Raw genomic sequence first — 288,358 nt, 5'->3', positions numbered from 1 at the left:
ATATAGACACCATACGTCAGTTTTGCTTGAAGAGAAATCAATTCTCGCGTGTACGGAACTTGCATTTTTTCACAAAAGAAACATTTATTCATTTCTTTGCGGCAGAATAAATGCGAGAGTGCATGGGAATATTTGTTTTTACTTATTTTTAATAGAATCGGGAATTTCAGATCTTTTATCTTGTATATTGTTCGTTGGGTTATGATGGAAGACTCGTTGATCAGTTTTGTACATTATAACATTAAAATGTGAGGTTAATGTTAATGTGTGATTAAGTATTTGTTTTTAATTACTTATTTCCAGGAAACACAATGTTAGCACTTATTATGTTCTTTATTGTAGTCTTGCCTTTAGCAATCTGAGTGATCGTTTATCAAGGATAAAAACAGAAACACATATAGCAACGTCAAACTTTCGAAAGTACTTCTTTTAGAAGAAATGAAGTTTAGTATTGCGAAACGTTGTATAGAGACAACGTACTTATTGTCGTCTAACAATTTGTAAAGAAATTTACTGTTGTCTATTCATTTCTGAAAAAAGATTTCATGTCTTACAATAAATCCTTCGAATTATCATTAAAATTTCTTTTGCGACGTCTGATATCACGCTCGCAAGGCGACAAAATTGATAAACCGGAGTTGTAACTTCGCAGCGCTCGGAGAAAGCTGCGCGATTACTAAATCCCCTTAATCAAAGTGCACGTGCTCCGGTTCGGTACTCGGAGTGAGCGCGATGTCACGGTGACAATCGAGCAGGCTGTAAACAAACCGGAACAGGGGCTGCAGCGCGAGATTCGACTGTCTTGGAACACAGCGAAAGCACTCGTGCAGTAAAAAATATTTAATACAAGTAATCGTAGGTGTCCAATGAATAATATCATTTCAACGAATATTATACGATACTTCATAAGGTGCCAGGTAATTTAAACAGAAATTCATACCAACTCCAATTCTCTCAACATAAAATGCTAACTAATTTTCTCTAATTTCCATTGACCGAGAAGGTTCACAAAGGAAATCCAATTGATATAATACCAGTGTCATCAAATAATTCAATAAAAATGTAAACACGCGAAAAGTGATAGTCGTAATTAGACAGTAATCACCGCTACTCTCAAGTCAGTCGATAAATTACAATATACAGTAGTTCACGTTTACATAAAATTTTATATGCAATCCAAGCACTTCACAAGATTCATTAAAATGGAATTATACATTCAACGATTACAACTGTCTGCAAAATTTCCCCCTTGCACATTCTTCCGACTATCATATACCGTCGAATTGTCTTGGAATAAAGTGAGCACCGTATTGTACGACACCTGGACGCGATCGTGACAGAAGACGCGCGTTCCTTCTTCCTTCACGATCTTCGTTTCCCTTTCACCTTTCTTTTTTCGGATGGGACGGACGAGGTGTCGGTGGATCAGCGTTTATACCCGAACCGATCCACACGGAACCCCCCTCGGCACTTGTATTTATTTTAACGGCATGCACGCCTACGTCTATATGCATTTAAAATATAGCACAGTTGGGCCCTAGTTTATGAAGGGTCAGGTCATGGAGCGCGGTCAGCGCTGCGATGAAGGAGGGAGAAGGCGAGACATACCGGGGACCGGCAACGAGAAGTGAGAGGTAGCAAGGACTGGCGGGAGTTCGGAGAGGGGGGGATGGGTGTCGGTGTGAAGGGCCATGGAACCGTCGAACCTTCGCTGGGCCCTCAGGCCCCGTTTAACAAGACTCGGTTAATGCAACTCATAGATCATCTTGGTATGCACTAAACGTTTGAAATATAAATACATGTAAACACCGCGTAAATCAACTTGATAAATTTGAATTTCAATCGATGACATAACAATTTCCCATCTCTCACGCCTGGTAAGTTGCTTCCACGATTCGACGAGCAGATTTTTGATGTATCAATAAATGAGTGATTCCTTCGCCGGCCGTTTCTAATGGATTCGAATTGATATTGCTGGAATTTATGGGTAATTACTTTAAACCTTGTCATTCCTTACGTGAAAGGAACGTTAATTTTCCAATAATCTACGAAAATGATATTTCCTGATTGTTTAAAGCAAGTGAATGAGATTCTTGGGTATTAAGGAAAGTAATGTGTTGTATGTATTATATAATGAGACAAAGTTAACTGGTTTAACAGATATCCTTCTAATTCTGTGTTTCTGGCAGCAACTTCCCTGATTTTGTTACTCGGATCGAAGAAGAATAATTATGGCGACGTTTTTTGCGACGGGCATACAAGGGACGCTTGAATTTGTGAAACATTGAATTCACCCTTGCCCATCGAGGCATCGTTATGTCATCGTTTTGCGGAAACCGGTTCCGCGGCGGTGCCGCCGCCGATGATTTTTGCGGTCGCACTTTAACAAAGTATTAAGCCCCGAATCGATTTCGCGTCCCCTCGGGGTCGGGGCATCGTCAAAATTCAAGAAGTACGGGCGCAGAGGGAAGAAAACAGTGCATCGTAATCGTTTACATCCGCCGGGATTATCAATTTTGTTCGCATCATCTTCCATATTCTTTTTCGTCTGTACCCTTTCGCCGGCTCGGAGCCGAGAGCTAAACTTTCCGCTTTCTGCGCGGGCAACCCGGCGCACAGATGGCACCCTATTAAACATGGTCGAAGGATCCGTAAGTCATTTGTCATCTCGATGAAATTGGTCCCCGGCCTTCCCTCGCTTTCCGCTCTTCAAAGACAATCCAAAGACCATTAATTCTTCCCTGATCACGGCCGGTATTGACTCGCTCCGCCGAAAACGCAGTCACTTTCACCGACGAACCACCTGGTTGCGCGATCACGAAATTGATTTAGTTTCTTTCGTTCGTTTCAATGACCGTCTCCCTACGGGAACATTTAACTATAATATAAACAAAGTAATATTCGCGTCACGGAGCAAAAGAAATGGAAACGATAAAAATTGCCTAACAGAGGAATTACCAACGTCTCTATACTCAAACCCAAAACTACCTTATCTCCACCATTCCTAACGTTTAACGTTCAATCCACGAGCCAACAATTCTCCCGATTCCCTGATATCCACAAAATATTTCACGCAAAGAACCAATTACGAGAAATCCTTTAAATTCCGCAAAAACCGCAGCATCAGGTTTTCCCCGCGATCAACGATCTCCGCGACGCGACAGGACGCGCGTGGATCTCTGACCCATCAAAAAGTGAAACGGCCTTCTCTGCGTGACCTTAGTCCTGACCTGGACCATCCCGGGCCCGGCGAACGAGTGCAGTGTCCAGTAATACAAGGAGACCAGTGGGTCTGGGTCTTCCTCGGAGGATTCCGAGGAGCCGGGGTCTCGTAATGCGATATAAATGGAGGCAGGACCGGCCCAATGAAAAGCCAACGGGCAACCTCGGGTAGGAGATATATCAAGATTGGGCTGACGGTTGACTCCGTACACGACGCGGGGAAGCCGGGGGGGTCGGGCACGGGGAGGACGGTAAGGTAGTAAAAACTGGATCCCTCTCGCCACTCGGCTCGGTCTTTTCGAGCCTCCACCCTGCCCCGAGCATAATAAGGACAAACCTTTAATCTTGGACTCAATTATAATTTCCTACCCGGTCGCTGGATGTCGCGGACGATCTCCCGATCGGCGCGGAGTGTAGAATCGTGGATCGAAAGTGGACCACCGGTCCGCTGGTTTTTGTAATCGGACGCGGGCCCTCTCCCGGGGCCCGACCGCGGCGTCGGCCGGGCTCCCTTATCTCGACCATGGCCGTCGTAAATTTGCCCGGTAAATGGTCCCCGGTTACGTTATAACGCGTCCCGGCCGGGGAATTTGCGTTCTCACACGGATTACGCCCGCTCGAATTGTTCCCGGCGATCCCCGGCCGACTCAGCACCCCGGCGTGTCCCACATTTTCGTTGTTTTTAAGTTATCCGGCCGCGACATTGCGGTGACTCGAGTTATAGACAGATTAACCCCTTACATTCGAGGAGTGACTCACATTTGGTTTCACACGGAAAACTGATAGGATTCTACATTTGATATCGAATTTTATAGAATGTAATTGAACACGGTATATTGAAATAAAATATTTCTAACCCTTTATTCGTCTATAACACTATCTGATTTCATTAGAAAATTATGAATAATAGAAAAACTTTCGAGTGTAACATTCATTGCACTGATATTTATTGGTATTATACAGATTATGTATAATAGAGATAAAACATTCAGCAATTCAGAAGCCATTTTGAAAAACTCGAGTCTCGCGACGGAAATTTTTCGGAACCCTCGCGACGTACAATGCGAGTAATAAAGCATACAATTTTAAGCTCGTCGCGTTAAAGGAAGAATGTACAAAAGGATATCCTCCGAGCCTTCGCATACATGATAAATTATTCTTTTCAATTCTCGGGGGTGTGAACAGCAATCCGAGGACGGTCCACGTCGAGAAGATCGAATTCGGAGGAGAGATTTTTAAATGCCGAACGTTGATATCGCGTCTTATTTTCGGCCGCCTTTTACGGAAGCCAGGTAATCTCGGGAATCGGGGCTCCTTTATTCTTGGCCGGGTGAGAAAACACTTTGTCATCTGCGCTTCCGCTGTCGGGGGTGTTGCGAACCCTCTCGAAAGGATATGCCTCGGGTGTATATACATTATGTTCATTCGCTGCGAGCGAGCGAGCTTCGAAAAAGCAATGCCACCCAGCCAGGTGTGCCAGCAAGGACCCGAGTCGTTACAGCATCCAGAAAACGTACGGTTCCTTAGAATCTCGCTAACAATAGTGTCGTTCGTCCTCTCCAGTCTCAATGGCGTCCCCGCCGTTCCGAAATGGAGCAACGTATTTTACCCGGAGCGAGGCGCGCGAACGGAACACGCGTGAGCGTGTGTGCCGGTGATTTAGCCGCGGCGGAGCATCGTTCGAAATCCACTGGTTTACGACGGAACGTGTGTTCAACGTGCGGCCGTCCAGTTTGGTTACATTTGAGCGCCGGACGATTTTATGATTCGATTGACGAGACCCTCCGCGATCGCTGTATTGCCGTGGTAAATTGCTGCGTGGTTTCCGGTGTCCCGTAGAAATCCTCGCAATAAAACTTCGAGTTTTCAAACGCGGACGCTAAACAATTGTAAGTAGTCATTGTATCAACGTTATTTGCCTTGCCTACTGTTTCATTGTACTGTATTACACGGCCTCTGTCCGCAATTTCTACAGCTTCCCTGATGATTAGAAACTGATGCCTCGCATTTACGGAAGAAAACTACCCTTGTCATAGGATAAATAGTTGCCAATTCTGATACACAGTAACCTCGAAGTTTGAAAACAAACATCAAAAATGTTTACAGAATCCTGGAATTTTCTAATGTTATTCATAATAATCAATATTCTTTTATTTATAATCTCTAACGTTACTCCAGCGAATAATTACCAAAGAAATTCAATTCATCAAATGATTCCGCGGTTAGCCTTCACCGAATTGCCTTGAAAAGAATAAATCCATTGGATCCGTGGAAAGGGAGTGACCTAAATAAATCCAACTGTATTTAAAGTAAGATTAAGATCTTCAGATCCCGACGAAATAATAACCGACACGCTAGGTGAACGGTATCGGGGCTCGCCTTCGGTGGCAGGCCCGCGATCCAGCGGCGTCGATAACGTTTCCGCTTATCTCGCAAGACGATTCCCACGGGCACCGGCATAAATATGCGAAAGCAATATCGCTGCCGTCCTATCAATATATTACCGCGGATTCTCATTGCGCGCTTAGAGACGTCAGCGGTGCCAGACCCATCCTGGCCAGAGTCAGCGCTAGAAAGAGAGAGTGAGAGGCAGATTCTATCGACACCTCCGCGCGGGTTCTCCGCCAAAGCCGCCATTTTCTCCTTCATGTATGTGTATGAGGGCCCGCATTGCATCGATAATGCATCGGCCGCCGGTTGTCGGCGAATACTATGCGGACTAATCGATTTCCTTTCGGTGTCGATGACTCGGGGATCGCGTTTCTGCCCGGTGTTCCACCGCGAATCGTTTTCATCCTGCCCCCATCGGGCCCCGGGTACCTACACCCGACATGTCGGCGGTTCGCGCAGCGCCGCGCCGCACGAAAAACCCGGTGTCTCTCGCGAAGATAGTCATTTGGCACTTTATGTTCGCGCGGCACGCTTGTTTCGGCCTCGGTACCTGTTTATTATTGCCGCCATTCCGTACACATTTCTCGGAAACGGAATTTCGCGCTTCGGAGTTACCGACTTCTCGTTGAGAGTATCAATCCCACCCGGATAATGAATCTGATTTGCGTCATTGAAAATTACTGGATATCAAGCCGCACGAAAGTCCGTGGAACGAACTCGACGCACGGCCGTTTGATTAATCGTCCACAGTGAATTTCACCGGTTTTCGGAATATTTATAGAATTTTGTCACGATCTAGAGTATGATAGTGGAACGCGATATCACATAGGGGTTGTTGAGTTTGATGGTAGGAACGATATCGATTGATGAGGGTAATGTATGGAGAAAGGTGGAGTTTTTGTATGAAACTGAGGAACCATCTATTGGGAAAGGAACAAAGGTGCGGGAACGGTAACAGCTACAGAGGCAGAGGTTGTTCAAGCGAATGTCACCGTGGGCTTGCTACGGTATGGTGGCAATCGGCAGGGGACCGTGAAGAATGGTGAAAGCCCATTAATCCTCGGCAGAAGAAATGATTTAGGTTCACATAGCGTCGTCTGTGTACAGCAGCTATCAACTAATACAGATTTTCTTTCCCATGGTGTCAGTTATACGTGACGATTGACGCTCGAGATTATTTTCCTCGGGAGACGCTGATGTCTCAATCGCATGGTACCATTATGTCGTGGACTATCAACGTAACAAACGTTGTTTACAAGAAACTATTTAATTAAGTTTCAAATTACAAACTTCACATTACAACTTTCAAATCTTAATGAAGTTCTCCTAGCATATTAGTCTCTCAGATACAAAACATCATCCAACGTAAACTCCCTTCTACCGATTACTCCTCCATTTACCAAAATCCACAACGTCACTAACTTTTTCATTTATCTATCCAAAAACCAACGTTACCATAACATAAAAACAACAACTAACCCATTCTCGTCATCCAATACCCCAAAGTATTAATCCACTCACATAAGGGAATAGGTTCCCCCGAATCCACAAGATCCCTAATTTTTCAAAACGGAGTGCCGCGGTCTACAAAAATGGTACAAATAGGGAAACAAGCGGAAATGTGGAGAAATGTATAGCGCAACGTGGATTCGCGGCGCGTCAAGAGGGAATCTGTCCCCACCAAAAGAAAAGAGAGACAGAGAGAGAAAAGGGGATCAAGAGAGAGAGAAGGATAGACATTGAGAAGGAGGACAAGGATGTGGTGGTGGAGGACTGAGGATCGAGGAGGAGGATGGAGGTGGAGAAGGAGAAGGAGTCACATCGTGGACCCTCTCTGCGTGTACCGAGAGTCGAAGCTCTGTCTCGCGTACGCGAGAACCAATCCCAGTACTTGCGCTTCCTTCCTACCGTGGATGGCGACCACCTCTTTCCAGGGGCGTAGCCGTCGCGATCCCCCCTCTCCCCGTGGAACGGCATAGATTTTTCACGCGCTCCAAATTCCGCCTCAAGCATCAACGGACCGATGCACTTCATCGGGGAACGAGGGAGAAACAGTACGCTTATTGGTAACGCGGCTCAAGTTCGTTCAACTTGCCCCGATCATTTCTGATTGGAGCCCGATCTTCGCGGGGCGATCATTTGCATTGATTCCGGCTCACGGACGGGGCTCGGCTTATCCTTTAACTGTAAGAGACGCTTCCATGTTGCGAGCGTGCAACACCGATTCCAGACGAATTTATTTATTTATTTATTATTTGATCGGACGGCGTGTTAAACTGGAAATAAATTGTAGCTTTTGGCCCGTTATTTGGAGATCAGGCGGAGCATAGTGTGTGTTAGGTTGTAACTGGAAAGAAATTGTAATTTTTCGAAGGGTGATGTTTGAACATTTGTGTAATATGAATTTTTAGTCCGTATTTTTTTATATTGATTGAGTCACTGTTCCGGGATTCACGTGTTTATCAACGGCGTGATTCATGTTCGGGAAACCAGTGTAACGATAAGTTTCGATGCGACGCTGATCGTCTCTTGTTAGAGCGCCGCAGTCGAGGGGTTAAAATGTAGATGTCGCGTTATAATTTAGTGGTTACACCTTTTTTTTCTGTGCTCGTTCGATGTGAGCTTCGCTCAGCGCCAAAACAATGGACACGATCTGCCATTTTTCGATTTACGGAGTTTAGAGTTCTAGATGTTTATAGTATTGAAATAAAAACTGTATATGTTATAAATAAATACATTTTTATGCTACCACTATTAGAGATCATTACCGAAGAATTAAAAACTGTGTTTATCGTGACCGCACATTCCTTAATCCATAAATTGGAATAAAATTCCAAGTACCCAAAGACATTCCGCCTATTGCCAATGAAAGATTTTTACCGCACATTATTCTACACGTTTTAATCAATCTAACATGCATAATTATCTCTCCCGTGGATAATGGAATAGTTAAGAAAATTAGCCACAGCCACTAAAACTGCAACTAATCCTTCGCACTATGCTTTTCTACCTGATTCTCGGTCAAAGAATTTACCTTTCCTGACTTCGGTATCTCATATTAATTTCAACGAAATATCCAATATTGAAAAGCAATTCAAAAGTAGTTACTCAATACTTAGAACTATTCAAAAAACATCTAGTCAACGTTCGAAACCAGTTCAAAAGTAGTTACTATTCAGTTTCAAAATAGTGATACAAATTATAGCGTTGTCGCGGCACGGGTGACCTCGCGGTGCGAGGGGTTAATATCCGTGAAATAGACGGGTTCCTCAAATGTAGTGTTAAGTTTGTGGCGTTTCAATAATTGCCAGGTTAAAACAGCCCGGGTCGTAGCAGTGAACGGGCTGGAAGTCGAACGATGGCAGACTTGGTGAAAGAAGCAGATAGACGGATGGACAAAGCTGTAGGAGCCCCCGAGTATTCTGTCGCTGACGCGGGCAGATTTACGGGCGGCTCGCCACGCAGACGAGCGTCTCTTTGCGGATTCTTGGGCTTCCACCGATATTATTAGCGATCGTGTCCTCTTTTTGATCCTGGTGGAAGGATGGAACCCCCTTTCTAGCCGTGGCCGAGCGTGGATGCGGCGGGAGGGTTTTTTTCGTGAGCACGTATAATGTGCTGGATAGACGTTGCTTGCTCGAAATCCTTCGAATCCTTTTTCCCTTGTTAGGGGCCAGCCGGGGTTTGAACGAGTACTCCAGCCCGTGTCGGTGGCACGGGGACCAACGGGGGAACGGAGGGTAGAAGGGGCCAGGGATGGGGCACGAATTTATTTCTTCTGCTTGCATTCCGTTTCTTCCCGATCCGTGCTACCAGACGATGACGAACATTTTAATGACATGCAGCCGGTCGCGCATTGTCGGTGGGTCTCGGGGAACCGCGTGTTCCCGTTTCGAATTTTCGATTCGAATCCCGACGGCTGGCCTCGCGCGGGTCTTACTTCGATCGGTGAATTCTTCGAGGAGGGCGTGAACGTATGAAATCTCACGTTTTTCGGATTTTTTGGAACGTTAGTATGATATTGCTAAAAATACAAGTGAAAAGTTTGACGTAATAATTCGTTTTTTGAAAATTGTGGGTGCATTTGGAATAGATTGTAAATAGTATCTGAATTAAAAGTATGACATTTTATTTTATTCTAGTGATAGTTGTTTGGAATCACGAGTTTCTTCGTGAAATTTTGGGAAACAAGGCATTCCAGCATGTTAAATGGGAAGTTACTTTTCTTCTTAAGGAACAGGATATTTGCTCGTGATGTAAATGAAAAATGGAGTGGTTGCGAGAATTTATTTGAAACTGGGTGCGCGATGTTTCGAAGATATTAATTTATGAAAATCTCTGAAGGGGAATTGATTGTTTGAAATTTTGAAGTGGTTAAGGATCTTTAAATTTAGCTGCTATCACGACGATCTTGATACGGGATTTACATACGGCTTGTACGAATGATCGTTACACGGAACGGACCCCTTCCTGTACTCTCGCCATTTATTATTTGGTACTTGTAGCGGCAAGAAACGCATAATTACACATAATTCCCGCGGTATTTATTATGCAGCGCTACGGTTGAGCCCGGCCATTCGGCCGGCCGTTCTGTGCCATTGTTCGCTAATCGATATCTTCTTCTCTATAGTAATACAAAGTATGCATGGAAGCTGCAACATTAATTTCTCTAATAACCTTCTCTTTCTAATAACATAAGAAGTAATCATACTCGAATACACTCAACTATATGAGCGTTACACATATTACAAACTACAACTACAGCCTCCTATTCCCTTGATCCTTCGAAAAATCTCGAAAAAATAAAGAAAACTCATCAGGAATCACATACCTATCTCAAAATTCAAAATTTCACCATACAAATATTGAATTCGAATATAATTTCTCACTACATAATTCAAGAAATATAAAAAGTCGACAGAATAACTTCTGTATCAAAATCATCGAAATGAATCCTCCGTACGTATTACCAAATTCCCCTATTAAAAAATCAGTTAACACTCAGATCTAACTTCGCAATGTAGCCAATTTAAAAGTCTCGAAGTCCCGATCTACCGCGGAAGAAATGTCAAACAAAAGCCAACACGAGCGGTGATCCGTGTTTGGCGGTGCCTAATCGGCCAGGATTCAGCGAGCGAGCGGTCCGCAGGGCCGCAATTCCTTCGTTGCAGCGTTCGAGCGCGACCGGCTCGACGCGTTCCATTTTCGAATTCACACGGTGGCGTTCGCGATTCTCGCGTGCCCCGCGGAATCTTATTGGCTATTCAGGCCACGATGCCTTAACCGCCCAGGATACGGTGCATAGGAGCCATAAAGCATCGAATACGGAGGCTTGTAGCGGGTTACAGATCCCGCGAGTTACCGTGTCCCTTACGGTAGGCATTACCGAGATTACAGGCGTGCTGTGTTCAGGCCTCTCCGAAGAGCAACGGATGAAAGAAAGGAGCAAAAGCCAGCCGCGTCCCGGCGAAAAGAGCGAGAAAACGAGCACGTAATAGCCCCTGCCCACCCTCAATCCCATATCCACGTAGTTGATGAGATAGCCCTTTACTACGCTAAGCAGCCCGACAACACTGGCCACCTCTCTGTCTCTATTAAAATCCGTGCGAGATAATCGCTCGGCCGATAATATGCCGCAAATCTGCGAATCCTCGCCAACTACCTGGGCTAACTCACCGACACGGGAACAAGTCGCCCTCCTCTTGGCTTCTCGTGGCATTTCGCGATTCGAATTTTAAGTACAAGTTTATACATTATTATTTACGCACCTTAGAAAACCAATTTCGATGCTGGCGCGATTCTGGTCGAACGTAATCTGTGGACTCTGCGTGTTCGTAGTGGTTTGTATGATGAACTTATTATTAGTGAAATTTGATAGAGTGGTGTTACTGAGAATGTTTATTATTATTATTCGTGTGTTTACTTATATTTGTTGCATTCTTATACTAGTTTTAATTGTACCGAATTTGTAAATTGAATGTTAGGAAAGATATTCATTGAAGAGATATCACATTGTTTATTTAGTCTGTTATTGTTCCAACGTATAAAGAGATGCTTTCATTGTTCTGATTTTCACAATGTTTTTCAACGCCGCCTTCTATGAATGCTTTTAAACAAACTTCCGAATCATTAGTTTGAATAAGCTGCTTGTGGATGTTCAGACGCGCCGCAAGATTTACGACCGGGAAGTGATCTACCATCGTGGAAAACTCGGTTACCCATGTTTGGCCGGCTCTGATTGGTGTAATATATGTGTGGTAATTATTTTGATCACGAGACTTTGTGGCTACGCTGATTGCGGTTCCGGAGATCCGTTGGGCGTGGGGAATTGGAGGCCGCTCGTCGTTTCTGCAAATTGCTCTTTGAATGCTCCAGTTATACGCTCCACGCCTTTACAGGCAGCTGCGGACAGCTCTAGAAACCACGAGACCGTATAGAAAATTCCACATTTTTAATACAGGTAACTTAATGTATTCGTTCCGATTTTAATTCGATTTGAATCACTCGGTATAGGAAATGATAGGAAGAACACTTCTATCCGACATTTCTACACTTATATCATAACCTTCTTGAAATTATACAAATTCTCGAAATCGTGGAAATTTGAAGAAATTAATTTACTCGGTGGTTAAATTAAACTTACAAAGACGAATGTCGCCGTATCGTCGACGTTAGAGTTTAATGTTCAGAATCGAAACTTGTAAACGTATAATTTAATTATTCCAATAACCAATGATGTAATTAATCTTGTATAAAATAGGTTAAAATAGGTTTTTTAATATCACAACAAACTGTAGTTAGAAGGGGTTAAATTAAAAGGAACGAGAATATCGCAGGATTCCTCATTTCGGTCCAATAATTCATTGAACAGCTCGAATCACCGCAGAAGAAGCGTAAAACAAATTGACAAAGATTAAGATAAGATTTCCAGCATCGGATCCTTTATTTTCCTTTTCACATATAAGTTACAAATTTCCCGGCATCCGTTTTACTTACAAGAAATTCGCGTAATAGGAGTGGCGGAAAAATTCCATTCGAGATCCGGGTTCGAATAAAGCTCGCGAGCGAAGCGAAATTGTTCCAGAGCGTAGGATGTGTGGCTCTCGTATGAGTTTGATCGAAAGATATCTCACGCCGGGAAAGGAATAATTCAGCATAAAGGGGAGAAGACGGCGGACCCGATGGATACTCCGAAAATAAGTAAAAAGAATCGCGGTGCGAGTTTTCCTCGTTTCTGCCTAACAAGCTCCGCACGAGCTTCCACCCGTTAGTCACACATTTCTACAAGGGATGTATTTCCTTATTCGAACGGCGGATACGGGAGATACGTATCTTCTGGTTATTAATGTACGTCTGCTACCCCCGTTACCAACCCCCGGCCACTCATTCCCCGGACGGACTTTGAAACCGTGGAAGGGCTGGAATGCCAAGAATATCGGAAACTGCGCGAAGAAGCATTTTCCACGGCGGTTCTCAAATTATGTTTCAAACCGTTATTCCGGAGATGTTTGTAATAAAGCTGCGGATTGTTTATATTGCGTCCATCCATAAATAATGCGGTTTTATTATATATCTCTTTTATTTTTAAAGATACAGATAAACGAAACTGTTCTCAATCTAAAACATATTCCCCTTCATTATCTATAAATTGTCTAAATTGTCAATTATTACATTATAATTGCTTTAACAGTATTTACGGGATGACTCGATATATTAGTAACGCAGAATTTGATAAAATTAAAATGTTGATGAAGTCTTGGAGACTGCGTGGAGAAATATTTACACGGTGATTTTTCGAATTACATTTTTAACCGATATTCTGGAAATATTTGTAACGTTTAATATTTTTAAGAGGAATTTTATAAAAGTTTAATATTATGAAGTTATTAGGATGAATATAAAATTATCAGTGTGTATAATAAAATTTTGTTCGACGATCGAGTCAAAGATGCGATTGTAATTAATTGCGATTAAAAGTATGAATTAAAAGTAACGAATAGGTGGATAATACGTGAAGCACAGCGCGTTTTGTAATCAATAATTTGTATTTAAATTTGAATTATTTGCTATATTCTACATTTATGGAAAATGCTGACAGCTGTAAAGTCCACGCGACCTTGAGGGAAGTCTTGAGAATTACCTGCAGCAATGAACGATACTTAAGAATCTTCATATTCTTGAAGACGAATTTATACAAATAAGAATAAAGTAGAAACATAATTCTTCTATCAAGATTTCTTAAACGCGCATAAAGTTTCATATTTTATTCAATTTCGCACATTCTATTATACTACAAACGTGTAAAATCCGCAATCAACGCGTCACTTCCCTTCATATTGCAATTCTTTTATACAGCGGTGTATTTTATACTTTCTCCTTGCCGGGAAACGTTAAAATGTGAACGGCAATGAACAGTGTTTAAATATTATTAGCGATAAATCAGAAAGTGGCGGGGAAGAATGAGTTACAACATTATAAATTAATGATTTTATGTACGCGTCGATCTACTACAAGAGATATCTTCTGAGTGACACTCACCGGATTGAGTACCGACTGTTGTTCATAAAAAAAAAATAATTTCTAACGATTAATATAAACTAATAATTTTCTGCACGTATTAATCTCTAATTGAGAAAAGTATTTTCTTCGACTGATATAATCCAGATCTAGCAACGTTTTTCATAAAACAAAATAATTTCTAATTAATAGCATAAATTAATAATGTTATGCACGTATTGATCTCTAAGTGCAGAACGTATTTTCTTAGAATGACACTTTCTGGATTAATTATCTATTATCGACAAAAAGAAGAATTAATTTTTAATAAATAATATAAATTAAGCATTTTATACACGTGTTGATCTCGAAGCGCAAAAGATATTTTCTCCGAGTGACACTCCCCGGATTGAGTATCGCTGTTCATAAAAATAACTCTGTATTGATCACACTTGAGAAGCCTCCCACCCTGGCCAAGATATGAATTCCTAATACGCGATGCGCCCCCCTCACCCCCGCTGAATCTCTTATCGACGCCGGCAAGCCCGAAAAACTTTGTTACGTTCGACGTTTCTGGCGGCGATCCAACGGCGATCACAACCATCTTTAATTCCTTTCTTCGTCTACCCCCAGTGATTCGCGTCCCGAAACATCTCGTTATCATAACTAATCTAAAAAAGATCCCTGTAAACTCTATTTATGTTTCTGTTTATTGAACCCCTCCGGATTTAACAGTGATAGATAACTCGGATAGAGCTTAAACATGTTTTACACAGAAAATGCATTAACTCGTAATCACGAGATGCTTTCCACTAATACGTGTTCGTAACAAGTAGAAACATTTCAGTGAGTTTCCAAGACACATCATTTCCATCCTTGTCAAACAAATTTGAATTTCCATTTTACTAAATATTTGCTTGCAAACGGTTCTTGATATAATCCTGGTTTATTTGGTATAAATTAATATTACCAATGCGATAAATTGTTTCGCCGTATAAAAATTCAATGGTCGCAGGATTGATTGATTTCTCAATACCTTTAACCCTGGCATGGTCCTCAATTTTTCTATACGTTTCGCACATCATTAAAACATCCATGATCTAATCAGAATTTTCTTGCACTATCATCAAACTTAAAAACATCTGTAGCAGAATCAGGATGCAAATGTATCAGAGAAGTCTAAACAAATCGGTAGTCACAAAATAAAGAGACGATAGCGTCAAATAGATCCGAATTACAGCAAAATTAAACGATTTGATTAGAACGACGGAGTCACCCTTGCCACGGGAATAAATTACGCTCGGTGGATTAACGATTTCACTTTGAAATTCAAGGGTGCAACCAACGACGCCGCAGTTTGTCACACTGGCGTCGGAACGACAGCGGCCTACCGAATTATCCGAATAATTGTGGACGGAGGAGGCGGCCGAGCAATCTGCCGCGGAAACAATAATGTCAGGACCGGGCCCGTCATTAGCCGGCCAGCGGAGTTATTATAAGCGAGTTAGGAGGACGGCGGCGAGCGTAACGTTCCGCCGCCCCGAGAAAAAGGAAACGACAGGCAGGAAAACCTGCTCGAAATGGGAAAGGAAGAGTCGCGCTTTCTTTGTCGGCCCCACCGAGATGAAAAGGAAATGCCGTTGGCCATTTGCAACAGTGTCCAGTGATTTTCTATAATCAACTAAATTATGCCTGATTTCAATTTCGTTCTAACTATCTCGACCAAGCATTCCGCCGTCTTTTAAATTCGCGCCAGTCGTGTAACGTGAAATGTTCAGGTTATTTATCGTCCATTTCGAAGCGGTTTGCAAACTGTAAAATAAATCGGGCTAATTTTCTATGGATGCGAATAAAAAGAAAGTTGATTAATGAAATAGAAGCTACCAGATAAAAGAAATTGTTTAAAGATGCATAAAGTGCATCGTTATCTTCCTGTTCGATCCTTGATAGGGTCTTTCCTATTCACGTGTGATTTCACACAATTTCCCTTCGCTTCGTTATGTATTCCTTAATCAACGCTTATCAATCTGTAACCTTAACACAAATTACACGTGTTACTAGATCCAACGATCGAGTTATTATCAGCAATAAACCACAGACCAGCATTTTTTACTCTTGAAAATTACCTTTCACATCAAAGAAACAACCAATTACTGATTTAAACGTAGCCACGAATACTTAAAATTTCATTTACCAAGAACCTATTAATCTTTTCGACTGCGAATGCTTAACGCTCGATAACTCATTAAAATTACTTCCAAACAAAGGAAACAAGAACGACATATTGAGGTTCGCTTATACCATGATTCAAATATTAAAAAGCTTTACAACTGGAATCACTGCTATACGAAAATCCTAGTAGTCGTTAGTGGTCACCTTGATCAAAAGCATTAAGTGCTAATTATTGTACAGTGTTCCCCGATCGTACTTGATTCGTATAAAAACAGAACCGGTCCGAATACTGCGCGCTGTAGAGCCGTTCCATAATTTTCGTTGTTTGGTCAGGCGATTTGAGTCGGCCTGTAACTAACCGTATTTGTGGCGTACACGGCCACGGGCGACGACGAATAACTACGTGGCAACGTCACGTAGCAGACCGCGGCCGGGTCTCGTCGCCGTTCCTTCCATCACGGCGGTTCAACTCGAAAATCGCGTTTCCACGACGCGCCCGTCCGGGTACAAGGTAGGAAGATCAGGGTAAGGAGTGCATTAAAGTGGATTACGCCGACCGAAGTCCGACGTGAACCGTGATGAACAGCTTGATGGCAGTCACGTTTCACGCTCCCGAAGAATCGCGACATGATCCCGAGAAAATTATTTAAACTGGTCGGCGTCCCTTCCGGCTCGCGGTCCACCGACGAAAAGATTGAGGCCCCGGCCACGCCGCGGAAAGGAAATGAGTTTGCGCCTCGGTCTGGATTCGACGGTTGCCTGGAATATTGCGGTGACCGGCGAAGAAGCGTTTTTATCAAGGACTTTTTCGTAAACGTAGTTCTAACCATTTGTCTTATAATATCGTGTTAGACTTGTGACAATCGTTTCGAATAGAAGTAAATGTAACTGTTACTATACTCGCTTGAGTTGAAATGAAATATCATTTTTCCATTGTCGATTCTCCTACTGTCGATCATTGTAGTAAATGCAGACAGGGGGTACAAAGTTCCCTTCTTCTAATGAATTTTTAATGGTAAAGTAACTTCAGCCAGCGCAGTTGTAAAATAAATCATAAGACAAGGGTTAATGAGCCAATGATAAAAAAGTGCAGCTGTTCTATCGTTTATTGTATGAATAACATTCGATTTATGGAGGATATGAAAGTAGATATGAAATTAATAATTCAAACTTAATTGCGTTTTAAAGAATATATGAACGAGAAGTATATAACGCGGGGGGACAATGGAGCTCAATGACCCCACCATCAAGTTTAAGACCCCGATCGATCGAATCCCATGAAACCATTCTTTCCCGCAAGAACGAACTCCCTAGATCTTACAATTTTGATACCCCGCGTACACGAAAAAACCGTTTTCCAACGGACGGAGACAATATCTTCATCTCGAGGAGCGTTACAAAGTCCACGTAACACGTTTACGCAACGCTCGGCAGCGAGCGACGCGAACAACACGGGCCCGAACAAAAATGCGTCCATTGTGAGGATCCTCGGAGGATCAGATTCACAGAATCACGCGCGGCGCGTCATTTATCATCCAGTTTCAATTTATTCGCGTGATGCCGGCCGTATAAAAGTTCGCCGAACAATCGTCAGCGGCACGCGGAGCCTCGGATCTATCGTTGTTTCGGCTCGATGCGGCTCGTTAGGATCATCCACCTTGCCGATCACAGGACCATACCCGGTTCGCTGGCTCTCCCTCTCTTTCTCCCATTTCCCCTCTCCGTTTCTCTGTCTCTCTCCCTCTCCGCCTTTCTCCCCGTTTTTCTTTTCTCTTGTCAAGCCCGTTTCATCCTGAATGGTGGCGCGGAATGCAGTAAAGCAAATAGGCTCCTCTCGCGGGCGAATAGCTAATTACGCTTCTTGGTATTCCTGTTTCTGGTTAGGCAGGCAGTCAGCAACAGTCAGCAGCGGGGGCAGCGGCGGCGGCGGAGGCGGTTGCGGGGGAGAAGGGAAGCCCGGCGAGCCTAGGCCGAAGGAATTACAAGCTAATCCTGAACTCGTAGGAGGACACGAGCGACCGCGGTCACCTGACGACGACGAGAACGAACCCTCCCAGCGGTATCCCTCTTCCTCGTCCTTTTTGGTATGCCTCCTCCTCGTCCTTCCCCCCTCTAGCGGGCTCGGAGCACCGCCGCCACCACCTATCGCGCTCTCTTCATCCCGCTTTTCCTTCTCGGTCCGCGTAATGGCGTTGTTTAATGTTTAATCATAGCCGCCGCGTACTCGGAGTATAATCAGAGTATAATTCAGGCAACAACATCAACCACCGCCGTCAGCCGGCGTCTTCGGCCGCGGATCCTTGCGATCTGCGGTCGCAGCCGTAGGACCCTCGGCTACCGAGCCACCACCCGTGCACCCGGCTACGTGTACCTCCTTACCGAGGCATCCGCGAGATTCGCCGTGCCCTACGGTGTGCACGCTGTTACCCCGGGTCGTGAAAAATTCGGAACACGGCCTCCTCGGTAATGTTGATACTGAGACTGCCGGATGGGTGAAAATGACACGTTCACGAATTATTCTTCGGGAGTTGTTGGGGAGATAATGGATGGTTTTAGGGGAAAGTGATAGAGATATTGTTTTGGTACGTTGGAGTGTTGATAGGCAGTTTTTGAATGACTTATTGTTTAAGCTTTACGCTGAGATTCTATTTTGAACAGTTTTAGATAATTATTTGATAGGAAGATAGATGTTGCATAGGTATTATACATGTAAAATTCTTATAACGTGTTAACTTTTATAAAACTTGGATGCTTTTGTGAAGATGTATAGTAATGTGTAGTAATAGATTAGTGTTATTTATTTATATTTCTCAACTCTGTAGAAGGTTGTTGGCTTTTTAAAAAGAGAATTGTGGAGTTATTAATCCTGACACTAAAAGTGTCGTTAAGTTTTTTACAATTGAATTTCTGTGAAAACGTGAATCAACGTGCACCGAAATAATTATTCAGTATTCAGCGGATCTCAAATATTTATACTTATTTTCTTGTTGAAACTTCAAATGTAAACACGTGCTTTCCAAATCACGTGACTCAGATACATATTTCAAGCTGGCATTAAATACGAGTCCGAAGGACGATTTACTCCACGTGCGAGCGATGCCGTATCTTGTATACAAATGACAGAGTTCGACACAAGAGATCTTTGATTGCCACGACTGGTAGATTTAAATACGGTTAACATTGTATCCATTGTACTGTTACAATTTTTCTATTACGCATTGGAACGCAACACTGAGGTGTATTACGTCTAATTTGTGAACATTATGAATAATGTGAAATAATGATAGATTAAGGCCACATATATCATAGAACCATTAATGTGTTTAATGCAACGCGAATCGCACGTTTCATTCTGTTCTGCATTACTGTCAGTCAAATATTAATAAAGCATTACCAATGACTTTATGTGCTCCATTTTTCTATACACTTCAAATCTCAACTGACAAGAAGTTAAAGCAATATTTACTGTAAATATTTATTAACTTTTGTTGAGCGCGATAGTGACACAATAAAATATGTTCTTATTGTCTTTCCGATAATAAAAAAATGTCTCGTACAGAGGAACTATCAATTTACGAAAGACAAATGTTCTTCGATACAATAAACAATGCGTAACTTAAATAGTATCGTATAGTTTCTACTCGTTTACAATATTATCTATAAAACTGTCTCCTTTGTATACGGTTACCGTTTCATTTATCCAATTTTATTCGTACGAAAATACGAAATTTTATTGGGATAACGCAAAAACTTCGTTAACTATATTTTCCGCCAAAGCATTCTGTAAAACGGGAACGGATAATACAAGAAGCAAGGGCACAGCGATTTTCTCAACGTCCATTGCGTGAAAGATTTAATTGAAATAATCCGAACGATGCGAAATGTAATGTCTTCGTAAAAGTTCTCGTCATAGAAGATAGCACGCGAAACTGTAACACTATAAAATTTCGATAATTAGCGTCCGATTCTTTTGTATTGCTGACTGCCCGTCCACATCAAGATACCGAGCGAGTTTACTCTTTTTTGATTGCCTCAAGGTCCATCGGTACTTGCATCGTGCCGAGTCATGCGTGGAACTCCCGGCATCATTGCCATAACTCGTCTCGCCGTGTTGCCTTCGTGGAGTTTATGGTACCATCGTTCTCCGCCCGTAACAATTCGGTCGCCTTGGCATCATCCACGCACAATTGCGGTGAAATTTTTGCGGTGCATCCAGTCGCGTTGGAACGGTGATGAATTATTGTCACAATTTTTATTAATTTCGCGGAAGGGAATTACGTTCAATGTTACAGCCGCCTATCATTTCTCGGAGAATGGGAATTGGAAATAGAACATACGCTACAGTTGGAAATTATTCTCGGTTTACCGACCAACTTTCTGGCATTAATATAATATTCTTTTATTTGCCAATTCGTAAGCACACATTATCAGTTGTGTAGCGAAACCTTACAATTTTATAATTTTATCTTCGGCAACAGAAGATCTCGAAATCACCATAATTACATACCGAAATGTATTGAATGTTCCCGTGTCTTCCTTCCTTTTTGTTGCTCGTTGTGCTTATATTATTAAAATAATTGGAAACTACTATTAAATTGAATAAATAAACTGGCCTTCCGAACATGCTTTCCATTATTTTCCTGTAAGATAATATACCATGAAATGGTATAACCACAACACTATACACGCCGAAGAATGAGGTCTTATTTCTCTCAATTTACTTCGCCACAATATTTTCTTACCAGCAACATAATGAAGCCGAATCATTAAAATGGTTCGTTTATAAATCTCAGGAAAGTGAAAAGAAAACCAGTTCAGAGGCGATCGCGGAACACGTTACCCCCTACATTCTCGCGAAACAGTCGCACCGATGAGATAAAAGCGAAACGATCCGTGGGCAAAAAGAGTCACTGCCATTTCGCCGGTCGCCCGGAACCAATTTTTCTAACGAGTTTCTCCGTCCGAGCAATCTTTGATCGCGCTACTTGAACACCTGTCGACCGTTCCGGAATCGTTTTCGCGGCGTCGGGGTCACCGAAAGCGGCGCGACGCCACCAGAAAGCGTTGTCGGACGCGGTACCGGCGCTGATTCATTCAAATCCTCGGGTTAAAAGGAAAATATCCAAAGACAGTTTGTTATTGATCAACAGAAAGAAAACTGTTAGTATTTTTAAAGTAACAATAATACTTATTAAAAAATAACAGTATTGTGAATAATAGTAATATTAAAAAATAATAGTATTCTTAATGTCAGTGGTATGAAAAGAGAATAGTAATAAAAACTAGTCCGTACTTCGAAATTTTTAGGATATAATTAGAAAGATAGAATTGCAACAGAGAAATGTTTCCTAATAAATTCTATAATTCTATAGAAAAAAATATTCACCGATACTTGCATCTTTTTACCTTCGATTTTCGACTTTTTTTCTCTTAATGGTACGATCTGTACCACTATACGGTGTTGGATACAACGTGGCATGTTATAGGCGAGCATTAGAGTGACCAGTAGTCAACCGGTAAGTTTTTTTGCCGGATTCCAGTAGCGCCTCCGAAAAAGTACGGCGCGGAAGGAAGAGAAGTCCCGGCCCCTCTGTAGTTCGCTGGTTTTACTAGCTTATTCACGAATGGACTCTCCCGTGACTCGTTTCACGCCATCTCCTCTCAGCACCTCAGCCCGACGCGAAGTCTACCTGGGCCAAGGGCCAAATGAAATTCTTCCCGGAATTTCTCGTTACACACGCCCGCGCTCGCCGAAAGTAAACAACCCGAGAAACGCTCTATCGAATTCGAACTTCACAGAACGTTTTAACACGTCCGACACGGTCGCAATTCTTTCTACGGTCTGAAACATTTCTTCATGGAAGAAACATCGTTTCTCTGATGATATGCTAAGTGAACTGAATCATGTTAGAGTCCGTGTCAAAGAATGATCATTAAATCTGACGAATCTTGACTTACGGCTCTCCGTTCTCTGATAAACAAGCTGAACTAATTTTAATGGACGTTGAAAAGAGAAATGAAGAAACTTTATTCTCATTTTAGAATTTACGACATACTTATGAAGAAAAAATCTCTCTCAAAGTTAAATGAACCTAGTCCGAGAAAGGAATAATTCGTTCCAACGGTTCGAGCTCGATATAAAAATCAGTATCCGATAAACAACACGCAATTAATCCTCGCCAACCTCGCATTCGTTGCACCGAAGATTCGAAACCCGTCCCCACGGAGTCGTTAACCTCCCGGCAGTCCCAAAAACTCAATTAACAAATAAACCTACCTACAGCCTAGCCGCCGGGTTTCCATCTTTTTCATTCGAGATAAAGGCGAAAAAAAAAGAGAACGCGTCGTCGACGATTACCGCAACCCCGGGTCGAGCTGGCAGCCCCTGCAGCAATATTTTTTTCGGCTCCCTTCTCCACGGATCCAGGTCTGATCTCTGTACCCCGGTATGAGTCACATAATAGTTCCTCGACGCCGGGCCCTAATGATTTATGTCTTTAGCCGAGTTTTATGTATTTCTGTGCAATGCGCGAGACTCCGGTGTTTCTCTTCTTTTATTTTCTGCTTTTTTTTCACGTTCTCACCCCGTTGTCGGAGCGGAAGGCAGAGAGGGACAGGAGAACGATCAAGGGGGAAGAAGAACCATAAAGCGTTGCCGGGCCCGGTACTGCTTTTCGCTGCTACGGCTAACTACGCTGCCTATATAGATCGATATAATTAATAGCTCTGCCGTGTATCGGGTAACATATGGCCTGGGACACGGCAGAAGAAAGGAGAAGGACATGGAACGCGGACGGTTAACAGAGAGGAGCACGGTGGGAGGGGGCGAGGGGAGGAGGAGGAGCTGGGAGAGAGGCGGAGGAGGAGAAAAAGGACGCTAGGAAGTGGGAGAGACGAACCGATTCGAAATACTCCTCCGTTCGCCGCCACCTTAGAGTCGACCGTGCGGTCCTAGCGTTCGAAGCCGAAGGGATTAAAGGCGAATAAACGAGGACCGCGAAGAGGGTACCCCGACGTTCCCGGTGGAACAGAAAAAAGGAAGGCTCGAGCACCTCGCGGCATGCTAATTCTTACCTGGTGGCGTCCCCAAGGCCCTTTCCACCGGGAGAGATCCTCTACCCGAGTGAACTCGTTCGGGCTGTCGATTCTACGACCACTCTCGGACGCTACCGTGATTTCGGATCGCGTGGGACGTTTCGATGTAAACACGCGTATTTGCGACCTGACGGAACGCAGGTACCGCAGGGGTGGTTCGTTAACTGGTAGTGTGAGACGCGCCACGCGCTGCCCTCGGCTTGTGTATAGCCTGCACCGTAGGGAGATTACCTAACCCCTTGCACTACTTTGATGTGTCTTACTGGTGATAGGAATTTTCGAGTTGGATGTCGTAAGTGAGACTCGAAATCACTTTTCAGGGTGAAAGTAAATATTATGAGTGAGATATTAGTTGATATTGATGTACGGTAACTAACGATTAAATATAAATCATTCTTTGGGATTATCAGCTGGAACTGGTGGGAATATTTGAATGGATGAAGCGGCTTGTTGGATGGTACGAAGGAAATTGAGATTTTGTTTTGGTGATAGTAGATCAAGTTTCTTATTAGGCAGGGTGTTCTGCAAATGGTTCGATAAGATGGAATATGATTCCAAATGAAAGTGTGGAATATGTAATTTGAGACTATATTTTTGAAAGGAAAGATTGTCGCGTGGGTAAATTAAAATATTGTGCTTATCTGGAATTTGGTTTATGAGCTTAAGATTTATGGTAAATGTTTTGTCACTGCAAATATTTCTTATCTGTTCTTCACTTTTTTTTGTAGAAGTTTGGGAGGAAAGATAAGTGGGGCCATTAAAGTAAACGAAGTTTCTTTGATATCTATTAGTTCCCGAGGTTTTAAGATAAAGTTGTTTTTCTTGGACGTTCAACATACAGATGACCGATCAACGATTTCGGAAAGCTAAATGAGTCTAGCCTTACTCGAATAGTTTCTGGGAAACAATGAATTAATGATACAAAATGATATATGTACCGAAAAGTAATATAGTAATTTGAAAAATAATTTCCAAAGTCAGTACGAAAACAGTTATCCCAATAATCCTAACGAAATACTCCGTAAAACCATCAACCTTACGCATAACGCCAGACACAAAGACTTCAAAAAACTACCGAATAATTATACAATCGATTATTTATGTATTAAGATCGTACGAATAAAATTACACTCATCAATCCTACGTCCCATCTGTTATTCGTATAAAACTTTGTTCACCGCTGACCTATGTAATAGCACGGAAATCGAGAATAAACAGTTACGTAACCGCAATTACAAATTCAACCAGCTAATTAGGCCTCGTTTCATGCGTAGGAAGCTACCCCCGATGAATTCTCCGTGAGAAGGACAGCTAATTGGATCGCAGAGGGTATTCGAGGGTGATGCCTGTTGTTTGCTCACGATCACCGGCCACGTATATACGTACTACGTATCCCCGGTCCCGCGACTTTCGTGCGAGCCGTCGGTGCCGGTAACAAAAAGAATGTCCAACCCTCAGAGATCAGTTATCATTTGCATTCCCCCGTCGACGGTGCCACGTGCCTGCCATACGAGTCGTTTACACACCCTGCGCGCACGCGAATCAACAGCGTCCTTTTGTGCGGCTCGTCCTGTGTTTTGCATAATTTCACAAATCGCGCGTATAAAATCGTTCTCCCCCCGCCCCGGTACAAAACATACCAGTATTTTTCGTGTCGCGGGCCTGTCGCGACCCTGGGGCCACCTCCTTGCGTTAACACACGGTATTTTCAGAATAACGTGTGCAGCACCGGCCCATTGTAGAATATGACACGTGGCTCGTCACGAGCCACCGAGAGAAAGCTAAAGAAAAAGAGAGAGAGAGAGAGAGAGAAAGAGAGAAAGATAGAGAGGGAGAGAGAAGGAAAGAGAGAGAGAGAGAGAAAGGGTTCGCGTCATGAATTTTTACGCGCCTCTCCAATTTTTCGGGGCTGCTTCTAGCGAACTACCCCCTTCACGAAATGAAAGGTAAGAGATTCTTTTTCAGACACGTGACTAGGGATCACCTTGAATATTCTATGTCTTCCGGTACTCTGGAATTGGATCATTTGCTATTCCAGATGGAGGTGATTGTGCGAAGACGATATAATATCGTTACTTTAAGATGCAGATTCCTTTCATACCTACCGGATATTCATATGCTTATTTCGAGATGAATATTTTTCGAAGGTATGAACGGATTTTTAAGAGCTTTTCGAGATTAGAGTAATGGCATTGTGATCTTGTGTTGAAGAAACGCAATGTCTGTTGTGAACTAATATTCTATTCATAGCGTGTAATTGTTGTAACCCGACAATGCAATTCTTGCGTTCCCGACCTGGCGTATAGGTTATATTCAATTAGGAATAGCTGCGATTATTTTATCAATGAATCTCACGAGTGACCAACGTGAATTAACCCTTTACACTCGAAAGTTTTTCTCTAGTGTTATTCGATATTTTCCAATGAGGTATAGATGAGAATCTTTGAAAGTGACTAATGAGAAAACATAAATTAATAACATAAGCTATGTTATTTCAATATTTCACGTACTGACGCACTATACAAATCTTATTCTATATAAAACTTTATAATTTTGTTATATCAAAACGAGAGTCATTTCTCAAATGCAAAAGGTTAAGAACACACGATTCATCACGGATTCGTTCTCAAACTCCATCCAAGATATGTTAATAAAAAGGAAGGGACGATCTTATTAAAAACGAGTTTCATCCACAGATTTCACGCGTGAAATGTTTACGCGGAGGCTAAACAAAGGATTATTAGATTTACAAGGAATACCTCGCCTTTGTCGTGACTGCCGTACAAAGGGGTGAGGGGGACGGGGCGGCCGAGTTGAAATGCGCCGACGGCTCGGTCGTCACTATGGAATCAATTTTCCGAGTGAATATCCGAACCCTTTGTTCTCGTTTTCCTTCGACGTGTCTCATTCCATTCAGCCCGTGAATCGCGTCCTTTGGGGAATTTCGTTCGGCCGATGGTGTCGGTGGCAGTGAACGGGCCCGTCAACGCCGACCATGACCGTGTGTACAATGGTGCCCGCAACTCGCAATCATCCGCCCTCCCCCACGCATCGCCGTGTATAGATCGCCTCCATTGTTGTACCGGAGACGCCTCGAAAAAGTACCGCGACTAATTACCGGCCGGCCGATCGACAAAACCTTAGAAAGTCAGCCTATAAGTCACGTAACAATTACGAAGTCATCGTTGTCAATAGCCGTACACTCCGCTTCCCCTTCGTCCACCAGCCCCTCGCGTGCCTATTGTTTTTTCAGCAGTAATTGAAATCTACCAAGTGGGTCCGTGGGATTAAGCAACTTCGGATTCCAAACCCGAGTCCGAGGAAACACGAATGAAATTTTTTTAGCTACGTCGAACTACCGAATTAACTCTTCGCCGGTCGTGTTTTTTTGTCGCGCAGCTTGTCACCTAACGCCGAGATCCTGCGGGAGATCGTTTTTGTTTGCTGTTTGGAAACTGATAGGAACGTTATTACTTCAACTGTGGAGCATAACATTTGTTTGGTTTCATTGGATATTGAGAAATGGTTTCTTTCGACACGATGCATTAGAGATGAGTGCAGGAGGTTCATTTTAATGGTGTGCAGTGGGCCTGAGAACTTCACGTTTACGTGACATCAAGCGAAAAATGGTTGCACTTACTCTACAATTGATCTGTTTCGTGATTCAACCTGGGAAACATGTGATACTCGTTTACCATCAAACTATGAAACTTTTTCCTTTTATAGTAATATAGGTATTCCCTGGTACTATTCGTACATTGTACGAATCCCGTTTAATTTCCTCTTAGCGCACCATCACGAGGACAGTTAGCTAACGCTAGGAGCAATCGACGTCTCACACTGTCGATTAGCAAACGATTTTTCAGTTGCACGACGTCCATCATCTATCCCGTTTCCTCTTTAGCGTCGCGCGTTGCTCACACGCTTCTCGTGCGGCGTAATAATGACTAGATTCTCGACTAGAGACTCGTGTGCGCTCAATTGGCGAGAATACTATGAAATGCGGTTGATTTCGACGCCGACAATCATTGTAATAACGCGGTCTATCGGTCGTCGAACGCCATCGTCGTGAACCGCGTCGAACGCGGTATCAAGCGTGCATGAGAACTTACCAGAACAGGTAACAACGAGAAAGAAAATCAGGGCGGAGGGATGAAATACAGGACAAACGGATGAAAACTTCAAATAAGAGACAAACCAAAGATTAATCTTATGATAGTATAGCTTTATTTTAGACTAGAACGGAAAAATAATATAATATTATTAATATAAAATAATAATAATAATAATTATTAATAATAATAATAATTAATAATAAGAAGCTATATACACAAAAAATAGTAGGACCGACATACAATAACATTGTATCTTGTGCGTGTAACCGTATGGTTGTGTGTTGAGTGCGTAGATCTCCGTCTGTATGTGCGCGCGTTCGTGTGTACGTACGTGTTAATGTGTGGTGTCAAACTTAATCAACGCGTGTCCCGTGCTTGTACGGTGGCAATGCAACCGTATGTTCCGTGTAGACGTGTGTGGATTTTGTGTGTGTGTGTGTGTGTGTTTGCGTCGGCGAAGGGAAATAAAAAGCGAGAAACGGAGCCACACCCTTGTCAGCTACGAACGCGTGGTCACGCGCGTGCGCTCGAAATCTAAATGAAACCATCGGAAACAATTAAAAATGGGAACGACAGAAACAAAAACATGTAAACGAGAGACACGAGAAGGGACAATGGTGAAGAAGCGAGATGGAAAGTAATGCACGTCTGATTGATCAAAGTCGAGACGTGTCGCGTATGAGGACGAGTATGTACGCGTGTATCCTCGTTTTCGATGGCGTGCTGCAGGCGAGAGTGTGGCTATCACAAAAAGGGAACTCATAAATAAACTAACGCATAAAATAATAATAATAATAATAATAATAATTAATAATAATAATAATTAATAATAATAATAATAATAATAATAATAATTAGTACTAGCCCTGATTAAAATCGATGTCGTCGTAAATGGCAAATAGGATTCTGTCGCGTCGCGAGGACTCACAAACAGGGGATGCAAAGGAGGGTGTTGATACGAGACGTGGCTAGGTATGGGGATGATGAAGGACAATAAAACATGGGGGATGATTAAATGTGCGCGAAACGCGCAGTTAATCCGTGAATGGATCGTGCGTATTGGAGGCCAGAATCGGGACCGTTCTTAGGCAAAAGGGGCCCTATCCGGGCCTCAAAACGAAAAACAGTGTGAACGCTCGCGAAGTATTTACAGCGTTTAGGCGTAATGTGCTAGGAGCATGTGTTGGATGGGTTCTCTCACCGTATAGGATGACACGGTGTTGGAATGGCTTCGCGGATAATGACGACGAAGAGATGACGGTGATAATGATGAAAATGACGATAATAATAATAATCAAAATAAAAATAATAATATTAATAATATTAATAATGTAAAATCGAAACAGGGAGAAACAAAGATGAAAGTTTCGGTGAGGGGGTTGATTAGACAAAGGGAGCGGGAGGGGCGGGGCGGGGCGGGGGTGATACTTTACTACGCTACGTAGGAAATTAAAGGCAATGTATTCTCCGTTCTTTCTGGCTATACTATAATGCATCAAACGCTTCGAGTAATAGTCGAAATGGATAGTACTAAGGATCCATTATAAAATATAATAATAAAGTTCGTAATAATCTGTATCTCTCGGGTTACGATGAACGTCTATTTTTAAAAGCTAATTGCTCGATGCACGTCCTCTCTCTTAACTCACTTGCATACACTTCCTCTTCTTCTTTCGCGCTCTTTCTCTCCTAAATTCTCTTTCTTTCTCTTACACGCACGTATACATGCACACACGCTTTCTCTCTCTCTCTCTTTCGCCCTTTCGCATTCTATGTTTTACGCTAGAATAGTCATCTGATAGGAACTTTCAGTATTGCCTAGCTCTGGGTATATTATATTCGCACTATACATGTAAAGATCTCTCGAAACATCTCCGTATAATAATTCCATAGTTTCGACGGGCGGCCCCCTAGAGTATCACACGGGCCGAATTGTACAGCTGTACGCTTACACGCGCGGTGTACGAACGAAGAGTCACGTGCATAACATACAACGACGACGTGGCTCGCGCAAGTTCGAAATTCAGGCTCTCGATCGAACATTAAAAAGAAACGAAAAAAAAAACGAAAGACGAAGAAAAGAGATTCTTGCACGTTCCCGGGACGAGAAGTTTCGTCCTGGCAGTCCAGGAAACGCGAAAAGAAAAGAAAAACGAATATCCTTTGTCCTGGGGATCAACGAAAAAAACACGAGCTCGTCGCGGGCGATTTCACCGAATTTCGAACAAGACGCGTGTCGAACGGTCGCTTACGAGTCTAAGAGGTCAGCGAGGCACTCACCGGGCGTGGTGGTAGCCGTGCTAGGCGTCGCGGCACCCGGGTGTTGCTGCTGCTGCGGCTGGAACATCGCCGTGGGGTGAAGGAACAAGGATCCGTACATCATATTTTCGTCCGACTGCTGTTGCTGGCTGGTCTGCTGGCCGGCTGGGCCGACCACCGACGCATTCCCCATTCCCGCCGCGGCGGCAGCTGCGGCTGCGGCTGCGGCTGCTGCGGCCACGTTCCCGGCAGGGGTGATCGGCGCGCCGGGCGTCGGCGGCACCAAGCTGCCCTCCTCGACGGCGACGCGCACCGACTCGATGTGCCGTCGCGAGAACACGTGCTCCTGGAGCGGCGACTTCGCCGAGTACCGGACCGAGCAGAGCCTGCACTCGTCGGGCCCGGTCGGGCCGCGGTGCGGCTGCACGGCCGAGCCCTCGGCCGGCAGTCCTGCCGCCAATCTAGCTTTCTTTTCCTTGGCGCGGGCGTTCTGGAACCAGACCTGTAGCCGGCTCGTTTAGACCGCGGATTGCTCGAACGCTCTTTTATCGATCACTATCGAACGCTTGCCCTGGGTTGCTTACCTGTACCACGCGCTTCGGTAGGCCGATCTCGCGACCTAGCATCTCACACTCGGCCATGGTGGGCGTCTTGTAGTCCGAGAACAGCGACTTCATCACCTTCACCTGGGTCGCGGACATCTGAGTGCGATACCTCTTGCCGCTAGATTGGCCGGTCCCGCCGCCGGTGCCGGTCACCGTTGGAACAGTAGCGCTCCCGGTACCCACGGAAGCAGAGCCCTGCCGCGAGCTCTGCGTGCTGGATGCTGGGCTCGCCGGGCCGCTCTCGTCATCCAGGAATTCCGTGGTCTCGCTCATGCTGTCGTCGTCGCAGATGCTGCGCTCGGACAGATCGGTCAGTGGCCCGCAATCGCTGCCACCCCGGAAATGCATGCCGTGCTGTTCCTCGAGGAGATTGCTCAGCCCGCCGAGGCTAAGTTTCATCGGCCGACTGAGATCGACCGGCTTGCTGAGATCCAACGGCGACTCGCCGCTGTTGTTGCCTGCACTCTGGTGGTTCGAGGCTTCCTGCTTGCCGTTGCTCGCGTGCGCTTGGAGTTCGCTGATATACCGCTTCATTGACTCCTCGTAATACTTCTTCAGGGAAGCCTCCATGTCGGTGTTGAATGGTGGGAACAACGGTGGCATCATGTTCGGCGTGCTAGGGTTGGAGGGCGCGGACTCCATCGAGAGCTCTTCGTCGGGGATGTTGTCGATGTTCACCTCGCCGCGAGCCACTTGGTCAGCGTGCTTGCTGCTGAGATGCGATTCCAGCGCGGACTTCACTTTGAACAATGCCGGGCAGAACGGGCAACGCTTGTTGATCACCTGACTGTGTGCGCGGAACTGGCCCTTGCGCTCGCGGGCCCGAGTGTTCTGGAACCAGACCTGGACCACGCGCTTCTTTAGGCCAACCTCGCGGGCGATTGTCTCGAGCATCTTTCTCGAAGGGTTTGACTCAACCTGGTATTTCTGGTAGAGATAGTCTAATTGTTCCGGGAGTATCGTCGTCCGCAATCGCTTGTCCTTCGGCTGCTCGCTGTGCTCGGAGTTCGAACGAGATTCGCCGCCCGTCCCATCGTCGAACTCCTCATATTTCCTTTTTCTGTCTTGCATCATCGCGATTAGCGGGTGGGAGGTTTCCGACGAGACACCAGAGGTGGCGGTCAACGCTTGTTGCTGCAGAATGCCGAACGGCGAGTCCGGCGGGTATGCGGGTGGGAACAGGGACGGGTTCATGATATGTACTAGCTGATGCTCGCGCCACAGCTCGAATCGTCCGAACATCAGGTTACATTTGTCGCACTGGAAACTGCCCTCCTTGGACTCGGTCTGAGACTGGGACTGCGGCTGGGACTGCGACTGCGATTGCTGCTGCATCTGCTGCTGTTGCTGCTGTTGGGGCTGCTGATGCGTCTGTGTCATCGTCTGTTGCTGATGGTGGGGAGGAGTGGTGGTGTTCAACGGTTGTTGCAGTTGTTCGGTCAGCGCGGGCGCCGTGCTCGGGTTGTTCGATGTCACGTTGGTGGTGGTCGTCGTGGAACTGCTGTTGCTGTCCTCAGAACTCAAAACAGCGGCCACTTGGGCCGCAGCTGCCTGCGCTTGCGCGCTCCGCTTCGCATCCTCCTCTTTGAAGCAATGGGTCTTCTGGTGTCTGATCAGCTCGTAGTATCTCTGGAACACCAGCAAACACTTCTTGCACTGGTAATTCAACCCCGGTGTCCTTTGGAATCTGCCGGACCCGTCGTCACCTTCGCGGTTCCCCGATGTCACCGGCTCCGCGGCTGGCTGATTTTCGTACACCTTGCGCGCCTTTTGTCTCGCGTTCTGGAACCAAACCACAATCACGCGCGGGCTCAAGCCGAGCAACTTGCTCAGATACTCTAGGTCGTCGTCCTTAGGGTACGCGTTATTTTCGAAGAATTCTTGTAGCACCTTGATCTGATAATCCGTGAATCTGGTCCGGTTCGCGCGTTTCCCGGAGCTATTGCCCGACGAGCTGTTGCCGTTCGAGCTGCCGCCGAACGAGTAGTCGGTCGGTCCGCGACCAGGGCTCAATGATCTTTGCGGCGTCAAAGCCATGGCTGCTATAGCGCCTGGCACGACTCCGCCCGGTCCAGGATTTGGGCTAGCGAAATTCTGTGGTCCTAGTTTCGGCGGAAGCATCGGAGTACTCGGCGCATTCGTCGTTGTTGACGAGTGCGACGAGACGTCGTGGTGCATGCTGGGAAATACCGAGCTGATGCTCAGCGCTGGGGAATGCGGCCGGGATTGCTGGCCGCCAGAGCTGCCCGGCGAGTGATGTTGCTGCTCCTCCTGATGCTGCAACGACGATTGCTGCACGTGACACTGCGGTTGCTCTTGTATTTCCTGTTTTATCTCGCTCGCCTGAGACGTGTTGACGCTTGTCGCGGACGGTGGCGGAGACGCTTGCTTGTTCGGGCTCTTGTCATCCGAGGAGCTGCTCCCGGACACGCTAGAATTTAATGGGGTCACTTTCGCCTCCCCGGTTTTCTCATACTCCTCGAGATTTAAGGTGGTGCTCGGCGGATTGTTGAAATTATACGGGCTGTCCTTGTTGCGCTGCCGTTCCTTGAACAACGTGTTCCGGAACCAGTGTTTGATCACTTTCGGCGGCAGGCCGCTTTGAGCCGCCATGTCCAGTATCTGCTCCTCGCCCGGTGAATTGTTAATATCGAAATGCGCTCGTAGGATTTTAAGCTGTTCGTCTGTTATGCGAGTGCGCGCCCGTTTCTGAGAGGCGGCTGCGCTTGCCTGGAAAACGAAAAGATTCATCTGTGCTGTCTTTTGTTGTACGTGACACTATGCTCAGATTCTATCTGCCCAGAAGCGTTTGACTGAATAAACTGAGTACAGCAATCATTGATGCGTTGAACGGAGAAAATATATTTTACTGTTAGTGCGTGAAATTCAATAATGATAGTCATGCAAGTGGACATTAAGAAAATCTTCAAGCATTGTGAAAATTTCTCGACAATAATGAAGTATAAAGCTTCCTTTTTGTGATACGCTATTTCGTAGTTTCTTATAATTACACCAATGAATACTACATTATTTTATATTAGACAAACAATATTTCTGCCAGAAGCAATACTATCACAGTTGAGACTTTCCAATTAACCAGTAAATAGGACAAACATCAAAAATTCAAAAAGAGAAACAAAAGGAAAAAATTATCAGAAATGTACTCACAGCTGCTGCCTGTTGTTGTTGCAAAGCGAGATGTTGTTTAGCAAGGAGATCAGCTTGAGCGTTGATCGGCGGATAAGCGGTAGCAGCACCATCATACGGCGGCGGAGGCAGCATCATGGGTACCAAAGGTGGTTGGAGATTCATCGCCGCGAGAGCAGGAACGTTCAGTCCAAGCGGTAAGCCCATCATTCCCATCATCAATCCCGGGTATTGTTGAAGTTGTTGTTGCAACTGGGAGGCCGCCATGGCGTTTAGAGCAGCTTGCATTTCGGACATCTGTTGAGCCAAAGTAAGCTGAGCATGTTGTTGTTGCTGCTGCTGCTGTTGCTGTTGCTGTTGCTGTTGCTGCTGTTGTTGTTGCTGCTGCTGCTGCTGTTGTTGCTGCTGCTGCTGTTGCTGTTGCGAATGATGCGACTGATTGCTTGGCAACACGGTGGTTGTGGTCGAATCGGTACTCGACACGGGCGTGTTGCTCAACGCAGGAGTGGTGGCAGGAGTAGTCGACGTGGCTTCCGGTGTCTTGCTAACGCGCTCTTTACTCTCGGAACTTTCCTCTTTCTCTTTTTCACGTTGCTCCTTATCTGAACTAAGATCCTGCGGTTGACCGGACGCAGGAGTGGAACTTCTGGGTCCGGACGATGTGGACGACGACGTCGCGACAGTCACCACAACACTTTTCTTCTCGTACTCGCACTTGAACTGCTGCGCGTACTTCTCCAAAAACTCGCGGGGAACCAGATCACGATGCACCTCTTCGCAGTGCGCCTTTAATACCCAAACGCTACTGAATTCTTTATTGCAGTGCTGGCAAGTGCTTCTAGTCAACTCTGGTATCACATCGTCATCCGCCGCCTCCTCAGCTTCCTCTTCCCTCTCGCGAGCTGCCTGCGCAGCCAGTGCCTGTTTCTGTTGCTCCTGCTTCTGCTGTTCTTGTTGCGCTTGAAGAGCGGCAGCCGCTTCTTCCTCTTTCCGCTGCCGTCTCTGGTGGTTCTCGTTAAACTGCATCACCAGGTCGAACCCGAAGCTCTCTAGAAGATGTTTGTACATTTGCGAGGTCTTATGGCGCGGCTGCGATAGGATGTCCTGCGTCGTTTGGGATGAGTGCTGAACGCTCTGCTGCAAGTGTTGCTGAGGCCCCGGTGTGGTGGAGGTCGGAGGTGGCGTTTTAGCTGGAGTGGACGGGACCAGTTGCTGTGACGCTGCTAGTTGTTGAAACAACGCCAACGGATTGCTGAAGATGCAGTAGAGCTGCTGGTGCGTCGCCAGTTGCTCTTGGTTCACGAACAGAGCGCTGCATCGGGGACAGGAGAGCATCCCCGAGCCACTAGTATTGAGGTTTACCGGTGGGCTGTTCGGGCTGGTCGGCGGTGGTTGTTCGATCAACGGTCGGGCTAGGTCTAGTTGCCCGCTAGCCGCTAAGTCTGGCAGTTTGCTGGCTCTTGTCTGGTGCAACACGCTCCTCATGTGTATGTCCAATGTGCTGCCTTGAGAGTAAGCTACCTTACAGATGTTACACTTGTACGGTTTCTTATCTTGATCCTGCTGGGAGTCGGGCGACTCGGTCGGACTAGCTGGCGGGACCACCGAGATTAGCGTGTTGTTGTTACCTTGCTCTTGCATCGCCCTCTTCAGTTTGTGCAGGTGACTCACGCTGTTGTAGTGAACCAAAAGTATATTCTTCTGGGTGAAACTTTCTTTGCACACGTCACATTTGTACGGCCTATTCGGGTCTAAATACTTCTCCATCGGGTAGGACATCTTCTCTCCCTTGCGATGCAACAGCGTCTTGTTGTGTCCTGTTAAGTAGCTTTGTCTCGTGAACGCGAGCTTGCACCGATGACATTTAAACTTCCTGCCGGGGTCGTGGTACGAATCCTCGGCGACCGGCTGGCTGTTCAGATAGTCCTCCAGAAGACGTTGTTCTTTGTGCAGTGGCGACGAGTCACTCGCGTCGCTCTCCTCTTCTTCAGCTTTGCTAGCCTCGTCTTCCACGCTTTGCTCACCGCTTAGGTTACCTTGCCTCCGAAAACTTTCCTCGGTAAGCGCTTGAAGAAGGGGATGAGCGTGCAGTAGGCTCTGCTTGTATTGCGCCAGTTCATCCTCGTGGAGATCCGCGTGCGTCGACTCCAGATGTCTTTGGAGCGCTTGTACCGAGCGAAACGATCGGCCGCAGAGCGCACACTTCGTTGCGTCCCTTATCGCGTGGTATTGCGAGTGCTGCTGTAATTTCTCTAGTGTTTTGAACGCCAGGCTGCACTGACCGCATCGATACTTGTACACGTGCTTCTCGCTGACTGCTAATGTTGGCGTGGTGGCTGGATGTGTCTCCCGGTGATGTTGCTGTAGTTCTTCGAGGGAACGGCAAATTCGCCCACACACCGTGCATCGAGTGATTTCTTCGATTTCGTCGGTGGCACTGCGTTCACTGACGTCCTCTTCCTGAGGGGGTTTCGTGGTGGTGGTTGGCGACGTTGGCGTGGTCACCGCTGGCGTCGAGGTATTTCTCGGATTGTTGTTCAGCCAGTGGCTCTGGTCGACCAGAAGTAGGAGTCGTTGCAGTCCGTCCGCGTTCACCGAGTGAATCTGCATCACATGCTTCTCCAATGCTGACCGTTCCCTGAAGCCGTCTTGACACAACGGACATAGCAATTCAGGCGGCGGTTCCTCTTTCACGGTTTCCGTTTTCTCGTCGGAGTCTTGGACGTGGGCTACCTGCAAGTGTTGCCTCAGTTCTTCGCGAGACGTTGGTTGATAAGTGCAATACGGGCACACGACGTCTTCGTGCTCGTTCTCTGGTTCTTGTTCGGTCTCTTGTTCGTTGTCCGGTTCTTGTTTCACTTCGTTGCCGCAGTCGCTACCCTCTTCTCGTCGTTCTAGAACAGTGTAAGAGGGATTCACTTGTGCTAATGAATCGAAGGATTTCTCATCATTTATTTTGTATATTCGCGACAACGTTGACCGTGTGTTTCTAGGGTACGAAAGTAATTATGTTGTTGAGACCTGGAGTGGTCCGAGTCACGAAAGTGGCCTTTCATTCTAATAGAACCGAATTCACTTCTTTTGTAGAATGTACTTTTCAACGAAGTTCCAAAAATTTCTTTTCGATTTTAATAGTAACGTGATTCCAGCCAATACCTTTCTAATCTATTCCCTACACGAGATTAATAGTCCAATCATGTGAATCATATTTCCCGAAACAACGTCGATAACCCGAAACTTATAGGCGGCAAATCGGTATAACCACTCGTGACTCAGCCGAATAAACCTATCCGCGGTGGGAGACAGTGGCGGGCAAGAGTCCAGATTATGCCGCATTAGAAGGAACGGTTTCGTTAACGATGAAGAGCGACGGTGGAGTGCGGTATGTGTCAGAGCGTAGTGAGTGTGCGTGTACGTGTCCACGCAGATATCGCAGATGCTTCCTCGTACTTCGAGTAACAATACCACCGAAATTACAGATTGGCAATACGAAATTATCGATGGTTCATTCCCGGGGTAAGAAAGGTTCGCGGCCTGGTTGGCAAAAGCAAGACAAGGAGTATAAAGGAAGACCGCCTATTCGCGTGGTCTGGTATTGTCCGAAACCGCATTTACATCGAAGGGCGTCAGTTGCGAGGAACACAACCGGACGAGGCAACGCGTGCTACTGGCCTTCTCGATCGTGTACGCGCCCGCCGCGGCCCTCTCGTATATTCATGTAAGTATACAGGCCCGACGATATAATAACGCTCAGCATTATGCGTGGCGGCGGCACACGCCACCGCCATATGCCACGCGAAATGACTGCCATTGCCTGTTAATTACGCGATAATCGGTGAAAATACTGAATTCACGAAGGTGTTCCGGGCTGAGCGCTTTCTATCGGCAACGAGGAAATTTTCTTCGTGCACCGGCACATTCGAGGAACAATTCGCCGGACGCCGATTAACGACGAACTGAATCGTAGAGAACGTCATTTTTGTACTCCGTAATACGATAATAGAAGATTACTCTCGAGCTGGTAGATTGAGTTGAATAAAGAATAAGAAGTGTTTAGGGGTACCTCGTTCGAAGAATGAATAACAAGCACGATGTTCTATAGTCTGTCTTTGCGAGCGGATAATGTATCGGCTCGAGCGATTACGTTGCCACAAGTCGTACCTTGTGTTTTTATGTTTCGATTGTGGTATGTTGTACAAAAAAGAAGAAAATCTTGGCAGTTATGGAAATGAGCTGAAGTGAATACGCGAAATGTTATGAATGTAATCTGAAACCAAAGAGGACGATTTGGATTCGAAGATTCACAAATAAATGACACCAAGAGCGTATTTTGTTCTTGATGCTGAAAGTGGACGCTATATAATTTGATCAACAATCCCGTCAATTATTTCAAGCACTATCCTTTCACTTTTATGACAACGTGATCTTAAGAGAATTCTTCAATTCTCGAATAATATGTACAAACTTTAAATAACATGGAAGTATTTTAGAAAAGAAATGGACCCAAATGCAACTCTATCCCATATTAAAATCCTCGATTCCAATTAATCCTCGGAAACGCTATAAAATTTCGGACATCCCTAATTGATTCTCAAAAAAAACCGAAAGAAAAAGAAAGGAGGAATCAACAGATGTGAGATATTTCAATTACTCACCGCTGTTGACACTGGTGGCGTTTGGAGTGGTCGGTGTGGTCGGGCTGGACTGCTGCGCGGGTGGCGCGTCTGGATCGCCGACGACTTGAAAAACGTCGCCGATGTCGGTGTGCGGTGTTTCATTCCCTTGTATGCCGCTCCGTCGATGAAGCTGATGCAACTGTTCCATCTGAAGGTGTCTGAGCGAGCGGACATGCTGCAGCAGCGGCAATCTGTGCCTCGCGCTAAACCCGCACAGGGCGCAGTGATAAAGCTTGCCCTGGGTGGGCACATTAGCGCTCGCCTCAAGCAAATGCCGAAGGAGCAGAGCGGCGGCCTCGTGCCGCGGCGAGGCGGCATGAAGTGCCAACTTATGGGCGCTGTTGGTGTAGTAATCGCACGCGTGGCAGCGTAACTGCGCCGCGCTGGTAGGCGACGCCAAATACTTCAGCTTCCACTCGTTCCGTGGTCCGCCCTCTTTCACATGGTTTACGTGCTGCAGACGCTGCAGGTGCTTGTCCGTCTTGCAGTGCAGTTGGAAGTTCGCCTTCAAGTTGGTTTTATAGGAACAAAGTTTGCAGACGAAGTGGCCGGCTACTAGAGCCAGGATCTCTCCCTCCCGCGTTCGTGTTCTGTCCACGGCCAGGTGATGACCCAGAGCTTCTAAAGAGTCGGTCGCGAAGTTGTTACATACGCAGCACTGATAAAGATGAGCCGGATCGGGATCGGCTGGTTCTGGAGGTGGGTCCATACTGTCCGGTGATAGTCCAACGTCGCCGCCGAGATTCCCCATCGCACTCATGCTTGCCATTCCGCCCATGATCTCCGGCGGTAGCTGGGGCGGCAGCTGACCACCGGTCATCATCTGGATCAACAGTGCCTGATTGTAAGCCATGTCGGCGAGAGCCGCCTCCGCGTGCTGCGGTTTGTCCAGACCGCCTAGATGGAGCAACTGCTCGAGCTGCTGTTGGTGTTGCTGTTGCGCTTGCTGATGATGATGCTGCGCCTGCTGGTGATGCGACTGTAACGCGGACAGCGTCTGCATGTGTTTCACATTCTGTTGCAGGACCAGCATGTTGTGCGTATGCTTCTCGCTGGTCATGTGTATCCTAAGATTGCGCGCGACGTTGGTCTCATAGTTGCATACGTCGCAGCGAAACGTCGGCTTCGGTTTGTTCTGGCTCCCTGCTTGGCCGGAGATGTGCGGGCTGTGATTTTGTTGGTGATGAGGACTCCTCGTGGGCATCGGTGCGTCCTGCGACGACGACGGGTTACTGGTACCCGAACTGCCGCCACCGCCTTGCTGCAACTCCTGCATGTTGTTCAGATGCTTGTCGCTCTGCATGTGAATACTGAGATTCCCCTTGGTCGTGGTCGAATAGTTGCACACCTCGCATCTGTATGGTTTGTACCCACACGTGTAAGTTTCACCGCGCGCTAACCTGGGGTGAGGCTGGCCAGCGATGCAGTATATGCAGGAGGTCTCGCTCTCCGGGTGCTTCTCCTTCATGTGTATCTCCAAGGTCTCCTGATACTTGTAATGCCAGTTACATTTGGGACACTTGAGCGTTTTGCACGAGTTTCGACTGTGAATACCGGCTAGTGGACCACCTGGACCAGCTAACCGGCTGCTGGCGAGAATCAGTTCACATTTAGGACACTCAACCCCGCTGGGTCTACCTTGCATGTGTTCCGGGCAGACGCCGATAGTGGTGCCCGTCAAGAAGTTTGGGGGTTGTTGGGTCAAAGCGGCGTAAGAAGACGGCGAGCCTTTCGTGGACGAACTCTGAGGAGGCGGTGACGTGTAGTGTATGCCCGCAGCGTCCGGCGCCTTGGCCCAGGAGGCAGCGCTGACCTGCGCCCCGGTCCATTGGTGTTGCTGCGGTTGTTGATGATTGTACGCGAGTGGATGATTTGAGTGTGACGTGGGAGTGGTGGGTGTGCTCGGCGACGGCCTCTGTTGTTGTTGCTGTTGCTGCTGCTGCTGTTGGGGGCTGCTCGGCACCCCGGGTGTGCTGGCCGGCGTGCTGGTCGTCGTCGGTGTCTCGTGATCGTTGGAGTCGGAGCGTTGCTGTTGTTGCTGGCTCTGTATCTGCGCGGGCGACGACTGCGGACACGTGGAGTTGGTCACTGGCTCCAGGAAGCTGACCAGTGGCTGTTTGCCCCTGCCCACCGCCTGTATGATAGCCGACGCGGTCGAATGGGACAACACCTGTCTTTCGTCGTCCATCAGGGTGAGCTGGTGTTCACCCTGTGCGTGCGCCACGAAGCTCTTCGCGTAGCCGAAACTCAGCTTGCATATGAAACACATCAGGATCGGTTTCACGGGGACCGAGGCTGCTGGCGGCGGCGGCGCCGACGGAGGCGGGGGCGGTTGTTTGCTGCCCTCGGCGCTTCTGTAACTGATCACCCGGTAGCTGTGCATCACGGGAAGATCGGGATTGTGTTGTTGAGCCGCGGAACGTTGCTGCTGTTGCTGTTGCTGCTGCTGGTACGCTTGATGAGCGTACAGGCGTGAAACGTAGTACGCGCTAGCAATTTGAGGAAATACCAGCGAATGGGGAACGGAGACACCACGACCGTCCACGATGCAGCCGTCCGGCAGGGAATCGTCCTCGCTCAACTCGCTCTCACCCTCAATTATGTACGCGGAACCGTCCGGGTTGTACACGATCTTCCCGTCGAATTTCTCGACGTCGCCGCCCGTCGGACTCGGGCTCGGGCTCGGACCTTGCTGCTCTTGTTGTTGCTGCCCTTGCGATTGCATGGTCATAGTAGTGGTGGTGGTCGTTGTTGTGGTGTCCGCGATCGGTGTAGGCGTTGGTATTGCATCGCGGGTGCAGGGTTCCGTGCCCGAGGGTGGACTAGCCGTGCGGGGGTGGTGGGGCTGGTGCAGCGCAGCCCCCGCTGCCGGGGGGGACCCGCCCCCTCGACCCCCCTCCTCCTCCGGGCTCATCTCCTGCTTCTGCTGCGTGTACGGGGAATTTTGAAAGGGCCCGCCGTGTTGCTGTTGACGCTGCTGCTGCTGCTGGTGGTGTTGTTGGTGATGTTGCTGCTGTTGCTGTTGCTGATGATGGGCCGCCACCAGCTGCTGATAGAGCTGATGCTGCCCGATCGCGTTTGACGTTTGCTGCTGAAGATGCGAGGGAGGAATGTTGTGGTGCTGAAGGTGGTACTGGGGGGGATGAGGCTCACTGGAGGGCATCACCCCAAACGTGAGGCGGGCGCCAGCCTCACATCACCTACGGCGCCTGCGCCTACACTCTCTCGACTTACTCTTCTTCTTCTCCTCCTCCTCCTACCGAATGCTGCGGCGCTCCTCACCCTCTTCAATCGCAGTCTATCGGTAATCGTAACCTCTTCACCATCAACGGACACTTTACTAGCTACCCCGACGCAACCCCAGGTCGTACCTGTAACAGGAAAGTAACCGTTTGGTTAAATCTCTGTTCCACGGGTGTCGATCGTAGAAGTATGTGTTAATGATACAGGTCGTTTTGAAAAATTTCGCATTGACGAATTGGGGGTTATGTAATTTAAATATCATTAATTTGTCAATCATCACTGTGACATTTTTATTGTACTTCTTCTTCATATTCTCGAAGTAGTATTAAATTTACAGAAGATAATAAACAACGGTAACGTGTCACACTAGTTTTGTTCTACTTCGTTCGTCCTTTTACTGAATATCCGTAAGATTCTTTGAAATGTTACTTTTTAGAACATAAAGCGAAGAGTTTGTCTGATTAACTTTCACACGCCGCTCCAAGTATTCAATGTTCAATATAATAGACTCACGTTAAAGGCAGAATCGCCATCTGCACTTCCACTCAGTTATCAATGAAAGAATGATTATGATCACTGTAACATCGAAAGAAGTCTTAAGGCGGAGGGATGAATGGCGACCACCGAATATTCGAAGACGAAAGCACTCGTCCCGGTCGGTGACGATTTCGCAAGGGAACATCGCCACGGTCTGGTCTAGTCGGTTAATCCGGGCAAACAGCGCCGACACAGAGGACAGTTAAAAGATAGCGAAATACGTAGAAAACGCGGCAAGCTGCGTGTACAGAGGATCAAGCCAGCGATGGCCCCGGGTGGGTACACAACGCCAAAGAGAGACTCCGCACGGCAATACAAGGCGCCCTGTGTTCGGATTACCTGGGCCCTCGGTGGACCCAGCTGTGTTTGCGGCGGCCGCGCTTATCTATCGATTGATTATCGACGTCTCTCTCCAGCCTGCTCCCAGCAGAACTACAAAACCATAACGGAAAAGAGGGCGAACGTTGAAATTCCAGCGTGAATGTGACTCTTGTGCCAAGCCGGATTAAGGCGTTCCTTCTCTACGACCCCGTCTAAAGAGCCTAACTTTTTTCTGTAGCCGTGAAACGACAAATTGTCCGCTTCGGCAAACAGATAAAGAAGACGTCCTAGATGTCTACAACCGCGTAGGTACGTTCTAAATCACTCCGGAAGCGTGCACGTGGGCAACGATCGTCGTGTGAATCCTCAGCCTGGTAGCGTTCCCGATGATCCAGCCGCGGATTATCGCGTTGGAAAAGACGCACCGCGACTATTCACGGAACCTAACGGATTAACGCTGGAAAGAGTGGGTGTAGCGCGGATTTATGCATTCGTGGGCGCAAGAGCAGGGCCGCGGAGGTGTACCGCGCGGACCCGTGAATCTCTCCCGTCTACCGTGGAAGCGACCGCGGTATCCTTTTCCCCTTCCCCGCGGCCGAGCCGTGTTTCCTTTCTTATTGGTTGCAAGTGCACCGCCGGACATCGTGATACATGCAAGCGCGACGAGGCATTACGCGGTCTCTCTTTCGCCGTCCCCCCTCTTTCCGCTGCCCCCGTCCCGCCGTTCCATAGCCTATCAACACAGTTATAATTCCGCATCTCGGGCGACGCCGGTTTTATAGCGCGCCAGCCACCGCGAGGCGATCGTTTCCTCCGATTATCCTTGATCTAACCGACCGGACTAATGTCAATCACACGCGGCCGCCGATTATGCCCGTCGAATCCTCGGCGCGCCGAGGAATCGACGATGGAAAGCTTGACTCGCGGCCGATTATCTCCCGATCCCACCGAGGAAAATTTATTTTTATTTATGCTTTCCATTAGCGTAATCGTTCTTTGATATGCGAAATATCAGCGATAAGGGACCGACGTTGTTTATAGAAAACGCTGGACGATAATAGGCTCGTTCTGTGCGCGTTTCGAGTATCGCGCCGGAATCGTTGCGTGAGAATTGCGATAATGAGCCGCATTCTGCTCGCAGAGGTACGTGTAAGTACACAGTGTTTCGACGTGGTTCTATCAGCTTTGTCGAATAAATGAACTTCAAATATTGGGTCGTGTGAAGCATTGCATCGAAGCTACTGTGCGGAGGACAAAGTTTTTTAGGGAATTCAGTGGCATCATCCAAAATTTCATTTATATGGTATCGCGGTAGACTAATTGTAAACAATCCACTTGCCAATTTTGATACGAGTAATCGCACTCTTAGAAATAATGGAATATTAAATTATAATTTACTAATAATAAATAGTTATAAATATAATAACGGTAAAGCAACGCTCAACAGTCGTCTATAACCGAAAGAAAAAATTGGTAACGGCAACAGTACCGACTAGATTAGGGCCCAACTATTGTGTAACCAGAAACATCTGCCAATCTAACATCACCTGCCTGGAGTTACCTATTTCTAGCTAATTTATCACCCGCCTCGACGATGCTAGGAACCGAAGGACGGCCGCTGACGAACCCAGCTCGATCGGGACTAGATCTGAATAGAAACCTCCACTTTCATCAGTCCTTAGCCTTTCATTAAAAGATAACATCTTAACTGCTCCGAGACCACGCGAATTCTTGATTATAAACACGTGGCTGTTCCGCTGATTCCCGTCGATAAACTGCCAATGGATCTCCGCGTTTGCATCGGGCGAAATTCAGTCGTTCGCCCCGAACATTTCGCAAGAAGAAAGTTGGCAACTCGTCGGTTTCTCGGGTGAAAAGGTAACTGCGATCAGATGCTAATACCGGAATTCCCGGGAACACCGTTGCAAACGAAACCGCTGGAAACGTGTAGACGAATGTTGCCCACCCGAACGATTACGTGGAACAGGGGAACGAAAAGAAAGAAAAAAAAAAAAAGAAACTTCAAGGAGTTAAACAGCAAATTTATACGGTTTTAAATTGTTGCGGGCCGATGTCTCTTGGACACGTTCACGTACGGAGAGATGATTGTCCAGAAAACCGATGCTCCCGCATCCGAGGACAACGTATAATTTGCGATCATTCCAGAAACGAGAAACAATTGAAAACAAGCGAGGCAGAGGGGGAACACCATCGAGGCAGTTTGATGGTGTGACGAGCGTCGGATCATTACGTGCTTCCAGGATTCATTAAATGAGCCGGTGTATCGATTGCCGCCGCCGCTCCGCGCCGCTGCCTTTTTCTCATCGACGACACAGCGCATTCGTTGTTCCGCGAAACATTGTTACCGCTAATGCGATCGATGAATTTGATTACCGTCTTTTTATCGGCCACTGTCGAAGATTACCGAAGGTTACGACGAAGACAGAGCTCACCGGCCGCGCGCGCGCTATTAATAATGTACGCGATTTACTGGCCGCTACGGGAACCGATCGCGTGAACGTTTCTACGATTAGCCCGTTTCCGCGAATTTACACACTCTTCTCGATAAACATTCGTTTCGATTAGGAGCCCTGCCTTAATCACGCGAAACTTTCACTCGGCTCGTATTCCTGTTCTGCACGCCTTCCTTTGTATTGTATTTCCCAATTTAGTAAACTACTTTTTGAGAAACTTTTCCCCCCTTTTAAGAGTTAGTTATTTTTATGCTGCGTTTTCGGCTGTGTAAAACGTTCGTAGAATTTCTATCGTATTATTACTATGTTTAATGTATACGATGTCACTTGAGATAAACAAGCAAGTAACAAAATTAAGAGCAACACAGTGAGTAACTTATGATCAAAATTCAGGAAGATGCGATCATCAAAATCGCCATACCTCCTTTCTCCATTACATCATCTTTTTCTAACCCAAACATTCTTCTTTATTACAAATCATTGAACACCGACAAATACTCCAATAATAACATAACATGCCAAAAATTTCCACGAAATAAACAAAAACACTTTGTACCCCCTACAATCCATAAAGTTTCCGAAAAAGGAATCGAAATTTCCGGATCGCTTGGAACCGTATCGAAGAAGCAACGCTGCCTAACAGTATGTTTACAATGAAACGAGCACCGTATTGAACGAACGGAACGATCACGTGTCGCCGGTGGGTCAGCGGGCGGAAAGACAACGGCCGGCTCGCGGCGGTTCGCAAAATGGGCGAACGGCTCGCTCGGACGCGAAGCGTACGTATAATCGTCGCCCGGGAGAAAGTTCGAAATGGACACAGGTGACTGATGTGTTCGTACCCCGAATGACGGAAGGGAAAAACGCAAGGGCCCCGGATACGTAACACGGAACACGGAGATATAGGCGAGCGACGAGGTGCAGCAACAGGGAAGAAGGGAGCTTCGATTATGAGAGTTAAACATTCAGGCGGACGACCGCGAACGAGGCGCACCGGGCTTTTGTTTGTCGCGCCGTTTCACCGGAAACCGAGCCGATGTGTATACATCGGCTTCTCACGCGAAAGGCACCTTTTGTGTTTTCTGCCGGTGGAAAGAGAATCGAAACGCCGACGGCCAAAAAGCATCGGCGGATCTGGTCGCGCGTTTTCGCCGCCGCGCTGCACGAAATACGCAAGATGCGCGCAATTATGGCCCCCCAATTATCTCGTACGCGTCTCGTTATTTATTGAATATCGTGCCTGCTTACTTCTCAGGCGAGCTTGCGTGCCGACGCAACCAACGGGACGAAGAATCGAGGCCGAATCGGTCAGCCCTTCTGCGTTTTCGCGAACAAGAGGAGGAATCGTCTGCGCCCGGCGTTAATTGCGTTCCGGAGGGTAGCAGCAACCAGGCCGTACGGCCGAATCAAAGGTTCGGGATTAAACATTCAAATTGTCTGATGCCTTGGAAAGAAGATCGCACGGTTTTTGGGAATTTTAGAAATATTTCTTAGGTTCTATTTGTTAGTTAAAGGCTATAGAATAGGTGGCTAAGTGTTTCTTAAAGTACTGACGTATCTTCGCTTCGATCTTATTGTTGTGGTTTATGCTGATTTCGGTTAGTTTACTGTTGAGATGTGGAACTAATTGTTTATTGTTGTAAGTTGAATTCTAGACTCGACGATTTAATGCAGTTAGATTATTGAATTTTTCTGTTGTTCAAGTATAGGAACAGGTTTGTTCTATTATCAAAACGTTCCTTTACCAGCAGGCTGGCTTTGCCATGCAACAAAGCGGTTATAATCCGTGCATATTGAAGAACCACTGGCAAGAAACCCCGGCAAAATCTACTCCGTAATCCGTTTAACGATATCGATCATTAAACGTAACACTTCACGACTACGCGGCCGCGATTAATCTCTCGCTTTCCTCCTTTCATTATTATCATTACACCTCCGACTTTCTACTTAATGCACGCGTACGCTGGCTGATAAGAGCCGCGGAATGGCCGAACAAGTTCGAGCTCACGCATCGAGAACGGGGCACGCCGAGGCCCGCTCGTTGCTGCGGGAACTCGAAACGCATCGACGTGAAACGGTCATCGATCCACGATAATACTTCGTCACGGAACCGTCTTGCCACTGTCAATTAATGAACGAAATATAGGGATTATCGAATCGCCGATAGCAATTTCACCGGCGGAGTTCCGAAGGATTTCTGCGGTTTCCCAATGTTTCTGGAGCTGATTGTGAGGCGAATCGATCGCGGTACCTTTGGCAGAAACCGTTCGATCGAAATCGGGAACGTGATCGCCGAAGGGGTTATTTGTACACGAGTACAAAAAGAATATTATAATAAAGTAACGAACCATCTTGGTGTTCCACTGTAACCGGTGAGTGAACATTATGAAACCTTTAATGGCTGATAGAACAAAGGGTTGGAACACTTAGTACGAGGATAATTTGGGGAGATCATTGTTTGTCAGTAGAAATATACAGATTTAAATTTTATGGTCCACTTTAAGTTCGATATTCAACTATGCTTAGTAGTTTTATGCTATGGCAGCAACTTCCTACATTCTACCACTAAGATAGGGATCTATCAGAAAACTTTACTGACGAGTCCATTGATAAATCCGGACGAAACCCACTCTCCTCTCCGATTCTTTTCGATTCTTTCCTTCTTCAGCAACCACTACAGCATCGCTTCAGTGCCATTAATCTACTCTACAAATCGTAATACTCCAAACAATTCCAACTTTCATAATTAGACCACGAAAAATAAAATCAGAAACAGACAACCCCTGGTTCAAAAGTTTGTACTTCATAAAGAATCTCTACCTTACTATTAACAAAACAACCTTTAATACCAAAAACTGTCGCCAAAAAGGAATTCCACAGACGCACTAGAATTTTAGCAAGACTCAGCAATCCCCGCGGCTTTGACAAATAATTCCCTCGAAATCAATGATCCAATCGATGGCCGTTCAACGAGAGCAGAAGTAGAACCAAGACAGTGTACTACACTCGGGAAGAAAAGAGGCAGTGAGTAAAGGAACACCGCGGTGCGAGAGAATCGCGATAAAGCGTGGCGAAGTAGGGAGAAAGAAGCCACGGGATGGGAGAGCAGAAAGAAGAGATTCCGCTCGAAGACAACGGTAATAAGTGAAGGGCAGAGCACATGGAGGAGGCGCGCGTAATTTACGTGCAACATGGATCCTGGCGGCGTTTAATCCGGCGAAGGAGCTGGCGATTATGAAGTTAGGTTGGGTTAGGTGCTGAGCGCAACCAGAGGCCTCTTTGTGATATCAATTAAGTATGATTTGCCCCCTTCGAGCGGTGAGCGCTTTCGCCTCCTTTCGCCTCTGTCTTTCTCCCTCTACCGTTCTCTCTGCTCGTATCCACCTCCCTCTACCCTCTCCCTTTCCCGCCCCCCCGCCTCGTTTGATGCTCTCTTACCCCCGCGGGGTAACCTGGAGTTTAACCTCATCCCTTATAATTTTCTTCGAGTGTACCGTGAGAAACTCGCCCGTAACACGCACGCGCACGCATGTAGCACGGCCGTAGCATATTGGCCGGGCCGCTCTCCGGCTCATCCGGCGGTCACCGATTATTAGATTTCATCGAATTTTCGTCGTGCCGTTCACGTGGTCGGGCCACGGCCGAATCCCGGTTCCCGACGCGAATCCGCCAATTAACCCGGTCAACGCACTGGCCCCCGCAATTAAGTCAATCCCGTGAGAGGAGCGAATTCCAACGACCGCGGGTCTCCGCGCTCTCTCTACCTCCCGCTCTCTCTTCGCTGATCGTTCAGGGGCCCTGTGATCGTGGGCGGAACGGAGAATGCCGAACAATGCCGTTTTGCGGATCATCGGATCGCACCTCGGCGATCCTTTTTTTGTCCGTACGCCGCGTCTGCGTTGGAATGAGGAAGAGCGCCATTAATTTTGAAGCAGAGTTGCGGGTGACATTTCACGTTACGAATTGTGTTTGAATGTTGGAAAGTACGCGAGGATTGGTAAGTGTGATTTTGGAGTGTTTTGATTGTAGTAGCGGTAGTGATAATTCGACGATAGCAGTTTGGTATGGAAGAGGAATATTTGTTTAAAGTGTTTAATGTATAGACGTAGGGATACGAAAGTAGATGAAGAAAAGTAGGAGCCTGTATGAAAGTAGGACGGCATGAAACAAATGGAGAATGCGTTTGAAGCGAAATTAATGAAGAGAGACACTAGAGCAATGAAAAGGAGAATGAGAAGTGTATAAGTTTAGAAAGCAGTTGTGATTCTGCGTCTCAGCTAGAGACAATGTTAACAAGCATTGTCAATCGAAGTAACAACGTTATCACAAAACAAATCAATTCCCTCAATGATAAAAACAACATATTCCCTTCGGTGAGAGATGTTAAGGGTTAAAGAAACCCTCTCCGGGACTCAGGAATTCCAGCCAATGTCAGTGGCGGGCATCGAAAAGGGGACGAGCACGAGACACACGGTAACGTTTCGCCGTCAATCGTCGTTGGGAAGTGTTTTTGCTTCGACGTCGACCGTGCACCGGCGACGCGACGGTCGCCTGGGTGGCTAATGACAAAATCAATGCGACATAATTAGACATGGCGACCGCCTAGCCAGCTAGCCTGGCCGCTGAGCGATTCGAGCTTCCGTGTGTATATATCCGGCGGGACCGCGCGCAATTTACCTGAACATTTCTCTTGTCTAGTCGCCAGGCTACCTGGAATTATTAGAAAAACATCCCTTAATGCGATCGTCGGAGGCTTTCTTGTCCCGCGTTTCAGCCCGGCTGATTGTGCCGCTCGGCACTTCTAATCTGCCCGGGAAAGAGGCCCGGTGCTGGTCGAAAGTTCTCGAGATAAAAGGGCGACGATCGATTCGCGTAATTCACCGCGGTCGTTTTTTTATCAGCCGGACGTCACCGGTCAGCACGTGCGGATGATACTGATTGGGTTCGCGGCCAGTTTCAGTGTGGGGAGCTAATGATCTCTGTTAGCGGATGTCCCACGCGGAAAGGAACGACTCCCGGTTGATTTATGGTCCACGCAGATTTCGGCGAATCGGTAATAAGGCTTGGTTCCTGGCCCTTCAGGGATAACTGAATAATTCACATTGTGCGGGAACCATGACACTTATGTTCCCGGGCAAGCGTGTGGATCAACGATACGGGCGATGCTCCAAACTCGGATTGATCGTGGTGAACTATTCACGTGTACTAATGTAATCAATGGTCGGTCAATTTCTTGGAGTACTCTATTTATCTCCGGTTTCATGATTATTGTTATTTCATTGTTTGGAATATCTAGTTTACGCGTGATTCCTTCGTTGGAATATATTATTGGTAGACATATTTATCCATCTTCCGCGACGCAGCATTAATTTTACATCTTCGTTCTTCTAACGCAATATCGTAGATTCTTTTATCGAAAAACTAACGTCTATTTCAAGCTCCAAATAACAGAGCTATAGACAACAAAGAGCATACTGACTGTTTAAACGTAACAATAACACAGTGTGTAACACGTCCCACGTAACGCAGTCAAGAGAACGACATCGCCAGCACAATAGAAACAAGAAAATACGATCGCTGGAAACGGAAAGCAACAATATTCCTCCGTTACACAGGTGATCAAAACCACCGGCGACATTGTCTCCTTCGAAAGCGTGGCGAGCGTGACCCGCGCCGCATTGCCGATGCCATCGTCCGCTTCGATTTTAAGAGAATCCGTAGGTAGAAGCGCTTTATGTACAAGCTCCGGCGCGGCGTATATGTAGAGCTAATTATACCCGCAAACAAAAGGGTTACTCCGATGACGCACGGAACGTAAGGTCGGAAAACATTGATGAGTGGCTCTATATACTGTGAAAGAGAGAGAGAGAGAGAGAAAGAAAGAGAAAGAGAGAGGAAGAGGAAGAGAAAGAGAAAGGGAAGGAGAAAGAGAAAGAGGAAGATAAGAAGAAAGAGAAAGAAAAAGAAAGAGAAAGAGAAAGAGAAAGAGAAAGAGAGAGTGTCGGTCAACGTAATACGCGGCGAGAGACGGGAAGGAACCCGGCAAACCGATTCGCGAACGGCGTCGTGTTGCCGTGCCTTTACATCCCACTTCCGCTCCTCCTCTTTCTCCCCCCTTTTCTCCTTTACCTCGCGGGATCAGAGTCGTTCCAAAGGGAACGTTGAAGTCCGAAAATTTCCAAGGACTCGATTGAAACCCAGCCGAGAGCGTATCGGAAGCGGCTTTATAGAACGCTGGAAATACTCGTCGCGGCTACTCATGCGTGTCCGTAAATTGATTTAAATGCTCCACGCCCATATCTGTCTGAACCCGTGGGATCGGCTCCGCGAGTCAACGGCAGATCCATCAACGCTGGCGCGGTAACGCGAGCACCGTGTACCGACGCGCTGGTTACAAAAATAATCCCGCCGCGAATAATATCGAACCGGTCGCTACAGCGGGCGCAAAAGTTGATAGGCGCGCCGCGCTCCACGCCGATCTTACTCCATTTTGTTTTGCGCGCTTCTGGATGGAGATTCTCTGCGGTCGGCCGATGGGAATCGAGGTGGCCGGTTTTTGGGAAAGGATACACGCTTCGTGCGTTTGAATGTATTTATGTGTTCGTATAATTGGTTTGTTCGGGAAGCGATTCGGTTTTTTGCTGTACGCTTTTGTAGATCGATGGTTTAAGAATGGCAGAAGAGAGGATTCTGTAGAAGTCTGGTGGATTCTTGAGGTTGTTAGGTGTTTCTGGATGTTTCGAATGGTCGCGCGCCTTTAGTTTGAGTTAATAAATATCGTTTTACAATTAGTTTCATTAGTTATGGAGATGTTGTAAGTTTTTAGCTGAGCTGAGTTTGAAATTGTTGCAATTTGGGAAAATGAGGAAAACCGTGGGAGTGATATTCGGATTCGATGATGAATTTAAAGAGATTAATAGTTTGATTAATAATATTGGGGAAGATATATTTATGCAACTAAGGTTCCAAACGATTCTGATGTTCTAAGAATATTATGATTTCTAATAACATATATCTTTTGTAAAATTATACCTATACACCTACTTATCGTTAGTAACACATCGAAACACTCTCACAAAGAACTCTGCACAAATTACAAGAAACCACGATCACTCACTTTTGAGACTAACTGTACACTTCCGTTCGATCATCAGTCTTGCATTATGGCTAGCACATGTAATGCACGTAATCAGGTACAGCGTATCATTTAATGATGAAATTACTTAGAATGCATTAACCGATCCGCAGGCGACCCAACTTTTTTCGACAGCGTGCCCAATGCGAAATACAAAAGCGTTGCATAAACCCTGATCCCAGATGTAACATATAAATTACAACCTATCAGAATCCACGTCACCCAAATAACTCCAAGAAGATATTGCCTTATCCTTAAACTCCCAAAAAAACGAAGTATCAAATTTCCCATTGTTATATCCATTCAAAGGAACACAAAGTTCACATGTGAAACCGCTGCGCAAACACTGCTACCGAATGCAACGAATAAATTACAATTCGCCGAAGATAACTGTACGAAAACAAAATTCACAAGAATATCATGTCTCTGAACTGCCAAGAGTCAAGCATCGAAATTCCCATTGCTAGATCCGTCGGAAATGAATTTCTCGAGATGGCCTTCTCGAAACGAATGCAAATTGAATTGAGAGAAAAAAGAAACAGCGGTGAGCTTCTCTTGTTCTTTTCGCTCGGGCTGTTTTCCTCGCGGCGCGCGATAAGCCAGAGCCAGACCGGCGCGGCGCGCAAAACCTGTTAGCAGCAACGCCGTACGAACGCTTACGCACTTCCGGAAAGGGCTGCCCGGTATCAAGTCGTGTTGTCGCGGCGGCCTCATTAGCAACCCACCTCGGCTCGCCCACCCTCGTTGCCATTTTCCAGCCCCGCGATGCGTATCTCACCCTTTACGGTGAAAGCACGCGTCCAACGGGCAGCGCGCATACCACCGCGATTGTTTTACAGGCGTGCGCGAACAAGATCCTTTACGAGCGAGCCAGCGAAGGAACGAGGAGGGAAGGGGGGGGGGGAGCAGAGAGAACGAGGGAGGTGAGCCAAGCCGCGAATCGGCGCTAATTAAAAGCGAGGGAAAGACGAATGAAAATTCGTTCCAGGAAATAATGGGCGAACGGACATGGTAATTATTCGTTTATTACTCGGGTTGCGCGTTTATTATATATTGTTCGTTACCGGCCCATGTAAATGCTTAACACACGTGACGTGAAAAAAGCTCGGCTCAAGTAGATTTTGTGTTGCAGTTCGCGCTTAATAAAGCTCTTCGTCATTAACCCCTTCACCCGGTGATTTTTCTCTTCCGGCCGGGCCGGTCGCGCGGGACTCGTTTTATTGTTAATAATCCCCCGACGAGAAAAGAAAGTAGGGATTCGTTCTTGGAGGAAATTTATTGTCGAGCTGGAACGTTTATGAGCGGAGAATAAAGTATCCCGCTTCGATTGAAACGAACGGTGTTCTCGTTTGGCGAATTAAACGCGGGTCTCCGACGTGAGCATATTTTCAGGCGAGGGGTTGAAATTGATTTTTCGATTGATGCGGAAGGAGTTAGGGAATTGAGCGTCTATCGGCGAGTGTGCTGAAGGTTAAGGATTGTTAGGAACAAATAAGGTAAGTCTTGAAATGACGATTTCTCAAAACATTGGTCGCACCAAAGAATTCAAAATGTGTAGATCTAAACATTTTTGATACGAAAATTTGAGAATCTTTTTTTTTAAGAATGTTATTAAGGATTGCGAGTAACGTTGATTTAATTGTCGATTGGAAGACGAGGATTACGTTCGTTGGAAATTTTCAGTTTTCTACGAACAGAAGATGCGAAAGTTGTCTACGATCAACGATCTGCGCGACACTTCTTCGATAAATTACGATTAAACGCATTCCCGATAAATGCGAGGCGCAGCGCAAAGAACACGGAAAATGGTTCGAAACGCGGCGCAGTTAATAATAAAGCGGCAGATGAAGAAACTAACGTTCATCTATGGAACCGACGGAATCATCATCAAATTCCTGAAGCCGAACGAGATCGTTAAAGCAGACGCTCTGCTAGGAGAACAAGAACTCCGTACGTGCAGGGATGCTCGGTTCGGCCCGAAGGGATGCATAGGTAGAGTCGCGTTCATTATTTCAGGGGGATCAGCGTGAAAAATTCTGTGACAGATCCCGAGAAGCGGACGAGCGAAAAACGAAGAGAGAAACGGCTCGGCGAAGACGGGAGATGGTGGCAATCGTCGTTAATGAAGCGTCAGTTTCGAACCGAGAAAGTATCAATTGCATTCGTTTAGTTCCAGCAGCGGTTAATCCCCGCGAAAATAATAATTGATCTGCCGTTTCATTAAATAACGCGAGCTACGGAGATTCGTCGAGTGGTTTTCATTCATTGTTAATCGGCAGTCACAGTTCCCTGTGACATCGGCGATAACATCAATGATGTTTTTAAATTAAGTCACTTTACATTCTGATGGCCGTATTTTGTATTCCGAAACTCGCCAATGAGTATTTTTTGAAAGGTTCTTAAAAGCTTTTTAACATTTTAATTGTTAAAGTAATGTGGAATGAAGACACTTTGATTATTTAATAATCTGAAGATCGTCAGATTTATTCGAAGATCCGATTTTATTTAATCGATATGGTTTTAAAATAGATAAGTAGCACACTTTCCATGAATCGAAGGAAATATGACTCCTCGGCGACGAACTTCATGTTCCTTGCACATTGCTTTCATCGGCGAATGCGAGCACATTCTCTAGCATCGGTCTTACTAATTATCGACTGTCCTTCGAACAATTGTCACGCGCACGCTCGTAATCTCCTCCGCGGAATCTCAACTTTCAATTACGTCTCGTGTAAAGCTTCCATTCGTCTCGGCGAACACTTTATTTCAAAGCAACAACATTCATTGATTTATTACAATATTTATTTGACTTTCTTCTACAGTCGGACTTCATAGAAAAGAAACTTATCCATGTCCCATTTTTACAATGTGTAAAAATAAAACGTAACCCTTTGCACTCGACGGTTTTCCATTAGAAATATTCAGCGTCTTATAGAAATAATTTAAAGAGATAAAGTAAGGAGCAAAATTATTTTATTTTAATATTTCGCATATCGATGCATTATATGAAATTTAATATTAAATGTCAAACTTTATAACTCTGCAGCATCAAATGGACGAGTGAGAGTCGTCTCTTAAGTGCAAAGCGTTAACAAACATGCCTTTGCGATAAGGTCATTTTTGTAAACATTTCTCGTTCCCTTTTCTCTCGATTCCCGATCGAATCAAAAGCAACAAACAAATTTCCGCGCGTCTTTACTCTCGCGTGGAATGAACGGTCAGATTCCACTTGCCAATAAATTGGCGACTGGCAACCCGTCGTCCGTCATGTTACAATGATCTGTACGTCTGTACAGCGAACGAACAATTGTACATATCATATTGTCAAACGTTATCGGTGGAAATATCCCTACGTCGATATCCTGCAATTGTTACGCCTTCTACATCTAAACAGTTACGTCGTTGAGACTAAATTAGGTAAACATTTCCCCACAGGATTTATCCAGCAACACCGGACAATTTCGGAATATGTGGAAACGATCGGCAGTTTGCAGAAATGCACTTCGAAGAATTTATATCGGAATTATGGAACATTCGGAATATATTAGCCGCGGAAACGAGAGATCCGCACATTTTTCCACTGAATCCGATATTTCCAAAGAGATAGACTATTACTGCATCGTAATATTTTTCGGTTGATTAAGGCAAAGTATCATTTCGTACGTAAGAAAATCAGTATTGTTCTTTTCATTTCTAATATTCTAATATCACCTTATGAAGAAAATAGATTACAGAGTGGCTCCATTAATGAACACTAAAAACCCTCAAAAAAACAATGAAAAGGACTGGAAATGACTAACTGCGCATTGCTGCATACAGCACAATCGAAAAACGCAAAAAAACGAGAAGCTTGATAAAGTCTTCCCGAAAACATTTCAAGGTATGCCTTAAACGATAAACAACTTTCAAGATCAAAGGAAACATGAGACAATATTTCAGAATGGATTCTACTTGCGCGGCGTGTGTCTCGTTCGAATGAAAAATAAAATGAAAACAGGATTAGCATCGTCAATGAAAAAAGAATGAAATCGAAGAACTAAACCGAATGACAGTCGGACACCCGTTAGCGGTGCCGCAGTGAAGCGATGTACTCGTCGTTCACAGATACGGGTTGGATAGGGGCTTTCAATAATTCATATACCATTAGTTGACGAGCATGTACCGGGTGTATCGTGTGTGTAGGGATTCACACTGGGTAACTTGTTTCGTAAGGACGGCTGTAATTTTCCTTGGGAACAACGTGTCATTATTAAGGCAGTCTACGGGTGCATAGACAGGATAAAGAGAGGCAAAGAAGCCAGCGTCGATAACGCGCCGATGATAACAGACTTCTCAACATCGGCGATCGATGTATACACAGTGAGTCACGCGTTAAATGATCGATTCCTGCCTAACCCCTACGACTCACATGAATCTTTGTCCGCGGCTTCATGCAGATCGAACGCTTGTAGCGGCCGAAGTCCGCGGCTGATGTGTCCAGCGAAATATCGAACGGGTACGTTACTTTCCGTACTGTGTATCCCGCCGACACGTGTATGTATAACCGGCAGCTCAAAAATAGGCCTGCAGCGTTTAAGGTTATACCCGCAAGACAAATCGAAATTTACCATTTAAATCTATTTTACAGTAAGAACAAAGGGAAGCAATCAACACGTCACACGTTGCAACACGTTCATCCTTTCGAATAATACAAATCTTGATTCTCTCGAAGGATGTACCCGTCGCAATGCCTGCTCGTGAGAATTTGTGGTAGGATTGCAGCAATAAAATTAAAGTATATACTGTACAGTATATAGGTATAATACGAACGCTGCGTTAAGAGTATTCATCAATTCTTATGCCTACCATACACAGCATATAATACAAGATACGATAGATTTCCTATAAATTCGTATAGATTCATAATAAAACAGAAACGTTCATTTTTTTATTCTAGAATACACACCAGCTGCCTCCAGTCTCCATTCAAAAAATCATATTCCATGTTTATCTTCAATTTTCTCATGTCGAACTGCCTACCTCTCAGTCGTACCAATTATACGGAACATCCTCTACAAGAAGCGTCAACGGGGTCCGAACGAAAACCCGAAAAATAGGACAAAAGGAAAGAATTCCGGGGGGCGTGGGGTTCCGTCGAGCGTGAAAATCCTCGGCGGTGTACACAACGCCCACGCGGACACATTCGGACTCGGTCCCTGGAAGGGATGAATGAACGAAGATAATCCCATTTCGAAGGTGGGACGTGAGGAATGTTCTGGTTTCCTGTGCGCCGGCCGGCGAGGGTTGCGTTCCTCGTCCGCGGAGAGCAGCGCCCTTATCGGTACGTGGGATCATCGCGCGTGGTTAGGGTCGCCTACGCCCGCAGGAAACTTCCTCGTTCGGCCGCGAGATACGAATCGGCCGTGATCCGATTAATTAATTCGTAACGATTAATTGCCCGAGCTCTATCGTCGACGGATCTTCGGCGTCTCCGTGAGCATTACGCGGCAGGCCGACGGACGGAGGTAGGGAAAATAGATAAGAAGAGGCTGCGAAGGTCGCGTGGGAGGTTCGTCCCCCCAACGGACGTATTCCGGAGGAGACACGGTCATCTGGAGCACGACGCGAAGAAACTAAAGGCGATACGGGCCGTATCAGCCTGCCAACCACCCACGCCAACTTGCAAATTCATATTTCCAAGGTGTGTCACTGGCGGTCGCGTGGGTGGCGAACTTCGGCCTTCTTACACCGCCGGGGACCGCTAACAATCAACGAATTGCACTGGCTTTCGAACACTGGAGGTGTCCGATTAAATCGGCTCGGACGCACGACGATCGTGGCATTGAACGCGGAGCTTCTACGTGGGTAACGTGAGTGGTAATAATTATTACGAGGGTATCTATTATTGGATTACCACTGCACTGCGATTACTTGGCGTGATTTTCTGGGCCGACCCGTGGGGAAATATTGGAAAGTTAATTGTCGTGGTGTAAGTACAGGTATAGTAGGATACCTTCTTCTTGTTGAATCTAATGGAAAATACCTTCTTTACTTCTACCCCCAAGAAAAACCTTAGGAGACTTTTACAATAAGACTGCGATAAATTGAATCAGTACACACACGTGGTTGAGACAATGCACGCAACAGCAGTTACATTTTTATACTCCCCCGAATCCGTACAATCGCATTTCGAGCGTTTTGTCGGAAGCCTCTGAAGCGGTGCCTTACTCCGTTCCCAGTTTCTTCCAATTCCAGATCAGCCATGAAATCGCACGGGCCTGCATTCTATGAACGCAACCCTTTTAAACTTCCACAATCGGACATTGGAAAACCCGCGAAAGATCGGGACACGTTAAATATTTCAGCTCCAAAACCGATAATCATTTTCTTGCCAGCCGGTTTCAATGAAACACCCGGTCCACGATTTACCCGGATCCTCTGACCTCTTTCCCGGCGCAGGAATTCTCATCCGGCGATCCGGTACAGAAGTGTCCCCCGGTGCGTCACCCTCGCCAGATTGAAGCGTTCGGCCAAGGTCGCTGTCGGGCTTGCCTTATCCCTGGAAACGTTCACTGAATGGGTCCGGCGTCCCTCGTCGAAAAAGTTTTCCCTGCGGCGCAGGTGTTCCGGCTGGAGAGGCATTTCGATAGTAAAATCGTAGCGCGTCCCTGAACGGGCAGGTCACTCTGCCAGGTGCTGCCGAAAGCTCGTAAAGAGCCCGCGGCTGACTGGTCGCCGGTCATTGTTGTCCCGTCCACTAAGTACCCGAAAAGCACCATCCACGTTTCATCTTTGGCCCTGCACTCTCGCATTCTCTTCCAAAAGCTGCTCCCCTCTCCTCTCCGTCGCTATTCGAGGCCCATTGTTGGCCTAGGATCCTCTCACATCGGAGCGAAGATACAAACACGCAAACCAGGACCTACGCCGCGCGTCTCATCGTCAATAGCGAAAGATGAATCCTGGTTTCGTTCCTGGAAGGAATCGATCGAGCCCGATTCTATTTCATTGTTCGGGGCCACGGCCGGATTCCAGGATCGGCTCGACAATTGTCCCATGCCGATCCATTGTCGGCCGCGCTCAGAATACTTCGTCCGGGTCTCCGAGATTTTTGTATAATTCTCTAAAGATATGTCTCCGCAACAGTTCCGCTCCGATCCCAGCTTCTTTCATTCTAGCCTGTCATTGTTGCTTTACGGTTTCCTTCGTACAGTTTCCTCCTTTATAAGACGCGTAGAGACGCGTCGTCGAGGATCTTCTGAAGATGTTCCTTATGGTTTCACGTGCTCGACGTCTGATCACCGCATCGCCTTCTCACGTTTGTTTTAGTATTCGCCGAGATATATACTGCGCGGAGTGCTTACGGTTGTTACGCATGCTTTTGGTGGTTCAGGCCTTGCTCGTTCCTGATATTTTATTACCTTCTGCGCCGCTTTTGGAGAGATTAGCGGGTTCTTTGCGTCAGTATATTTTGTCGCGGTATTTCTGGACGGGCAAATTGGACTGAAATAATTTCAAAGAAGACTGTTCATTGAAGCAGTCGTCGCAGTAAACTCGACTGTCTTGTGAATTTCATCTTGTCGGGACAGGTAAACCTGAGACACACCTGCGTCGGTTTTGTCGTGTAACAAAGGAAACTGTGTCTCTTTCTGTGAGTCGACGCTTATTTCAAATAATCTTGGGGATTCTGAGCGAGGGTTAGCGTACAGCCCAATGTACACATTTTTAAGAATGTTTCTATTCATCCGATTATAAGAAAAAATAACAGATTTCCAAAAAACTGTCGCTGCACCTCGCCGTTAGATGGCTACGAGGTCTATCAGCCTTTCTCGCTGTTGCTCAGTCCTTAGCGATTAATGTAAATACATTCTGTAAACCTCCGACACACTTCTCCAGAATTTTATCATATAACAGCTACTATTGTTTCATTGTATTTTCAAAATAATTTCAAATAAATAAAAAATGATGAGATTATAAATTTAATCGAGTTAATGGAACACCACGCAGCTTTAAAGGGTTCTTTCTAACCCCAACAATTACGTCTCCTCATTAAAGGAACAGTAAACAGGACAGTAGCGAGTACACTCTCGTGTTGACGAACCCACGCAGGCACCTACACGATACATCATGCAACGATGCATCCTCCATATGTCCGATCACATCCCTCCTGCCCGCGTATCACGCTCTAATATGTTAAGTGCTTCTGTTTCCTTGTGAAACACGCCGTCGAAGGTCAATGCTGTAAATCCTTAAAATGTCAACCACTTAACATTCCCACGAAGAAAATGTACTCGATCATTTCTGATCAACGCCTAATCCTCCATAACATTTAAACATTACAAAAAGAAAACAAAAATTCGATATCCATTCCAAAGAAGTTTTTATTGAAACCAGTATATCATTCTTACTTAATGCTTTTTATAAAATCGAAGGAATTTACTTAACGAAACCGTATATCAAATTGAAGATCGAAATATTAATGTTCGAAACTATGTAAAGGATTAAGTTTTCTTTCCTTTCATTATTGCGAAGTGCGTTCGAAAAGAGTATCAATTTTAACAAATATTCTTGGTCGAGCTATTTCCTCGCTGTTAACTGAACGCAAATCGGCGCTTGTGTTTCAGCTGTCGAAGAGTGGCGAAACCGTTCGCAAACGTTTCAGTTCTCGTACGGACACGCTTCTTTCAAGTTGACGGACATCTCTCAAAAGGTGGAAAAAAAGCGGTGTTCCTGCGGAGCGATGTAATAACCGAGCATATACAACTTCTGTGCGTAAGACGGTGGCGTGTCTACATTGATTTGTGCGCACTTTGTGAAAGGAAGGTCGCGACGCGTTCTGCTCGATGGAATTCACAACGGCGCGCGTGTACGCTTCTGCGTCCACTCTTCGAAAGAGTTCGTCCGCATTGTGCTTGACATCGTGAATTTTACAAACTTGGCCCTTCGTTTCGCGTGCCAATACCGAACTTAGTTCGAACATTATGAAAATGTCCTTCATGCGAAGGCAATAGCTATTTTGCTGAATTGGCTGATGAGACGATAAATAATCTTATTTGAAAAACGTGAAAGTTTCAACCGATAAATATTGAATTATCGCAAGAATTCCACGAGAAAGCGCAGTATTCCATGAAATGTAAATTCCGATAATTTCAAGTAATTTCAATGATAAATTCAATATTAACATTTAAGATTATCAAGCATAGAATTAAGTAATAAACGATTTTTGTATACTGATAACGATTATGATGAATTGCTTTCAAGCAGTAATATTATTAGACGTGACAGACAGATTTTCTACATTCCAGAATAGACCTGGCTTATCAGAAATTTATAGATTCACAGCACGAGATTAATAACTCGAAGTGTGTTTTATCATTCCGTGTAACTTTACACTGCCCGGATGATTAATTCCTTCCTATAATGCCGTCATAATAAAAAGATAAGGCAAGCCCACTAATTCAAACAACTTTCCCTGACACTTAATATGTAATTATAACGCAATAATCGGGACAGGTAACAAGTCGAGCAAGGAAACTACTCGATACGTATGAAAAACTTTCCCGTAATTAAATTTTCCGTTTTATTAGAAGTTTGATGTCCTTTTGTATTATGTAGGGAAAGGTTAGTCGAGCAATATAAACTTATATTGTTCTTGGCGATTGTGTTATAAAGTTAACAAAACGATCGAAAAAGTAACAAAAGTAATACATTGTTACCACAGGAAAGCACTTGAAAATTCTCGCCTTGCTATTGTCATATTAAAACGTAGGAAATTCAGTGGGAGCTACACATACTCTCTGATATGTATAGCTTGTCATACCAGTAAGAATTATACACTAATTGGTAATTAACAGGTAACATACTGTTACCTTCGAGTCTTCATACCATGAGGGTAATCAACAGGTAGATAATTATTATCAAACAAAAGCGATAATGTCTAATAATAAGTATCAGTTAAGTCTATAAGATTCGTTAATAATGATCTATTGAAAGTCTTTTAAAACCTTCCAACTTCATTCAAAACTCTTATTAGAAATTTTTAAAGAAATCTTATCATTAGAGTTACGTATGACTTCTGACGTAATTATTAGAAAATGATTAAATAACGTTGAAACGACAGTAGTAACGAATACATTTATATTACGTAACAATTATTAAGTGTAACAATATCTGTGCAAATTTATTGGATATCGAACATTCTTTGAAATTCGAAGAATAGGAACAATAATTGTATTAGACGGAATTCGGTATTGCGCAAAGACAAATAAATTTGAATTTAATTCGATAAGGAGTTAGAAGTTGCGGATGTTGGAACGTACATAAATACAACAACGATGTTGCGAGCCAAACGGGATAAGACACTGCGAACGAGAAACACTGGAATAAGACAAAATACGATCTCGCAATTATCGGGGACAAAAATCTAGCGAAAATTCCTGCGGCGATTAAGAACGAAAAGGAGCTGTATATTAGAACGTGACACCGAGCACGACAAAAGTCAGCTAATGATTCATATAAACTTCGAACGGTGGAACGAACTAAAAGACCGATCTTGTTTCGCCACAACGATTGATCGATTTCATGCATAAGGTAGCTGAGAACTGGTTCTGGTGTTTTCAGCTCGAGTGTGTGCACTCTGTTCGAGTTACATTCTAGGCTGTCTATTCCCTGAATTAGCCAAATCGAATCTCTTCCTCTTTTCACCGAATAGCTACGAGAACAATTTATCCTATCAACCAGTAATTACCGCTTCTATTAATTTGTATAATGACCGTCACAGAACAGTACAAAGTTGTACAACCTGCGCGGAACATATGCAAATATTCTGGACTACAGAAATGTAACATTTCCGTTATCTGAAACATTTATTTTACACTCATAATATGCAGATAAGGAGAGATTTGAAAATGAAGTAAACTGTAATATAAATACCTCCAAATTTATTTACCGTTTCGAATTTAATGTATTCGAGATCACGGTAAAAATGAACGCAATATTATTTTTCATCCAGTTTTTCCGAATCAGCCTTCAAAACCGTACGATTTCCATAATTATTCACAGTCGAAAAATTACTCTAAGAATGTCCCATTTAACCAAACACGCACGGAGCATAATGAGATAAAATTCTAATTTGTATTTTCTACTCGGCCAGATATAAAAAGAGAGAATTTCGCTCGTTCGGACTCGGTGTTCACCTCGCGGGTCGATAAAATCCATAAACAGCCTATCCATGCGTCTATAAACAACAGAATTATTTAGGTTAGTTCCCACTTGCGTGCGCCGGCCCGTATGTATTATTCAAAACTTAGATTAATATTTTTGCTTCGGAGGAGGTTTTAAAAACGAGAATCATTCCAAGGTGCGAGCAACCGTTAGGATCAGGCGCCGCTGAAACATTGCAATCCTGACCCGAGCCGGGTAGTCACGAAAATATTCGCTATCACTTAACGTTAGTGTACATTAAAATTTATCCCGTATTTTTACGAGCGGGTGAAGATAAGAAATATTTTTCCCCGCGGCGGAAAAACACGCATTCCGTAATAATAGTATAATAATCTGCCGCGTACGATTAGCAATAATATTTGAACGCCGGCTGTCCTGCGTCTCGATCCCGGCCACGCCGATCAATGCAACGCAGCCGGTGGTATCGACGATCGAATGTTACGCTTGAAGTCGCAAATGCGACAGCCTCCGCCGCGAAAAAAAAGCAGAATCCACGTGGCGGCGGCCACGTAAATTAACCACATTCCCGATTAAACGCGAAACTTCTAATAAAGAGTACGTCATCCGGGAGAGAAGAACAATCTCCCGCGTACCGTTACGAGTACACTGTCGGTAAGCCGAGATGCATTCACCGAAAACGACGGAGGAAAGCGAACAAAAGAAAAACATCGAAGGAAAAGAGATGGGGAAGAAAAGGAAAAAAGGAATGGGAAAAGTGATCGCAAAATGACAATAGCGACAGACAACCGCTGTTCGGATCGCCCGCGAAGCCGACTGCGCCGCTTAATTAAACAATCGGTCAACCGGTTTTCCGTGGAGCAGCCGCGACTTTTCCAATAAATAATCGGGCATCGATCGACGACCTCCATCCGCTAAAGGCTGAGCCGACGTCGCTGAAAATCGGGCAATGATTCATGCAAACGTCGATACAGGGCAGAAGCTCGATCGTTCCACCATCACTCACCGATCTTGTCTCCGAGAATTACGATTGGCTGAGTTGCCGACCGACGCGTGCGTGGATATACGTAAGTACTTACGCGCATGTAAGTACTACGCGCGTGCACGGCCGGCCGGGGAACCTTTGTATAAAGCGTACACGTTCATTCGATCGGCGACACATCGCAAGCTCCTAGTGTTTTAAATCACCGACAGACACCTCAAGGCTGTCGATCGAACCCGCTGGGCGTCACTTCCACTGGATTCACCGAACGAGTAAAAGAAGCCAAGAAGAGGCCGACTGCTCGCCTCGCCTCGCCTCGCCACCCCGCTCGGCACCGACTCGTCGCGCTGATCCGCTCGTTTTCGAACAATCGTCGATGAACATCTCGCTCGCGAACAATGATACCGCTTGCCAACCGATGCCGGTTTCTTTTTGCTTTTCATTTGCGTATGAATCTTTGGAATTTTAAAATATCGAACCGCTCAATAGACTCGAGAATTTTTGTGCACGGTGATTGTCTCGTTTTCGAACAATCCTCGATGAACATCTTGTTGTGAAATTATGATAATGTTTTTCAATCGACGTTGGTTTATCTTTGCTTCTCATTTGCGCACGAGTCTTTAAAATTTTATAATATCGCAATAATAATGTTCTTGAATAATACTCAAGATTCTTTTTCAATTGAATTTAAAGTAAATTTCTAAGAAATTTATTTCTAATTTCAATTTTCATTTGTTGTTTTCAAACAAGATAATCATTGGTCACAAATGATTGTCCGTAAAGGTTGGTATTAACGTTGCGAGAAACAAAATTGTTAAGAAAATTTTAAGAAGTTGCCACAGAAATTTTCAAACGATCACAAAAATTGATTAACATTGCTCTAATACGATTCTTAATTCGATTATGTAACGGTCCACGAGAAACAGAACAAGCTCATAGAGACATTGAAATGAAAGTTTATATCAGAGAGCTGAGACGGTACTAGGTATGTCATTGGATTTGTCCGCATGACAGTCCCGCCAAAGGCTTCGTCGATAAAGCAAAATAATTAATGGTACGGAGCCGGTCGATTTGTTTGGATCAATAAAAAAGCTTCCGTATATATAACGATTAATAATTGCTCGATATTACCGTTTTACGTAATATCAATTATTAAACCGCGCCGTTATAAATTCAACGTCGCTCGGTAATTGTAAAACGAAATAAGGGCATGCGTGCACTCTGGGAGTTGCTCAATCTTATATCCCTCTCTTACAACCAAATGATAATTAATAAAACACGTAGCAATAATAATTCACTTCGTAAACTATGCAATTCTATCAGATAAACGAAGAGAATCTTCTCGCATTCCTAAAACACGCTTAACAACAACCTTCGCTATTACCTAATAAATTACTATACAACTCCAATGTGATGAACACAAGTTCAAATCTGTCCTACGTTTTCCTAAATTACTCCCGAAGAAAATCATGCGTTCATCGTTCAACGTTAAATACCGATTTCCGTTAAATCTGCGAGTGAAAATAATTTTACAAGCGTACGAGGAACAAAGGAGAACTGTTCGTCGGTGTTGTTTCAAAAACTCCCGATTTACTTCGAGACGCAACGCCGCAACGTTGCCGTCACGAAATTAGGATTTAATTGGATCTAACGATCGTTCCTGCGCTGATGGCATTAAACGAAGGAAGTGCTATTGTACGTCCGCTCCGATTTGCGCCATCTCATCGTCGGTTTAAGGATCCGCTCCGACGTCTTCACGAACAGTTCGTTCACGGCTTCGACCTTTACATTCGTACAGCATGTCGAACCAATCTGGTCGCGACATCACGCGCCAAATATGCGAGGTGTAACGGGAGAGTAAGAAAGGTGGGAAGGTGGAGAGAGAGAGAGGGGCCGATACGGGACCGGGGCAGAGAGAGCAGGAGAGAGTGTAAGCGGCGCCCACACCGAATTGACGCTACATCATTAAGTCACAGCACCGGAGGTCGCTGTCTTCAGACAAGGTTGTTACAAAAAAATTCGAACATTTCGGTCTCACCAGTCGAATATTTAAATAAAAAGGAGCAGGGACCTACATAATCCTTTAATAAAGACGAGATAGAACGAAATAGCTTTAACTCACGGATGAAAATGAAAATATTTCAGCTGTTTTTGGGTAGAAAAGAGCATCTATTAGCTCTGCTGTTTAAGAATCTTATGCGAGTATTATTATTGATCGGATTTTTACAAATGATTTGTGTACTGCTAGTTAAGCGTGAAGGATATAGAAATATTACGAATATAGTAAATCGACGATGCATTTGTTTAAATCTTGCAAAAGATCTTACATTTTGTGTGACAATTGTGAGTTCTGAACTGAAAAATTGGTTATGATAATACGATGAAGTCTTCAATATATCTGTTGGAGTAATACAAATCGCGAGTTAGAAGCACAGATGTCTTAACTTTTAAAAATCATTATAAAAGTGAAATACATTAATCTTATTCTGTGATAACGTAATCGCTTAATACTGCTTTAATAAACATTGAACATTCGTGGAACAGCAAAACCTCGATTAACTGATTCGCTATTTTCCGTGATCTAGATTATATAGATTCTTAATCAAATTGAAACTCAATAACTCAGATTCTTAGATAGTACCGCGGAATACATACGATCGAATTATGCAAATATGTTTTGAAAAATCACTTCTCATGTCTCCATTCGTCCGGATTGTTGATCGCCCAATTTAATCGGATAACCGAAGTTCTAAAATAATCTTCTAACATTAACCAATTAAACATGTTTGACGAGTACACTAGTCACCTTAAAGTCTAAAATAATACTAATCTTTTCAACAAGTGATTCTTTATTTTCTCAAACAAACATATAATTGTGTTTCGTGTTGATTCAATTTTCTATTCTAACATATATCAAGTGTAATCTCATTACACGCCCCAAAAATTTTTAAAACTAAATTCCCCAGTTAACACTAGACAACCAAAGGTTCAACATGATTAACATGTAATTTACAAGAATTGTAACAATAGATTCTTTTCGGTTTCTTCGTATATTGATTATAATATCGAAGTAACGCTATTTATTTTTCAAATCGTTTCGTATAATTAAAGCTTTCAAGATATCAATAACCGTGGAATAAGAAAATTGCAAACTGGTGCGGTTGTTCAGTGTTAACCGGCTGAAGAAGTTCATTGTTCGATCAACGCGTTAAAAGGCCGAAAGTTACGTGTTTACGCTATTACCCCGACAGGTCGTCCGCGACGTGAATCCTAGCAAGACGGAAAAATCACGGAACCTCGATCGCTGGAGGGGTTGGCGGAACGAGCGTAATGCAAAACGTGCCAGACCAGTTGTGACATGGAAGGGGCCACGAATGGCTATCTCCTGGTCGGACACATCTTATCCACGATCTGATCTCTCACCCTGTTACGAACGAACGCGTCGGGGCCACGACCCGCGATGTTCGTTTCAAGTATTTTTATCCCCGTGCCAATAACAAAGCCGTAAATGTTATAGATACAGATAACGGGGAGACAAAGCTGCGTTCGGGCGTCCCTTCCTACTTTGGTAACGGACGAAAACGTCGAAACGCAAAATAAACAACTCTCCGCGCGGGATTGAAGACCGTTTCTTCTTCCTTCACTATTTGTCATTGTGAAATTGATTGCTTGTCGATTAATTCACAAAATTTTACAATTTACATGTCTGATTTTGTATTTTTATCGATTGTTCGTGTCGGTTCCACTGAAAGATGTATCTTTGTTTCTATGTATACTTTTGTCGTAGAAATGTACGCGTCGATTTGTTATTAATCTCACCAATATTAAACAGTATTCATATTTATTTATTGAGCTCGACAATAACTCTCATCATAAATGTTTATTACGTTCTGATGAAAGATCAACGATAATTTTAAACTAACCAACATAAAGAAACATTTTGCATAGATTAAGGGACAGAAGTATTTTATTAGAATAATTCATCTGTTGATGCCATATACGAAATGTAAAATTTGATTTCAATTTAGATTATTTTTCTGTGTTGAATCAGGAGTCGCAAAGAGTGAAATTCAGTTTAAAATCGTCGCTGCATTAAGTTTATTCAATGTAACTAAGGCAAGATATGAAAATGTTTCATCGGGAATTATTCTAATTCAACCGATACGCGCATCAAAATTTTAGTTCCATTTTAACGAAAACTGATTCAACGGTAACTTTCAGAATTTTTTAAATCGTTCAGGCTCGTTCGATTGTCAGCTATATACGAGACGCGGTGCTTGTAATTATATCTCGGACGTGCAAGGCGAGTGAATCGATAGGGTCGTCGCCGTGCAGTCATCGTGATCCACATGGCAGACCCACAAAACTCGTCAGGACAACCGTAGAAGCGCAAGCCCTCTCCCTATGTACGACTCGTACTACGAAGAAGTATAGCAACAGTCCGCCTAATGAATGCGAGGGCACATCCGATACCGTCGTAGCAAATTAATCCGAGGGACTAACGAATCAACTTATTTGAATATCCTTTTCTCCCCCTCCTCCTACACGATCGACGGTCTCGCCAGGCGTGAGTTGATTCGTCTTCGCCCGGACAAAGAATCGTTCGAGGATCACACGATAATTCAGAGTCGCAGAAAAACCCTCCGCCTTGTGAAAGTAAATACAGGAATTATAGTTACACGACGCGAGCATCGAGATGTTTCGTTCCATGGAAGTGAAACGTGAAACTATAAATCACTATAAATGGTTGAACCCTGTTGTCTTCATTTATCACTACGTTTTTAAAGAAAATGAAACTTTTATTTCAGAGATATTCCACATTCCTTGCCGGTAACCTGTTTCTAAGCATTAAATTGCTATATCATTGCAAAAACTCTCGCGGTACACGTTGGTGATCTTATTTTTACAAGGAATTGTAAGGATTTATTTGATTACTCGATGAAATAATGACGGTGGAAATGTTTCGGTTCTAATGTATACTCTTTTAGATTTCGTTTTATTTCTATCGATTATTAATTAAATAAATTTGTATTCATTGGATGTGGAAGCAATATACGGGGTTTGATTAAAAGATAAAATATTTATTAAGAAAAACCGTATAAGAGCTCTTTATCCTTTCTTTGAATATGTGTTCCCGTCGTTCGTTGCATGATCCTGTCCCTTTTATTCCCCTCCCAGTGTCCATCAGCCCCAATACATCTTTTTCTTTCTCTCTGATGATTTTAATCCTTCTTAGCGTATATCCGCGAGCACGTCCGCGCGCGTATTGCAATCTCGATGCCCACGCACAATGGACCCTGATTGCGGATTAAAGATTAGGAGACAAAAGCATTGAAGCCCGGAGCTTCGATCATCTTCGCCAAACAAATGGGATCGATTTCGATTAGGCCTATACCGCTACACGTACGCTTCCTCCATGCGTGAATTGAGTGACGGATGAAACTGCATTTCGTATTTTTTTGCTTTTTACATTGTTAAAATCAATTTAACTGAAATCTCCGGACGAATGAAATATCACTGCCAGGTATAATATAATTAATATCGAATTGTGTTTTCTCGCATTGCCGCTGAGAGTTTTGCGTTAGTAACTTCGCGCTAATGGAATATCTGTTCAAAACATTTGAATTTTTTTAGGTTGCATTTTTGCTAATGTATAATGGTATAAATAATAGAAAACGAGCCACTTTCTCAGGTTTTTTAAGGTTATAACGTGACTTTAAGCATTGTCACTTCGCGGTTACAACGAAATGTAGATATGTGACATTTCAGAAAAGTATGTTGATTAAATCCATTAAGGAGCGACCAAAGTCCGCAGCCGCACATAAAAATTTCCGGAAGAAAAAAGTTGAAGACTTCATTCCATTTTTAGTTCAGGCTCAATCTATTTTCAATGTACCAAAACCATTCGAGATAAGAAGGTTTCGATTAATTTCAATCACCTTAAAGTTGTCCATAGAAACATAAATTTACACGAACCTCCAAAGTCTATTAACATTCTATATTACATTCAAGGCTTCATAAACACAATAAATCAGGAGAACCTGCTACTACAATTAGAAGCCTCGGTGACTTCGCAAATCGACCACTCATTAGCCAGACCGATTAATTCGGCAAGATAAAAAGCAGAACAATTTGATCGAGTTACACACGTTTAAACCCATTTACACGTCCTAGTACCAAAGTTTGCAAAAATTCAAAACGCGGAGTTAGTCGCTTGGCCTGTGAACGCCATAATCATCTCGAAGCGCAGGCCCTCTTGGGTCAAGCGTCCGAAGGATTTCTCGATCCCCGAGACAGAAACAGAAAAAAAGAGAATCGAAATTCCATATACAGACAGGAAGATATAAATGGCGTACGCGAAGAACCATTCAACCCTTCCAATCCCACGATTTTCGAAAATTCAGCAAATTCAAGCACCGAATCAAACGAACCACTTCGCTCTCTAACCATCAAACATTATCTCGATGCACGATGCCCGAGACGCAGGCAGAAAGAGTGAAAAAGAGCACGCCCTCTTTCGACTCTTACAAATAGCTCGTATCCGGCTTCCGGATATCCAAGATTACAAGGCATTTATTAGACGAACTCGCCGGGCATTGAAATGGGCCGAGTCCGCTCGGCGTGCAACGCGCACACGTGGACACGCCGCTAGGAGAGGAGAGGACCGGTGCGCGCCGCGGAGGAGACGACGGACACACGTGGCTCGTAACTTCGTCCGTCCGTTCTGCCATGACGGGACTGACGATGAGAGCGGAGGAGAGTTTCAGGCCCATCCGAAGGAAAGGCCCCGTGTACGCGCTCGTGAACGAGAGAAGTGACCCGCGGAGGGGGGCAACAGAAGAACGAGGTGCGTGGAGGGCGGGAGGGAAAGGTGAACGGAGATGGAGATAAGCCGGGGCCGCCTAGATCGAGCGAGTGGGATCGAGACAGAGCGGAACGGGGAATGCCCGGGGCCCGACAGAGAAAGAAAGAGGGGGAAAGACAGAGACGCGGAGTGTGACCGAGCGACAACTATTGTCGCCCGGCGTAAAATATTGTTTTCCATGCCAGGCACGGCGCGTATGCACGAATAACGACACGTCGATTAATGTCCGCATCGCCAACCGCACGCTCGTCTATTAATAGCGGCGCCGGCACACAAGATTTCTAGGTGGTGGCATCGAAACTGTTTCAAACTGGACACCCCTCCGGGAAAAATCCGGCGCGCCCGATCGGACCGGCACCACGATCGATCGTGATTCACGATTAGAAAAAGATTAATGTGTGCCGGAAGTGCGCGCGCGCGCGCCTCACGAAATCGGTGTCTTAATTTGCTTTATTTTCTGGAACGAGACACGCTTCAGAGTTTCGGGTTACTTGTATCGTTCGATGGGAATGTTTCTTCTGGAGATAAATCGATGTACGAAGCTGGACGTTCACGTTAGGTGTCGCGGAGGAGAGATTAGGGTTATTGAGACGTTTCAACCGGTCGTTCCGGATCGATGCGTGCTTCTTTCTGTTTTGCATAGGTTTTCGGCGCGTGAATTCGTCGGTAACGGAATACTTTTTACTGGATTGTTGCGAAGATTCATTGACGGGCTGTGATGTATTGTAATAATGAAGTATTTACGTGAATATTTTGATATTGCGCGTAGATTAATAGGATTTATAATAAAATCGGAATGTTCTTAAACGAGATTTCGTTTCAATTAAGGCTTATTGATTCATGTACATTTTCGAAACCTAATTAAATCGAAACACCTTTGGCAAACGTGATACCGCGAATCCGCGACGTGCGACGGTTCAGTAAGTCCCGCGACAGCGCAAGAACGGATCGTCCGGCTTCGTAAATCGCCGCGGCTAGGAATCTATAGGTATCGCGTGCGGGCAGCACCGACTTTTGGCAAGAAAAAGAAAATGGAAGAGCCGGCTGCGGGCGAACACCTGAAACGATCCGCAAATTGCAGTTTATGTGTCGCGGAGTGTCAGGAATGCGAATCTGTTTTGCCGGTTAACCGTCACACGTCCGAGGATGCCGTTCCACCGAGCGAAATTCCACGAAATCGTTCGCGAGCTTCGATTCGGAATCCGTTCGCTCCTCGGGCTCGCCCGTCGTTTCAATTTTTCGCGGCGGACGATCAACGATTCAACGAGACGCGCCAATAGATATTTACTTCGAGCACCGATTTTCGTTACACGCGCAACATTGAATCGTCCCGTCGATCCGGGATTGCTCAACACGCTCGCGACCCGCGTCGCATATTTATACCGACCAACATTTCAAATTTTCCGCAAGGAAGATCGAACGACTTTCACGTACGTTTTTATTTCATTTGCAACACATAGAACCGATGAAAGTCGATGAGATACTTTCTGAGATTTTATAAATAGTTTCCAAGAAATGATTCGCTGAGAGTTTAGGTATTCGTTGAAATCGTAACCATGAAAGGTGTTAACGAAACGAATGTGGGCAGCGGAGACACGTTAAACCGAGAGTACGATCGACGGCGAAGCTGCCAGCGGTATTGCGACCGTTGTTAAGTCAGCTTTCACACTCCTATCGGGAATCGGCACAATTAAATTCGACCCGGGCAACCCTGCTGTCCTCCCTTTAATTTTTTCACATGCGCGGCTAACACGACCCATAAAGATTACAGGAGAATTCAAAAGATACAATTAAAATGATTGAGAGACCGCCTCGGGATCGTTTTCGTTGCGTCTATTCCATCAGGATCACTATAATTCAGAGGGGTAAAATATAATTACGTTAATGACGGAACGACGGGGGAAATCTTATTTTGCAATTATCTGTATCACATTTATACCGAAAATTCCGGACTCCATCGTAGCGGTGCTTTATTCGGAACGTACGCTTTTTGCTCCTCGGCGGAAAAAAAAACGTAAATTATCGCATTCTTCAAATTACGGAACGCCGACGTACGTAATTGCGAATAATTTCCATGCGTAACGAAATTCCTCGGTAGCAGTTTTATTTGTCGGCATGTAGTAGAACATTTTTCGGATATAGGGACTGTATGGTTATTATTGGCAGGATAATTACTATGTTACATCGAGGGGAAACTTCACGTTAAACTTTTAATCGCTGCAATCTCGTGTTTCATTGTAATTAATTTAATCTCGACTAGTTTGATGAATCGTATTCCTTTTAGTGTCGGATCGCGTTGAGTATCCTCCATGATGAAACACCACAATAACATTATTCTTTTTATTTCGCGTCGTCTTACGTTTAAACTTATTAAATTCTTCCCCTTCCGTCCGAGCGTTTCGCCGGGCTTCGGTTCAGATATTAATTCACAATAGGTACCTAATAATGCAACAAAAAGGACGATCACAACCGGTTGAACCCGGAAAACGTGTTGTCGTGACTTAAGCCGCGTTTACAAATGCAAATCGCAGCATGAGGACGACTTTCCACGAGGATTAAATCACGGTATCCGTTTCTTTCTTCGTTTAACTGAATTCTTGAGGCTACCTGTCGGTTTCGCAGGGTGTAAGCCGTTATTAACAATCGGCGAATTGTAATTTTGCACAGCGAGGCGCTGCGAGCGGCGGTCATTCAAATCAATTTCACGCGAGCGTTCTTTATCGCCACGGCACGATCATTATTTTACGATAAAGTCAAGTTTCATTGAAATCGTTCGAGAAAACAAAGGCAAAACATTTATCAGCACTGCAAATATCTCAGAGTAGAGATAAAACAAGATTCTCGGACGCTAAAAGATACAGTTCACAATATTATATCTACACAACAACATACACCATTATCTCCCATCGCAAGCGACAGCACAACAAACTTTCAAACCTTCCTATCAACATTTATGCTCCGCAGGAACATTCAAAGTACCATTCGTACGAAACCTAACAGAACTGAATATCCATCAAAACCGCTAGCAAAAACATCAACAAAAGAAACTAAACAGTAGACCACCGCATGAACAGCGATCATTAAGTTCAGTCGCAAAACTGACACTCGGGTGAAACGCGCGGGCCATGCGCGCGTCGAAGCCGCGCGAAAAATTCGAAAAGCCCACGGTCGGCCGGGACCATCGCGCCAAATTGAGCCGACGCGACCGCCCCGTTTTTCCCTTCCGTTCGCCCCGTGGAATTCCGTTCGCTGGCCGAGAAATTCGATACTTATCGATTGGGTCGCGCGCGTACGACGCGTGACAGGAGTCGTCCCCGTCGCGACGCCGTTGAGACAAAAGCGTCGCGATTAATCCGAATGAGACGCAGTCGTTTCGTAACGAAAAAAGGTCTTCTCGCTCTCGGCGGGAAGCCCGCCGAAACGCGATTACGCCGTAATCGGCGGGTAGAGCCGAAGCGTGGAATTATCAGGATTTAAGGAGGCAACAAAGTGCGTTTTTACGAGGGTCCGTCCAAGGATGGCCTTTAAAGTCTACCATGCTCGTATTCGCCTCCCTCCCCTCCGCGCCCCTTCACGCACGCACAGGCAGTAGATACATACACACGCGCGCGCGCGCGCGCAACTCGTCCGTCCCACCTCACCCCTCGAACGTCGCGTTACCCATACCCATCCGTATATAGGTGCAAGCGACGAGGTGTCGGTGTACTGGTCGCTTCTGTGTGCGTACATACGTAGAAATGCCGGAATAATCGCCGCCAAGATATAATTAAGCCACTAATGACCGCCATTCCCTGAGTGGGTTCTCGCACGACCGCTCGCGGTAATTATCAAATAACATAAACACCTTCGTGAAGGGACACACAATGAATCAAATCGATGGACCCTTTTCTAACAGGCCCGCGTCGAGCCCCCACTGATCCTTCGAATGAATCGGAACGATCTCGGCGGAACGCGTCGCTCTAATGGATTCCGGAAGACACGAATTATTTAGCCGGGGATAGTAATCTTCGGTTGAAATTGTTTCGTTAATTGATTTTTGTTTGGGGCTTTGCTCCATGTGAACGCTTCATAGTTTTCCTTTATTTCAGTTGGAATTATTGATATTGGATGGAATTGGATGAGTGTGTCTCAGTTTACTCGGAAAAACCACGAATAAATGTTATTCGGTAGAAAAGTGGAGAATGGATATTTCAAGAGTTCGACTTAGCGAGGCAGAGATTCTGTTTAAATTTCCCAGTGGAACGCACTCGTGTCAACTATTTTTCCGAAGAAGTTTGTGTTTTGCGCCGATCTGGTCGACACAAAACGGCGTGTCCCTAGTGAAAGTTACAGTCCCGGCAACGGGAAAAAGTCGCGCGTTGCTTGATCTGTGGGAACACAATGTTCGCGGGCTGAAGTTGAAGTTTTTTGGCAAAATTCTACGGAGAAATATCGAAGTTTAAGCCGCGTTAGCGTTCGCGCATGATGGAAATCGGTGAACGATCAAATCTCGTTTCGCGTGAACATCTGCTGCGCGCAATCTGCTCGACAGATCTTATTTCGTGAACGTACGGACATCAACGCGACAGATGTACCAACGTAACGGAGCGAAACAACTGGATATTCTGTTTCGCCGTTTTTTGTAAACGGGTTGTCGCGGAAATTTCTGAACAAAGTAGTACGCCGTCTCCTTCACCGTGTAGCCGTCCTTGCCGCACTACAATGAGCTTTCGTATTAATGAGCGTGTTTGCATGAGATACGCACCGTGAAAGGTACGTATCGCTAATTTGCCGCAACAACTCCAAATTTGGCGATTTCGAATAACTGGTATACGGTAGTCCCCCATAATTTCGCGAAACTCGGGAAGTTCGTCGGAACGCTTAAGAGTAGCGAAGGTTGTTTCTTCTTTGTTTTCATTGGCTGACTCGCGACGCTTCTTTTTTTGTCTCGAAGGCCTATCGAGCATTGCCGCGGGACGGTTACGTTAGAAACGAGACGTTACGGAGGCAAGCGAGAAGTAACGGAGGCAGCACTGCAGTTTTATACGATGATATTATCCCAGTTTTAGAAGCCTATTATATTTCCACAATAGAAGTCTATTATATCATATTTCGTTACATTTAATAACGAGTTAATAACCAGCCAATGAAATTTCTTGTTCAGTTTAACCGTCTTTTCGTTTAACTAACAAATATCAATGTGTGTTTTGAATATAGAAAGGAATTTATAGAAAGAAACATTCGAAAATGCCATAGAAACGCGTTCGTAATTTTATATGAATTACTCTAAGCGCGATTAGCGTCTTTCTAAATTAATGGAAAAATGATCGTTAATCCGTCATGAAAGTTGGCTCGGGAAATGCGCGAAATCATGGTATATTAATGATAATGCCGCGCAAAAACCGCAATTCGTCCGCGAGCACTCGTCGCGTGTGTCGAGCGTTGCCTCTTGATGAATGCTCAAGAGCAAGATAAGAGTATAATCGTTCATGTGGCCGATCCAAAGAATGCTAAGCGGTATTTAATTCCAGCACTTATACATCTGACTTGAGCCATTAACAGCACGGCTGCGCGACTGATTTATATTAATCAAATGAACGCTGAATACACGCCTGTATTCGGAGAACGCCACTACTGAGGTTTTTAGTTTATATTGACGGATAAAGGAAGCTCGTTAAGACTTGTTACGAATAATTAATTCCTAGCATCAGCCCGGACGAATATTACGCGCGGAGCGCATAAGACCCAACCAGATTATACGGATTTACAATCAAGCCAAACACGAATTGTTAAACAAACGTACTTCCTTTACAACACTGACACACAATGCCGGCGGAACAGAAGGAAATGTCGGAATTAAAGACACTCGAATGTAACATCGCGACAAAGAGAACCATGAAATGGCACATCTCGCGATTGGCTTTAGTCGCGTCGTTTAAGAAGAATGTATCATTACGCCTTAAACCATGGCAATTTCAAATGTACGAATGTTAAGTAAGAAAATTTCTTATCACGCCTGACTGACATTTTCTTCAGCTCGATAATTACTATCGAGAAATCCGATTTTTTTTACTTCGACGCAATACTCGGCAACTACTTCGAAAACGCATACTAATATAGCCTTTTACACCTAAATAATATGTTATTACGTTCAGAGTACAACCTGAAACCCGCAACTGATCTGAATATTAAATTGTACCTTTTCACTGCTGTCAATAAATCACAATCCGATCACAGAACTTGGCAATTAGAACAGTGAAATAACGTAACACATCTTCGGCCTGTAGGAAAATTGAAATTTCCTCGGGCGAACGTGGATCCCACAGAAATTACACGGATTTTGGAGCAGCAAAATTCGTGGGCGATCAATGTATAGCGAAAAATTCATGGAGTTGCTTTGCAAGGCTTCGAGGTTTTAAAGTAGACCGATAAAGACAGCTCGATTTGGAAGATTAAAAACAAAATATATGTATATACATACATATACACATAAATATTTATATATATAAATATATCCAGGGAGAAGATATTCAAGGACAATCCCTGAAGGACCATCAAGTAACGAGCGTGAAAGGATTCGAGTTGTATTGGCTGCAACCCCGGATTCGCGTTAGTAACTGACCAGTCGAAGCACGTTCACGTAAGCCGCGATAATAGATTATGATAATAAACGGCATTGTGCCGACATAAAGGCATCTAATACTGGGTCTCAGTCATATTCATGGCTCTCCCTCGTTGTCCAGTAACACGGACACTCATGGAGATATCGTAAAGAACGCGCTGCTTATTCCAGGTAGATTTCGAGCAACGCGGGGAGATCTTGAAAACTGGTTAGATAGATGCCTCCCGGTGTATTGGGAATTTCTTTTCGGTCGTTACCCCGCTCGAAATCTACATCCTTCAACCGCAATCCACGCAGAATCATTTATCCCGATTATTCTTAATTCCCGCATAAATTTATAAATACTGAATTCGGGGCTCAACCGCTGCGAACGCGACAGGCCTTTTGTGAGCCCCGTCTTGTCGCGACCGCGAGTTTTAGGCGACTTCTCAGAAGCACGACATTCTGATTCGCAGTGAAACGTATCGCACTGAGACACACCGTTCATAACTTCTGATTCAAGGTATAATTTAGAACAAGTGGAATGGAACGTTGAATAATTATGTCTGACCATCTTCCATTCGACATACGCGACGTAATGGATAACTCATATTTTGTTTCTTTAATATTTTATCTCCGTTGAAATGTTCCTTCGTTCGAATATTTGGATATTTATAAATTTGTGAATTAGAGATTGCTAAGAATTAGCTTGGAGTAACCGGATGTCAAGGACCCGAATTGGAACATGAAAGAGTTCTGTCACAACAGTTAAGGCGGAGCACAACAAATCAGTAATCTAATTCAACCCGAAATAAAATCCCGATGGTTCGCGACCTAACAATAACGTGCACGACAAAACGAACACGTCGCAAGTTTTCGCGTCAGTCACTCGAAACGACAGAGGAACAACCCCCGGTCGTCGAATAAAGACTGCGATCCGAACAAAATGGTGTCTCGGCGAGCACTTTCGAGCACCGTAGCCGTCGAAATCCCATTCGGGATGCAGAAACGCGTCAAAACGTGCCGGCGAATCGGACACATGCCCGGCACGTGTTGCGTCAATGCTTTATGATAATACGTGACATTGGGTTGCGCGCTCGGTCGGAGTTTGCGCGCGCGTAAAGGCGTTAAAACGTGGATCCCCTGGATCGTAGATCTATTCCCATTGTAATCGCGGCGAAGGGCACGCCGGCTCGTGCGTATTCCTCGCCTTGCGGCTTCCTCTCCTTCACTCCTCGAAGATTCTGCGCGACTTTCATGCAAATCAAACGATACCGAGGTACATCGAACGAAAGATAGAAAGAGGGAGAGAAAGAGAGAGAGCGAGAGAGAGAGAGAGAGAGAGAGAGAGAGAAAGGGGGAGAAAGGAAGGGGAAGAGTGAGAGAAAGAAAGAAAGATCCTGGGACCTTTATGAATACATGATCAGGGGTGGCTCGTGTGCCGTTCAGGAAAACCGAGGCCAGACACGAAATAAGAATTGGTAATCGGGAATAAAGTAAAAGCGCTTATTAAAAGCGAGACGAGCTTGTCTCGGAGGGGGGTTGCGGCGGCGAGTAAGGGGTAGAAGGAGGAGGAACGATTGTCTGGGGTTTAACGGTGTTATGCAAATGTCGCACGCCGTGGTAGCTGGATTTTAGAGACAAAGGAAAGAAAAAAAGAAAAGGTGAAAGACGAAGAAGAAGAACGGAACAGATAAGAACCCCGGGGGCCGGCCGAATGGGGGTGAACCGAGGGTGGTGAAGGTCCAACGGAACCAAAGGCATATCGACGTCGCGGACAGGAAATAATCGGACGTAAACGTTTACGGTGCGTCCACAACCACGCGAAACTAACTCACGCTAGTTGATCAATCGCGCTTATTTCTGGGAGTTTCATGCAAATCCGCCGTAACGGGGGAAAAGGGAGGACCCGGGCCTCTGTTCTTTATGAATATCGGAGTAGGGTGCTTTGGGGGACCACCGAGCGAAAGGCAACGAGAAGCGGGGGCTAGCACGAAACAGGAATTCTTAATCAACAGTCGAGTCAACCCTTCATCACAAATTGTGCTTATTAGCGGGGAAGGTCGTTCGATGTACAATATCGTCGGCAGTAAATATTCGTTCGCGGAAGAGCACTTCTCTCCACTCCCCGGTCGGGCCGCGTCTGCCGATACTGGACGATTTTTAAAGGGGTACCGACACGAGCCACGTCGCAGACGATTTAAACGGAAGCGAATCGGCAATTCACCGATAATCTGCATAAACGCGAGCTGCGTTTGCCTTTTATTCGAAACAGAAAAGTGAACCTTCGCGTTTGCCCGCGGTAAAGCGCCGCGAGCATTGTTCACCATTTCGATGCAGCTCTCTCTTGGAATACCATCGGCGTCATGCTGGATTCTTGGAAATTGAATTGTGTTCGAAATAAACGAACGTCTTTAGAACAGCAATTTTATTAGTCGCTATTCGACACGGGAGGATAAATGATTTTTTTAAAGTGATTCAGCATTTTTGTGAGTAACATGTTTTCTTTAGAGATAGATCAGGTTGAGAATAATGATTGTAAACGAAGAAGAAATGGAGGAGAGTTTGTGGTAGTTGATGTTTGCAAGTGAAATTCTTTTTGCGTTCCGAAGATGTATTAATAACATGCAGAATCGTATGTCAATTTCTACGCAAATTCACGATATTTCAATTTAGCTGGTTGCCAGAGGGGTGAGAGATATATCTCAAAACGGAGATTTACGGTGGTCGCGAGTCGGCTAGAAATGCAAAACGAAAGTCTTTTCGGCCGGTAATGACCAATGATATAAGAGTTGTAACGTCTCGAACATCTTGGCCACCCACCTCGAGTTCTGCCGCGCTTCGAAGTTTAATCAGAGATGTTAAAAATTTACGATCTGCTCGTGTCCTCGAATGCTCTCGCCGCGTTTTTTTTTTAAGTGGCGGAGAAAAACTCGAAGATAATCACATCGTGTGAATACATACGAAATATCAAGCGTCATCAATACCGCGATTTTAACCATTTCATAATATCGAGCCGGACTTCGGATGAAGATTTTAAATTGAATTTAATAAGCACGAATATTGCTCGGCTCACGCGAATCGAAAGAAGAATCTGCATTGCGATTGTGAATATTCGATGCGATTTATTTTCTTACTGCGAAATTATTAACTACAAAATAACCCAAACCGTAAGATAAAGAGTGAACTCAGTTTCGAACATTCAAATTAACAGGTAAAAGAAAGATTCTTTAAATTGTCTAAGAATTGCACGCAAAATTATTCCTTGATACTTCTATTTATAAATAGATAACTCGGACATAGGACCGAACGATCCGTTGTACGCAGTATTAACCGTCAATCGACGATATCATAATTAATTTCGTCACTTCAAAGAACAAAAATGTTCATTTTAACGTCACGAGATCGAACACGCGGTAGTAATTTTATCGAAGCCGATTTCAAGATGGTTCGCAACGATTTCGGGACGAACGACGTGTTCTCGCGGAACGAACAAAAAAATCCGCGTTGATCGTAAATTTTTAACTCGACAACATTCCACTAACACCTGGGAAATCTTTTTACCAGTCTACCTACACCGGTCTGAGCGCCGTTTGTTTCTTTTTCGCTTATTTCCAACCGATGACCACGGTCGTCACGTCAATTAACGCCGTCCACGGTAAATGCGAGCCGAAGAATGAACACCCTCGTTTTTAATTGAATCGGCGCAAATCGAAAACCGGCCCGAAACCCGGCACTCGGGGTGTCCATTAAACGGTCGATCGTTTCAGATAGAGAAAGTAGTCAGGGCCGTTTTAATGGATCCTGATCACCCGAGATAACTGGATTACATTTCGAGTCGTCGGAAACACATAGCTCGACTAATTTCGGATTTGGTTCAAACCGAAGGTCCTCGCTAAGGAACCCGTGTACTTCGCGCGAAACCTCGTATCATGGTGACACGTCGTAATTAACGATCCACCTCGGCCACAATCTCTCTCCTATTAACTCCGAGAAGCACTTTTCAACGACAGGATTTAGATATTGCAAATTGATTCTTTACAATTTTCATGGATATTACTTTAAGTCTTCTCGTCGCGTATACATTTCCTCCGCGAAATAATTAGTCTAACGTAATATTTGTTCGCGCGAACGACGATCGTTTTCGTAAAACAATCGCGCGACATCCTCGGACCGACTAGACACCTCGCAAGAAATATGCAGATGCAAAAATTCCATTAGCATCCCGGTAATGTAAATTACTAACATTAAATAAATAGCGGTCCTTTTTTCGCGTGTAACTGATTTACAATAATGTCCCAAAATTCCTAGCCATTCTTCCCGTGTCTCTTCGAGTCCAGCCGAGAGCTTTCGAAATATTTTAAATCAATTAGAAACCATCAAGTGTAACAGAATACACGCGAAGACGGCGTTATTTTGGATTTTACGCTGTTAAATATTTATCGGGCCGACCAGATGTAATCGGAACCGGTAGAAAGAAAAAACGAGACGCGTCTTCATTGAATGGAAACGTTATGAAATCATGTATGCGATATCCGTGCACGCCTGGAAACATATATTATCGTTCGTTGTGACGAGCCGTGGGTTATTCGACGGAAAACCATCGGAATCTGGGATTTTGACGCCTTCGGGACAGGTTAACGTTGACAAAATTATTCACGCGTGCCCGCCGGATGAATTAAACACGCAGCCCGCGAGATTTCACCTCGATAATCAACGAAAGGCGGCAACTGGCCACGCCGACGGGCATTTTCGTTTTCGACGGGACGGGGATCCATCCATTTCCGGCTCCGTTGGTGGCCCGTGAACGGTGATTTCAATGCGCGGCGTCCGTCGGATTCGGACCTCGTCACGATGAATACTCGCGTAGCCCCGTCGATAACGAAGGGCCCTCCGTTTCTCGCGGCAAAAGAAATTTTCGATGTCGCTCTTTTCATTCAATTACTATATAAATACCCGCGAACATATTCCTGCTGCGGTCGACGCTCGCGAGTAAACACGAGTCGTTGCGAAACTAGATAATAAATTATTACTATTTTAATTGCGCAGCGTCGACTGTTCTTCCGCGAGCCTGAATTATGGGCCGAGTGACGATAATATATTATATCGAGCGATATTCCTTCTACCAATCGCTAATGATTTATCGCGCGAAGCACTGAGAACTGTTAAACGCATCTCGACGATATTTCCAGCGAGATCGCGAGTGTACGTTGAACCTGAGGGCTCGTCGCGCGGGACACCGGAGACGTGTCCGGGGATCGTTCGTTTACACGTGTATATTTTCGATCACGGTTACGCGGGAAAGCCTAATGTCCCTAATAAAATTTAATATTGATACGTTGGTCGTATAAGGACGATCGCGAGACTCTTTGTCCGGCCGCGGGAAATTAATTTCTATTCAAATTGTCGGGGCCCCGGGAGAGGAGAGTTATCGCCGCGATAAGTCTCCGCTTTTCAGTTTCTGTTTCGTTAAATAAATTTTACGACGTTCTGGCATAACAGCATGTCGCCTCAAATATTTCACTTAACTCGGACGGTTCCGGGGAACTGTTGTAATTAGACGCGTGGATTTATATCCCGTAAAAGTTCTTATCGTTAATGAATGAAATAGATCCTCGTGTTCGCGTTTTATACTATTGAAATAATAAATGGAATGGATTTTTCTAGCAGTATCGGCGACTGAATAAAAGGATGGCGTAATTTATACGCGAGAATCGGAAACCAGACGGAATACTCCTCAAAGATCTTCATCGCATGAATTGTTATTTAGCGGAAGCATATTTTTTGCCCGCTCGATCTGGCAGAGTTTGTTTTTTTTATAATCCGCTGTGCAATGGGCGAATATTAACGAGTCGGTGAACGGTGTTTCTTTAATTAACCGACTTACGAAATCATTCGTACGTTGGTCCCCGTCCGAATGGAACGAAAAGCTAGGCGCATGCAGTTAATCGGTCTAATTAGTTTGCGAAACGGGCGAATGAGCGAGCAGCGATCGAGAAAGCAGCTTCAAGAGGAAAATCGGCTTATTTGTGTATACGTTAGTTTGTGATTAATTAACCCTCGGGGATTGCCCCTGCCTGCCCCTTTTTTGGAAATAAACAAATTGCAGCAATATTGCTGATTAGTCGATCGCTTCGAGAAAAATTCCAGTGATGCGGTGTGATGACGTTTCCCTTCTTTTTCTATCGCAGTCCATTACCAGTTTCATGCGCTCGTTGGACGTTGGTGAGACGTGCAAGTCTAGCTGGCCGTTACTAACCCTTAATTTACAAGTTAAACCCTCGTCTCGCGATCTTTTTCTTGATCAGACTGACAACTGTTATTTTATTGTTGATAATTTTCCAGCACACACGAAAACTGTGTATTCAATGGAAGCGTAAATTGTTTAAGTAAAGGTTGAACATTCATGAACGTAAGATAGAACGATGCCTGTAACGATTAAATACGATGTAGATCCTTCGCCACATATATTCATGCACTTATGACATATAGCGTCGACTAAATTCTAGAATAAAAAATGTTTCAATTAAGTTAAACATAGCGTTATGTAATTCTTTTCGGTTCTATGTCGAGGCATAGTCGGAATTCAATTTTATTCCTATTAATACCATGATTTACACTTACGTAATTGATTTATATCATACTGAATCATGTTACAGTTACACATTACGTAAGAGTAATTTCAGTCCCAGCTAAATGTTATAAATAAATTAGTAAACTGACATATGAAGACATAGCAGACTTAAATTATGTTTATGCAAGTTTTAGAGTGAAAGACCGAGAACAGTTCGCACCGCGAAAGGTTAATATTCTCCTACACCTAGCAGAAACGTTTATTGAATTATTAAGCTTCCATATAATTCCTATACTTGTCAATTAATCCTAAAAAATTCAGTTTGTGTAACAACCAGTAATGATTTCTTCCACTAAGGAAAAAAATTGTAAGACACGCAAAATCATTTTTCCATCATTACAAACGGTGCAGCAATCTAAATTAGAACATCTCAGAACTTTTCCTGCAGTTGTCAATAGTTCCAAACATTTCATACTTCAAAGGAAAACCTCATCAACGATGTACCCTCTCGGCAAAGGAAAAGGGTAAATCTTCGAACTCGTTAAATATCATACATTACACAATATTTCTTTTCAAACGATCGTCCCGCTCCGAAAAAGTTGCGCGTACACGACAGAAACCTCCGTGAGAATCGGTAAATCGCGATTACGTGTTTTAACGTTACAACGGACAGCCAACGTACATAGGTGCCGGCACCGGGGTCGGTTTCCCGTTTACGATAAATTTCGAGATTCGTTCATAACATTCCCCATTGCCGAGCGGTCTAAGCAATTAGACTTTCTAACGCAGGCGCGAGCGGGGTCCGGGCGTATATCAATCGCGGTTAATTAGTCGCCGGGTGGAAGGCGCGTTGGTTCGTTCGTGGGCGACGAATAAAGGCCGGGCATGCGCTCGCTGGCGCGCGCGCGCGCGCGCGCACGCACGAGAAAACATCGGCAACGCGATACCGTTGACCCCAATGGTAAATTGTTTTTCGAGAAAGCTCTCCGCGGATGCAAACTCCAACGGAGTTTAATTAATTGCGCACGCACCACCGGCGAACACGGCCCCGCTTGAGAAAGCTCTCCGCTAAGGAGAGGCACCGACTGCGATTATTTACGATTAATTAACTTCCCGTACGATTTAGAGAAATAAATTCCCGCGCGATGTCCCAGAGATTTTTCACGGCTTGACTTTTCAGACCGAGGTCAACCGGAGCCCGCTATACGCGAACAGATTCCTTCTTCTTCGTCTTGTTCTCCCCTTTCGCTGTTTTCCGGCAAGGGGACGTCGGGAAACGAACGTACATCCCAGCGGGGAGAAAGAGGATCGGCTAACAACGCTTTTGGCGAAAAGCTACACCAAATTATTCGCTGTTTATGGAAAACGCGACAACGCTTCCCGGTAAACCGGCTGCCTAACAATGGCCTCCCGGAACGGATAATTCGTTCCCGGGATCTACGAACACGGTGACCTTTGGATCTCCGCTGCGCGGCTCCTTGATGGATACCGCGAGGAATAACCGAACAATTGCCGAAGATTCTCAGAGGACTGCGATGAACTGTCGACCCTAGTTCCTTTTCGTCGAATAATTTCCACGGTGGAAATCGATGTGGCTTCTCAGCGAAGGTAATTAGAAAATTGTGCGGAATGTGATGGAAAATGCGATACAGGCGAGTTAGAAATGATTCTTCCCGCAAAAATTATTTCAGAACGTAGACTAACATTTGTTCGTTGGAGATTTAGGTTTCGATAGAATCGAATATTAGACACTGGTTGTTTATGCGTGCATTTTATATGCACCGTTATGAGAGTTTACAACAATGCTGCTTGTTACGAAGTAATGAATTCTTGAAAATGGTTTTTTCGTTGTCGCATGCAAATCTGTCTCGTCCGAGTACGGGTACGCGTACTCTTGTTAATGTTCCTTGACAAGCAGTCAATATTTTCCACTAAATATACGGCATTATAAATCTTGCAAATGAAACACCTAAGAAATTCGCTTCAATACAATAGAAAAATCTGACAAGAATATACGGTGCCTTTCTTCTACACATTCTATTTGTTTTCTAATAGAAAATAACGTGCCCTCTGATACTACTCTTTCAGTCACTGCTACACAACCAAAGTTCCAGTCTTCCTAAACAACCTCTCAACTAAGAACTTCGAAAACATCCCAGCTCTCTTACTACTCCGTTTCTCTCACAGAATCGCGGGAAGAAGACACGATTACTTCGACAACTCTTTGCTAGCACTGTTCTCCGTAAACAACTGACTAGTCTGCCACCTCGAAAAACCTTCGGAATCCTCGAACACACGCGTCAGACGATTTTCACCATTCAGGGTCGGGGAACGGATCAAAATATCCCGTACAATACGCGGAGTACCTGAAAAATCGGTCGCGGAGAGCAATCATGGACGTGTGTATGTATCGCGATTCCACTCGAGTAATACTCGAGGGAACACACTCGAGGCGGTTGACGTTGCACGCGTTCTGACAGACGGATCCGATAATATCGGGGCACTCGGCGTTCCTCAGATTTTTTCGCGGATCTTAATCGGGCGTCGTCCACGCTGGGCGCCGTCTTCGCGTGAACCGGTGTTGGTAAACAAAAGGCTTGGATATCTAAATCGCGACGGTGTATCGCGCCTCGGCGTCTCGAGAGGGCCCCTAATACCGGTTCCCTTATCTGCACACGAATCGAAATCTGGCGTGTCGCACGCGTTTCCACTGCGTTCCCGGCCCCGATGCTCGGCTGCACGCACCTCCAAAGCACGAACGTTTGCGACAACAGCTCGTAACGACGACGGGAACCGGTTAAAATTTCAACGCGAACCGGGCAACCAACCAGCTCGTGCCCCGTTGACGGGCCCCTCGCAGAACCGTGGAATCTTCTCTGCAATAGGAACCGCGACTAGATCTCGATAACGATAGCGAGTCCAATGAATTTTGAAAATATTTCGAAGGGGGAAACGAACGATTCGAACGTTTCATTCCTGGACTTGGAAGTAGGTGTCTTGATTTTTTAAATTGGTGCATGCATCTAAGTTTTGTGTATTCTAATGGAATTGTAGAATATGGAATTCATTTGATTTCAATTTTAAGACGAATGCACGGGATGGTGTATGAATTGAGTAGAATTTGGGGGTTCGTTTGACAGTGATTTCTCAGTGGAGAACACGTTAGCAGAATTTTCTGTAATTGAAAGTGGAAGTTCTTAATAATATCTGAGAAATAAAGATGTTGGTCGAGTGAACAATTTGAATAAATCGTTGAAACATTATACTTTTGTAACCAAGGTTTCGAGTCTCGTGAAAATGAACGATTGTGCAGGTTTCCGGTAAATCTGACACCGAACATCTATTTACATTCCTCTAAATTCGCTTATCCTTCGAGTATTCCTAAACACATTTCTGTGTGTTCTAATATAACCATAGATAATCACATTCTGTTCATTTGAATGCGCTAACACATCGGAGCAGAACACAAAACTTGAACGTGACAGAAATTTCTCAGTGAAAAACCTCTGTGAGGAACCAGACACGCTGCTTTCTCAGCGTATCGAACAGATTTCGAACTCTCAACGAGGAGCCCTCGTTATTCACGATGCTTGTTGAATTAAGAGAGTAAATCAACGTGTTCTCAACTGAAACCGGGTGATTCATGAACCATGGAGGAAAGCGAGATGAATAAATCGTTCCACAACGAAAGCGTCCTAATCCACGGAATAGGGGAACGAATTTCACGTACGAGCGGGACAATTTCCGAGGTCCGATCGACCATATTCGCAATTCCAACGAGTGTCGTCACTGAAACATCTCCGCGTACGGTATCCGACATACAAACTCCGTTGCAATTTTTCATTATCGGCCGGACGTTACGTAACAATCGCAAACTTTTGCACCACATCGATTCATCCGCGAAGACCCTGCCGCGATACACCATCGTCACGGTTTGATCTAGGGGGTTGCCTCACATTTCGCGTTTCCAACATTCCCGTGTGTCACATATCACAGAGGGACTTTCGTCCTCCCAGAACACCGGCGTCCAGTGTGAACCGCGAATCGGGATCGAGATCGTCGCGCGAACAAGAGGAACTTATCCTAGGCGGACCACTTTAATCCTGTCACTTGTTATCGGGCAGACACGTCGAACCGTAGCACTTATCTGATGCGAAACGTACGAAGAGTAGCACGTACCTGGGTTCATATCCCGCGTACTGCCAGTTTCCTCTAACCAGCAGTTGCACTGTTACCCTCTCGAAGCACTGTACTCTTGCAATCACGATACAATCAAAACTTCTTTTATCTTTTTTTTTCCTCGGCAATGGAACAACCAGCGATCAAAGAGGTCCCGAACACTTTTTAGCCGCGCTTTACTTCGCGCACCATCAGGCCGAGCGGGAGGCGGGGACTCGAGGAACTCGATCGGCTCGCAGGGTAGCACCGCGAGTAAAATTCGCGGCGTTCGGGCGAAACGAGGGATTCTATACTCCCGGTTTCCGGTAGCACAACACACAGTCCGAGCCCGCGCAGCCGGCTAGCCGGTAGAACGAAAACGACCACCCCCGAGAATCCGAGAGATAGATATCCCGACACCACCGGTTGTTCAACTATCCATTTAAACTGACGCGTGTTCCGACACTTCGACACTGGTTGTCCAAGACGGCGTGCGGCGTATACGAGTTTTGTCTACGCCGATGGCGGAGCTGGATCATTCGTGGTGTCCTGGTGTTCTCGGTCCAGCAGCGATCTTCTATTCGGATGTTTGAGCCGGGTGACGGGAGCAACCAATTCTTCGAGAGCTCCAATAGTGTTGCCGGGATCGAGGTGCAGCTGGTCAGTCAGTCAGTCAGTCAGTCAGTCAGTCAGTCAACCAGTCAGTCAACCAGTCAGTCAGTCAGTCAGTCAGTCAGGTCTTGGCAGGTATGTAGGCAGGCAGGCAGCAGGCAGGCAGGTTTCGGAGCTTGTTCCAGGCACGAGTTCCGTGGCGAACGATCACGTCACAGAGGCCAGACTTGGAGGACACCAGACGAGTCCAGAGAAGTGTAATGGAGTAAGTATCGCGCGCGCACTAGTGAGGCATAAGCACCGGGTGTATATCTCCGTTTTAGATCACCGTTTCCTTGGTATACGCCGGGACCGCGAACAACTCGTTGATAATCCTTGGCGGCGAAGCGTGTGGCGGGCAGCCCGGGGCCGGCAGAGGGATATATGAGAGTAAAAAAAAGCCGTGAATAGAACGAACGGAAAAAAGGAAAGAAAAGGAACAACAGAGGAGAACCGACGTCCACGTCCGTGCGTCCAACCCCTCGGTAAAACGCAAACCGATGCCCGGGACCCGTGACGAGGGGGTGGCGACAGTGCGTTGCTCGTTGCGTGGAAAACGGCGGCGAAGGCTCGCCGGGCACACCGCAGGCTCTCTCTCTCTCTACGCACAGAATAATATTTTAATGAAGGAAAGACCGGACAGCGAAGTGCCCACGTCGGGTCGCGCTGCCGAACTGCTCGCTTCCCCGCCCCTCCGCGGCCAGCCGCTTCCACCCCTCCACCGCGCCGGGTACCCCACAGTGTGCTCCGTGTCCGGACGATCCCCACTATTCTGCCTCACCTCCACACCGAGCTGTGCACACGCGCCCCTCCAAGCTCTCAGCGCGGCGGCAGCTGCGCTGTCCAACTGGTGGGGGTGAATGGGCGTGCCTTATTGATGCGACTGGGCGTGGCCTAGCGAAGTCTGGGATGCTGCGCTGTCTCTGCTTGGTGGGAGAGCTCGGCGCGCCGCTCTCCCTGCCAGCCAGCGACCGCTGCCCCCACCGTAACGCGTGGACACGGCCGGCCAAAGACAGCGCTTCGGCGACAGCGCAGAAGCTGAGAACGACTCCGCTAAGACACCGTGCACCCGCGGTGGGGGAAGAGGCGCGAGTCGCCGCTTCTGCCTTGCAACTTCCCGGATATTTTTCCGGTAAACTTTCCTCTCCGAAGGGTAGGCTCTCTCTATGCCTCTACTCTTCCTCTCTCTCTTTTCCTCCCTGTCTATCTGGTTCTCTCTATCTTTCTTTCTCGGTTGCTCCCTCTTTCGCTCAGCCGTCCGGACGTATCGTCTGCCTGACTCGATCGAAGATCCAGGATTTCCGACGGGAGGAGACGCCGGTAGACGTCTTCGTTGCGTATACTTTTATTCTCTCCGTGTTCCTCTTTTTTTCCCCTCTCTTTTTCCCTCCTCTTCCCGACGAGCCCGCTCGAGGTCCTCTGTGAGAGTTTATCGGTGTGTCTGTGCATGATATTCTCCTTTTCAGGACCTGTTAAAATGTGACTCGCGTCTCCAGGCGTTCAAGTTAGATCAATTTCGTCGAGTTTCGGGGGCCAGGGGGTGGCGAAGTGCGTTTTCGATGTCTAGTCGCGTTCTCGTTACCGGGACCCCGGCCTCTCTTGTTCATTTTACTGTCGCTTCTATCACCCGCGTCGCGGCCTCCGCGTTCCTTTTTCTGGGAATTCTCACCGCGGAGGACAGGAAACTTCTAACTGAAGAAACTTATGCCTCGCTGTGCGCAGAACGATACTTGATTTTCAAATGTTCCGTGGCGCAGCGTGGCGCGCGGTAACTAGACGGAAACATTGATGGATATGCATTTGCATGAACGTTAAATATTTATTTCCGCGGACGCATCGCTCCTGCTTATACCACGGTGTCTTGGGATACTCATCTGTTGACGGATCGAAGGGATTACCACGGAATGCCAGTTTTTCTCTTGCTCGGGGCCGAGTCTATGATAACCGCCATTGTAGCTCGCGATGCTAGGGTTACCGGCGCGCGTTTGAACGAACGACAACTGCGGAATGCGTGAAAACGATTTATACGGTTCCCTGTTTTCCAGTGGAAGACGATGTTACCTTGGAATCTTTGCTTATCTAGACGGGATCGTTTATAGGACTACAAAGTTGTATTCTTCAGCTTTTCATTTTCTCGCGAATGAATATTTTATGAGCTATCGCAAGCAGACAATTTCTTGCAGAGTTTTTTAAGGAAAATATAACGCATGTAGCTTCGAGTTTTTACTTTGGATTGATCCATTTTAACAAAATACATGCGCGAAGTACTGCAGAGATCTCAGGAGATGGCAGTCGGGGTGTTACGGGTGGCAAGAGGGTCTCAGTTCGCACTTCCCTGCCTAACAATGAAACAAAGTGGCGTGACTTTTCCGCTAATCTGCGAAATGTGTATGCTTTGTTTTTATGTGTCTCCGTCGATGAAAGTCGTTCCGACGGGCGACAGCTAATCATAGCTGACTGCCATCTTGTACGTTGTTCAGGAGAAGAGCCCTCAAAGGAATGCGGGTCTCATTGGTCAGAATGGCAAGAGCACGCCCTCTGTCACACGGATTTTCAGTTCCAGTATATTATTCGCTGAAACGCTCACACACAATAGACGAATCATGCGTGGAAGTGTGTAAACAAGGGTTATAGGTGGGGATGGGCGGGTCTAGTGGAAAACCCCCCTTGCCCCTGTGCAGTCCTGGGGCTCATCTCCTAAACAAGACACAATATTGTACAAGAGATGATACTTTATTCACTTGCTTTCTGTAGGTTCGACACTGATGTAAAACTGCTAAAAATATTCCAAATGTAATTAAATTAATCGTCCATAATTTGATCAAAATGTTTAAAATCTCGAGAAAATCACACTCCACTGAACGATTTATGAAAGACCGAACCGATCATGATCGAACAGAGTTGAATCGGCTATTTAAGGGCCAAGTGGTAAAGAAAAGAAGGGGGGAGTGGTGTATCTATGAATGGGTGAACCGAAAGGAAAGAGGCACTATTCGTTCAAAAAGGGATCCCAGTTCTGTCTTCGGTCAGTTTTACTGCACTTTCAGGATTCCAGGACCTGGGGATGGCCCTCGGCCAGGTGTCTCGTCTTGCAAAGAGAAACTCATAAACTGACTTTAAACCGATTTCTCCTTCCGTTCCACAGAATCACTTTTTCTTTCGACCAAAGACGTATGTCTCTTTTTGAAAATAGCGTACCCGAAGAGCAGGGTATTCATAATTTTTGATGAATTGTGCTGCAAAAGGTAACTGCACAATGAACATCTTTTAAAAAAAAGGAAATACAGGGGTCATGCGTTACGATTTGAACGCTCAGCCATTCGAGCATCTTTCCAGTGTGCTTTGTTCATAAATGAAATAATAAACGTCTGATTTATGAGGATATACCTATTATACAAGAAGCTCTTCGCTTAGTTCCATTCGATTTACACTATTTGTGAATATAATGTGTGATTATTAATTTTTACTATAATCCGGTTTATATAAATTTTCCTCATCACTTTTTTTCAAGGATAAGAGAAGATACATCAACGTATGAAATAACCGAGTGATGATATAATCAAGATAAATAATCGATTATTGCTTTAGCTTTGTGGACTCCCAGAATTTCCATATTATTTTCAAAATTTAAATACATCATACTACTTAATAAATACATGATAATCCACCAATCAGAATCCTCTGTACACGCATTCTTCAAATCCAGTTTTTAAACAATTTCCCCCTTCCATTACAATACCCCATAAGAATTTATGCTTTCTTATATTCACGCACACTTCCGAATCTATTCCCGTAAAATTGACTCTTCCGTGGTTAGGCATGACGTTTCTTATGCAGAAACTCGACCATCTTTCACGCTCCCATTCAAAAAAAGTATACGATATACTAAAACACGTTACAGCCAATGTTCTCCAACATCTAACATCGTCGTTTCCAAGATCATTCCCTTTATTACTCGGCAAATGCACTCGTAACTGCGTAAAGGTCTCGCGGAATGCGTTCCGAACGAAGTGCGTGTTACAATTAAAATTCATTTCAATCACCGACTCCGTTCATCGATCTTACCTCATCCGTCCGATCGAATCGCTTCGCGACCAAGAGAACCGGTCGAGTTTCCGTCCCGTTCAATCGGAGGGAAACAAGTGTACGCTATCGAAGTGGCGAGTCTAGTAGAGCGGAGGGAAAAAATGGATTTTAACAGAGGCGAAAATGGCGGGGTGTGTGCGTGGAGCGGAGAGATGGTTCGTCGGCCCGCACGGTTTTATGGGGTCGTCAAAACGTTCCGCGATTCTCCGGTATGCGCCCGGCTCCACGCATTCCTCGTCGTCGGTGAGGCGCTGAGAAGCCGCTGACCGTGTCCTGAACTATGAGAAATATTACAAAGAGTTAAACAACGACACGGTAGCCCTAGCCTGATCGTTCGGCTCGCAACGCGCAACGGTGGGAAAAAGGTTGCGCCGAAAAAAGCCGGCCGAACGCCGCCGACGCGCCGCTTGGGAACCCGAAACGATTCTATCCGTGCTCTAGCAGTCGGCCGCCGTAAAATCGAATTACTATCGTTTTACCTCGGCAGCCTATCCGGACGATTTCAGGATTTTTCCTCGCTACGCACGACGAACCGTTGCTTGCGCCTCTCTCAGATAGTTAACGTTCGGAAGCGCGGGGTAAATCCTATGGAAATTTTGCTGGGGCAGTAAAACCTGTCTCTCTCTCTCTCTCTTTCTCTCTCTCTCTCTCGCACTCTCTGTTTCCCTCTTTCTCTTTCTCTCTCCTGACATCGAAACGAATCCGCGCTTGATTTCGGCCAGACGATCGTGGGACGCGGACGGACCGGGAACGATTTCCGGCTGAAACGGAGTTTGATTGGACCAATAATAAGAAAGTTTCCGAGTCTGTTGCTGTTTGGGCTTGATTCTCGTGATGGGGAATTTATCTTTGAATTGGTATTATAGGGATAGAGAAGAATTTGTATTCGACCAAAGGAATCCGCGATCTATGCGACGAGTAACGAGAATTTAAAGTCGAAAAGTAAAAGAGCTTTTTGGGGAATCCTGAATTAGAAAATTGGAATTTGGGAATTGTCGACAGTGTTGGTTCCATCTCCTCAGAACATTATGTTCCTAAATATTTTAGTATAATTCAATCGATATGAACTACACGGAATTTTTCACTCCGAATGTATCTATAATGATTTTCTATAAACGTCTTAATTATATAAATGCCGGTAATTCGAAACACTTTTAGGTCTGGGCACCTCCGGTTCCTAACGGCTCGAGGTAAACAACGCATCGCCCAGCGACTCCATTGCGTAACCCGAAGTATCCGAGTGGCGGAATAGTTTCATCGGGGCAAAACCTGACCTCACCCTCGCTCCGGTTTTCTGAACGGCGAGGCACGGCGCGGCTGGTCCGTCAGAAAATTACGTGGTCTCACGCGCATGCACAGAATTCGGCCCGGCCGCGGAGGGTCGTCCTAGTTGCGTGTACATCGAGCACGTACCCCTGGCACAACAGGGGTGGAAAGCAACCCTCTCGAAGGACATTCTGTCGGCTCGTTCCACGAACGACTCGTGAGACGCACGCAACGCGTCTCGTTACCAGGTGAATGGTTTCCGAAGGTATCGGAGAGGATCCGGACATCGAGGGCCGGGAGGGAGGCGAGAGAAAGAGAGAAAGGAAGGAGAGAAAATGAGGCGGAGAAGAAAAGCCCATGGAGAGACGAGGAACACGCACCGGCCACTCGGCTGCGCAACTTTTGAACCGGAAGGAAACCGGACTGACCAGACTGCCGGGCGCCGTTCATTTCACCCTTCTTACTCGACGAACACGAGCTGTCGACCTTCTTACCGATTCCTCCGTGTTGGCCGGCTTACCAACGGATCAGATTGTTGCGACGGCTATTGTTGGAAGTCATAAATCTCGACTAACTGGTCGTGATTTCGGTGGTCCGCGGCCGTTTTTGTCGCCGGGCCACGATAAATAAACCGCTCGCACGCTCGCGCGGGCTCTCGTCAGCTTCTCACAGAATTTGAATTTCAACTGTCCTTCCGCACGCCGCCGTGTGGATGCTGCTGATGCCCGTTACGCAGCTTTCGATCCTTTGATTTGCATAGCGCTGGTTGTTTCAACAGTAATTTCGGTACTCTTCGTAACGGATTTTGTGGGTTCGGTTGAACGTTTCGGCGCGGTGAAGTTATTTTAGGAAATGCTAGTTTTGATGGTGTGGTGAATGTTGGGGAGAAGGGTATAAGTATTGTGCTGTAGGATTGTCGATTTAATTGTTGGTATGGGATTGAAGTCTCGTTCAGATTGGTATCGTCAACTTTTACTGAATATAGTAACAAGTTGTTTTCAAACATGTTTCGGCGGTTTGTAGCTTTCGTACGTCCCGAAATGAAACTCGGAGGTGCTTTAGCGGGCCAATAAAATGCGCCCCACGTCATCATGGTTCTACTATGGTTTACCGTCATTCGCGTTTTGAGAATATAAGTTCCTCCTTACGGATGTCTTGCCAGTAACTCCAACAGCCATCTGGACCGGAATCCAGATTAAGCTTCCCCTCATCGCTCCAAACGATGTTTTCCCACTCAGTCTTCTATGTTATATGCAGTCGGCCCCATTTCATCTGTTTTATCTTGTTTACCTTGTTTAGAGGTGGCTGTTTTTCATTCGCTTCCATTCAACTTGACCCGGTGATGTAATTAACCTACGAACCGTCGATTTTGCTGCATCAATCTTTAACAGAGTCGCTATTCGCTGAATGCTTGCAGCGAATTATTCGTTTCTTTTAAAATTTTTTGTTCTTGATAAATATTTCAGGCATTCGTGATTTCTCAACTTTTATATTGAACTAAAGAAGTTTTACCTTAACAAACATTTAACATGTTATTAAGTAAACATTCAACAAATTTAGTACTCTGAATTTTGTCTAAGATTTACCATGTTTCTAGAACTATCTACCATTACTTGGACTAATCCTATAAAAAATAATCGTTCGAAGCCTCGAGGGAAGTTTCAAAATCTTCGTAATCTTTAATGAGAAATACTCAGAAACACTGACTACATTATCGAAAAAATCATCTTGAGGGAACAGTGGATATTGAAACTATAAATTTTTATAGACCGAAATGGAAGCTCGAAGTTCCAGGAGATTTTCCTGGAAACGAGGTGAGCAAGCTAAACAACGATCGTCCAATAGCGGATCGACTTCGTGCGCGAGAGGATCGCGCAGCTTGAAGCTTCATTGTCCGCAGTTTCCCCGGCCCGCAGTTATGAAGATGATCCTGATCTTTTTTTTCGACGACAGGGCCCCCGAAGCAACAGGAAACGAAAGCGAGACCGAGAGAGAAAGAGGAATTTGGCAGAGACGGTCGTTGTACATCAGGTAACTGTACCTGGTGGTGGAATTGTTCGACACCAGCAGGTGCTAGCCATCGGCATTCAAAGTAAAATATTGTTCTTGCGTCCTCGTGGCTGTGCACCGCAGACGCCGAAGGATTTCACTGGATCTTTGCCTAGGTGGAACGAGTATTTTTACATTTTACAGACACCCATCCCTCTAAGCCTTTTCTGCGGAAACGTCCCGCTTTCCACTACCTGTTACCGTTACCATCGCTACTGGTACTATACAAACCGCCGCGAGACAGGTAACCATGAATTTTTTCAGGATTTCAGTTTTGGAACAGGCTTAATATTCCACAGGGTTATTCGTTTGAAGATCATGCCTCACGATGTTTGAGAATCGCACACGTATTTGTCGAAATAATTTAAATGATTCCTTAAATATATAAACTATTATAAAATCACGAGTAGAGTTACGTTGTTCATTACAATACAGTTCAGAGGCCAATGAAAATTAACATCTTTACGGACAATCGTCAACGATAAACATTCAAAGATCAATCTATCGAATGAAATTTCTCGGACAAACAACAAAAGGAATCTTACGAGTAAAACTTCTCTCAAAACTCCTTTCCCATCGCGCAGATTAAAATTTAGGGACTATTGTTCCTAGAGAAATGGATGGTCGTCCATTTGAATCTTAGAAAACGAAACTTTAAAAATTAACGATTACTACACACAGTCTTACAATTTCATCGATAAAAATCAACGTTCAACATTATCCGAACAATCTGTATAAGACCAATTATGCAAATTATCGCATGCCGTAAAGCCAGTGTCAAAACTCACCTCATCCCCTACGTCACCTCAACGATTCGGTTGCCGCGTCCAAACGGTCGAAGCGCAAAAGTCGAAATCGAAATTGTCCAACCAACAAAAGAAAGCCGTGAGAAAAACGCGCGCACGTGAACGGACGGTTACCGAGCTAATCGTCGAGGAGAGGGGGCCGGGAGAAACAGTCAAGGGAGAAACGACGAAAAAAGAAAGGAGAACCCTAAAAAGGGAGAAGATCGGCGGCGCGCCGCAATGGAATGTTGCGGCCGACAGGATGTGCGCGAATGTTGTTTAAAGTCTAGACACAATGTAGGACCCCCGAAATTAGTGGGCTCTCTTGCAGCGCGCCGCGGCGCTTCTACGGTAATTAACAAAATTAGCTGCAATTAGAGAGCTCGGGCTCCGGCATGGGGGAGACGCGCGGCGCAGCTTGGTCCGCCGCGGCTCGTGTGTCCCTTTTTCCTTTCACCACCGCATCGGCGCGGCGCGCGGCGAACGAACGGTCCCAGACGATTGGAGCCGCGACGACGGTGGGACGGGAGACGCCCTCGAGTGGCGCGTTTACGCCAAGCCTTAATGACTAACCCGCCGTCGTTTCGAGAAAGAGAAAGAAAGGAGGAGAGAGAAAAAAGGAACGTATCTAAGCACGAAACTATGGGGAATCAGGGAATGATCGGGTCGTGATTACCATCTTTGCTCTCCTCCCGTAGGGCGGAGAGGGAGGAGGGAGGGAAAAACGAGCGCCATTTTACTCGGCGATACAAGCTGGGCCGGGTATACGGCTGACTGATTGGATTGTCTAGTTACCGGATTTGATGAGATCATTCTTGCGGCGTGATCAGCCTCGTAAACGTCATCGCGCAGGCAACGGTAATATATTTCGGTGGCACGGGGATACGCGCGTAATTGTGAGAAATGTACTGATAAAATACGATGTGTAATTCCATTTATACGACTGCGGGTTTGCGTCCAGGTAGCGCTACGTCAATCCAGAGTTTTCGAGAGGGAGATAGTGATAAATTCTCCGGACAACTTTACCAGAGCCGGACACACCAGGTATACACGGGGCCGTAATACAATTCTAATGGGTTGATATTTCCGAATGCTTATTATGATTACTGTAAATATCCCGACACCCCGTCCGTGGTTGAATCGGAAATTGGGTTTTACAACCTGTAACCGCACGTTTATCGGGCAAGATATGTTAAAGCATTCGTTCTTAGTGGATTTGCGGCGTATTATAGGCTGTCCGCCGTCTTTGGACCAGTCGTCTCGTTTCACTTTTTCGAGGGTTCGAGATCGGTTTAGATAAAAGGAGTTTGCCGTGAGGAAAGGATGATGCCTTGAGAACGTTGGCTAATTCCAAGGTGCATATAGCAAACTGTGATCACTTCCTACTGCAAAATAAGTTAATGTGTTAACTGCCCTGAAAACCTTGTTACATAACGCTTATTCATTCGTCGCAAAGATAAACCGGAATAATTATTAATTATTCCACGTCACGATCCTTACATCACACTAATATTTATTTACGTTATTAAGCGACTTTTTATCATGCCAGTCAAGGTGTCGAAGTAAAGCAATTCTCGCGAATGTAGTTTACCGAGGCAAGGCGAGGGGTTAATGGGAACATTCGACGGTGATCTCCTAAAAGCCAACTCGCCGATATCGTATCAATAACGATCGTAGCGAACCGCGGTGCCGATGGATTCCAGGATCAAGGACGCGGGGACAGGTTTCAACAACCTGCTAACCATGAGGCGCATCGTCAAGTGACACCAGTCGCCGGTCAGCTCCATAACTGTACACCGCTGCATTGGAAGGCAGGAAAAGAAGCGTGGACAAAGTGCGGAGACTGGGACGGACCCGAGCAGCGGAGGGTCCGTCGTTGTCCGACGACCCCCAATGGGATACATTCGATGAACGCGCAGCACCTGCTTTTCGTGGATGACCATGAACACCCCAAAACTCGGTGAAACTGGCAGGACAATACACCACCCGCCACCGGCTGACCATTGTCCGTCCACGAACGTTCTACGAATGGTGTCCCAGTGCTACACGCAGGGAGACACTATATACAGCATTATTATTTGCAGGCGTGTAATCCTAATTTTCTTGCAACCGGCAGTAGAGTTTAGGTAGACAAGTACCTGCTCGGCCAGGACACCGAGAGTCTCTGCTACACCGGTTATTTATTAGCTTTGTTTACAGTCTTGCACCCGCAATTATCATAGATCAGTCCTGTACCGGCTGGGCTCCAACCCTCGGGCCGACCGGAGGATCTTCCAATGGAACACGTGCTAACAACGATTTCGCCGCTTTTTTGGGGGCTAATTGAAGAGACAAGAGGTAGCTAGAATTGTTTCTCAGTTAGAGAGCTGGGCAAGCTTGAGTAGGCTACGAAAATTGGATTTTTAGAAATATTGTTTTGTTTTAATGCAATTATTGGTATGTTAATATATTTCTTCAGACCTTTGGAATTTTTTCAGATGATAGTGTAGACGAAGATAAGTTATCATTAAAAGATATTAGTAAATACTTATTTCTTTTTGATGCATTATTAAAGTGAATCGAGTATTTTGGAAATTCTTACGAAAATTTCATGTCACTTATATACGTTCCCTTATTAGGTTTTCTTTTGTTTTCCACGACAAACAATTTTACGGGAAATACATTTGTTTCGATTGTGAGAGTAATAGACACCTTACTGGTTCGTTTCATTGAGCGTCTCGTAGCGCTCGCGGTAAAGAAAGGTAAAAGTCCGATCAGGTGTATAACGATTTAATGCCGTAACGTGCTTGGAGCGTAAGATAATAATAGTTTATAAGAGTGTATGTGTATTTACAGCGCGCGGTAATCCTGTTTACGGATCGAACACATAAACTATAATAGTGCACGGCTGCATGTTGAGCCGTACCTACGTGTTCGCCACGGCTAGAACGTACAAAGTGAAAATATTAAAACGTAAAATGAACCGAACGGCGACGAAGAGTAACAAGAGAAGATTAATTGCCTCGTACTTATTTAACCACACGTATAACGAGGAAGACGAACGAAAAGCATAACTAACAAGCATTTAGAATTTGATCATTATTTACGTAAACTTCGTATCACTGAGCGACGACTAATAAGGAATTCACCGATTAATAATCATTACGAATGATGAATTTAAACGTTTCATTACTGCCATTTCAAATGCGAGATACGTTAACGAGGGAATACACTAAAGCGGTACCAGACAATTTTTGTCAAACTTTGGAAGATATTTCGTACAAGAACATTCGGCAGGAATTGTTTGTATCGGCAATTATTTTCCCTGATAGTGTGGAAACTTGAAAGATTATTAGTGTGGATTATTTCAGAAGTTATCGAAGTTACAATAACCAGAATATAATATTATATACTTTCAAGTAAGTAATCTATCTCTACAAGCAGATCCTGTAAATCTAAATTTATTTACATGCTAAACGATTATTAATTTTAAGATCTGTTGTCATCCCTTAAATATCTACGAATGATGACCGATGAAAAAATATAAGTGTCGAGGATAGTTTTTGTAAACGTTGATATTGCATAAAGATTTTAGATTCCCGGGTTATCGGGACGATTCTACCCTGTCTCGTTTATTCCAAATTTATTATCGAGAATCCATTCACGTCTTTTCTAATTACAGCGTTCTAGAATGCGTGTCGTAGCACGACGGCGGGACAATTTCCAGTTTCACGGTCGGTATGTAAATTCAAAGTGTAATATCAGCTCGAGGCGTTCGAGGGTAATTCGCAGATAAGAATAACTGCTCCGACGTGGATATCGAGAACAACCGAGCGGACTCGCAGAACAATTCGCTGTTTGCCCTTCTGCGGTGCCAGCGCGCTGGACTTGCGTGATGAAAAAATAAGCGGAAACACAAACGGGGCTTACCTTCCTAGACGAGGATTAGAAATTCACCCGCAGCCACGCATTACTTCTTTATGAATAAAATCGTATGTGCCCTGTACCGCCGCTGACTGGCCTGCTGCACTTTCATTGTATATCGATTCACGTCTTTTTTTGAATATTTCAATAGGAAATCGCTGGCGTGATCAAGATCATTATCTGCTTGAAAAAGAAAGTGTGCACGGCATCGTGATAAATTATTTCTTAAGGGTTGAGATAGATGAGAACTAATAATACACATTAAGCATTCTTCGACCTGCAGGTTCACGTACAAGCGCGTCCGTATTAGTTAATAGTTCGTTCATCGAGTAACTGAAGGGTTACATGAAATTTCCATACTACCACGCGATGGAACTCATTGTTTCCAGTTACAGTGTATCTCAGAGTTAAGAAAAATCTATTTTAAATTCACCATTGAAACTCTTTAAAATTCATTCAGTTATAAAGGAACTCACAATTACTATCTATTTTATGTTCCCAAGATTATTAACACACGCGTTACACAATTTTCCCGGAAAACCTACCTTTCACTAACACGAGTCTCCTAACAGTCCCGGCTGAAACCACGCAATTTTCACACCACCCAAATTTCAATTTCACTACTGAATTTAGCCAATAGACTTCCAACAGAATGCAAATAACATCAAACAAGAAACCCTATGAAATTCCCTACCTCGATCCCTAGAACACCTAAATAATCCCGCCCAAGCTCGAAAACAGACCAGAAAATTACTTGATCGCGATGCAAGCTGAACCCACGTCCAAAAACCCAGAGTCCATGTGTCTCATATGATCACGTCGAGAACCAGTCTAATCATTTATCTTCTCCGCCGTATCATCTTTCACTTGGTTCACCTAGACCCCCCGCGGCCGCTTCCGGGCGCGGAATCAGCGGGACCATGAAATTCCTTCGCGCCGAAGCGCCGTCATCAATCTCCGGTCGATCTGGTCCGGGATCGAGTCTAGTTTCGTGTGTCCAAGGGGAACGATCACGCGGGCGCGATGTCCGCGGGTGACACATGTCCAGAAATGCGGAGCTAACTGCGCGCGCGGCGGCCGGTGCCGGCGAAACGCGCATAAACGCGGTAGATAAACGTAAGGGGGCATTGATCGTCCGTTGCTCCTCCATTCACGAAGTTGGCGGTTATGGCTGTACTTATGTGCTTAGGTGCACATATACCGTGTGTGTACACGTTTGAACACACGCGATGCCATTGGTCGCGTGTATAGCCGGCGTGCGCGTGCACGGTACGTATAGCTACATATTCGCAGCGTACGTACGTGTGCGCGGCGAGCCGTTGGTGCGTGTGTTCCCAGCCCCACATAGGCGCCAGCGAGTCTTGCTACGGCCATGCGTGGTCACGGCACATGCACGGTAGAATCGTTTCGGGGTCGGGAGAATAGCCCTGACCTTCCTCAAGCCCGCGCCCGTAACTCGCGATAAAACGAAAGGACGATGACGTCACTGGTCCTAGCGTGTCACGGCGGGTCGTTCGGGAACCACGCGCTCCAACTCGAAAAGAAGCTCGTTTTCGGTGACCCTCTGCGAGGGCGTATGTAGGGCGAGTCACCTGACTGCGTTGAGCTGTTAGGGTTTGTTAGAGGTTGCGACGTTTCGAATGAATGTTGCTAGGCATCGAGGGATGGCGATGTAAGGGTTAGTACGATTTTTTTTTTCACTTTCTAGGCTTTTGGAAGTGTGTCGATGTGTTTCGGCAATCGATGAGTGTATTGCATTGTGTGTTAGAAGTTTGTTTATTGTTTCGTAATGTATTCGTAGTTATTGTTCGTTTTGGTCTGTGAACGAGTATCTATGGAATGCGGATATTGGAATTAATAGCTTCAAGGATACTTACACACATATGTGCACATTTAATTTTAGTTTAACATTAACGTCCATCGGACAGATAGTTGCTTTTTTCTCGTATATTTTCCGCAACTGACTCTGTTTGTATTCGAATTCTTCGATTCGTATCGGTTTGAACAAAATAGGCTGCAGACAAAAGAAGGTAACATCAGGTTTCTTCTTAACAGGAATTCATTCCTGAAGAGGTTAAATATTTGTAATGATGATTAAGAAATATAATCGTGTTTTCTGACTATTACTGGCAATACCTGGATTTTGCTTGCAAGCACTCTAAATCCATCATCGAAATCCAATTCAGTGAATTTATATTTAAAGTAATTAACGACCGTAAGACACGAACGAATAGAGCAGCTTTATTTAATACTTCTTAAAACCGCGCGCATCCCTCGGTAACACAAAAAGAAAGGAAAAACGCGTGGTTGCCCGGGCCTGGTGTTTATCCCACCGGACAAACCGATCAAGATGGTCCTAGGTTTGACATTACCGTAAATTACTTCGAGCCGATTACGATGACCAGGTAGAAGAGCGGGCGCAAAGTGTCGATCGTGTGGTCTTGAACCGGTCTGTAGGTGTCTGCGCGTCAGGTAACCGATGCAGTAAAATGAAATTACTTGAGTACGCCGAGACGGATATAGGCAGCGATGGCGGGGGAGAGAAAGAGAAACAGTCAGAGAGAGAGAGAGAGAGAAAGAGAGAGAGGGGAGGTGGGGGATAGAGTTCGTGAAATTGTATCCGCCGTGCAACAAGTTTTAATTATAATAATTATTCGCTCGTTCTTGGTTCTGTGAAACTGGTGTCTTCTTCGTGTAGTACACTTAAACTTAAGAACATTGTTTTCTCGAATATTAATTAAATTTGGAATTTTGTTGAATTCGCGAGGAATTCTTCTAGGCAAAATGGAATTCTCAATCTTATCCAACAATATTTTCAAACCATGATTACTAAGAATCTTTCCCTAGAATATGAAGATTTTGGAAGCAAAACTCAAAGTTTAAAACTAATGTATAGAAAGCACACGATTCTTCGGTTAAAAAATACTGTTTGCTGGAACCTGGACAATTACATGGACTTCATCGGTTAAGCGATGCACCGATGACAGCTACAATTAATATAATTTCAACGTAATATTTTTCCGTGAATAACCGCTCGATGCGAAATTGCGCGAACGCCGATCCTTTACGTCAGGACGTTCACTTTAAACACGGCGAAACGCCGACAATCGTTCGCGTGTCACAAAGGCGCGAAGAACGTAACGGAGATACAAGCTCGATACGGTGTACTACAGGCTGATCATCCCGATAAGGTAATTACAAAATGCTAATATACAGAACTGTGGAACCGTGTTATTTACACATAACTTCGTGTTCGCTGTACCTTCGTTTAACAACTTATTGGAAATCCGCTTCGCGTAGACAGAGTAAACCGAACTAAAGGCGAAACAACCATGTACACCTTACAGAAGGTTTGTATTTTTCTTAAGAAAAATCAAGATAGCAGTACAAGTAACTAAAAAAATACTACACCCGTAAAACTACACATCTATTACAAGCGTAACGTCGAACGCGCATTTAACAGTTACATTCTTTCACTGAAATGCCTAACTTTCTACGAATCCTCTTATCCCACGAGTGTTTCTAAATACAAAATTATTTTCCAGAAATAATTGTAAACTATATAATTGATAGTGCACCGACAAATGTCGCCGTGCGCAGAAGAAAGGCAATAATCGAGCAGCAGTAGAAGGGACGTGTTATAAATATTCTCGTTCCACGGAGATAACGCGTCCAGAAAAGTTAGCGGATTTTTGAAATTTATTTCTCGAATCCGAGTACTGCGAGCGGATTCGCGACGCTGATTCCCGAGCTTAAACACTTCGGTGCCGCGGCGAAATTCCGCCGGTCGTCGTTACAATGTATTCGCATTGTTGAACGATATCCTCGCCACTGGACATTAAATATTACAAGCGAGCGAACTCTAAATTAAACGGCCGGGTTTAAGCCCGGCCAGATTAGCCACTACGTAATGCATAAATACGGTGCGCGGGGCACCGGTGCAGCGGTCCCAATGTAATGTCGGGACTTACGAGCACTGTGTGTCCCGAAACACGTTCCTTATCGTTCCGGTATCTCGTGCAATGCCGATGTTACAAGTTCGTATCGAGTGTCATTAAGTGTGATTATATTACCCCGCCAGTTCACGTGTGTACAGAGAAAGAGAAAGACGTAGAGTTAGAGAGAGAAATCGGTAGAGACGCGGGAATAAGCGAGGAAGGGAGAGAAAACGACAAGGAGGTCCTGAGCAGAAGATACAAGGGGGTGAGGTTTCCGTGCTATGTTACTAGAAGAAAGAAAGAAAGAAAGGAAGGGGAGGAGAGAGAGGAAATGAGAAGGAGAGCGGAGAAGCCGCTTTTACGTCGATATGTAATTTATTGCTATATCCGATATTAAAGTATCGTGAATAAGACGAAGGGATTGGCAGAAGGTTTACCTGCGTCTTTTTTCCCTTTCCTCCCTCTCTGCAAGAACTCTGACAACCGGCCGCGCGCGGGAGTTTCTTCCTCTTCGTTCCTAACTATTTTTTTATGCTAAGTATATTCCTCCTTTTTCCTCCTTCTTTTTAATCGATTGCTTTTCCTCGACAATTTATAGTTTTCCACGATCGTTGGTCTATTGTTTCGTTTCGGCAGCTCGCAGTGTAGGATTGCAAACATTGGTGAAGTTTGTGACGTTGGCGAGAGACGCTTGCCAGGTGAATAATGTAGCGAAGAAAGTTATAACAATATTCAAACGATGATTATTCGTTTATTTTAGTATTTATATAGTGAACTCCTTGCCTTGTAACAACGCAAACTCATGCTGAAGATTTTAAAGAGAATTTAACACACATAAATATTACTCGATTCTTTTGGATTTGAATGAAATATTATTCTTCTGTTATCAATAATTATACTTAGACATAGACATAGAATACGCCTAGAGTTTTTCTATTTTCTTTAATAAACTATTACTGGCAAAGTAGTCGTCATAGTTGAGAAATGAATCGTTGGGCAAGGGATCGATCGAAGAGATTTGTATAGTGAAATTATAATTTCGTGAAATATAGAGTTCGTAGAGGATTTCCGAGGAAAGTGATTCTCGCGGTCACTGTTAAGGTTAATTAAAGGAAACGAGGGGAAACTACGGCGAGGGTGTTCCAAGGAGCGTAAGGTGTTCTTTTTTACGACGGCCGAACGCGGAGGAACAGATAAGGCGTGGATAAAACCAAAAATTATAGTATTCCCCCGTTTCCTGGCGCCATGAATGAACCGACTTTCACCCCGGAACGCACACTCATCTCCTCCCCCTCCGCCCCGCTCGGCCCGTGGTAAAACTAACAAACCGGTGGCCCCGGCCGTCCCTGTAATTTTTTAATTACGAGGCCACGTCTCTCGGTTACTTAGGCCCGGTGACTTGCAACCGGTGTCTAGAATCCACTCCCTAATTTTTAATAACACCTAGCACCGCAGAGCCGGTAATAAGTTTGTAGGCGGGTTCCCGGAGCGTTTCGGGGCAGAGGCGGAAAAAAACAAAGCGGTCTGTGGACGGGGTGGGATGGAAGAGAGAGCCGGCGCACCGGAAAACATATTGGTAGCGTTGAATTATGACCCATTTTGCGGTGGATATTATGCTCTCGGGTGCCGGGTAAAGCGATGCTAGATCAATTCCTCTTTTTTAATGTTGCATAAACTGTTCACGTGCGGTGCGCTTCGAGTAAACGTATTAAATTTTATCCACAAAAATTATGAAATAAATCTTACGAATATTCTGCCGGTATTATTCTTGTTAAACCGATTTTCATGTTAGAATTATATCGACAAACCTCGGTGAAATTATAAGTAAGAAACATATGGTTGGTAATAACCATTGATCCTTCGTTGACGATTAACATTTATCATCGTTGTCTAATGTCGGAAACGTAAAAATCTGACACGGACATTTAAACGAAATATTAACTATAATAATCAACCCTTCATCATTTTCAAATTGTTCGAAAAATTTCGATGAAATTTCTCGAACGAATTAACTGAAGCTTGAAAATATCAAAATTGCCCGTAACGACTGCACCAGTTGATGCGATGGAAGATACAATGAAAAATAATCGACATCTACAGGTAACAGATTCCAGCGGCGTTAAAACCTGGCGATCGCAAAAAATGGTAAAACATTAAGGTGCTGTAAAAAGTAATACGTAAGATGAGTAAGAAAGATAGGAGAGAAATTGGTGCAAGATGTCCGGCGTAGCTCGAATCAACGTCAAGGCGTAAGATAGAATAGCGACAGCAGGCCGAGCAATACGCGAGCTTTATTATGCGCGCGATCCGTGCGCGTTCTAACCAAGGCTTATGAATAAATATCGCGATTTCCGTCGACAGAGAGATCGAAGCCCAAACCTAGCATCGACGGCGCAGCAACAGAACGGATCGATAAAAATTCGTCTCGAACAGGCAGCCGCCATAAATATTCCAATAAAGGTCGACCGTGCGTCGTCGGGCCGCCTTGAGAACGTTTCGTCTCTGTCCCTATATTCAATGCTCGCTGAGGTCCTGGCCAGCTATATCGCGCGGAACGCGATAAAACTTTTCCAAGATATTTTTTTTCGCCATCCGCTTGTTCCTCCTTGCTCGGCTCGACCCGTACTTGCGTTTCGCAACAGTCTACTGGATGATCGTGTCAGCATCGACATGTTCCTCCCTCTTCTGAACCGTCCCCGACCAAATGCGTGCAATTTCACTGTTTCCTGGCCGCTTCCGCAATTAAAATCCTTTGCGCGATCGCGTTTTAAATAATGTTACGTATTCCTCAAGTAACTTTTCTCTTCGGCCGTTTGACCCGCTGCGATAGACGTGTATCTATTATTTTATCGCGAAAAACTTCCTCGGAATTGTGGAGATAATGCAGTTTATAATTATCTTCGAATCAAAGTGAACATGGTATTTCGAAGAATCCAATGATCTCGAACGTTTGATGTTTTTCGATACGAATTCGTATGGAATTGGCAAAAAATAAAGAACACACGTGCGAATACTAGTATAAACGGCGATCGAAACGAGCAGAATTTTAGCTCACGCAATTCCGAGGGGGAAACGGTAAAAATGGGTCCATTAACTTCGCCATTGTCCACACGTCGGTTAACACGTCCCACCGTTAAACACCGGCCAGCATTATCAGAGCAAATACAAGTTGTCGGGTGCCATAAATATTTCCACGTTACAATAAAATTATCCACGTAAGCGTAAAACGTCCGGCGAAGAATCGAAAACCCCGACGACACGGTTCGTCGAACGAAACAACGATTGCGTAACGCAGAAATCGTTTTGAAAATCAATTTACGATCGCAGTCGAATCGGTCAGCCGTCCCATTCAATTTAAATATTTAACGGAAGAGAATAATAACGCTCCATTATTTGTAGCGATGCTGCACGCCGCGCGCCCTATCGGCAACTATTATTAATGTTACCATTTACCATCGCTGTTGGCGCAATTGTCATCACACCAGACAGCACACGGCACTAATTACCATCGCGTCGGCCTATTGTTCCACTTAAAGCTGATTGTTATCGTTACGCAAATTGCAGCCAATGTGGTGTGCGTCAATAATGATTTCGCACCGATATCAATTTCGTCGAGCGACAACGGTATATATATATACCGGATTCTTATATATATATATGTAAATGTATATGTATATATCTATATGTATATATCTATATGTATACTCATATATAAGAATGCGTAGCGGTGGCCAGCAATTTTTCTTATTGTTAACGACATTCTGATCGTTATTAAGGGGAGCGCGAAATACTTCACGGTTAACAGCGGACAGCGAATAAATGGCCGGCTACGTAATCGGACGAAATAGTAGCTGGTTAATCATCGATCGAGGTCGATGCGCTCCACGCGGCAGCGGAAATTAAATTTGTAAATTACTCTTCGATCTTTGGTATTATTTCGAGTATTATAAGTAGACCTTTCTTATTAAAGTAATGGATCGTTCCATAAGGTAGTAATTTTCTCTAAATTGTAAATGGGCAATTAGAAAGTTTCTCTTTTTTATAAATTGAAAAAGCACCAAATACAATGCAAAGTAAGAGACTTGAAATTTTAGAAATTACAATGAAGTTTATACGTTTATTATATGTTTACAGTGTGTCCATTGAATTTAGCGATAAAAACTGTTGTATTGTTTTGAAGATAGTTTTCTTGAAGGAATATATTAAGAACTTATCTCATATTTAATCAGAAATCGCAATTTCTTACTAAGAAACATGAAGAAGCATCGATTACAATAAATTTAAATAAGTAGTATCGGATAATATGTAACGATGAAACATCTTTGGATATGATTAAGTAATATCGTAATTAACTGACTGTGTTTATAAATCAGTAGGGATAAATAAATGCATGCGGGGCAGAGAAGACAGAGAAAAAATGGAGCACTCGATGCAGAGTGTGTGCGTCGTTTTATAATATAGTCCACGGCGGGGTACGATCTTATATCAACGTCTTTTCCTCGGTCAAAGATAAATCTTGAGTGATTGATACGCTTAAGAAATATAAATACGGTTGTGTACCGAGATCGAACGTTCTCTCGCTCGTGCACGTGAAATCCAGCAGTGTTGATTTCAGATTCGCTGAAATCGTCGAATCGTCGTGTTTTCATTTTAAAACGTTATCTTCTAAGCGATTTATGAAAGATTTTATAATGAATCATATTCGTCGAAGAATTTAATTTAAAGGTATATATACTTTCTCATCCATAAGTGCAATTCAAATTACTTCACCTTATTACAATATATCTAATTATATGATGAATGCTATAATTGGTACTTTTGAAGTTAATTAATGGTAATAATGAAATATTTCACACATTGAATGCTATGAGGATCACCAATGACCCCCAACCAAATTGAACTACTATAGTTCACTCAATTAAACGATAATTATTTGAAAAGATTTCTGTATTACAAATAATGCTACCTAATGAGGTGACATTCAGCTGGATCAACGTACAATAATAATAATGTAATTCAATCAAATGATTTAATATTATATTGTTTCCATTCTGCGTATTTTACTCTATAAAATCGTGCGGAATTCAATGTGTTAAAGTATGTTGCAGCTATTTTCTATCGTGCCGACGCGAATAAAGAAAAGGAAACACAAAGGAACATACGTCTGCAGCAAGTGCTGCAACGCGAGTGGACGCTACTTCGCTCGGGCAGCGTCTCTTATTAGCCGCTAAGGCGTCGCGACGCCCTGGTTGCAGAAAACTCCGCGAGATGGGGACGCTCGTAAAGCTGACAAGCACGAAAGACAAGGCAGAACGAAGCGTCGCGACGCTCGAGCAGTTGCTAAGTTTTCCAGTTCTGCGCGTGCCGCTCGTATACATTGCACCGAAGTCTGTCGAATTGCAAACGTCCAATTGCTTCGAACCTCTGCAAAATGCAACAAATGTTCATGATAACGCGATAGTAAATATACAACGAGCCTATACAAATGAATTTCTTCGATTGCAATATAAGGCAAAGGACATAGCGAAGATTTCAAACTTGGTTCCAGAAACATGTATACTGTCAGTGTATACTTTTGCACTCGAAACGCGATACCACTTTTCTCTTATCAATATTCAATGTTCAGAGCAAACGTATACTCGCAACGAAAGTGGAATGCCTCTCTCCTCTAATAAATTATTAATGACAACATAATTGCGGCGAGTGCTGTTAGGAAGGGAATCGCGGGGATTAATGAGAGACAAGATATAAAAAGATGCATCAATTAGGAACAGCTTCGATAAGGTTGTTTCGAGTGAAATACGTCAAAGTTTATTTTGAAATGATTGAGAGAAGAAATTTATAGAATTCTTATATTAACCCTATGCTCAGGGGCGACTCTCAGTGGCCACGAAGTTTAATACAGTAGGATCATCGCCGTTTATTATACCCGTATCTCACCAGAACCTATTCAACGTTTCTATTGAAAAACTTCCAAGGGCAAGCGATTGAAAGTGAATACTCCAGAAACCGAGATAATTCACGAGCAACCATTCAAATACACCTCAGCGACGCAGAAAAATTAAACAAGCCCGAAACTCGTTCGAGCGCGATCCGAAAAGCGTCGGTTCAGCGTCGTCCATCGGCGAAAGAAATATCGACATGCGCTTTAACGTACGCCTCATATGGCTGCCGAGTGCATCTAGACTGTCGCTATGGGAATATAAAAGGGAGCTACAATGATAGACAGATAACTAGAAGAGGACAGAGCAGCCAACGCCGGACAAGAAGGGATGTAAAGAGGGGGTGTCGGCGGCGGTGGAGGTGGAACGGGGTAACAAGGGACCAGGAGGAACGAGCGAGTACAAAGGAAAGAAAGATCGAAGGAGATGCTTGTCACCTCCTACATCTTGCACCTTCGCGCTGGTTTCTGCATGTTTTTCCATTCTACATACGCCTCCTATTCCGCATACCCCCGCTTTGCTCCACCCCCCTGACGCACCGAATAGATAGAAGAAGAAGAAGAAGAAGAAGAAGCGAGGGGATCGTACCCAGCAGAGAAAAAGGTGACCGAAGAAGAGATCGTGGAGGGGATGTGCCTTGCTTCGAGCATAGCTAACTAGCTGAATCTGAATCAATACTTACTTCCTCCCACGGCCGTTCCCCATCTTTCTCCCTTTCGCTGGCTCCGCTCGTTCCTCCACCCCCGAACGCCACCGCCGAGGCCCTCCTTTTTAGCGAAAGAACTTTCGGGGCACCCCCGGCCTCCACACACCTCTTGCCCCGTTCCTCCGTCTTCAGCCCCTACCTACAGCTTTCTACTTCACTGTCTTTCGGTTTCTCCTTGTTCACCCCACCCCCCTCTGCCGCCCCCGCAGCCGATCCCGCTTCTCGACCCTCCTTATCGGCGTCCCTCTTCCCTTTGCCAAGCATTTTTCGATAGTCGTCACGTTTGATCAGACGAATTCACGCTTCCCGCGATCCTCGTCTGTCGTAGACTTCGTTTGCATGTCTTTTAGATGTACGTGGTATTCTGGCGAGCGGGGATCGTTCGCGAGAGGCGTGAGTGAATTTTATTTAGCTTTCCATCGCAGCGGTCGAATTTGATTTGGACGTGGCTTGGTAATGAGACGGGATGGCGGTTTTAGAAAATCATTCGGAAAAGCGTGTTTAGGATTGAATATGTTCGTAACGATGCGGTAAAACTCGAGGGGTAGTTTTATCGGGGACGAACGTTCTTTGTTATGGATGAAGGTTGAGGGGTTTAAGAAATGTTTCTAGAAGCTGGGTTATGTTTTTGTTTAGGCATTCGGTAGATTTTGAATATTGTTCTTAATCGAAAGATTGAAGAAGCTTAGTATTGGACGGAAATGTTATTTGTGAGTTGTTGTGATTAGATGATATTAAAGTGGTATTGAAGATATTGAAGTGATTTATAATTATCTGTTTATTGGTAGTGTACGTATTACGGTGTCGAATGTACTGTTGATGAAGAGGAGCGCCGAGGCACTTTGTAAAAGAAACAATTTCTATAAAGGAATGGAGGACTGCGACGGAGGAGACTTCAGACAGTTTTGGTTTTAGTCTAGCTACTTTAAAATTCGAGTCTCCTACTGTGGCATCACGATCTACTGACTGCCGCGACTCAAGGGCCGATTCGAGGGGTTGTTTCCCCCTGACAACCTACCAGCATCCCCTCCAAGGTTTTACGACACCGTTCCACCACAAGGCTCTAAAACACGAAGCTTATCTCTTAAGTAAAAAGTACAGGAAATCCAAGCTTCGCGCAGATTTCTCTTCTCACGGCGGAAAAACCAAATTTAATTTCAGCCTGGAAGTATCTATATTGCCGTTTATACGCAATTTATGTATTCCAAGCTTCGACGTCGGCGAATATATTTTCTAACAGAGAATTCCTATAAAATTGCTCATTTGGGAAGAGCAACGTTCAACGATTACGCGCGAGAAATAACACATACAACATTAGTGACTCTCGTGTCATCTATAACATACCTATACATTCTTAATATTCACATGAATCAACAGCTACTCTGTAAAAGATTTCCAATACCACAACACTCCCAATAACTAAGTGTGCAAGTACGAAATACCAAAATCAAATTTCATTTAAACACTCTCCACTTTAAAGCGGACTTCGCCAACATTCCAAAATTAAACGAGAATTCCCGATTAAATCCATTAACCGCTGCACAAAGAGACTTCACTGCCTACATCGAAATACCGCAACCGCGCAGAGTCTATGCTGTAAACTATCTCCGAAACGAACGGTGACACCCAAACGTGTTAACTAAATCTTTTAGTCCCTGTACAATGTACCTTTCTATTCTCTCGTCTTTGTTCTCGCGTCTCGCTGGCGAGTAGGTACAACAGAAGCGAGTTACCGTCAAACTTATAGGTAAGATTACTCTATCAGCGTCGTTCCTTCATAATTCCTTCCCACCGCAATATTATCTGTCGACGAAAAGTTGGCTATTCAAAGGAATGCGGTTCTAATTGGTCGCAGTGGGAGCGGACACGCCCATTCTCGCATGCATTTTCATCGGTACCGTGTTGTTTGCCGAAACAGTCGTGGACAGCGATCCGCGAGGGTAAACAAAGCACATAACGAAAGTCCTCTCCCGCCCCTGTGCCGTCTCGCTGGCCGACAATCCGTGTCTCCGCTGTACGTTTAATCCTCCGGAGCTCGCGGTGTTTAGCGTAGCCGCGGACCGTTCTTCATCCCGGCCGCGAGGGTCTCGCAGATATTATAATTCCCTGGGTGGTCGCGGGCTAATTGTGTTGCGTGGGTGTGAATATGGTTTATAGTTCGGCGGAAAAGCTGGCCGCGGGCCAGGCAAACGAGCTCACGTGACGTCACGCGACGGAAATACCCGAGCGGGCTAATTAGGCGAGGCACCTCTCCTCTTACGCTCGAATGCAAGCGGAACTCATGCGTCGCGACGTTTCTGCGACGCCGTGGATGCGTGCCGCGGGTTTCGTGCGTTGCGTGCGCCTCACGGGAGGCCGGGGACTCGGTAACGGTGGGGCGCGGGGGTCGAACGAGGCGCGGATAAGGCGTCGAATTGCAGGAGCATACCGATGTCGTCGCCCATCGGCTGAGAGGATCGATTTAATTACTCCCGTCCGACTCGCGGGCATTATGCGCGGCGGCTGCCATTCGCCCCCAGGCGAATTCTTTCGCTCCCATTTCTTCTTTCGCTCTCGCCACCGATTGTTTCATGCCGCGCTGTATAACCGACGATTCCATTTGCTCGAATTCTCGTTTCCTCGTTAGCCAGCCGCCACGGGGGGATCTTAGAGTGCGAAGATCGTACGAAATTTCGAATATTTCGTTTCGCGTCTTTTTCAATTGTACGCAGAATTTCGAATGCTGTAAGATAGTAATTTATTGAATGGATTTAGATTGACCGTTGAATTGAATTGATTTTGGTGATCTGTTAGGGATCCGTTTTTATATATGAATCTTTGTTTTACTGCGTTTGATAGATTATGAGATATTGAATACGTATACGCTTTTCGAGTTCGTAATTAGTTACGTTCCTTGCGCTTGTAATGGTTCTACTTTCTAGTTTACAAGCGACATTCGAAGATTATTTATCCCTCGAAGACTACATGAAACTGTAGTTCGTTATAGGAAGCTGGACGCATTAACGTTAACTTTCACATTAAATAACGCAGGGACTGCGTAATGGGTGTAAACCGGACTCACTTTCGTAGGATCAGTTGATCCGTGCGAATCAAATTTCCTGACATTAATATGACTGTCCAGCACGCATGTAGTCTATCCTTCCGCGGTATTAATCGACAACCGTGCTCTACGAGGTGCGCGAAGAAATGCCCGAAACCGATACTCAAACAAATCATAACGATGAAAACAAAGAGAACTTCAAGCACGCCCAGTAAACCGCGAGAATACAAGAAAGTAACATATAAAAATATACCGAGAAAACTTACACATGACCAAATATCTTCCAAAAATACCTTCAACACACTTTCCATCCGAAATACAACGAAATCACGTCTCGCCAGCCAGAGCGCAAACGAAAAATCGAGGAATACCAAATCTACCAGAAAAATAGTTTCACCGGCGGCTCCACTAAACAACAAACAAACAGCCGTTCGCGGGGCGGTATTAATAACCCAGAACGTCGGAAACAGGGAGCACGCAGACGCTGTTTCGTCGCAGGAAGCAGCGCGCTGGGTCCCGCGCCGGTCTAAATGATCCGCAGCGGGCGTATGCGAATAGAACTCCGCTTCCTGGTCTCGCCGCGTGCGCCGCGGCTGATCAAGTCGTACCGGGGCCGAGCTTGGGCGGTAATTATTCACCGGACAATCGCACTTCTGTCAGTCGATAGGCGAAAGGAGGCTTCGCGCGCGATCGGTCCGCTTCCGGGCGCGATTAGGGCGGAAGGTAAAAAGGACGAGCAGACGCGGGGCGGCACGGGAGCGAGAGGATGCGAGCCCACGCGCGCTTCATTTGCATCGGGGGAACGATGTCGCTACACGCACCGGTTCCCCTTACGGGCACGGAGCTGTGTAATTAGCGGCGTGCAGCAATTAACCGAGGAGGAGCGCCGGCAACATAACCGCCGCGTGCGTGCAGGATTGCCGCGCGGCGATCCCCTCGCCCCGGTAACCGAAGCAGGACGTCGAGATGGGAAACACGGGCGCGAAGACACCCATTTCCTCCGAACAATGTAAACCGGCGTGTAAACGGCTCGAATGCGAGGGGTGGGCAAGCGGGCGTGACTGCGTTAAGTCAAGTTAAGTCGAGGTTAACTCCCTTAATTACTCAGATTTAATCAAAGCTACGGGGTGTGCGGGCGCGAGCGCTCGGTACATGAGATACGAGCATAACTAAGCTCGCGAGGAGGAAGAGTAACGCGTCAAACGGAGCGGGGAGGGCGGAGGTAGGACGAATTACGGGGGTTAGGGAAGCGAGCACGCGAGCCGAACAACAGAGGAACGAGATATGGGACTGCCTCGCGACTGTTGCGCTCGCCTTCCTCGCGGTGTTCCGCTCCTCTGCGAGGAAAGGCGTCGCGGGAATGGTGTTGGTGGACAGGCCTGTGGGCTCCGCTCTTTGTGTCCGTGCGCGTGTACGGGCGCAGAGCGACCGCGAGCGCGTTGCGAGGCAAGAAGGGTCCGCTCTCGCTTACTTAACGAAGATTAATTGCGCTTAAACCAACCGCGCACGGCCTCGTTACGGCTCCGCTGCCGCGAGAGCCTCGTTGCTGCTCCTCCGCCGCGCGCATTCCCACGTGACCCCACGAAATCTTGACCGTGATCGAGGATCGAGCACCGGTATGCGCGATTTAAATTATTTCGCGCGACCCTCTCGCTTGTCTCCGGGCTTGTCCCTTTCTCCCCTCGATTTCTTGCTCTCGCGTTTGTATCGCTAGAGCGTTTCGTAGCGGCAACGAGTCGGGGGAGGTGCGACGCGGGCCTCGATTAGCCACGGCCCGAGACTTTAGTTTTAAGCAGCGTGATTTATACGGTTAAATGAGATGCCGCGCGGACCGGGCGCGGTCCCGGACGGCCGTCCGCTCGCGCGCGCCGTCGCAAGAAAAATGATCGGGAACACGGCGATGAAGATTAATGACGATTAATGCCGGCCGATTCCGATCGGAGATAAACGTTAAGCGGCCGCGCGGTGTCTGGAGCCGACAGGAATTTTCGAAACGATAGACTCCTTTTGTGCGTGGACACGGGGAGAATTTCGGAGACCGATCAGGTCGACAATTGATCCCTGCGCTGGTCCTGGGAGAGATGTGGTGCTTGTATTAGACGGACAGCTGCCAAGTAAATGTGTTTCGAACATGCTCGGCTGTACTGACAAATGAATTGTTATTAATGTTTCCGTCTGCGCGTGTGCTTTTTTTAAGAGACGGACGGAGAGAGAAATCGAGCGTCGGGTTTGAAAGTTTAGTCGCGTTTGTTCGACCTGCGATCATATCGCGGGCAATTACCTAATGGCTTATCGAAATTCCTTCGTAAACACGTACTAGCGATTAATGCACGCTAGAAAGGGGAACGCGCTATCAATGAATCGTAATTTTTCGGATGAACGAAAAGAGAGAAAAGAAAGGGGAAGAAGAAGGGGGGCAAAAGGGAATGAAGAAAGTAAAATAGCCAGTTCTGTATAGGTGCTAGGTAACGTCTCCGCGATAACAATCGCATCGTGGTAGGGGGTGGAGGATGAAGGTTGAAGGTGTAGGTGAAGGAGGGCAGCAGCCGACCGAGGGCCGCTTTTGTTGTGTATAAAATATTATTTCGCCGAGGCCGGGCATTCATTCGGTAGGAGCTTTCCTTGAAAGGCGAGCTCAAAGATTAAGGACTGCTTGGACGGTAGGATAATTATCAAGAAAGGAAGAATCCTGAAAGCGCGGTTCACCGAGACAAAGATGGGGTTGGGGTAGCTTGAACAAGTTCCTCACCCCCACCTCCTACTCCGTCATTCTATTTCTTCTTTCCGCGTGTTTTTTTTTCTCTCGGTATTTTCAGTTTCATTAAGGGCGCATTATCCAGATTTTCGTTCAGTTTTCTCCCGCTCCGACCCACCGGTGTTTTCGGGACGTTCAATTTATTAATTTCCATAACGCCTGTTAATCGTCGAAACACCGGCCTGGCTAAGTGAAACGGATTAAACCGTCCGCGATAAAATTCTTCTCGAGATAATTGGACTTTCTTCCCTCTCACCGGCGCGCTCTTTATCAGCCGGCGGCGGAATATTAAAATAAATGGCGGAAGATATCCCGTTATTATACTTTGTTATTGGTGTGCGCGGCGTCGTGGCTCCTTTCCGCGACAGGGAATATCGCGGCAACAGCTGCCACCTCAAACCGCCCTGGACTAATAAGGGTGAGGGAGATAATTATACGACGGCTAATTGCCCGACATCTCGACTCACCTCGAGACATAACGAAATAATCTCGAGGCTGCCCCCATCCTCTATCGTCCCACCCCCGAGCACCGCCGTCGCCGCCGTCCACCCGTTTCCTTTCTTCCGTCTCGTTGTATTCTTAACCGAGAAGCCACTCCCGTTAGGGATTCTTTTCTCTCGGTGAAATTAATTCCTGTTACGCGGCCCAGAGGCTAAAGCCGCGCACTTGATGAGCTTGCTTAGTCATTGTTGCTTCTTTATTGTCGGGCTGAGGGAAAATTCTTAATTCCTACAATTTCGTTGATTACCGTGACTACTGGAAGATAAAGTGTATTGTATTCGTGCCGTACCAGAGGAAAAATATTTGAAAGATTTTTGAACTAAGATATTCTTTTCTTTTATCAAGTCTAGTATGTGCAGTTATTTAATATATATTATTTATATATTTCTATATTGTTACATACTTGCATTCCCATATTACTACAAATTAAATTCAATAAAATAAATAAATTAAAACAAAACTCTATCGATCAGTCAAAAGAAATTGTAAGAAACTAAACAAATACGTATCCCGAGAAACCCCATTGACAGATATTCCAACCAGCCGCCCCAATTCCGGCGACCGAACGGCTAACCAGCTCACCCGTGAACGTTAGCTCTTAATTCGGAATGTCTTTTCGCGGCGCATCACGCGAGCCAGTGTTTCCAACGCCGCGTTCCAGGATTCCAGCTCGGTGGCGGCGGCACGCTCGAATCCGCTCGAGGAAAGTTTCACGTGCAGAAATGCAGAGAGGCGTCAGCAATTTCACGAGAAACGATCCTCTCCCTTTCCCCCACTCCTGTTCTCGTCCTGTTGCACCGAAAGGACTCTGGGACGCGCATCCGCTGGCATTATAATCACAGGGTTCGCGATCACGGTGAGGGCGAGGGGGCAAGGCGGCGGGGAACGAAAAAAATTGGAAACGGGGAAGAGAGAGAGAGAGAGAGAGAGCCTACTGGGAGAGGGTCATTTTCGCGGCGATAATTAGGCACCGAGTCGCGCGGGTCGTACCGGTTACACGATGAAAAATAACGAGGAAATGATTGCCAAGAAGAATCCCGGCGAGGAGTCTCGTTTAAATAGCTGCGGCGAAGGATGGGGGAGTAGAAAAAGGGAAGAAGAACCGAGTAGAAAGCGGAGGAGACGAGTAAGTGCGCGGGACAGTTCGCGGAGGGGATGGCGGTGGACCATGGCGAGGTGAAGAGTTTCAGGGGTGGCAGCGAACGCCTCGCCGGTGTTAGCCCGAGTTGACGAGGAAGACGGTCGGTGCAAAGAGGAAGAAGTTAATTAAGTAATAAAAAGTCACCAACCGTGGGGTATTCCCGGTGTTGCCCCCGGGCGGGGGTGAAATTAAAATAAACATCCTTTAAATGAGTCGCCGCCACGGTATCCGCCCCCGCTTAACTAGAGCTGCTAATTAATTCCAGGCTCGTGAAACCGAGAGGAACAAAAAGCCGGGGGTCGGAGAGACTCCGGATTCTGTCCTGGTTCCGGAGGTGAGGCGGAATGGGGCTCGGCCGAGGGTTGAGGCAATGGTGTATTAAACACCGCGAAACCAGCCGCCGTCTGACTCTTTAATTAGCCACCCCTAAAGTACCGCCAGGAGTGTCGAGGGTCGGTGTCGAGCAACAGGTGAGATGCAAAGCAAGGGTTATTCTTGGCTTTAGAGCTTCGAGAGGCGTCGGAGGGTGAGCGGGCAACCCCGTATCGTGAATATACCATGGCCCCGGGCCGCGTTTCAGAGATATTACACGGAGATAACGGCCGCGAGGTGAAAAGTCAAGTGTCGATTGTTGCGCTTCGTTTTCCTTGCAAAATCGCTGTTTCTCTTCTATTCCGTTGTACAGAAAATTTATGTATTTAATATATCTTCGGTATGTTCATCGAAGTGCTATCTATTCGATGAGTTTACTAATACAATTACTGATTATAATTGTTTAGGATATTCTTGAACCTATGCTTTATAGTCGCATGAAACTTTCAGGTATTAGAGGACATTTTCTAATAGTCACTGTTTATACAAGAAAATGTAAGATAACAGTAATGAATAATAGAAGATTATATCATTGCGATATTTTTAAATGATTATAGTTTGAATTTTACGTCCTTATAATTTTTCTATAGCTGTATATATCAATCCGAAGTACGTAAAAGTTCAAAGTATCTTTTAATCTTTATGTAAATTCATTTTCTTTTCGATGAGTAAACAACGAAAGAAACGTCACACCACTGAAACGTGAATAATTTATTTGTCGCATGAAAGGGGTTGAAGTGTGGCCGAAAGAGTATCGACGCTAATTAAAACCTGTTGAATGACGGCTCGCGATGCTGTGAAATGAACGTGTTTGAGTTGGGTGTTGTAATGGAGAAGGGTTGCGGGAGCGATGAATATTCCAAGATTGAATCCACTCTGCGAAAGGGTTCGTGGCTAATGAAAAGTACATTATGAACGGTGAAGGTATCCAGAAACGTCGGCAGTGGATGGTAGTGGGGTGACAATCAACGAGAGACGAGATCGGACGGGGGTTAAACGCGATAATTTGCGTGGGAGGGTGAACGTGGCTGGAGACGATAAACCCTCTGCCATTTAATTACGCTTAAAACATGCATTAAATATTGTCGAAGGGTGGAAGCGTCGGAAGGGTTGAACCCTTGGGCTCGTTAAATGAGCAGAGATTTTCCCTCCTCGACATTCATCCCTTCCTGGCTTAGCGGAGTGTTACGGATTTGTAATTCGTGAAACAAGAGCACTTTTCGCGTGTGTCCGTTCGCAAAGTTACTCGATCAACAGCTTCCATGATATTCATATCTTGAGTTAACAGCAGGTTTTAAAGTAAACAAATAAATAATTACGTACTTGCAATAAACCCTAGATTTTACAGATTCAAATTTTCCACCTTCCAAAATGTCAAACAACCTTTAACGAGCACAGATACAACCGTACACCTCCAATAAACATTGAACCCTCCATTTACAAGCAACTGAGTCTCTAAGACGGCGGAGATAAAGAAAATTGAGAAAAGAATTATACGACAAGAGGTTGAAACGTTTCTTTCCGAAGATAGCTTTTAAAGAGTACAAAAGCTCTTGTAATCTCCACTTCGAAACAATTATTCTTCATTGTGGAACCTGAAAGTGAATACCATTGAGTAATTCTCTACAGCTCTATCGCGTATGGTAGTGTTGAATCAGGCAGACAGATAGATTTGTTGTCCATATATTCGCCGACGGGGGTGGCGGCGTCCGGACGCTTTTCCAAGGCGTCCTCGCCGGGTATTAATTGTCTCTGTTGATTCATTTGATCGTGCTCGGGGTTCCCAAGCGAGTCCACCGACGCGACGACACTTTCGATACGAACCGTCTTTTACGAGCGGCCTGCTGCAGTCGTAGAACCGTCCACTGGCGTTCTCCCCCTACCTTCCCCCTGCTACCCCCGTCTAATTCACGTGAAAGCGTCTCCCTCGATTAAAATTAACAGGGTTGGACGGTGCCAGGCAGGTGGCTTCGTTAGGGTACCGTAAAGTGCCGTCGTCCTTTGAATTTCAAGCACCATCTAAGAATCTCGTTAAACTCCATCACTGTTCCACCGGGATAATTGAAACTTCACGGAAGGGTTACCACGGCTAATTTACGTACTCGACGCTTTCCTCCCTCGTTAATGTTAATTATATTTGCAATGATCGCGAGGTTAGCGAATTTTCTCGCCGCACTTAATTTATCTGCGACCCGATCGACCAAGGAGGAGCTAACGAGATTGCGGAGGCTATAAAACCTAAACATGTTCCACAAGTAAATCCGTTGGAGGTGTTGCAGACTGTCAAATTCATTCACTTTACGCACCGCCCCAATGTATATGTTAATATTCTCTTGCGCAGATGCTAAACACGCTTGTTCAGTAATGTTCGATTCATCAAGTTCCACTAGCGAATTCAACTGAAAGAATGTTATTAGTTGAATTTACATGGGATCTCTTTGAATTCTCGTGAAACTGGCAGATGAATTCTAATCAAAAAGATGCTATTAGTAATCGTTGTTTCAATGTCGTATTGATAAGTTAATTAGATGAAAATTGTAGAAAGAATATACTTTAAACAGTGTTATTAGTAGATAATGTGAACAGTACTATCAATGATTTCCGTTACCCATCGTGCAGTCAATTTACCTTATTATACGAGTCCGCCGTGTAATCATTTTAATTTTCGCTGGAAATTCGAGTCAAATGATCGGCATGATGAATATCATTTAGGCAGCCGAGAGAATTGATTTCGGTGAGAAAGGGACGGCTGAAATAGTACCGATAGACACGGAAACATGAAGGCTTAAATTCGTCCCCTCCGGGTCAGATTAGAGGTTTCCAAATCGGGACAATTGAGTGCGCGCGGCGCAACCGCTAATAACTCATTTCCTGCGTTTAAAAGTGATACGTGCGTCCCGGCGAATGTACACGGCTGTATCTCGTTACCACGTTCATCAAGGAGATCGTATCATCAATATTATTATCCTCGTCATTTTTCTTTTGACCGAAGGAAGTGCCATCAATGGGATTATTCAGACCGCATTATCAGTGATAAATATCATGAATCCATTCTATGAACTTACTTACTCGTCGCATTGTATTAACGCGACACTTACTTCTGATCTTCAATAATTCTGTTCGCTACAGTTTCATTCGTTAATTTCATTCGCTCGATGTTTCTCATAGAAGTGACATTTTTAATTGAACGCGATAATCGTTACGATTCAATGAAACAAAATATAGTTTTACGAACACACAGTTATAAAGAGACGTAAATTTTACATTTAACAATCTGCGATCAAAATAAAATTCCAATCTTTACAGAAAGAAAGTAGAATGCATTATTCGCGAGGATACAGAATACTTTTCATGAAGCTTCTAGTTTTGCTCATGCGCGCGAGGATCACAGAATTCAAGTGAAATTACAGAAGAAACACCCTGCTTTGTGTCTTGCTAAAGGAAACGAAAGCAGGAATGTATCTTCAAAGTCCGATAGTGTGTACTTTGTAACAGCGATTCGAAACTTGTTCTCCAAATTGAAAACGCGGCTTTGAACTAGCTTCAGGTGTTGGTTTATCCTCCCTTCTCCAAATTTAAGTAAAAAGAAGCGGAAAAATACGAGTACACTGTTGTACAACCGCGGAAGATGTAACATCACCTATATATTTCACATAGATAAATATATATATGCTATCATCTTTCTCCGATATTTAGTCTAAAATCAGAATGTGTTTAAAAACAATTGGTTAAACCTTCGATTCACCAACAGTCCCCAAAAAACCCACGATTCCAAAACTGCTCTCCTCATATCGATGAAACTACGAAGCAACCAGATTTCGATACTTCCTTAGATCGGCGATCCGCCGCAGTTAAAGTCACCATGATCATCGCGATTTAAGGAAACTATCGGTGAAAACGACGGGAATAAACGATCCGGTATTGACGAAGCTGCCGCCAATCGTTCACCGTCCCAATCCGCGCAGAAATATTTCCACAGGTTGGCGAACAGGATAGACTCTAGACGTCCTCTCGACAGAGCCGACACACTATCCTCGTCCTCTTCGGATTCTCGGGGTTCTTACTGCTGGTCCTTGGCCGCCGATCGTGCTTTCTACCGGCTCGTAGGGAACGGATCGGTCTGTTCAGGCCGCGATGTCGGCGACTGCGGCCGGGGTGTGGGAAAAATAAAGATAAAGCCTGAGGAATTAATTAGGACCGGGTAATCAAGGAGATACCGCATGGGACCTAAAGGTGGAAACGTGAGGAAGGCGACAACGAGGATGAGATCGAGGCGGCGGAGGAAGAGGAGGAGCAGGAGGAGGTGGGGGACAGGGACGGCAAAAAAGGTGCGAACGAAGAGGCCGCGTATAAATATTCACTCCTGTTCAACACTGTTCGAACGACTCGCTTATCCCTGGATTGAGCAGATCCACGGTTCGCGTTCTTTCTCTCTCTTACGTTCTGCCTCTCTTCTACCTCCTCCTGAATTCGAGCTGGAAATTCGAAATGCTTCGTCCGACATTTTATTTCCTTTTCTTTTTCTCTTGGCTCCTTCTCCTCCTCCCATTTCTTCGCCTTTTTCTTGTTCTTTCTCACACTCGCGTCCCTATTCTCCGACACTTCCTCTCCTCTCGTTCGGAGCCAGTCCTCCTCTGCGGCCTCCTTGTCCCATAGTCGCGCGGTCGTTTCGCTCGGGCAATACGGGTCCTGATCTTCGCTCGTGAGTAACGGCTATTCCAAGAAGTTGTTTCAGATAGAGGGCTAATTTGTTCGCGTGCTCTTCCCGCACCCCTCGTTTCAACGGCCCAACAAACATACGGGACTGAGGTGCTCGACGTGTCTCTCCCGTCCCACCCCGTGGCTCGACCTTCCCACACCCCCCCTATCCCGTTGCGGCGCGCACTCGGGAACATTTCTTAACGCGGCGCGTCATTTCAATTTTATTGTATCGAACCGTTAATGATTTTTCCTACATCCACGGGGCACTTCGCTCTACGGCCGCGACACGCACCATCGTAGCATGCCTGGACGACGTACCCGATGATCGGTAATGGATTCTACGGATGGGAATAATTGCGCTACGCGGGGATACGTGTTTCTGCTGTTCCACGAGGCAACCGTTGCACAGTAACCATGGAAATCTCGCATTCGAGCAGCTTCGACGATTGATTTCAAGTTCTCGTAGTCGTGTTGATTACGCGTTGATCCATGAGAAATTGTTTCTTGCGAATGTACGGACTCCTTGAACGTTTGAACGTTCCTGATGGGAACATGATAGCTTGTTTCGATTTTCGAGAAATATTCAACGGCGCTCGTTGGACATTTTCGTGACCTGTTTAATTTTGGTATCGCAAGCCAAGGAGTTAACGAAATGGACACCTAAAAGTTCGAGATATATTTCTTTTTTTAATCTCCGTAATGTTTGTAGATCCTAAAAACATTTGTTCCATTGCATACGTCAAGCCGTTGGCATCGTCTAAACACAAGCTACCTCCGCTACACTTCGTACGTCCAACATCCACGAATTATTGACAAATGATCCAAGTACACGAACGCCGTGAAATTCATTTCACGCCGCGGTCCGCCGTAAAATTGACCCATCAAAAACTTTTCGAGTGATAATGTTCCCGCGATAACGACGCGCGACTGGAGGTGCGAGAAAACGCTCCTACGAATAGGTGGGGAGGGGGGGGGGGGGGGGGGGCAGGGGACGCGTATGTCCGTATCTCTCGGCGCATCGAGATAATGAAAAGAAAAAGGTCGAAAACGAGGAATTGACATAATGTCCTAGCACGGCGCGGCCGGGAATCGTCTTAAAAGACGTGTTTGTTTACGTCCATATCTACGATCGGATTGATCTCTGCCCCCCTCCCCCCGCCGGTTCCGCTGATCCCGGTGTAACGAAGTATGAATACAAACAGCGGCAGTAAAATGCAGAAAAGTGTGTCCGGGTTTCAGCGAAAATACCCTTATTTACTAACTCCTTGACGACACCCGTGGTGCGTAAAAGCTAATTAACCCGCGGACCGACACCGGGGAACAACCCCGCGCGCCGCGATCTCCGTGACGCGGAGCTGCTGGCGGGCAAGCGGCGGGGAAAAAAAGACGGCGAAGGGAGGCGAAGAGAGCGAAAAAAGGAAAGGGGAATAAAAATGGAGCGGTACGGTATTCAGGCAGTAAATCCGCGCGAACAGGTCGCACTAAAACCGCACGTATGACCGTAAAAAGGAACCGTAAATGGCCACGGTGAAGGTGCGTGAGCTCGCTATACCACGGGTGCATCGGAGCGCGTCTACCGGGAGTATGGGGGCGCCGCGGAGGATTTCCTCGCGCGGTGACAAGGAAAAATGCGGGAGGCGCGACCGGCGCTGTTGTTTTTTTTCTTTCTTCTCCTTTTTCTTCTTTTTTTTTGGCCGTGCCTCCACCCCCGTCGTCTCTATTTCTAACACGCTCTGTCCCTTTTGCCACGGATATGCTCGAAATATTCGCGAAACCACGCCTGGAATGTCCGCGGCTCTCGTGTTTACCTCGGAGTTCCCCCGCTACACGCATATTACAATGGCATATCTGTTCCCCGGCCGGAAAACAGGGATGCCGGGGGTTGATAACAACGGCGGGGGGTCTGGATAACAGAAGGAAGAGGTGGTACCGCATGAGTTATTAAGATTCCGGCGCGCATGCTCACGGTTCTTTCATCGATTCATAAGAATATCCTCTCTGCCCTGCTGGCCATCTACCTCCTCCTACTCCTCCACCTCCTCCTTCTCCACCGCCACCTCCACCCCCTGCCCCGGCCCCTCCTTTCTTCTCGGCAACCTCTTTCTTTCGGCTTCAGGGACGTATCTATCGGCTGCATTATTTACGGCGGCTCGACGCGAGTTACTGGAGATTCGAGTTGTGTAATTCTTGACGGAGGCCGGTAGCACGGGGCAGACGGGCTCGAAGAAAAAATGTTGCTTTCGTTTGTTCTTGGGGCTTCGTCCGCGGGGACTTGGTTTCGAGGGGATCGGTGGGAAAGTGATACGACTTGCGTTTTTTAGGGGAATTAAGAAAATTGGGGAAATGAATTGAATGAAATGATGCGAGTGATTCGATTTTTATCATACGAGGAATTATAGAAAGTAGGGAAGTCTTCTGTTGAAGTTTCATCTTGCTTACAGTCTTCTCGAGTTGAGGACTTTGTTGGTTATAGTATATTTCCTATGAGTTTCTCGAAGTATTTTGATGATTTATTACTGCTTTGCACCGTTCGATTCAAGTATCGCACACGTGTACGCATGTAAATGCGAAATGTGTTCTAATTAACTGTATAGAGACGTTAGAGGAGGAATGAATAACCGGGACACGGAACATTCAACTTAGAGTGAATTCAAACGAGTAGAGAAATTTCATATTCAAAAGAACAGAAGACGTCGGGCTTGAACATTTTCGTTGAAACGAGCAGGGGCATTTCGCATCGAGAGTGAGTCGTTACGAGCGCGATAATTGTTAACAACACACAATGCTACAATAATCTGAACGATCATTGCTCATTACCATGAAACCGGAATAACAATGCCTGAATTAAGCGCAAATGTTACAATAAAACGTACAATAAAAAAACATCAACCCTTTTTATCCAGATGTTCGAGGCCGATACCGCCTGCGCGGCACACGCGATACGCGTCAGGCAACTTTGAAAAACGAACGTTTCACATTTTTCCCTTAAGTAAATTTACTCCGCGTCCCGTAACTCAAAAAGTAATATGGGTGGGAGTGTTAATAAAAATAATATGCGAGTACCTGCAAGTGCGGCACCGGCTCTTATCGCGTTAAATAAGAACGCGAAATGGTACGCGAGTAAATCCGAATAAATCGCGTAGCGAGTATTTAAGCGTGCGTTTCACGGCAAACGGGTCAAAGGATCGATCGTAGCGAGCAGGCGAGGAATCGATGACGGGTTTGCCCGCGTAAACGATAATGAACGTAGACGGTAGTTTCGGGCAGAGGTTACGCCTTCTTGAGAAACCGGTATGTAATACGGGACGCGCGCTCCCTCCTTTCCCTTCACTTACATCACGTGGGTGTACGAAACGAAGTTCGGCGCAACCGATCTTCTCTTCTTTTTTCGAAAACACTGTAAAAAAAAATCGAAGATGCCCAGGCCCACCAAGATTTATGTACTTTGCCACAGAGGTTTTCTACAAGAAACTAATGAAACAGTGACGAGATATTTTTTTGTACAATACGTTCTCTAATCAATTCTAAGTTTACCACTTTAGGCAACGTTTCAATATTATTCGTTCCCGTATGGGTTAAATTACGTCCTCCTTAATGTTTTAAATAAAATCGTATAGTAATTAATAGTATAATGTAACCCCTACAATCTTTTGTTTTTATTTCAGTTGCCCTTAATAAATATCCGCGACCGAAATTCAACAATCACGTATTGCTTACGATTACAATGATACGACACAAAACTTCATCGACGTATTTTTTCTCGAGTAACAAAGAAGTTCCACGTCTGGTAATAAACGGTCTTATGAAATGACAGGTCGCGGCTACGGTGAACCAGCTTTCCGAAAATATTTCCACGAGCGTACAGCCCTGGTGACGTAAGATCGGTCGTCCGTGCAGGCTTATAACGCAAAGAAAGCGTAGCGCATTTGCAGGGTTGCTTGGCAAGAAAAAAAAATGAGGTAGACCGAAGCGGGGGTGGAAAGAGATGGAGGTTGGAGAGGGTAAGGTGGAGCCGGTGGAGATTGCCGGTAGAGGGGGTGATCTATGCGTTTAATTAACCATAGAGACGCTCCTACCAACTCTTAGCCGCTCTTAGTTCGAGCACGGCGGAGGAGGTTGCAAAGGGACAGGGTGGTGCAAGGATAAAAGAGCGAAAGAGGAGGGAACCAAGGGGAAGAAAAGTAGCGGGAGAGAGAAAGGATTTAGCTATCGCCGGTGAAATTAACTCCGGGGAAAAACTTATAATGTGTCTTCCCGGAAAAGCAGCTCGAACACCCCGCTCGGCCTGGGACGCGGTCCTCTGCGCTGCTGCATCCAGAGCATTCGTCGTGGATAATGGATTTCCGACATAATTAATTAGAGGAAGAATTACTGGCGTTTTCGGATCGCCGCGGATTAAAGCTGAACCGTCTCGCACAGATGATCGTCGGCGTCTTTCATTTCGTTTCTCCGTGAAACCACGCGAAGTAAATTTTTACAAAAATTTTGTCCTCCGAATTGCTTAAACTTGAAGAATACTAATGAAGGAATAAATATTTTTCTGTTGCCTTCAGATGTTCAACGATGTAACGTTCGCTCGCGAAGATTATGGAAATCTCGTCAGGCGGTTGCCAAAACGCTCAAGGTCTGAATATAATAGAACAATGCTCGAGTATAAAAGGAACTGGTAAGAATAGTTACGCAACGAAAAATTGGAACATTGAAAAACCGCGAGGTGTCCGCGAGCTTCAGATTCTAGTGACATCAATCCTCGCACGCCTATTTTAAATACCCTCGTTAATGTTCCCATTGGACGCACGATTCTGGGTCTCGCGGTGGAATAAACAACTCATCACGTAATTCCATTGTCGCGGCTGGGCCCGCCTCGTGCCAAGAGACGAGCTAATCCTCCGGCGTCTATGTAACAATTGTGTACACATGTCCGTTGTTTACGAGTAGCAAACTGTATCGTGAATTCGCGTCCTGCCCCCTTCGCCCCTTTTGTTCCTCGGTGTGCCCGGCGTCCGGTGTACCATCGTCGTACCCGCGACAGACGGATGGACAGACGGTGTCGGTGATATTTTGAGATTTCTTTGGCTCCCACCGTAACCGCTGCCTCGCGATCCCGTTCCGAGAACGGGGTGGTTAATGAGACACCCGCGGACAGTTATAAATGAACGATAAGGCGCGCGTTAGAAATTCCTTTAACGGTTGATGGATATTTACAGTCGACGGCGGAACGACGTTAAGCAGTTATAGATTGATTGGCCGTGAAATCGGATTTAATCGATCGCGTGTAGGTATACCCCGTGCATCGTACGCATGCTCGAGTTAATGAAATCAAGCACATTGGCAGATCGCCTTTCTCTTTCGACGACGCGGCCCGTATCTAGCCGATCGCTAGTTACGTTCGTTCAGTCGGCTGATAACGGAGACAGGTTGCGCGCGGTAACGACGGCAGGTACTAGAAGAACGGAGAAAGAGAAGGAGAGAGGAAGGGAGAAAAAGAGAAAAAGATAAAAAGGGAAAAAGAAGAATGTGGAAGCGTGAATTCGGAGGAACCGACGAATTTTGAAGGTTTTCCTGGAATCGAGATTCCAACACGATACACTCGTCCGCGTCAACAGCCGTTCGTGGTTCCCGAGGGGACTGCGCGTCGATTCGGGCATGACGGAGCGGCCAGGCTAATTATTATAATTACAGGGATTCAGGGTGCGTAATTAGGCCACGCAAAGGACAGAATGGTCTTGCGTGTTCTCGTTCTTTCTTTGCGATACCGTTCCGGTGTATTTTTCTATCGTTTCAGAAATTGTTTCCATGAACAGATGTGTACGCTCGTCACGTCGAAACTGTTGATTGAATATTTCTTATAATTCGCTTGATGTTATCAAGGAATGAATATTAAAATTATAGTGTCGAGTTAGGCTTGGCATGAATATTTTATGTTCCACTTAATGAATATGGATATCAATTTGTCCACGGTAATGGAAGGAAAATTTCAACCGAAGCCTAGGAATATTGAACGTTTGTAATGAATTCGGTTTTTGGAATTTACTGTTGACCAGGTGAAAAAAGAATGAAGCGATTATAATTAATAGAATTAATAGAATTATAAGACAGATCAACTGCATTTTTCAAGTTGAGATTATTGGATGTCATAGAACCGTCGACAGTAACTATCAACAATTCTACTTACTAACAAATGAAAAACTTCTTTCCTTTTCAATTTCCCTTTTTCCCGATATTCATTCTCACTCTTTCTCTCTTTCTCTCTCTCTCTCTCTCTCTCTCTCTCTCTCTCTCTCTCTCTCTCTCTCTACAGATCGTCTAACACTTCCGTGTCCGCGATTACACGCTGATGCACGAACGCGTGGCGAAAAAAACGCCACCGTGAATGTCATTACGCGTATCGGGCAAACAATTAGCCGCGAATTAACATCCTGAACGTCGCATAACTTCGCTCAATTACAAGGTCATTCGCATATTCCGGCGTGCTCGTACACGAGGCAATTTGAATACCGCGTACGTGTTACAGTAAATTGCAGAAACCTCCGCAATTGCAATTAATTAGTTTTTATCGCCACCGCCAGTTTTCCTCCGTTCGAAACAAGTTCTCGCAGGAACTGCCTAGCCTCGGTGGATTTTTTGCTCGTCGATCATCATCTCCCCTGCCTCCCTTCTGCTCCCTTCTGTTGCTCCTCTTTTAATTCGTCATAGAAACCGAGTCCGTCCCCTAATTACGCGTGACAGAGACCTTAGCCACACCGTGTATCGCGTGCGTATGCATTTCTGCGCCGATGTATACCTGTCTTCTCCGGTGAAAAGAAAAACGAAGAGCGGAGCGAAAGACGGAGAAAGAACGGGACGGCTTGCAACGGAACGGAGAAAGAGCGACGGACGGGAAGAGTGTAAAAGAGAAAGAAAGGGAAAGAGACAGAGACGGAGACGGAGAAAGAGGTGGATACGTGTTACCTGTGTTCACGTGTCATGTACACGGTGTAAACAGGCATGTCCGTGCGCTCTCGTACGGAGCCAGGAAGTGTCTCGTAATAAAAGAGTGACTTCCGTCGGTGAAACAATACCGGCCGCTGGATTACCTCGTTCCCCGGATCGCTCCCATCGGCATCGGCCATGGCACCGGCTCATTACCTTATCCAGCCGCGCCGTTAATTGCCGTCGAAGCTAATTCAACAGTGACTCGAATGTCAACCGGCGATGTTTCGACTCGGGATAGGATTAGTTCGCCGAGAAACGGCGGCGGTTCCGTCCTTGGCCGGCCGAGCGGATAGGTACACGCGCGCGATTCGTCTTTAATCGCCCGTGATTGATTATACAGGATGAAGCGTACGAATCAGGTCACCTTAACAACTCGATTACCTCTCGCGATAGAGCGAATTGCCTCGAATAAATGCCGCACGCGTTTCAGGCGCAACAGGATCCGATATCGGTCGATTTTTAGGCGGTCCGTGACTTGTGTTTACCGATCCAGGCGACACGCCTTATCGTTCTGGGTTAACCAGCCGGGGAAATCGTTTAATTCAATTCGCGTCCGCGGCGTTTCTTTGTAACGCGGAACATTCATCGAGCGCGATAAATCGCGATACAGGTAGTTCCATTGTTCCGTTCCGTTGCATGGAAGATGCTTTTCAGCATGATGTTATAATTGCTACTGGAGAATGAGCTCCCATTTCAATCCGAGGTGTAATTGTTACGTACAATCTCTAAACAATGTGTATTATTTCATTGCAAAATATATTTCAATGTTTCATTCCAAAAATCGATCGTAAACAATTACAACAAGTCAATTAAAAATATCTAATAACATATGTCACCGGGTGACAGTGTAACCCGAGAACCGTGATACCAAATCATTAGTCCCGAATCGGTCTTTCCAATGCCGCTTATTTCCCCCACGAAACCTCGAAGCAATATTTCATAAAACGCTGAAAATCCTCGCGGCAGAGAACGCGCGAATAGCGAAAGGTTCGCGCGGAACTCCGACAAACTCTAATGGATTTCCACGTGAGGTTGCCGCGGAGCGTATCGACTATCTCCGGAGCGTGCACGCGGTGCGGTTGTAAAACAAGACGCGGCGAGCGGCGGAGGCTTAAACTTCGATTACGGTACGTCCCGTTTTGGAAAGCGTGTTGAAACGGTTTCGCGTGATCGATGCCCCGCGTTCGAGCCCACGGAATAAGCGGGAACGCATAATCGCTTAATCCGACAGCATCTCGCCGTGCCGTGTAAACGGCCCCGGAATCGTCCCGGTCCCGATAGAGCGGTACAGCGGCGCGGAAAGGGACGGGCCGCGGTCAGGTCTATTGCTTTATCAGTGCAAATGGGATGCCAGCGTGTTTCCATTAATTCAAATCGCGGGGCAAAATCGCCGCCCGGAATGTCCATTAAAGACAACCGACGATGTCGTTAGCCCGTCCGCGGCAACGTACCGCTCGCCCGCCATCGGAGGAACGGTGTTTTAGCCGGTCTCTCTCCACCTCCAACCGGGAAAAATGACGTTCGAACGCGGGACGGGGACTGTTTTTCCTCGCACTAACGGTTTTCGACGATGACCGTCCGACTGGTGGATCGTCAGGTGCGGATGAAATCTTGGGGACAACGGAACGTGCTCGTCGATGGACAGAAGGCTGACAGGTGTCCTTTGATCCAGAAGGTTCCCATCGGTTGAAGGGTTTCCGAGCAGGTTGGTGGGTTTAACACATTGTTACTAACGAAATGAAACCTGCAACAACTCTTTGCATTCGACATTTTGTCGGAAGTATTTCAGGTTTCCGACGAGACGGAGAGGGTACTTTATGAAGCTAGGTTGTATGGAAGTCACGCTTATGTTATGGGAAGCTTTTCGGTTTCGATAAAGTTTAATATTAATTATTGAACTTTACGATTTTACTGTAACGGAAGAGTCAAGGTTTCATCGGTGAATCTGGTAGATTCGGTTCTTTCCGATGAGACGCTAAAGAAATTCGTTTTCAAAGGTGCACAAAAGATTGCGCTATCTGAATGCAGGTGACAGTCAAAGTGTTAATCGAAGGGGCAACTTTAATCTCTTCCAGCGAATCGTGCTTCCATTGACCGATTTGTTGTCGATAAACGAAGTTCAAGACGCGTTTTCGACTCACCGTGTTTTTTCACCGTCAGCTCCTTGAATCTTCGCCGCGCGGCGTTACTTCGTTTTAGGGGGGAACGAAAGAAATGGGACGAAAAACCGGGCGCGCTATGACTGCCAATGAACATGCAAGTTATGACTCGACGTACGCGCGTCTATGTGCGCGCGCGCGTGTGTGCGTGCGCGTGTAAAAAAAGCAGAAGAAGGAATACGAGGAAGGGAAACGAGGCGGAGAAAAAAGGCGGGACGTTACGCAGGTACTTTACTGCGCTTTTTTCGCGCCACGCGTGAACACGAAATCGTTTAATTCGAACACGGCGAGGCGTTCGAGAGAGGAGACGGAGATGCCCGTGAAATGGACGTTCCGGTTTATCAGCGCGTACGGCGCGCCGCGGCTTGTTTCCATTAATTTGCGTTGCAAGGCAAACTCGTGCCATCGGAATGCACGTTTCGAATCGTTAGGCCGTGGAAGGCGAGACGAACCTAAGCTAATTTTGCTACATTGTTGCCGGCGCACGGTCGCCTCGTCGGGAACGCGACCAGCGTCATTGTTGAATTGGGTCAGGCTGTCGATGGATCGTAGGAATTACGGTTTTAGGCTGACCGATAATATGTGAAGGGGAACCTTGCCGTCTATCCGTCTAATTTACGAGCGTTCGCTAGACAAACGCGTATGCAAATTTAGATTTGTGTAGGCACGTGGAGGGAAATTAAAATTGAAATCGATTCCCTGCGCTAATCGAATCGCAGTGAATTAAAGACTACACGAAATTATACGGCATTCTATGGAAATTCGTGCAGCGATTATAATTTAGTTTTTAATGGTATCGTAATACCGACGTGTCAATTATTATCTTATTCGTTAATTAATACATATGATAACTTCTCCGTAGAAATATGTCGAGAAAATGCATAGACGACGTTCACAACTGACCAGAGGTTCCGCTCGAATGTTTTCGCGTTTTCTTACGAGTAAATTATAATTTAAGTTTCGCGTGCGAACACTATTTTCTCGCATGCTCATTACCATCCCCAGGAAGTATCAATTTTTCACGTATCGATAATATCAATGATCGATCACCGCGAGATCCATTTTGAACTGTTTCTGAATTTTAAAATCTGTCGATGTTCTCCGGCCGACTGATAACGCAGATGGCGAACATATGTAAAATATTCGAGCGGGAGACCGTACAGAATCGCTGATAAGAGTTTCGATTGTTAGAGTGACTGGAACATAACGATAATTACGGTTAATCCGCTAGAATAATGCGCACGGGACGGCGAGCGTGTTCAATTGAATACGCGGCGAACGGAAATATTCATTTTCCGAGAACGAAATCATTTATCGTCAGTGGCGTAAGGCCGTTAGACGCGGAAGAAATTTCGCCGCAAAGGAAACAGATGCGTACACTCCCGCTGGCTTCTTTCCTTTGATATTTCTTTTCTATGTGCGACCGTGTTCGCGTTCAGCGAGCTTCTACGATCCCGCTCATGCGTGAATATGGAATCGCTTCATTTAAGCTGTGCTGCTGCCTGTCATGGCGGCGGACAGAGAAACGGGAGAGACCGAGGTATTCTAGACGCTGACTGGAATATTCTTGCGGCACAATTAACACTAGGTCTGCGGACATTTATCATACCATTTACTCTATTGTCCCTAGAAAAATGTACGTTCGTCTATTTGGATATTGGAAATTAGAATTGAAAAATAAACAATTAGGATACACATTCTAACTGCATGAATCAAAATCGACGCGAACATTCACCGAATAATATTATTTGAATTATTCGTAATACACCGAATCCTTCCAAATTGACTCTATCTATTTAAAAATCAAGCTTACACCCAAAGTGATTAACACTGTGCACCATGTATAGTTTATACTACACCTAACCCGCAAGTTAAAAATTCAGTTAAACAAATAGGGCAAAAGGAGCAATTACGAACGCGATAAACGAATCACCAAGGCACCGCCATTTTGAACCACATCCTCGATCATCATTCAACTCTTAACCGCTAAATTATACAATACCCAACTTCTTCAAACTCGCCGTAGAGGATACGTAAAAGGGAAGGACACGATTGCCGGTAAACGCGAGGAACGCCCGAAACGGCGATCGAGAAAAACCGTGGCGGAGAGGTCCGGGCGTTTAAATGGCGGCGGGACCCGTAAATATCGCTCGGGATCCGCGTAATCGCGGAACGGTCGCGGACAAAACGCGGCACGGATCGCGTCGTCGGGCCCGGGAATAAAGAGATACGCAGGAGAGGACGCGCGTTCCGCTTTATCAGCGCGCACGGCATACCGCGGCGTGTTTCCATTAATTCGCGTCGCGGGGCGAACTCGTGCCGTTGGAATGCCCGTTGAAGCCGAGGAGAGAAGTCGTTAGGCTGCGTGCCGTTCGACCGGGCAACCGGTTTTCCCATCGGTGATTCGTCGTTAATTCGCCGATGGAGAGTAAGTAATCGCACGCGTACCAACGACCACCTCGAGTGTGTTACACGGTTACGTTCGCGCCGCGCCTACCTCGGGGTTGTTCCGATTTTCCTCGCCGATAAGGCCCGCGGTACCGGGGAAAAAACGGAGAAATTCCATTCACCCTTTCCGCCGTGGAATTGTCGCGTCCTTATGCCCGCGGGACGAACCCGTTTTATCGGTCCCGTTCTCGTTCGACTCTTTTTTCTTTTCTTCCCCCCTTGCCCTCCACGCGCACCCCGAAGCCTCTATCTGCCGGGTCTACCGCCGCTCAATCGACCCGCAGTTTCGTCGGACAATTCGCGAAATAATTCGATTCTCCGTAGAACGGCCGAAGTTCAATGTTTATCGATGTTTTCGAGTGCCTAAGACCTCTCCGATGCTCGTTGCCCCGCGAAACTGCCTTAGACGCTTGTTCCTCGGTTTATGTCTCTCTTCGCTGATCCCGAGACATTAGTGGCGACCTTTTTTTCCGTTGGTTTTCATGCTTGTTTTGGAACAGGCGTTTTTCGACTTGCTTTTTGTAGAATGCACTTCTTATTTTCAATCGTGGGATGCAATGTAGTTTGGTTATTGAATAGTTTCTCGTGCATACTCGTTGAATTTTTCTTGTTGGGTAGATTGTTAGAAGTTTTAGGAATGCTTGAGTCGTCGCGTTGGTTTAGTGTTTCATGAAATCTGTTCATTGTAGAATTATTCACTGATCGGGCTTTTAAGTTTAAATCGTCGGTGCCCCTCCCCATAAGCCTGTACGTCGTATTTAACGTGAATTTAAGTTCTCGTATCGAGTGCTAGGTGATGTACATACCAAAGAAGTTCGCCAGCATAGAAGTATAGGCTCCCTCTGTAACGAAAGAAAATGTGTGTTAGTCGTAACACGCTATATTATAATAAACGTCTGATAAACAAAGTGAAACATCAGCAAATAATAGTAGTTTTTATATTTGTTTCATGTAACATACTGCATCCGCAGTACAATATTTTCGCTGGTAAATCGAAACTTATAATTATAAGTAATTCCTTGAGTATAATCGAGTAATACATAAATTCGCTTTAGCGGACGGAACACGGTTATTAGTTTTCCTGTGAATTTTACGATAGAAGAAGGGACTGAAATACATGTTCGCACCTCGTGCTGCGCACAAGTGTTTGGAGACTGAAACGTGCTTACGTGGAAACGATCGCACGCGTGCACATAGAGCGGTGCACACAGACACGTGACGAAGTAAGTAACCAGACGATGCGAACGGTATGTACTACTCGGACATTATATGCACGCATGCGCGATGAACAGCTAGTATTATTATATTTTACATTGTCCGACGCGGAAACGCCGGGATAATTTGCGCGAACGTGTCGCAATTATTTTGGGGTGTGCATACGTAAGAAGGGCGGCAGCCGGCTGGAATAGGGCAACGTCATTTTAGCCACTCGCGTTACAGCCTCTATCGATTCACGTCGCCTTTGCCGCGTCGCCATTGCAAAACGAGCTCATTACCTTTTTCCGGGAACTACTTTTCACTAACTAATAAAACTCTCATCTAACAACGACTCCTTACGCGACTCCTTACGCGTCTCCGCGCATTCCATCAATTTACTCGTTACAAGTTTCGCTTTCGATACTCTCCTCATTATTTTTATTGCTATTTCGTTTGTTAATATTTTATTTAATTTTAAATTTCACAGTGGAACTTTACATTGAGCGTAATGGGAAGTTTCTAGTTAAACGACTAATATTTGCAAGTATATTTTGTGGTTTAATTACATTACCAGATCGGCACAGATATTATTTTATACTAAGAGAATTGTGATCGATAAGTTATTGGAGTGAATATTTATATTGTTATTATATTGTAATAGTTTACATGCTATTGGTTTTATGTTCTATGCTTCAGATATCACTTTCCATTAGAATAATTTTTACGCTAAAATCTATATAGCACTTCCTTTCTAGTTTTCCTCGCGGAATATACAGTAAATGTATGAAGTTTAATGGCGTATATCCAGTACACAAGTACTACATAAATAACATTGGGGAAATGAACTACATCGGGGTCGTTAAAAACTTCTTTACTTCCTTCCTTACTACCTTTTAAAGCCACACATATACATGCAGCTTCGTGTTAAAAATGTACATGCAACGTGGCACTTCATTTTTAGAACATTCTCAGCAATACCTTCGCAAAACCTTGGAATTATGACGTTAATCCCTTGCCGTATGATTCACATCGTGACTAAACCCGCAATTGTTACTTAATTATTAATAAATTCCTAACTCGAAAATAAATTACACCTCCACCATGTATGTACACCTCCCTTAAAATTCAAATATTCATAGACGCTAAACACTATTTCTCTTCAATCCCCATGAACCTACAAAACACTCGTACCAATTAAAGTTCAATATCACAAGGCAAGGGGTTAATCATTTTCCTTGAAATTTCGAGTGTAGCGAGTGGGTTATTCGTCATGGGTTATAGCCATTTTCAAGTAAATTTATCGCCTATTTAACAAAGTATTATACATTTTACCTTTCAAATATTCCCCATCTAAAACATGATTATTAAAAACTACCAGAATTAGTACTAAAGGGTTGCGATACTCAAAAGCTTCTATATAAAAAGTCCAATAGAAGAAACTCATTCTTCTCTCAATCTCCCAGTGTTCGATTTCAATTTACACCACATGTACACGAATTCCAAGTGTTCTTCAGTTTCCTCTAGCCGATTCAGCGGTAATTACGAAACCTGTGCTAAAAACGTAATTAATAAATTCCCTCACAATCGCGACGTGGCGCCACGGAAACGCCGGCACCGGCCACATGCACTCGTGGAAATGCACCATAGCGGCGCTAGGAAGCACGAGGGCGTCAAAGGTGGTTGGAGTGGCTCCGGGGGTGATTATGAGCGGGTAAGTACTGCCGTCCAGTTTTTACCCCCCGGCCGCCCCGCTCCCCACCGCTGACCGGTCCCTCTTCACTATCGTGGCAACTATCCCCGCCACTTTCGCCACGGCTCAACTAAACCCCAACGGATCAATACGCTAAAACATTGCCGCGTCGGGACGCCGGCGTGTAAAACCCGAAAGAAATAACAGTGGCTCGGTGTTTCCCTTCGGTCACCTCGTGACGTCCCGCTCGGTTCCGCGCGGTGCTAACAAACTTCCGTTTGTCGAGCGTCGCCTCCTGCCACCCTTCCGGATCTTTCGTTTGGTCGCTGACTGAAATTCCTCTTTTCTCCCCCTCTTTCATATTTCTGTAAGATTGTATTCAGAGAATTGCACGAGCAGTATGTACTGTCGCTGTGCAGGATGGATTAAGAAATAAATGAGGAATCTTTAAGTTCCATGATAAACTTATGGAAAACATTTGTTGGTTTTCGTTTGAATTGTCTACTTATTTTATGATCTTCTTTTGTTTTCATTGGACCAAGAGTTATTTACTATTGATTTATAGCGACTGTAAATGGTGAAATGATTTTTATGAAAATAATATTCATTTGGGGTTAAATGGTTTTTGTTTATTGGGATTTTAGAAGAATGATTCTGAGATTATTTGAATACTTCAAATGACTGGCATCGGTGGGGCATATTTGAAATTTTTTTGTTACGTTCAATTATCAGTAATCTCGATACTTCCGGTGATATGTCGGGTCAAATATTTTCTTTTCGATATTCCATCGTCTATGTATTGTCCAGGTAAACGTTTGCCTTTGAATAGCCTCGTACGTCAAAATCTGGGACAAAATCTATGGCAATCTTGGTAGGCATAGATATCGTTTGATACCACATACCTAATATTTGAAATGCTTCGCTGATATTAATTAACAGTCTTTACTAGTGCTCTTAACATTCTCTTTCTACGACACTTTCTTGAACGCTTTTATTTCTTGATCGATGAAAGAGGATCGTTATAATAATCTAGAATAGAAGTGACAGCTAATAGCAACTTATGCCGCACCCCTTACATGTTTTGATCATTACATCAATACCATAGCTGATGGATTACGTGATGTTAGCGCGTGTGTAATTTAATACTTAAATGATCGCATATTACTTCTGAGACTGTAAAAGAAATATATAACCTTATTAAATTTACCAGCAGTTACCATCGATAATTATTTTTAATTATCATCTTATTAATTATTTCAAACAAAGAATCATCGAATAAACTGCTAATTGCATTATGAAAGTTATAGGAGCATTTTGGCAGAAATGTTCTTGGTGCATTCAAAGTGGTAGAATCGAGTTTCCGTGAGTATTCGTATTTGCGATGAGATAGGTTAACGCGGCTCATCGATTGTTTACTTTCCACGTCGACATTATCGTTCTATTCGCCTGACGATGTCTCCTCCTTCTACGCTTTACGTAACTGTAGCACTCTACGTTACTTCAATCGTCTTTTCCCTGCTTTGTTAATGGAATGCCATAATTGGTGTTTTGCTTGTGTCAAAGGCAAAGAAATTGGATATCGTCTACAAGGGTATTCTTCCTGTAAACTGAAATTTCATTATTCAGAATTTCATGAATTCTGAAAAGTGATCGATACGCGCCCGAAATTTGGCATTGTTGACGATACAAAAACATAAACACGTTTGACCTTAGCCAAAACTAATTAATAATCACTAATTAACAATGTTCAAACAGATTACATTCACATCTCTCAACTTTCCCTCATAAAGAGTTAACTAATTAGATTACATAACATAATCTCTCAAGAAACATGTCATAATAAATAAGATTACAGTAAAATAAACTTACAATAAAATCTTAACAAAATCCAATCAAAAGAGAGAACACTCAATGTCTAATTTTCTAAAAATCTCCACAGGCGCATTACACGAGTTTCCAAGATCCCCAATTAACGGTCCATCGCGAATAAACGAAAACAAAGTCCACGAAGTCTATCTCCAGAATAGCCGGAACACGAGTGCCAAAAACATCGTGGTCCGCACTCGACAGAATCAGGTAGAAGTGCACTCGGTTTTCGGATCCGAGGAAACGGCAGCACTTCAGATACCAGCCATCCGAGGAGCACAAAAGACGGGATGATCGTAGCTGCACCCATGGCCTACCGCAACCCACGTAAGCCACCGATTCACCCGTTTCTTTTCCTTTGAAAGGAACATGCGCGTGCGGGACCGCTCTCCGGAACTCGTGCGAGCAGGCGAGAAGGAAACATACGCAGGAACGCACATCAGCGAACACCGGTCAATCTTATGGGAGTTGAACTCACGTGCGCCCGGCGTAGCGTTGCCTTTACCAGGACGGTCGATATATCGATTGTCGTAGACGAACGATAGACTGGTCGTCGAGCAAGAGTAAGAGAAAAAGGGTCTCGGGAAAAGGGGATGTCGAGGAAGAGAGGGAAAAAGAGAGAATACAGGACCAAAGGCTGATGGTCGTGTGTGTCTGGCCTGTGGTCACTTGTTGCCATCCACCCCCGGGGGCAGACTTTGTCCCTCTGTGTTTGGGGAACGCTTGTCGTTCGACCGCCGACAAACCATCCACGAGAGCAGCCGAGAAAGAGAGATCTCTTCCTCCTGTCGATTGGATCAGCTTCGAGGAATTTGAGGCTGCTGGAAATTCTGGTGTCCACTTTCTTCCCTCCTCACAGCGCGATCGCTTGCCGCAGGTCAGTCACCGGCGATCATCTCCGGCGATCAACACGTGCCCGTGGTGCAGGGTGTTTTCTAGGCGTACCGAATTTCGGCGCGACAGTTCGCAGGTGTTGAGATTGAATAATACGCTGATTGTAATCTAGCGATTCCGCGTTAACCCCCTGCGCTATGATTCCTTTCTCGACTCTGATCGACGCGACTATATTGTCGTTAATAGTTTATTGGGAAAAGAGAAATATTTTGGGAATATTCTACGTCTATGTTTTGCTTACATTAAAACTACCGGGCACGTAAATTTACTTCTTAAGATTCCTTTGTAGAAACTCTAAGGGTGCATTTAGTAAGACTTTGATTAATTTATAATTCAGTTTTCGTACTGGTAAAGCAATTTCTTTAATAATGTCTCGGAGAACCATATGTTATGTTTTTAATAATTGCGAAAAGAACTACCGTTTGGTAGTCTTAGCGTCGGGTATAACAATCGATTACAGACGAATAACATTTACTTCAAATTAACATTAGAACTATCGGGCACTATCTTGATTTCTCTTTTTGAAATTATCGGGGATATAACAGATGATTCTTTGAGAAATTACTGAAGTGATTCATTTATCAATACGCAAAACTGTGAATCAGTATGAATATCAATAGAAGCACTCTTGCAGATTCTATAGAAAAATTTTGAGAAGTCTATTTAACTGCTCGGCAGTTTCAGCGTTAAGAACGGAAAGTTTCGTAATAAAATTGACTGCGTTCGTTAGGTGTGAAAATGTTTAAGAAATTCTGGAACAGGAATTTTCGAGGAGGCTTAATATAGGAGAATCGAATCTTGTTGCCGGTTCTTTTTGCAAAATAGTTACTGCCAGATCTTTCAGATATAAGTTTTTATGGAGCAATTTATAGATTCTTAGAGATTTACGGTTTCAAAGCAGAAGAGCCTAGTTAGACCTTCTCAAACATCTCCCAGCACGGAATCTTGTACAGTTATTTGCCAATAAACGCGAAAAGGAACTAATCGAACCGTCACACCTGCGATAATCGAATTAACGCGTTAAAAACTGTGTCGCGGCGACTACACGACCCGGTACGCGATGACCTTTCCAAGCATACGAAAGAATCGGTCCGTATTATCGGTTAAACAGCAACGCGAACAGTTTGATTTCCCTAAAATCAATGTATTTATGGAACGTAAAATATTCACTGCCCAATAAGCGGGAGTTATAAAAATTACGCGGTTTATCTTATCTCGTACAGACGTTCACATAACGTTCTGCCTCGCTGCCTTTCAAATGGCGCACAAAGTAAAAATGCCCGGTACACGGCACCGTCCGGCAAGAGGGTGGCGGGGCGAGGGGGAGCGAAACAGAGAGAAAAAAAAAGGTGGCGAGCTCTAAATCATGGATTCCAATCTATACGGGCTGTCAATTATTCAATAATTTCGCGTCTTTAGTGTCTTGTTGGCAGCGATCGGCCGCACAGTTTAACGCGGCGCGTCGCTGGCGCGGTCGCCGCGTCTCCGAGACCCAGACACCTCAGATTATCGTTATCGTTGTCAAGGTAAGGTACGGCAAACAGTCGATAATAGCGCCCTTACTTGTCGTTTGCCTGTTACCTCTTACGGAGTGGACTGACCGACATGCAGACGCGCACCGCACGACAAACACAGATGTCTCGGTGACACGATCGGCCCGAGAATCCCCCTTATCTCCGTCGAATTAGAAGCACGCTCGAGATTATCGAAAGGGAAAGTCGCGGCTTTCGGGAAACGCTTAATCGTTTCCCCACCGTCGACCCGGCGCGCGGCGTTCCCGGAAAAAGATCTCGCTCGGGTGGTACCGTCGTTGCGTGTCGGCTTTTTGTGAAGCGCAGTAAACGTTTCCGGAATCCTCGATGGTCTTCAATAAAGTCTGGGGAACGTAACTGTTCCGGCCGATCATTATTCACGGTGGACCGTCACACCGGCGAACATTTTATGACCATAATTAGCGCTAGAAGCGGCACCGCGGTGCGCGTTATCTGACATCTCCCGCGTGAATCGCCGTCAACGCTTCGCACACACTTTTTAATTACGGCTACCAATTATTTCCATTGTTGTCGGGTTTTATTCGTTTTTTATCCTCTTCCTCCTTTTTTTTTTTTTGGTTCGTTGATACACAATCTGAAACGCGTTTACCGCACGAATTTCGTGTTTCCAGTCGGACCGTGCAAGCAACTCGATTTCAACCGTCGAATCGGGGAAGCGGGTTTCATTCGAGGGAACTCGAATCGTTGAGTTTAATTGCGCCGGTACGTACACAAATAAAGGAGCGTTAGTTAATTAAAGTTTAAGATTTAATCACTTATTTAATAAACTCCGCGTTTCGATGCCTAATTATTATTTGCGAAGGTGTGAATTAATGGGATACAGTCCGGCATATTGGAAGTATTTTTCTCCATTTATGAGCCATAACAGAGCACTAAAACGCACTGCTGAGAATACTCCTAATTACATTACTTTGGATGATTCACGTAATTATACAGACTTCCAATGTTTTTGCAGTTAACCTCAATGGACGGCGAAGACGTTTCGCGTTAATTAGTCGGGACAGTTTCTCGGCAAAAATCGACCGGCGATTGGTTAGGAAGAATGGGTTTTTTCCCCATCGAAATATATGCACTTGCAAAAACGAAGAAGACAAGTCTATTTTATATGCGGTAATTGTAAGCAGCCTTTACATTTCGTAAGAGTCGCCGTCGTTCGGGAATTTATGAGCGACGTTGCACAGGATGTCCTGTAATTGGCGGCAGAAATTTATGTTTCTGTCTAATTAACCTAAAAACGCTTGCACAATTAAGTACAATGTTCAAATTGTAATCACTTGATCGATTAGGGGATTACATTTGCATGTAATTGATCCCCTTGTGCCACTGTTCGTATAATAATACGAATGAAAAGTAATCTTGCGAAAGTAGATTTCAATAATTTCTCAATGAACCTTCAAATCAGACATTCTCAAAACCTTTTGTCCAACGACAAAATTTCATTCCACATTAATTACTTATTTTCTCATGCATGGTTCAGATGTCGATTTTCACGAAAAGAATAAAAATGATAGAATTTTCTTGCATATTTTCAATTGGGTCTTTTATGTAAAGTCATTCTCTTCTTCATTATACAAAACATTCTACACATATATCCTAGTAATATAATCTGATTACTGATGTAATCAGAAAAATATGATAAAAATTACAAAAATAAACCTTTAAAGCATCATAGCTCAGAATAGAACTTCGACTTCCCTCGTTCCATGAAAAATTCGTTAACCATGGGAACCGGTGTAGCGGAGATACACCGTTTCCCCTGATTTCCAGAACGATCTCGGTTAACAATCGCTAAAACAGCGTGTAACAAAAGCTTTCCGCGGTGTAACGGCTAGAGAAAATTGTTCCAGCGGATCGTTAGTCTGATTTTCTTCGAATCCCATAGAGAGCCACGACGATTGTAGGTAGAAGCCGACAGCTAATGACGTCTGAGTTCGTGAGTACGTACGTGGGAAACGTGGCATGGTTCTGGGCAAAGGGTTATATAATATTCAATTTTAGCATGCGTGCGATCCGTCTTAATCCAGCCATTACGTCTAATTGGTCGAGATTAGCTAATATCCTTGTAGTGATTAGGCCGTGTCTGTAGCCACGGCTCGTTTAGATTGAAGCCAATTCCCCCGAGCCGCGCGGCGCATGTATTGACTCGATGTCGGTGGAGAGAATCGATAGGCTGATCAAACATTATTATAGAGAAACGTAAAACCTTTTCTTTTCACGCTCATACGTTCGCACGCCGAGCGAGCGCGCAACTATAGATCCATTGAACTTTTATACCCCCTCCGGAATTCTTTTATTCGAAGAGGACTGGTTTAATTGCCTTTCAATGCACACCTTACCGGGGCCTTTTATTGGGAAATTTGCACACGTACCTGCCAACAATCTTTCCATCGATCAACGGAATTGCTTGATCCAATTAAAGAATCGCGTGTCGACGATGGAATGCTGAAATTTCATTGACGCATGGAAATTAAATTTAGTAGATACACTTGTTGCGGCCACTCCGTTGTTGCACGTAGTATGTAATTATTCATAATCTACTGTAACCACGAAATTTTTTGAACCGAATCGTCCGTGGTATCTGTGATGAAACCCAAGCAGATTGAAATGGCGTTGATGTTCGATTGCAACGATCGAGGTAGAAAAATACATCCAGCTACGGAGATCCATAAACGATCTTTTAATTGGCAGCTGAAATATTTTTGTTCTATTAGGACAGCGAATACCTTAAGTCAAGGTTACATGACGTATTCGTAACTTGTTAAGAATATTACTGAAAAAAACCATCGATGACCTTGGCATGACCTTCACAGATGATTACAAGAACCAATTCACCTACTCGATTATCTTAACAATAACAATTTCAGCGACCAAGATCCATTTCCTCCTAATAAACAATCAGAAATATCATCAACCTTTTGATAACCATTACACCGGCATACCAATACCTAAAACTTCCGACTCGAATAATTCAACATACAACGAACACGCTCGAAACAAAGCGGACATCTCGCTAACAGCGCTACGACTGCTAAAGCGATCGTTCACCCTAATTAACAACATCTCCGGTCGCGTTTGTCCACAGGCGGAATCAGTATTCAAGAAAAATTTGGAAAAGTGGAAAGGAGAGAAAGCAAAAAACGATCCACCCGATAAGCATCCCGGTCTAATTAATTTCCCCCGAGAAATCGCTGGCTATCAATTACCGGTTATCAGGCTTAACGCGGGGCTTATCAATATAAACTCCGTGTATCCCACCTCCGTAGTGGAGCGGTCGGGCGGCGGGGCACCGGTCACGTCATATCTTACACGCTAGTTGAAGGAAGAGGAAGATCTCTCCTTTCTGGTTAGTCGGGGTACTGTTACAAATCTGGCCGGCGAAAGGGCGGGGATGTCGGCTGTCTTGTAGGTGCTACCAACTGGTCTGTAAAGAACCTATTTCCCCCTCCGCCGCCGCTCGCCGGCATCCACCGGCGAGAGGAGTCCCCCCGTGTCTCGATAGTTTTATATTTTCTTCGCTAAAACCTTTCGGGCCTGGCTGGAGGATCGCCGGATCACTCGTCCCGTCCGCTCAGCTTCCTCGCCGCGTGTAAACGTGTCTTCGAGGTCTCTAGCTCTATCCTCGTCCCATCCGGTGTTCTCGTAACGAGCGAGCGAGCGAACGCGCGCCCGCGCGCGCGCGCACGGCCGGCCGCTAGGGCCCAGGTAGACGTCGCCCGGCGAACGGGGCCCTGTTCGTCGACGCGTGGACGCACGACCCACGAAACCGCCCCGTGTGAAGCCGGCATTATTATGGACCGTTCACACACTGCGCACAGGTGTGTAAACAAGGCGCGTCACTTTCGCCCGTGACAAGACCGCCGAGCCACGGACGAGCGTCTCGTCGCGTAGCCCGTTGCTTTCTCCGGCCGTGATGCATTATCAACCGATGGGATGGATTTTCTATTTCTCCTGACAATCGGCTGTTGACTTCAGAGGTTTTTCTTTATTTTTCTTTCGTATTCTTTGTAGCCGAGTTGTGGGAATAAGGAATTCTTGATAGTAAACTGGCATTTGTTGGTTAGTTCGAGCGGAGTAAAGAGTTAGCAGAGTAATTAATACGGTTTAACAGTAAAACTATCCAGCAGTTGAATTGAGTTTTTGGAATTTCTCTATAGAAAGTGCAGGAGTGTATCTATTGAGACTTCACTTACAATTCAGTTATTGCTAAATCAATTTCTCTAATAATTTCTCAGATAAACGTTTATTATCTTTTCAATAATTGTAAAAGAAGGAAATCAGGAATTGGTCATTTTGACCTATATATTATTAACCAAGTATCTATCTTATTGCTGTAACTGATTTCAGGCAATTTAAAAGCTCCAATAATTGGTGGTCGATCAACACAGTGTCAACAGTGACAAAGCATTTTGGTTTATTGGTTCGCAATGGTTTAAACTTTCATGCTTTTCGGGAATTTCCATTTGGAAAGGTTGCTACATACTTGCGAAAATTGCGCGACTGTCAATGCGCAAACGCCATAGATCTCTCGCGACCGAGAAAGATTAGGAAGATCGACCGGCTGTTTTGGAACACACCTTTTCTCGATCCCGGTTCGCCCAGCCAGATCCGTACTGGTAGATAACCGGTGAAGAAATAATTAGAGGTGTGGATGTCCGGGAGTTTTTCGAATATCCTGTTGTGATGCGCCGGCGACCAACTCGCCCGCGATAGCCCGGGAAGGCGCGACCGACCTTTTTATCGGTCGGTCGACGTTGTAAAATAGTTTCGGGATTCGTCGGGCCGCTGCTCGGGACTGATAACACGGCTCCATGTGTATTTGCATTTCAGAATTTTAGTGGGCGTTGTTTAGAGATTTTTCGGGGATGGACACGAATTTATGTGTACCTTTTTCATGTACGTGGCCTACGAAAAGAACGATTGTTGAAAGAACGACAAGTTTTACGTTTGAAGACTCGCCGTGTTATAGAATGGTACTGGTGCAGTTACGTTTCGCATTATGTTAATTATTATTAAAATTCTTACGCGATTCGTTAAACTTCCATAAAGAATTGAAATTATGTCTATTCAATCAGACACAAAGATCCTCCAAACCCCTCGATACAATAAAACAATCACTCATTGAAAAACCACAAAAATTCCATACGATCCCATGCAAATTCCCAGCAAAACTGACAAAAAACCGACCACTTAGAGTCGTTAAAAACGTCAAAATAACTTCGACGAATATTCCCTGCGCCGCAGCCTCGTAGTCACGCCAGCTTTCAAAAGTGACGGTTGGAGATACAAAAGAAATGGCCCTGTTCTGAATGGAGTTTTCCAGGTATTTGACGGCGGAGAGACACAACGCAGAGGACCCGTTGAAATAGACAACGAGAGGAACGGGGGGTTGGAAAAGGTCGCAGGGAGGAGGGAAGGAAGCGGCGCAGAAACATGCGTGTCAGAATGGGACGTCGTGGTCTTGCGAGATCATCTCGAGAAGCGACGAAACAGATTTACTAGTCCGGCGAAAAAGCTGGGGCCGTAGGGCCCGGCCAACCCAGATGACACCGGTCATTCTGGAGCTGGAATGCATTTCCATACATTAACCCTCCGCGTGGAAGACGTCCCGTGTTGCTCACTCCGCCCCTCTCTCTCTCTCTCGCTGCCTCGCTCGTCGGTTTTGTGTCCGCGTCCAACTGGACCCGGATCTTCCTAGAATTATGACAGATAAACTATGCGACGAAGCATAATGCGGTGGCGTCCGCGGGGGGTAGCTGCCCCCAGCGAACGAATGCTCGGAGCACGGTTTTCGGGGATTTCAGTAGGCTGATCGGAATTTATCGGGCCATAAGACAGCGTTATAATACCCCCGACCAGCAGCGCCCGGTAGATTTTACGCGTGCGCGGTGCTAAACTCCGGCATCTAAATTTCGTATCGTTTTTAATGGCACCCTTCTTTCTAATATTTCGTGCCGGGTATTCCTAGCTAGCTGCGCGCGGGACGTGTGATTCGATTTCGCGGCCGTGAGTCGTCGGTGCACTTGTTTCCCTGGAATGCGTGGGTACGGTGTATCTGGAAACATGGCGTCTCGTAATCGACGAGAAAGGAGAACTGGATGATTCCTCTTGAAAGGTTCCGGGATAAATGATGATGTTTAGGCACTAGTTGTTTTATAATTATTCAAGCTACCATTTTATCGTTCGGCCAATTATTCTTGGATGCGTTGGTATGTGTAGCTGTCGACGATACTGCTGTAGAGGAATTCGTTATACGGAATATCGACAATTTTGGAATTTTCCTTTCAACCGATCGAAACTTGCACAGTGTCTTTCGCAATTATACTATTCGTCTTTTCGATTCTTCGAGTTTCTATGAGTATTAAACAAATTTATCTTCTGTCACACTTCATAATGAATATTAATCTCAATTGATACTTATAAATAGTAGCGGGAAATTGAACGACCCGCGTTAACTGAAACGTTCCATACCTGGGCGTATTTATAGTCAGTATTCCGGTTCCTCTAACGATTTTCAATTATTCAATTTCGTTGATTGAACGTCTGTCGAAATGTTAATCCGCCATTAATAAAACCGCGACGCGCAATATCGGACAGCGCTCAGCAGCCTGATGGGAATAGGGAAGTGTCAAGTATCGGGCGAAACATTCACAATCAGATTCATCGACAGGGACGGCCGAAGGGAGTTTTCTGGGAATTATGACGAGTATATGCTGACTAGTTCCCTCCGGGTGGTATCCCCGGGCTCCTCCTTATTCGGTAATTAATTATACTCGCCGTCGAAGCTCGTTCGTCGATCTTCATCCGAGATATCGACTGGATTGGTCATACAACTTATACTGATTCACTGATGTGAGCTTTTCTCCGCTGGCACCTTGTCCGTTGCGTCTGCTGACACACGCGCGCACCCATACACGTCTGTACACGTCCACACGCGAATGCCAGGTCAGTTGGAACATAATTAATAAGATTGTATACATACAGGGTGAGTCACCTGACTCCGAGCCACCTTATATTCCTTGTGAACTGTTTGTTATATGGATAAAATTACGTTCCAAATCGAAGTTAATAAGAAATATTAAAAATGCACGGAAATATAATGATCAAACCGTGGACTGTTAAGCGAATTGAAATTGTTTAGAACACGATCAGGAAAATGGATTTTTCATGTCGCGTGCATTTTCTGCTATTTTGCACTTTGAAATTTATTATAGATGTGTAACAAACCGCCGTCTAGTAACGAATAATTGTATGTTAGTTTATTTCTTCCGAGTGTGAAGTAAATTTAACCTTTGTTTTCATTATTCTACTGCTTCAAAGGTATCCGCGTTACAGAATATTTCTACGTAATTGACAGTACTGAATAAAATCCGGCTACCGAGTAAAAACTAAAAAATTGTATGCTGATTCGAAGAAGATCACATCGAATCGATCACTGATCACCAGACACCCGATAGACGCGTAAATGGCATGGAATATCACGAGCAAACATGCAGGTAGAAGCACGAGACTTATTTGCACGAAGACGCGGCGCTAAATCGAGATACGGTTAATATGTACGTAGCGTTCTCTTTCTACGAGCATGTTTCTCTTATCGCAAAAAATACCCAGTTAATTGAAAATGTTAATCAGTTAGGATTAAAATAATAAACATGCCGGTCGGTAAATCCTAGTAAAAACAAATAATCCATTTATGCGTTCCGCAATGACGCACGTGTACGTTTGAAAAAATAAATTCGTTATTTTTTGGATACCTGGAATATTTCAACAACTACATTATCGAGGTTATAAACGTAAAATAATGTTCCCCGCGTCAATCTTGCCATTGAAAAGATAATAGTGTAATAGTGGAGTAAAAAGACAATGGTGGAAGCAATTTAACAATGAAAGTTTCCGTGGCGCGTCGTTCGGGATTTTTACGCGAGCGGCGCGGCGTCGCAAAACGAACAAAAGCACGGGTTCACGGGGCATTAAATTAGTTCCTTCAATTTTCAGTCTTCAATTTTCTCTAATGTCCGAATGTTTTGATTTATATCCCACTTCTCACTCGCCGTCGCAGCCGCGCGATGTTGACTCGTTGACCGGTTTATGCCATTATACCGTGGTTCCTCTGATCTCTCTTTCTCACCGGTTGCCCGGCCATTCCCGTTCCGTTCTCGTCTTCCCGTCTGCCTTTATCGTGTTTCGCGTTTATTCTTAATCACGCTGGATCGATTACGCCGCGTCCCTAAAGTGTTATCATTTTACGCCGTCACGCGTGTTACAATGCTGCTACTATTTTAATACGGGAGATCCTCCGCCTGGCGCGGGCAAAACCGGGACGTCAAGGGGGAGAAAAAGCCGGCGCGCACCTGACTATTTTCATTTTCAGCCCGATGGATCGATATTAAGTGATTCGACATGCCTCTGTGAATGTAATTAATGTGAGTTTACGTTATATACATCCCCCGATGTTATCGCACGCAACGAGATACTAATATACAGGGTGTACACGCGGTTATTAGCCGGCCACCAGCCTTTTGCCTCGTGTACTTGCATTAAAACGCGCGCGGAGAGAGAGAGAGAGAGAGAGAGAGAGGGAGAGGGAGGAAAAAAATGAAACACGAAAATGACTCGCCGGTTTTTGTAACCAGCATGATCGTGTGTAAATTTTCAATTTCATCTGCAATATCTTTGGAGAAACGAATGGGGATAGCATTTAATTTCTTTAGTCCCTCTCGATCGAAACGCTATAAGTATATCTATACTGCTTGTGAGATATTAGATTTGTCGTGGAAAGATTGCGAAATATCTTCTGCCAGTTCTTGTACGTAGCTGACTGATGAATTTGATTTGTAATTGTTGGTATTTTGGAGACTCCGTTGAAGTTGAGACACTTATTGTAGGTACGTAAACGTATGACGATGAGAATGTTGTAATGACGAATGTACGCGAGAAGAAATATATTTAGATCCTTTAAAGGATTTTTCAGGCTAAACGAAAATGTTTACATTGATATACGTGTTTCGCGTCTGTTCTATCTGGCTAGTTGTATTAACGAATGACACGCTATTTTTTTACTCCGATCTTTCGATGTTTGTCCCCGTGTAAATAAAAAACGCGTGCTCCGTTATAATGAGGTTCACCAAACGTCCTACGCCATTTTTACTCAGCACAAGCTCGGGAAGATATGCTGAATTTAAAGTATATTCCCATCTCATTAAAGCAAGTAGAGGATTATTGATTGGTGTCGTTAATGTCTCAGAATTTCCGAAGAATGTCAAGGATCCATAAAATTTCAGAAAAAATGTAGGTAATAATTGGTACAGAAAGGTAAATTCTAAAATTTTATAGTAAAAAACAATTCGTTAAACGGCTCCGGTGGGTAGAAAGTGACGTATGAGAATGCAAAGAAGGGTGGACAGAGGTGGATGACAAAAACGCGTCGAGGGACGAAGGGAGAGGAAAAGGGAGAAACTTTATGTACACGAGTCGGAGCACGGGCAACAGATATACGAGCCATATTACAAACTGCTACTGCACACTTGCCAGGTTTTATAAGGCGTTTAAAATTTTATTCGTTATAAAATTCTCATCGTATCCGCCCACCTACCACTGTCACCCCCTCGTCTCGGATTCATGTCGAAAATTTTGTGTGCGAGGAGGTCCAAGCAATTTCGAGCGGTCGGTTGATCTGCGCCACCCTCTTCCCCCATCGTCACTCGAGATTCACTGAAAAGTTTCATCTAATTTTCTGCTCGAGATTTCACGGACGCATAGATTCCCGATTAAAATCTCTACAGTATTTCCGCGATGCTTTTGTAAAACTCGCGTCGCTCGACAGGAAAATCTTTCAACGTGAACTTTAATTTGTACGATCAATTATTTCTTTGCGTAGACTTCGAACAGGAATATTTATTATAATCTTCACGGAACGGAGGCACGTTCTACTGAAGTACAGTACCTGATAATGATTTATCGAGTCACTTTTCACATTTCCACGAATCTAGTATTTTGTCAGATGAATTTTTCTGTGCAACTGGGTAATTTATAAACTATTACTATCTAAGCATTATCAATTATTTTTTAATCAAATAGCGAGTGCATACGAATCGATGAAAAACGTCTTAAAGCCGGTGTTTATAGACTCATTGGTGAATAATTTTCATTGTTTCGTTTGAAATACCCTTCAATTCATTGAACTCGTGTTTCGCCCACTTATCATATCCATGAACGCTTAATCGGTACTGAAGTTAATTTTCATCTATGCGACTGAAATTACTACATTCGCTTTTTCAGTTAAAGAACACGAACATCTTCGTGAGGCTTTACTTCAACTTTATACAACGGCCTGATGAAATTACTACCTTGTACGGCACGCTACCTTGATGAGTATCGCTATATTTAATTAAGAGCGTCCTTTCTTCTTACTGACGCTAATTACCGCAGGCCATTTATGGAGACATTAAAAAACTGATTCGATCGCAATGGAACGAAACAAATATTTATTATCTTTTGTCTATACGTACTCCTGTTCGCTACGGACACCTTCTTCTCGTTCATAAATATATTAAAATTCAGTAATCATAACTTACGAAACGACCGTTGCTCATAAAATCTTAACCACGCGCTGCAACATTAATATCTTTAACATTTTCGTTTAAATAATTCATTCTCAAATAATATAAAGTCCGTGAGACCTACTTTACGCGAATTAATTGTTCCCACGGAATCCCATGCATATGTCGGTTATTTCGAACGGAAATTGTTCTCATAGAAACGATTATTGTGGAATAAATATTAACGAGTGGCATAGCATTTTTCTTTACAATTGGAAGCTGTTTTAAAATTTTATATTACCTCAGTTCTCAAATTGTCACTACCAGAGTAATATTCACCACATTTTCCCGTATTAAAAAGAAATGAAACATTAGGGTAGCTAACAAACCATCAAATTCAAGCTGTGTTAATAATGGATTGAAGGAGAAAAAGTGGTTTCAACGCACTTATATCATGAAATTCGCCTAAATGAATTTCAGTACCAAGTACGTGACATAATAGTAGTGTGCGATTGTGTGCAAATGTTCTTTCGTTGACGTAATATGCACAGGTAAGAGAGGGTGGTTTGACGATTTCTCTTAGGATCGAGAATACGCTGGGGATGAAAAGTGAAGGCAGAGGGGTAGAAAGAACGAAGACTGTATAACGTGGCCCGGTCCTCGCACCGATGCATTGTTACTGAGTTATGTTCGAACGGCTGCGCTCGAATTGGACTTAATTTTCTCGGGAAAAGAGATTAAGCGAAAATGGCCGACGAGGGAGAGTGACGATGAATGCGCCGCGCTCATTCTTTCGGAAACCCCTTAAAATATTCGAAACTGTTACCGGGGCTGGAACCGTTGAATTCATGCTTGTACAGCATCTCTTGAAACATTTCATCTTCTTCGATGATTTCTGAACTAGCGAGACTCGAGTGGTCTGCAAAGGGACTCGTGACCGATCAACTTTACGTTACTTCCGAAGCAATTCATCGATTCATTCGTTGACAGTGTTATGCCGACAGTAATTATTAAAATGATTATTTAAATGTACTACTTCTGAAGAATTGACTATAGACATTACTACGTAAAAGTAAGGAAACATTTATCAAAAACCATCTTCGACAAGAAATTCAGTATTCAACTATACCACTTTTGAAAACTTAATTCTGGACATCTGCGCATAAAACTCGAGGAACATTTTCCAAAAACGATCTTCGATAAGTAATTCTATACTCCATCGTATTGAGTAAAAATTCTTTAAAGAATTAACATACTCGAGTACCAAGAGATTGTTATATCCTAATAACACGAACCAACTAGCAACGAATAAATGAAACGCATCGTACGACAGAAGGGCCCCGAAACGTGTACAAAAGAGTCAAGCACGCGACAAATCAATTCCAAAGAAACGGGCCGCTGCGGATCAGAAATAATTAATTCTCCTTCTCCGATGTCGTTCCCGGAAACCAATTTAAACATCCAATTTAAAAACGACCGCGATTACAGCCCCGTGCCGCGCACCCCGTACTGTTTCAACATTAACCCGTTTCAAGCGTGCGCCAAATCTCTAGGAAATCAACTCGCGTAGGGTTCGAGCGACACCGAACGAAAACCGAACCGAATGTACAGTTTAATTCCTGCCAATAAAATTAATTAATACTCCTAGAGGACGCGGCGTCGACGCTCGGCTTGATCCTCGGCGTATCGCATCTCTTTTCTATGGTTCCCGGAGGGAGGCTGGCCAAGAACTGCAACCAGTTTCGAACAGTTCGGTGGAGACAAGCCGTGTGAAAGAGACGGAAGGCAAGGGAAAAGGGGGAGGGGAAAGGAGAGAGAGAGAGAGAAAGAGAAAGAGAGGGACAGAAAGGAGAGCGAGCAAAGGAATAACTGGAAAGAAAGAAATACAGCAAAAGGGGGAGAAAGAAGGATGCCCGGTGGAGGGACTTACGGACACTTGGCCGCTCAATGGCGCGAATTTAAGAGCACCAGCCGTTACGCTTCTCATTCGTTAGCATAAATTAATTATTTTTCAGGGCGAGAGAACGACGTCGGAGCTCGATGCCAGGACCAGCTCGAAATCGGCCGGAGACCAGTTTGCTCGCTCGCTTGAACTGTTTGCTGACCCGCCGCGGTGGTTAACTAACACCGCAATGCGGTACTCGTGAGGTGTTCGTAATTAGCTCGCGCTTGAACGCGAGCTTAAACGTTTCATAATTATTCCGAAGTCACGCTGCAGTCGATACTTGTTTCCATCTTGTCGTGGTTGGACGGTGAAACTACGGAAGGATAGGCGTACGGCTGAAAGGGTATTCCGAAGGAAACGGTCGAGAATTACAAGCGATTTGCGTTAATGTTTTTACGCCGGTACTTTTATTTTTGAACATTGAACAGAGTGAACGAAGATTTTGGATTTGTTCTGTTAGATATGAGAAATAGATTTTGGAATATTGGAGACTTATCGATATGTGCTTGTATGAAAAGTGTTTAAGCATGAAAATGTGTGCTACGAAAGATCGAAAGAATATGTGTAGCACCGGTTTTGGATGTAGTAGTCTTCGCGATGATACAATTTTATCGAATGCGTCGTATCTTCTTTATGAAATATTTAAGAGATACGATAAAGAAGCGTTGTTAATACCCTGAACGTTATTTTCCTCGTTGTCGCCCTTCTTTCGCTTCCTTCACTTTTAAGTTACTCGAACAACTACAATTCGTTCAAACAAACAAATGTCCAATCCCTGTACCTGCAATCCATTGCATAACTGCATGCCACAATTACTTCGTCATTAATAACATTCCAGAAACAAAGAAGAATTCCATTTCCATCGCATTACTTTAAAGTGTACCAACCGATAACAGAAACACGATATCTAACTCAACAGAACGGAGGTTCACTTATTTCTATTAATTCCATCGTTTACCCTTCCCCGCAAATCACGATACTCTACTGCAAAGAATTAATTAATAACCACAACCCTCATTCAACCCCATGCCATTCCCAAACACCCGAATTCATCTCTCAAATCCACAATTGCGATCCAGCATCCTCCATCGATACTTCATTCCAAAGCGTTCGAAAACTCAAACCAAACTCCGCGGATTCGTGTTTACCCAGAAGAAGCAACGGAAAGGGAAGAAAAGGGAAGGGAAAGAAAGGAAACGGGACATCCGGCTCGAAGTAACGAACGAAAATTAAGCTTGATTAATGACAAGCAAAATCGCTCACGGTACCGCGAATTCCGTGGTACCGTCACGTCGCGCGAATTATTAGACCCCTGTCATCGAACGGGCTAAAGGAGAGCGGCGCGGGCTGCAAGGAGGGTAGCCAGAGGAAAAGAGAAAGAAGAGAGACAGAGGGAACGATCGGAGGCCCGTGGAAATATGCGGAGAGCGCGAGGAGGACAGGCGAGCTCGCGCGTTCGTTTCGTGCCTCTCGAAATCGGCACGGATAGGTTTTGAGGTCGTGTCCAGTTCGTGTACGGGCGCGCGCAATAAGCGAAGTGGACTTAGATTGGGCTAATTAATTAATGCGCACGTCCTGTCTCGTTCCACCTAATTATCTCGCTTGTCAGCTCGACCGCCGTTCGCCACACCGTTAATGCGTGTCTCCCCTTCCCCCTCAACCCTCCACCCACCCTTCGCGCATTCCTCTCTCGTCGTCACGCTGTCTATCTCTCTCTCTTTCTCTCTCTTTCTTTCTCTCTCTTTATCACTGTCCGACTGTCTCTTTCCGTCTCACTCTCTCCTACGACTTTTCCCTCTTTCCCTCTGTCCAACGTTCGAGCACGTTCACTCGCGCCGACCGACCGTCCGGCCGTCTTTTTCTGTCGTAATTATAATTAGGCTAATTGTGACGTCAGGCAGGAAGCTACACCTAGAAAAATCGCCTGACGTCCGCACCGCGAGATACCGTGCACCGCGTCCTACGATCGTTTAAGCGATACTGATCTGACGTGTTTTGAGATCCGTATCAGCGGCGTCGCCACGGCCGCCGCGGCGGTTCCGTGTGCGCGCGGGTTCGTTCGAACATGTGGGACGAGGAGACTTTCGATGGGCATGGCTGTGGGATGTTTGAGTGGTTCGTGGACGGGCTGGAGAATTGGTTTTTTGAGTAACGCGAGCGAGGAATATTAACAAAGTACCAGACGGGTCGAAATGACTCATACCTAATGTCTTCTTTCTGTGATTATTGAAAAGGTAACGAATGTATCTGTGAGCAATTATTGGAGAAATTGATTCGGCAACACGCAAGCTGAATTGTAAATCAATTAAAGCTCCTACAGATGCACTCTTGGAGTTTCTATAAAGAAATGTCAAAATGTTAATTTAACCGCTCGGTGGTTTTAGTGTTAAAGGGATAATTGATGAAGGAAGATGTATTTGAATTTGTGGGATTCGAGTAAGTGTTTACCCGTTTGCAGTCGATGGCTCTTTACTGGAAATATTCGAGGCTTACTGATGGATATAGACGACATTCTTTGAAACAGAGGTCGAATATTTCTAAGTTTTCGTGAACTTATAATGGTATTTACGGTATTAATCGTTATTGATTATTGATATTGGTAATTGGAATATTTGTATTTAAATAATCCAAGAACTAGAATAAAATGTAAGAATATTTTTACTAGAAATCAATGAAGCCTTATTTCATTTTAATTCGTGAATTTATTTGAACGATGAAATGAATGTTCGTGGTGCCAGTCCATTGATAGGTATCGCAAATATTATATCTAACAAATGTATACGGTTTCTCAGGAATAAAAGTGCATTTCTGTATTTGTAATGGGGACGGTGAATGAATATATTCATAAAATTTGTATTTGAAAGTATAACGACGTCGTCGTGAAGAAACTCAAAAACGCGAATAATACGGCGCAATGGTCTTGCGTTTGTAAAATTAGAATTTACGTTTATAAACAATCGGAATGCGACTGAAATAGTACGTTAGGCTCGTCTGTGGTCGTGGATGGTCTCTAATCTCGCGGTCCATTAATTTCGAAGAATCTATACGCAGGCCTGTTCCTGCGGCACAGCAGAACGTCACGGATCGCTGTGAAAAGGGGCCCCGCGTCGTGTCCGCGTAATAAATTCGAATTTGAATCGTCGATCAGACCGTATCCAGGATGGGAAAAAGCCGTAAGCGGTCGCTGCGTACATGCAAAATTGCAGAGAAATTACAACAACGTGAAAAATTTATTGCACACCCAGCCGATATACCGGTAAATTAACCGACAAATTTTTATTATTATATCGCCCGTATGTGATTACTTCTACTTACATTGTTACTTATTTCGCGAGGATGACCATAATAACAGCTCCGATCGCGATTTTTCTCGGCGCGGTTCAATCTGCTAAGTAAAACTCTCAGTTGAAAGTGAGTAACATTAAAAATGGAAGAACATTTGCGTAATATTCAACGAGAGAACAAATATTTCTGCGGAATGAATCGGTTAAATAAAATTCTCAGTTAAAAGTAAGCGAAGTGAATTGAACGTAGAAAAACGTTCGTGTAATATTATATAAAGAGAACAAACACTCCTACGGATAGGATCTTACGAATTTTATAATCGATCGAAAGTAATTAAATGAAAAAGGACGGAAAGAATAAATTAGTGTAGCTGCACGGGCGTCAGGCTTTTCGAAGATCGTTAGTCATACTCATATTTTACCAAACAGTATAAATAAATCCGTTTAAAAAGAAATGTGACGCGTGTTTAGTCTACGAAACTGTAAGTTATCGATTTAGGATTAATTCTGGCAATGCTTTTAAAAATAATCGAAGTTCGCCGTCTCGGTGTAGACGGTGTACCGTTGAAAATCGAGCGGAATCCGCTCGAATACCTTTGTACTGTTTTAATGTGTTATATCTTTTTGTTTTGCTACTGTATAGTTTTTACAGTTGCACACATACACGCTGGACCGTTTATATTTCATTATGAGATAATCGTTAAGTGGACGAGCATAAAGAATGGAGTCTATAATCCAGGATATTTAAACCTCCGAGAACACATGTAACTCTTATCGTGCCTTTAACGACGAAGATGATAAAGTAAGTTTCGACTTCCGGAAAGTCGTTCAGGTTTACCGGGAGATCGTGATTCCGTGGAAGAATTTCGATGCAATTGCCCGGGATTCTCGGTAAAGCAGTGCGTTAAGCGGTGTTTAAAGGAGCGTAAAATATATTTTCGTGTAATTTATTTATAGAATTCGATTTTCCAAGATGCCTCGAGGGCACGGCGCAGCGCGCGGACGAGGCGAGCGTCTCGCGTTGCTTGTCAAGACTCGCGGGCCGTCTGGAATTCGAATGAATAAACACGAATCGACCGTGTCCAGGAAGAATGGTAAAAGAACGAACGATGTGAAGAGCGAAAATGAATTATGGAGGAATGTGGCGAAAAATGTGACGTGCTTCGATTCGCTCGCTCGTTTTCCCACGAGAACTTCCGAGGCACGCCAGGAGGAACGAATGCATTAACCTTCCCGACTTGCGATATCTTGCGACTAGAACTGATTTCGATGAGTTCGCGTCTCGGAAATCAGACCGAGAGAAGCGAGAAGCGATAAATCTTTGAACGGACATAAAATCGAAAGTATCATAAACAGGCTTTAAAAGAATCACGGAATGTCCGAAATTGTAGGGATTAATGATACGCTAATCGAGTACAAACATTGTACAACTAAATGAAAATAAATGAAACAGCCGAACGAAACGTTTAATGAAATTTAACGTAGCCCCTCGGTTATCATCGAACATAATACACCAGGTATTTCAATACACGAATTATCTGCAAGTGCAAGGTCTCTTATAGACTTTGAAATTTCAATGACAAATAACCGAATTCCTTCAACGATGAACATCGCTATTACATACCGTACCCATCCAACGATGAATATAAAAAGTCGAAATCGACGGGAATCGATCGATACCCTCCCACGTGTAAAGCTTACACAAAGTGTTCACAAAATAAATGTTTCCACCGCCGACAGGCGTATTCTTACGCGAACACGGCTATTACAGAAGGCAGAGGATCATTCGTTCCAGGCAAACTCGCTAATAAGTGAGGAACGCGGGGCAGAAGAAAGAGCGGGGGATCAGGGCAGAAAAGGAAAGAAAAGAGGCAGAATTTCCGGCGGACTCGAGCCCAACTCCGCGCAACGGATTCACTACAATCAAACGAAATTATGCGCCGTGGGGTAACGATCAGCCGACCCCGCAAATCAAAAAATCTACATGGCGGCTGCTCGAGCCTCCTCGACCGACCGACCGACCGAGGCGAACCGAATCGAGGGGTGATAAAGATTCGGTTATATCGGCGGAATAAAGAGGCCGGTCGATCGGCCGATCATCTAGGATCGCAGGGTGGGAACAGGTAGACGCGTCCGGAACACTGGCCCAGATTTCTTCTTTCTCCCTTTCACTTGGCGCGCATAAATCGGACGACAAACGAACAGCGCCTAAAGGGGTTTCCTGGTGGCGGAGGAAGGGCCAGGGATCGCTTTAAAGACCGCAACGTACTTTAATTGTATCCACGGGGTGAGAAACGAGGAGACGGGGGGGGGGGGGATTGAAAGTCGGGCAACCAAGAGAGAAACGTTGCAGAGCGGGAGGGGCGGGGGACAAAAAGGAAGAAAGAAAAGAAGAAGAAATGGAGCGGAGGCTCGTCGTGTATCATGTATTTTAAGGTATTTGAGCCGTGCCAGGGGTGGTAGTACTGTTTCTATTATTGTCTCAGAAGGGAAGCAGCCCCTTTGGTTTTTCAGATGCCCCGGGCGCGGCTATTCATCCCGTAGATCGCAGATCTACGGTCCCGATCCGCGCGCATTCATTCTTTCCTCTCTACGCCGTACCTGGCTTGAAACTGAAGTGACAACTCCTGCGTGTATCTGCTCTCGTTCTCGGCCTGGTGCGTATCTGTCTGGACCAGCTGGGGGACAATGCTGGGAATTAAGGGCACAGGTATAGGTGTGGGAATTCCGAATGAAACAGAGCACGGTTTGACTCTACCGAGCGCGCGAGACCGACGCAACGCCAACCGAAAATTCTTCTCGCCGTGTAAAGCAAGGAACGAGGATTTCGAGAGAATTTTCGGGGGGATGTAGGAATTCACTGTCTTTCCCTGTGATCGAGGGATTTATCGGAGGCCACCCGCCTGACAGGGTATCAGGAGCTTTTACATGGACTCGCGTGGGCTGATTTTGAAGCATAATTAGTTAGGAGCTTCGATGATGCACGATGCTCTTTTCGCGATTGTCAGTGTCAATTGAAAATATTTATGTCGTTTTTGAATCGGTAAGGTTAGAGTTAGCATTTTTAGGTTATATGTACGTTGTATTTTTATAGTTAGTGGAATTGAATGAACACGTGCTGAAATATCTGAAATATTTGTGTTTTCGGGTATATTTTACAGAAATTATTGAACGTATATTTTAGGATTTATGTTACTACCGTCTTCTATATTTCAATTATCTACTTGCCTTGTCGTTGCAAAACATTACACTAAACAGTTGATTCCAAAGACATTACGCTCTCAGATAAAATAATGAAAAAAGCATGAAACAACACTAAATTTTACGATTTATAATCAACGCGTATCTTCCCTTTCTATCAGAGATAGCAGTTTCTAGCACACGCGTTTCTCCGTAACGGTTTTACACCGATTACCCGACGAATCGTTCGTTCAGGTAAAATTTTGGATCATACGAGCCGGGGATTATGATCGAATGAAAAATGAAAGCGGTGTGTGCGGTGACTGCGTCTTCATTGTGAAAGTGAAAAATCCCCACTCCTTTGTACGGTAGTCAGGTATTATTTTTCCCTTGTTCCCCATACGTTGGAGAGTAACAAGTGTACGCTTTACATGGAAATTAACGATGCAAAATCGCAAGATAGACTACCAGCGGGAAATTTGAATTTGAATTCAAGCCAGCCCCGGGTCGCGTGCTGCTATGGATCTAGGGCTAAATTTGCATAGGCTAAGGTCCCGTGGTGCGGATAAAAACCTAGGGCGCCCTTCAGGAGAAGTGTGTCCTATTGAGGCGTTCGATTTTTCGGATGCGCGTAACGGCTATTACATTCTAAATAATTTTCGATTTCCCTTTCCTCGGTGTTCGCAACGGTTATTTTCAGTCATGCAGCCTGCAACGTGTACGTAAACGTACTAACGGCGACATCGTTTCAAAACGATATTGAAAAATTAAACGAATCTCCACGAGCCTCAATTTTCAACAGTCCTACTAATAAATAATAAGATAATCTGCAACATTTCATTCTTTCAAACAATTCAAAAATATACATTAAAAAGGTGAAATATTTAAAAGCAGTAAAAAATTATACCCCAAATCTGATATATTTTAATAATAGCCCACGAAACACTTTGGAATCCCATAAAATACAAGAAGTATCAACATTGAAGCACTTATTGAATTCTCTTATCCACTGCTTAACTAATCCCACCACCGATTCATTTCCTCGAAGATAAACATTTCGTGAACGCATTAAACCATCACGATACAAATTCCTCAAACGACGATTATCATGCATATTCCCCGAACAGCCCTTAATTAAATAATTCCTCCATTTAATACGTCTCGTCTGAAGTCCCGTAATGGCAGGTTTTCTCGAGTTTCCACCGGCGCCGTTTAATGAAATGCATGCATCTTCAGGTTTTTCAAATCGCTCCTTCACTCTCGTTAAAAATGGAAATAAATTCTGCGCGCACGTTCCAGCCTCTTGTCGGCGGTTCCCGGGCACAATTATAATCCCGGCAGCGTTGCGCCAGTGTATCTATCGCGCCATGCAAATAAATCAGGAAGCCACAAAGCGCGTGCTACTTCCGGCTCGTGTCTCCTGTCGAAAATTTGAATATTTTCATTCCGCCCCGTCTCAGGCGGCGCGTCGCCTCGCCTCGCCTCGCCTCGCCTCTTTCCCGGCGGGGCCCGAGACACGATGCGCAGGCACGCGTCCAAAAATCGACGATTCTAATTCTAATCTCCACGCGGCGAATTTGAATAATGCTCCTTTTTCACTCTCCGGTCCGAACGCCATCCAGCCACGGGTCCTGCGACGCGGAACGCACGGCCAGGACACGCGACCGAATTTGAATTCTTTTTATTCGATATACGCGCCGCAAGCCCTCCGCTGATTTGCATCGTTTTTTTCCCTCTCTCTCTCTTTCTCTCTCTTTCTCTCCGTCTCTCTTCTCCCTCTTCCCTCCCAGCCGTTCGAATCGCGCGTGCCGGAATAAATCTCGACGGCACGGGATCTGCCGATTCGAGCCGCCAACAATAAGTCTTCGGGCTTAATGAGAACGCCACTTCTAGATAAAGGGGAACCGTTTAATGAAACGTTCGCGGGAATGAGGAACCGTTGATACGCGAATCGCGGTATTCTTTTTGGAATAGGCTTACTGAAACGGTAGAATTGATAGGAAAGTTTGTTCAGGTTTCTAGGAAATAGAAGCTTCATCTAGCATTGTGATTATGTTTTCACATATTTTTGGTATCAATAGCATTCCTGATAATTATGTTACAATTTGTCTCGTAGCGTTCCGTTGCATCAGTAGCCCTCACAAGATGTCCAACTCAGATTTTTAATCATTCGTCAGAGCATCCGTGTTCCTCGCGCACGCACGTCCATTGCAAACTTTACACGCACCGTCCATATTTAATAAATTCAACGCGAGATCGTTACGAGTCCAGAAGACAAGGCATTCGAGTACTGTCGAAGCGCGTCGCGTACCAGCAAAACAAAAGTGTTTATTATCGCTCGCAAAAAAATTGCTCATTTTTCTAGAGGATGGGCGTGCGGTGGACGTGTTAAGTCAGGGATCTATCGCGACGTCGTCCAGCTGGAATCGCGCGAATAAACCGACGGTGAGGTACGCCGATCGGCGTTCCCGATAGATTCTCCGGTGACGTTGTAAACCCGGCGTCGTTACTGTCACCCACGAATCTTAGGGGAACGCGTGCACATTGTTCCATCGTTGTCGCCGGACGAGCGTCTTCGACGAGTGTCCGCGGCCGGAGGAGTAGCGGCGACAAGGCTGCGGCGCGCTGCTCGATCGTACAATTATTGTCATTGTCACCCACGAGTTTCCATACTCGTCAGCTAAGGCAGAGTAAAAGTCGAGTGAACTTGCGGAAACCGTGGTCTAGGGGCGCGGCGAGGCAGAGACACAAGGATACAGGGAATCGGCTGATACGCGCCATACGCACGACAATTATTGCTATCATCGGCCGTGGATCTCCGGCGGGACATCGCAGACGCGAGGGAAAAATCGTCGCGCAGTCGCCGTGGCACGCGGAACGATCGGCCGTTTCGAAAAAGCGGAATTGCGCGATCGATCGACGGTTATTGCGATCGATCGAGCATTCGGCGAGGGAATCGAGACGACGCGCGCTGCCCACGAGCCCCGGCGACGGTCCTCGATTGGACGTCGATCCGGGAATCGATTAACCGCCGCGATTTTTCTCCCTGCGCCGCGGACAAATTGCCTAATAAGTTATCGCGGTTCGTAACTGTCCCGCCCGCGAGATAGAAACCCGGCTCGTATAACACGCGACCAACGCAACGCGGCGTGGAGAACCTTTCGCCACGCATACGGCACTCGGATTCTTTCCTTTCCTATCGGTGATCGTCTTTGAAGATTGTTTCCTACTGTTAAGGTACGCTAATGTGTATTGATGGCAGCCCCGGGGAATTTACCGTAGCTTGAACCTTTTTTATAGAGGAACTGAACGAATGTGCTTGAAGCGTCCGCGTGTGTTACGGTGGAAATGTTTTTTTATCCGTTTGCATTTGGAAGGTTTTCGAATTTTAACTCGAATTTAGAGCTTAAGAATTTAGTTATTTGTGTGTGTGTGTATGTGTGTGTATATAGGTTTTACAATACTACATGTAATTATGTTGAGGATATATTAAAACGAGTGACATGGAGATTGAAGGAACTGATTGTTAAGAATATGAAGTGGCTTCGTGCATTGTCTTCTTTCGCCAGGTACCATGCGTAAATCGTATTCTTTAGTTTTACTGTGGCGACAAATTCGTTCCGCAAATATATTCCTACAGGCAGGATCAGAAATCTACAAATAAATATCGCTGAAACAAAATATAGCCGCGGGGATAAGAGCCGTATTGAAACGGCCGAGAAAAAATGTGAAACGGCGCATCATGCGGGCATAAGATACGCTCGATGATTTTATAAATTAAGGCGTATAAAGAAGTGAATTCCTCGCGGTGGATATTCCGTATTTTATTTGTAGAAGATGCTGCCGAAGGGACATTCTTTGATATGTGGGAAGAATGCCGGTAGAATTCCGTAACTCCCGATTTTTTTCTTGCGCCCTCCCTTTTTGAATGATGATAGACACATGAAGAAGGTTTAAAAGTAATAACGGCTCCACATTTTTAATGTGAATCGGTGGTAAACGTGATATACGGAACGCGTAAGGACGTGATCAGCCCATTGATTGATGTCGAGCAGGGGTTAATCACGCGCGACACCGTTCCAGCGATTTCGCGTGCGTTATTCGGGTGAAATCGCCTGGGTCCAGCCTTTACAGCTTTTTTATTATCTTTTCGGTTCGATCGATAAAAATAATCGAATATTACGATTCGCAGCGGACGTATACCGAAACGTTTCACGGATCATCCTCGGCCCGGCCGATGCTCAATAACGCTGAGGACACGTCGAAGAAAACTATGCCGTCGTAAAAATTTCACATTGCTGCGGGGAGAGGCTGAATTCTTGATCAGCATAAAGTACAGCGGGTATTAAATGTAAAATTGTGTATATGCCACCCGTTGTGTTCTTTTTGTTCGACCGGATGCTGAAAACGTTCGGGGCCCGGGCCCGGGTGATAAAGCTGCGTTCCAACAAGAAATAAAGGAGATCGCGAAGATCTCACTGGCAAATCCGAGATCGTCGATCGATCGTTCGGAACCCCCGGCAATAATTATTATCGTTGCCACCCACGAGCCGACCTTGCGTCTTTGAGCAAGAAGCACTTCGGCTGTCGAAAGAAAAAGGAAAAACGAGGAAAGAGAAAGAAAACGACGCGAAGTCGAGGCATTTACGACAAGGCGCGTTTCCAATAGTGCCTTCTAAGCTTTGGCCCTCTTCGTTCCGCGCCGTAACCGGCTCCCTCTTTCCTTCTCCGTCGCGAGACGGCCCTCCGGTGCTGTGTGGGCGAACGAGCGACTTTATTGGCCGGTCCACAATGCGACATTTGCAGCTTCGTGTCTCGTAGGGTCGCTGGTATAACACGGTCACTTCTCGGGGAGAAAAAATCGCCGTGGATTACGTAGTCCACGGCAACGAACCCGTTTTTCTCTGAATCGGATTGCTTCCAATAAGCGGCCGCGCGAAAAGCAGTTCTAAGTACAAACGAAACGAGCCGGAGTTATCGGTTCGTTCCTATTCAATTAACCCGTCGGGTTTGCTTCTGCGAATTACGCGACTCCCGTCGGAGCCGATTATTTTTTCCAGGATCGATTCTCAATTTTCTTGAGAGAGGAATTTCTATTTCGAATATCCGGAGATATTGCAGTTCATTATTTAAGATGCAATCATTATACTACGATACTTGTGAAATTTCAAATATTCAATCGCTTCTAACTTCCACATAAAGCATCTTCCCGTTCAACAACACTGATAATTATACTTCTCTAATTATAAAATACTCTGGATCCCCTGTATTCGATGACACAAAACTTATAACGCAAAAATCCCCAACCTACATTTCCCTTCCATTTTCAATGATGATCGAATATCGATACAAAGAAAGTTTCCATGAATGTTAATATCCCCGGAATTCAAACAGTATCCTCGCTAATTTTAATGTCGACATGCACTTGCCTACGGTAAATAAAAGATGGCGTCCGAGCGGTGAGTCGGCGCGCAGTCGAGCAGCCGTGTACCCATAAAACTGTTGTCCTCGATCAGTCATAGCGACAGTGTTTGTTAAAGTTTTAGCGGTGTGACGGTAGTCCGCATCTAACTCCAAAACGGCGCGACGACGGTGTGCTCCAGCGAGAGGAGGCCACGGGAAGGAGGGTAAATAATCGTTCGGCAATGGCCAGCCGAGCTGCCCCCGTGATCACCGTTTACGCTGTGCAAACGAACGCCCGAAGCCTTACGGATTCTAAACACGAGATATCCCACCCCTGTCGATTGTTTTCCTCCGCTACGAACTCTATTTCCCGGGCTCTCGACGCGACACTAATTGATAGTACGTACCGGAACCGTTTTTTCTTCGCCCCGTTGAACAACGAACGCGTGGCTAACTGTAATTTTCTCTGAATGCTAACACGGGACTTCATCAATTAATGCAAACGCCGCCGCGACGCGGCGTAATGTTGCTTCGGAAGATCGATGTCCCGACTTATAGGTGGAGCTGGATAATTTATGCAACTCTGGGTGTGAAATGTGCATGAATCAACCCTTGGACGTCCAGTCCGAGATTGGTTCTCGCTCGAACGAAAGTTCGAGTGGTCTGTGAATCTTCGAATATTGTTTCATCGCGATTTGCAGGAGAAATGTGGTTGTAGAATGGAAACGTTCGTGATACTTCTGTATGCGTGGGTTAGATAAGAGATGTTAGATTTTATATTGGAATAGAGGGAAAAGCGTTACGAACGATTCTATCGTATACGCAGTTGGGATAAACAAGTGGAAATTACAAAGCGATTTTGATTATAGTAATTAAATTGAAAGTTTCGATGTGGCAATAGAAAGTCTATTCTTCATACATCATGTAACTGGCTGGTAACGATATTCCAGCGGTAAGAGAAAGGTAATGACAGCGAGGGAACAGTTAACGAAACAATTACAGAATCGTACTCGCAGTCACATTCGCGTGATTATTAATGACAGTTACAAAGTTGTTGAATACCAGCTGCACGAGGATTAATGTTAACTTGGAGATAATAAGGTAGGCACGGCCAGCGTGATCGAGCGATTAGCATTTAAACAGAAAAATCGTAGAAAACTTTCAACTTCTTACACCTGACTCGAACAACATTTCATTCTAATTGATTATATAGATCGAAGACGATTCTTCCCGAACACACCAGTTCATTTTGCAACGAACAGTTCCCGACTCCTCGAGTTGCTCGCGAATCAATTTCCCAGAGGCGAAGAGTGCCACGTGTAAACTTTAAATTTTTTAATTGAAGGTTAACATCAGCTCTCACCGCGCCACTGTTATTTCTACTTTATGGAGAAATAATTATCTCGTAATGACAGCTCTGTATGCTCTTACGATCGCCGTTTACAGTTTTGCGCCATGCAAGCGTACGCTTCGTGCTTTACGGATTCTAAACACGGAACTCCCCTCCCAGCTCGCCTCTCTTTTACGTCCGCCAGTTTTGCGTTCGCGAGGGATCGAAGGAACAACGCCGGGACTCGATACACGTGAACGAATTCACCGGAAAGGTCTCCGGCTCAGCAATCGACGTAGGACAAACGACGAAACGGCCAGGCAAACGTGGAAAAAGGAGGGTCTACGCTAATGTTTCGCCGCGATAGATAGGCAAGAAGCGAGATACACCCGTTAGAAAACCTCTAATCTTCTCCCCGGTTTAATATGCATCACGCACATTATTCGCGTGCACGTAGAACGCCGTGGCGCATGTACGAGCGCGCGCACGGATACACGCCCAACGTGCTCGTACTTAACCCGACCATCGCGAGGTATCATTCACTACTATTTTCCCTGGTTAAGTCCGGTAATTAGGCAAATAAAGCTGCCTGTCAGTGCATCACCGCGATTGTTGCAAGTGCCTCCCAGCGGTCACACGTAATCACGCGTAGTCACATTTGCGTGAATGCACTGGTGCCCAGTGGAGCCGAGGGGCGGCGATGGGATTTTCACATTGAAGTACAACGTTTTTTTCTTAAACAGAACGGGTGATGTTCACAAGGAATATTCAACGTTGTTCGGCGAGATTTAATATATTTTCAAACCAAGTTTGAGAGAGATTATATTTAAATTGAGGAGCATGGTTGTTTGATTTCAATGTATCACATATTCATACATTGTACAAAGCTGAATATTAAGTAGTAAACTTAATGGTTCTGCTGTGCCAAATCAAATGACCGAATCGTCTCTCGACTGTAAAAGGTTAATACTAGAAAATACACTGAATGTTTCTCCACGTAATAATACTGCATACAGAAATATATTAAACAACAAGAATATTAAATCTCATGAAAATCATCTCGCTAACATCTCGGCGACATTCGAATCTGATCAAACACGCGGAAAAGATCCTCCCGCTGAAACTTTTACCAAATCCACGTGAAACCTCGCATCACCGAAATAAAGGAATCAAATTCCACTGAAAGCCCGTTCCCCAAACGAAATACATTCACCGTGAATCTCTGGAATCCAAGAATCACTGGCATCGAGGCATCGAACCAAAACTCCGATCCAAGGATCGCGCGCGGATCCCGCGTGCCTACGCCACTGAGCAGAAGTAAACCGTTTACAGCATTGTACAATTATCTACGCCGGGATTCCATGGTCCTGCCACACCTACACCTACGCCGACGTCGCCCGGAGTGGCGAAACGGGCGCGCACACGTAGACCTGGCTCGCACGGGTAACTCTACGTACTACACGTTGGGCCGGCCGGACACAGGAAACCGTGCACGTCCCGAATCCTCACGTGTGTACAAGAGAGTTGCGGGCTGGGTTAACTTAAGTATAATGCGCGGTCGTGCAGCTTTCGGGCCCGGAGGCGCTAACATGAAAATCGTATGGTAATGGGGCGCCGTGGCTCCTCCAGCATGGGGTCGAGCCCCTGTAGGAACCTAGCCGAGGCCCGCGGTAAGTCTAGGTTTCTTCCTAGTATTAGCGAACCGGCAGACCCGGCGCGGAGAAGAAGCGCGGAATATGCTGCGGGAACGGGCGGGGAGGAGGCTTACGTAGGCCCTCTCTCGAGGAGGGTCCCTGGGCTCGCGTGCCTCTGATAATTATACGCTCGGAACCCGAGTCCCAGGAGGAAAAGAGACCGAGCCACAGCCAGCGAGAGGGACCAGCGGGGGTGTTCCGGCGGAGGAATAAGGAATATCGAGTCTGCGGTTCGACAGGGTCGAAGTTGACCGGCGTCTAATCGATTCGCCGCCTCGGCATGGAATTTCTTTGAGGGTGCCCCGCGGCTACTTTGCATCCATCGCGCGCCGTCCGACCACCATCCGCTTCGAGAAAACTTCGTGAAATCTTGCCGTGTGTACCCGCCTCGATCCACGGGAATTGCGGCTCTGTTGCGTCTTTCCCAGCTACCACGCCGTACTCGGAATCTAATTTCGTACACGTGATACGTCCGAGACGTTGGGCCTGTTCGTTGCGCGTAGACGTATGCTAAGCGGGACTCGTTATTGTTCTCCGGGTGAGGATTGGGAGAATAATTTGGAGGTTCCAGGGGAATTCGGATGGGCGGGTGAACAGTTTGTCGAAAACGGGGCAGAGTGTTCTCGTCTTGATTGATGTACGAGGCTTCTCGTGTTACTGATTGGTGTCTGTGATGCAATGGGCTTGGCTAATTAACAGTTATTATGAAAGATTAGAAAAACGAATGTTTGTGTAATAGCTGTTTTGCAATTCTAACGATAACTTTGATTATAGCTATTAAGAAATTCTTTCGCCGATATACGTGTTTTCTGAATAAAATTGCGGCTTTTCTTAATAAATCAATGGGACCTGTAAGCGAGCGGCGCCGGTTCACGTGGTTATGCGGAGTTTTATGAAGTACGATGTCCCCGATTAAAATGAGCACAATGAAACAAACGCTGTTGAAGTCACGAAACCCATTTACATTGCACATAACAAATTTCGTGACTCCGCGACGGGCACGAAAGAACAAAGGCAAGGCGACGGCCGATCCTTAAAGTTACACCAGCCGGTCTTCAGAAGCGTCGAACATTTCCAAAGTAATTTTCTAATCGGCTAAAAGGTGAACTTAAATTAACCGAGTGGCCGTCCGAGCTCTATCCCTCTTACAAGTTTGAACATTGATTTATATGAACTACGATATAGAGGTACTTATTTTTTCAAAGAGAGAAACATCATTACTGCCTTAATTAACAAATATCACTATTAATATTCAGGAACGTCACGTTCTAAAACTAATCGTACGCAAAGTAAAAATAGCAACAAACCAATAAATCACTCCTTCATTAAAAACAAATTCACGCCTGTTCGTTACAATAAAAAAACTCGCGAAAACTGTATATACGCATTTCTCCGTATAATCTCTTACGATAAACACAGCCACGAGAATAATTAATCGTCCCCCGCAAACGAAAAATCCCAAAAGAATATTTATCATCCGCAACACCAATGGAACGATGCACGAGCCAAGAATATCGTGTCCGGATGCGAGGCGAAATTACTTTTCACAACGATCGAAATTGCTCGAAACAGTTGGAGCGCAGCCTTCAGCGGAACGCGCCGTTATATTAAGTCCAAGGAAATGGCAGGAGACACGTGCGCGTTAATCAAGCGTATGGCGTCGGGACGGTCGCGTTGTCCGGCGAGGACGCCGTCGACCTCTGAGGAAACGATCCCGCGGAAATCGGAAACAAGGTTTCGACCGGTAGTGTCAACAGATTTGCCCCTGATAGTTGGCCATCGGTAAGGAAGGAGAGTGGAACAGAGAAAGAGGAAGAGAGACGGAGCGGCGCAGATCGATCGAGAAGCGAGGAGGCACGGGGGTCGAGTCGGAGCGATGCAAGGGTGGGCTCGCGATCAAATATTAAGTCTTATCTGGCGCCGCTTTACCCAGAAGTCGCTCTCTTCTCCCGCCCGCCCGCTCTCTCACTCATTTTCTTTCTCGTTCCTTCTTCGTTCCTCTTCTCGTAACTCTTCCCGCTTCGTCTAATTAACCCCGCCAACGACCGAAGCTTCCACAACCTTTCCAACCCCCGATCCCTTATTTTTACTCCGCTCTCCCGCCGCAGCTTTCCGCGCCGCTCCAGGAATCGCGACTATTTTCGATCTTCGAAACCAGACACGCCGAGTATAGAATACATAAAAGTACCGGGTTTCTTTTTCTATTCATTTAAGGATCCAGCCCGCCTCCACCCGTGCCCCCTTGGCCGTCTAACGCGTTTCTATCCTTCGATCGTCGGACGTTAATAGCCGCCGTCGCTGCTCGCCACCCGTCCTTCCCTCATTGCCACCCCATTCTCGGGGGACCGTAATTAAGAGAAGGAAAGACGCGGTTCTGAGTCGATGTGGGTTCATCAAAGAAGGACATTGAGGCAAGGAATCCTGCGCGGAGAACAGTTTCCCCGGTTTCCATTGGCGTGATCCGCTCTACCTTTTCATACATGTATCGCGCCGACTTACTTTCTTATTACCCGTGAAATTTTTCATTTCATCTGGATCCTTGTTCGCGTTAGGGATTCAATTATTTGTAGTTGGCAATTCTGGCGTTTCATGTGTTACAATGAACATCCTGCATGTCATTTTACACATTTCGTTTTATAAATTTTGTTTTACAGAACTATCGCGACGCGATCAACGCAAGGATGAATCGATAAATGTTTAGATTTACGATGAAATTTTTTGCGTACACAAGAATGTAATAATACGAGTAAAAACTATGCCACCGTTGATCCAGAAAATATTCGCAACTTCCGAGGCCAGTAGTTCGCGCTGATCCCACAGGAGGCGCGTTTCCTTCGAGCGGAATTGGAATTGCGTATTTCAAGGAAGAAACAACAAGCGGAAGATTCCGAAGCGGAAGGGGGGTTGCCAGATGGGGTGTAAGCGGCGGGTCGACGCGTCCTCGTTACGTGAAAATGAGGGCGAAAGCGTTTCGAGGATTGCGATTCGATTGAAAATTCTCTCAGGTCCGGGGATCCTTGGGGTCGGATTGGTTGGCGCCAGTGGAAAGAAAGTTTTTCTCTAATGACCAAGCCGAAGTGGTTACCGTTAATTTGGCCACCCGCCCCTGCCGCCGCGCTGGCCCCGCCACTTCTTCACCGCAGCCGTCCCCCTATCGTCTTGCCCTTTCTCCTCTTATATTTTTCGTGCACCCTTCCCGTGTTCATAGGGTGACCTCGAAAAACAATAACAAAGAGAGAACGCGAAATCACGGACACCTCGGGGAAACGGGAACACTTCGACGTAGCCGAGGATCGTTCAACAAAGTCACTTTATCGAAGATTGACAGCGTTCGATCGTGATTGATCGGTATCCCCTAACATCAAGGTTAAGCCTGATACACTTTACATAAATGTCAGCCCACGGAAAGTTACGAGAGACGTCGTCGTTCCTCCTCCTATTACGCGCGGCGCGAAAGTAAGCGGCGACCGTTCGCGGTATTCGTTCGCAAAGGCATTAATATGAAATGCGTCGCCACCGATGAATTATTTCCCCGTTTAAGGTGACACGCATACGCTTATAATGCGCATACGGATCCCAAACAAACGCCGTTTTTCGAAACGGTGAAAGTGCCCGTTCGATTCCACCTTTTTTTTATCTACGACTTTTATCAAGACGAAATCCGAAATACGAAGAATACGAACGGCGTGCCTCTATTTTTCTTCGATTTAATAGAAGTCCTCGACGCTCGCGATTGATCTCCTTCGTAACGTTTATCGGGACTTACGCCGCGGAGAGGGGATTCCCGTCCGAGGCGAACGGCCCTCCGGAAAGGGCAAGGGAGGAATAAACGACCTCCCCCCTCGCCCCGGCGGTGACAGTAAAATTCCGTCGTTCGGGCTCGTGCTTTATTTTTTCGGAGCACCGAGTATCGCCTCGCAGAAGCAGCCTGGTTAGCCACAATTCTGCGGGAACGAAGAAGCGGCGGCGTAGTGTGAGGGTGGCTTCCAGAGAAAGACGGCGAACAACGGGGGGGGGGGGAGGCGAGAGCTGCGAGCATAGCGGAATGGGAAGGGGTGGCAATGCTCTCACATTCTTTTTGCCAAGCGAAACGTTGCCGGCGGAGGCAGCGAGAGCGTCGCCTATCGATTTTTACTTCTAATGAATTCGAGCTAAAAACCCTCTCCTTTGCCCCGCGGCCCGCCGCCCCGCGCGGCTCGCTCCGTCTCGCTCGCTCGCTGACTCGCTCGCCAGCTCGCGCCGAGGCAACAGCCAACAGCCGCCGCTACCCTCGTGTTTAGCCACGCTTGCACCCTCTGTTCCATGAACCACGCCAATCACTGCGCAGCATAATTACACCCGGCGAGCGCGGCTACGACCAAGTCGCGTTTCTTAGACCCCGTACACTGCAGTGAGGAAAAAAAGAAAAGAACAACAAGAAGCTAGGATTAGACGGGGGCTGTAATGAGCGTGGGCGGAGGAAACGCGAGCAGGATGCTTGTTGTCTTGACACTTCGTCTTTGGGTTTGATCGCAAATGGATATTTGAACTGTCCTTTCGTCGTTTGGAATTACGCGTGACCGAGTTCTCCATTGTTTGCGCTTGGAAGGGGAAAGATGGTCGCTACTTGGTGCGAGCAAAGTATAATGTTTGGTAATTGATATTGAATTTTGTATAATGTATTGGTGTATGGAATATTGGAGTATGCGTGATTTTCGTTTCACTCAGCTGTGAAAATATGTTGGAGATATTTCATTGGTAAACAATGGATATTTGTAACAAAGAGATCATCGAGGGCGAAGGGTTATTTATTTTTTATTCAGAATTTTTGGAGCTGGTGGAAATTGTTAAATGTATTTGACGTGGTCGTTGCGTGTGTTCGTGCGGTTGTAAATTATCGTGGTTTGTTAATTTGCTTTAGATTTTAGTGCCGTTGCGTGGGTGGGTGTGTGAATGGAACTATTATGCCAGCAGAATGTGGGGGTTAACGAGTTGGCTGCCATGCGAGCAATGCGCGTTCCGTCGTTTATTTTATTTACAGCGGAGGCGAATGTTATTAAGAACAATTATTCGTTTTTCAGAGATTTACGGCATTGTCCCTGTTGCTACTGGATTTTTATTTTATGGTATTTATCTTAATGCAATCGTTTCTGAGCAATTTGGCAACGCCGGTCACCGGTGACCATCGTGGCGCAGTCGAAGTATTAAGCGTATCATACCGCATTTTGAATGAATTTTTGTAATCGCGTCCAGTTGGAACAAACTTTAGGTGTGTCTGCCAACGGGACACAAGTAAGTTTGCACCGTCTACGCGAAGAACAATAATTTGTTGGGGTAATTTAAGCTACTTGAAGGTAATTACAAAGAGACAGTTTAAACTGTTATTTATTTACTGTCATTTTATTAAAAATATAAATAGAATTTCATGGAAAATAATTAGAAACATAACATTTATGAATTATCAACAATTTTCAACTGATTTGGTTGACAATATAAATATTATTCTAAAAGGATTAAAATGCACTGATTAGTTTAACGTACAAGTAGTAGCAATAGAAATTTATTTCAATTTATAACTATATATTTGCAATAAAATTATAATGATTTTATCGTCGATATTTTTCTAACATTTCTTTTGACAATATACAAAAAAAGAAATGATTAAAACTATACATTAAAAAATTAAAAGTTTCCTCGGAACTGTATCGTTCATTACGAAGATCACTGAATCAGGCGGCGCGAAAATTTCACGGCATTACAAAATGAGGATGCGAAATGAAAACGAAGCAGATAAATCATCTGGCTGCGAACGGAAACAGTTTGCTGACGAACGCAATCTGAATCGGTGCCAGTCCTCCACCCTTCCCCGCATTCGAGGCAATTACTGTATTAGAAATGACTTCGAATTTCAACGGAAGGTGTACGTGCACTTGAATTCCACGCGTATATGCACCGTTTGCATTGTGACGTGCCGGTATGCGATGTAATCACAGTGTTGATGCTCGCACAGGAATTGATTAGTAACTAGCTGCCAGATACGGGAGCGTGCTGGCGATCGTCGAAATTATGGCATCCGTTTGCATTTCGAATTATGATTCTTCCACGTTCGCGTAATTGGAAACAGTTGCTTCAGAAAATTTCAATAAACTGCTCGCGTCCCAAAAACCTAAAAATAACACCACTTCGCTTCGACGACTTCACAGAAATAAATAATCAAATTTGAAATGAAATCAATGTTCAAATAATTTCCATTCTTTTTTCACACAGAATCATTTTAAGTTTTAGAACAAGAATAAAATATGAAACCGCTTCAAAAGTTCTGGAATCTTCAAAATTTCAAATTCTTAAATCTCATTGTTAGCCTTCTAGATAATTAATTCCAATAATATTCGTTTGCCAGATATTACAACAGACATCTATAAAATATTTCGACCAAACGAACAACAATAATATCTAAACGGAAAATAATCTAGAGTAACGAACGTCTCCGCTTAGAAGGAACAAAAAATGGCGATGGGTTACATTCAAATTAGAAAGACCGGTTGAAAAATGTTGCGAGTAACCGTCAAGCAGAATTAACACGGCTATTGAAATCGATCGGCTCGTCTCCTTGACCACCCCTTTGCCATGGAAAATAAAAACCCGGCCGAACTTCTAGAATCGCCTCGGGGTGAGAATGGAGCATAATGCGAAACCGGTTTCGAAATCCATCCCTTAAGGAACCGCTAACTCGTTCGAGTTACCGCGGCGCAATTATCGGTGAGACATTGAAACAGACTATAGGATATAGTCTATAGGAAATACACTATTATATACCAAGGCGTTACTGAACCCCTCGGAATGGGGGAATGGTAATTCAAATGAAACCGTGCGAACGAAATATTCTATGGGACGAGTTTTATGTTACTTCTGCTCGCGGAGACCCTCCTCTGCGATTTCTTCTCGGAACGTTCCACGTAGATCGAACGCTGCCTTGCGTTAACGACTGCAGTTTAAAAAATTCTGCTTCCGATGTACTTTCTAAAAAAATTTACTCGAACCGCCACCGGAGATTGAAACGAACGATTCCGAATTTTTACAGGGAAAACTTGGCACGGAAAATTTCGTTTCTATATAATTGATATAGAGAATATTAATCTAGGTTGATTAAAATGAGAACAATTTTATTAATTAATAATACAACGATATTGGCAGTCTTCTTCGACTGAATTACATTTTCATCTTTTCAACTTCATTAGGTTTGATTACTCTTGTTCGATGTTACAACGAGGCCTGATTCGCTGCAGCGTTTTTTAAATGTTATGCACCTGTTTAGTCGAAACCGAGAAACCGAGCAGCTCCAAATAAAACCGGGAAATTCTATTTTCAACCGGGTTTTGTTGAAAAAAGCGAGTTTATTTTGCGATGCATGCGGCTTTACACTGACCAGACAATGTTTCTTCTAAAAGTGTTTTAGAAAACAATTCGTGTATCGTTTGATCACACTGTTTTTTTAACCAGAAACGTTGATCGTAGACGTTCGCAGTCCAGATGCAGGTCTTTTCAGAATGAAACGCAAACAAACCTATACGACGAGGGAAGGACAAAGAACTTTATCAGATATTATAACATGAGAAACTCAAAAATGTTTAGTGTGGTGTTCACTCGCGAATTTACCGTATACGAGTTCGAAGTTTCGATGCTGAAAATTTCATACACCGATTTTAATTTCTGTATCGATCTGTCTCATTCTTTTAATTATCATCGTGACAAGTTTGAAATACCGAAATTATCTTAATTAACGTTGTCCTGTATCACACGAGAAGCGAGCCCATTTCATTCGAATTTTGTTCGATTTTTGTTCAATTAACATCGTTGTCTGGCCAAGAATATCTATATTATTTTTAGAAGCAAAACGATGATTCAAATTTACATGAGAAATCGTGCAATTAGAGTCGGGTATAATTACGATCGAAAGAGACTTTTGCTGGAAATTTACGGTAGAACCGCTATCGACGAGATTGATTTGATTGAATTAAGGGTAGAACCACATTTGGACAGAACGACAATATGCGCCGAGGCAAGGGAACATGCAACGGAGATTATGAATTCAGGTTGGTGCGGTTTTCACATCTATACTTATTTGCGGTGATCGATAAGTGACTTGCACGACACGATCGGCCGTAAAAATACTGTTGTTTTACACGGTACGAATAACAATATTTCTGGAACGAAATCAATCGCAATAAAAATACCTGAAGCAGTAAACACGAAATATTCGACGAGCATAATAATGGGATTCTGACCATCGAACGTCAGCGATGTTGAAAAGACGTCTCCATTTACTCAAAATCGAAAATATCACGTTCGGGAAAGCATATTGAATATTCACGGCGCGAAAAGTAAGAAATCGTTTTCAACCTGCATTAGCAATTCCAGGTGATTTATCATTGACTGCTCGAGTCCTTCCCCCAACGATATCAAATTAGCGATCACTTTCTCCAATCGTTCTGAACTCTACCGTTCCAAGTTTCGTAAATAAACGAAGACAGTACATGAAATTAATATCTTCGATAAAATACCTAACTATCTTTCTACGTCCTTCGATACTAATTGCAACGTTTTGTCAATCCAACACTCGGACAATCTTTCCAATGGACGTTTACTTAACAGTGGAACTACCGTGCATTTAATACGGCTGACATGTAATCTCTATAAAAATTGTAAAAATAGATTATTTTCAGTTTCTTTGGATATTTGTTACAGAATTCAAGTGAAACTATTTATTTTCAAAATTATTTCGAATATCCAATGCTTTCAAGGTATCAATAACTGTGAAACAAGAAAACCGAAATTAGTCATTCCGACTGGTACGGTCGTTCTAGTGTTGACATGTTGACTGCCACGAGGAATTTCAGCGTTTGATATAACAATATTTATTCCACCATGACAAAGGCAAATGATATTACAAATAATTGTTAATGAACTAGTCTCATAGTGTTCATGCTACGCTATTGTCTAGTTACTTACGTTACTAAATACTTGCATTCGACATTAGTTCTTTCATTGTGATTGTTTCCAAGGACTTCGGAAGATCGTTTCGAACCTTCAATGCTTTTAAGATATCAATCAGTGCGAAACAAGAAAACCGAAATTAGTCGTTTTGACTGGCACGGTAGTTCTAGTGTTAATTCAGTGAAACACGCACGCAACTTCAACCGACGAAACGGTGTCAGACATTTTCGTCTCATCCATAACCGCGGCTAACGCAATTAAGTACCGTACCGCTCGTACGGAAAAACCGCGCGCACGTGTGGGTACGTTACAAATCTTATAAATTCAGGAAGGCACCGATGTCCCGGCCGCGCTGATACGCTCGCGTAAAGCGCGACGTCGAGTCGCCCGCGAGTAATCGGATTTCCCAGCTCCGCCGGACAACGATGGCAGCGATAATGGAATTACCGTGGGGTCAGCACTTAATTACCTCGATGTATAGTCCGCCGCGCGGAACAACAATTTGTTCCCGCCGCGACCGACCAATCGGCGAACACGATTTTCGAAACGTTCGTTGGAGGAATCGCGCGAGGCGTATTAAGGATGCGTACTTGTACGATCTGCTCTACCGACGAACTCGATACGTCAATGTAATAAAGTATGATGCGAATTTTTAAGAGTGTATGCATAGCAACGTTAAGACGTCGTGTGGCTCAGAATAAAAGTGTTCCGACTAGTATTTCTGAGTTACTGAAGAAAAGCTGTTGTCAAATGTTTTTGGATCAGTTGAATACTAATATTAAAATATTCTTAAACATATTAATTGATTTTAATTATTATTAATTAATTATTGATAGGTTCTTGGTTTAATTGAATATTAATGTTACAATATTCTTAACGATATTAATGATTGATGATAATTAATATTGTTAATATCTCTAGAGTCTCATCTAGAACCGTAGGAAACAAAGAAATCTCAACTGAAATGTAAGTCACACAGACTCTATTTTATTCGGTGTAGTAAAAGGCCCTGCTCGATTTTTCGGTAAAATCAAAGCATTCGATAATCTTTATTACTGTACAAGTATTCGATTAAAATAATCATCATTGTCATTTATATATTTCCAACGGTCTGTCACTTTGCTAGAAGTCTGCGAATACTATTACGATAGAAATTCGGTAGCTCTGATCAAATAAATTCGTCTAGTCAACTTCAGCTCGAAAGAACTGTTTACCATACCTAATAGCTCACGTTAAAAACCAGGATTTCTAGTCCGTATACGCATCCACTGTAACCGCAGCTTAACCCGGTCATGCCGATTTCTATCTACTACCCGTATGCCCTGCCAAGCCTGCCTCGCTAATTTTCTAGTACTTTACTTTCCACCCCCACCGAACGTTGTTTAATTCCGCACTGCGATACCCGGTTCCCAGAAAAAATTCCTATTCCAGAAGTCTGTCTCGGTAAACAGCATGTTTAAGTAATTGCGACCGGGTGGACATCGACCGGCGGACTGTAATCTGTCGCCGCGGAAGCGGAGGGAGCACAGATCTAATCGATGAGTCTTTAGTCAATCCTTTCAACCCCATTGCTGCATATCGTTATGATATATTCCACGTCGGAACTCCCAGTTTTGCCAACGTGATTCATTTCGAAGCTCGTGCGAGGAGTGCTTCAGCTGAACGGGAATAATTCAGAGTCCTCGTGATTTTTCATTTTCGTAGCTAGTACTGATTCCTTGAAATTTCCATTTCGGAGCTGCTTTGAATTTCCTGAAATTTCTATTTCAAATTTCTTCAAACAATGTTTGAGGTTTGTGTTAATATTATCGAAGAACGCAACGATTAAAGGTAACCTTTTTCAAGCACAGTATGTACGTTGTTTGTACTACGTATTACACTTAATAAAAACAGAAAGGCGGTAAAATATTTGTAATAAATAATCCCAACGAGAATAATGTAATGGATCTGAAAGGCAAATGATTAATAACATTCTTTTCGTATAAAATTCGCGTCTTAATAAATCTACGCTGACGTAAAGGGAAGTTGCATACGTAACGATGATGAACAAGTACCATTCAATGTCAGCCATCGTTCCGTACGTAAAACTATAATCACAATTGAACAGTTAAATGACAGTTCACACGGTAACAGAAATCACGTGAAAATCGTGATTGCAGACGGGAGGTAGGTAGCTCTGATCTTCTCTGAAAAAGTGTAATTTTTCTCCTCTAATATTCATACGGTTGTCGATCGGTTGCAGACGGTCGATTCGTAATGCGAGTATAAAGAGATCTCCCTGAATAGGCAGTGGAGATGATGAGACGGGCAATTCTCCGTCGAACGTGGACGATCGAAATCGATGTCGAAATAATTCCATCCGAAGATAGCAGTCGGATTACACGGTGGCCGGTGCCTTCCGGGAAGGACTAATCGATAGTCTCGCTGCTCAACCCGGGCCATGTTTGCACACGGATCGAATTTGTTAGCGGTAGTTATCCGCCACTTCTTCGACGATAGTTTCCTTTGTCGCTACGGCGTGTGTGCACGCGCGCGCGCGCGCGCGCGTGTGTGTGTGTGTCACGAACTGTAACGCGCGATGCATCGTAATAACGGAGACGCGATCGTGAACCACAATTTCGTGTTTTACAATGCGGACCGGAGCGCCGGGATTCGAAACGAGGATATTAAAAATAGATGACTTTGGACCTGGCAAGCCTTACAAACGATTTTTCCAGGAACGTTTCATTATCCGATCGAAGCGCAGGAGGGATATAAGTACTACTTATTAAGTAGGTAATAATCGAAACGATTTTCTTTATATCTATGCTAATTGATTGCACTAGGCGCAGTAAAAAGATTGTCCGGGGGAACTTCGATTCATTGCACGATCTCGTTTCATCAAAACGTTGGAAATAAATAACTAAATAATAATAATGATTACTTCGGCGATTAAGTATTTGTATATTATTGTAAATAGAACTTAAAACTTCGAAAGAACTCCTTTCAGTGCTTAATAACATCTATCACTTCTACATTATTCAAGAGTATACTTTACTATTAATCAAACTGAATATTTCCCTCGGAATAAACAATAATTTAGAATAAACGTCCGAATATTTCAAACTTTCCTACAATTCGGAGGAGAATATTCTGTCGACTTAATCGGGGTAGCGTTAAACGGGGCCTCACCGTGCTTTCGGAATCACGCGGCGAGTGCAACGTGGTTGCGTGTGCGTGTAATCACGTGATCACGTAACCATAGGATAATAACAGTCGGCGCCGGTTCGTTACAAATTAATAATCGACCCCGTGGCGGCCGTGGTGGGGGGAATCGCGATGGGAGGCGAGAGAAACGGAGGAACGCAGAGGAAAAAGAGAGAAGAGCGGATCTCTCTTTCGTTCTACCGATCGGGACCCTGTGATTTCCTAACTGATTTCACGGCGGAGTTGCCAGCCTTCTCGCGCGTATTTCCACTCGCTCGCATTCTTTGTCAACGGGGGCACGGTGCGGCCCAATATACGGGCGCGGATTTTCACGGTGGAATTTGCCGGCTTTTGTCTGTGGAGACGTGAGAAACATTATGAAGAACGAAGGGCACGATGGGGGCTCGATCGAAGCGATCGAAAACGGTTCGAACGGCTCTCCTCCTGGGCCCGCCGGAAAGGTCGACATTCGATATTCTTGCCGATACATTGGGGACGAATCTGGGCCCCACCACCTGCCAATCTCTTTTGTAATCGTCCTCGTGCTGCTCGCGACCTCGGCAAGCAACGGAGGATGCACACGATGAGACGTAAGGACGCCAGGGTCTTAGATCAGCCGATTGTCCTTGGCGTCTTGTGACTCTTGCAGCAATATTTGGGGATGATGATGAGACCTTTGGTGATTATGTAGAATTATGCGCACTCTGTTGATCTGATTGATAGTGAAGTGTCTTTTGGTTAGATAGTTGAAGGTGTATATTGATTTTATATGTTCGTACTGTTAACCCCATGCAATATCGTGTCAGACTCGTGGCGAAGATTGCTGATATGGTTTGATAAATGTAAATCCCATTCAGTTGTTTCGAGTTCAAATGAAACATTGTCTTGTTAGCAATTTGTTTAGAGTATGTCTAGGCATAGAAAGGTAATGGAACTTTTTGTTTTATCAGTGCATTATTAACGGGAAATAGTTCTAATAAGTGTAACCGCGAAATTATATCGACAGGTAAGGGGTTAAGGTGTTTAGAAACTAATAAGTTTGTGGATTAGTTTCGAAAGCAAGTATTACTTTCCTTATCGATGTTTAACTGTTACAAAATTTTTCTGAAGAATTGTTAAGGGTGATATAATCATAGAAAGATACACTGAGGTAACGGGTTAATACGGACCACCCTGTATAGCAACACGAGACCGTGAGATTTTGAGCATTGATAGCATGGAAATCCCCGATAACAGGACCGAAAAAAGGAGACCCGGAAATTGCAATAACACGAGAACTCGGTTGAAACAGGGATACCAGAATTCATCGAAATATTAGGGGTAGAATAGAAAGCGATAGAGACAAAGGGATGGAGATTCGTAGACGGCGAAAGAGAAGTACGAACGAAGATCAATCGATAGGAAAATATCATTGAGGGGAACGAGTTAGTGAGGGAAAAGGATGGGCACCGTGGAAGACAATATCGAAGAAAATCACGAGGAACAGAGGGTTGAAGATGCATAGGGGATGCTGCACTCAATAGCTGTACTCTTAAAGGATAGCTCTTCTTTTCATTGTTTGAAATGTACCTACAGGCGTAGAAGTTCTAGAGTCTAGACGGATGAAGGTAAAGAACGATCGATTTTCTGTGAAATGCATACGTAAATCATCTAATGCTGTTGAAGCATAAAAGTTAGTCAATCCTGAGTATTTTATTAGAAGTTATTGTCGCATTAAAATACAAATCTCTTTCGTGCATTGGTAAATTTGAATTGTAATTTCATTGTCAATCTACAATGAGAGATCTTTCCCGAATAATTATTTCAAATAATAACAAAAGAATGTCAAAGATCGAAACGTATCGGATATTCATTAGCAATGGAAATATTCTAATTTCACTATATTCGCGAGAACTCGAAGCTCACGGTGTATCGTCCTGGACTTCTCCCATCTCGGATCGATCGGTTTATAGATTCCGGAAAAATTCGACGGGATCGGCATTTCGGGGGATCGAAAAAATTTAGGCGCACCGTGCCAATTGTGTTCGATTTAGCGGCGAGCGCGCGGAATAGGTAGCATCCGGCATCTATGAAAATTGTCGGGTCGGAAACGTCGGCGGTTCGCACGATCCACGATCTTTAGAATTGCCCGACTCTCGATCTCGCGCGGATCTTCTGGTCGATGCACGCTGTTATCGAAGCTATCCAGGTTCAGTGAAATGATCGGCGCAGTGCCGTATAGTAATCGGATGACCCGTGGGCACGTACGCCGATGGATTTAAATTGCAAATCGATTTCACTTCTTTGTAGTCAGCCACCTAGTGCGTGCCACCTATCTTCGATACGAGACGCGGAGGCCCGATATGCATGTGGCTAGCCGAGCCGCGCGCAACATTCCCAGAAATAGTTTTAATCTGAGACGTGTCGGGGACAACGTCGGGCAGCTGTTAACATGTTAGACGTCGTGGGGTCACCGGTGACCCCTGGCTAAATGGAATTAAAATAATTCATTCGATTGAACGGTGATCGTTCCAAGACATTTCTGTATTATAAACGATTCCTAATGCAGTGGCATTGAGTAGGATGAATGTTAAATTATGGTAACGCAATTCAGTGAAATCATTTGTTATTATACTTGTGCCATTTCGTGGATTTTGGTCGGTGAAATCGTGCTTGATTATAATAATTGAATAACACGGAACATCGTACTTCATGATTTCGCTGGAATAAAATCCCCGATTACTGAGCCTTATCGATAGGTTACGTTTTAGAATATAGGATAATATGTTTCTTTTGGGCACAGGTGTGTCAGAAAATTGAATGCGGACAGTATAATCGATGAAATATTATTTCTGTGGGAATAAATACGGAATGTAGAATAAAATTGTTGCATTCGAGGTCTCGTTTATGAAAAACGCGGGATAGAACACGTTCTGTCGGCGGTTGGCCAAATGCGACTTATGCTAGCCAAATTTCCCGACTGGATTTTCTTGAAGACGAGGATCGATACGAGAAAACTGTATTCGACGTTTTTTGAGTGAGTCGCTTTTAAAATCGTTCCTGTTGATTTCCATTCGATCGTCGTATTCGCTTGATCGTGACGTTTATGTACCAAAGAGAAACACAAAGTAGCACGGACACCATCATAAAACTCGTAAAATTGGGACCATGTAAACTGTTTTCACGGGCCTGCCAAATTTCCTTGACGGTTGTGACAGAGGTGCTCCGCACGCACAAAAAAAAAAACCATAAAAACCATCGAACCATAACTAATTTGTTAACAACACGATTGACTGTAAAAAATTCAATTTCCGTTTTTCGAAGTAATTTGCATGATCGATGTAATTTGTATGATAATACAGCACTAATAACGATTCAGACATAATGTAGGCAACAGGGCAGATGCATTTCGGAACATGTGCTTGTTCAAGCTTTTCGCAACTTTCTTCTTTCTCGTGTGCAACATTCTTGCTACCACGAAATCGGTGTTACTAATTACAAGTCAGTGCCTAAAATTACATTCATTTGACTCGATTATGGTGTATAATTTTCGGATGCAGCGAATCTCTCTTTTTAGCGAATGACAGTCACTTATGATTTTACTTTTAAAAAGATGACAATGATACGGCACGAGAAAGCAAGGGCACAAATAAGTTTCAATTACCTTATATAAAGCCATTTGGGTTAAGTTCGAAAGTTGAATTTCAATCAATTAATTACCTGTGAATTTCCATACGAAATATTTTATTTGCATTTCATGAATTATTACCAGCATATTAATACAGTGATAATTTAATGCTAGTATATGTATCTTTATGCGACACTCGATCAATCAACTTTATCTGATTTAGATTATATATTTCCCGGAGAGTACAAATGTAATTTTAATTCTGCCTTAATTTCAGTAATCGCTGTTCAACTAATGATTTCATGGAATAATTGTCTAGAGATTCAAGGTTACTCTCGTAATAGAAACTATGTTAAAAAATATATTTTTCCCTTAATGTACTGAATGTGTAGAACAGGGGATTATTAACTCTTCCAAAAAATTGCGCAAAGTTTTAATTAGATAAATGAAATATCACATTCGTGATTAAACAACTTATTATTTCTCGTGTTCAAGGTAATAGGACTTATTTCAATCTCGAAAACAAGACGACGTAAGTTAGTTTCGCGATACTTCATTATTTACACGATAATGACGCTTGCCTCTTCTAAACTTCGCGCGTTCCTTTTGCACCATCATTCGTTTTCATCTTTAACGCTCGCTCGAGCCCACGATAGTTACGTAAACTAGCTTTTTAACAAACAAAACCTGCGTTAATCGCTCGATAATGGTAGATAATCGTAGTGCAATTAAACCGTTTCAAGCGAATGTACGGAATGAATTAAGTGTATTGAATTTGCTTAAGGACATAATGACGGTGTATTCTCCGTTTATTCAGCTTGTTCCAGAAATATGCGGTCGAGATTTAATCAATATCAAAAATAAACACTTCGATCAAGTTAAACGAAAAAGAAGGCCACTAACATTATGAAAGTTCAATGAAAGTATCTAAATTAATATTCCCATAATAGAACATTTCAATCTCCAAAAAATCAAAATCAAAGGCACTCCTTATTCCCATTACAAAAATCGTAAACAGAATATTAAATCAAATATTACAAACAAAATCTTTATGTGAAAAATCAAAATAAATTATTTAATCAACCGATTTACAGTTATAAATCATGCCTTCATTTCTCACAAATTACCCACAACTTACGTAATAGCAAATGAAAAACAGAACAAAAACTACTGAAAAATCTAAAATATGCGAACACCAACAATCTAATTACCAAACAATCATCTCGATAATTACGAGACCAGTACCGATCCGAATAACCCGAACCAAATATCGACTCGAAAAGAATCGATACCAGAACAATCGCGGAGTGGCTAAAATTCCGATAGCATCCGAGGTCTCCCAACGTATCGATAACGAATCGGTCGGACAATCGATGACATCGGTGGACCGATCGTGATCGCAACTGATCGGCGATGCACAGGAAGCGAGCGGACGCGTCGAGGGAGCGCGCGGATCGAAACAAATTTTCGATTGGATCGATCCCAACGCGGAGCCGGCTCGGCCGGCCGGCAGGCTGGGTCGGTCGGTCGGTCGGCCCCGAGGAAAAATAGAGAAACGGGAAACGAAAGCGACAGAAGGTAAAATGGTGGAGCGGCGAGCCGAGACGCGGGAAGCGCGAAGAATGAAGGAGACGCGCCCCGTTGCCGGACTACCTCTTCTTCCCCATAAATACGGATTTAGTCGCGCGGTTTACGACCGAAAACGTGTCGAGCTTCGCGAGCTGGGCCGTGCCTAAATTATTAAAGTCGTAAACGATCGAAATCGTCGTTAAGCGCCGCGCGAAGAAACCCATTGGGCCCTGCCTCCGCGTCTCCACGGACAAGGATCATTTTTCTCAGGGTTTCATTGTTGGGACACGGTTAACCGGGCCCCGATACACACCTCGAGCTTTTGTCGTGCTCGACAATAAACGGGCTTACTTGTCGTGCGCGGGTTTTCTGCGACGGATCCACCCGGCGCGGCGGGCATAGATCAAGCTGGAAGGTTATTGGCACCGGTAATCTAGAATGGCACGCGTTACGCCGCTCCTCGATGAGTTGTTAACGCGACGTTACCGCCCGGTGAAATATTCCGGCCAGAGTTTCCGCGAGATTTATCGTGTTCCTCCGATCGCGTCTATCCTGTCGTCCAGGTTTCCTTCCTATTTTTCTTTCGCTTCCGAGTCGCACTCGACTTTGGGCGGGCTGGTCGAGCTGGACCGTGTGGAGTCAATTCTCGAGATAGATTTCGAGAATGCGATACTGGCTTGTGAAATTGAAGAATCGGAGAATCGAGGATTTCGAAAAATGTGTAGATTGTTGGAAGAATTGATGTTTAATCTTGACGTCGAAACGTTCATTCGGAGCCATGTATTTTAATCTTTGAAACGCGAGACTGTTATAACTGAGAATTTATAACGAACATATGTATAAATTTGATTGGACGTTCCAATTACAAAATAAATTATACGTTTCTAGTACATAGTTGCACAAGCTTCGCATTTCAAAGACGTGCAACCTACTCGAATTCAATGAAATCCATGCATACGTTCTCGTCCAGTGTTTCTGCTAACCAAAGAATAACCGCGCAAAAACTCAAGGAGCAATATTCCCGCGCAGAAATAACAGAGCAACGTCATCTCTCGCCGCGGACGTCGAAGATTAGGCGAGGAATTATTCTCCGGAATTCCCCCGCGGAAACGGTCGAGAAAAATCGGCTCGTAATTTGAGCCAACGCCAAAACGCGACGTAGAATCCGAAGAATGCTCGAGACACGAAACGGCTGGTATTATTTCCAGAAGAATCTAATGTTACCTTCCAACATTTATAACGGCATTGGCTCGTTAGTTAAATAGGAGTTCGGGCCGCTTGCTCGCGCTCGCGTCAGCTCGCGCGCGCGCGCGCGCGCGTTGCAATAATATACACGTATAAGGTCCCCCGAGCGCTGAGCGGAGAGACATTTTATACGCTCTTTATATTCACTGTTCACGACTTACCGAGGACGCAGACAGCAGAACTCATCTACGCTCCTTCCGTTCCCTTATGCCCTGGAACAGAAACATACGAGTGTGACAGTGAGCACACATGCGGACGCGAGAGTGGCATAACGAAGCCAGGCCAAGCTGCGAACGCTAATGCTCGTATCGGCGCAAGTGTGAATTCACGAACTGGTCTATGACCGCTCCGTAGCTCAAACGGGTCGCCAATCATCCGGCGAGATCCTTTTCCGCGATAAAGCCGGCCGATCCAAAAATTATTCGAACGGGGGGGAATATTCTCGGGCTCCGGTGAACGCTAATTGTCAGGCAATCGCGGTACATCATCCGCGGCGCGCTCCGATCTGATTGCCTCAAACGCGTACGCGTCATAATTGTCCGGGCCCGTCGAATAAATTTTTTTGCTAACGGCGCGGACGGCCCGTAGAATATTTCACGTTCGAGAAAGTTCGGAATTCTCGTAAATACCGTTCGCGCCGCTAGAATTTGCAAATGCGGCTTAACGTTTATTAGTCCACCGTGTCGCTAAATTGGCGATAAAACGCGGAAACGGCCGGAATCGAATATACATACGGCATGGGAGTCCGCGTTGGGGATAATGAATTTAGAAAATTCGAGTAACGCGCGTCTACTTTCGGGTATTTTTAGTTTGTACGGCTTGCACCTGTACCATTATTTCTCTGGCGCGTTCGAATTGATAAATATCGTTCGTCGCGCGGCATTCTTCGAAGTAGGATGCACTACGGACAATATCGATTTCGATTGTCCTATTAATTGTTACATTCCCTTTAACAAGAAACTGCGTTCGTAGTACGTTGCGCTATTATGCTACCTTAACAGTTAAGTTACTGATTAACTTGTGCAATTCAATAAAGAGACACAATCATATAAGTCTGTGAATTGTACGATCATACGCGTTTTCGAAGCATTTCGTTCTTCGAAACATACCCGAACATACACCAATACTCGGGACAAGAGTCATTAACGTGTGACCACAATTCCGTCAAAGACGCTGCGTCCCGAAGAATCTAATTAAAAAACGACAATCGTCCATCAGGGAAACAAAAGAACCGAAAACGCGCGACCGGGGACAACCGGCGTCGAAGAAAAGGTTCTTAATCCTGCAAATATTTACCGTCGGGAGAGGACCCGGGCCCTTGAAATTCCACAAATGAAAGCCGGCGACAATGACGGGGATAGGGCGCGAGCGTCCTAATCAGCATAACGCCGTCAGATCGTAGGTTGCCCAAAGACAAAGGTCCGCTGACGAACGAGAAACAGGAATTGCATCGGGGACCAAGCGACACGGGCGTATAATTAAAGCGACGTTAATTAATTGTTAGCACAACAATGCATCTGTGTCGAACGCAGGGACTCGTACGATGGGGGTGGGTAGTGGTAGAAGGTGGCCAGACCCCGGAGCCTTCATAAATTTACATGTCTTTCGTCGCGAGAATCATTTTTTACAGCTGTTAGAGGAGAGTGTCGGCGGTTGGTGTGCGTGCGGCGAGAGAAAGAGAGGCGAAAGGGGCGGGGGGGGATGGAAGCTGCAGACCTACAGCAAAGCATGAGCTATATTACGAGTCCCCATGGTGTTGCTCATAATAACCATCGATGTCTCTCCGTGGGCATGGAAGAAGCAGCCTCGAGCTTCGATCTTGTTATCCGTCTCGGGTCCCGATCGAAATACTTTAATTCGATCAATTTTGCAGCTCGATAATTATGGTCTTTTTATAACCGCGAGCCGCTCGCCGCGGTCCACTATCATTAACAAGTGTTTATCGGGTTTTTAAATCGCCGGCTCGATCGTCGGAAAATATTTCATCGGATTTTATATACCGAACGAGTCTGCCATGGGGATTCCGAAAAATCCTCGGCCTCGTTCGCGGACTTTTACCCGAGTTACAATTAAATTCTTTGGGGTGGATCGTTACACGGTTTTCTAACGTGTTTTCTTTTGTAGTTTCTTGTTTCGGTGAGCTTCATTCTTCGTTTCGTTTTTAACGATTCGATTTTTAATGATTGTCGGTTGTGGAAGTGTATGGAATTTTATGCGCTACGTTTGATTAAGCGTACGGTTCAATTGTAATTTGGCTCGTTATTTATCACATGAGATAAAATTTCAAGAGATTAGAAATAGATTGGAAGGTGTCAGTGCTGAAATTGTTGTTTTGATGGTTGATGCCTGCGTCTATGTTGTAGATGCAGAAGTATCAACGCTTTTATCGTGGAATTTTAATGCGAGACTCTTTGTGACTAGTATTTTGACAGTCGGGATACTCTATTTTTTCACACGTTGAATCCACGCGATTCGGCGGTTTCTCTGTTGGCGAGGGTAACTTTTATTTTCGTCAATAGCGACGTCGCGCGTCCGAAGTTCGAAAAATTTTCGCATAACACTCTCCGCATACCGGCGAGTCGTACTAAAAGAGATACGCGATCGTAACGTGAGACCGAGACGTGGGTGGTTCGTTGCACGAGGACCGATAGGTAGTTATTTTTAATGTTGCCCCCGAGCGTAGCGTGAAAAAAGAACGCGTTTATAATCGATACAGGTGCTACCGAAATTAATTCCACGATCTTTGACGATGCCGAATAAACGCCAGCGTATTCCTCGAGGACGAACGAATCGAAGAAGTAATTATGTTCAATGTGATATATAACTTCATCTGCTGGAGCACTCGATGAAAGATGATTTTTCTGTTGCTTTAATGTTTGAATTAAAAATCGAATTTCTTAACAAAGAAAAAACAAATCACTGTTGTCCATGTTGTCCTCGGTCTCCAACTTTACAATCAAAAGAAGAATATAATTAACAATATCCAACAACAGAAATCAACTTTCCTCTCGTGTTTCACAGATTGCATCCTACAAAGCAACAATCAAATCCGCGACAGTCAGTTAATCTTTGTCCAACAATTTAAAATCCTACTAAGCTTCCCTACACGGAAGGCAAACCGCCAAACATTAGAACTTGAAAGTACACGAAAAAGTAGTTTCAATCGCAAACAAAAGGGAACACTGTAGAAGGCAAGGAGAAGCACAGAGGAATGCAACCTTTGACCGACAAAGTCGAAACTCCGTGAACGTTTACATCACGCTGCCGGTTGCGCGCGCGCGCGTGTTCGCAACGAGTGAAAAAAGAAAGAAGAAAAAAGGACAGTCGCCCTTTCAAGACAATGTCCCGGTCAGTCTGGTGGAGTAAGGTAATGTCGTGTCCAATAAAGAGCCGCACGACTGACATGTTAGTAGCAACGCTTTTATTACCGCCTTTACGAAGCTTTTGCGGGTCCTCCGGCTGCTCGTCGTTGATCCAACAATCACCGATTTCTGCCTCGGAAAGCTTCGTTCCGGAATTTCGACGGGCCCCGGCTCACCTACTATCGGGCATATTTTATTTATGATGTCCTGCATTATCATCGGGCCGACGCACGGCATTGTTGGCCTACGTGTGTGTTACTGCGGGGAAGAGAAAAACACATAGAGAGAAATTTATGCGTGGGCGAAACGAGCAACCGAACCGCACAAACTGGACGTATCTCGCCTCGCCTCGCCTCGAATTAATAAACAGCAACAAATGACCGCCTACGTCCGCCCCTTTCTCCGTCACCGATTTCATCGTTCTGGTAGTCGATCCGTAAAAGATCCCTTTCTCTTTCTCGCTCGCTTTGCTTTCTCTCTTCACCTCCCTCTCTCTTTCTCCCTCGCTTCGCTTTCTCTCTTTCTCCTTCATTTCTTTCTTTCTTTCTTTCTCACTCTCTCTCTCTCTCTCTTTCTCTCGCTGGCTCGCTATTTCTTTCTCAAACTCGCTGCCTTTTTCTCTCCTTCCTCGCGCGCGTTACTCGAGCCTCCCTCTTTTTCCGTCATCCTCATTTCTTTCTCTTCATTCTTGCTCGATCCTGGACCGCCCGCGGTGACCCTCCCGGAGCCACCTGAGTCCGCTGTGGATCATTTGCACGACGATCGTTACCAATCTCCGGACACCGTACTCTTTGATTTTCGGGACAACAGTTTTGAAAGATTCTGTCGAAACTCGGCGTCCACCGATCGCTTCGGGGCTTCCCGTTCGCCCGCACCGTGTGTTTTACTTTTGTAAACATTACAAACTTATCTGCTTTGAGCCTGGTAGATGATCAAGTTGTATGTACAACGCTAACGGCGATATTGATGAATCAAGCGAACACGTCAGAGGAACATGGATCACTGTGGAATAATAAATTTAGATGAGGACTTTCATACGAGTTCCTTGTATATAAGATCCGCTTACTTAAGACATTTCGTGAAAAGAATCGAACATTCATTGGTTTCCAGATAAAACCCCGTGTTCATGTATAATGGATTAATTATCGTTTCTACGGTCGAATGAACCATCTCGGACCAGCATCCTTGTAACCAAGAAGGTTATAAATATTAACGCTCCAAGAGCTGCGAAAATCTTAATTGCCCACGCAAGTTTGAAGGAAACTGGTAGCAACGAAGTGTTCTTTATAAGCAAATTCGATTATCAGATAAGATCTTCGCTGGACCGCTCTAAAGCGAACACGTCAATCGTCGCGTACCTACACGCCCGAAAGCAGAGACGTGCCCACACTTGCTAAGAATAGCAGCGAAACAGCGAAAGTTCCGCTGACATTGTCGTCGAATCTCGCGTATCTCATTGGTAAATTACCCGGTAATTTTCGCTCGTTAATCGCTAAAACCACGCGAATTCAATCATTCCGTGTTTAAGCACCATGGTTCCATTGAAACTCAGCATCGAAGGGTAACCGCCTCGGGTCGCTTCCCCTTCGCGGTGCGCGGGGGTGCACGCGGACACACGCACGGCACTGAATAATTAACTCCGCTTTTGCCGGCGCTGGTTTTATCGTAATTATCGCGCTCGCCGGTTCCCGTTGCCGCTGGTACCGGCGCGGTCGATCGTAGATCGCGAAAATGATCGGCGCGCGCGTTCGCCGCCTCTGCGCCGCGCGCTCGCTCCACGGCGAAATAAACGAGTTGCCCTCGCGTCGCATCGCCCATTCGAGTCACCACGGTGGCGTATCGTCGAATCCCGCGAGATTCTTGTTTCCTCAAAAAGGGCTAATGACTACTTGCGGTTGTCCCGCGACAGAGGGCGAGCGCTCGAAGTGGGCTGCCCGGGAAATTACGAGAAGCGGCTCATTGAAAAATGATAAACATAAATAATAGTGATCGCCGCTCCGAAGGGAGGCGAAATTTAAATATTACGGCTAAAGGTTTTAGATTAGCAGGCAGATGAGAGGAACACGGGACACTATGGTTGGACTTTTGTGAAATTCTGCGACACTGAAGGAGTTTGGCGTTTGATTCTTTGCTGTGACGAACAGAACTGCAGACAAGTCTACGTGTACTTTCATCGATTGGCGTTTTATAAATATTATAGACCGAATCCAACGTGAAATTTGAATAATTAACGACGTTACAATATTTCAAACGTCATGCAGAGTGCTAACATGATACGCAAATAACTTAGGAAAAGACTGTTCTTAAGCTGTGAACCAGGTACTGTCAAACATCGCATCAATATAATCTACCTAATCCATACTACGAAAGGAATCCAAAGAACGTCTCTATATCGAATTCATGCGCCTTTAAACGACCAAATAAACGAGCACTTTGTTAAAGCTGGTACGAGCAAGAACTATCCGAGGAGATCTTATCGGTATATTCCGAACCCTTGAATTATCAACCCCGCGGCGATCGTCGTCGCAGCGTTGTCCTGACGTGGCACGTAGGAAGCGACAGAGCGGGTAAGAAAGGAGACGCGAAACAAGGATCACGTTTGTAATGTAAATACTAAGGCACGCGATAAATAATTCCCGGTACGATCGATGCAGGAACGGTCGTTAAAGCACGACAGACCGCTCATGGTTTCGAGAGTGAACATCGAATCGCACAGAGTTGACGCTCGACACATCCGAGGATGATTCGTCTTTGCCTCGACCTTCCACCTTCTCGACGCTTTTTCACAAGCCGCGGAGATGCCCGGCGACGCGGAGGCCCCGAAGAAGCGGAGGTGGTGTTGCGAAATCGTTGCCGGAGATAATGACGGGCGTAGAACGGCCCGAGGACGAATTTGCATAGGTAATTACCACGGTACGTCGTTAATAACTAATTAATGAGAGATGTCCGGCTCGGGACTCGACGTATGGCGCAATCGAGGCGCGCGCGCGCGCGCGCGGGCGCGTCGTTCTACGCGGCTGTTAATTGATCGGCGATTAATCACGCTCCCTTATCGTCGTTTCCCTATCGATTTCACGTTCTCTCCCCGGCCGCTTTATAATTACCGCCGAACTGACCGCGATCACGGAACGCCTCGATGAAAGAAAAAAAAAAAAAAGAACGCTTGATTAGAAGCACGTTGCCCCGGGACACAATGGTTTAGAAAGTTTCAACGGAATCGATGGAAAATGTTTCTCACGGATTCCGCTCGTTCGGATGATAGATTAAGTTTATGTAAAACGTGAAAGCTGATACATTTATTAACCTCTTTCCCGTTGATTTTTCCGTTGACCGGCGATCTCTTTAATTCTGCTATGCATCAGGCCCGATAGATTTATTTCGTGCACGTCACGGTTGAGGAGTCTGGGTCGTGTAATAACATTCGAGCGCGCGTTAACCTTGGGCATGGATGTTGATTGATTTTCTTTGGTGTGTTCTGATCACTTTCGTTGGTTCTCGATTAATTTTTTCCATCTACGATGGAAACGTTTCTAAGATTTGTTTGCGAGTGCCAAATGTGCTTCAATACGTCATTACGTTGAAAATGTATGGAACTGACGATATCAATGTAAACGTTTTAATTGAACAGCAATTACTACATTTAAGAGTGAATAAGAAGCAGGTAACGACTGAATGATAATTACAAGGAGTTAATTGCGAGACATAAAAAACAGAGGTTGTTTACGATTCTACTTAATATTCATGATGACTAATGTGCCATCGATGTATCTGTGCATCCGGAAAGTTGAATGTTCACCAAGAAAACGATGATCGTCGAAATCTGTTAGAATACCAAAATTGTAAATAATCACGTAGGCCCAATCGATTGAAAATGGCACAAGCGTGCGAACAGTGGAACTTCTGAGAGGACTTTATCTGCATCAGTTGACCAGCATATATCAGATAACGTTTCCAACAAGTCAATGCGCTAGTTCGTGTGATTTACAAACACATAGAATCGAATCAATTAAAAGTGACATAAACGAAGAAACAGCCGGTCGTAATGATCTTTCCTGTGTCGATTGCAACATACGTGTAAGATTTATAATCGCCGGGATCGCATAAACAGTGCTAATCACGCCTCTAATTTTCTTCATAGGATCGCCATGATTTATGGGGCTCCGGTGTTTCGTAAAATAAAAAGCCGGCTGCCCGAAATCACGGTATGTTTTTACGACTGTCCTGGAACGACTGGTGTGTGCGAAGCGACCGGCGCTCTCCTGACTGGTGTATGTAGAATGTTTTCTTATTAACGCGCTAGGAGCGCCGCAATGTCGCTGCAGTTGATGAGAGACTTATTAGTTCAAGGTTGCCACGGTAATTCCGTGGCTGATTTCACGCCGCGCGTATCGCCGCTGTCGGAACGTTTACTGTCTTTCGATCGAGCAACGATCGATTCTACTTAGAACCGGACACACGACGATTAGTAATTCACAGCGAGCGAAAAAAATATTCTTATATTGCTCGAGCACGGTTTTCGAACCCGACGATCATGTTATTCAGCTAACGACTCAATTAGGGGAAAACAATTAATTTGACAAAAGTCTAACTTCCATCATAACAATACCGACAAAGTTTTAAGTGCATCACTGCTATTTAACTCATCTACGATGCAACAAATCACTTTAATATTCCATTTAAAACGTTCGGAGAACACAATGGAAACTTTACAAATACATAACGATTGAAATCAAATTAAACATCGCGTTTGTTCCCATACAGTAGCTCGCACAGTTCCGGTTCCCCGATCACTGAATCCAATAAAAACCCAAGTGTAGAGCAATCAACTGAAACGATCCCCAAATTCATAAGAGTCCACCGCAAAATCATCGTTCACAATCGGGTCCGACGCTATCCCGCGGATCGCGCGGGCGTCCGCGAGATAATCGCGATCGCGATCGACAGTAGGGGCAAATCGAGAGGATCTTACTCTTGATCGAGGGTACATCCGTAACCGTACAGGGTTCTCCTCGCCGGCGGCGTTCCAATGGGGAGAGAGAGCGTCTTCCGCTCCACCGTTCACAGTGTCCAAAAAAGAGCGCGCGCGGTAACGGGAGAAATCGTGTGGGATCGGTTGAAAAAATCTTGGCTACGCGGAAATAGGAAACCGACCGAGATGGCGCTGCCGTCGACGACGACGTACGACGTACGACGACGGCGGCGGCGGCAACGGCGACGACGACGACGACGACGACGAGAGGCGTCTCTCGCGCGAGACGCACACGTGGTGGGGGCGTCTGCGGCCGCTACGGCAGAACTAAGGGGTTGTTTGCCCCGTTGGGGGGTCTGGAACGGCTCCGTCACCCCACCAGCCTTGCTATTTTGCATAGGGCCTGCGCGTCGAAGGCGGCACACACCGCCACCCACCCTCTTATTCCCGACCTGCACCGACGACGCTCCATCTCCAAGAGTCTCGCCTCCCTCTCGCTCTTCCTTTCATTTCTCTCGCTCGGTTTCTCTCTCTCTCTCTCGCTCTCTTTCTCATTCTCCCGCGTCCCCCGCACACCGCGGAGTTCCTCGTTTCGCGTGGGGGCCAGACTTCGATTTGTCGAATCCGCGTTTCGCGGCTCTCTAGACTCCCTCGGTAGGGAAAGAGAGGCTGCGTTCGTCCTTCACCCTCGGGAGACGCTTCGTTCCACCGCCGCCCTCCTCCTTTTTCTGTTTCTCTTTCTCCAGCTCGTGCCCCCCTTCGTGTCCCCGTGTTTCCGTTTCGCTCGCTCGCCCGGTTTTTTCCCCCGCGATCCTTCTGTTTCGTTCTGCCCGGGCGCTCGGCCGCTCTCCTGTTTCCGTCTTTCTCCAGGCGATCCGTTCTGGCTGTTCCCCGGCGCGGCGCTTCTTATTTATCTCGTTGCGCGCCGGCACAAGCTCGTCTCGGTCATTTCCACTATGGAAACGAAGATCGAGCCGAGGAAATCTTTGACCTCGAGGATCCCGGCTCGCGGAGAGTGGTGCTGGCTCGTAAATTGGAGATTGTGAGGTCGTTACTTCCTGTGGAGCATCTGTTAAGATCGCCCAGAGGGTGAGTGTTTGTCTTGCGAATATGAGATTGAGTCCGAGGGACTCTCGGGGGCCGGTGGAAGAATATTGAATCGGTGATAGCTCCTAATGGGATAGAAAGCAATGAATATAAAATAGGGCCCGGTCTTTGTGCGCCGTTCGCGATTTAATTATCGTCCGGGAAACCGAATGCCGCGACGCGACGTGACGCGACACGGACACCTTCCCTCGCGGGAACCCCGTGGTCCTCGTCGGAATCGACGAAACAGTAACCTACATTCAATTAAAAGAACTGGAGGTCGCGATTGATTGGTCGCTGGTAATTCCTGTTACGCGGCAACGAGACGATTGCAACGGGAAAATTTGATTTCACCTCTGGAAGCTGTTCCCAGCGAAATTTCAGCTCATGTGAATTTTATACGAATATTATTTATGAATGCCGATTTTTATGCATTTGTGATAATGGTGTAAAACACGAGGAAGTGAATGTATTACCGAAAATCGATGATATTTGAATGTTACTTTCAGTAGAAGCAACCTTTTAGTTGGCGAAAGATATCGTGCCCTTGTTTCGATGTTATAAAACGATCCACGAAAACGGGAATTCGCATACAAATTTTATAATTCTCCCGCAACACTTTCCACGAACGCGACAAAAACGTCAACGTATTTCCAACGATATAACTGCTGCGCGTTAAAATCATTGAACGCTTGAAAAAGGCTGAATTCCCGCGTCTCGAAGCCAGCAAGCGACAATCAGAAAGTGTCTTAACATGCTAACGAAAACGCCGGTAAATTCCGAACGGTGCGAAAAAGGAAACATCCCCTCGAAAATCCGTGGAAAATAATAGTCCCCGGGAGTAGCCACCTAAAGCGGGGATCGCGCCGGAAGAATCTGCGAACTCGTTCCCGTTTCGGTAGGAGTTTCACGATCGGAAGCGGGCTGACGAGGCAACGGAAAGCCAATCAACGCGAGCGTTTCCCTTTCCAGCAGCGTAAAGGGTTGCGAACCAAGGGTTGGCCGGGAGCTAGTTAACGCCTCCGCGTAATTAAGCAAAGCAAGTGCGTGGTATGCACGGAGGAAGGTCCATGCTCCACCCAGACTTCAATGAGTGAGGACAAGAGTGGTTGAACCCTCTCTGTAGAGAGGGCGACAGCCCAGCCTCATTGGAGGTGGATTGGTTAGCGCATGTATAATTAGCGCGAACAGCGTGGAGGACACGGGGAGCTGGGGGACGAAGAGGGAAAGAGAGAGACAGGAAGAGGGGGAGTGAAGGAGAGAGGAATCGGAAGAGGAGGAGAGAAACACAGAGAGAGTCCCGGTGGAGTACAGGGTGGAGCTACCCTGTCGGCGCATGTGCCAGCATCCCTTGGAACCGGAGATATAATGTATTCATAACGTAGCTGCTCGACGGTTCTACCCTCTCCTGCGCGTTCATCCCTCTGTCCGGCGAAACCCATTCCCGATTCACTGTCGTGCGGCATTCCAGGCTGACGGTCGATTAATTGGCGGATTCTAAGAACGCCGCGCCGTAAGAAAGGTTGTAGACAATATTCGATTCCGGAAAATTCCGTCGCAATTTAATCGGCCGGGGATTGGAACGCTGATTGTACGTGACTGCCGCCGCACCTGTTGTGAAAATTCGAATGCTTGGAATAACTCGGGTAATTGGTTCGCACGATAATGGCTACTTTGGCTTCGGTGCTCCTTGTCGATGGGTCGGTTCGAACGATATTGGGGCGAGGTGTTTAGTGTTCGGCATGATGCTCGCTGGTTTAAGTCGGCTTCACTGTACTTTATGTGGCGTTTGGAGGATGTTGAATATTATGAAATGTTGATAGGAGAAAGATTTGATTGTATCGAGGCAGCAAACCTTTTGCAATCGGTTGTTCTGTTCCGCGCAGCGTATCAACTATTTTCCTGTATCATTCAAACTGCTGCATTCAATTTATAAACGAACAGTTTGTTCATTACAAATTTATAGCGTAATAAAAAGCTTGTCGTTACATACGCCGAGCTTTTCCACTTTGTCTGCTTGCAACTCCGTACACGGATAGTGTACGACCCGTTTTATTATTCAGGTCCATCCTTGTGTATAAGTACTAGTTTATCTGCTGCGTCTAACAGGGATACGATACTGCACGAGAAGTATATAGTTTCGTATTATTACCACATCATGCAGATCTCACGTCAGCAACGCGTGTACACTCTCGTAAATCGAAATACCTTCAAAATGCTGCGTTGAAAACATCCCCGCGGAATAATGCCCACGATGCAAACGAACGGAATATTTATTCGAGTCCCTGTGTCCACAGAAGGTTCCACAATAATGCATACTAAAACCGAGGCAAGTAATTCGAGCTGGACTTCTCATATTTCGAATTCCAGAAATTCCTACGACAAAGCGGAAGGGAGCGAGGATACTTTACAGGCTAGATAGGTTCCTGAGTTATCGATGTTCGCGTTTCTAATCCGTCCGAAGTAGTCGCGGCGTATGCAGACCGTCGACTTAACGAGCAGACACGCAGCGGCCGTCTAAGAGACCAATAAAACTGGCCCTTATCCAGGTAAACGTGACAGGATCGTCGCCCTCGCGGGAGAGTATCGCGCGTCGAAGGAAGAAAGAACGACCCTCGAACGTGTGCCGTGTATTTTGGTCCGGATCCTAGATAACTCGGTGTGCTTTTCCGGATGCTTGAACACGACACATGTCCCGACCGTCCAGGCTTTTCCCTTCTCGTCCGAGGGTTCGACCGGCGAGCGCCGGGGGTGGCATCAGTGGCGGCGGCGTACGCGCGAGGCAGGAAGTCGAGGGGAGAGGGGATGCTCTGCGGTTTCACCCCCGAGGACACAGTGTCATTAAGCGCAATTAGGGATGAGTCTTGGCCATCAACACGTGTACCAAGCCTCTTCCGCGACGAGACCGTGGATTCTCTATGCACGTCTACCGCTTTCTGCTGGTCGTATTATTTCTTTCCTTAATTTCGTTTCGTTTCCCCCCCGTGTCGGTCTCTCGTCTTCCTTTCCTCTATCTACGCACACGCCTGTCCTCGTTCCCGTGGCCGTTGCTGCTGCTCGACTGTGCTCGTACGATTACTCCCGTTATACGCCTTTGACGCAATTATAGCACCGCCCTTATGACGTCTCGTTAACTCCGCCAACCCCCCGGAGGGTCGCTGCATTACCACTGCGCCATCACGACGGAAGCCGCGCCGCTCTGTCGTGATGGAAACTCCGCTCGACGCTTCGAAATTGAAAAATACATTATTTAGAACGTTTCCTTTGGACCGTGAACACTGCGCTTTGGCGCGCGCAGGGTTTTTTCTTCGTGACGTTAATTTATGAAACTGGAATGAGAATTCTGCGGGCCGATCAAATGGGAAGCGGAGTAAGGGAATTTGCTTGCTTGGAAAGTTTCTTATGGAAATGGAATAAAATATTGGGAATTTTTGTCGCGGATGATTGTTAATAGTTTATAGTGGAGATCCAGAAATTTTCAGCAGTAACGGGAATTGTATATTTATCTTGGAATTAAATTTAGCTTAATGGGAAGATAATATTTTTCTTTAATTAGTGTGTATCAAAGAGGAACCATAGGTTCTAGATTTAGAGTTTTCTAAACGAGACTGGCTTGATATTATAAACTGAAGGTGTTAACTGTCACGTGTAATGTGCTTTCGGTAACAACAAACTGTAAGGGGAAAACTTTCTCCCGATGAGATCGCGAATTAACTAATGGTGACAGGTAAAAAGTGACACGGAACAACACGATTGAAGTTCATGACAATCGTAACGACGTTTGAGTGTAATGCATTCGTAAACGCGATTACGTATACATACACGATTAAATTACACGTCGAAATTGTTCGAACTTGGGGTAATTACGTCGATAAAAGGCCGGAGTCGAAGTAATCAGCGAAATGGACGCCGGGTAAGTGAGCTTCGCCGAACAAATTGATCTGGATAGGCAGAAATTTGCCGTAAGATGCGTGATATACAAGTCTGTTTGGTTTCTATTGTTTTATGAAAAGCGATCGTTGCACCGCCACAGTCGCGATTACGAATGCAGATAGCGGTAATGGCGGCCACAACCGTGCCGCATTACCCTGCAACGATTCCCCTTCGATGCAGACATTCACCGGGAACGACGGAGTAACTGAAAGAAGAAGAAGCACCATCGACTGCGTTAGAAATTTATTAAGCCCACTTAAGACACCGCGTTTCCGCCCTGTTAAGGGTGTTTATTTCAATATTTCACGGGTTACACCTTAATTACGAAACATTGATCGATCTCACGCCAAGGTAACAATGTCTTTCGCATTTTGAAATATACATCGATCGCGCGGAGCTATGTACGTTCCGCGATTAACTACTAGAACGTGCTGGATATCGCGTACCCTTCATTTATTCGACCGGCAACGATAATTGGCCGATTAAATTTTTAATCGGCCACTTCGCGGTTTGATATCGTTCTCACCACGTTTTAACCAACATCTTTCGACAATCAAGCCTTCAATATTTTCCAGTAATTCGTGTCAACCGAAGTTAAGTCACCCCGAATTAATTTCATAGCTGATTTAATCAAATTAACCAAATTTGCGTTCGAAGAAACTGTAACCCTTCGCACTCGAAAGTTTCTCACTAGAAATATTTAACATTCATCGACAGGAAAAGACGATATTCTTCGAAACCAACTCGAAAAAAAATCACGAGTAAATTAAGGAACAAAGTTATTTTATTCCAATATTTCACGTATCAATGCATTATACAAAGTTCAACGTTAAATATCAAATTTTATAGTTTTACTGCATCAAATCGAGTGGCGACTGAGAGTCACCCCTCGAGAGCAAAGGGTTAAATCAGTGGTTATCCTCGTTTCCCGACGTTCCCAAACGTGTTGTAACAACAAAATTATTAATGAACGAGTCAGCAATATAGAACCTGAAAGAATTTAATAATTCCCACACAGGCATTTAGGAGGTGTAATAAGCCACGAATTTAACCCCTGAGCGCGCATACACACCGCAACATTTACCTTCTCCCCAGACAGACGCGCGTGCACGTGTGCAAGGGCTACACTTACATTTACGCGACGATGTTTGCTCTTTCAGAGCGGAAAAGAGATTGCTGACCATGGCTAGATGTTTTTAATAAGCGGTCGACCTACAGCTTCTACTGGATATTACCCCGACAGTCCAGGCGTTGCACCCCCGCAACACCTTTTCACGGTGTTCTTCCATCCTGATGACGGCTGGGACTGGAAAGCCGCTAAGGGAGACTGTAAGAGGGTGCTCTTCGTACAGTATGGCCTCTAATTAACTCACACCCACCTGGCCAAGGTGCACGGTGTCCCTCATCGAGAGCAGACGAGGTTCACGAACGCTAGACCGACCTTCCTACCTCGTGGGGGTAGGTCGGCTTCTACGGTCGATGCACCGGCCAAGGGTAATAATCCGAGGAAATTTCATTATACCCACGCTAATAATTCAACTGGCAAGTTTATAACCCTTAGAACTATACCAAGACGTGCACTCATACGAAATATAATATATAATGCGTGTGCGTTATATTATGTTACGTAAATAATTGAATTACTTAAGATGCGCGATCGTTATCTCGTTGGAAGAACGCGATTCAAATTATTTTGTAAACGTGTGATATAACAGTTTTGGGGAAAGAGTATTTGCAAAGCATCTCGCGTGAAGAGCATTCTTATTCGAATGAAAGAGATATTGGTAGAATTCTTTGTGAATGACAGTGGATAGATTCAATTAGATCGAAAGGAAATTGCGCGTGGATATCGAGGAAATTTAAGTTTTTTCTGAATAATAAGTTATACTTCTAAATAGGCTGAATGAACTATTCGCAGAGAAAGTGAAATTCATGTTCAATATTCACGCAGATTCATCTGTGAAACTGGTGCAGGCATGCAGATTTACTAGTGTGGACAAATACGCGGTCGAAGGGTGTTATTTCGTACGGCCCTGAACTTTAGCCGCGATTAGATCGTTGTAAATTGCAATGTGGTGCACGTCGAGCATATCCATTGCCAATGGCTGAGCATTTCCATTGAATATTCTTTTCATGAATTACATACCTAAGAAACGTTCTCGCGCCTTCGTCGCGATAAAGCGTGACGAGAACTCCAGATATGTACAACCGTGCTAATGTGCGTTTGCACTCTAATCACGAGGTGGGATGAATGGACAGATAGACGAAAAATGTCGTCATGATCTCGACACTTCGTCGAGTCTTTATAATCTACCGACAGTCGATGTAGTTCGACGTAGTTTACGTAGCTTTTGATGGATGTCGGTGCGAAGGCTTCTACTGTTATCTATTAGATTTAGAAGCATGATAATATTAAAATGTAAATAGTTAATTGTACGATAGGATAATCGGTTTTAAGTATTTCGAACGTAAACGAACAATATTGCAGTCGTCGTTGAAGGGTATAGCGCTAACGAAGATGATCTACTGTTAATTATGTTATCCATAAAAACCTGAAAGTCTCTAGGAAAACCGTCCACTGCGAAGAACGAAGGAAAACCGTGTTTCATATGAAATTTTTGTTAGATTACGATTTATTGATGGAACAATTTGTTGCATGTATCTGTGCTGTATTTTATATTGCAATATTATGAATTGCTCATAATGAACTGGAAACTCCACGTTTCTTATAACGTATCGCGGAACTTTTTTGATGAAACCGATTATGCGAACTATTTACATATTTAATAGTAGCCTGTATTCCGAGAGAAACATATTAACTCTTTCGTATTACCTGCGCATATCCGATTCGTTATTATAATTATTGAAAAGTTTTAATAATGCAAGGCAGAATTACATCGCATGTTTCGTACACGGTGTTTCTGCGTGATTAGGAAGACAAGTAAATAATTCAAATGTATGGCGAGGAATGCGGTCTCCCGACTTTTTAAATAATTAAATGTCTGCGTGTACAGCTGATTGAGACTCGAACCATAATGCTTATGGACAGTCACATGAGCCAACACGGTGACCATTAGGTCTCCCATCCTTACGAGCCAGATCGCGTCGGTTGGTCGTAGCGGCTAACGGCGGGTTATAATGAATGAAAATTCTGTTAATTCAAGCAGAGTCTTCTGGTCAAATTTTCCTTCTCTTACATTGCTCGGTTTCGCTGATGCCATTTCTTGGATTTACTCTCAGTTATTTAAATTACACGCGTGTACTTCACGATGAACAAATATACACGACGTAAGCGTGTCCCTGAATTTTTCTATAAAGTAAATCATCCAACTGCAGGCCTAAAACGTCTGTAATATTTCGACTTCCAACACAACGCTCTCAACGAAAAGAATTTCTCTCTGACAGAATGAATTGCACTAATTAACGAACAACTTTGGAATACTCCTTTAAAACAAATATCATTCCCTCGGAAACTTTCTCACAACGTATCTCAGTAGCCTCATAATGAGACATGTCTGCTCAGACATTCTCTTCCTCCCTCCCTGCGAAGTCCCCATCATTCCGATGTACAAAAACATTCTTCGAAACGGAAAAAAAAGAAAAAAGAAGAGAAAAACTCTCGCGATTTCCGCAACGATCCCAGCTAAATCGCTTATGAGCCTTAATTAAGCGCCTGGACACGAGGCTCGGCTAGTAGCGGGGTTACTTTTCGCCCGGGGACCGACACGCTCCGCGTTCCCCCCCAGTCACGTCTCCGCGCTAATGTTCCGTCTCACTTAGCCTCGGCTACTCGATAGATTTATCATTCTATTCGGAAACCGTTGCTCGTATCAGCGCTTTTCGCTGCGGAATTACCCAGGAATTTATAACAGTTATTTTCCGCGAAATAATTCCGCGCGACCGTAACGACCGGCTCGTCCCAACCGGCGCAGCGATCGTTTCAGTTTTGATAAATTATGTGAATCCGCGGCGGCCCCGCAGATTTATGGTGGCCCGAATCGACCCGGAAACACGATCTACATCGTTAATTAACGTAACAGTCGTGATCGGTCACGCGTTGATACTTTTTCTCTCCCACTCCGCCGCCGTATCCGCGGATTTTTCATCGTTTTCTTATCCGTTGTTCCCTCCACCGGGGCTCCTCGGGGAATCGGCGAATCGCGAGCGAGCGAGCCGGGCAAGTGAGCCGAGCGAAATCAATATCATGTTCCACCTGCCGCGATTAATTGCGTGTTGGCCGGATAGAGCATTTCCATGCATCATGTCGCCGTAATTAATGCTTCTTCTGTTACGAACGCGAACACGGCGATCGTTAACGGATTTCGCGGCTTTCCGCGGTTCGGACTTTTGCAGACGGACGATTGCGCAACGACGCGTCGCTCGTAAAAATTCTGGCGACGCGAGGCCCCTCGTTAAACCTCGAGGCAAGATAAATATATTATTTATTGGTGCGAGGCGTATTGTTAAGGTTGGCCGGATCGTCGGTGTTCGTGGATTCCGTTGAATAATAGTTTAGGTTTTATAGCCGCGTTTAACCTTTTCTTCGCCGATTATCGCGACGAGCTGAGAACACTACGTCGAACGGCTATTTACCGTTTTATGATAAACGCGGTTCGCCATTGGCAGAACTTTCTACGCTCGGGAATAATTGTTACGCGGTTGCATTGCGGCACGTGGGATTCGAATTTCTGTTTCTTGCGCGTGGATTTCGTCGATTCGGAAATATTTAGTGTATACAGCTATTAATGAAGATCTTTTGGACGGGAAATTGTTACCGACGTTTCATTAGAATTTGAATCGAGGCTGATGGAATGAATTGTACGTTCCCAAATTTAAATGTATAGTTTTATAGCGAAGGAAATGACATGAAATCTTGAAAAAGAGGCTCGATTGCAAGAAACTGCCCGATCAAAGAAGATTACGGGAATAAAATTTCGAACGCTGATTCCAGTTTGTAAGATGATTAAATGAAATTAGAAGAATTCACCTCGTATTCTAATAAGATCGGATGTATTTTGTGTCGTTTCTTATGACCCATAAATATCATTAAACACAGGAAACAGAAGTACACGGTATTCGTGATCGAAGAAACCAGATTTAATCTATGTCATCCTACCTGACAATCGCAAGAAAATTGTTTTAGTACGCTCGAAGAACAAGACGAAATTAACGTGAACGATTCTAACGTACCTATAAACTACGAAATCAAGTGTTACAAAAAAGAACGCGTTCTAACAGGTTCTAGGGGATCGTTTATAAAGGAACCCGTAATGCACGTTAGAACGCGGCTCCCTATAATTCCCATGGATTAATAAAGCGGCGTCGTTGATGCACAAACTATAAATGGTTACATAGTTTTCGCTCCACGCGCGTTGATTACGATGATCACTGCTGCCCATCGTAAACTACCAAGTTTACGGACCTCCCCCTTCCCCATCTGCATCGGTCCCCCCAGTTTGTCTCCATTAGACTGGATAAAGGCTGGTGTAATGTAACATGCAACGCAACAGAGATTCGACGGACTTGTCACGAACATTTTATTAAGTTAAGTGCGGGTCATTCGAATCTGTCTTCCCTTTTAAAGGAGCGTTAATGGTTTTGTAATCTTAACGGAAACCTGTTGCCAACAAATCATTAAGAACATACATCAAGTATCCGCGCAAAGATGTAATACTTTGAACAAAGCAAAAACCATTCGTTTCATTCGTAAATTTATCTTCTTTCGTTTACAAGCACTCAGAGAAAGTTCACGGTGTGTCACAAATGACCGGGTAGTTGCAAAAGGAGCATAAAGGGATTAAATATTTCAAAATATTACACGTTCCGCTTGTAAAATGTAACCAATGTCGAATCAAACTCCAATGATCCACAACAGCCGATCAATTACGGGCTTACGGCGAACCGGGCATGAGAATTCTTCGATCGATAAGCCAACGACAGAATACCTCGTCATTTTCGGTGGCATTAATAAAAGGAAAAGAGAAGTACAGTGCGTTCAATTAGCGGTTGAAATTATGTTTGCCGGTAAGCATGAATGAGCGAGAGAGAGGGGTCGAAGGACTCGGAAAAATAAGACATAATAATAGCAGTAATCTTAATAACGAAGCAACCCAATTCTTCATTATAGCCAACTCCTGAAAATCCAATCAAATTCGGGCCCGTATCGCAGCGATCTGAAATACATATGATGGTAAATCGTGCCGGCCGATTTAAATTCGAAACCCTGGGCCGTTACTTTCGGCCCGGACCGACAATTCGCGGAACGATTAATCATATTAATTGCACAGAGTCTGACCAAACCGGCATGTGAGGGACCGCGCGCTTAAGCTGCTTAATTATAAATTGTAATTAGCGCTCGTGCGGCTACGCAGCTTCGATTAATTAACGGACTCGCCTCCCCTCCGTCGCCCCGCCACCGGCGAGGACTCTTAATTATTAATTGCCGGGACCAGAAGCGCGCATCTGGTTGTTCGTTGCGACACTTCGTTCTCGTCGAACCTTTCTTTCTTTCGTTCTTTCCGTCTTTCTTCTTTCTCCTTCTCGCCCGGACGATCCCTTCCCGCTCCGAGTCCCGAATCTACGACGGCCTGTTCGCTCAGGAGGAATTCGATTATTCGAGAAACCCGACGCCTACTTTTTTTATTTGTAAATTCGTGCTGATTTGTCACAGGTGACATTTGAATACGTCCGAACGAATGAAAGTCAATGAACGCGGATGATCCCTCGCGGTGTGTTCGAACGGGTCTTCTCGGGAAGAGATCTCATCGTAATTTGATAAATTCCCCGGCATTCGTGGTGTTTTGAAAATAGAATGGAATGCTCGGTGTTTCAATGTTTTCTTTAAACGCGAGAGGAACGTTGCCGTTGAAACAGTAAGTCATTCAACGTTCATCTGAAATAATTACATGTGTCTCACAGAAATCGTTTCGCTAAGATCATTATGCAATGAGAGTGAAGAAAGGAAAATCATTAGGAAAAATTCTGAATAGTTTTCTACTACGCGAATTTAAATCCCTAAAAACAAATGAAGGGTTCGCTGCAAGAGTAGCCAGCTCCAATATTGAAACTATATTTACAGAGACAATTAGAAAGGTATATTCAATATAAAAGTTTTCGAATATTCAATCACAAACTTACGGTACATTAGAAACAGTGCCCGATTTTTAATTGGTTTCCATTGATCCGCTAAAACAACCTGAAAACGCGGCCGTTTCGCGCGGCAAAGCCTCCAAACAATATTCGAAATTCAGGACCCGCCTTTTCAACGCGAACAGCGCAACCGATGAAAATTACGCACGCGAGGAACTCATAGACAAGCGAAAAACTCTGTGAAGTTCGTTGAACCGTGTCGCGAAAAAAGGGAGCATTGCGAACCGATACTTTTGCGGAGCACTGTACACGTTGCCGGTCGGCGCGAAATCAACGCTCACGGAGCAACGTATTGCAGGAGGTAGCAACGAGTTAAGATTGTAGCCGGCGAGCTGCGAGCCAGACAGCCGGTGCGGTGCCTCAAGATCTGCTCGCGAGATCGAAAATACCGCTCGCGGCATTTCGTTATATACGTGTCCGACCGGCGCGGTCGAGGGAGGCTTAATTATCGGCTCGGGGCCGCGGCAACGACAACTCGCGCGACACTCGCCGGACAATTAACGGGCCGAGTGTTTACAATCTAGCGCTTAGCGACGGCAAGTGGCAATCAAGCAGGCCAATTAATGAGCGGCCGGCTTCGCCTCGAACGTTCCGAGCTTAAATTCCTTAATTTGCGGCAATTATGCGTGGCTCGGTAATTAGCCACGTTCGGTCGACGAAGGGCGACGCACACGTTTCTACGCGCGTACGTGACAGCCCGTGCTTGCAACGGCTGTCGGGAGAAAAAAATTCATCCGGTCACCATCGACCGACGTTCTCTCCTTGCCCGTATTATACGTGGGAATCGCTTGAATTCTGGACAAGCCCGATCGAGCGCGTTTCGGAGTTCGGAATGTGAAATCCGCTTGGCGAGTTTTGAATGCGAACGGGCGTGATCAATTTTCGATTTTTAAACGTGTAATCTTTCACTCGTTTCGTGATTATTCTCCGGTATTGGCTCTGGGACATTTCGTTCTCGTATTTCGAGGACGGTTTGCCGAGGAGATTTCCGATTTGAGACGCCGGGGGAATGATTAATTATAGAGATTACTGGAAGTTGGTGTTTAGCAAGGATGAAAAAAAAAATAATAGGGGATAATTAATTATCGAAGCTGGGATTGTCTGGAGACGGAAGGAGGAATTTTATCGAGGAGGAATCTTCTTTTCGTGACCACCGTTTTACGACTGCTTTTTCACCTTTCGCTCGTTCATTTGATTAGAGGTTGTTTAAACTGAAATTTACGGTAAAGATAGATTTAATGGTTTTCATTCAATCACTGTTGGAGTATTCATGTCAATAGGCACCTTCTGGTATTAAATGCGACACCTGAGAATGCATCTGTCGGAAGCGTGCCTCTGCAATCACGCTTTCCTTGACGCTTCCGCGTCTTACGGTCGCTACACGCGTGTATAATTGCACTCGTTAGCGATCGCAGAATTCTATGAAAAAGAGTAAATAATTTTCGCTTACGCGGTACTAACGATATTCTTGCCCATCTAAAAACAAAGTACGTGACCTTTTATTTTAGTATAACCGTGGGTGACGACAGCTTACACTATTTATTACGAGGACAAGAAAAGATCAGCAATGTACTGGCAGAACTATGCAAAGTTTAAAACTATCGCTTTTAATAATGGTAACGAGTAATTATGAATGAAATTAGCGATTTTGAAGTCGTTGAATTTATATATATTCTAATATGTTGTAGATAATTAGATAAAAAGACATTTGTTGAAATGTGTTCTGTTGAATCCAAAAGTTTTGTTAGAAAAATAAAATGCCTTCAAGGTATCTAATGAAATTTTGTACATTCTACAGCGTGAATATTTTCATTAATTAGTATTTCGCTGTTAGTCTTAAATAAATCTATGTATGCGAAAAATCGAACAATACTGTTTAATTAATCAGTGGTAATGCATTATACATGATTCCATTGATAACTGAGCGATGTTTACAAGTCTGGAACGCAAGTTTCGACTGGTGTTGGACTTTCCAAGTTCACCTGATGACCAATAACGGTGCAGCTCTCTCTGTTTGCAAGTATAATCTATTTGTCATTACGCGTTGAAGCGTGATCAGGAAAACTGTCCATCTTGTGAAGCGAAAGCTGTGAAACGTCGATTGCTACGGTCTAGCCTTGAATTAGCACCAGCAAGTTTAATTTAACTAAAACCGTGCAAGTACGTTCAAGCGTACATACTAAATATACCAATTAATACAATATCACTTCATTCGAGTAATTAGAAATTCATTTAAAATCTAACTTCTTCCTGCAATTTTAGAAGTTTCCAGATTTTTCAATGAAATTTTTCAATCAACGAAAGTAATGATGAATACTTTGAAAGTAAAAGATTGTACGATGTATTAATGAATAGATGTTACATATACAATTAAAAAAAAGAAGCGCTAAATTAATGTTTACGCGCGACATTATTGCGCTTCAAGTGTATTATACTCGAAAGCAGCGATTTTCTACTTCGACATAAACAGTCAAGCACGCAAACCGCGTATTTGCGTCTAAAAGGATTAGCAGAGATGAAATGGAATTACCTGTCGTTTAAATACTAATCTCGCGACTAATATTTATGGATTGAGCCGGTACCATAAAATGACTTTTTGTTTTAATATTGTAACCGGCGAACAAACGCGGGACGGATTTCCCTCGCAAAAATTGATTCGCTGAATAAACAGATTTTACATACATGGTTGAACATGTACTCTATAAAACTCGGTTTCTTTTAATCGTCGCATTGAAATTCTCTATAGATCGGGACCAAATAAGTCGACCGGTGGTAGCTACAAGAAATTGCTATTTGAATGAATTCAAAGCTATTCTTTAGGTTCCCCTTATTATCGCGTGTACATACCTACGAGTAACACACTTATGCCATTACACGAATAGCAACGCCGGCTATTTCGAGCGCTAGTACATCAATATAAACGAATACGCAGCGCTATCGGTAAATCGTTGTTTTTAATACGTTATTTTTTCCCCCAGCCCGGCCGAGTGAGAAAATTTTAAGGCTCGTAAACTAAGCCACGCGTGATTGACAAAAGCGCTCTCAATGCGGCCACTGCACAAGATCTATTTCGACGTGGAGAATGAACGTTGAGAATAGCGCCGTAAAATTATATGCTATGTAAAACTTGCGGTACCCACTCGAAGATCATTTCACTCTTATACTATTCTTTTTTTGACATTGGATTAAACTGTGTTTACGAGTGTAACTAATGGCCATAGAGGAATTGTAAATTAACATTGCAAGTAGCTGCCGTTGTCAAATCAGCGGTAGAACTTCGCCACCGAACTGTCGCGTTCAAAATCTCCTTGACACTCGCACGAAGCACGCGACTATTAAAATATTCCAAATTTTCACGCATTTCGTCCAATAACATTGGGACGCAAATATATTTATAAATATCTCGGAAATAGGAATGTATCGGCCGTTCCTTGTAATCACACGACACAACTTGCTGATTTAAAAAAAAAAGAAGCATACTGTTCGGATCAACATAAATTGTTTAAAATAATCTGCTGTCGCGAGATAAACTAAAACAAATTCAACAATTTCAGCAGACGGAGCAAGTTGGAATCGCGTTTCCTTCGGAGTGAACCACGCAAATATCGCGTTTAGAATAAAGTAACAGAAGGAGGAGGATCAATAAGGATCCAGAAAGATCGCAGGAACATCGCGAATCGCTGGGGCCGTTGTTTATTATTACTTTAAGGTGATACGCAGGATGATCAGCATCGAAGGCCGTTCATAGTCCCTGAGTTACTTGAAATTTATTTCACTGAGTTCGCGCAGGATGATGTCAGCTGACTGGACGAGACGGTAAATTAAAGGTACCGACGACATTGCTCGTAAAATCCTCGCCCACGATCCCTCTCGTACCCGCAGATCGATCCCTTCCACCGTAGCGCGAAGAGACCGTGCTGCCTTCGGACGAGTTAAAACTGTCTGTATATCCTATTTTAGTGTCGAGATAATTACCATACGAAAATCAGCGCTGCGAGCCAATTATTCCGTGAAAAATCGAAACACTTCCAGTTAAGAATAACTTTGACTACGCACGAGCTTCACCGCTGAAATATTGGCGTTAGTCAGGTGTCCCCTGCGCGATCCTATACCTGTGCACATTCATTACGATACGGCTTTCGCTCACCTGTGATTTTTTTTTTCACGGTTCCCCTGTGAAACTTCGGCTTTTCTGTGTTTCGTGTGCTATTTCTGGCATTGGACTGTGTGTATGAAAATAGGTAAATGCTTATGAGCATGAAGTATACGTAAAGGCAAATGTTAGATTTCTTGCGCGTGATCTTTTGCTAGTAGCAGATAGTACATGCTGGGAAATTTGAAGTGTATACTACGAACAATTGGAGAAAATTAAGACAATCGAGAAGCATACTTGAAACTTTGATAGGGTTTAGGGATATTTTTCAGTGAATCTGAAATTTTCTGATACTGAGTATCGTGCATATGCATTTTGATACTGGAACATTAAGTATTTGAAGTATTTGCTCGAAAATTGGAATAATGCTTCTGTTGTTCCGAATTGATAAAAACAATTGAATGTTAAATACTTTATTCGTGATACATCTTTTCGTGTTTCTCGTTGTCGTTCCATTTATCTGCTACTTACATCATTCCTACACTATTATATAAAACAGTAAAACCTAGTTTCTAAAAGCAAACAATCGTCGCTCAAATATTATTCCACCTCGAGGAAATGATTGTGCACAATACTATTAAGATTGAATTATAATAGGGGAAAAAAAAACAATCTAATTCGATCGAAACAGATAACACCTTGCTGCCGGTCGTGTTCCGCGACAATTAGGAAAAAGTCGAACAGCCTTAGATGATTTCATGTTATGCCAGTTAAATTTCAATTTCAAACTTCCTTCGTTTGCATTCTCCTAAATATTTATAAGTTTTTTGCCGAGAGGTTCCTTCTCTCTTTTTTTCCCCATCTTTTTACTCCATTATGTTATTAATGGCAATACTTCGTATAAATCATTGAAATATCGATGTTTTCAAAGCCGCAAAATGCGAAACGCTTAACTTATTTCGGCCTTTAATTTAGTATTCCGCGTGGTGTGAATTTAATAACACGTTTATCGGCAATTTGTATGCGCCGTGGCTAGCGAGTCGAAGATTTTTTATGAATGAATCATCTTCGGACGGAGCCACCGATGTTTCTGCTTAAATCGTATCACGGTGAGGGGCCGCGCGCGCCACCTCTCTCTGTTTCATTAATTCGCTGCCAATCGATTACGGGTGGATTAAAATTCCGGTAAATCCCGATCCGGCTCCTCGGGTGTCGCCGCGGTACAACAATTTCTTCGAATATTCATCGGAGCTGATCGCTTACGGCCGTTTATCGTACGTAATTAAATATTTCGCGCTGGATTTTCCCGCGCGAATTGCTTCATTCGAGCCGGGGAATTCTCGTAACCCGTTCGTCTCGGAACACGATTGTTTCCTAACGAAAAGAGAAAGAGAGAGGGGGAGAGAGAGGGAGGGGGGGAGAGAGAAGGAGAGAAAGAAGGAATCGAGAAAAAGAAAAAACGGGACGAAAGGCAACACGATTTCTAAAATAATCGCGGCGCCGCGAAGCGAATTTTTCGGCCGGCTCTGAAAATTCTGGAGCGAGGTCGGGAGGCGCGGAGTTATACGGGATGACACGATGCGCGATTCCAGAAAAAGAATTAGTCACGTCGTTCGCCGCTCCGGTGTTTCCCTGCGCTCACATGCGCGCATAATTTAAAGGTGGCGTAATGAAGCTACGCGTTCGGGACGGTGTTAATTGACGAGGAGACGATTACGGAATATCGTGGACAAGATGGTTCGTTAGTCACGATCCGCGTCAGTTGTTACTACCGAAGGACGGACTGTCGAAGCCGCTGATGGAACGGAACGTTTTACCATGAGCCCGGTCGAATTTACGTAATCTATTGTAAGTACGGGCAAGCCGAAAGATCGATTTTTCGGGGAGATATTCGGTCGGACGAAAGGTTTGTTTTACTTTTCAATGTGGCGTTTGTATTACGACGTACGAATAAATATTGCTGACGAGCAGATAGAAGCGATAGAAAGCTTCTGAGTAAAGTTAACGCATAGTTGACGGAAATTTAGTTCGATGAAATTTTTCTTTAGACTTTACTTCGATGTGCGACGAGACCTTTTGAGAATGTCATCTGTGACGGTTTTGTCGATGCTTTTAAATTTGGCAATGGAAAGAAAATTGTTAGTAGATTATTCGTTTCTATCTGTTTTAATAATACTTCAAACGTATAGTTAATGTGCCTCTGCTAAGATCATTATTGAACAACTTGCGCAAACGACGACTGCATATGAGTTCAAAGAAAATTATTTGCTGCTCGATAAACTTGGCTCGGGTTAGAATAAATAAATGCGAATAGACGCTGTTTGAATGTTTTATACAGTTGAAGTTCTAATTTCTCGTTTTTATTTTTGCTCGCAAACAGTTACTTCATAGTTAATCGATGTCCGCATAAAACTGAAGGAAAATAGTGAATTCATAATCACGATGCAATGAATATAAATAGATATAGATAATTATAATGGGTTACAAATAATTTTGCAATAGCTACAGTTCAGTTGAATATATACTCTTCGCCGATGGAGTTCGCTAGTACGAAGACTGAAATCATTATTCATTATTCACAGGATATAAATATTGTTCAACAAAAACAAACAGCCCGCCCGCGTTAGTTGTTTCGAGAAGATCGAGACCAGCGTTGATTAACGCCGGTAAAAAATAAATAGCTCGTGAATAATTCGGGACAGTGGATAGAGAAGGCTGGAATTTGGGAGCGAACAGGGGAGGCGGGAATTCTGGCAATAATATTTAAAAATAGAGGCGAGAAGTCGCTGACGACGCGATGGAAATAATAATAATCATAATAATGGTAATAATAATCTCTGAAATTAAGCTGAGCGACGAGACATAGGAAAGTTCGCTGGCTCGCAAATTCGAAATGTTTCGCAACAGGTGTTGCGGAAATTTGGTACGTTCGTGGCTGAAACTTAAGCCGTGCAATCGTGTAACACGAGGGAAACACTTGTTGCCAACAAGTTTGAAATTTACCGCGCCCCCTGTAGAAAAACGCTCCGGAAACCATTGCGCTTGTTTTTCGGATGTTCGACTGCCGTTAGCACAGGCTACGACAGACGATCTCGTCATCTAAGTATTATCAAGTAATATACTCGATTGTTCGAGAACACAAAGTAGAAACTTTAAGGATCAACGTAGAATAACTAAAATCAACACTTAGCGATAACGTCGACACTTCAACGATTGTCCTTTAATTTTTCATTCGTCTTACTCGTTTGGTTTTCATTCACGTCCTTCGGAATCGAATTTTGGTTATAATTCTGAAGAATGCTGAAGTTTCCATTACTCTAACGAAAGTTTAATTGCCAATCGTTAATTACTACGTCAGCAGCTGTAATCTATATAATTTTCAAAGAAAGTATTCAGCTTAATTGGAGTTTTTGTCGAGCATAGGAGAAAAAAAAGAGTAACGGCCAGAGTCTGATTTAATTAAATTCCTAGTATCACGACAATCCTTATGCTTCGATCTAAAAAGGATGAAAATGTACGATTGCGTCGACGATTGGATCGCTAATTATACAAAAGCTTCTCTAAGGGCTGGCGTGAGTTGTACATTGTAAGAATTCACAATGAAACCTTTCCACTGGCTAAAAACAGCTTTGCCTTTCCCACAGGAATTGGTCGCGCATAAAAACCGAACGACGGAATAATTGCTGGTCGTTAATTCCGCCCATAACACTTGGCAATAAAATCATTTACACCCGAGAGCAGAGTCGCCGGTTCGCTCATTATGATCCACAGAAATCGCTTTCTCTCTGCGAACGGTGTTTTTCGGCATGGCGAGTTCAAACGTTTTTGCCGGATCGCTGGATCACGGCTCCTCGAGCAACGGGCGTTCCCTGCGACTTTGTTGATCGCAACCCGTTCGCGCACCCGGCTTCCGTTCAGACGGGATCGTCTTCGGTAACCGGCGCGGACGACGCACGGGAATATTTGACAAAAACCGGATAGAAGGCACTAACTTTAATCACGTAAGTACCAAGACCGATTCCCCGATTCGCGTTTTATTAAGCGCCGACTGAAGAAAGCGGACAAAAGCCATTAAGAGGACGTTAAACAACATTGATTGCGTCTGTAGACAAAGTTAAATCGGCCCGGTTCGAATAGAGAACGGTTAAACGAGTAACGGTAGTTTCGGTCGGTGTATTGTATTTATGATGCCGCGCAACTTAATAACTTCCTTCGAAATTTATTATTCGACGGCCGAAAGAAGTTAATTTCTTCATTTCATTTATGTCGCCGGCCTAACAATTTCGCGGTGAAATTCATTAGCGACATTTCAAACTGTTTAATACTTTTGTGATCAGCCGGTATTAGCGACGGAACTCCGACCGGATTCATCGGCGAATTTTTTCTCTCAATTAGCCAGGAACGGAGGCCTCGGACGAGGAAACTTCATTCCATATTTTTCACATATTTCCCGCGTAACAGCGCTGGTAATTATTACCGAGGCCGCGAGTTTATTGAACTGTGAACGGGGTACACGAATTCGTATATAAAGAAAGATCGACAGCGGACAGTACATTATTTATTCAAATCATACCCACGGATGAGCTATATCTAAATCCACAAAAGGTCAATGAATGAAACAAGCAAACCACCGAAGCAACCCTACTCGTCCAAATAAATTACAAACGAAACGATAGAATTCGAATAATACCTCTGAACATCCCAAAAATCAAACAATCACGTTCCAGTTTCCCTCGACAAATAACGAATACTAAATAAGTACGCCTACCTCGAACAACTAACGTTATTGCAATAAAGTTTGGCGACGATCCGAAGGCATCGGTGGAAGGTCCGAAACGGAACGGATTCCGCAACGTTGTTCCCGATCGCGGCCGATACGTCGAAAGAAAACGTGGGAACATCGCGTGTGCGATAATTCGTTCCTTTATCTCCGCTCCGGGATTACGCAACCAACGCGGCGCGGCTCGGCGGTTCGGCGACGCGACGCGGTCTCGTGAAAACGTTCCTACCGGAAGTGCGTACTTTAATTAAACGCTGTTTCCTGTCTGTCATTAACTCGCCCGTTTGCGGAGCAGCCGGAGAGCGCGATTAGACCGAACGCCGTGTCGGCGCGTGCATTTCGGAGGCGCGCGTCGGCTTCTCGGCCTCGCAGCCATCCTTCGCGAGGACGTTCCCGGTTATCGGGACGTTGTTTATTTTTACATTATGCGGGAATTACGTTAGCCGGTCTTTACGACGGTTAGTGTACCAAGGAAATTTCTGGCAGCGGCAGCGGCTGACGTTTCGCCAACTGAATACATCGCCGCGCCGCGGCGAAACGATATGCTCGCGTACTTGAGCTATTCATTCAAACCTGGCACGATAGTATTTTCGTGTCGGTCGCTTTATACTCGCGCGTAATAAGAAAGTCTCGGGCCTCGTTGTCTGACTACCACACCCTCGATGGAAGGGCGAGTACCCCGATGCTTTCGTGCGCCGCCATGTTGTCCGTCTACCACTTGGCTAGCGATGACAGAAGGGCTAGAGGGGTGTCTCGATGTGTTTTGTTTGTAGTTTTGATTGGTTACGCGTAATCGTGTCGATACGACGGCAAATTGCCATCGAACATTAGATGGGAAAGAGTGGGAACCGAGCAATTAACCCTTGTAGCGGGGAACAACGATGTATCGTGTTTATGGTGTCTATCCACGTTGCGAGGGAACTGCATACGATTGAAATACATTTATGAATTTATTCGTCCTCTATTTTATAATATATTCCTTTTTGAATCCGTTGAACTAAGTGCTGTAAACAGTGTACCGTTGATCGGTACTGTTAGGGTTAAGGCTAAATGCCAACGGTTTGCGGGGAAATATGGTAACGACGATCGTTTTGGAGTAATAGAGAGACAAAATGTTTCAGTGGAAGAAGGAGAGGATGATTCTAAGTCTCTACTTTTCCAAATTTGAAATATGTGGTTTCGACTTGCCTTGCCATCAAGTGGTAGACAGACTACACTTCGATGACCTATGACCAAGATTTTTTTTCGATCGGGTCGGACGCGCGTCCTCCAGCGAGCGAGAGATGAAAATACGCGTTTCTTTAACTACTACCAGCTCATTCAATTAGAACCGGCTTAATGAAGAACGACATTTGGAATCGGGCTCGAACGAGGCGCGGAATTAAGCATTTCCATGCGGCTGGATTGAGTATGGGATGCGCTTGGTCGATTGTCAGTTTTGTTTCTTGTATTTAGGTACGGTAATCGATGTTTTTAGTATCGACGAGTGACTCACGCGTTGAGCGTCGCGCGTACCATTTTTAGTACGTGCTAATTTTTGTAAGAAAATATTTTTTGACGCTGCGAATAAATAATCTCGAAATATATGTCACTGGAAACTGAAATGTGATTTAATATTTTATTTATAAAGTTCATACACTTTGTTAGCAAAATATAATCGAAATTTCTGGTGGCACAGAACATGATAATCGTAAGGTACATGGGTTATTGTTGAATGGTGGTGTTAGAAGGATCACGACCACGGATTTCACGCAGTTTGGCGGAACGTGAAGGGGGGCATGTGTATGTGACGCTGATCTTACATATTTTCATTCAATTATAGCGGACGGGTTTATTTTTGTTTGGCTTCAATTTCAGCGACTCGCGTCTGGTTGTATTTATGGTAAAAATTGAGGAAATAAAAGCGATGTGATTGTATGATAATTGTACGTGTAATACTTTTTATTGAATTTACTGTTGTTCTTTATTGCGAAGACACTGCTTGGAATTTTCAATTCTGTAGCTTTCCTTTTACACAGATATTACAACTTCGTTAACAAACAGAGACGAGTTAGTTTGTCAATTGTGTTTAAACCAAGCGTAGCGCTTATCGGCGAACGTTACACGAATGCTTGTGGAATACAAGGGCGTATATAGTGATTTCCCTTACGTCAATAGGTAATTTATGAAAAACAAGTTCACTAAAAGCTAAACATGCGCTTAGAAGCTACAAATTACTTGTTAAAGAAGCGTTATTACCTAAGTGTACAAAACATACTTTGTTAAAACTAGATATGCCTCGAGTAGCATTGCAGTGAATTTCTAAGTGTAGATCACCTACATTGTTGACTGTACGTGAACATACAACTCACGATTACTGCATGATCAATACAACATTTTTTCAAATTATGTTTACATTTCATTTTAACCACTGGTACTTGATCTCTCGATTATATTTGGATCTAATAATTCATAATCTGACATAATATCTTGAAGGCGAAACACTTACTCCAATTCACAATTACTAGAACTCAATGCATCTCAGAGCAACAATACAAAATACACTAGTGCAGCGTTTAACGAAATGTACAAGGAAAAAAGCGCTTCGAAACGCGAACGACAACACTCGACAACCAAAATGGAAGTTTTTCAAAACAAACTGGTAAACGTACCGGAATGGAGGTGAGTTCAGAATTCTGTTGAATCAGAAGTTATTTAAACACATTGGGCATCACTGTAGTTTCTTGTCACTTTCCTGGAACTTGCACCATGTTCCGAATTTTCTGTCGAATCCGCCGACAATGGTCACAGAGAGTCACTGGCTGATTTCACCGTCGTAATTGTGACCGGCAATCCGTCGGTCTGCCTTAAAAACTGTTACCCCGTTACTTCCGTTCGTCTTCCTTCCAGATCGTTCAGCTCTCCACTATTATTATCCCTTCGTTTTAATTACTACATTCGTTCGAGTACAGATTAATACGCCGCGTACATTGTCCTCGGGTAGAAGCGTGATCAAACACGCGCGGCGCACGGCGCGTAACATTTACAAAATCTACTGTTTCCCGATAATACGTAATCCTCGATTATCCATAGGCAACTTTTTGCCGTAATACTGTTACTGTACGATCGTTAATGCCGGCATCGAACTAATCCGCGAGTTTCACTATGCGTTTCTTGCCTAACAATTAACACTGGCAGTTTATGTCCCGGTACGTTTCAGGTAAAAAGCGCAAAGCCGACGCGGTACGCCGACACTTTTTGCACCAGTCCGCGCACCGGCTCGCCCCTGCGATGGTGGCAAAGTTTTACAAAAGAGTTTTCGATACCGGAATCCCAGACGATTGACGGAAAGAAAGAAAGACGGAAAGAAATGAAGACGGAAATCGAGAGCTACATACAGATGGAGACAGAGAGAGAGAGAAAGAGAGAGAGAGAGAGAGTGAGAGAGAGGGGGAGAGAGAGAGAGAGAGAGAGAGAGAGGGAGAGAGAAAGAGAGAGAAAGAAAGAAAGAGAGAGGGGAAGAGAGATAGAGAGAAAAAGAGAGAGGGAAAGACAGATAGAGAGAACAAAAGAGAGAAAGAGATAGAGAGGGAGAGAGAAAGAGAGAGAGAAATAACCACAGATTTCCAATAGACGTTTTATTCACCATGCACTTCTGCTTAGAACACTCGAAGACACCAACTTCTTCTCTCGTTGATGGACAAGTGCGTCACGGAGACAAGTTTCACGAGGTTCAAACCCGTTTCTAACGCATCGCTGCGTTCGAGCCCGCGAAACAACGGTTCCTCGCATCGATCGTCGATCCGGACAGTTTCCAGCTCCAAAAGTTCTCGTCGGTTTCCATGCCGGGTGTCCGTTTCGCCGACTGGTCTTATATTTAGAAGGGAAACGGGGCCGGCTAGAGGACACCGGCTGAAAGGCGCAACGTCATATGGGGTGAAGACATTGGCCTAGGTTGGGATCACCACGTGATGACTACGATGACGCAGACCAATACTCCTTCTCCCGTTCAGGGTCAAACGTGACCGTCTTATGGTCGCATGTGTCCGGAGCTCCACGATCGCAAACGACTCTATATCTTTCTCGAATACAGCGGATCGCCTAATGGTCAAGCTAAAGGAGCCACGCTCCCATTTACCGGGATGTATTCCCGAACAACCGAGTATCGAATTACGAATTTCCCGGCGAAAGCTTGCGATTCGTTCGGTCGTCGTGGAACGTTCACCGAAGCTCCGATTTCGGTCGCCCGATGCATGTGTCATGCGTTCGGGATCAGCGTTCGTGACGGTCGGAGGCTGACGGTTGTCCGGCGAAAATCCCGTCGGTCTGCTAAACGACGAAAAATGCGCGCGCGCGCGCGGGTATCTTTGGTCCGCGACACGGCGCTCAACTCACGTGGCGGTGTGGTCCAAGCCCTCGCGGACGGTGAACACTTTTCCTCGAGGATTTCAGCCAATCAGCGGCGAGGCAGAATACCCCGAGAAACGATCGTGGCCGCTCGTTGGCATTCGGCCGCGGTCGGGCCGTGGTTCGTCTTCGTTCCGCTCACGTGTGCCGCGTGGTCGACGACGCAACGCACGGTCTGTGACCACTTTTCGAACGTGTTCCCCGGAGGAGAGACCGGAAGACGACGGCGCGGCCGGAACCGTCGCGCGCGCGTCCCGTCGCGTCGCGAACCAAGCCCACGGGCCAGGACGTAGGCAGGCGCACGGCCAGGAGGAGAGACACCCGTGGATCCTGGTACCACGCACAGCTTCCTGGTTTCCACGCGTGACAGCACGCGCTGCTTTGCATCGAGCGTGCGCCTCGTCCAGCGTCCGACACGATACTACCTCTCTCCCCTTCTTCTCTTTCTTTCTCGCTCTCCCTACGCCCCCTCCATCGGAGCACGGCTAGCTGTCTCCCTCTGGCCGCGATTTCTGCCCGAGCAGGAGCGACGTGGGGAGAGACTGGTAGCCGCTCATTAAACAAATGCCGCGATGACGTCAGGAAGTATCGCGGTACCATCGAAAATCAGCGCCGCGGCTAAAGACAGTTATTGATCCCCGCGATCCTCCCTGTGGTTTCGGCTCTTAGACGCGACGGACCGTCTTTCTACGACGCTGACGCTACCGATGCTGATGTCTTCTTGCTCTTTTTCTGACTCTCTTTCTCTTTCTTCTTCTTCTTCTTCTTCTGCTGCTGCCGCTGCTTCTTCTCTTTCTTCTTCTTCTGCTGCTGTTACTGCAGTTTCTTCTTCTTCTTCATCTTCTTCTTCTTCATCATCTTCTTCTTCTTCTTCTTCTAGGTTCGTCTGGGTCGTCGAGGTTTAGTCTCGGGCACTCGCGGTTCGCTAACTACATCCGGTAAAGGTTTTATTAACTTGGGATTGAGGCTGATCCGAAGATTCGATGCGTTGTTTTTGAGTTCTCGCTGATTTTTCTTGTTCGGCGTTGAGATTTTATTCAAGGTTTAATTGTGGATTCGGAGACGACGATTTCGTTGTTTGCTGTATTGGTTTTGGAAAGTTAGCTTTTTATATTTTCCGAGGAAATTGGAGTTTTGTGTTCGTAGAATTTTAATAAGTTCAGTCTGCATGAACCTCTTGAATAATATTTTCATGTGTGATTTAAATTTGAATATGTTGTGTAATTTTCATTTTTCATTTGGAAATCTGGCGAAGAAATGTGAACTATTGTCAACAGCAACTGTTGACTTTAGTGTAAATTATTTAAGAACTTTAATTGCTTTAATGGAAATGTGATTATTGTTTTATCGCTTATTATTATTGTATTCTTTCGAAACGTTTTATGGCAGATTACAAATACAATTTCACCATGTTATTTGATAAGACAAATAGAAAACAGGTTTTATTCCAGGCATTCCAATGTCATAGCTCCGAGATCGTCTATTACTTTATTTTGTCACGAATGACATAGACTTGGGAGGGATTGGTAACCGTTAATTAAACAAGCATCGAGATGATGTCAGAAATATTAACTTACCAACACTGTCTCAGTGCACGCACACACTCCTATTGCTTCGTTAATGTATAAGCGACGGAAATGTAAGCCTGTGGAACTTCTTACATTAAATTTCAAATAATTAATACAAATTTGAAAGTATACCTACAAAAACTAACAATCTCGGACATTATTAACAACTAAGAAAAACAAAGTATTCTTCGAAACATCTCGAATAATTTATTTTTTAATAGAAACGATATTATTAAATCTTCATTCAAGCAATAATTATACAGATATGCGTTTTTATATGAAAATAACTAAATTAGAAAATTGAGCCAACAGATGAAATTCCAAATATTTTCTTTTTTTTCCAATTCCGGTAAAAAAAGCTAATATTACTATTGCTGGAAACGTATGTTTAATAAGAAAATCAGTTCTCCATTCGGTAGAATATTTAGTTTCTCCGACCACTGAACAATCTATACCCACCGTATCCCCGATTTGCTTTCGAACCGAGAGAATCGAGAGAACACAGAGAGGCTGGGCAGCGTTCATTACACAAACGTCTTGGTGACGTCAGAAATAACCACACTCCCCTTGAAAAGTACACGCGTAATTCACGCCTGGAAATATTATTGATTCTTGGTGCGCCAATTTCGCGAGTGTTCGACTCGAACCGAAAGAAATTCGTCGAACTTTCCGCTGTTATTGTTAACTCCTTCTTTTGTGACTTCTTTTTCTTATACCCATATATTCATTGCAAGAGTCGATTTTGTGTAGGGAATATTCGTAATTTTTCTTCAATCACATCGTATCACATCGTATATCAAGATGTTAATATCATATACGTCTTCGCTACAAATTTGACTTGATATTTTAAGGCACAGCCTTAATTAAGAACCCTCATCACGTTGACTATACAATAAAAATAGAAAAACCAACTTTCCTGCGGATACTAATGGACCTCTATATAGTGAATGTGATTGGGAACATCCGTTAAGTTAAAAAAAGGTTTTATAGATAAACGAGACGCAATGTAAATGGAGTCTTCTGAAAGCAAATGCTGTGCAATTTTATATCATATACTCTTCTTCCTTAATTTCCTCTAACTCACATTCGCAATACAACAACCACAATCTGTTGCAAATAAAAATTTGACAGTCACTACCAATAAAAGTCAACCCATAACGAATATACGAAATAAATTAACAAAATAAAATTCAGTTTATATAATCTGCAACAAGATTCCAAAACAGTAAAATGTATAATGTTACCTTGTAACACAACAATCCCACTGGTAATTCAAGAGTAATCAACAGTTCGTTTCAAACTGTTAACAGTAGAATTACCAGAGAGTCATACTGACTTCTTGCAATAATTGAAAAGATTACGGACACCCTCGCAAATCATTAAAAACAATTCCATATAAGAATTTCAAAAAGTCAATTCGACTGCTTGGTAGTTCCCGTGTTAATTCGTCGAAAATCGTGCAAGTAAGTCGTAAAGACACGAAGTATGATTTTCGTTCCCGAAACGTCGTTCGCTCGGCGCAGAGTGCCGCAGGAGAATTGGAACGCTATACGGAGACCGTATAAACAAGGAACGGAGTAAGGACGAGCAATTCGGCTGGTATACGGAAATTCAATTGTAATTCGCCCAGGGATTTAAGACAAGCGGTGATGCGCCGCGTAAAAGACGAATGGCCGAGAAAACGTGACCGTGGGTGGTCCGCTCGGGACATCCGTACCTACTTGGAAATGGATTTTGCCGCGTCCACCGTGCCCATTGCTATTTAAAGATGAGCCGTACACGACGTTGTGCTCCCATCTTTTTTCTTCGTTCGACACCGCCCCTCTCTCGCTCTCTTTCCCCTCGCTTAGCACGTGACTCGCGAGTGGAAAACGCCGTGAGTGCAAAGACACCTTTCACGCGATACCATCGTAATAATCGCCGGGGTGAAAGGTCCCGGTACCTAAGGCACCGTTTCGTACGGCCGTTTTGTAACGAAAGATATAATAACCGTTTGCAATTACTTTAAATAAGTCACTGACACTTCGCCGCGGTATGAATAATCGTCGCCGCTATTGAGAGTTCCGTTTACGCGATTAACTTTCGCCCGTGAATCAATTCATCGGTGCCTGTCGGGGACAATTAAAAATTACAATTAAATTGTATACGCGGCTTTTCCGTGCTCCTCGAATCAGATGCGCGTTGTACATTATCGTTTCTCGTTGTGTTTGATGGGGTACGGTACTTTGAAGACTTGTCATTTGTAATGATTAGAGAGCGTAAAATTAAGTAAATCTTTTGAGTAATTTGAGTGATTAACGAGGTTTAATGTTGTTCAATCTTTTGTGTAGTTCTGTGAAGAATTGGTTTGTGTAAGAAACAAGGAAATTATATTCTAAAATTCTTTCCAAGTATTTGAAGAATCAAGTGATAACATACTTTTTAAACTTTCACGAATACAAGCTGAAGTTGCAAATCACTAAATAAAATGATATAATTGAACAGAACTATCGGGCGAAGGATCTAACAAAAAACTTCGCAGTATTCATTCACACCGACTTGATTAATGTACATTTTAATCAGAATCTTCTCCTTCGCCAACTTCTCTGAAAGTGGAATTTCGAAGATTCGTTAAGCATACCTCGCACGATAAAAATCTAAAAACACTTTTATTGTATATATATATATATATATATATATATATATATATATATATATATATATATATATATATATATATATATACACAGTCCCACGAAAACACGGTGACTTGCATGAAATTAAATTATACAGGTATTTGTATACAATTTTCTTCTTCGTTCGAAAATTTCCTCGAGCGACAAGAATTACGAACCGGAAAGATATGCCTAGCTGATACTAGTCACCGCACCTACGATATTTCAGCCGATTGTCAGTTAACGCGCGAGTTATTGTCATTTCCCGTTTTCTAATGCCCGGACGCCTAACCCGTGTAATTATTCGAAATAATTGGATACCGGGAACGAAACGAGGCTAGACAAAAGTTGCTAATTTATTAAAGCCGAAGCCAGGAACATTTGTTTTCTCGAAATAACTGGCGTCCGCGTGTCCTAGATACCCAGGCCCGTCTTCGAGTATCGCGGTAGTAATTATTTTGAATAAATGGTTGGCCTCCTACGCCGACGGAGCAAAAGTCGTCGCGGAGTTAACGTCGAAGCGCAAAACATTTCCAACCCGAAATAGCTGGCGTTCGCGTCATGTACATCCCAGCAGTACCGCTCTAACTTCTCATTGTTTTTCTTAGATCGCAAGGTCGGCTGAACTCTACACCAAAAATGCAAAACGAAGGATCCCGCCTTTGATCCCTTCTCCATTTAGACGCATAGAACGGCAGAAGTACGAATGTTGAACGTATTAAATATCCGTATTGTAAATGATAATTACACACGCAATCGAAGCTCGACATTCTACGACGAATCTTTGAAGTGATGTCGCTTGCTTCAAGACAGGCCGCAGGGAAGGTGTTTAAAATAGAATAAAAATGGCACGATAAAATTGGGAAATAATTAATATCGTAACGAATCATGTTTATCTACTATAGAAGACTAAATCAACAAAATCCGCAATACTTAGTGAAATAAAGATTTCATATTCCTTGGTCAAGTTCAAACTAATTACATTTCGCGAAATCACCGTTGAAAACTGTGAACAGTACTCCCGGCGCAGCGATCTCCTTGCTTGAAGTACGACTCCTTTCTCCCATTACCAACGGAATAAACACATATTCCAATTACTATAATTATTCCACTCAGCCGTCATAATGCCCGAAGCTTCAAAGTATCCAATATAAAACATCCCTTAATAACCGATAAATTTCAGTCCTTAACTAGGACGTCGCTGCCGGAAGTCGACGGATCTCTTCCCTAATTATTTCAATCGTGGTCGATTTTCAGGGATAATTGTCATGTAAAATCGCAATGAAGATATCTCTCGAAGGAGCCAAGAGACGGGGTAAGGGTTAAACGGCTAAGAAGGGGGATTAACGATCATCATTAGCCGGCGGAAGGGTAAAAAGAGGCAAAACCGAGTCGGTTGCCGGGTAGGAAAGAACCGGCGATAGGGCGGTGGCGGGGGGAGAGGGTGAGGTTGTACGACGGGGGAGAGAGTTTCGCGAACGAGTAATTTGATCGAACGGGGCGAATTAGTGACAGAGCGAAAGCTCGTCTAAGGAGAGCACGTAGGAGGAGATACCCTCATGCTATAAACGTTCAGTTCAGAATTAGCGTGGCCAGCACATGCTAAACATTCAATAAAGCGCTCGAAAGCCGTCCGGAATAATCGTAATCATAAATAATCGGGCCTAAATATACGTCGAGGCACGGTAATGCCCGTGAAGCTCTCCCGCGTACCAACTGCCGTCCGCGAACTGTTAACGCGAACGGAAATCGGTCTGGCTGAGCTGAGCAGCGTGGTCTTAACCGGCGGTTCCCGGCGCGATCGACGTTCATTTTTCTTTCGTCCAAAATCGCTGGATTTATTTGAAATGATTTGAAGGAACCGTGCGCCGGGTATACGGCTCGATCGCGCGATGAATCGATAATATCGGCGATAAACGACGGCCGAGCGGAGAGACCGACGAAGCGATTGTGACGGATCGCTCGGTCGAAATTGAAGAAACGGTTCGCACGCAATCACGATGTAAAATTAGATTCCCGCGTAACTTTTGTTCCTGACTGACACGCTTCTTGTGCACGCCGCATTCCAGCCGTTTAACGATACGTTCTCTCATTCTGGTTCGCCTGGCGTTGCTGAAGTGTGGAAGTGTATAAATCACTTTACAATGACAAGCGATGTTGTTACCGTGTATACATGTGTGTTTGGTTAGCGCTGCTCCTCATTGTGAGGTGAATCGTATTTTGATTTATTCGGGGTGATTTATTATTTGGTTAAAATCCGTTTTATTCGTGTAGGTGCCGTGTATAGAAGCCGGATGAAACGTGGGGGTATATAAATCGCTTCACATTGACCAGATGTATTTATATATACTAATGATCTTTTTGAGACGTAATTATTCGTAGATCGTAGATAACCGCGCGGATTGACAGTTCGTAAAACTGTGTTCGGGAGAGTTCGGATTTAAGAAGAATTCATATCCGGCTGGTAGGATCGGAATGAAATAACGAAGTTTCGCAAGTATTAATACTGACTAACGAACAGACGAACAAACAAATGACAGAGTACGACGAATAAATACAGGTTTAAACCCAATTTTCTCAAGAACATAAGTACACCTAAGAAAAATCTTAGTTACAGAATTGATATTAACACGTTAAACATCGAATCAATTATCCTGATAAAACTAAAACCTCACCGTCAAGATCAGCCTTAACAACGCGATCACTATTAACTCTTTCACATCCCAAGGAACTCCGCACGAAACGATGACCATAGAAACGAAGTTTCGAATTCGAGCGTAGGAATCGTGGTAACCCAAACACGCGTCAGTCAAAGCGCGAAACCTGTCAAACGAAGTCTGTTCGCTGGCGAACAGGAAAAACGAAAACACGGCCATTATTCGCGGCTGAAAGAAAGTTAGCCGGAGTCGGCTGTTAGGAAGGAACCGACGCTTCGTCATATGTTTAACTAAGCGAGTCCGCGATCGCCATTAGTACGTAATAATGGTTAATGGTTGGGTTTAGCATGATCATCTCGCTGCAACGTGACGCTGGCGCTCGTTGCGCGCAAACGGACATATGGTCGGCTGGCTCGGCCGATTAGACACATTTGCATCACAATGCCGAAGTCTGCCCACCGCAGCTCACGGCACCGCTCTCTTTTCTCTTTGTCTCTCCGCATCGTTCCGCTTCTCCCTCGTTGCTTTATTACGTGTGCGTACAGGGTGTAGCCCTGCGCCAGCATAATGGCACTTAGCCGAGAGAGAAAGGAGAGGAGGACCACGGGCAACAGGAGAGAAAGAAAAAAAAGTGTTGCAGCTTTCGGTTAACACGGCAGCCCGTTTGTTTACGCGAACCCTTTAAATCTTGTTCGCCGGATCCGTGAACCAAAGTGCGCCCCGAGAGTCCTACTCGACTGTCGGCGTTGCCGGCGATGTCCTGCGGGTACCTCGGATCGATGGACACCCGAACGAAAGTGAAGCTACTCGAGTACGAACCGATGCTTAATGGCCGGGAATGAAACGCTTTTTGAGATGATGCCGGAATTTCTGGTCGTAACGCTCGATTTTCGGGCACACTCAAGCTTCGCCGTTGGAATCTACGATGCCCGTGATTACTAAACACGTATTGGATTGGTGCAAATATTCTGACGTTTTTTGGATGTGGCCGACAAAAAAGATTTTTTCTTCGAAACAAATAATGTATGCTTTCGAAGTGGTACAAGGTGTGTAAAGAACACTTCTTTCTTGGTTTTTACTTAGTTTTGATTTAGCTGCAGGTGAGGATTCTTGTTTTTATTTCTTATAAGAACGTCGGAACTTTTGCATCGACTCGATATTATTTGAGGCTTTTATTGTGAATACTTGGATTGATATTGAACTGATCGGAGAAGATGTTTTTTAAGGAATTATACGAAAATTGGTAATGCAAGTGTAATGTACGCCTGGTCGAAGGATAATTTCGGTCGGTACTGTAAAGAAGTTTCGTAAAACTGTACGGTTTTATTTTGAAGTTTTTTAATTTATGAATATTTATGATCTAGATCAAGAAACGCATTTTAGATGTTCGAGTTTTTGAACATTTTCCTTCCCGTTCGTTTCGATTTGCGGGAATAAATTTTATTTTCGAGTTACAAGTGAGAACGGCATCTCTATTATGCTTAAGACAGAAAATTAAGAATTTTGTGTAGCGCAAAAAAATACTCAGATGCTATTTTTGATCTGACTATTTATACATTCTCAAAAACTTGAAATACTAAATCCTTTAAATTTACTTAGCAAGAGCTTTAGTTGACGAATGACAGGTCATTTAAATATAGTACGAATATTGGATTGAATTCAAATTTTTAGAAACGAAAATAAGATTTTTGAATTCACTTTAGAAATAAAGCCAACACAATGTTAAGAAATGTATACCTTGGCTATCGTATATAAATTTATGTATTCCGAGAGGTGGACATTTTTTTTCAAAAATACTTTGCATAAAATGTGATGCTATGATGCCTTCAAGGTCAATGTCTTTTTTTATCTTCGATTGTTCTAGACGACCAGAGAAGAAATCTATAAAAAGACAATAATATATATTGCAAATAAATGACTGTTTCACGATAAATTTTTTAATATTCTATCAACTCCTAGGAAATCCCGAATAAAAAGTAATTGATATTCTCTTCATAATCGTTAATTATTTTTTTCAAAACTGTTTATTACATATTTTGTATGCAATTTCATGTAGCTGAATATCAGTAGCAATGGGAGTTACCGCATTAATCGCACTTAGGGGGCGCCGGATAATTTAAATGTGCTTATCGAAGGAAACTTTTATATTTTAAAGTCCCATTAATTAGTGAATGATTACACATTTCAAACCGCACACATAAACCTAGATTACACGTTTCACACTCCTAGATCAACTTTCTATCAGGATTAGACTTTCTACTTAAACGCGAAAAAATGAAATTTCCGCTGCACAAACTCCAACCGTATAAAATTCTCCCGATGAAAAAGACCCGATAACCCACGCTCCGTGCCGCTGTATGAAAGAGAAATGAGTTCTCACGTTATCCTCACACATTAACAACGATGCGACCAGTAATTAACTTCAAATCAATATCTCTCAGCAGGACGGCGTTACATTAACGGCTTAATTAGATATTCCATTCCAATTATATAAGGAAGCTGATACTTCAACTGGTTATTCAAAACAGCAGAATTCCGTTACGTACTACCATGAGCCCCTAAAAAATATCGTTCTGAAAAATTACGTACCGAATCACGCAATGCTTCCACAAAACACTATCCCACATATTTTTTCTCGCGTTACGTCGATAATCACACAGTTCACTGATACATAATCACACGAAAAAGAAAATTAAAGCCGTAATATAAACGTTCCAACCAACGAAAATATTTCAATTTCCATAATAAACTGATCCTCCGAACAAAGGACTTCTGCGCATCACGCGAAAATAAAAAATCAATTACAAATTGATTTGCCAATAGAGCGCAGAAGCTCGAGTTCACTTGTGCTACCCAGGCATCAGTCGAATAAGCGATAAACGAAACGGAAGAGGTCTCATTATCCCTTAACGAAGCATCGTGAGCGCGGAATATCCTTTTATTCGATCTGCCTGTAACCCGAACCAAAAATTAACAAGGGTTTACTAGGAGAACAGTCTGCTCTAATATCCCCGAACGTGGCCGCTACTTTCTTCTGTTGTCTTCGCATCGATCACGCCAGCCTATAAAAGTGACGACAAGCGTTTCCTCCTCGTTCACCCGCCAACCCCCTCGTTCGCCGAGCGAGGAGCACGAACAACCGCGGCGGAGGGTAGACCAACAGGACTATGGAGTAACCTCGAGTTAGAAATTAATTAGAAAAGTGCGGAGATATGGTCTTCGATGCCCGGACGCCGAAGTGGGAGCAAGCAATCAACGGGCAGATGAATTAATGGCCACGCCAACTACCCCTTCGAGATGCCGTAAGAAGAAGGGCGCCCTCAAAATACGCCGCTGCGCAGGCAAGTAGATTCTTATAACCGCTATCACCACCACTATCGATGGAACATCCCCCTCCGCACTCACACAGACAGAGAAGCCAGCCGACGTCGTCGCCCAGTAACATTTCGAAATCTATTGACCGATTTTCCACTTGGGAATCTCCTTTCGCCGGAGAAAACTAATGGACACTTTTGGAGATGGAGACCGCTGCTGGTCTCCGACGATTGTTCGTATTCGCTCGAGGGTTATTAATGCAACCTTCGGAATTATAGAGCGAGACCTGCAACGGGAAACACGTTCCTGTCTTCCTTGGATTTTATACTTTGAATATACATCGGGGATCCTGAGCTTTCGCGATTTGAGAGTGTCGTTTAATTTGAGCGTTATTTTGGGTGGTCGTTTCGTTAGAGGAATGTGGAAGTTTTACGGTTAATGATTCTATAATTTTTGTTTCATTGTTGAGGTTTATGTTATCGTGCGAATATTGTGTTTAGGATATTTGTCCGGTGGTATTGTTTTCATGTTCCGATTAGAATTATTATGTCAACCTCAGGTTGCAGATATTTCTTAGTTTATAGCGTGGTGTATTGCAGACAGATGCATGGATAACGAAAGAATGTATTGCATCGGAACAGAAATTATAAACCAAACGACAATGTAAAAGATAGAGGGAACCTGAAATATGAAATTAAGTTGGCCCACCTGTACGTTTGACTTGAATGTCATAAGTGCTGGTTATGTGGTATTCGTAATGCAATTGAAGCGAGGGTAATGCTCGCAAGGTCCCTCAATATTTCATGGATAATTTCTCCCCTCGGGAAGCAATGCTACGAGCCCGGAAGCCATTGTATGAAAGAAGGAGCAGTGAAATCCTCGCATGCCCTGTCCATTGCCTCTCGGCCAACGGACCCAGGGGTGGTTAATTCATTATTAAGTAACGTTTGAATGCGTTTAATGCGACCCCATGAATGTCCCTAACGGACATTGTTCCTCCGTTCCGACGCCTTGAAGTAAGAAAAACATGCGGCCAAGAACACTCGCACGACTCAAAGGAAACTAATTTCTGAGGGAAACTTCTGTTCAGCAATTAATATAAATCTCATTTGTCTACTCATCAAGGAGATTAGTTTCTCAATAAATATCCTTGCTGTTGCTATATATTCGTACTTGTACGTTAGCTCATTAATAATATTATTAATACAACAATGACATTTTACAACAAGAAACAATATTAAATTTTCATAAATGTGTATATTTTTTCTAAAAATTATTTATCCCTACACATCCACGTATCAAGCGAAGGATCCCAATGAAATTAACCATAATATCCTCGGTCTACTTACAACTGATTCTTGAAGAGAAAACATTCAGTCTTTCTACTTATGCAATTAACAGCCCATTACAGTGTTATTATAACCGTTATTATCGTTGAACTGTTCAACAACATGTACGAAGGGCAACACCATAGATTCCTCGATACCATTCGTCGCAATTCCCATGGGTACACCCGGAGCCTCCGTCGGCAAGCGTTTTACCTGTTCACAACGTAAAATCTCGTTCGTCAATCTTCGCGATCAAAGACCTGCTCCTCTCGCGTGGTCTCTCATTTTCTCTTGTATTAATCGATTTTAGTCACGAGCATGTACGAGGATCTCCAAGAGCATCAGCTGCCCTTCGAAACGAACGGCACGTACGAGCCAGCGAAATCGAGATTATAAAGCGTTTTATAGCATAGCTTCCCACCTCAGGGCGCTCGCTTCTGATCTGCATAAAAATAGAGGAACACGGTCCGAAGCGGAGGGGGAGGACGGGACAGGCCGAAAGGGGCAGAGGAGATCCTTAATACGAGATCAGATTATGATTTTGCGGGGGAGTCTGCTGGCGAGAAGACGGAGAGAAAGTAGCGGAGGCCTTTAAGAGTTCCACCAATGTGGATCGCGGATCTACGTCTTGTTTCTTTATCCCGTTCCCTCTTGCTCTGTCCCTGGGATCTTCTTTCCCGTTAATGAATAGCGGCGATACGTTGATCTTATGACGAACGCGAGAAGAAACGGTCCTTTTTTGACTAGGGTGTGTCTAATCTACCAATCACCTCGCGAATGTCCTAGATAAAGGAACGATAGGACTGATGTATTAGTCGGAATGAGATTTTATCCCAGAATTTGAATGTGTAGACTCTATTGAGATACTGGTTCGTGATTAACGATATTTTCAATTGGATTTTTGAATGTTTACTAAACCGTGTTAGTAGGTAAAACTATACGCAATCATTGATTATATCTCTAATTACGATGCTGCTAGTTGTAGTATTACTTAAATTGAATACTTAAAAATTGACCTTTCAAAAAATCCTTTTGGTCTCTTGGTTCTCAATTTGAAAATTCATCTATCCGTAACATTATCCTTTACTGATAAACTCGGTGCGAATTCCTTTTAGAAGCAACGACTAGAAATGGAGAAAGTACGTTGAAAAATGGAATTCATCGACCGATTTCGGTCGGTAGAAATGCAATAACGAATTCACGGGGTAGCCACGAAAATCCAAGACAGAGAGAGAAGAGAGAGAAGAGAGAGAGAGAGAAGAAGAAAGAGACGGAGGATTCGTTGGAAGGTAGCCGGTATACATTCCAGCCGGCGCGTATAATCGAAAGCATCGGCGGCGCATATACCGCGGGTTGCATTATCATTGCCTCGAAAGCGAGAGTGCGTCGTAACACCCCGTGAAGCCGAAATAAGAAATGGAAGAAAACGAAGAAGAAAGAGAATCGAGCGTGCCAGTATAATGGCGCCGAGATGCGAAAGGGCGAAGCTAACGATATATCTTGGACTATTGTCTTGTGGGCCGCGACAGTCGCGTCCATTATATCAAGATTAACTCTCTTATTCCCTTGGAGAAGGTATGGAAGGGCATATAAAAGTACACAGACTCCCGAGGGAAGAGGTGGAGGGCATGAACGGTCTTCGGGGGAGGGCGAGAAGAAGCTGCAGCACAGGCCTTATGGCGCATATACACAAACCACCCACACTTTCGCGTGGAATACGAGAGAACGACGACAACGACAACGGCGAACACGTAGAAACGGAGGAAAAGGAAGGAAGACGATGAAGCTGCAGAAGATGAACAAGAGAAAGAGAAGAAGGAGAAGAAGAAGGAGAAGAAGAAGAGGGAAAAGGAGGAGAAGGAGAAGAAGAAGAAAGATAAGGAGAAGAAGAAGAAAAAGGTGAAGAAAGAGAAGAAGATGATGATGATGATGAAGAAGAAGAAGAAGAAGAAGAAGAGGAAGAGGGTCAATGGTGTGTTCACGGTGTTCCTGAGACGGCACACCGGGAACGGGGGTGTATGCTAGGCATTCGCAGAAGAGGACATTATAAGGAGTTATGAGGTCCTGCTTCATACGTGAGCATCCTTGCCTCCGTCCTCCCTCGGCCACACTCTGTCCTCCCACTATCCTCCCTTTTATCGTCCCTTCCTCCTTTCGTTTCTGCCTCTCCTCTTCCATCTGTGCCGCGGATTCTTATATACAAGATCTGCGGTGGTTCTTAATATCCTCCCCTTTTAGTGCCTCGCTCAGACTGCCCTCGAAGTCGATCCACGAACATTTTTGCCTGCTGCCTTTCTCTCCCTCCCTTCCTCTCTCTTTCGCTTGCTCCCTTTTTTCTCCTCGTTCGTGGCCTGATATTGAGTTATACGCGCGGTGTATTTATCGTTCGAAATCCTCCGGCGAGACTCTAAAACGAAATAACGTCGTCGAGCAGCGGGAAAAGGGGGTTGACCTTCGTGTAGGTACTTGTCCAGGGCAGATGAATGAAGGGAGGGATCCGATGAAATAGAATGCGTCCGCCTGTGCAGTTTTTTTTTACAATAACGCTCTTCGAAATCTCGTCTTGCGAATTCCTTCCGAACACTACGCTCGTCGAAGCTGTTTTATTATTGATACTTTCTTAGGGAAAGAGGGCTTCGTGTTTATCGGAATAGATTAATTATAATAGGAAATAGGTTATATTTCGACGTCTACCACCATGAGTACCTACAATGTAATTCTTGCGGGAAATTATCTCGAGAAATTAACATCTGTGTATCATTAGAATCATCGAAAGATTCAATATATTTCATTTGTGTATCCTGAAATTAATCTACCAAAATGCAAACCTATACCACTTCATTCATGATTCAATAAGAAAAACAATATTAACAAGTAAATTATAGTACCATAATTCCCCAATGTTCTAAATATTTCGTAGATAGCCATATCCGTTCCCACGGCGGCGACACGGGCCGACGTCGTGTCCCAAGTTCTCGCGGGCCACCCTCGCACAGGAATGCAATCGCGAGCGTGTTTGCAAAGGGATGTCGGTAGATCGAAACCGAAAGAATCTGTGGCGAGGTCATGACCCAGTGAAGTCCGGCCATCGAAAGCGGAGCGAACCGATGCGAAAGGGGTGGCTATTAGATCGACCGAACTGGATTCTGGTAAGTTTTACAGCCCAGGGTTATAGCCCTCCATGACCACGCCGTAGAATCGCGACGCGTGTACCGACACAAGGTCGGAACCGCCACCTACCCTCCAACTAGAGCGGCAACATTGCCGAGTGGTGGTAGTGGCGGCGGTGGTAGTGGTAGCGGCGTTACCGGACTATACTATCCTCGTAGTTTGCGACAGCCCCACTGACTCTTCGTTTCACCCTCACCTATAGTGAGTGACTGGTACCCTTTACCCGCCACCTATGCTCGCTCCCTCTACCTCACTCTCTCCCTTTGACCTCCAGTTCGTGGTCGACCTCCAGCTAACATGCTCGAACCGTAGTAGCGTACCACCGGCAACCATGAATGGGGACCACGTGTCGTTCTCTCTCTTCCAGGGTCGGTTCAGTGCCGCCGAAAGCACAACTCTGAGAAACCCATGCGTTCGTAGTATTTTTCGACATGGCGGACACAGCGGGGGTAACTTTACTGGAAACTTTATCTGCGTTGGCTCGGCATTTGTTTGAAGCCGTGTTTATATTTAGCTTTGGGTTGCCGAAGGTTGCGGTAACTCGAAAAGATAGGACATATTTGTTTTGATCATGGTTTGTGGAGGTAAGATAAAATTGAATAACGTCGACAATTAGTTTGTAGGTATTAGAATGTACTCAAAATGATGAAATTGAATAGTTGTTTTATTTGTGAATGGAATTATGACGAGAGTGTTACTAGATTATAGAGACATGGTTATTTAGAGTTATATGCACTGAAATGCGTATTTATAAAGTGATTGCATACAATTTATTTAGAAATTTCAGTTGGACAAATAGTAGGAGCTGAATATATATTCTTTGGAGACAGTTTGTTTTTACTAGATGTGGATAATCCTGATATTTTTATTTTAACGTGCCTTTCATTTTCGTGTTGCCTATTCCGAAGAAACACTTTATTATTGATCTTTAATGCACCTAATAAGACGTGGCGAAACAGTTGTTAGTGAAATATTAAGAAATTCTCCGGTCGACAATTCAATTATACCGTGTCGAAGGGAAAGCCCAAACTGGCCACGCACCGAAAAACTAGGGCAGGAGGGCTAGACAAAAGGGCATTGTTGTGAATCTTCTCTTCCGTGAGGTATCACCAGCACCCTAAACAACGGCTGCGGAAGTGAAAGAAAGGAGATTAACGAATTCGGGGGCACATCGGTATTTTTACGGTTGATTACGATGCTCGCATTGTTTCGTTGCTCGCCCTCCGGTGGAAAACGAGTAAGCGGGGAACACGAGTAAATAAGATAGCAGATCGGGGTTCGAGATAAGTTTCGCTTTCCCTGAACAGCCGAAATTTAAGATTACTTCATTGTACGGATACATTTACGACCTTCGACACGAGTCTTAATAGATTTATTGTATTTTTGTCTCGAAATTCAGTAGACGTTAAATCTTGGTTTCATTTCCTTTTAATTCGAAATATACGAAAAATGTTCACTATGAGGGATTGAAGAATTTAATAATCTATACAGCTATTGAAAAAAAAACTAGAATTATTTGGTAAACTTGCCAAACGAATACGTTCCTTGTTACAATGAAATTCATTAGATTATAAGATTGAATAAAAGCAACTTACGATTGTATATTAACAAAGAATACTGAACTCAATAATAATTAAGAAAATAACCATCTAGCAACAAACTCGGGAACACTCACATTTCTGTAAACTAATGACTAGCGGTAATTTCACGGAGCTTTAAATTCAAATAGAAAATCAAAGAAAGGAGTTCCCGGTATAAGTGCCCCGCTTCGGGCGATTGAAAATTTTTAAAACCGGAGCGGTCTCCTCTAGACAATGGCCTTCTATTGAGTCAAGGAACTCGCAGTTCGGGATAACAATACGGGCGTAATACGGTTGTTTATCTTTCCTCAGGCTTCCGCGGTTGTCGCGATTTCTCCGTCGCTTCCTCTTTTCCGCGTCGCTCGTTCGCCTGTCCGTGCCTCCCTTCCCCCCTGCCGTCATATTTTTATCGCGGAGGCATTCACAAAAAGCGGGGCCCGGGCCAGGTAAACAACGGAGCGCGGAGGGAGAGCCAAATGAAAGTGTCCGGGGTAGCGGAAAGCACGAAGACAAAGGGGCCAGCGTGAATTTTCACACGGCCGACGAGTTAACAACGGGAGAAAGGAAAGACGAGCGAGGACGTTAAGGGTGGTCGCCCGTTGCGACGCGGACCGGTCATCACCTGGTCAAAGAAACGAGGCCTCGGTACTGCGCCGTACGTTATTGCATAAATTAATTCGCCACCCTCCGGGGACCCTTCTTTTAATGTCCCCCTCCTGTACTTGAAGATTTAAAGAAGGAGCCCGTGGCAGCTGATGGGAATTCTTACGACGCCACTGAATAGGACCGAACACGCTGATGCGTCGCGTTGACCATAGTCCGTGCTGAACGATTACGACAAGCTTAATTATTCTTCCTGCGAGAGGGCCATTGTCATGGAAATGCCGTGTTTGAAGAGACGGGACGGAGAGGAGCGATACCAAGAGGATGCACGAGATGCTGATCCAAACTAGACTGGCGATCTTTCGGTACCGACCACCGTGAAGATTAAGACAAACGTCGGAAAGATTTCGGAAATGTTCGTTGTTTCGTAAATGAGAATATTTGAATACTGCGAGTTTAACGCTAAAACTACCGAGCAATTAAATGGACTTTTCGAAATTCTTTTATAGAAACTCCAAGAGTGTATCTATTGAGAGTTTAATTGATTTACAATGCAGTTTGCGTATTGCTAAATCGATTTCAATTATTGGATTGTATTTAAGATTAATGATGGAAGTGATGTTTTAGATAAGAGATTATTCTGTGGAAAGATTACAATTGATTCTGTTTTCTGAATATTAGTTACAAACCCAACTGCCCATATTTTACTATTTACTTTTACAGCATATCTTATCCGCGTGGCATCTCAGGTGTGTTGCCAATCGGATGAATTTACGTTAAAAGCCACTAAACAGGAAAGATATGCATCGTTTTCTAGCGAATGAATGGTAAGCAGGAGCCGCCTTTAAAAACTTGAAGTAACACTTAAGAATCTTTTTAGATGTTTTAAGGAGGGTCCTTAAGTTTATTGCGGATTAAAGTAAATGGCTTGTTAAAGACGCAACGGTCCTGAAGATCCGTCTTTGTGCCGGGTACTCTGATGAAATTCTGTAAAGCAGTCATTTATTAGTAATTTAAATGCGGTCTATAATTACCGCAGCGCATACATAAATTATAGACGGGAGGGGGCAGATGGCTGAATGCGCCTCTACTATAATTAAGACATGATTGTTTCAGTCACAGTGCCCCTCCTTTATTTCTCATAATTATTGCGAACATTTCTGGCAATAAACAGCGATTGGTAATAGTTAAAACTGTCACTCTTTCTTTTGTACGATGCCCTTTAACTCTTTGCACTCCGAATTTCTATTGCATTTTTTCCTTAATAACTCTGTATTATTATGATATTTTATTTGAAACGCATTTTAAAAAATAGACAGTTTGTAGAGAGCAATGTAAACGATTCTTCTTACTAATAATATCGAAAATAACATAACAATATAATCTATTTTAAACATATTTTGACAAAAAAGCTCACCTGTGAATAAAACTGATGTCGAGTCACGCTCGACATAGGATCGTAAAGAGTCAATCATAGTAAGCATACTTATATTATGAAAACATAACTTCTTATTTTATACCGTTCTATAATCATTTTCAAATTTTTCTTCGCATTACCGTTCATTCAAGATTTCTAACAATATCTCTAATATTTTAAACATTATACGAATACATGCTTGTTATGAGTGTTATTATTGTATTTATAAATCTACTTCAGACTAAAATATTTCACTATTAAAGCTAATTCTTTATACTCCCCACCATGAACAGATTTTTTTTAACATTAAAGACCCTTATTATTAGCTTAACTTGCCCTATACAAATCCTGTGTAATCACCACAGAAATATTACGAATTATCAATTCTACTGTTCATTATTTCGTAAAGTAGAAATATATATAACAGATGCGCTGCAAAACTGAAATGCATAAAGGTTGGAAAAACTATCATTCACGAAAACGCATATTCCCACTCTTCATTTCTTTCGCCAGTTAATTCTTCCAGGAAGCACAACCTACAGAGATGTTTTCTTCCAGCTTCCCTCTCCCCCATTCGCTTTCAGAACACTTCGAAAACTGTTTCTCACGGTGGCCGAAAGGGACGGTCCATCAGGTAAGCCTGATTGTGTCGTTCTCGTCGATTAGTTCGGGAGTTTTCCCGAAAATTCGGGATCTGCATTATGCTCCCTTTGGCCCCGTGAATATCGTGCTTCTCTTTTGTATCGTTCTATCTGCATCCCCTTTATGCACCTTTGCCAGACACCTGCGGCGCGCTCCGCTGCTCGCCGAATCATCGTAATTTGAGATTCCGCTGGATTTTCGCCGTTCATGTACCTAGCACTGGACTCGGTGGATTTTCCGTGGTTCCGGTCGAATGCGAATGCGAATCGGGACAACGGCATGCATTTCACGTGACTTTCGTTGAATGCCGCCCTTCCACAAAAAGTATTCGATCGAGTAGGTCAACGTGACCGGTGTGAAAGTTATTTATATATATATACCAAAAACAATAAATCTTATATTCGTAACACTTCACGCATAGAAAATGAATATTGATATTCCATAAAAATTGCATTAAAATAATCAATTTTCTCGTGTAAATAGACACAGAGTAATAGAATATTTTTCAATGTTTATATAGAAACTATTTCTCCCGCCATTAATAAAAATTTCATTAGCAAACTTCATTAGCGAACGTTATTTGTACAATTCACTCGTACATATAATATCCCAAAACATTTATCAACAGCATTCGTATCCACCCCGGTTGACAAAATCCTTTTACTTTCATCGCACCGCACGCATATTCGCTTCCAGAGGAAGAAGTAAAAGCGAGCAACGAGCAAAGCTCGAAAGGTGCCAAGGTAAGTGTCATCATTCATCGGGAGAAGGTAAGCTATTATTATTTACGAGAAGGAAGTCGCTGTGCCGCATCATGACTGGCCGAAGTATACCAAGTTCGCAGCTCCGCCGGGAATAGATCGATTCCCCGGATACCGATAATAATCTACCGGGGACAGCTAGACTGGCGATCACCTCAGGTCATTGTATACGCGTATCTGGCCGCTGCGGCGATGGAACGCGTGAATTCGTCGAAAATCGCGCGATTTCTGGACGACACAAAGCGCGGGACAACGGGCGGAGGGAGAGGGATAGAGCCGTGAAAGAGGGAAGCGATCCATCTTTTCGTATTCATTCGGCGAAAAGAATGAGCCGTGGGAGACGGAGGCTAGGTTGTTTTCGAAGAGGGTGGACAAGAGATGATGTCGGCGGTAATAGAGAACGGAAGAGGAGAAAGAAAAGGAGAGGGGGGGTGGAACGGGGGAAAAATGAAGACGAGGAATAAAATTAAACCAGAGGGGCTTGCCGAACAGAAGACGCGTTACCGGGTGGACACCAAGAACGATTGAATCGGGGAAGGTGTCAACCCCTATTGTGCACCCAGGAACCTTCGTGGGTTGGAATTTTGTTTTACGCTGCAACGGAACGCCGAATCACGGACGGCCATAATGAGTGGCTGGTGAGCGCATTGTCATGCTAATCTCACCATGGGGACCATCGAGATGCTCCTCTCCCTCTGCTTTCTATCTTCCTCTGTCTCTCTCTCTCTCTCTCTCTCTCTCTCTCTTTCTCGCTCTATCCCCGTAGTTTAGGGAGGATCAAAGACCAAGGATCTTCGGTGGACAAAGGGACGACCAGTCTTCCACCGATCCGGACGCCCTTGGCTAGAAACTGATTTTTATATTTTTAAGTTGCTCCTCACCTGAGAACGGCGAGAGAAATTATCGCGGAAACGGAGAAACGAAGGTTTGCACGGCGATGTTGATTTGAAGCGAACTTGTGCGAGTACAATTTAGTGGACTGAGGAATTTTGTGCGTTAGTGTTTGGAGATTTGTATCATAACATTAAAGGAAAGCTTATTATACTGTGTTTTCGTGAGATTCAGTTACTTGTTTATCGGTATAGGACTCTGAAACTGAGATCTGTCTTTTATTTTAATCTACTTGATTAAGGTACTGTTAATAAAGCTTATAATGATCATTGGTTTGTCTTTCTCGCGTTACTTTCACGGTTTCTTTCAGTTATTCAAGAAAGAAATCTATTTCTAGAGAATATATACTATGAATATAGATGTCCTCTTTTATTTTAACGCTGAAAGAAACCTTCGGTGAATCTTTGAAGGACCTTGTACGAAATCACCCTTGTTTTTCAGGAGCCTTAACTGCCCGAAGTATCGAAAGAAAAATAGGGTATCGAGGCGATTAGGCAGGGAAGGGGACGATTGGTAATTCAACGTGGTTCACGTGGAATCTGTGGTTACACAAGGGCCGATAGGAATCTTCTGAACAAATACTCCCGGCTGCTCGGCGAGAGAACCAGACACCGTGTTGTTCGGCTCAAACAAAAGCGGCGACGTGTCTTGGATCGGCGTTAAAAAAAAAAAGCTTCGGATAGTTCGAGCGATCCATTGGGGTTCCAGGATATCTCAAAATCGAAATCGGGGAATGAAGAATCGGAATAGGAGGAACGGGAGACCGAGGATTAATAGTTCCGAATGATTAAAGAACATAGAGCTCGGCTACGCCCTTTTTCTAGGGCTTCAAAGATGTCTCTGGCGTGAGTCGTATTCTGAAATTCGAGGTGACGAATGAATCTGAGTAATTTCTTTTAACGCCGATCGGTCTCGGTCAGGTGGGGAAATCTCGGACAAACTAAAACCTGAGGCAGATCAGGGACGTGTTTGCGTTTCGAAGTACCCATCGTAAAGTTCGCTTTCTACAGAAGACTTCGTAATCTCTGAATTATAATTTATTTCACCTTTTTCAACGAGTTAAATTAGATTTATAATTGCGCACGCATGTCGCGGAAAAGTTCTTAACTTGCAGCAGAAACTATTCCTGTAATGAATATTTGAATTCTATCTTACAAACGAAAACGAGAACCAAGCAAACGAATTGAACTACACAAAAAAATGATTAATGAAACATTTAAGACTATACCACATCAAAAAGAAGTTCAACAATTTTCATTCGATTTTTCTATCTTCAAACGAGATTAATAGATCGCGTCGCTTAACAGTAATTAACGATTCACGATTTATTCACGACTCATAATACTACTCTAATCCAGGAATGAACGACTATTAAACAACCACCAATAAGAAAACTATAGAAAGACTTCCTACGTCCTTACAAAGCTATACTCACAGAATATATCTTAATTTCACACTATCATCCTCACAATGCCAATTAACAACGCGAACTTTATCAAACGAAAACCTAAAGATTACAGAAGAATTCCAAAGACGTGCGACGATTACGCAACCGATGCGAAGCAAAGCCGATGTGGAAGGGAAGTCGAAAAACGTCAGAGATCCGACGAGATCTTTAAACGTTGGAAATGAATCACTGTTGGTCCTGTGGCTGGGCGTGGTACCAGGCGAAATACACACGCCCCTGACTCCTTCAGCACCCACCCGTGCAGGTAAACTCCTACGAAGGTGAAGCCAGGTGTGCGAACCTCGAAGGGTAGCGAGTCGGTATTTCTTTCTCCGGGCGAGCCTTATTGTTGTTTAGTTTATGTAGGCCTGGCCCGACCGGTCGCTAAACTATTTGTTTACTAATGACGAATTGTCCAGTTCCCGAAGTCCTTCGATGGCAGCCACCCTCCCTGTGGCTTCGCCGTTCCGCCGCGCGGACGGCGCACCGTTTCCTTCTCCCGCGTGTTCTCGCTCTTTTCCTCTGCATCCCCCGCGCCCCACCGGTGCAGTTCCACCCACGCGCACCCGAGAGTCCCTCAAGATTCTGGTCCTGAAAAGTGTATACGGAACAGCAACAGAATTGGCTTATACAAAGGCCAAATAAATATATGCTTTCCCTGAGTTCGATGGAAGCGTACTTGTTCCTCGCGTGAGGCTCGACATGAATTCTCGATGCGTTCCCTGCGGCTCGTGTGAGCCTGTAAATCGCGAACCAAAAGGAATTTGAAAAGTAACGGCCGCTCCACGGAGATGCTGAATCTAATCGAAACAACGGCGTCGATCAATTTTCGACCGCGGCGATTGAATTAATGCCTGTCGACTATGCAAATATAATTTTTGCATTGATACGACATTTGCGGTGCATCTGATTTTACATTTGATTAAAGACGGGAATTAATCGATACACTGATTAAGGTAGTTGTAAACCGGCCCGTTGAAATTAATTCTAACGTTTCTGTGCGAAAGTATTCGTGGAAGAAAGGAAATTTGCACGTGTTATATTTTAATAAAAATTAATTATAGTAGATAGCGCTTTTAAACACGTTATTAATAGCTAAGTATTCATTAGGTGTGGTAATAAGTAATTTACTATTTAATTAATACTTAAGTATTGTAATGTGCCTTATACCAGACTGCGGATGTGTGTATGAATCAATATATTTAGCACTGTTTGGTTTTCGAAAGAGAAACTTTAAAATACACCACAGCTGTCCATCTTACTTCAAACATTCACACATCGTCAATCCGAAGTAATCACAGTGAACGTGAAGCACACGGCATCCTTCCTATTTCGGAATCTGTTCTATTGGAAAAGGAATCGAACACATTAAAAAAATTTCGCGCAAAGTAGAAATCGCGGATTGCCATTATTTACGATTTTGTACTTTATCGAAGGTAAACTGTACTTTCTAACAATAAAACGATATTATTCCAAAAGTCTGTGAAGCAATGATAAATATTACACGAATCGTCAATTCATTTTATAATTAGTTTCGCAAAACGCGTTTCCTGATATTAGCGGGAAAAAGAAATCGAATGATAAGAAACACAATAAGAAAGAATAAGAAAAAAAAGAGTAACGCGGGCCAGGCGCGAGCAAAACGAAAGACTTGAAAATACAAGTTGCAAAAATTGTCGAAACCGAAAGTCGATGAAGCAATTACATTCGAGCGGTTCATGGCGTTTCCGCGTCGATGAAGCAATTACCGGCAAGGAAATCGATCGTTAATTGCTCATTACGTATGTGCCGTCCCAAGCCTCGTATGTGCGTGCGATTATTTATGATCACTTGAAATTGCAAGTGCCTTGGGCATATGAGTTTGATGCTCTGAGAAACGGCAAAGCAAATAAAGTAGGGAGGACAGTGTTGTGCGCGTAATTAGAGGCACGTAATTATAGTACGAGCACCACGGTAAACGGTTTGTAACGTTGAAACGCACAAAACATCGATAGCGCCATTAAGTTGTTCCGCGATACGACGAGCAAAAGGCAATAGGAACGTGGGAACACCGTGATCAGAGAGATCCAGCTAATATTACGATCATGGAAAGACGAGATCGGACATCTGCCTAATTCCTCGGCTTTTATTTACGTACGTCGTTCATCATGCCAGCGTGGTTGTTTCATTTACGCCAATGAAACGACGAGATTAAACGAAAACCTTATTACTTCGTTTAACCTGATTTTACGATGTTCAATCCCATTACATTTTATTAGCTTCGCGGGAATTTTCCCGGTCGACTGAAACTTTTATGTATTAAAAATTGCCACTCGTTGAAGGAAAATACATCTTCAGTTACAAGGAAATAGACATATTCGGATCAGGCAGCATTTACATATTCAAACTCCATAAATATCGAGAAATTGAATTACGTAAACGACATTCTTAATAGATTCAGAAAAACCGAATATTCATTACCGTCCCATTTTTATATTAATTTTCCACGAAATCCGTTTAAATTAAACTATCCTTAACAAGATATCGAATTATACGACTGAAATTATACGTATTTGGAAAATCTATATAGGATATCTTTCCATCTGCCTTCGGATTATAATTTTTCTTTTCGCGAGCAGTTGCGTGGAATAATTACAGACGAATGATCATTCATTTCTGTCGTTCACCTATACTGAAAAATCATTTAATTATTTTTTGCAGACAGAAAGATCTATTTCTCTTTTTCACACCCATTAACTAATCCAGTGTACATATATATATATATATATTCCATTCTTCATACCGAAATCTAAAACCACATTCCCTTCTTTAATGCCTATTCAATACATTCTCTTCGAAACATTCCTTAATGCAATAAAACACACGGCACTGTGAAACGACACTTTTTCGTTACCCGCGTTTCGAGCACACATCGCCATTCCGCGTGCAAGTACGTAAACTTTCCGCGATTAGTTTGAACGATTTGTTCCCTTTGTTGCGTACGGGACAACGGAAGGAAGAAGGACGAAGAATCCTGGAAAGGAGGACAACAGTTTGCCGCTTTCGCGTGAGTTTATCCAAGCCGAGAACGGCATGGGTCCTGGAGGAGCCCCGAGTCCTCGGGCTAGTCGCGGATCATCCATCCAGCCAATCGGAGCTAATTGGCCTCCATGGGTAATTACGCGCAATTAGGAGTAGACCGGCCGGGCGTCCTGTCCTTCTCGTCCTTTCTCTCGTCGGTTTCGCTCTTTCGCTTTACTTCGGGCTGACTTCTTTCAACGAGAAAACCTATACATCGAAGATACATAGATTGGTGGGAGCAGGACATCTGAGGCGGCCGAAGTGTACCAGAAGGACGGAGAACGTTCGTGGCCGGGACACGAACAGAGAACCACGCCATGGTTGCTGGCAGGGTGGGAGAAATAGAAGGAACTAACAGATAGCCGGCAGGTACACAAATTATCCGGCGACGAAAAAACAACGGAACAGCAATTAAATAATGCTACGTCGCTACATAGTAGTATTCCCTACCGCTCTCTAGTTTGTAACGGGTGTTCCGAACGGAACGCTTCTCGACCATGTTCCGTTTTCAGTTCGGAGGCTAAACCTTGGAACAACGACGATGGGTATGCGTTAGACAATTCATTGCGGCAGGTTTATTTATTTCTTCTATTTGTTAATCTGTTGCTTTCATGGCGCATATTACTAGTTACGAGGGAGTCGGAGACACTTGTTGGATATGTTCTTGCAAATCTTAATTGATTTGTAAACAGTAGAAGATTATATTGAACACACAGTAATGATAGAGATAATATATCTGCATTAACGAATAAGCAGCAAAGCGGACGTCAGTGTGAAATAATAATTGAAAAGATTGTAATCATTGTAACTGTGGTTTCCAGAATAACCTGGAATTTATATGAATATAGACATCACGTATAAATTGATAAGCTTTTTTAACGGAGCATGATGTAAAAATAAATATAAAAATTTAAGCAATACGATTAAAATATCTCATAATAAAAGTTCAGTTGTAGATGTAAGAACCTGTTAATGAACAAAAGTAGGTTGTAAGATAGTAGGGACGTTTACCAGTGGGACACCCGTTGCATGAAGACAGCGAAGCTGCGTCATAAGACATTATGTGTGGCGGCCGGGGCCGTTGCATTAGAACACAACCCGGCTCATTACCGGTCGCACAATTAAGGCCCAATTTCGGGGTATAATGGCCGTCAATCTGGCCGCACAAAAAGTCCGCGGTTGCTCCGTTCGGCGGAGTTAGAACCGTGTCTGCGTTTCGGATCGGCTTCACCAACCTCCACGAATCTAGCTTTCGTGCTCGGAAGAATAGGAATTCCCGATGAAACTGCATAGACGGTCCAACTTCGAGGAATCTTTCGCTTTGAGACGCAAACGCGAACATTCGACATAAAAAAAAATGAATGCTTTATTAACCATAATGTCAATGTAATTAAGGTAGAAACATCTCTTCAATTTGAAGCTGCGATTTTGATAAAACTTTCGTAGGAAATAGTTCTTCGAAAAATGTTTGATACGTGTTTCTCTTTCTCAAGTGTCATTCGCAATGAAAGGATGAGAACAGACCTTAAAATTGCGAGTGAGAATTACATTAAATGTCTCGTAAGTTATGAAAGCTAGAAAAATTATTATTATACGGTTGGAGTCGTAAAGACACTTGTACGGAAATCGTTAAATAAATTCATTAAATCGTGCACACGCGCAGTTAAACATTATATAAAATTTCAATCAATCGGCTCTTGTAATTTTAACGAAAATTCGAAAAACCATTCAATTTCCATTGTTCGACAATTCCACCGTTAAATGTCGTTGACAACGTGTAAACTCCGTTTTGTCGGAATTTTTCAAAATTGCCGCCTATTTCCAAATAAAAGCGAGTAATTGAAGCGTAATCGGGCGCGTAACGCGTTACGAAGTGTATTTGGTGGGGGGAAAAAAGAGCGGCGAAAATCACGTTATTCGCGAAATATGAATTCCTTCCTTTCAAATGTCGTTCGAACCAAATTCGATTGGCGAACGGATCGGCGGCATTGACGGCGAAATATTCGAAAACTGGAGAGCACGGGGAGACTGCCGCAGCTATGGATCGGACAATAGGATCGCATCCGATTTTTGCATGCCAATTTCGCGCCCGGCATTGTGCCGTAGACAATACGCCAATAATTACGCTAAACGGCGACTATTCATACGCCCATTCGACCGGATTCAAACCGCCTTTCCGTATCCATTATCGTCACGCGGCGCAAATAATCGTCCCGATACTCGTTGGTCCCAATTTTTTTTTTAAACTCGTGTCATATAGATAACGACGATTATCGATCAGTAACTATAGTACGTTTCGTTCGAGCACGGTTAATAAAATTTTCACGACGAAACTTACATCGAACCTCTTTATGCATCCTGTGTCTCTTTGAATTTCAAATATCATAACATACTAAGTATTCCTCTAGATTCACTCATTCTGAAAATAATCATTTCTCTTAAAACCCGTTAATCATATTCAAAATTCACCAATTACATTCAAAATAAACATCACGCCCATTAAACGGATAATGTCAACAATAACTGCAATACTTCATTCCCTTCACTCCTACACATCTCTACCTCCATATGAAATTCAAACGACAAACACAAACAAATTTAGTCCATCGCACGAATAAATACGATCAAACAATATCGAGCATCACTTCGTAAACCCAAAATCACCAAACTCCAAATAACTAATGGCACAATATGAGAACAGAATAAAACAAACTAATCCAACATTCAAATTCCCACAGAACACCTCCGTTTTCGAAACGAAAGCCAGCTATCAACGAAACCTTCGCACCGACAAGGGGTTGAAATTTAACGCATCGGGGTCCGCGTCGGGCCGACGCCCGCGTAATTTCCACCGTAGCCATCGATGAAGCCTTCGGCAGCGGGCGGGCGGGCGGGCGGGCGAGCGCGTTAAGCGGGGAATCCGGCAAAGGAAACGGCGACGTCACGTAACAAGCGGCAAACGAATTTCCATCAAAACTACTTGTACCGCGCGTCTCTGCCGTATCAATCCGAAGCGTCTATACAAACCGGCGGCGGCGTTGGTGGTGGTGGTCGGGGGTAAGGAACGCGAGCGAGCGAGCGCGCGCGCGCGCGCGTGTTTGAAAAAGGGCGGGAGAGGATCGGTGCAGCGTGCAAATCGGATTTCCTTTCGTTAGAGTCGCTCGCTCTCGCCCGGACCCCGGGAACGAGATAGCTCCGTCTCGCTCCCGCATCTCGTTATACGCCCCTTGTAGACGAAAGTTTACAAAAGAGAGACAGCGCAGTCTGCTTACGGAGGAACGTAAGGCGGAAAGAGGAAAAGGATCCGCAGTCGGCCGGCTGGAAAAGAGGGTGGTGGCAAGGGGGGTGTGGTGGGCAGCAGGCGGAGGGTAGGAAGGAGGAGGAAGAGGAAGAGGGCACGTCTCCCTTTTACTCGTAGAAAAGAAGGGGCCAGAGGTGTGAGCTGCGGCGCAGGGCTAACCGCTCGTTTATTATGCATCGAAATGCCAGCAACGATGCCACGCGAGTGGACAGGACGTTGTAAACGCTCCGCAAAAATGAAGTAACGGCCGGCGCTGCTCTGAGTGATTCCGCGTCGCTCCGGGCTATAACGCGCGGAACGGGCCTCCGACGCGCTTGTTCCTCCGGCCGGGCCGAGGACCGCAAAGTCCTTTTCTTTTCACGCGAACCCTCGTTTATATCGGTAATGCGATTCCTATCGATTGTTCCGTACTGGAACATTCCTGGCTTGGTCTCCTTTCCTTATCCTTGCGCCGCGTTATCGAACCGTTCTGTGCATTACGCATCTAGTTAACGGAATTCGGTTGAACTGTTGAACTTGAACTGTCTCTATGGTTGAGTAACGGTGTGCTGCGGGGTTTGAGTTTGTTCCGTTGGTTTTAATTAGCTCGATGTTTGTAGGGGATCTTTTAATGAGAGAGTAGCGTGAGTATTTAATGGGGAATAGAGAAATTGAATGTGGGAAAATGATTGTTTGGTTTTGAGCTGTAGTGTGATTTGCACTGTGACAATGGATTCGCTGGATGTTTTGTAGTTGGATGTTTGTACCTGGAGATAATAAAAATGAAGAAATGGCGTGATTGAAGACATGAGTGATTTATATAGAATTAATTACTGTTGGGTTGAGAATAATAGTGATCGTGGTTTCGAGTATTGAACAGCTACTCTAAAAGTAGTTGAATAAACAGCTGTAATTCAAGTGTGAAATCTCAACAGTGTGTATGGTCAAGTTTTGTTCATCATTTTCATGTTCCGATCTCGGCAGATGATACACCTCGCTGAACTTTAGTTTCGAAGTTATAAACGAAAGAATTTTTCCTGGCAGGTATTGTATCGCCTGAAGGTTTGAGTTACGTATTTCATAATCAATGTTACAGCTGTGTAATTATACATCACTGCTGTGAAACATGAAATGTTTCCGCGAAGTAAACAGACAGACTGCACGTACCGAAGCAGAAACATGTTGTAAACATTAAAAATATTTAGACTGCATGACAGTAAACGATCATCACAGAATGCAGAAGATAAACAAACGACGAGAAATTCTTAAAGACGGTGACCTTACGATGTATGACTCAGAAACGACAACATTACAGTTGCGGACACTGCAATGTCCCGATGTAATATAATACTGTCGAAGGCATATTTCTGTACACTTTTTTAAACTAAACTCGAGTGAAACATATTTGCGTACACAGAATTATTTTAAATATTCCTAACATATCTGAAGGTCACCGAAACCGGTCAAACGAATCCCATTTCATATAATTACATATAATAATATAATGTTTCAATGTACGTATATACGATATACCGTACTACATTACACCATATAAAATATTGATAAAATCCGTGAGAAAAGGTCGTAAAGTATTCCAGTCCTCACGCAACATTACTTCGAAATGTTAGCAATAAATATAGATTCAACTATATAATTAGAAACCGCAGTCAGAGCGTAATCGAGCAAGATAAGAGTAATTTCAGCCAGGAAATTCCGACTCCGTTCTACAAAATAATTTTCACCCAATTTCGTAGACGTTGCGTTTACCGGATTCCATCCAGAAAAGGCTCGCTACGCGAAACATTGCCGGGGGTTATTTAGAACACCCTAATAACGCCACTTCACTGGAATCTGAAACGGTTCGATCGGGGACCGGCATGTTTATATTCATGGAATGCTTTATCTCGGCTTTATTAACGTAATCATTTATATGCCGGATTGATCTTCCGCACGAAGAACGGGCATGCAACATTGTTACCGGCCGGCCCGCGATATAAAACTCGCATTGATTGCCGAGTGATACGTACGCGAACGCTTTAATAGCGAAACTCGGCCTACGCCGATCCACGGTGAAAGATAAGTCGGCGTGTATACGGGATAGGTGTGTCGCGTACGATCGGTAATTACTTCGATTGTCAGGTCAAATAATTACCGTCGCAACAGAGAACGGCGCTGTTGATTAATCACTGACTCACCGTTCTGGGACTAGCACGGCCTTCGTCCTCCCTGTTTCTGCTGACGTCACATCGCCGGCATAAATCTGAAACAGACAAAAATCGGCGCTGCCTCATTATACCGTACTTTCATAACTAGTATCCGGTGAATTTAGTATCGCATCCTCATATTAAATTACCGCTAAACGTCTAGATTGAATCGATTATTAATGTCCTGTTAACCTTTTCCTTGCTAAAGGTGACTACAGGTAACCCACCCTTGACCGTTTCTCCCGTGTATCTTTAAGGAGGCTATAGTCATCCACTAATATTTCGCGCGAGTTAACGATTCTGGTGAAGGGTGCTTCGAAAATTTCATTATTCAAACATATATCTCTTCGTGATTTATCGTACATTATTCGGAGAAGTTTCGATAGGAGTTCGAACAGTGAAACGAGAAAATAACGAACTACGGACACAGAATAATACAAGGGCCGAATGAACGCGTCTCGGTTAGTAAGTTAAATGATAAACGGATATTTATAATCGATCTAGAAACAGCCAATAACAAGAAAAACTAAATGAAACGAATAAACTACATCAAAATCCACACCTAAAGCATGCAATTGCTGAATCCTCATTATTCAACCACATAATCGCTCGCAATCCACCAGGGATCAATTTCAAACAATTAAAACAGAAAATAATACCCCTAACTCATACGGCACGACAAAGTAGCAGTTGTTGCACTTTGCTGGCGACAAAGTATAAACCACCGGTTCAAGCATCTCGTGTACCGGCAGTTATCCCCGGTGTAACGATAGGGTTAAATCTCCGAAAGGCGTAATGCGTGATGTCGGGTAGCGAAATCACGACAGGTCGCGGGGTGCGCCGGGGAACGGGCGATTCTCGGCCACTCGGCCGGTCCGAGCGACGCTCGCGCGAAGAGGCATACACCGGGGATCTAATTATCTCCAGGGCTGTCGATAAAAACAATATTAATTTCCCCTGGTATATTGGGCGAGAAGCGTGTCTGCGTACCGAGTGTTTCGCCGCCGCTCCGACGCCGCGGCGGCCGCGCGCGCTTTAAACGCCGGTACTTTTTCGCGGCACGCAAGAAATATAAACCGGACACCCGGTATAATGCCCCGGTATACACGTACCGGTAATTCAAGCAGCGGTTGCTCGATGAGCGTATTCTATAATTAGTACCGGCGAGGAAATTTTTATTTTCGTTTAAACTTGAACGTCCTTGCCGGCGAACCCATCGTCATGAATTCGTATCTTTTTCACCGTCCCCACCCCCGGCAAAGCCGCCGATCCGGCCGGCTCGATAATAATTATTACCGTCGGACGGTATTTTTTTTTCTTTTTTTTTCTTCACCTAACGCCGCGTCGTCCACGGCCGTTCTGGATTAGGTCGGGCTGCGCGCGGTATCCACGGACGCGCTAATTCTTCCCCGGCGGCTGGTTACAAAAAAGAAGGGATTATAAATAAATTGACTGGCAGCCACCGCGATATCGCGACCGAACATAGTTGCACGACCACCTGGCGTCTCCTTTCCACCTCCCGACGCCACCCTGCCTCCCCGTCGAAAATAACCGGGAATCGTTAATAACGCGATTAATTTCTCGGCGGAAAGATTCATGGCGCCCTGTAAATAAAATATAGAAAAACGGGACGGGGAGGTCCAAGATTGCGCGCGGAGTTTTTTGTGGAAGCTCCGTTCTTTTTCTATTTCGTTTTCAGCTCTATGGATTTTTTGTCTGCGATCGTTGTACTGCGCTTCGTTAAGTTTGACGTGAGCGTTGAATCGGACGAGTAACGCGACAGCTGGAGTTTCGACTGTTGACTCTTAATTATTGAGGATTCGGGACATTGAAGATTTTCAGAGAACTAACGTGACGATGTTATTGCAAAGAAATGTTAGCAATATTCAGTATTTTATATTGTTTCTTCCGAACGAATTGTAGAGTATTGTTAATTTCTTATCGTCTCGAAGACAGTAAGTTTCTGTTTGCTAGGACTATTTTCTTCCTCTGAAATATGATTTTAAAGAAGTTTTAGTAACTTCAGCTATTTTTAGCCATCCTCCGCCGTTACGACGAACGTTTGAACCAATTCATCAAGCAACTGTATAATGAAGTTGTCCGAACGAACTCGGTACGAAAGGATGTTGCCCAAGGAACAAGACTAATAACATCATTACTATCAGTTATGAAATATCGGATATCTGTTCCTGTACAAGTCTTCATTATTTTTGCATCAATCGAATAATATTAATAGAATCCGTGATTCACAGCGACCCCCCTCCAGCCGCGTCCGCTCGATTCTTCAACGGGCAAGATTGTATTGTCCCGGAATACACACATATATTTTCGACCCGCTGAATTTCATAAGCCCCGTCTCGAAAATAATGTCGCATAGTTATTCCTGTTGGCGATTATGTTACCGGCGTACGTCCGACGATTAGTTTTTTTGATATTTTTCGCAAAACGACCGCGGCTAATAACTCGTGACTGGAAACTGAAAAAACGGCCATAAATCCGTGGCAATAGGGCGGGGCGGGGCGGGACAGAACCGTGGGAGAGAGGGGGTGAGAGGGATTTTGTTTTCACAATTTAGTGACCGCTATTTTTAATTCATCCCGCGTAATTTCGAGAGCTTCAGCCTTGAGTGGCTCGATGAGATTCATGCTCCGCTAACCGGCCCGGTCAAAACTATTCTCTATGTATTACACGCGCTCATACATTTTCATTTTGAGGACGTGCGTCGAAAATGAAACAACGGGCATTCTACGAAGCCACGATGGGCTCGTCTTCGGGAAGGAAACCCAGTGCACGTGGACGAGAGAAGGAGGCGAGGATAACGAAAGAAGACAGACGAGAAAAAGAACAAGATGGAGAGAGGGAGAGAGAGAGAGAGAGAGAGAGAGAGAAAGGGGAAGGGGACGATGAAAAAAGGACACCAGAGGGAATGTCTTCGAACGCAACCAAAATGCGACGCTACTTTAGTTAATTAGAGGCAAAATAAGGCAATGTTCGCGGTACACGCGGCAGACTCGTTACCCTCCCGTGTCTTTCACCTTTCTTCAGCTCGTCTTCTGAATCTCATTCGACTTCAACCACCCCACCATTCGCCTCCTCACGCCCTTTTAACGTTCGCTTTTCCTGTTCTCACTTCCCTCACTTATTTGTGTTTCCCTGTGTTTGTTTAATCAGACGCCGGATTCAGTCTTCATTACTAGCGCTAATTTATCTACCTTGTCCTCCGACTCTTTCTAACCTTCGAGGTCGGAGTGAATCCTCATCCCCCGTGCCTGGCAGGAAACGGTGGCCTAGCGAAATAACTGGGAGCCCCAGTTCCTGTTCGGCTCAAAACCGAGGTGTTTTATCACTCCCGTTTCTTCTAATTCGGTGTCATACTTCTCCAGATTACTTTTTTTACAAGCGCTCCACGTGTTCTACTTGAATAATTTATTTCAATGGTGAAACAATCAATTAATGAGAATACTGAAGTTCTAATCGGAGATGCAACGAACTTGCATTGAACAGAATTATTACGGAAATTAAAATGAAGATCAATTCGTGTGATTCTGAAATATAAGCGAGAGCACATTAAAATATTTCGATCGACACACTCTCGAATCACTGTCCCAACGTCATCGAATAAACGATAGCCATTCAAACATCGAACAAGTCCAAAGAGATACGTCTGTATCATGATTTTAATTATTCTGCTTTTACCGAAATGAAATCCACGCCAATTCTTACGAGACTCTCGCCCGATGAAGTACTGCCAGCCAGAGGTTGTAGGTATATAGTTAAGTGGCTGTTTTCCATAATCCTTCAGGACGTGTGCGGCATGAACGGAGAATTTGGAATTAGCAAACCGTGAAAGGATTCGGGGACGGAATATTGAATCGCTGGATGAATAGAATCGGTCCGAATGCGAAATCCCGGGGAGCAAATTAACGTGCGTGTTAAATTAACTCGGTCAGTCGTCGAGTCAACCACCGGGAGCTCGGTAACGCGTCTCGCAGGAGGGACAAAAGAAAGTTCGATGGCGGGATGAGAAGAAGCGTCGTACAAGGGGCTCCTGGATATCGACGGCAATATTCGTTAAGTCCCGCTAAGACCCTGTATGCGGTGTAGTTCGTTCATTCGGATTGCCAAGTCTTCCTTTCCATCCCTCCCGCTCCCCGATTTCCTCTCCCTTAAGCTCTTTCTTTCTCGTTCCACGGCGCGACGTGGGGTGTCTCGAGAGGAGAGGGTGGCGATCGTTTCACCGTTCTGTCTTCCTTACCCTCGCAGACCGGTCTCCGGCCAGGAGATGCATCTATGGTAAAGGATTAGCGTGTCAATATGGTGTTTGTTTAATTCGGAGATTCCCCGATTGCGCCCGCGGATGTTCAGCACCTTTCAACGTCCCCAGCGAAAGATTTATTGCAGGGATTCCGTTGACGTTCACGTTTTACCGGTAAACTATTTCATTTAAACGCCGGAGATCGATCCCGCTGAGACACGTTCTTGAAAGATGGAAGTCGATAAACGTGTCGTCGTAATTCGGATTTAATCGATGATGACGATATTGTTGTTTTAATACCGGCATGTGACTGAATACGCAATTTTTAATGGTGTTTTAGAAATTGTTTTTCGAATTGGAGGCTTAGTTTCGCGGTTCGCAGGGAATTGAATAGTTTGGTCTGAATTTATTGCGAATCGAGTAATTTATTATTCGAAAGGCATTTATGTCGCTTCGATTTCATTAACTTGTGACTCGGAGAAATATTAATGATGCCCGTCGGTGAGAAAACAGTAACCAGAAGAAATTTTATCACTCACACGCAAGAAGTGAACATAATTTTGATTGAATGCATATGAACGAGTGCCTTATCGTAATAGCCGCGACGCCCGAGCGTCGCGAAAGTCCGAGCGATTATGAGAAAACAGTAACGTCATTTCAGCCGATTCCCATGCACATAAATACTTCCACCATTCGGCTTTCCACTCCGTCAAGACTGGAGTCGCGCGCTTTGCGAAGCTCCTTCCGGCTACGGACGTAAAAGAGTTCTATTAAAACGCATGAGAAGCGTATTTTTGTTATAATGGAGAAGGAAACGGGTACTTTCTATAATTAAACGGGCTGTAATAATTAGCGTTATCGTTGTAAGCGTGACCACATGTATACTAAAATAATTGATAGAAAAAAAGTTAATGACAAACAGCTTTGTAATTTTTGTTAAAAAAAATTGATAAACCTGAATGTGAAAGTAACTTTCAGCGTAAAGGATAATGGCACTTGTAACTCTAAGGCAATTCGTGCAATAGTAATTTATGTATCTTCCGTGCGAAGCATTTAATAACGGACGAAACCCGTGTCGAATGTACCAAATCAACGATTACACAACAATAGCAGTCGATAGCATTTAAAACCATAGAGTGAATTCCCATCCCATCGAGATTGCTCTCTCAGCACTCTGGGAAATGGGGGTCTTTATTGCAATGCAATGTAACGGACTGAAGGTCATTGTTCAACCGTTTTTAGGGTTCGAGCAATGACCAGTTCCGCCGCGCATGAGAACGGGCTGAAACAAAAGCTAGCAAACCTGTTGGAAACAATCGGGCACGGTTCACCCCTGGTTGGGGCAGCTTATAACGCTCAGAGGGGGATGAACAGTTGGGTGACTTTTTTTTCGGCCTAAGAGGAACCGCCGCTGTGCGACACTCGCAACATGTGTGTCTTCGTGTTGTCACAATGAGATTGGCTGATCATCGTTCCACTATATTTCATTGTAGCGGCTCCAAAGCTTGTCGAACTACAACGAATCTTTTCACTTTCTCACAGGAAAAATCAATCATCCCGCTGTCCGCCATTGCTTTTCGTCATTCATTAACAATATTAAAATCAACATTAACACGACCTTAACAGACATTCAGATAAAGTATTCAATGAAAATTGAATATTCCCATTTAGAATATTTATATATTCCTCGAACATCCCGATTTTCGAATAATTCGGGAAATAGTTCAAAACTCTTTAGAAATTCGTTATTTCTACTACGAAAGGGCTATTTAAAAACATACAAAATGAAAATCAAACCGATTTCAATTAACTTGACATTCCACGAAGAATCACCCAGAAACAAATCCCCTAAATCAAAACTTCCCGAAAAATGTCGATTCGACACCATTCGCAATGAGGTTCTCCGCGATCCCTCCGTTCTGCCATTTTTTCACCTCACCCCGTCCGTCCCGGCCATGTTCTATTCGTTTTACGCGGGTTCCCCATTCCACCCCCGCTCTTCCGTCTTCCCATATACTTCTCGCCGTTCTTACTTCCAGAATGAAGCTAGAAAGGATGCGGGGTCACTGCAGTAGCAACCATGAAGGAGTGGAGAAGTGCAGGGAAACCGAGGGGAAGGGAAGCGGAATGGACGTGTGCGGGAGAGAGTGAAGGAGAAGAAGCGGATGGGTGGGCGTGCGGGGCAGGGGGAGGGTGAGGGTTGGTCAGTGCTCCTTACTTAGAGGGTGGCGAGTCTGTTCTTAATTAACGCTCGCCTCTTTTGCTGCGCAACCCCTCGCCACCGTGGCACCATAATGAGGCTCCTCGAGTATGTGTGCCCCTCGTACGTGTGATATGTAAGTGTGGCGGGGATGCCACGGCCCTGTGTGGGTGACCTAGATGAGACGCGCCCCCGTCTAGCTAATTCTTTTCTTCCGCGCTGACCACTAAAGTAAGTAGATGGTCGTGCACGAGGCATTGTCGTCCGTGTGTGCGAGCTTCCTGGGTTTTTGTGCCCGGATCCAAGCTACGTCTTGGAACGTGTACGTGCACGCACACAGCGGCCCGGCCTGGTCCGTGTTGGTGATATTCCTCTGGCATTCGCGGAGCTTCGACGGCTACCCCGTGAGAGTTACGCGGGCGTAAACACGTAGCGCACCTTCCGCGCGCATTAAAATGTATCACAATAACCTGTTCGCCCGGCCATTATATCTTGTGCATTAGTAGGTGGATCGAATGTCACCGGTGCCACGGAATTTCCCATTGCGCAGCTCGGACGCGAGAGAGCATCGTGCCCTGTGATCGATCGCATTCCGTAACAATTTCTTTTAACTACTTGTTCGAATTGTACGCTCGTCGGTTACAATTATGTTGGAATCGCCGGGCAGCTTTATGCTTGAACGGGAATGAGAAATCTGGTGGAATACGCGACTGAATTTTGTGACCGACTCCGAAACCACGCGAACGTCTTTTTGGTATCTTTGATTTTTTTGATTATTAAGTTGGAAACTCGGTTGTTAGAAGTTCCTACTATGGAACGCAATATTAGTACGGGAAGCTGCAATTATTCCAATACGGACATATAGTATGGAATTCTGGGGCCGTGCCAGAAAAAGCAACTTAAATATTATTCGGAGACGAAATAAAGTCGTAAGTACAATAACAGGTGCCTCGTGGTATGCCACCGGCGAAATAGCCGACTATTTAAAATTGCCACCGATCTCTAGATTACAGGAACAGTGTACAATCCATGCTAGTTCGACCAGCAATTCGATGCAAGAGTACTCCAATGGAACCCGAAATCTCTTTCAAAATCTCATCCCCAAAAGACAATTGCTCCCCATTCGAAAACAACTGCCACCCGAAAAGCTTCCACGCGTCTCCGAAGTTTTCCAAGAAATTCCAGCATTCACGTCGGAACGGCACGCAGCGCGAAAAAGGGTAAAAACCGAAGTGCGGCTGCGCGAGCCTAGCCGCATGAGAACGTTAGCCACAAAGGTCGGCGCGTGACGTATCCGTTTCGTGTTTGAGCGTTAAATTCTAAACCGTAAAATTTGGTCGCCGGTTTCGCACAGCAAACCGGCGAAAAACAACCGGCCCGTCACGAAGAAATGAAAAGGCGGGCGCACGATCGACGGGCCCATTCTTCAGTCACATCCTGGGCCGGTCCCACCTCCGGCCACGTCTACCCCGTTCCCGGCGGCCCGTTTCGTAGCGGATCGCGGCGCGGATAACAGCAATTAACCCTTCCCCGTTAATAGAGACGATTGTGATTAATTATCGGATTTAATGACCGGCTACCTGTACTTGTAAATATAGGGACATCGGACGCGCATGTGGGTGCACCGTAAAAATTAGAGACCATGATTCCTCGGTGCGCTCCTCCTTCTTCTTCGACCATCCCCCTCCCCACCCCCCTTGCCACTCGGTCATCCTGCTCCACTGACATGTTCCTCGCTCCTTCGTCGTGCCCGTGTGTGTCACCGGTACGCGTGTGCGGCCGCCGGAGAGAAACGGCCCTGTCACACTCCGGTGATCTTTTAACCAGCAATCAACTAGGGCTGTGGGATCGACCAACTCTTGGTATTGTAACAAACCTAACCTGACGGCAACGCGGCGCAACGCGGCGGCCGCGTACGTCGACTATTCACGAGAATAGTAGTCACTTTCCACTGATATCGAGACGTTATGCCCGCCGCCACCAGCATCAAGCATTCCCTTTGACTTTGGAACCGCTCGACAACAAACACTCCCGTTTCGATCGAATTTCTTGGGAGCGCCGTAAGACCTCCTAATTCAGACTTCATTAAAGATTCAGGCTGCGTTAGGCGCACCGATCTTTTCGCGGCGCGCTATTTTTATTACCGATCGAACGGCCAGCTGGCTTTACAAATAAATCGCGGGTCTTTTTCTGATAGAACGTGACACCGGCTATTAGTCGGCCATTGTACATTTGTTTGGGCACGGCGTTATTTACTAGGGAATTACTGATTTATGCTGGTAATATGTTGGCGATAATTTAATGATTAGAGCCGTAGTGCTCCATAAATAATTCTATTTTTAGCGGCGGAATATGTAGTGAATTGTAATAGTCTATGAATAATAGGCGGAATTATGGCAACCATACCGGACGTAAATCATGATGTTCATGAGGATTTATGCATCGCATTGTTTCAGAAGCCTTTGCAATCATGGCGAAGTGAACTCTGTTGAAGTAAGTATAGAATGTTGAGTGGAAGTATGAAATTATAGAGCACTGCTATTTTTCTTGCGTTGTCCCGTTCTCTACTGAATTCGTCTATTTATACTCTTTCCATTGAAGTGAGACGAATTCGATTCTAAAACTTGTTTACTTTATACCCCTCGGTAAGTGCTTTTAGTGTAGAATATTATAGTGACAGACTCTCGACTAACATACATTTCTTTTTGTAGTAAATTTATTTCTTCGAGTAATGAACTATTAAATGTATTCTGTTGGCGATTATTTTGTAGTTTAAAGGTATGCAAGCGTGTTAATAACTGCACTATATAAATCGTAAGAGAAGTTCGCAAGCCAAATTGCGCAGCCACATATGAAATGACCTATATGAAACGTTATTTAAACGGTATTTGCAAAACCAACTTGCCAGTGCATACTTAAGTATTGTGCATACACACAAGATGCCAGCGCGGGAGGGCGTGAGCTCACGCACCAAAATTAACTCTAGACTCTTGGCATTTAAAAATAATTGGTAATTATCGGAATTATTAATAGTTCGAGCGGGCTGAGCCGACGATACGTGGAAGTATGTAAATAGGTATGAATTAATTGGTAACGTGACGAAACGTTTCAAAGCGTTTCATTTTTGCGCCAACAATAATTTTGTATCGACTCGATATACATACACTACGTTCTAATTGCAATTATGTGATGCAAAAAGATATTACCAAACGAAAATAGTTCATTGAAGCGAAAAATATTTTTCAACGAATCTTCGTTATAAAATTTATTAATATTAACCCAAGTATTTTAATGCGATACTGTTAATTAGGAGAAAATTGTATGTTCGCAAATAATGTTCGTCGATAAACGCCTGTATACAATTAAGACGCCTATTTCCGCTATCGAACACAACGGATAGAGCTGAACGTACATTTTTCTTTCGACGAGGAACCGAGTCGTTCATCGAAATATCGATTGGTTCGTATAATAATTATCCCCTCTGCATTAGGGACGGTTACCCCTCTGTTATCCGAAACAAGCCCGCCTGTCTTATATCAGACTAGACTCTATGAGGGGTAAATAAACGCGTTGTTTCTCTACACCAGCTGCTAGGTTCTTTGATCAATCCTTTCCAGTCATGTTAATTAATTATTTATCCAGCTCGTGAATAAGTATTATCCAGGCTAACCGACCACGTATACACGCCGGTTTCTTAGAAACTAACAACCAGTTCTTCCAACCAATCAATTTACGATTTCCTCGAAACGCTATACGAATACAGGTCAACGATCTCCAAAAATCCGCCTATTTCATCCCTCCATGTCCAATCCCACAATCCAACTCAACTAACAATATAAACCAAAAATCTTAACAATTCCTTATCATTCTTCAACAGCCATCGAACCTTCCGATTCACATAAAAACCGAATGGCCGCGATTTTAAGCCAGCGACAAAAGAGATTCTCGATCATTAAAAATTGTATTCAGGGACAGCTGAACGCAAGTGACTGCAGACTTAACCACCCGACGAGCGCACGACGTACATTCTAACAAAATATACTCCCGCGGGCAAAGGAAAATTAGCGGTTGAAAATTAACAATTAGTCACAGAGAATGCCGGGCTGAATAATTAACCAGACAAGATGAAGTGGAGCGGAACCCCCGTTCCTTGGACGATCCGTTGGAAACGGAGAGTCTTAGCTCTCGCGGCGGCAACAGCGGCGACGGCCGCGACGACTACGACGACTACGACTACGACGACGACGACGACCGACAACCAAAGGGAACAGAACGAGCCGTGACTACAACAACGCGAACGGCGCTTCGCGCAGCTTTCGGATCCGGGATTCGTGAACGCACCCGCGCTTTCGCCCGACATGCCGGCTTGTCGGTCGGCTGGGTGGGTGGGTGGGTGGCGGTCGGGGTATTTTTGTATCTAATTATAATCCTCGGGTGAGGGAGCGAGGCAATCGCCTAAAATTAGAGCATATAGTCTAACCGGTACACGTCGTCCGCTATTTTATATTTTACCGTCTCTTTCGCTCTCGCGATCAACGCATTTGTTCGTTCGCCCTCCCCTCGGCCTTCCCCACCTCCTCAACCGCCACCCTTTTTCTTCTACGCCCCGCATCGCTGCCCGCCGTTCATTCTGCTGGCTGTTTTATCGTCCCGCGGCGCAGCTACCTTCTACGTCTACCAGAGACAGCGGAGCCGCTGTCATTCTAAGTTTACAGAAGCCGTCATAACCGAACTGATTTAGCTATCGGACCCAAATACTGTTACGTTTTATTAGATCTACGGGCATTTCGTCCAAGTCACCGATCGGAGATCTTCCACCGAACGGATAAAAATAACGATGGTCATAGGCGCGGCGCTAACTTCGGAGCGTTACACGTTTTTATCGTGTACGGATTTGTTTGGGTGAAATCGAAGAAACGGTCGGCTCAGTGAGCCTCCCGAGCGAAACACCGTGAAAAGCCGTTCGTTTCGATTTCAGCGAGATATTCGAGCGCCCCGGGTGACAGAAGTTTGAAGGGGCAGCGTAGGATGGTATTTAACTCTAATCGTATTTATAACGCGACAAGGCTGATCCATTACTGAAAACATTTACCGTTGTTATTAATAAGAATTTCGACAGACGTCTATGAATAACTGCGTTTTCGAATCTCGCGCACCGCGAGACACGAGGCGGATTGGACCTGTTAAATCATTCTGAAGATTCTCGGATCGGAACGAATGGAAAAATTGGCATTCGGGATTATTCCTCGCGCGACTTGAAGTTAAATTGCAGACGTCTACCGGAGAAATGGGTCTACTGTGAACTTCGACTTGTCTAGCGGCGATGTCCCCTCGATAGGCTGCATACGTGAATAAAGTTTTAATTTATTCACCTGTACCCCTTAATGGACTTTATCGTCCTAGCTAAAGAGCATGCACGTGACGCTAAATAGCGCGGGACGAATGGCCGGTACGTGTCGATGAAGGTTGGGGGACGAAACATTGTCCATCGCGGCGCTATTCGGGACCGCGACGCGAAAATAGAATGAGAAAGAATGGTAATGATCCATGGTGAAACAATGACACGAGTGACAGGTTGTGTTTAGGCCGGCATGGAAGAATAATCAGGATAATGACGGGTTTACACCCTCTCCGGCTGCAAAGAAGGGACCCGATAGACCGACAGCGGAGCGAGAGGATGACGGTTGCACGGTTTGTCGAGTTAATTGTCGTCTAGCGTGTCGATCTGAACGTACCCCCGTTTGGCCACACGCAAATGTCACTGCGAGGCACGAGGGATAAAAAAAATATAAAAAAAAAAGAAAGTTCCCCGTCGAGCTCCTACGACAATTAAAGGGAAAAAGTAGACTGCCGGTTTCGTCAGCGAAATTGCGACGCGACGCTTCGGGGAACCATTGCGGATCGACGATAATGAAACCACCATCTTGCGCTAATTGATGTCAAAGCTTCTGGCGGGTTTTCCTTGCTCAATCGATTGTCGGATAATTCGAATCGCAAATACGTTTGATACGTTTGATAATGTCGTGCGTTGATGTAAAAGTTGATATACGACGGATGACGCAATCGTTAGTATGCCCGAGATTGGGGGTGACTTTACACGAATAACAGGACGACAAATTACAATAATAATCGCTTGTCGATGCTTATCGTGCTCGCTGGTGAATAAGAATTTAATATTTATCGACGAGAACATTAAAGGCGTATTCTTTAAATTTGTAGTTGTTCTCCAATATCTTACATCGCGTTCAGTCGCGATAAAAATGGTATCAAGATTTTGTTACTTCGTTCCTAAATGCTTGTAATAACTTCATTACCGAGAATATCGAACGTGAAACTGGAGGGTCACGCTTGCTTCGATTAGCCAAGATGTCTGTCCATTACATACTATTCCTACTTGAAATAACTGGCCGAGCAATATGATCTCTTCTTCATCGATCTTGTATCCATCACTCTACCTATCAATTTAATTACCCTACTCTAAATCAATTTCAACCTCAATGTTTCACACTCGTGTATCCACCGTATTCTTCTTCGAAGCATTTTGAAAGCTTATAGGTACACTGAAATTATGAAACTTACACGATAAAACAATAGCGCGACATTCACGGACAATTGAAACGGATAAACAAAGTATTGCGTACGAAGCTGTTACACATTGGATCCATTCATAGACGGCGCCATTCATATACAAATTCGCCATTCAAATGTGAACGATGAAAAAATTCCAAAAAGTACGCGAAACGTGTACTCTGTGCAATACATGTGCAGAAAAATTATGCTGATACATAGAAAAAATGAGTTGACACCCAGGATTAATATTATCTTAAATATTCCAGCACCGAAACCCGAGATCTATTTCCGGTTAGAACCTAGAACAGAAGAGGGACGGTCAGCTGAACGCAGGAGCGTGAGTTTTTCAGAACGCGGATCAGAACCGTTCGAGATAATCGCGGGTTCGCGAGGTAGCACGATCTAGCTCGATCCCGAGGAGATCCTGGCTCGATGCCGGCGAAGATCACCGGGCATGCGGATAATAATCGCTGATTGGCATCGATCGAAAGTCGTTCCACGGGTTCTATGGGAAAATCGACTGACACGTGACGATTGTTGAACGATCGACAGTCGGCTCGCTGGGTACGTGACTTCGATCCTTAATCGGCGTCGGCACGTTAGAAAAAGAGGTACGACCGGGAAATTTATCCGGCAGGAAAACGCCGGGTAAAACGATAATTCGCCCGGGTAGGAAAGCGGTCCGCGCTCGCGCAGAAAAACTGAAAGCAAATTTCAATTTCACCGCGGATTATTAATCCCGAATCCGGTTTCTTGTAACGCGATACATTTCCATGTAACCGTGACGAGAATGGCGAACGTTATTTGCTTCATTGTACTCGCATTAAATATTCAAACGCGAGCGCGGGACGCGCAGCATAATTGTGCGTCACAGTTGAAATCTTCCACTTATTTGTCCACAGCCGCTGCGGATACGAAACTATGCTAATCGCCGGGATTCTCGCTTCAGGCGGATGCGCAACAAAAAAAAAAAAAATTGAACAACAGAGGTGGACGGGTTAAATAAACAGAAAAAAGACAGTTGCGTAAATAAAACCATTTAAACAAATTTATTTGCGAACACAACGCTACAGCCCACCGGGATCGGTGGTTGGTTTAAGTAGATATTCTAGCATATAATCAGACGGGTTATAGACAGATCGCAGATCGCTGCACCTGGCGGAGTGTGTTCGATTAGAATCGAATTGCTGATATTTGGAAAGATATTTAACGGCGTATGTTCTGAGATCTGTATAAAAATTAAGTTTCACTGTACTCACTTGTATGTGAGAATCGTTAAAAATTCATTGACAAATTTATTAACATTTGTATAGCACAATCAACGAAGATTGCCAAAGAATTTACTGAACGTGCACAAATGATTAATCGTGTCCACCGATCGCTGAATTTCTGCGTTCTGTGCTTCGTGAAGAAACTTACATCAATACCTCTTCGTTACGTTTGCTTTTACCATTGACGGAAACAAAGTTCGGTAAGTGAATAATTGATACGACAAAAGCTTAGTTTGTTCAATCGAACACTTTCAGCCGGAGGTAGCATCAAGACATTCATTCACGAACGAAAAAACGAGACGTATAACGCAATCTAGTCGCAAACAAACGGTTATCTTCTCATGGCGAACATTCAAAGCGGAAGCCACGGTAGAAAATTTTGCGTGCGATAATTCACCGTCGAAATCGACGTTGCGGAAAAGATGGCCGCTTGTTTGACGTACACGCAGCATACATAACAATAATCATGAACAAGCAAACGTAAATACATAACAAACGGGCGAACGTGATTTTTGCGAGACGACGGAGGAGGGGTGAGTTGAAGGAAATTTTGTAGCAACGAAACTGGATCAGATCAGAGCGATGAACGCAAATTGAGGCCTCGCTGAATTTCAGATTTCTCGAAGCGCCGACTGGTCTAGGCCATAAGGACATCGTTAAGATTATATTTAGGCATCGTAAAAGAAAATATGCGCCCGTTGGAGCCAAGTCGCTCATTACGCGAGACAGCATTAATGTTGCCGTACAACCGGCGACTTTTGAGCATCATATACTCGTGTCAAAATATATATAGTTTGCAATCTGCGCAGTAAATCGGTGCAATACACGGTGGAATTCAAAATTTCATGCAATTAGCTGGCGAACGCTGCCGCGCGCGAGACACGTTTTATCGTTCGCGGATCTTTTCGAATACTTCGCCGCTTCATTAAATTAGGGACATCGTGTTACACACAATATATCACGTTTCAACGTCGCGGTAGTATGTAATTGTTTAATTAAAAATGATTTTTATTCGCGTCGTTCCGGCAAACTTTAGTTTTCAACACATTGACCAATGATTTCTTTCTCGGTTAGTCTGTCGTTAATTATTCATTGAAAGTTCTACGCATATTCTATATGTATATTTGCTTGAAACTATGATAATCGATAACAGAGGAATAATATTTAATTTGAATTCAAATGAACTGAGTAATATTTATGTTTGTTAAATTTCTTTGGAATTTTCATCGCACGTCTGACACGTTATTACAAGGCAAGGGGTTAATAATTGTTGCGAATGGCTCTGCGCAAGGAAGCGTTTCACGTGAATTTTCATAATTCTTTCGATCAACACCGTTTAATGACATTGTACGCTGCGTACGCAGTTAACGGAAAGAATTTATAGTACGTTTTCATGTAATTGATTTTAACTTCGAAGGCAGTAAAAATGGTAACGATGAAGTAAGTAAGCGTTATAAATGTTTTAATGCGGTGGCGATAAAGCAGTGGTTTCCAACCTAAGGGTATACGAAAAGAACTATAAGATGGGTGGGAAAGATGCACGTATATGTACATTATCGAGAAAGATAGCGTATTACGATTGGTCAATTTAATCATTATCAATTCGAAATGAAACTTATTTGCACTGAACTCAAAGACGAGATTCTTTCCTGCACCAGTTGAACTTAACATGGAAAAAAACCCAAGTTAAAGTTAAACCCAAAAAAGTACTATAATTAAACATTACCTAAACAGTAACTTCTTCTAATTCAATCGTTTTAAGCTCGAAATTCGAAAACCGTTACTTTCTATCTCATCATTGTACCCTTTGCATACACTCTCAACATCTACATTCCAACTAACAATAACTCTACCAATAGTAACCGATTCATTGACACCAAGGTGCAACGTAGAAAACCAAGTTCCCAAATGACAAGATGAAATCAGGCTGGCTACCACTGCAATAACGAAATCGAATTACCAGAAACGTTTATGCCCTTCAGCAATCATTAATTCCGAAAGACCAAGAATCATCCCCGTGTTTTACGAATACGAGAAACCATCCGCCAAGAATGTTTCCGGAGGGGTGAGCGTAGGCCAGTCAGGCAACGGCGCGAACAGTATTCGCCTGTTCGCGGAGGCTCGAAAAATAATGGTCACGGAGGAAAGAAATTTGGAAACAGCGAAATTGGTCGGCCGGTCAGAAGGGGGTTGGTCACGAAAAATCGCGAAGGGCGGGCCGCGAGAGGAGCACAGGTATCGGCGGGAAGCAAGGAGCGAAAAGGGTGGTGTGCATGTCGACAGGCGCGGGGAGGCGGCAAAGGGGTCAGAGGGGGATGCGGGAGTAGTAGGAGGAAGGTGGCGGAGGAGGGCAGGATGGTGGCGGAGTAGGGCCGGCGAAAACGCGGTATGCAAAGCAGGCGGCGAATTTAAACGGTCCTGCGCAGAACGAATGGCCTCACCTCGTGCTACGCTCTCCCATTTCCTTTCTCATTCTCTCCCCATGTGCCCGCTCCACACTCGTGCGGCATGTCTCTGGAAGCGACTCCGAGCATCCACACAGGTATGCACGCGTCACCGAGAGAGAAAAGGGGAAAGAAAAAGGGAATACGGTAGAAGGGGTTGGTGGTAGGGATGCGGGAGACGGAACGAAAGGAACAAAAAGAGTGATCTCGCGCGCGCGGAAAAAGAGTAAAAGCGACACCGATCAAGATATAGAAAGAGAGAGAGAGAGAGATAGAGAGAGAGAGATAGAGTGAAAGAGAAAAGAGAAATAGAGAAGAGAGAAAGAAAAATAGAGAGATAGAGAGAGAGACAGAGACGCGGGAGACGAAGACAGAGAGAGTGACCGCTCTCCCTGGCTCTCTCGCACGTTTCCTCACCCGTTCTCTCACTTGTCTCCCCGTGGCACACGTGCACGCCAGAGCGGAACTACGTTCTCCTGTCACCAGAAACTCCCGATGCGCGCGGGTACGTCCTCGGATGAACCGAGTGTCCAGGTGAACGCGGGCACTCGCGATGATCCCCCGTGCGCGTTATCCAAAGAATAGCGGTCGACGGTGTTGGGGGATGGTCGTGGCCGTGTGCTTACTGCCTGTATACCGTGTCCGTGTGTACGTGTTCGTGTGTGCGCGGCCGCGGGGGGTGGTGGGGGAGGCAGTTCGAGGACCGTCGCGTTTAAATGACGACGGTCCGCCGCGGTTATACTTGAATGTCGACCGCACGACGTTTTCCACCGGGATTCGAGTAAAATGGCTGCTCTCGCCGCTGCGGCGCGCCTGAGCTTACTGGCTTGCCTCCCTTCGTTTGGGTCTCCACACAGACAGACGCCTGCGCTGCCACGCGTGCGACTGTGCGCGACCCGTACGTGTGTGTGTATGTGTCCACGGTAGTACGCCAGACGTGTGGCTGTGTGTACGTGCACACGACGGTGCACACACGTGCACGGCAGGGGTCGCACACGCGCGACGCCGCGCCGGCACACGAGCCCGACGGTCTCGCCGATACACGTATATAGAACCGCGGGCTCTCGTGGTGCGAGCGTACTTAGCCATGTAGGTGCATGCACGCACACGCAATCCGAGGCTCGCCCCCGCCAGCCACACGCGCACGTGTCTGCGCGCAGAACAGCTGAGCGTGAGGGAACTCCGCTTGTTTCTTTCCTGCTTTCGGCAACTCCGTTGTTCCTCGCGGTTTCGCGATCATTTTTCCGATGATCCTCGGGATTGTGGATTCGCCGGCCGGTCGACGGGTTTTCCCTCAGTTCCCCACTGCGGGGGTATCGTTGAATCGATGGTGACGATGGGAGTGCTTGATCTCATTTCCGATTGTTACAATTTCATATCTGCCAAAGTATATTCGCGTCCAAGTTCTCTTTGCCCTCGAATGCTTCCAAATGTTCCTAGGTTCTTCTCGGAGCACTGTTCCCATCGTGATTTGTTTGTAAACATTTACGTCATGTTTAACACTTGTGAGAATCGGATTTAAGTGGGCACGGTGTTTTGCCAAAGCACTTCGCACAAACATATTAATCCCTCACGTTCGAATCTAACGTACCCCCGGTGTCACGTGTTACAGAATCGAATACGACGAATCCGATTTCCGGCCGCGGCTGGTATGTTTCTCGAAATAAAACCGATCGCGGAGCGCGGAGAAAGTTTGATTGCCCGACGCCGACGTCGGGAAGTTGCCGCTCATACCTTTATCTTGTATGACAATACCGCGGCCAAAGTTGCGACCTCGCCGGAACTTTGTCCCGCGACGTTGTCCCGAAGTTGCTCGGGGTCGTCGTTAAGGATGTCGACGTGTCGAGCGAGGATCCAGCGCGGCCCGAGCCGAATGTCCGAATTATTGCGGCGAGTAACCTGCTCCACCCCCGCGGACTCTTCCGCGTTTAATTAGATCGGACCGGTGCGGATCGATGGCTGGCAACCTGGCCAACGATCCATGCGCGGAATTGCGACGGTGCCTAATGTTGCGACGAGGATGCCTTCGAAATAGTCGAAAAATCGGCGTGTCGTCATAACCGGGCCGAGTGAAATGCTTTTACGACGCTTCGGAACCGAGAACCCCGGTCCGCAACGGAGAACAGCAACCCGGTCAACCGAGTTGCTTGCTTCTCTGCATTCTTACGGCATACCGCGCCGCGGAACACTATGAATATGCAAATCGGCCAGCAAGGATAACGGGTGCGTTGACCAGCGTATTAGCAGATATCGGCTGAATCGTGCGTCTCGTTATTGATGTAACCGTCCCGGATTGCACCGGTGCGATGATTTTCGTTTCGATCGTTCCGCGGACGCTTCGGCCACGTCGAGCGTATCCGCGATAGCGCCGCGCGACGTGCGGCACTCATTAATCCCGCGATTTCATAGAACCGCGAGAGTCTTACGCCGGACATGCTCGCTGTTTAATGGATGCGCGCGTTGACGCGTGCAGATACGAGTGTATTTTTTATTATTCTGCTGTGATTCTTTTAATCCTTTCAAGTTTCCTGGCGAAGGAATATTTTAGCCTTAAGAGTTCGAAGGATAAGTGAGCGCCTTTTTCTCCTTGGTTTCTTGTATTTTGTGTCTTGAAGAGTGAATTAGGAAAGAACACAACTTTTACCTATCTTTAATAGGGATATTACACTTTTTGCAGGGTAAACATTGTGAAATACAGACGTACTATTCTCGTAACGAAGTTGTATACTTCCTTCGTGTAAACAAAGGAACAAAAATTAACGAGGGTATGTTCAAAAGAGAAAACATCGGAGATACAACAATTGTTTTTCCGTGTCGCGAAGCGTAAAAAGTAATTGTTCCACCGCGCGGGAAGTAAATTTTTCAATATTTCCGCTGATCCTCCGCACTCCGGTGGTTCTATTAACGTTAATACCCTAAGTGCCTTAGTTCAAATTACTTTCATACTCTGCGACGTGTAAAAAAAAAAGTTAAAGGGGAGGGAAAAAATAACTGTACCGCGGCAGGCGAGTTCCACCTCCTCTGCAATTTGATCATTTATAACGATCAATTAAATTTCCTGCGCGGCGACGATAATTGACCAACGCCATCACCCATGTACCATGGAGTCGAGATAATCTCTGGTGCAAGTGCCGATAAATGGCGCATTCGCGTGAACGTGAACGCAGTCTCTGTACCGTGCTATCATTATTTTACGAGATACGCTTTAAGCGTAATAAAATTTATTGTACTTCCTCCCCACTATCATCGATTCCTTGGCCGGCCTCGAGAGAAGGGAACGAGAGGAAAAAAAGGGGGAAAAAATGAAAGGAGGAGGAGGTTCGAGCACGATGTCTCCTCGCAAGTAAATCCGAACCGGTAAACAGATTCTGCGAGATTCCGGATGGTAAACCAATTGAAAGAAAACCGTGTCGTCGGTGAAAGTTATCACCATCAAAATGGTGAACCCCCCTTTTATTTTATTCAATTACGCAACACGTAAATATATACGTAATGTATATGCTGCGAACAGTTTTGCGAACATTTCTGGCCATTTTGTTACGGTTCACGCTGTACACGAGGTAAATTGTTTAAAATAACCCGGATACATGTATCATGATGTTATGGATGTGTTCTAGACAGCAAAGCATCGAGAAAATCTCCGCAAATGCCGATCTGATTTAATCTTTTAAGAGCCTGATTCAATCGATTAAATTAATACTTTGATTATTATCCCATACATGCAAGCGACACGACTTTTCGAGACTAGCGTTAAAAATTGCTACCTGGAGAAATCTTTAATGATGTAAATTTGTGAGATTCAAAATTACTGAAAAGATAGATTATACTGAACCCTGGTTTATCCTTTACCTTCATTAGAGGTATTTTTAACTTCAAGAACATTCTTCATAATAAACATCAAAACTTAATATTTTAAGATAAATCATTGCATCAAGCCCTTGTCATTCGAGTCAAAGATTCCACGAATATAAAAGGAACGCAATCAAACGTTACAGTTTATGGACTGCGGAGGTTTATGCAAAATCGATGATCCAAATATTATTTTTGCAGACAGAACTTCATGTTCCTTACTGTATATTTAATTTCGTTTTGTGAGGACTTATTATTATTCTATCTATTATTTTATCACACAAACTTAACCTATTTTGGTTAGGAATTGCTGAAAGTGTATAAACTTCCGCAGTCCAATCATTAGATTGAACAACCGTTCTTTTGTCTTACCTTTGCGTTAACAGAAAAGTTCTATTATGTACCGGCAGGCATTTGGAAGGCTTGTGAAGTCGTTCATTAGTCATTCATGGAATCAAATACTATTTAAACCATCTTCTAAGATGGATACGAAGGCGGGAGACGTTTGGCTTCTCGTGGAGAAAGGAATAGTGCCTCTGATTTCCGCGTCGCGACGCTCGCGACGAGCTCGACGTTGTAACACGGTGCTGGCCACGAGCACGCGCGACTATACAAATCAATATTTTCTACATATCTCACGAGGTTTCCCTAATTGGCTGCCAGCGCGCCTCGCAACACTCGAAACTCTCACGCCTCCTCTTTAGAATACATTTCGTTTGGACTTCCTACCTGACACCTTTTCCCAGCCAATTTCAATAAGAGAAATCAAATGAATTTTTAGTACCGTGAAACGAATCAAGCGTGCACGAAATATTTTTGAAGACTAACCCCTTGTCTCACGATTTCTTTGACTGTCGATAGTCATTCTTTTGTTAATAATTTGCACATTGACAAATAATTATATAGGCGATATTCGTATCTCGATAGAAAAGAAAAGTTGCAAAATATTAATTATAATGTTACACTGTAAGCTCCCTTGGTATTATACATTTTGTCGCATATTAAACAGTTTAGATGTTTATATTATAAAACAAGGGGTTTATTCGAGTATTTATGAAAATTTCTATTTAGTCTGAATAATGTATAGTCTCATTTAGTTAGTCATTCTTTTAGTTAATTTTTCTCAAAAGCCTGACGGTTATTTAGAACATTTTAATACACTTCAAATAATATTAAATCTCCATGGCGTATATTGAAATTCTTGATTAAAGTTCCAGATAACAATGATAATGACCATGAGTATAATTACATCGTTCTATAGATATACACATTCGCCTGAACAGAATTTACGGATATACCTAGCACTGTGAATCAATAAGGCTTGAATATTATTGGAGAACCCCGTACACTGTACTCGTAACTTTGAAAAACAACCTAGTGACATTAAGTGCATCGTAAGTACATAAAATAAGACATTTGCTTTTACAGGTATTATATTACACAGAAATTATGGAACGGCTGGGAATTCATAACCAAACATGCACGCGTTCAAGTTAATCCCTGTTGCTCGTGATAATGATTGTTCAAGTGTATAATTGGTAGCGGGGGACGTGTCTCGGTCGCATTTTTCAGAAAGAACGAAGAAGTGTCTCGTGAGAAATTGCAAAGGCTCGTCCACGTGGTGAACGAGTTCGGAGGTATTATGAAATAAATCTCGTTATTGCTTGGTCGAGGAGGAAAAGCAGGCGGCCAGTTTTAATTAAAGAACTCGGGGCGTCAGCTGCTCCCTGCCAACGGCTCGCTGGTTTCCCTTCTTTTCCTTTTTTTCTCTCCTTCTGTGCATTGCGACCGATATCGCCTACATATGTGTCGTACAACTCACGCTCGGAATGAGCAAGAAAAAAAATAGGGAGAAATCGCCACCGAGAGGAAAATGATTCGTCAGACGTTCTAGTCGGTAATATAAGATGCATGAACTACCCCACTGATAATAGCGATCGCAACGATTCAATTACTTTTACATTTGTAACATTCTTATTCATTTGCCGAAACGAAATTCTTCAAAATAAAAAGTAAAAGAATTTAATGAAATTAGATATATAAAGGATTAATCAAGTGTTTCACCCTAAAATTTGAGAGCATACAATAACTGGAATTAGCTACTTCGATCTGTAAATGACTCTGTAAAAATAAAAATATACTCGACGACTCTACACGTTATCGCAAACATCAATTATCGTTCTCCGTGGCAAATAGTAAATTGATATCGCGTGGATATGATGCAGCTACCGTCAACTGCATTATGTAAGGGTTGAGACGGAAACAACATGTGAACAAGATATCGAAATAAACTATTTTGTAAGGAGGTGTGAAGCGTTTATGTCGACGGCAGTGAGTTATCGGTGAATAGTTCGAGCGAAGAAATTCAATTCTAGGATAGTTCGTCTCGCTATGTAAATTAAATGTATGGGAAAATGAAAAATTAATTTTATCTGCAGCTTTATTTACAGCGAGAAGCAGTTGTAAGGAGTGTTATGCACGTGTTCGTGGCCAAGAGTATACTCAATATACTGTTTTTATTATTTGAGCGGATGTGCTACACGAAAGCGTGTACTACATCATAGACGTAACATTTTATGGGTCGTACCAGTGACCTTATGAGGCAGACATGGTGAATTCTTCAAGACTCCTACAGAGATAATATAATCCGTTATACCGTGAACCTATGAACCGACTGAGTAACCAAACATCCTACGAACACAATAAAGAACCGTACTATGTTACTGGTATGGAAAGTAGCCATCACTGACTCGATAATGACGGGGTATAGATACACTTCAATTAAACATCGAACTATGCGCCTGGTACATAGAATATATGTACGATTACAAAGAAATATATACACACACATAAGCAGAAAAAATAATTATATCCACCATTCTCGCGTTAAGAATGCATTGAACATTGCTGTGCGAGAAGGTAAAGTGTACCTTAAGAACTGGAACAGAGAGAATGTCTAATCAGTGACGAAGTAGACGAACCGTGCCATTAGAAATGGAATTTAATGACAAACTCAGCGACCGCTCCTTGCTCTAGAAACGATTCCTCATCGTTGAGAATATGTATTGAGTTGGTGGGAAAGTAATGTCATTTTTATCGATGTATAAAATGATATTGCATTATTTAATCGATTACATAATTTCCATTGTTTCCCGTACTTCTTAGCATACATAATTTTCATGGTAGAATCAATGCGTAAATGAATTTGTAAGAAGACCAATTTTCAGTTCACATCTTCTAAGCGAAGATAAAAGACGAATGTCTGTTAATACAATTTAAACAGTATTTTATTCGCGCCGAAGAATACTATATGCTTTCGAAATATTTCCCCTGAATTGGCAACACAATGAAGTCAATCAAAGTCACACGAATGACCTTAAAATCTGACGAACACTTCTTACCGTACTCCTTCAAATAATATAACCGCACCGCCATCATTTTTCCGTCCAACAGAGGTATTTATATATTTACATCAAAGCGCCTCACCCTTACATATCCAGGCGCAGTTCTTTGGCCGATGGTTCGAGTCGTAAGGCCGACGACTCGTTTCAAGCCGCGACATCCTGGAACTCATTCCCGTTCACGCTGTCAGGCCAGTCGTACCACTTATCCTACAGATTGTTATTTCACAGACACGTAACAACGTTGCTAAAAGTTCCACCGAAGCAGAATGGGGGAGAAAGAGAGAGGATCGCAAGAACATAACGAGATCCAGCGCGAGCAATGGAACCGATGCGGCGGCGGTTCATTAGCGACTTTTAATTTTCCTAAGCGAAACCCCTTCGAGTTACTCGGAAACGACCGGTAGGCGTTGTCACCGAAGAATACAAAAAAAAGGGGGAAAGAAAAGAACAGAAAAGGAAGATAGGGAAGAAAGGTGAGTAAAATAAAGAAAGGAGAGAAGGAGGAAGAAGGAGACGGGCGCGAGCAACAGCAACAGCACGGCGCGGTAGCCCGCGCGCCATTGTTCCCGTCGGTTCTTTATTTCTTCTCCACCTCCTCCTCCTCGTCTTTTTCTTCTGTCCTCGCGTACCGTGGCTTTATTGTGTTTGAGCTCAACGCTCGACTCTTTTGTTTTGTTTCGCGCGCCATTAGAGGGGCTAATTGCCGCTCATACGCGATCGCCTTTTGTTTCCTCCTTTTGCCACCTTTTCTTCCCTCGATCCCTCTTACCACCTTTGCTGTGTCCACTTTGTGTCCTCGTCGACCACGAACGAGGGGGCTGAGTCATACCTCCTTTTTACGCCACCCTTGTCTTTCCTTCGGACCCTGTCCCGAACACCACGCTCAACTTGTCATTCCGTCTTCTTTCGCCGGGAAACGATCGCTTTTTGCCATCGTCCACCTCTGTCCCTCTTCCTGAATCCAGTGTCTGCGTTCCCCGCTGACTTTTCGCCTAAGCGTGATCGCGTCTCCAGCTTTCCCGGCGCGAGTGAAAGCGCGAAGCGTTTGCTGGCAGGCCGAAAGGAGGAGGGGTCGTTTTAACGCCTTAACGCCTCGATAACTCCTCGCTGTTTCTCCTCTTTCTCTTATCGCTTTTGAGCTTACGGTAATTGCGCGCAATCCCGTCCAGCCCCCAGCTGCCTTCGCGGAGACCGATCCGGTATTGCGTAACTGAAACGGAGTTATCGCGAGGACGGATCATACGCGATAAGATCGAACGGCCGGTCTTGATCTGTCCAGCAGATCACGGCGATGGCGCTGACGAGCGATCGAACGTGAGACGATTGAATGGTGTGGGACAGGTGGAGCGTAGAAGTTTGTTTTTCTGTGGATAGATGTTCCAAGCAAATTAATGACAAATCAGGTGCCTCTTAGGACACCTACCTAGCGTTGCACTCGACGAAGTATTGAGAACTGTTATGGATGCTATGGTTAACGGCTTGTTTTATAAGTTTTTCTTAATTAGGATAACGTTAATTAATTGTTAAGCGTTTCTCAGTATAGAAACAAATTATATACCTATTCCAGAAGTAAATTAATTATAGTTATACGTGTTCTTTTCTTCATTTTAAAGATGTGACTATTATTATACGTCCTGTAAATTTTAAATGCAGCTGACATATTTCGTTCTGTTCCAAGATAATTGGCAATTAAGTCCTGGGTCCAAGTCCCACAAGTTTCGCGAATCTAACGATAAATCGATGGCACGAATGAAGCGTAAAAGTAGACAACCAACGAAGGAAAAAAGAAAACATGATATGAGGGGTGGCAGTGATCAGCGGAGAAAAGACCCCGCGATGGGACAGGGCGGCTTTAATTCGGTGGAAAGTTAATAATTCCGGTATTGTGCGATCCTTACCAACGTTATTGTTTCCCTGCGGGGCCTCGTAGTCGCGCCAAAGACCTCTCCTCTCATTCTGCTTCCATTTCTTTTCAACCGAGCCGAACAATGAGAAGAAGAGCCGCTCGGTTCCTTTTCTCCTTTATATATATATATGTGTGTACATATATACGTTGTAGTATATATATTGTAGCTTAATTATTGGCTTTATTATGATTTTGTCCTTCTCGCCGAGAGCTTGCTCTCTGGCGGTTATCATGTCGATGGGACGGGACGGGATGGGACGGAACGGGACGGGTGAAGAAGAAAAGGAAGGCAAGAAATTGAGAGAAGGAAGACGTATTCTTGATGACAATACGTTTCGTTTCCTTCTTTTTCCTCTCCTTCCGCTCCTTTTTGCGCTCACGCTTATTAAAACCAAGATGGCGAGGAACGTTGACCGATCGGGCGGGATCATTATTAATTTCGAGGGGGCCAACAACGACCATTGACACTCTGGCTTTGTTTCGTCAAGGTCACGCGTGGCGATTAACCCTCTCGTGACTGCGCTTTAAAAACCTTTGGAGGGTGGCCGATGAAAGGGATACCGATGTCGCTGCACGCGGCACCGATTCGACGGTGTTGTTCAGTATTTTATCGTGCATGCCTTGTTAAATCAAGAATGTACACTTCTATTGTTTCCCGTTGCATTCATATATCTTTCGCGTAGAATAAACATGTTATTCAATTTTGACTGAATTTCCTGACAACGCACACGGAATGTATAAACACGTGAAGCATACTTCTCCGAATGTATTTATAAATCTATCTCTCTCGAAACATTAACGGACAGTCGGTGAATAATACACGGTGTAATAAAAGTTCATTTGAGACAGCGCAATGATGAATGCAATTAAATAATATATAAAATTACGTGGAAAAGGATTACCGTTCCAGTGAAATGAAATCCATGTATCATAATACTAATTGCCAGGCTTGTTCCAATGTTACTATGAAACTTTGAATAATTTCCCTATTGACTTCTAAGAATCTTGTAGCTAACCAAGATTACGGGACACGGTTGATAATCGTGCAAAAAATACGACGATAACGACGCAGTCAGCAGGTGCTCTACTGTTCATTTCGCGTTTCGAGCTAATTACTCGGCTTCCGATGTAATTCGGCGTGAAGGGGTTGAAAGAACAGAGCCGAGATAGCGATCGAAAGAAATAAATTCGCTGGAAACTAGCGAGCCGGGAGACTCCTTGCATGATTGCAACGTTTGCAAAGTACGGTAATTACGGTGCTGGCGCGAGGTATGACCGATTTTCCGCGAAACAATTTCAGGAGGCGAAACTTTAGTTGACTGCGTTACGGTTTGCGCGAACGAAGGGTGGCCGAGATGTAAACAGAAGGGCTGGCATAGGCGGTTGGCGGCTCGAGGAGAAGATATTCGCCGGTTCGGGGTAGGCGAGCGTGGCCCGGAAGGTGGGGGAAACATGGCATGTCCCCCGTAATTATAGCAACAATAAAACAATTTTGATAATTATCTCAACTAGTGTATGGGAACACACGACATTATGGCGAGCACGGTTACAGAAACGGAAAGAGAGAGGAACAACGGAGAAAGAGAGTCGTGCCGCGGTGGAGGAGAGGAGCGGAGAGGAGCGGCGAGGAGCGGAGAGGAGAGGAGAGGAGAGGAGAGAGAGGACACAACGACTGGGGCAGAATAATGACAATAATTACCATTTATATGCAAGTGCCGTCATTACCTGCACACGAGCAGAGCACGCATTCAATTTCGTATCTAATTTGAATAATTCAAACAAATCTCTCCTTCCTGTCCTCCTTCCTCTGCACGCTTTATAATCCCAATAAACGCGATGAGACATCGACGGTGATTCGCTTTTTCAGTACTTACGGTGATTCCTTTTTGCATTTACCATGTTTCTCGGTTTCCTCGTTCGCCTAATGAGGAATCGTCATTTTTATGATAATCATGCCGCGACTGTTATTCCAATTCTGCGAATAAACAAAGGGGAATTATCGTGTACCACGCAATTATTTCGCTTTACGAGGTACCGGAAAATTGCGTCCGCGATCGGCGCATTAGGATAACGAGCAATGTTTACAGACAATTTTGTTTGGTAACGATCCGATGATTATTTAATTTGATATGTATCGCGGAAAGTAACGCGTTGTTGCGCTTAAACGCGCCGCGGAAAAACGTTTAATGGGCTCCTCTATGGCACTCGCCGCGGAGTTTGTAAACACGCGCTTGTTAGATGCGATATTCGTAATGATACATATTGCACGCAATAAAAGAAGGAATTAAACACTCGAAGACTTTTAAATATAATTATACGTGTTCGTGGTTCGCTGAGGATATCTCTGTTTACTTTTTTTTACAGAAACTATCTTGACAAGATCAGGATTGTAGCAAATTAAGAATGAACGCATCGTTGAATGTCCGACAATGTTCTTATTCAGTAATCTACGCATATTCTCGTTACCTTTATGTGCAATAACTTTACAGCTAATTAATAACCAACAGCTTCGATAGTAATAATTTTAAAATTCGAGAGAATTATTTCATTCTTACTGCGACTTAAAGAAGTTTATGTCAAACAAATTATTTGTACATATCAGCATCAAATACTGTTAAAAAAGTGTTCATCAAGAATCTACAAACTCAAAGATAAACCTTATGTTGATATGAAAAATTCAAGAACAAAGTTTAGCAATTTACTGATCACACTCCAACGTAACTACTGAGAAGCATCATATCACTTAATGTTTAGTTTCACCAAATACACAATTATAAGAACACAACATACTGAGTTAATAATTCATTAAAGTAGAAACAGCTATTATACCTGATGGTTAGCCTTCGAACTCATCAGTGTCACCATCGATATCCACGAGTACCCATCGGAATCGTTAAAAACTTAAAATTTACGATTCCAAAATCGTCGTCTCGGAAATTCCCTCCCCGCATATCGCTGATCCCAAAGATCCCGCCTCGGATCCGCCGGATCCCCATTTACCTCTCGTCCGCGCAATGTTTGCGCGCAGTCATGGCACCAGCAAAGTGGCCCTATCAATATTAATCGCAATATTTGCCCGGCATGGTCTTCGTCGCACTCTCTATTACCAATTAATCCGGTCGTGCGAAGTATGCTGCGAACAAGCAGATAGGCCGTAACGTAACGAGCGAGCGACGGAGGGTAGGGAGGTGGAGAAAGAGAGACACGCGGGGACATAAAAATAACGGAACAAGAGAGACGGAACAAGAGCTGGAGACGGAGATTGACGAAAAGGGAAAGAGCGAAGGGGACGGGTGTAGACGGCCGGCGAAAGAACGAGCGAGCGCGCGCGCGAGAGAGAGCGAGAGCGAGAGAGAGAGAGACAGAGAGTGAGAGAGCGAGTGACGGGGAACGCCGAGGGAAAAGAAAAATAAGGAAGGGGAAAGAAAGAGAGATACGATTCGTCGTCGGGTTAGATATTGTGTCAGCCGAGTCGTCCAGCATTAAAAGTAATTACGACGTGATTGACCGAGGGCCCGCTGGCCGAGGGTGAGGCGACGCCGAGGGGGAGGCTAAATCATCGGAGTGACGCACGTAGCTCGTTGTTGCTTCCCAATTATACAATCAGCGAGAGAGCCGCGGAGAGGGGAAGGAAGAGAGAAAACACCGAGAGGGACTGAAAGGGAAAGACACCGTCGGCCGGCTGGTGGCGAGGAAAGAAGGAAAGAAGCTACGCTTGGATCTTATGTCTCGTGACGGACGAAAGACGAGAAGAGAGACGGTGGCGGAATTACGTCAGGAACGTAGTGGGCAGTCGTTGAGGTTGATGAAGATCGGTGCCATCGCGATAATAATTGCGAGTCGTAACGGCGAGTAATGGGAATGGATCGAGACATTTGAAGGTCCGTAGCCCTGCCGATTATTCGCGCGCGCGGTAGCTCGACCGTCCGCGCCCGACGCGCGGCACCCATGTCAAACCTTCGATAGCCGGATACGCCGAGCGTGTCCGAATTATTCGCGGAAAGTCGCGTAGGTACGAAGGGGAGAAGAAAAAAAGAGATGTAAATACACCGATGGAACGGGACGGGCCGATCGTGATCATTATTGCCGGTTATAAAGCCGAGTAAGTTGGCCTGATGCAGCTGCCGTTTCGTACGACGATGACGACGGTGGCTTATAAGTCGTGATCTAGAAACAAATGAGCCATTGTGGAGGACAATCGTTCCGTTAGGGATGGGAGGAGGACCAAATAGGCATGAAGAATTGAACGGCTAAGCTGGCAAGAACGAGCAATCGATTTCGGGATGGTTCCCAGCGTATTCCGACGGCGTGCTGAATTCGTCGTTAAAAAATATGTACGTGTTCCCCGATGGGGCGCTGTTAAAGCGTTACTTATGACGCGACCGCGTTTGTGCCTCGATTGATCCCCAATACGCTTCTGTATTTTGCGGAGATCGTGTTTATCTTGATGAGAATACGTTTTCCAATATTGTACGTATTACTGTTGTAATATTGTTAACTAATAGAATTGTAGTTTCATAGTAAATATAGATTTCTTTTTTCTGCTGCTTATCGCATTATAAAACTCTAGTAACATTCAATTTACGTAGTACTATTAATAGATCTTTCTCTTTCTCTATGATCGTTTTTACTTTTATTTTATTCGTAATTCTCACTTCCGTATGCTGTAGAAAATTTTATCTCGGACGTTGAATGAATAAGTAAACAGAGAGGATCAAGGAAATTCTATCGTGATATGAGCAATCCGTGTAAATTCAGTACAATGGCGAGCTAGAAATTGCACGTTACACCTGTATTCACTAGCGTCGACTATTTAGTGAGCATGCAATCTCGAAAGAAAAGTAGACAATAATGTTTTGATCTTGTTAGCGGTATTGTACCATCGAACGCGGCGCGCGCTCTTCATCCGAAACACTCGATGCTTGAGCTTTTCGCGCTATGAGGTACGTGCCAGTCAGGAGACAAAGGGCTGTACGAGTTGGCAAGGGTGACTTGGTATGACGATCGTACAATAGTTTCTATAAAGCCTTTTCTTTGAAGCTATAGTCATTAATAGCGCACACTCGTTCTTTCTCCCGAACGTTCATTCCGTTATTTTACTGTTCCACTCAGCTTTTAAAGCCTTTTCAACGTTCTGTTCGATGGGCTGAGTCGTGATAAATAGTGTTTTGCATGACACAGGCATAATTAACGAACCAGCTTTCATCGTGGAAGCGTAGTTTGAAAGAGTTATTCAAGTGAAGGAACGCATTCAGTTGAATTACGATATTGGGTTCCATAAATTAGTAACAATTTTCATATCGGTACTCTTATCACATCCTCTAACATCCACCACAAGATTCACTTAAAACAGCGGGCTCTAAAATAACGACTAAATCTAATTTGCAAAAAAATACCTAAACCTTCCTATTGTATGTTCCATTCACAATTATTTCATACAATCACTAAGTAACCAAACAATAATTTTCACATATCCGTTAACACATTCTTAGTCGCTATTACAATCTCCCCAAAATTAGAATAAACGATATAAATATCTTTCTAACATAAAAAGTGATATATAATATCGATTCTCGCAAATAATACGACAAACTTGAAAACACGCGTTAACGATCTACGCGATCAACGAACGCCAGTTATCCCTTCGTTTCCGGATAGTCGTAGCGCTTCAACGGCGTATCACCGTTACGTATAAATTCGAAAAATTTCGACCCGGTGACGAGGACCGCTCAATCGCGATTCAAGTTCCGTATTCGGCTCGGGATTACCGAGGAACCGTGGCGGACTCAGCAAGTCGCGTCCACAGTTATCCAGCTATCAACGAGACGACGGGTCCGCGGTTTGAAAGGTGGGCGCCCCGCGTGTACCCGGCTGGAAGTACGACCCTGCGCGTTAAAATGTATCGAAAAGAGACAGATATATGTACGCGGGACGTATTTATGGGCATGAGCCCAGTCAGAAAGGAGAAGGAGACAGAAGGAGGCGATCGGTATGGACGCGCCGGCGGATCCGGGCTAGGTCGTTCAACCAACCGGTGAACCATCGAACCATCCGAGCGACCAGTCCGCAACGGTCGGAGCACCTTACTCTTAACAGTCTGTACCAAGGATAGAGAGAGGGGACCGTGGCTTCATGGGCAAGAAAAAAGGAAACGCGAAGGTAAAACCGAAAAAAAGAAAGACAGAAAGAGAGAGAAAGAGAGAGAGAGAGAGAGAGAGACACAGAGAGGGGGGAAGAAAGGGAATATTAACGAACACCATACTTGCTCGTGATCCACCGATGCCCGCTGACTTTGTGTTTCCGTGCAAGTGTGAATCGGGCATAAAGGACGAACCTCACAATGAAATCATCGCGGGCAACGGTACGCCCGAAGTGCCGGATTCACGAATTCAAGGTGTCCTTCAAAGGTACGGTGTTGTGACACCTTTTGTTATAACGTCATGGTTGGTCACTTACATTTTTATACGATTGGAATAAAGGAGAGGCGAAAGTTTGTATTGCATCGCTGCTTAAATGTTATTACTGATTTAGGGTTAGTTCGAGTAACACAAATTGAAGACGTTTCCGTTCATATTACCAAATAACGAGATGGTTCTTTCCGTTATCTCGGAGTTGATTCCTTGTGTAACGGATATTGAAAGAAATTGAGCTACGAGAAATCGACATCGCACGGGATAGTAATAAGAAAAATTAGAAATACGAAAGAAATATCGAATTCTCTACAAACACCCCCATTGTAATCGGTACGACATTTCAATATCCTCGTTACGGATTACATATTTGCATTCTTCTCAACAACGTTTTAGCTTCAGATTCAATTCCAAAGTAAATCCGGACATTACGCAATAATTTACATAACCCCCGGGGCACCGCGGGAAAGGTAACAAACGGGGTACCAACGAAATTGTTCAGAAAAGCATAAAAAAAGGAGAACTCAACGACATTACATAATCCGTCATACGCAACGAGACGCGGTCACGTTGCAGCTGCAACCCGAAACGCGCGAGAAAGTTGCCAGATTTAAAGGAGCGTCGTTTATCGTGGGTCCGCGTTGAGTTACACGGCCATTAAACTGATTAAGAAGGCGCAATCAAGAAGAAAGCACCGGAGCCCCCTCTGCCCCCGGAAACCGGCGGAATCAATGAAATCTCGGCGACCTGTTCCAGCCGAAATCGCGCGGCGCCCGGGTCCTGGCATCGCGCCCGCAGAGGTCCGCGCCGCGCGACCGTTCCGTAGCGAAAATGGTGAGACGTGTTTGTCCCGGGATCGAATCGCGGGTAGACGCGGCGCGCCGAAGGCTGCGCCTCCCCCTGGGCCATCCGTCCATTCCTCGATCTCCGGAATAATATTCCCAAGTTTTTTTTACGGGCCGCGCATTCAAGGGAAGAAGAGGAAGAAGAGGAAGAAGAAGTCCGGGGCACGAGCAGAAGAAGAAGGGGAAGAAGATAGGAGACGGCGAAGGCGCTCCACCACGGAGAATTGAAAATGATGATTGGCGGTAAGCGGACTGCCAGCAGTGATGGAGGAGCAGGAGCGAGAGGTGGCCAGACAAGGAACGTGAGGAAGGGAGAAAGAAAGAGAGGGAAAGAGAATGAAAGAAAGAGGGAGAAGGTGAACGAGGGAGGACAAGATGGAACGAAAGAGAAAGAGAGGCAACGAGTACTAAATAAGAAAGCCACGAGGGGGAGATGGAAGCCGGAGGAGGACATCCAACTTAACTGGAGGGGAAGAGGAGACCACTGGAAGGAAAAAGAGTCGGGAGCGCGCGAATTAAGTCGATCGCAGTGCGTGGAACCACATCCTTCGCGCCCGCTACCTTCGAGAATATCGCTTTTCTTTCATCCTTTCCCTTCTGCTCTCTTTCGACCACGCCGCGCCCCCTGCCACCCTCCTGCCCCCCCCAAACCCCGCGCGTTCGTTGTTGCCCGACCCGCGTACCTCTTCTTTATTATCGGCATCAAGCATCGTCTTTTGTTTTATAATAACCGCCATGGCTGCGGTCGCGGCGTTCTCGCAGCTCCTTTTGCAATACCGGAGGAGCACACCACTCTCCAACTACTGAAAAGAGAAAAGGTGGAGCGAAAGAAAGGGGTAGCGGCGGGGGTGGCGGGGATCGGGGCCAGATATCGCGATAAATTACGAGAGCGTCGTGACGCGCTCGGTTCGCGCGGCCCCCGTGACGCGTTTCGATTATTGTCGTCGGGATCTGGCACGCGTTTTCGCATCGCGATCGGTTTCGCGGATTAACGAAATTATTCTGTGGACGATCGTTTACTCGCGAGGAAACTTGGAAAGGAAAGGATATTTACAGTTGTTGTATTAGGGGCTAGAACCTTCACCGGTCGTCTCACTTGATATTGTACTGCGAGGGATTGCAATTGTCCAATCTAGTCACGCTTCTTAGTAACTTTCGAAGCTTTGTTTTAAAGACCTTCTTTTAAAGAACGCAAAGTGTCAGTTTTAGTATTCAAACAACGAAATGCAACTACCAATAGGCTGAACAATAGAAAAATTCAATTTGGAATCCGAGCTGCGAAGTTTCCATAATCTTTACAATTTTGTAAACTACACAAACTCATCGTAACATTAGATTCTCAACTCCCTTGAGACTGGGAAACGCAAAGAGCATCGATTCTTTAAATCGTTCGGTTAAAATCTCTAAACAGCACTGAACATTCCGCCGCGAACGGACGCGCGCACGTCTCAAACAGATGAACAAGAATTTCACAGCGTACCCAGAGAAACTCGTCCGGAAGCGTTTAAAGCTTGAGACGCGTCGGTCGCGTTCGGACCTGTTTATCACGCAGTCTTTTATTAAATATTCTGTGATGCAGGCCGTGTCGGGAGGCGATGACCACTTCCGACAGAATTATGTGCCCTCCTCTCCCTTTCTGTTTGGTCTCGAAGACGAGATCGAGCGGGCGGATAAGTCCTGACACGCAGCGAGCGACGCGCACGGCACCCTTAATCCGGCAATAAAAACCTCGGCTCACGTATATTATTTTATTTAGTTTCCTAAACTGCCACGGCTTAAAAGCATCCATAATTACCAGCCGGTACGTGGACTGCTTAACCTATCGCCGGGCAGCGCGCGTTTCGGGAACGGGTGCCGACCCCGCGCTCATTGCTACAGGACTGAGAGACGCGCCTTCGATCGTGCATACGCGCGGTACAGTACCGCGCGGGAATAATTTATGCGTGCGTGGATTTTAACTCCCACGCCCCTGGGCCGAGGGTACAACCGGGAGATTGTCCGTGCCCACGATTGCGCATATACCTGTCCGGCCTGGAAGAATTATCCGTGTCCACTCGCGACGAGCTCCCGATACGGTCGCCTCGAATTCGGCCCA

General features: G+C 44.6%; 1 protein-coding gene and 2 long non-coding RNA genes across 7 annotated transcripts in view; 1 reads left to right on the top strand and 2 right to left on the bottom strand.

The window, feature by feature from the left end:
- zfh2 (Zn finger homeodomain 2) overlaps positions 1–89,518 on the bottom strand; it is a 165,871-nt gene extending 76,353 nt beyond the window's left edge. For 3 of the 4 annotated variants that reach the window (XM_076367279.1, XM_076367281.1, XM_076367282.1), the window contains exons 1-5: positions 88,226–89,518; positions 38,158–41,549; positions 33,524–36,396; positions 30,335–33,085; positions 29,772–30,252 (exon numbers count right to left, since the gene is read on the bottom strand). In XM_076367279.1, the coding sequence (XP_076223394.1) occupies positions 29,772–30,252; positions 30,335–33,085; positions 33,524–36,396; positions 38,158–41,341 (9,289 nt within the window). In that variant the 5' untranslated portion in view covers positions 41,342–41,549; positions 88,226–89,518. The remainder of the gene's footprint in view (positions 1–29,771; positions 30,253–30,334; positions 33,086–33,523; positions 36,397–38,157; positions 41,550–88,225) is intronic. The other variant, XM_076367280.1, reaches the window with a different exon arrangement.
- Positions 89,519–109,071: 19,553 nt separating this feature from the next.
- LOC143174483 (uncharacterized) lies at positions 109,072–270,655 on the bottom strand. Of its 2 annotated transcripts, XR_012998488.1 has the most exons (5): positions 270,267–270,655; positions 253,101–253,165; positions 188,935–188,985; positions 136,429–136,464; positions 109,072–110,306 (listed from the first exon to the last, which is right to left on the bottom strand). It is a non-coding gene; the product is annotated as an uncharacterized LOC143174483 (long non-coding RNA). The 2 variants fall into 2 exon arrangements; XR_012998487.1 differs by lacking the exons at positions 253,101–253,165; positions 270,267–270,655 and adding an exon at positions 220,797–223,643.
- Positions 215,047–220,337, top strand: LOC143174484 (uncharacterized). The gene is made up of 3 exons (XR_012998489.1): positions 215,047–215,271; positions 215,948–216,937; positions 217,010–220,337. It is a non-coding gene; the product is annotated as an uncharacterized LOC143174484 (long non-coding RNA).
- Positions 270,656–288,358: the final 17,703 nt, after the last annotated feature.

This window comes from Nomia melanderi, chromosome 4 (genome assembly GCF_051020985.1).
Source record: "Nomia melanderi isolate GNS246 chromosome 4, iyNomMela1, whole genome shotgun sequence".
Taxonomy (NCBI): Eukaryota; Metazoa; Arthropoda; class Insecta; order Hymenoptera; family Halictidae; genus Nomia; species Nomia melanderi.
The sequence above is the reverse complement of the archived record's forward strand: the minus strand, read 5'-3'. Positions and strand labels throughout refer to the sequence as shown.